Raw genomic sequence first — 288358 nt, forward strand, 5'->3', positions numbered from 1 at the left:
GGGGGCTGCCTTTTCCTTTGGGGAATTTCTCTGGGGCAAGTCAGGCCTATTTTTCTATCTTCAGGCTAGCTAGTTTCTTAGGCTGTGCCGAGTTGCCTAGGTAGTTGTTAGGCGCAATCCACAGCCGCTTTTAGTTGTGTTTAGGATAGGATCAGGTGTGCAGTCTACAGAGTTTCCACGTCTCAGAGCTCGTTCTTGTATTTTTGGGTATTTGTCAGATCACTGTGTGCGCTCTGATCGCTAAGCACACTGTGTTTCTGGATTGCCTTCATAACACCTGTCATTAGCAAACATAACAGTAGAGTCCCTCTAGACCACTTGCGTTCGGCACCGGAGCTGTGGTGCCAGGGAAAATAAATACAAATAGATTTAGCGCACTGGGTGCGCGCAGCGCCGCTCTGGCGGACACCACTAATCACCCTAATTAGGGATAGGTAAGCGCACTGGTTGCGCATGGTGCCGCACTGGCTAATGCTGCATATAAACGCTATTAACATCAACACTAGGGATGGGTATGATTCGGAGCTTTCAGCAGAACAGGTATACATCCACACACACAATAACTGATTTATGCTAGCGCATGGCCGTGCAGCCATGCGAACCTTTTTTAGCGGATGATCTCCAGGACCTTCCTAGTGGTCCAATAGGAGCTGCTACAGGACCTAAGCATGTGACCCCTGACCTCCAATGAGAGGTCATCCCTTGAGCATGCTCAGAAGAAAAGCAGGACTTAGTCCCAGGAGCGCCTGCTCGCCGCTGATTAGTAGTGGTTACGATGGCTGAGCCTGGAAGACAGCGTTAACCAGCCGCACAGTATTAGGTTGAGCCAGACGCTGGGACTGACATCTCTGCTGAGCAGGCTTTACTGCGGCTGAAGGAGAATGGGAGACCGCTTTGGACATGGTTCGAAATTCCTCCTGTGCAGCGGTGGGAACTCGACAGCTAACACTCGCCTGACCTTAACCCCAGGGAAAATCTATGGGGTATTGTGAAGAAGATGAGAGACACCATATCCAACAATGCAGACAAACTGAAGGCTGCTATCAAAGCAACCTGGGCTTCCATAACACCTCAGCAGTGCCACACGCTGATCACTGCCATGCCATGCCACATTGATGCAGTAATTGATGCAGAAGGAGCCCCGACAAAGTATTGAGTGCATTTACATACTGTTTCAGTATGCCAACATTTTAAAATAACTTTTTAAGCTGGTGTTATAAAGTAATTTACTGAGATAATGATTTTTGGATTTTCATTGGCTGTACGCCATAATAATCAACATTAATAGAAACAAACAATTGAAATAAATCACTGTAACGATTCTATAAAATATAGGAGTTTCACTTTTTGTATCAAATATCTGAAATAAATTAACTTTTTGATGATATTTGAATTTGGTGAGAAGCACATGTAAATCCTGATGTAATCGCTCAGTGCAGTGCGCAGGATAAATGTGTGCCGAGCTTTACTGCGATCTTTGCAGGCAGAATGAACAAATCAACAGCAGGTGAAGAATTGGTTTTAATTATTTTTTATGCCGTTATGCGCGCGGTATAAGTGATTAGACGACTTTATTCTTCAGGTCAGTGCGATTACAGCGATACCATATTTCTATCGTTTTTGATGTTTGGCTGCTGTCAGAAACACTAAAAGATTTTGCATCGTCAATAATAAAATAATCGTCAATAAACTATCATTTTTCCATATTTCTGCCAATAGAGTTAGTGACAATTTTATAGTTCGAATCGCTTTGGGCGCGACAATGCCAAATATGTGTGTGGGCTTTTTTTTTTTTTTTACATAAAAAATACTTATTTATGGGGACAATATAAAAATATATAGAATTGAGAGTCCTCAGTGGTTGATACCTCTCAATGGCTAACTGAAAAGATGGTAACAAATTGCAAGCTTTCGAGACTACGCAGGTCCCTTCATCCCACTTTTTTAATTGGGGATTTTTAAAAATATTTTAGTTTTATAATTTTTTTCACTTTTTTATGGGACTTTCACTTTCATAACTCTCATCGCTATTACTAGCATTACAATGCTTTATACTAGTGCGGCACTGACACAGCTGTGATATTTGCTGAACACCCGGCGGTGATAGAACACACACAGCTCCTGTGCACGGGCAATCACCATGACATACAGTGGATACGGAAAGTATTCAAACCACTTTAAATTTTTCACTCTGTTTCATTGCAGCCATTTGGTAAATTCAGGAAAGTTCTTTTTTTTCTCATTAATCTACACTCTGCACCCCATCTTGACTGAGAAAAAACAAATGTAGTAATTTTTGCAAATGTATTAAAAAATAAAAACTGAAATTTCACATGGTCATAAGTATTCAGACCCTTTGCTCAGTATTGAGTAGAAACCCCTTTTGAGCTAGTACAGCCATGAGTCTTCTTGGGAATGATGCTATAAGTTTTTCACACCTGGCTTTGGGGATCCTCTGCCATTCTTCCTTGCAGATCCTCTCCATCAGGTTGGATGGTGAACGTTGGTGGACAGCCATTTTCAGGTTGGTAAATGCCAAGTATCCAGCACGGTGTTGGGCTGTGAGCAGGGGCGGATTATCAGAGGGTCAATATGGGCGGTAGCCCAGGGCCCAGTGGTCTGGGGGGGCCTGGGGGCTACCGCACAGATTGACCCTCCACTAATTGTCTGAATGCCCGCCGGCATTTGTGTGCCCCCGGACCTGGTGGGCAGAGAGAGGGGGCCCGCATTGGTTGGGAGGTGCGTGTATCAGCCGGTCAGCTGAGAGCTCCGAGTCCCTGCACCAGGCCTGCACAGCAGCACACCACATAATGGCTGCTCTGTGCACAGGACCTGTGATGAGGTCACAGGATGGGAGGAGTCAGGGGTCACATGATCGGGAGGACATCCTTGTACAGAACTTTGCTGGTTGCCATGGCGCCGGAGGAAGGTAAGGTAGCGTATGTGTGAGGTCAGGAGGTGTTTACAGGGTGGATGTAGCAGAGCCGTGTGTGTACGAGGTGTATGGATCAGAGCAGCGTGTGAAAGGTCTATGGAGCGGAGTCGTGTGTGTACGATGTGTACGGAACCGTGTGCATGAGGTGTACGGAGCGCAGCCGCGTGTGTACGAGGTGTACGGAGCAGAGCAGCGTGTGTATGAGGTGTACGGAGCGGAGTCATGTGTACAAGGTGTACGGAGCACAGCCGCGTGTGTACGAGGTGTACGGAGCACAGCCGCGTGTGTACGAGGTGTACGGAGCAGAGCAGCGTGTGTACGAGGTGTACGGAGCGGAGTCGTGTGTACAAGGTGTACGGAGCACAGCCGCGTGTGTACGAGGTGTACGGAGCACAGCCGCGTGTGTACGAGGTGTACGGAGCGGAGTCGTGTGTAAGAGGTGTACGGAGCCATGTGTACAAGGTGTACGGAGCACAGCCGCGTGTGTACAAGGTGTACGGAGCACAGCCGCGTGTGTACGAGGTGTACGGAGCGGAGTCGTGTGTAAGAGGTGTACGGAGCCATGTGTACAAGGTGTACGGAGCACAGCCGCGTGTGTACGAGGTGTACGGAGCACAGCCGCGTGTGTACGAGGTGTACGGAGCGGAGTCGTGTGTAAGAGGTGTACGGAGCCATGTGTACAAGGTGTACGGAGCACAGCCGCGTGTGTACGAGGTGTACGGAGCACAGCGGCGTGTGTACGAGGTGTACGGAGCACAGCCGCATGTGTACGAGGTATACGGAGCACAGCCGCGTGTGTACGAGGTGTACGGAGCACAGCTGCGTGTGTACGGAGCATAGCCGCGTGTGTACGAGGTGTACGGAGCACAGCCGCGTGTGTATGAGGTGTACGGAGCGGAGCAGCATGTGAAAGGTGTACGGAGTGGAGTCGTGTGTACGAGGTGTACGGAGCACAGCCGCGTGTGTACGAGGTGTACAGAGCACAGCCGCGTGTGTACGAGGTGTACGGAGCGGAGCAGCATGTGAAAGGTGTACGGAGTGGAGTCGTGTGTACGGAGCGGAGCAGCATGTGAAAGGTGTACAGAGTGGAGTCGTGTGTACGAGGTGTACGGAGCACAGCCGCGTGTGTACGAGGTGTACGGAGCGGAGCAGCATGTGAAAGGTGTACGGAGTGGAGACGTGTGTACGAGGTGTACGGAGCACAGCCGCGTGTGTATGAGGTGTACGGAGCACAGCCGCGTGTGTACGAGGTGTACAGAGCGGAGTCGTGTGTAAGAGGTGTACGGAGCCATGTGTACAAGGTGTACGGAGCACAGCCGCATGTGTACAAGGTGTACGGAGCGGAGTCGTGTGTAAGAGGTGTACGGAGCCATGTGTACAAGGTGTACGGAGCACAGCCGCATGTGTACAAGGTGTACGGAGCGGAGTCGTGTGTAAGAGGTGTACGGAGCCATGTGTACGAGGTGTACGGAGCACAGCCGCGTGTGTACGAGGTGTACGGAGGGGAGCCGTGTGTACGAGGTGTACGGAGCACTGCCGCGTGTGTACGAGGTGTACGGAGCACAGCCGCGTGTGTATGAGGTGTACGGAGCACAGCCACGTGTGTATGAGGTGTACGGAGTAGTGCCGTGTGTGTACGAGATGTATGGAGAGGAGCTGTATGTGTATGAGGTGTACGCAGCGGAGCTGTGTGTGTGCAAGGTATGCGGAGCAGTGTGTGCAATGTGTATGGAGCGGAGCGGTGTTATGTTTGCTAATGACAGGTGTTATGAAGGCAATCCAGAAACACAGTGTGCTTAGCGATCAGAGCGCACACAGTGATCTGACAAATACCCAAAAATACAAGAACGAGCTCTGAGACGTGGAAACTCTGTAGACTGCACATCTGATCCTATCCTAAACACAACTAAAAGCGGCTGTGGATTGTGCCTAACAACTACCTAGGCAACTCGGCACAGCCTAAGAAACTAGCTAGCCTGAAGATAGAAAAATAGGCCTGACTTGCCCCAGAGAAATTCCCCAAAGGAAAAGGCAGCCCCCCACATATAATGACTGTGAGTAAGATGAAAAGACAAAACGTAGGGATGAAATAGATTCAGCAAAGCGGGGCCCGATATTCTAGGACAGAGCGAGGACAGTAAAGCGAACTTTGCAGTCTACAAAAAACCCTAAAGCAAAACCACGCAAAGGGGGCAAAAAAAAACCCACCGTGCCGAACTAACGGCACGGCGGTACACCCTTTGCGTCTCAGAGCTTCCAGCAAAACAAAAGACAAGCTGGACAGAAAAAAAGCAACAAAAAAGCAAAAAGCACTTAGCTATTCAGAGCAGCAGGTCACAGGAACAATCAGGAGAAGCTCAGATCCAACACTGAAACATTGACAAGGAGCAAGGATAGCAGCATCAGGCGGAGTTAAGTAATGAAGCAGTTAACGAGCTCACCAGAACACCTGAGGGAGGAAGCTCAGAAGCTGCAGTACCACTTGTGACCACAGGAGTGAATTCAGCCACAGAATTCACAACAGTACCCCCTCCTTGAGGAGGGGTCACCGAACCCTCACCAGAGCCCCCAGGCCGACCAGGATGAGCCGCATGAAAGGCATGAACAAGATCGGAAGCATGAACATCAGAGGCAAAAACCCAGGAATTATCTTCCTGAGCATAACCCTTCCATTTAACCAGATACTGGAGTTTCCGTCTAGAAACACGAGAATCCAAAATCTTCTTCACAATATTCTCCAATTCCCCCTCCACCAAAACCGGGGCAGGAGGCTCAACAGATGGAACCATAGGTGCCACGTATCTCCGCAACAACGACCTATGGAATACATTATGTATGGAAAAGGAGTCTGGGAGGGTCAAACGAAAAGACACAGGATTGAGAACCTCAGAAATCCTATACGGACCAATAAAACGAGGTTTAAATTTAGGAGAGGAAACCTTCATAGGAATATGACGAGAAGATAACCAAACCAGATCCCCAACACGAAGTCGGGGACCCACACGGCGTCTGCGATTAGCGAAAAGTTGAGCTTTCTCCTGGGACAAGATCAAATTGTCCACTACCTGAGTCCAGATCTGCTGCAACCTATCCACCACAGAATCCACACCAGGATAGTCCGAAGACTCAACCTGTCCTGAAGAGAAACGAGGATGGAACCCAGAATTGCAAAAAAATGGAGAAACCAAGGTAGCCGAGCTGGCCCGATTATTAAGGGCGAACTCAGCCAACGGCAAAAAGGACACCCAATCATCCTGGTCTGCAGAAACAAAACATCTCAGATATGTTTCCAAGGTCTGATTGGTTCGTTCGGTCTGGCCATTAGTCTGAGGATGGAAAGCCGAGGAAAAGGATAGGTCAATGCCCATCCTACCACAAAAGGCTCGCCAAAACCTCGAAACAAACTGGGAACCTCTGTCAGAAACAATATTCTCAGGAATGCCATGCAACCGAACCACATGCTGAAAGAACAAAGGTACCAAATCAGAGGAGGAAGGCAACTTAGCCAAGGGCACCAGATGGACCATTTTAGAAAAGCGATCACAGACCACCCAAATGACTGACATCTTTTGAGAAACGGGAAGGTCAGAAATGAAATCCATCGAAATATGTGTCCAAGGCCTCTTTGGGACCGGCAAGGGCAAAAGCAACCCACTGGCACGAGAACAGCAGGGCTTAGCCCTAGCACAAATCCCACAGGACTGCACAAAAGTACGTACATTCCGTGACAGAGATGGCCACCAGAAGGATCTAGCCACTAACTCTCTGGTACCAAAGATTCCAGGATGACCAGCCAACACCGAACAATGAAGTTCAGAGATAAGTTTATTAGTCCACCTATCAGGGACGAACAGTTTCTCTGCTGGACAATGATCAGGTTTATTCGCCTGAAATTTTTGCAGCACCCGCCGCAAATCAGGGGAGATGGCAGACACAATGACTCCTTCCTTGAGGATACCCGCTGGCTCAGATAAACCCGGAGAGTCGGGCACAAAACTCCTAGACAGAGCATCCGCCTTCACATTTTTAGAGCCCGGAAGGTACGAAATCACAAAGTCGAAGCGGGCAAAAAATAACGACCAACGGGCCTGTCTAGGATTCAAGCGCTTGGCAGACTCGAGATAAGTCAAGTTCTTATGATCAGTCAATACCACCACGCGATGCTTAGCTCCTTCAAGCCAATGACGCCACTCCTCGAATGCCCACTTCATGGCCAGCAACTCTCGATTGCCCACATCATAATTACGCTCAGCGGGCGAAAACTTCCTGGAAAAGAAAGCACATGGTTTCATCACTGAGCAATCAGAACCTCTCTGTGACAAAACCGCCCCTGCTCCAATCTCAGAAGCATCAACCTCGACCTGGAACGGAAGAGAAACATCTGGCTGACACAACACAGGGGCAGAACAAAAACGACGCTTCAACTCCTGAAAAGCTTCCACAGCAGCAGAAGACCAATTAACCAAATCAGCACCCTTCTTGGTCAAATCGGTCAATGGTTTGGCAATGCTAGAAAAATTACAGATGAAGCGACGATAAAAATTAGCAAAGCCCAGGAACTTTTGCAGACTTTTCAGAGATGTCGGCTGAATCCAATCCTGGATGGCTTGGACCTTAACTGGATCCATCTCGATAGTAGAAGGGGTAAAGATGAACCCCAAAAATGAAACTTTCTGCACACCGAAGAGACACTTTGATCCCTTCACAAACAAAGAGTTAGCACGCAGGACCTGAAAAACCATTCTGACCTGCTTCACATGAGACTCCCAATCATCTGAGAAGATCAAAATGTCATCCAAGTAAACAATCAGGAATTTATCCAGATACTCACGGAAGATGTCATGCATAAAAGACTGAAACACAGATGGAGCATTGGCAAGTCCGAACGGCATCACTAGATACTCAAAATGACCCTCGGGTGTATTGAATGCAGTTTTCCATTCATCTCCTTGCCTGATTCTCACCAGATTATACGCACCACGAAGATCTATCTTAGTGAACCAACTAGCCCCCTTAATCCGAGCAAACAAGTCAGATAACAATGGCAAGGGATACTGAAATTTAACAGTGATCTTATTAAGAAGGCGGTAATCAATACACGGTCTCAGCGAACCATCCTTCTTGGCTACAAAGAAGAACCCTGCTCCCAGTGGTGATGACGATGGGCGAATATGTCCCTTCTCCAGGGATTCCTTCACATAACTGCGCATAGTGGCGTGTTCGGGCACGGATAAATTAAATAATCGACCTTTAGGGAATTTACTACCAGGAATCAAATTGATAGCACAATCACAATCCCTATGCGGAGGTAGAGCATCGGACTTGGGCTCTTCAAATACATCCTGATAATCAGACAAGAACTCTGGGACCTCAGAAGGGGTGGATGACGAAATCGACAAAAATGGAACATCACCATGTACCCCCTGACAACCCCAGCTGGATACCGACATGGAATTCCAATCCAATACTGGATTATGGGTTTGTAGCCATGGCAACCCCAACACGACCACATCATGCAGATTATGCAACACCAGAAAGCGAATAACTTCCTGATGTGCAGGAGCCATGCACATGGTCAGCTGGGCCCAGTATTGAGGTTTATTCTTGGCCAAAGGTGTAGCATCAATTCCTCTCAATGGAATAGGACACCGCAAAGGCTCCAAGAAAAACCCACAACGTTTAGCATAATCCAAATCCATCAGATTCAGGGCAGCGCCCGAATCCACAAACGCCATGACAGAAAACGACGACAAAGAGCATATCAAGGTAATGGACAGAAGGAATTTGGACTGTACAGTACCAATGACGGCAGACCTAGCGGACCGCTTAGTGCGCTTAGGACAATCAGAAATAGCATGAGTGGAATCACCACAGTAGAAACACAGACCATTCAGACGTCTGTATTCCTGCCGTTCAACTCTAGTCATAGTCCTATCGCACTGCATAGGCTCAGGTTTAACCTCAGGCAGTACCGCCAAATGGTGCACAGATTTACGCTCGCGCAAGCGTCGACCGATCTGAATGGCCAAAGACAAAGACTCATTCAAACCAGCAGTCATAGGAAATCCCACCATGACATCCTTAAGAGCCTCAGAGAGACCCTTTCTGAACAAAGCTGCCAGCGCAGATTCATTCCACTGAGTGAGTACTGACCATTTCCTAAATTTCTGACAATATACTTCTATATCATCCTGACCCTGGCACAAAGCCAGCAAATTTTTCTCAGCCTGATCCACTGAATTAAGCTCATCGTACAGCAATCCGAGCGCCAGGAAAAACGCATCGACACTACTCAATGCAGGGTCTCCTGGCGCAAGAGAAAATGCCCAGTCTTGAGGGTCGCCGCGCAAAAAAGAAATAATAATCAAAACCTGTTGAATAGGATTACCAGAAGAATGAGGTTTCAAGGCCAGAAATAGCTTACAATTATTTTTGAAACTTAGAAACTTAGTTCTATCTCCAAAAAACAAATCAGGAATAGGAATTCTTGGTTCTAACATAGATTTCTGATCAATAGTATCTTGAATTTTTTGTACATTTATAACGAGATTATCCATTGAAGAGCACAGACCCTGAATATCCATGTCCACACCTGTGTCCAGAATCACCCAAATGTCTAGGGGAAAAAAAAAAAAAAGTGAACACAGAGCTGAGAAAAAAAAAAAAAAAAAAAAATGATGTCAGAACTTTTTCTTTCCCTCTATTGAGAATCATTAGTTAGGCTCCTTGTACTGTTATGTTTGCTAATGACAGGTGTTATGAAGGCAATCCAGAAACACAGTGTGCTTAGCGATCAGAGCGCACACAGTGATCTGACAAATACCCAAAAATACAAGAACGAGCTCTGAGACGTGGAAACTCTGTAGACTGCACACCTGATCCTATCCTAAACACAACTAAAAGCGGCTGTGGATTGCGCCTAACAACTACCTAGGCAACTCGGCACAGCCTAAGAAACTAGCTAGCCTGAAGATAGAAAAATAGGCCTGACTTGCCCCAGAGAAATTCCCCAAAGGAAAAGGCAGCCCCCCACATATAATGACTGTGAGTAAGATGAAAAGACAAAACGTAGGGATGAAATAGATTCAGCAAAGCGGGGCCCGATATTCTAGGACAGAGCGAGGACAGTAAAGCGAACTTTGCAGTCTACAAAAAACCCTAAAGCAAAACCACGCAAAGGGGGCAAAAAAAAACCCACCGTGCCGAACTAACGGCACGGCGGTACACCCTTTGCGTCTCAGAGCTTCCAGCAAAACAAAAGACAAGCTGGACAGAAAAAAAGCAACAAAAAAGCAAAAAGCACTTAGCTATTCAGAGCAGCAGGTCACAGGAACAATCAGGAGAAGCTCAGATCCAACACTGAAACATTGACAAGGAGCAAGGATAGCAGCATCAGGCGGAGTTAAGTAATGAAGCAGTTAACGAGCTCACCAGAACACCTGAGGGAGGAAGCTCAGAAGCTGCAGTACCACTTGTGACCACAGGAGTGAATTCAGCCACAGAATTCACAACAGAGCGGTGTGTGTATGAGGTGTACGGAGTAGTGCCGTGTGTACGAGATGTATGGAGCGGAGCCGTGTGTGTATGAGGTGTATGGAGCGGAGCCGTGTATGGAGCAGAGCCGTGTGTGTATGAGGTGTATGGAGCAGAGCCGTGTATGAGGTGTATGGAGCGGAGCTGAATGTGTACGGAGCGGAGCCGTGTGTGTATGAGATGTATGGAGTGGAGCCGTGTGTACGGAGCGGAGCCGTGTATGCAAAGTTTATGGAGCGCAGCCGCGTGTGTAGGAGTAGCTATGTGTGGCCATTATCATGTGCGGCCAATATACAGTAAGGTGCATCATGTGTGGCCATTATACAGTATGGAGCATCATGTGTGGCCATTATACAGTATGGAGCATCATGTGCAGTCATTATACAGTATTATTGAGCATCATGTGCGGTCATTATACAGTATGGAGAATCATGTGTGGCCATTATACGGTATGGAGCATCATGTGCTGTCATTATACAGTATGGAGCATCATGTGCTGTCATTATACACTATGGAGCATCATGTGCAGTCATTATACAGTATGGAGCATCATGTGCTGTCATACAGTATGGAGCATCATGTGCAGTCATTATACAGTATGGAGCATCATGTGCGGCTATTATACAGTATGGAGCATCATATGCGGTCATTATACAGTATGGAGCATCATGTGTGGCCATTATGGAGCATCATGTGCGGTCATTATACAATATGGAGCATCATGTGTGGTCATTATACAGTATAGAGCATCATGTGCGGTCATTATACAGTATTGAGCATCATGTGGGGCCATTATACAGTATTGAGCATCATGTGGGGTCATTATACAGTATTGAGCATCATGTGTGGCCATTATACAGTATTGAGCATCATGTGGGGCCATTATACAGTATTGAGCATCATGTGGGGCCATTATACAGTATTGAGCATCACGTGGGGTCATTATACAGTATTGAGCATCATGTGAGACCATTATACAGTATGGAGCATCATGTGTGGCCATTATACAGTATGGAGCATCATGTGTGGCCATTATACAGTATGGAGCATCATGTGGGGTCATTATACAGTATTGAACATCATGTGTGGCCATTATACAGTATTGAGCATCATGTGGTCATGTGGGGTCGTTATACAGTATGGAGCACTGTGTGGCCATTATACAGTATCGAGCACTGTGTGGCCATATTTTTTTTTTTATAATTATTCTTTATGAACAGTGTGATCAGCAGTGCTAAATGGGTGTGGTTGAGACATGGATATGGGTGTGACTAGTGAATGGGTGTGGTCAGAGGTGTGTCCTAAAATTTGCTGCAAACTTTGTCCCTCTTTTCCAACTTCAAAAGTTGGGAGGTATGGTAATATGTGGTCTGGAAATGGTGCGGTGGTATTTGTCCCTTGTATGTGCTATTATTCGATCACTGTGGTTGTAATTTGTGGTCTGGTCATGGTGCGGTGGTATTTGTTCCTTGTATGTGATATTATTGGTCAAGATATACCTAAATTGTATTGCAGATTTTAACAAATATTTCCTAGGTTACAGTAGAGTAGGGCCCGGCCCTTTTTCTGGAATAATCTGGTTCGGGTATATCATGACCCCCGTCACGTGACCCCCGTCACATGACCCCCATCACATGACCCCCGTCACATGACCGGGGGGGCCCACAGTGTGTGAACAGCCCGGGGCCCTGGCTACCCTTAATCCAGCCCTGGCTGTGAGCACAACCCCATCTGTGGACGTCGGTTTCTAACACTTTGTGCAGACACATGCACATTTGTGGCCTGCTGGAGGTCATTTTGCAGGACTCTGGCAGTGCTCCTCTTGTTCCTCCTTGCACAAAGGCTGAGGTAGAGGTCCTGCTGCTGGGTTGTTGCCCTCCTATGGCCCCCTCCATGTCTCCTGGTATACTGGCCTGTCTCCTGGTAGCGACTCCAACCTCTAGCCACTACGCTGACAGACCCAGCAAACCTTCTTGCCACAGCTCACATTGATGTGCCATCCTGGATGAGCTGCGCTACCTGAGCCACTTGTGTGGGTTGTAGATCCCGTCTCAAGCTACAACAAGTGTAAAAGCACAACCAACATGCAAAAGTGACCAAAACATCAGCCAGAAAGCATTGGTACTGAGATGTGGTCTGTGGTCCCCACCTGCAGAACCACTCCTTCATTGAGTGTGTCTTTATCATTGCCAATAATTTCCATCTGTGGTCTATTCCATTTGCACAACAACATGTGAAATTGATTGTCAAACAATGTTGCTACCTAAGTGGACAAATATCAGACAATAGAGCCAAAGCGGAAGCTTAAATGCCAATAAAAACTGAATTTTATTAATAGTACAATTAAAATTCTAATAAAGTCCAATAACAGTCTATCCCCCTGGACGAAGCTTAACCGCGAAACGCGTGTCGGGGTCCATCTACTGGTCTGCTGCTATAGGTAAATACATTCCTACCTCCACCTATGCCTTTGCACTTTAAGCACAACATGCACTTTATGGCTATTATATGAAAAGATACAGCCATACTACTCAGGGATCTTCAGGGCTCATATACCTTACTTGTTAGGCTAGCCTTGTCTGCCAACATACACTCTATTTAACCCTTTGTATCCTTGACATACTTCAGAAGTGATTGCTCTCTTAGGCATATCTATTCAGCCCACATTCCTTAGGCATTTCTTTTTCTATGACACACCTATAATCCTTATATATATATATGTGCTGTGTAACACTTATGCCTTATTGACTTCAGTGGGTCTTATATGTATTTATTTGGGATCATTTGATTTATGTTAGGTATTATATATGTATTTTCCTCAGCGGACAGTATAATTCTGTCTCATGTATTACCACTGACTGTTATTGGACTTTATTAGAATTTTTATTGTACTATTAATAAAATTCAGTTATTATTGGCATTTAAGCTTCCGCTTTGGCTCTATTGTCTGATATTTGTTGAAATTTGGAAGTGCCTTAAGGTACTGTCACACTAGACGATATCGCTAGCGATCCGTGACGTTGCAGCGTCCTCGCTAGCGATATCGTCCAGTGTGACAGGCAGCAGCGATCAGGCCCCTGCTGGGAGATCGCTGGTCGGGGAAGAAAGTCCAGAACTTTATTTCGTCGCTGGACTCCCCGTAGACATCGCTGAATCGGCGTGTGTGACACCGATTCAGCGATGTCTTCACTGGTAACCAGGGTAAACATCGGGTAACTAAGCGCAGGGCCGCGCTTAGTAACCCGATGTTTACCCTGGTTACCAGCGTAAAAAAACAAACAGTACATACTTACATTCAGCTGTCTGTCCCTTGCCGTCTGGTTCCTGCACTGACTGCTGGCCGTAAAGTGAAAGCAGAGCACAGCCACAGCGGTGAGTCACCGCTGTGTGACTCACCGCTGTGCTGTGCTTTCACTTTCACTTTACGGCCAGCAGTCAGTGCAGGAACCAGACGGCAAGGGACAGACAGCTGAATGTAAGTATGTAGTGTTTGTTTTTTTACGCTGGTAACCAGGGTAAACATCGGGTTACTAAGCGCGGCCCTGCGCTTAGTTACCCGATGTTTACCCTGGTTACCGGGGACCTCGGGATCGTTGGTCGCTGGAGAGCTGTCTGTGTGACAGCTCTCCAGCGACCAAACAGCGACGCTGCAGCGATCCGGATCGTTGTCGGTATCGCTGCAGCGTCGCTAAGTGTGACGGTACCTTAACTCATAGGCTATTGTTTTGGATATACCTAAGTGGACAGTTTGATTTCACAGAAGTTTGATTTACTTGGAGTTATACTCTCTTGTTTAACTGTTCCCTTTCTTTTTTTCGAGCAGTGTATATCAGCAAATTCTAAAGGAAAATGTCAGGACATCTGTCCATGAGCTGAAGCAGAAGAGAATGTGGATTATGCAGCAAAACAAAAAGCAAAGTGGTGTTTGACAAAATAATGGCTAAAGAAGAATAAAATTAAAGTCTGAAATGGCCAAATCAAAGTCCTGACCATAATCCTGAAGAAATGTTGTGTAAGGGTCTACAGCCAGCAACTCATGGGATAAAACCCACCAATATAACAGAGGGGAAGCTGCTTTATAAGCAGGAATGGGCTAAAATTCCTCCAGCCGATGTGCAAAATGAATCAATATTTACCAAAAATGTTTAGATGCACACTGTGGTCGCACTAGATATTGAAAGCATAGGTTCAGATAATTTTACTACTTACATACGTGTGATACTGAATCATTTGCCTCATTTAAAAAAAGTGATAAAGTCTAATATTAATTACTTTGTTTTATTTGGTTCTACTTCTCTACTTTTAGATTTTATGAAAAAAAATGATGTAGTTTTTGGTCAAATTTATACAGACATATGGAGAATTCTGAAGGGCTCACAAACTTTTAAGCAGCACTGTATATATATAAAAAGAACTTTAAGAGTAAACAAAGCATGTATTCTCTGTTCTCTATTCTCTGGTATTATCAGATAAACCCAGATCTGGTACATTTTCCCTTGCACCCGTGGCATTTTACCACTAGATGTCATTGTAGACTACTGAAGCACAATTTCAGGTGTACTTATTCACTTGCTGGCACTTAGCAGGACACAAGCTGTTAGAACTGGCGGAACGCACCAAATAATAATTAGAGAGGATATTAGGTGCGTTCGCAGTCCGGGGTCCACCGTACAGAAAAGACACCTGCTGCTCGGTAATGACGAACTATATGGCGGTATAATGTGAATACACACACGGGTTAGCTTCACCAGGTATGAAGGAAACAAACCCTGTTGCGTCACAGGGCCACGGTACCGCACAAAGAGTGTAAAGAGTCACAGAACTCTGCCCCAAGACTCAGGGAAAGAGTTCCTCTAGACCTTTTGCACTCAACACCGCTACTGGGGTGTCAGAGATTAATCAGAACTAAGAATTAACTGCACAAGAGTGCGTGCGGTGCCGCTCTGGCGGACGCCACTAACCACCCAAACTTGAGCCAGGTAAGCGCACTATTAGCGCACGGCGCCACACTGGTGGTCACTGCTAACAGACGCTGTATCCTATGCTAGCTGTGCGGGATAGCACTGTCAGGCGCTAGGTAGCTTCCACCATTCGCAAACAGTCAAAACACTAGGGATGGGAATGATTCGGAGCTTTCATCCATCGACAGGCATACATCCACACACGTTAGCAAGTTTACACTAGCAGATGGCCAAGCGGCCATGCGACCCTTTTATAGTAGTTGCACTCCGGGACCTTCCTGATGGTCCAATAGGAGCTGCAACAGGACCTGAGCATGTGACCCCAACCTCCAATGGGAGGTCGTCCTGTGGGCATGCTCAGTATGAGAAAAGCAGGACTTGGTCCCTGAAAGGCCTGCTTGCTGCTGATCAGTGCTGGCTACAAAGGCAGAGCCTGGACAGGCAGCATTAACCAAGTGCACAGTATCAGCTTGAGCCAGACGCTGGGACCGACGTCTCTGCTGAGCAGGTTCCACTGTGGCTAGAGGAGAATGGGAGACTGCAGCGGAGATGGTTTGAGATTCCCCCTGTGCAGCGGTGGGAACTCGACACCTAACACAAGCCGAATTATTATAGCCACGCTGATATCTTAAATGATGTAATTGGTTCTCATTCCTATGCAAAGCATTTATCCTTGGAAACAGGAAGCATATTGATAGATCAGTTTTCAATTATGCACCAGATTGTGGTGATTCCTCACACAGGCAAATACTAAAACTAGTTTGTAAGCTTTGTCTTCTTTCAAATTCTTCAGTACTCCTAATATTTGTAAAACTTCCTAACTTCCACTGCCCTCAGATTACGTATTGATTTACTATCTTTTATATTGGCAGGATTGTGTGACAGCCTACTGAGTATAGGCCTCCCAACCTTACCTCAACAGATGATGTCGTGGGTAAGAAGGATATGGTATGTCGGATTTTCTATGGCTGATACTATTGTAGTGTCTCTCATAGAGAACACAGGATTTATCAGCTAAGCACAGCATTCCTGTGCATGGGGGGCTCAAGAGAGATAGCTTAGAGCCAGGACGACTGTTAGGGTACCGTCACACAGTGCCATTTTGATCGCTACGACGGTACGATTCGTGACGTTCCAGCGATATCCATACGATATCGCTGTGTCTGACACGCAGCAGCGATCAGGGACCCTGCTGAGAATCGTACGTCGTAGCAGATCGTTTTGAACATTCTTTCGTCGCTGGATCTCCCGCTGTCATCGCTGGATCGGTGTGTGTGACACCGATCCAGCGATGCGTTTGCTTGTAACCAGGGTAAACATCGGGTTACTAAGCGCAGGGCCGCGCTTAGTAACCCGATGTTTACCCTGGTTACCATCCTAAAAGTAAAAAAAACAAACGCTTCATACTTACCTTCGGCTGTTTGTCCCCGGCGCTGTGCTTTCCTGCACTCACTGTGAGCACAGCGGCCGGAAACCAGAGCGGTAACGTCACCGCTCTGCTTTCCGGCCGCTGTGCTCACAGCCAGAGCAGAGAAGCAGAGCGCCGAGGGACAGACAGCCGAAGGTAAGTATGAAGCGTTTTTCTTTTTACTTTTAGGATGGTAACCAGGGTAAACATCGGGTTACTAAGCGCGGCCCTGCGCTTAGTAACCCGATGTTTACCCTGGTTACCGGCATCGTTGGTCGCTGGAGAGCTGTCTGTGTGACAGCTCTCCAGCGACCACACAACGACTTACCAACGATCACGGCCAGGTCGTATCGCTGGTCGTGATCGTTGGTAAATCGTATAGTGTGACGGCACCCTTAGGCAAGGATAGACACCTACCTAGGGAGCTACCTCTTGCCTCATTGGGGAGGAGCAATTTAATTAAAAAAAAATCACTATCTTTGATGTGCCTGTATCCGCTAACTTTCAGCATAGTGACAGCCGAGGGACAGGCGCATAGGTGAAGAAAGAAGCTTGTGAGTAACTGCAGTGATGCTTCCATATGACACCCCGTTCTAGGAGGGGTGATGGACCTGGGGAGTGAGTGCAGCCCTAGCTTCCTGTAGCGTCACGTTTGAGACTCTTCTTAAACGAAACCCCACAGAAAGTGAAGTAAACAAAAATAAAAAACACATGTTTAGGGATTAGCTAGGTAGGGAGAAGTGTAGGGTATTGTTTAATAAAGCTAATTATAAAAGTGTTTTGGGTGCAAAGATTAATATTTTAAAATGATATTTTAGTTATCGGACCAATCATAAAGGAGTTGTAGTGTATCTAATTTTCTGTTTGGGTTTCATTTTTAAAGAGTAACAAATTTTTATACATTTATTACCAAAGCTTTCACTTTGTCCCAAATTGCATGAAGATACCGCTGTGTATATAGTGATGAGTAGGGTTGAGCGAAACGGATCGGACAAATTCAAAGATCGCCGACGTTCGGCAAAGTCGGGTTTCGTGAAACCCGACCCTAGTGTGGGATCGGCCATGAGGTTGGCGATCTGCGTGCAAAATTCGCGTTCCGTATGACGCTTTCAGCGGCATTTTTCAGCCAATGAAGGAGGACGCAGAGTGTGGGCAGCGTGATGACATATGTCCTGGTCCCCACCATCTTAGAGAAGGGCATGACAGTGATTGGCTTGCTTTCTGCGGTGTCATAGGGGCTAAAAAGGGGCGTGCACGCCCGCCGCCATCTTACTTCTGCCGATCTTAGCATAGGGAGAGGTTGCTGCAGCTTCATCAGAAGGGATATAGTTAGGGAGAGAAGATTAACCCCCAAACTGCTTGTGCTGTAGCGATTTCCACTGTCCAACACCACCATTTGTTTGCAGGGACAGTGGAGGCTATATTTTTGTGCATCAGCTCTGTAGCTTATTAGGCTGCCTTATAAGGCTCCCTGATAGCTGCATTGCTGTTTGCACGGTGCTGTGCAAACCAACTGCTTTTTTAAAAGCAAAAATCCTGTTGCTTCTTTCTGCACAGTTATTTTTTTATTTGTCCACACTTTTGTGTGCAGCAGTCCTTTTTATTGCTGCCATACTTGTCCTGAGATCATTGTAGGGAGATTGAAATTGTACTACAGCCCTTGTATTTTTTCATATATCTTCCAGCCATTTTCTGCCACTTACATTGTGTTGTTTTATGCACAGGGACTGAGGTTTGGTTCAGTCTCCCCCCAAAAAAGTGAGATTCAAATTCTCACAAAGTGGATATACTGCAGTCCTGTTAGTTTGTCGTATGTCAGCAAGCCACTTTCTGCCACTTAGGCCGGCCTCACACTCAGCGTATAAAAATGCAGTCCGTCATTTACAGCCGTAATACGCAGAAAAGTCCCCAAAATAGTGGTCCGTATGTCATCCGTAGGCAGGGTGTGTCAGCGCATGGCATCCTCCGTATGTAATCCGTATGGCATCCGTACTGCGAGATTTTCTCGCAGGCTTGCAAAACCGACATTCGGACATACAATGGATCCATGAGCTCAAATAATCGTAAAAATATATATATATCATACAGCGCTAGATAGCTTAAAAGCCGGTTATTCAATTGCCGGATTTTCCTATCTCCTTCACAAGCCCGACATGATATGAGACATGGTTTACATACAGTAAACCATCTCATATCCCTTTTTTTTGCATATTCCACACTACTAATGTTAGTAGTGTGTATGTGCAAAATTTGGGCGCTCTAGCTATTAAAGGGTTAAATCGCGGAAAAAATTGGCATGGGCTCCCGTGCAATTTTCTCCGCCAGACTGGTAAAGCCAGTGACTGAGGGCAGATATTAATAGCCTGGGGAGGGTCCTTGGTAATCGCCCCCCCTGGCTAAAAACATCTGCCCCCAGCCACCCCAGAAAAGGCACATCTGGAAGATGCGCCTATTCTGGCACTTGGCCACTCTCTTCCCATTCCCGTGTAGCGGTGAGATATGGGGTAATTAAAGTTTAATGTCACCTTGCTATTGTAAGGGTACCGTCACACTATACCATTTTGATCGCTACGACGGTACGATTCGTGACGTTCCAGCGATATCGTTACGATATCGCTGTGTCTGACACGCAGCAGCGATCAGGGATCCTGCTGAGAATCGTACGTCGTAGCAGATCGTTTAGAACTTTCTTTCATTGCTGGATCTCCCGCTGTCATCGCTAGATCGGTGTGTGTGACACCGATCTAGCGATGCGATCCAGCGATGCGTTCGCTTGTAACCAGGGTAAACATCGGGTAACTAAGCGCAGGATCGCGCTTAGTAACCCGATGTTTACCCTGGTTACAAGCGTAAAACTAAAAAAAAACAAACAGCACATACTTACATTCTGGTGTCCGTCAGGTCTCTTGCCGTCTGCTTCCCGCACTGTGACTGCCGGCCGTAAAGTGAAAGTGAAAGCACAGCGGCTGTGCTTTCACTTTCACTTTACGGCCGGCAGTCACAGTGCGGGAAGCAGACGGCAAGGGACCTGACGGACACCAGAATGTAAGTATGTGCTGTTTGTTTGTTTTTAGTTTTACGCTTGTAACCAGGGTAAACATCGGGTTACTAAGCGCGGTCCTGCACTTAGTTACCCGATGTTTACCCTGGTTACCCGGGGACCTCGGCATCGTTGGTCGCTGGAGAGCTGTCTGTGTGACAGCTCCCCAGCGACCACACTACGATTTACCTACGATCACGGCCAGGTCATATCGCTGGTCGTGATCGTAGGTAAATCGTATAGTGTGACGGTACCCTAAGGTGACATTAAGCCAGATTAACCCCTTCATGACCCAGCCTATTTTGACCTTAAAGACCTTGCCGTTTTTTGCAATTCTGACCAGTGTCCCTTTATGAGGTAATAACTCAGGAACGCTTCAACGGATCCTAGCGGTTCTGAGATTGTTTTTTCGTGACATATTGGGATTCATGTTAGTGGTAAATTTAGGTCAATAAATTCTGCGTTTATTTGTGATTTAAACGGAAATTTGGCGAAAATTTTGAAAATTTCGCAATTTTCACATTTTGAATTTTTATTCTGTTAAACCAGAGAGATATGTGACACAAAATAGTTAATAAATAACATTTCCCACATGTTTACTTTACATCAGCACAATTTTGGAAACAAAATTTTTTTTTGTTAGGAAGTTATAAGGGTTAAAATTTGACCAGCGATTTGTCATTTTTACAACGAAATTTACAAAACCATTTTTTTTAGGGACCACCTCACATTTGAAGTCAGTTTGAGGGGTCTATATGGCTGAAAATACCCAAAAGTGACACCATTCTAAAAACTGCACCCCTCAAGGTACTCAAAATCACATTCAAGAAGTTTATTAACCCTTCAGGTGCTTCACAGCAGCAGAAGCAACATGGAAGGAAAAAATGAACATTTAACTTTTTAGTCACAAAAATTATCTTTTAGCAACAATTTTTTTATTTTCCCAATGGTAAAAGGAGGAACTGAACCACGAAAGTTGTTGTCCACTTTGTCCTGAGTACGCTGGTACCTCATATGTGGGGGTAAACCACTGTTTGGGCGCACGGCAGGGCTTGGAAGGGAAGGAGCGCCATTTGACTTTTTGAATCAAAAATTGGCTCCACTCTTTAGCGGACACCATGTCACGTTTGGAGAGCACCCGTGTGCCTAAAAATTGGAGCTCCCCCACAAGTGACCCCATTTTGGAAACTAGACGCCCAAAGGAACTTATCTAGATGCATAGTGAGCACTTTGAACCCCCAGGTGCTTCACAAATTGATCCGTAAAAATGAAAAAGTACTTTTTTTTCACAAAAAAATTCTTTTAGCCTCAATTTTTTCATTTTCACATGGGCAACAGGATAAAATGGATCCTAAAATGTGTTGGGCAATTTCTCCTGAGTACACCAATACCTCACATGTGGGGGTAAACCACTGTTTGGGCACATGGTAAGGCTCGGAAGGGAAGGAGCGCCATTTGACTTTTTGAATGAAAAATTATTTCCATCGTTAGCAGACACCATGTCGCGTTTGGATAGCTCCTGTGTGCCTAAACATTGGCGCTACCCCACAAGTGACCCCATTTTGGAAACTAAACCCCCCAAGGAACTTATTTAGATGCCTAATGAGCACTTTAAACCCTCAGGTGCTTCACAAATTGATCCGTAAAAATGAAAAAGTACTTTTTTTTCACCAAAAAATTATTTTCGCCTCAATTTTTTCATTTTCACATTGGCAGTAGGATAAAATGGATCATAAAATTTGTTGGGCAATTTCTCTCGAGTACGCCGATACCTGATATGTGGGGGTAAACCAGTTTGGGCACTCGGCAGGGCTCGGAAGGGAAGGCGCGCCATTTGACTATTTGAATGGAAAATTAGCTCCAATTGTTAGCGGACACCATGTCGCGTTTGGAGAGCCCCTGTGTGCCTAAACATTGGAGCTCCCCCACAAGTGACCCCATTTTGGAAACTAGACCCCCCAAGGAACTTATCTAGATGCATATTGAGCACTTTAAACCCCCAGGTGCTTCACAGAAGTTTATAACGCAGAGCCATGAAAATAAATAATAATTTTTCTTTCCTCAAAAATGATTTTTTAGCCTGGAATTTCCTATTTTGCCAAGGATAATAGGAGAAATTGGACCCCAAATATTGTTGTCCAGTTTGTCCTGAGTACGCTGATACCCCATATGTGGGGGTAAACCACTGTTTGGGCGCACGGCAGGGCTCGGAAGGGATGGCACGCCATTTGGCTTTTTAAATGGAAAATTAGCTCCAATCATTAGCGGACACCATGTCACGTTTGGAGAGCCCCTGTGTGCCTAAACATTGGAGATCCCCCAGAAATGACCCCATTTTGGAAACTAGACCCCCAAAGGAACTAATCTAGATGTGTGGTGAGGACTTTGAACCCCCAAGTGCCTCACAGAAGTTTATAAACGCAGAGCCATGAAAATAAAAAAAAAAAATTATTTTCTCAAAAATGATCTTTTAGCCTGCAATTTTTTATTTTCCCAAGGGTAACAGGAGAAATTTGACCCCAAAAGTTGTTGTCCAGTTTCTCCTGAGTACGCCGATACCCCATATGTGGGGGTAAATTACTGTTTGGGCACATGCCGGGGCTCGGAAGTGAAGTAGTGACGTTTTGAAATGCAGACTTTGATGGAATGCTCTGTGGGCGTCACGTTGCGTTTGCAGAGCCCCTGATGTGGCTAAACAGTAGAAACCCCCCACAAGCGACCCCATTTTGGAAACTAGACCCCCAAAGGAACTTATCTAGATGTGTGGTGAGCACTTTGAACCCCCAAGTGCTTCATAGAAGTTTATAATGCAGAGCCGTGAAAATAATAAATACGTTTTCTTTCCTCAAAAATAATTATTTAGCCCAGAATTTTTTATTTTCCCAAGGGTTACAGGAGAAATTGGACCCCATAAGTTGTCCTGTTTCTCCGGAGTACGCTGATACCCCATGTGTGGGGGTAAACCACTGTTTGGGCACATGCCGAGGCTCGGAAGTGAAGTAGTGACGTTTTGAAATGCAGACTTTGATGGAATGCTCTGTGGGCGTCACGTTGCGTTTGCAGAGCCCCTGATGTGGCTTAACAGTAGAAACCCCCCACAAGTGACCCCATTTTGGAAACTAGACCCCGAAAGGAACTTATCTAGATGTGTGGTGAGCACTTTGAACCCCCAAATGCTTCATAGAAGTTTATAATGCAGAGCCGTGAAAATAATAAATACGTTTTCTTTCCTCAAAAATAATTATTTAGCCCAGAATTTTTTAATTTTCCCAAGGGTAACAGGAGAAATTTGACCCCAATATTTGTTGTCCAGTTTCTCCTGAGTATGGTGATACCCCATATGTGGGGGTAAACCACTGTTTGGTCACACGTTGGGGCTCGGAAGTGAAGTAGTGACGTTTTGAAATGCAGACTTTGATGGAATGCTCTGCGGGCGTCACGTTGCGTTTGCAGAGCCCCTGATGTGCCTAAACAGTAGAAACCCCCCACAAGTGACCCCATTTTGGAAACTAGACCCCCCAAGGAACTTATCTAGATATGTGGTGAGCACTTTGATCCCCCAAGTGCTTCACAGATGTTTACAACGCAGAGCCGTGAAAATAAAAAATCATTTTTCTTTCCTCAAAAATGATGTTTTAGCAAGCATTTTTTTAGATTCACAAGGGTAACAGGAGAAATTGGACCCCAGTAATTGTTGCGCAGTTTATCCTGAGTACACTGATACCCCATATGTGGGGGTAAACCACTGTTTGGGCACACGTCAGGGCTCGGAAGTGAGGGAGCACCATTTGACTTTTTGAATACGAGATTGGCTGGAATCAATGGTGGCGCCATGTTGCGTTTGGAGACCCCTGATGTGCCTAAACAGTGGTAACCCCTCAATTCTACCTCCAACACTAACCCCAACACACCCCTAACCCTAATCACAACCCTAACCACAACCCTAATTCCAACCCTAAGCCTAAGGCTATGTGCCAACGTTGCGGATTCGTGTGAGATATTTCCGCACCATTTTTGAAAACTCCGCGGGAAAAAGGCACTGCGTTTTACCTGCGGATTTTCCGCGGATTTCCAGTGTTTTTTGTGCGGATTTCACCTGCGGATTCCTATTGAGGAACAGGTGTAAAACGCCGCGGAATCCGCACAAAGAATTGACATGCTGCGAAAAATACAACGCAGCGTTTCCGCGCGGTATTTTCTGCACCATGGGCACAGCGGATTTGGTTTTTCATATGTTTACATGGTACTGTAAACCTGATGGAATACTGCTGCGAATCCGCAGCGGCCAATCCGCAGCCAAATCCGCACCGTGTGCACATAGCCTAATTCTAAAGGTATGTGCACACTGCGGAAAACGCTGCAGATCCGCAGCAGTTTCCCATGAGTTTACAGTTCAATGTAGACCTATGGGAAACAAAAATCGCTGTACACATGCTGCGGAAAAACTGCACGGAAACGCAGCGGTTTACATTCCGCAGCATGTCACTTCTTTGTGTGGATTCCACAGCGGTTTTACAACTGCTCAAATAGAAAATCGCAATTGTAAAACCGCAGTGAAATGCGCAGAAAAAAACGCGGTAAATCCGCCATAAATCCGCAGCGGTTTAGCACTGCGGATTTATCAAATCCGCAGAGGACCAGAATACGTGTGCACATACCGAAACCCTAACCCTAGCCCTACCCCTAGCCCTAACCCTATTCTAACATTAGTGGAAAAAAAAATTTCTTTATTTTTTTATTGTCCCTACCTATGGGGGTGACAAAGGGGGGGGGGTCATTTATTATTTTTTTTATTTTGATCACTGAGATATAATCTATCTCAGTGATCAAAATGCACTTTGGAACGAATCTGCCGGCCGGCAGATTCGGCGGGCGCACTGCGCATGCGCCCGCCATTTTGGAAGATGGCGGCGCCCAGGGAGAAGACGGACGGGACCCTGGCAGGATCGGTAAGTATGATGGGGTGGGGGGACCACGGGGGGGGGGGGATCGGAGCACGGGGGGGGGGGAATCGGAGCGCGGCAAGCGTGGAACGGAGCACGGGGGGCGTGGAACGGAGCACGGGGGGGGGGGGGGGGTGGAACGGAGCACGGGGGGGGGGGTGGATCGGAATGCAGGGGGGTGATTGGAGCACGGGGGGGAGCGGAGCACTGGATGGAGGGGAGCCGGGGCAGTGTACCAGCCAGATCGGGGGGCTGGGGGGGGCGATCGGTGGGGTGGGGGCACATTAGTATTTCCAGCCATGGCCGATGATATTGCAGCATCGGCCATGGCTGGATTGTAATATTTCACCCATTATAATAGGTGAAATATTACAAATCGCTCTGATTGGCAGTTTCACTTTCAACAGCCAATCAGAGCGATCGTAGCCACGAGGGGGTGAAGCCACCCCCCCTGGGCTAAACTACCACTCCCCCTGTCCCTGCAGATCGGGTGAAATGGGAGTTAACCCTTTCACCGGATCTGCAGGGACGCGATCTTTCCATGACGCCACATAGGCGTCATGGGTCGGATTGGCACCGACTTTCATGAAGCCTACGTGGCGTCAAAGGTCGGGAAGGGGTTAATAACGGAGAGGCGTCAATTTTGACACCTATCCATTATTAATCCCAATTAAATCCCATAGTTAATTCCCAATTAAATGTCACCTGCTTAACCCAGCAGGAAGTGTGGCGGCGTCTAAAAATCACTAAAATTGACAAATCTCCGGGCCCGGATGGGATACACCCACGAGTACTGCAGGAATTAAGTACAGTCATTGATAGACCATTATTTTTTAATCTTTAAAGACTCCATAATAACAGGGTCTGTACCACAGGACTGGCGTATAGCAAATGTGGTGCCAATATTCAAAAAGGGGACAAAAACTGAACTGGAAATTATAGGCCAGTAAGCTTAACCTCTACTGTGGGTAAAATCCTGGAGGGCATTCTAAGGGATGCTATACTGGAGTATCTGAAGAGGAATAACCTCATGACCCAGTATCAGCACGGATTTACTAGGGACCGTTCATGTCAGACTAATTTGATCAGTTTCTATGAAGAGGTAAGTTCCGGATTGGACCAAGGGAACCCAGTGGATGTAGTGTATATGGACTTTTCAAAAGCTTTTGATACGGTGCCACACAAAAGGTTGATACATAAAATGAGAATAATGGGGATAGGGGAAAATATGTGCAAGTGGGTTGAGAGCTGGCTCAGGGATAGGAAACAAAGGGTGTTTATTAATGGAGCACACTCGGACTGGGTAGCGGTTAGCAGTGGGAACCACAGGGGTCAGTATTGGGCCCTCTTCTTTTTAACATATTTATTAATGACCTTGTAGGGGGGGCATTCTGAGTAGAATTTCAATATTTGCAGATGACACTAAACTCTGCAGGGTAATCAAGAAGAGGACAATTTTATATTACAGGATGATTTATGTAAACTAGAAGCTTGGGCTGATAAATGGCAAATGAGCTTTAATGGGGATAAATGTAAGGTCATGCACTTGGGTAGAAGTAATAAGATGTATAATTAAGTGCTTAATTCTAAAACTCTGGGCAAAACCATCAATGAAAAAGACCTGGGTGTATGGGTGTATGACAAACTCATATTCAGTGGCCAGTGTCAGGCAGCTGCTACAAAGGCAAATAAAATAATGGGATGCATTAAAAGAGGCATAGATGCTCATGAGGAGAACATAATTTTACCTCTATACAAGTCACTAGTTCGACCACACTTAGAATACTGTGCACAGTTCTGGTCTCCGGTGTATAAGAAAGACATAGCTGAACTAGAGCGGGTGCAGAGAAGAGCGACCAAGGTTATTAGAGGACTGGGGGGTCTGCAATACCAAGATAGGTTATTACACTTGGGGCTATTTAGTCTGGAAAAACGAAGACTAAGAGGTGATCTTATGTTAATGTATAAATATATGAGGGGACAGTACAAAGACCTTTCTGATGATCTTTTTAATCATAGACCTGAAACCGGGACAAGGGGGCATCCTCTACGTCTGGAGGAAAAAAGGTTTAAGCATAATAACAGACGCAGATTCTTTACTGTAAGAGCAGTGAGACTATGGAACTCTCTGCCGTATGATGTTGTAATGAGTGATTCATTACTTAAATTTAAGAGGGGACTGGATACCTTTCTGGAAAAGTATAATGTTACAGGGTATATACACTAGATTCCTTGATAGGGCGTTGATCCAGGGAACTAGTCTGATTGCCATATGTGGAGTCGGGAAGGAATTTTTTTCCCCAATATGGAGCTTACTCTTTGCCACATGGGTTTTTTTTGCCTTCCTCTGGATCAACATGTTAGGGCATGTTAGGTTAGGCTATGGGTTGAATTAGATGGACTTATAGTTTTCCTTCAACCTTAATAACTATGTAACTATGTAGGAAATTGTTAAAAAAAACACATTATTACAAAGTATTTTAATGAAATAAATACACAGGTTGTGGCAATATTTTATTATACTGGTAATCCACCTGAAGACCCTTGTCACCTGTAACAAATGTAAAAAAACCCAAACAATATTCCATACCTTCCGATGATCAGTCTCGTCCCACGCTGTAAATCCATCTGAAAGGGTTAACTAATTTTACAAGCAGAAGCCTGCTAATGCAGCCACCCCTGTCTGTAATAACCCGGCGAATTAATGGAATGTAGGTGAATGACCTGTAGTTACCTCAAGGTGCGGTGATGCGCCCTCTGCTGGATGTCCTCATATGAACTCGAGCCTGGGAAAATTTTCTGAAAAGTTCCCACGCTCAAGTTCATATGAACATACGGTGTGTGTTTTTTTAACCATTTCCTACTATTGGATTAATAGTAATTTTTGAAAGTAGACCCCCTAAGGAACTTATCTAGATGTGTGGTGAGCACTTTAACCCACCAAGTGCTTCAAAGAAGTTTATAATGCAGAGCTGTAAAAATAAAAAATCGTATTTTTTCACAAATATGATCTTTTCGCCCCCAATTTTTTATTTTACCAAGGGTAAGAGAAGAAATTGGACCCCAAAAGTTGTTATGCCATTTGTTCTGAGTATGCCGATACCCCACATGTGGGGGTAAACCACCAAAGTAGACCCCCTAAGGAACTTATCTAGCTGTGTTTTGACAGCTTTGAACCCCCAAGTGTTTCACTACAGTTCTTAATGCCGAGCCGTGAAAATAAAAAATCATTTTTTTTCCCACAAAAATGTTTTTTTAGCCCCCTAAATTTTTATTTTCCCAAGGGTAACAAGAGAAATTGGAACCCAAAAGTTGAGTACGCCGATACCCCATTACCACCGTTTGGGCGCATGGCAGAGCTCGGAAGGGAAGGAGCGCCATTTGGAATGCAGACTTAGATGGATTGGTCTGCAGGCGTCACCTTGCATTTGCAGAGCCCCTGATGCACCTAAACAGTAGAAACCCCCCACAAATGACACCATTTTGGAAACTAGACCCCCCAAGGAACTTATCTAGTGTTTTGACAGCTTTGAACCCCCAAGTGTTTCACTACAGTTTATAACGCAGAGTCGTGAAAATAAAAATTAATTTTTTCCCCACAAAAATGTTTTTTTAGCCCAAATTTTTATTTTCCCATGGGTAACAAGAGAAATTGGACCCCAATAGTTGTTGTCCAATTTGTCCTGAGTACGCTGATACCCCATATGTTGTGGAAAACCCCTGTTTGGGCACACGGAAGGGAAGGAGCACGGTTTTTCTTTTTCAATGCAGAATTGGCTGGAATTGAGATCGGACGCCATGTCGCGTTTGGAGAGCCCTGATGTGCCTAAACAGTGGAAACCCCCAATTCTAACAAACCCTATCCCAAATACGCCCCTAACCCTGACACACCCCTAACCCTAACCAGCTATTCATGAATTTCTTTTGGCGGCTAGTTTTTTGTGGGATAAGATGACATTTTCAGCGGTACCATGGTTATCTATATCCGTCTTTTTGATCGCGTATTATTCCACTTTTTGTTCAGCGGTATGATAAAGCGTTTTTTGCCTTTTTTTACGGTGTTCAGTGAAGGGGTTAAGTAGTGGGACAGTTTTATAGGTTGGGTCGTTACGGACGCGGCGATACTAAATGTGTACTTTTGTTTTTATTTAGATGACGAAATGTATTTATGGGAACAATTATTTTTTTTTTTTTACACATCTAAAAAAATTTTTTTGTAAACTTTTTTACTTTGTCCCAGGAGGGGACATCACTGTATATTATTATTTATTATTATTATACATTTTTATAGCGCCATTTATTCCATGGCGCTTTACATGTGAATACGGGGCAAATATAGACAAATACATTAAACATGAGCAGATAACAAGGCACACGAGTACATAAGGAGGGAGGACCCTGCCCGCGAGGGCTCACAGTCTGCAGGGGGTGGGTGAGGATACACTAGGAGAGGGAAGAGCTGGCTGTGCGGCTGTTCAGTAGGTTGAGGATCACTGCAGGCTGTAGGCTTGTCGGAAGAGATGAGTCTTCAGGTTCTTTTTGAAGGTTTCTATGGTAGGCGCAAGTCTGATGTGTTGGGGTAGAGAGTTCCAGAGTATGGGGGAAGCACGGGAGAAGTCTTGGATGCGGTTATGGGAAGAAGAGATGAGAGGGGAGTAGAGAAGGAGGTCTTGGGAGGACCGGAGGTCGCGTGTAGGTAGGTACCGGGAGACCATGTCACAGATGTATGGAGGAGACAGGTTGTGGATGGCTTTGTATGTCAGTGTGAGGGTTTTGAACTGGAGTCTCTGGGCGATAGGAAGCCAGTGAAGGGCTATAGTGACAGATCGCTGATCTGACACTTTGCAGAGCACTGTGTCAGATCAGCGAACGGGCGTGTCCTGCTGCAGGCTTACGAGCGCCTGCTCTGGACCCGGAAGTACTCCCTGCAGGACTCGGAAGTAGCCCCGCGGCCATTTTGGATCCGGGGCCTGCAGGGAGGAGACGCTCGGTACAAGGTGAGCACATCGCCTTGTACCGATCGTCTCAGGGAAGCACGCAGGGAGCCCCCTCCCTGCGCGATGCTTCCCTGTACTGCCGGCACAATGTTAATGTGCCGGTAGCGGTCTGTGACCGCTCCTGGCACATAGTGCCGGATGTCAGCTGCGATAGTCAGCTGACACCCGGCCACGCTCCCAACGTGAGTGCGTCCGATCGCGTATGACGTACTATCCCGTCGGTCATACGGGCCCACCCCACCTCAACGGGATAGTACGTCATATGTCAGAAAGGGGTTAATAATAATCAGCCAGTAGCAGTACCCCAGCTCTACCTTGCTGACGTCTGAGTTGAAGTGGAGGACATTTCCATTTCTGTGTCTCATTCAGTAGTGGTCGGTTTCAGCTTCCCTTACCTCGGCTGTGTCTCTGAGCACTAACAACTTAGTACGTCTGGGTCCACCAGGGAGGCTGCAGTTCTGGAATATGACAGCACTGGAGAATAATGAATTTTTGGCCGTCTCACATTTGATCCTTCTCAAACTGTGTGGGGAAATCATGTGGAAAGGGGCAGTATGTGTGTGTGTAAACTTGGGGGGAATTATGCCATGTGTGGGAGCGTCATACTGTGTGTGGGGTACACTAGGGTATACTTTATATGGGGCACCATACTGTGTGGGAGGCACACTGGGGTATTATACTTTACATGAGGGCACCATGCTGTGTGCAGGGTAAACTGGGTATTATACTTTACATGGGGGTGAGTCGCCCGCCAGGGCCGTGGGGTACCCGATACCAGGTCCGGTATTCACAGGGGGGATGTCACGGTGGCGGCAACCTGGTCCGTGGCCCTGGGCGCCATGTAAGAGGGAAATTGAATAAAGTTTATGTTCGTGACACAACCTGTGGTATTCGGTCAGGGTGACCGACGCTGCTTTAAGGGGTCCTCTGGGGTGATGTTATGGCAGCTAGATGGTATATCTTCCCACATGTGAAGTATGTCCCCATGGCTCCCGGTGTGTAGTTGGAAGATGTTGAATAGTGCAGTAAAGAACGAGGACACAGGTTTGCAGTCTCTTTACCTGGTTTACTGAAGACTCCAGGCAGCCACAGTCCAGGGCACCAGATTACAGGGCAGGCAGGGTCTGTCCGGCTTGAAAGCGAATCCAGGGTCCCCTTTACCAGGTGGAATTAAAAGGCTTCCTCTAGCGCCATGGTGTTGTAGTCCCTTACTGCCTACGGCTTCAGATAAGGTCCTCACTGTTCTTCTCTCTGTCCCCCATATAGGATAGGACAATACCTGTATGACAGGTAACTCGAGCCTTTTTACAGGGACTCTATGTGTTACTGTGTCTTCATGTGTGTGTGTGGCGGAGAGGTAACTTGCAGCTCAGCTGTCCTGCCGATCTCTGCTGTAAGTCCTAGAGTCCCTTACAACCTCGGTGTTTCGGCTACCGGTTATCTGCGCTTCAGAGAGAGGGATCGTGCTCATAACATAGTAAGGCCAAAAACAATCACAACAGAGAATATAAGTATATAATTATTTATTTATTTATTAAGTAACGGTTATCAGATCATAAAATTACAAAATTAAAAACAAGAATAATTTAATATATGTATATAATATATTACTGCCTATATCTGTATGATATTATATACATATATACATATACACACACCCGTAAAGACTTTTTGTATATCTAAAAAACACCCATTGTAGTTTATCAGAGAAATGTTGAGGGCAGAAAAAACCTTTTTATATAAAAAAAAAAGTGCAACAATGTGCATATAACAAGGAAAGGGGAGAAAGCAAAAAAAGTGCATTCAGTGCAGAGAAATGCAAGTGAATTAAGTGCAAACCAATGTATCAAAAAGGTGCTTGTAGATGGGCAATATATGAAGTCATTTACTTTCTTATTATACGGGGATTTGTTATATGGACCACAAGTTAGATATGGTGCACCCTGACGCGCATTTAGGATGCACTGTTCCTTTGTCAGGGGGTATGATGGGCCCGCAGCGCCCTTATACACAGTATGATGGGCCCGCAGCTCCCTAATACACAGTATGATGGGCCCGCAGCTCCCTAATACACAGTATGATGGGCCCGCAGCTCCCTTATACACAGTATGATGGGCCCGCAGCTCCCTTATACACAGTATGATGGGCCCGCAGCTCCCTTATACACAGTATGATGGGCCCGCAGCTCCCTTATACACAGTATGATGGGCCCGCAGCTCCCTTATACACAGTATGATGGGCCCGCAGCTCCCTTATACACAGTATGATGGGCCCGCAGCTCCCTTATACACAGTATGATGGGCCCGCAGCTCCCTTATACACAGTATGATGGGCCCGCAGCTCCCTTATACACAGTATGATGGGCCCGCAGCTCCCTTATACACAGTATGATGGGCCCGCAGCTCCCTTATACACAGTATGATGGGCCCGCAGCTCCCTTATACACAGTATGATGGGCCCGCAGCTCCCTTATACACAGTATGATGGGCCCGCAGCTCCCTTATACACAGTATGATGGGCCCGCAGCTCCCTTATACACAGTATGATGGGCCCGCAGCTCCCTTATACACAGTATGATGGGCCCGCAGCTCCCTTATACACAGTATGATGGGCCCGCAGCTCCCTTATACACAGTATGATGGGCCCGCAGCTCCCTTATACACAGTATGATGGGCCCGCAGCTCCCTTATACACAGTATGATGGGCCCGCAGCTCCCTTATACACAGTATGATGGGCCCGCAGCTCCCTTATACACAGTATGATGGGCCCGCAGCTCCCTTATACACAGTATGATGGGCCCGCAGCTCCCTTATACACAGTATGATGGGCCCGCAGCTCCCTTATACACAGTATGATGGGCCCGCAGCTCCCTTATACACAGTATGATGGGCCCGCAGCTCCCTTATACACAGTATGATGGGCCCGCAGCTCCCTTATACACAGTATGATGGGCCCGCAGCTCCCTTATACACAGTATGATGGGCCTGCAGCTCCCTTATACACAGTATGATGGGCCCGCAGCTCCCTATCATGACTTGGCAGTCTGCAGTCATATAAAGTGACTGCAGATATTTATTGCAAGCCTTTATCAACTTTATAGTAAAAAATTGCTCATTATTAAATTATTAAAGCACCTCACTAGCAGTTTTTTTTTTCTAACGCTGGAATGGTGCTTTAAGCGCACTATTTTGTAGCACTGCTGCAGTGCGGCGGCTCAAACTTGTGAGCGCAGCTTCTGACTGGCCAGAAGTGAGAAGCTATGTCACAAGCGCTCAATGTAAGACTATGAGAGCGAGGAACATACCAGAACGAGGCTCCCATAGACTTACATGATTAGTGACCTCTGCACCACTCCATGAAACACTGCAGGAGACGGAGCCGAGGTGAAAACTGATGAAAACCCCTGAAGGTGAGTATTAGACAGGGGGCAGGGGACTTTGATTTTCAGCTCCGCTCCAGCAGTGAAATAAAAAAAAGTGGTGCTGTAAATGTGATGCAGCTCTTGGTTACTGTATGGGGATTCTTATACTAATACTCATAAAAGACCCAAGTGGTACGTATCAAAATCCCCCCCCCCCCCAGACAGCAAATATTACATGCGATGGAGTAAAAATAATAAAATAACATAACAAAACATAACATTCAGCCCCCAGTGCCCTGTCCCTCTCCCCCATTTCAGCCCCAACAATACCCCCATCATCTCACATCCACCCCCTCAGTGCCCTGTCCACACCTCACCCACAACACCCCCATGGTCTCACATTCACCCTCCAGTGCCCTGTCTCCCTTCCCCCACAATACCCCCAAGGTCTCACATTCACCTTGACAACCAAAAAAGAAAAATAACCCTAAAAAATACCTTTTAATGAATAATACTTAAAATCTCATAGATCATAAACACAAAATAACTACCAACATCATAAACACCAGTTCTGTGTGGGGTATGATAGGTCGCTGGAGTACTGCAGGAACTCTTTTAGTGAAGAGATATATTCCTGACTAGATCCCTATTTATCACCCTAATGGAACTCACGCCTTCCTGACAGCGGAGGTTGGCACCCTAAAGTACGATGTGGCGCCCCCACTCAGCGACGGCTATCCCTTCTTGCCCTAGTCAGGCCCTAACAACTACCCATGCCCAAACCCACACACCATACACACAACTATCCAGGTCATGCTGTGAATGTAAAAAATGATATAGAAGCAGCACAAGATGTATTGCTGCAACAACTAGAATAAATATAAAAAAAAAAAAACTACAACAGGAGGAAAAAAAGGAGGAAAAAAACTCCACTATTCTAGAAAAAACACCACAGAAAAACAGGCAAAGGTGCTTACCTGTCTAGGCCTCAAATCAAATGCACTCTCATGGTGCAGTGGGCCCAAATAAAGATGGCGACTACACAGGTGTGATAATACCAGATAAGACAGCCAGCCTACAATCAGGGAATGGCTGCTTGGCACACCAGTGCAAATAAATAATCTACAGCAGTGTTCACACAGAGTATGCACAGCAACAGGATCCTAGCCTATTAGTAACGCCATGTGGCGGACTGACCAGCGCTAACTGTAATGCGTCCCGTGTGAACAGAGGCCACAACTTACAAAGCCATCAGAACCCAACTGCACCTCAAAAAGTAAAAAAAAAAGTGCACAAGAACATATCAAAATATGTACGGTATTAGTTAATATTATGGCCACAATACATAAGCTGGCAACCCACATCAAGGGTCCTCACGCTTGCCAGTCAGAATCTGTTGCTGTGCATACTCTGTGTGAACACTGCTGCAGATTATTTATTTGCACTGGTGTGCAGCACATACCAGGATGGGGGACGCAGGATGGGTGCAGCACATACCAGGATGGGGACGCAGGATGGGTGCAGCACATACCAGGATGGGGACGCAGGATGGGTGCAGCACATACCAGGATGGGGACGCAGGATGGGTGCAGCACATACCAGGATGGGGACGCAGGATGGGTGCAGCACATACCTGGATGGGGACGCAGGATGGGTGCAGCACATACCTGGATGGGGACGCAGGATGGGGACGCAGGATGGTTGCAGCACATACCAGTATGGGGACGCAGGATGATTGCAGCACATACCAGGATGGGGACGCAGGATGATTGCAGCACATACCAGGATGGGGACGCAGGATGATTGCAGCACATACCAGGATGGAGACGCAGGATGATTGCAGCACATACCAGGATGGGGACGCAGGATGGGTGCAGCACATGACAGGATGGGGACACAGGATGGGTGCAGCACATGACAGGATGGGGACGCAGGATGGGTGCAGCACATGACAGGATGGGGGCGCAGGATGGGTGCAGCACATGACAGGATGGGGGCGCAGGATGGGTGCAGCACATGACAGGATGGGGGCGCAGGATGGGTGCAGCACATGACAGGATGGGGGCGCAGGATGGGTGCAGCACATGACAGGATGGGGACGCAGGATGGGTGCAGCACATGACAGGATGGGGACGCAGGATGGAGCAGCACATACCAGGATGGAGACCATATACCAATATAAATGCTCGCCACCCGGGCGTAGAACGGGTTCAATAGCTAGTACATGTATATACAGATAAAGTGCTCCAAATGAGTAAAAAATACAATGAATTTCTCCAGGAGTTACTGAGGGTCATAAGTGTACAAAAAATATATACCGTATATACTTGAGTATAAGCCGACCCCCCTAATTTTGCCACAAAAAACTGGGAAAACTTATTGACTCGAGTATAAGCCTAGGGTGGAAATGCAGCATTTACCGGTGAATTTCAAAAATAAAAATAGATCATTATTTCCCCATAGTTGTGCCCCATACAGTGCTCTGCACCGTTCATATTTCCCCATAGCTGTGCCCCATACAGTGCTCTGCACCGTTCATTTTGTCCCATAGCTGTGCCCCATATAGTGCTCTGCACCGTTCATTTTGTCCCATAGCTGTGCCCCATACTCTGCTCGGCACCGTTCATTATTGTCCCATATCTGTGCCCCAATATATGCTCTGCACCGTTCATTTTGTCCCATAGCTGTGCCCCATATATGCTCTGCACCGTTCATTTTGTCCCATATCTGTGCCCCATATATGCTCTGCACCGTTCATTTTGTCCCATATCTGTGCCCCATACTGTGCTTGGCACCGTTCATTTTGTCCCATAGCTGTGCCCCATATAGTGCTCTGCACCGTTCATTTTGTCCCATAGCTGTGCCCCATACTCTGCTCGGCACCGTTCATTATTGTCCCATATCTGTGCCCCAATATATGCTCTGCACCGTTCATTTTGTCCCATAGCTGTGCCCCATATATGCTCTGCACCGTTCATTTTGTCCCATATCTGTGCCCCATACTGTGCTTGGCACCGTTCATTTTGTCCCATAGCTGTGCCCCATATAGTGCTCTGCACCGTTCATTTTGTCCCATATCTGTGCCCCATACTGTGCTCTGCACCGTTCATTTTGTCCCATATCTGTGCCCCATATAGTGCTCTGCACCGTTCATTTTGTCCCATATCTGTGCCCCATACTGTGCTCTGCACCGTTCATTTTGTCCCATATCTGTGCCCCATATTGTGCTCTGCACCGTTCATTTTGTCCCATATCTGTGCCCCATACTGTGCTCTGCACCGTTCATTTTGTCCAATATCTGTGCCCCATATATGCGCTGCACCGTTCATTATTGTCCCATATCTGTGCCCCATATATGCTCTGCACCGTTCATTTTGTCCCATAGCTGTGCCCTATATTGTGCTCTGCACCGTTCATTTTGTCCCATATCTGTGCCCCATATATGCGCTGCACCGTTCATTATTGTCCCATATCTGTGCCCCATATATGCTCTGCACCGTTCATTTTGTCCCATAGCTGTGCCCTATATTGTGCTCTGCACCGTTCATTTTGTCCCATATCTGTGCCCCATACTGTGCTCTGCACCGTTCATTTTGTCCCATAGCTGTGCCCCATATAGTGCTCTGCACCGTTCATTTTGTCCCATAGCTGTGCCCTATATTGTGCTCTGCACCGTTCATTTTGTCCCATATCTGTGCCCCATACTGTGCTCTGCACCGTTCATTTTGTCCCATAGCTGTGCCCCATATATGCTCTGCACCGTTCATTTTGTCCCATATCTGTGCCCCATATATGCTCTGCACCGTTCATTTTGTCCCATAGATGCTCCACATAAATCTGTGCCGCCGCCACTGCTGCTGCAATAAAAAAAAACAAAAAAACACACATACTCCCCTCTCTTGCTTGCAGCTCCCGGCGTCTCGTTCCGGCGTCTCCGCACTGACTGATCAGGCAGAGGGCGCCGCGCACACTATATGCGTCATCGCGCCCTCTGACCTGAACAGTCAGAGCGCAGACGCCGGGAAGATGGAGCGGCGCCCGGAACGCGGACAGGTAAATATGACATACTTACCTAGTCCCAGCGATCCTGACGCTCACTCTGCCTGTCACAGCTGTCTTCTGTGCTGCAGCCTCTTCCTCTATCAGCGGTCACCGTTACCGCTGATTAGAGTAATGAATACGCGGCTCCACCCCTATGGGAGGTGGAGCCGCTTATTCATTTCTCTAATGAGTGGTCCCACGTGACCGCTGAAGAGGGGAAGAAGCTGCAGCACAGAAGACCGTGGGACGGCAGGGACAGCGCCAGGATCGCTGGGACTAGGCAAGTATACCTCAGCGCCCTCACCCACCGACCCTGCCACCCACCTTGACTCGAGTATAAGCCGAGAGGGGCACTTTCAGCCCAAAAATTTGGGCTGAAAATCTCGGCTTATACTCGAGTATATACGGTATATATATCTAGCCTGACACAGCAGATCTATGCATATGCAAAAACTGTACCATGTAGCGCCCTCCTGAATAAAAAGTGATTGGTGTGCTGTGCAACTCATGAACTATAGCCACTTTTTATATAAAGTGCTTGATGTGCTGTGCAAAGAGATATAAAGTACAAAGGTGTCTATATGAAAAGTATGTATGAACCTGCAGTCTGCAACAAATACCGGTCTGAAGCTTTTAAGCACAAGTGCATATTATGAAAGACTGCAGGCATAATCATTACATACAAAATAAAGGGCAAAACGTAATCATACCTAAATGTGAATGTAGCAGGTCTCCAAAACACATGTGCGTCCTCACCCCGACAGCGCCGTTTCGTTAAATGCTTCCATAATGGGGGCGTCCATAGGTCCATGCCAGAGGACCTTGAAGATGTACGCCTCCTAGCCGATCTGGCAGATGAGGGAGCCAGAAATTTGGGGGAAGGCCCTTTTACCGATCTGAAATGTAAAAGCACTAAAATGCCACCTTTGGGTGACCATGGAATTTTAGATGCTTTCCAAAAACTGGTTGTGGATGATATTAAAAAGATAAACCCGAAATATAGATCTGAGACTCCTAATATATCTGAGGAAGAGAAAAACGCCCTTCTTTGCCTCCAGTCTGATGCTTCATTGATTATAAAGCCATCGGACAAGGGGGGCAATACAGTCCTGATGAATAGATCAGAATATGTTAAAATGTGCATGGATATTCTGTCGGATGAGACCACGTATGAGGTCATACGCCAGGACCCCTCTTTAGAGTATAAAAAGAGACTGAAGGACATCCTGACCAGAGCCCAAGCAGCCCACCTGATTTCAAAGAATGAATATAATTTCCTCCTACCTAAAAGTCCTGTAGTTGCAACTTTTTATGCAACTCCTAAAATCCACAAGGGCTATCCGCGCTTAAGAGGTAGACCAATAGTGTCAGGTATAGACATCCTAGCCCTGAACAGTAGCGTCTATATTGAAAAAATCTTAAGACTGTTGTTACTTTACCTTCCTATACGAGAGATACGACTGATCTACTTACTAAGTTGGATGGCATTACTGTGGAACCTGGCACGACACTGTTCTCAATAGACGTAGAGGCCTTGTACTCCAGTATACACCACGAGGCAGGTTTGAGAGCAGTTCATTACTTTTTGAATATGAGAGGGAACCACCTTGCTCCACATAATAACTTTATAGTGGAGCTTTTGGAATACACTCTGTGTCATAACTTCTTCCTGTTTACGAGAAGTTATACCACCAGCTCAGGGGCACCGCAATGGGTAGCCCTTGTGCGCCCACTTATGCGAATTTGCTCCTGGGCTGGTGGGAGGACACGGTGGTGTTTGGGGACGGGGATGCCATCTGGGGGCCCCATATCCAATTTTGGGGTCGCTACATAGACGACATCCTCGTCCTCTTGACAGGGGAGTTGTCCACTTTTTGTTCCTTTATGGAGTCTCTCAATGACAATCAACTGGGTCTCAGATTTACCTATGAGGTGGGAGGTAATGACATTACGTTCTTAGATGTAAAACTATCTATTGAGGAGAATGGCTCAATAAAAACGACCCTGTTCCGTAAACCCACGGCGGCTAATAGCCTCCTAAGGTGGGAGAGCTACCACCCTACCCCACTGAAACGTGGGATACCAAAAGGGCAGTTCCTAAGGCTTAGGAGGAATTGCTCTGAAAACAAGGACTATTGCAACAAGGCCAGGGATCTAAAACAAAGGTTCTCCGAACGTGGGTATCCCAGAGCTTTATTGGATGAAGCATCCCATCATGCTAGTACTATGGATAGAGCTACACTACTTCACCCAAGGGTGAGAGAGAGTGATATGATTAATACGAGACTCATTGGTACCTTTGATGACCAGCATTTGAGGGTCATGGGTGTACTCAGAAAGCACTGGGGGATCTTAACCCCTATCTGACCTCGGACGGGATAGTACGGCCGAGGTCAGATCCCCTGCTTTGATGCAGGGCTCCGCGGTGAGCCCGCATCAAAGCCGGGACATGTCAGCTGTTTTGAACAGCTGACATGTGCCCGCAATAGGTGCGGGCAGAATCGCGATCTGCCCGCACCAATTAACTAGTTAAATGCCGCTGTCAATCGCAGACAGCGGCATTTAACTACCGCATCCGGCCGGGCGGCCGGAAATGACGTCATCGCCGACCCCCGTCACATGATCGGGGGTCGGCAATGCGTCTCCATTGTAACCATAGAGGTCCTTGAGACCTCTATGGTTACTGATGACCGGTGGCTGTGAGCGCCACCCTGTGGTCGGCGCTCACAGCACACCTGCATTTCTGCTACATAGCAGCGATCAGCAGATCGCTGCTATGTAGCAGAGCCGATCGCGTTGTGCCTACTTCTAGCCTCCCATGGAGGCTATTGAAGCATGGCAAAAGTTAAAAAAAAAAGTTTAAAAAAATGTGAAAAAAATATATAAAAGTTTAAATCACACCCCTTTCGCCCCAATCAAAATAAATCAAAAAAAAAAAAAAAAATCAAATCTACACATATTTGGTATCGCCGCGCTCAGAATCGCCCGATCCATCAATTAAAAAAAAGCATTAACCTGATCGCTAAACGGCGTAGCGAGAAAAATTCGAAACGCCAGAATTACGTTTTTTAGGTCGCCGCGACATTGCATTAAAATGCAATAACGGGCGATCAAAAGAACGTATCTGCACCAAAATGCTATCATTAAAAACGTCATCTCGGCACGCAAAAAATAAGCCCTCAACCGACCCCAGATCACGAAAAATGGAGACGCTACGAGTATCGGAAAATGGCGCAATTTTTTTTTTTTTTTTTTTTTTTTTTTAGCAAAGTTTGGAATTTTTTTTCACCACTTAGATAAAAAGCATTAAGCTACTTACTGGTAGCGGCATTTCTCGGAGGCCCATGACAGCACGACGAGAGAGGGGATCCGCCCATTAGGAACAGGAAACCTACAGATACAAAAGGGTGGTACCTCTCCCTTGCCTCAGTTGTATTTCAGAGTCTTGAGAGGACTACCGCGGTTAGTGGCACAAAAATATACACTATATACAGATTATATACAGATTATATACAAAATTTCAGCCATATATTTGGAACTGGGTATCATATGTGAGATATATACATCTATAGGAAGTGCAACCCCCACGTGAACAGGGAGGGAACTAAGGGTGCTGTCATGGGCCTCCGAGAAATGCCGCTACCAGTAAGTAGCTTAATGCTTTACTCGGACTCCCATGACAGCACGACGAGAGAATTACAGAGATGTAAGGTACCTTAGGGAGGGACTATGGCTTGTAGCACCCTTAACCCGAATGTGAGATCAGAGGAAGCCCCCAAATCCAACCTATAGTGTTTAAAGAAGGTGGACGGGGATGACCATGTGGCCGCCTTACATATCTGGTCGATTGATACTCCAGATTTTTCCGCCCAGGATGTAGCCATGGCCCTGGTGGAATGCGCCCTCAGATTCTGCGGAGCCGGACCCCCACCTGCAGTATAAGCCAAAGAGATAGCCTCCCTAATCCACTTTGCTAGCGTGTATTTTGATACCCTGAGTCCCTTTCTAGGATTTTGGAAAGATAAAAATAATGCATCATCTTTCTTCCATGTGTCAGTAACAGATGTATTCTAGCAGGCATCTCCTAACATCTAATGTATGGAGTAGTTCTTCCTTAGGGTTAGCAGGATTAGAGAGGAAGGATGGTAAAATTATCTCTTGTGACCTGTGAAACCGTGATGATACTTTTGGTAAATAGGCTGGGTCCGGTCTCAGGATTACTCTGTCTGGTAGAAACTCTGTATAAGGGGAAACCCTGGAGAGAGCTTGTATGTCTCCTACTCTACGGGCAGATGTAATTGCTACCAGAAATGCTGTCTTAAGGGATAAGGCCTTAATTGAAGCTGATTGTAAAGGTTCAAACGGCTCTTTAGTCAATGCTGATAGGACTAAGTTGAGATCCCAAGGCATAGATCTATCTTTATGTATGGGTCTAGACCTACTAGATGCCTTAATGAACCTTGAGATCCAGTAATTATTGGCGATGTTAGGGTACCGTCACACACTGCCATTTCGATCGCTACGACGGTACGATTCGTGACGTTCCAGCGATATCGTTACGATATTGCTGTGTCTGACACGCAGCAGCGATCAGGGATCCTGCTGAGAATCGTACGTCGTAGCAGATCGTTTAGAACTTTCTTTCGTCGCTGGATCTCCCGCTGTCATCGCTAGATCGGTGTGTGTGACACTGATCTAGCGATGCGATCTAGCGATGCGTTCGCTTGTAACCAGGGTAAACATCGGGTAACTGAGCGCAGGGCCGCGCTTAGTAACCCGATGTTTACCCTGGTTACAAGCGTAAAACTAAAAAAAAACAAACAGCACATACTTACCTTCTGGTGTCCGTCAGGTCCCTTGCCGTCTGCTTCCCGCACTGTGACTGCCGGCCGTAAAGTGAAAGCAGAGCACAGCGGTGACGTGTTCTTTCACTTTCACTTTACGGCCAGCAGTCACTGAGTGCGGGAAGCAGAGACGGCAAGGGACCTGACGGACACCAGAATGTAAGTATGTGCTGTTTGTTTTTTTTTACGCTGGTAACCAGGGTAAACATCGGGTTACTAAGCGCGGCCCTGCGCTTAGTTACCCGATGTTTACCCTGGTTACCCGGGGACCTCGGCATCGTTGGTCGCTGGAGAGCTGTCTGTGTGACAGCTCCCCAGCAACCACACTACGATTTACCTACGATCACGGCCAGGTCATATCGCTGGTCGTGATCGTAAGTAAATCGTATAGTGTGACGGTACCCTTACAGGAGAATAGAGCCCCTAGGGCCGAGACCTGTACCTTTAGAGTACTAGTGGATAGACCTAACTCTAAGCCTTTTTGCAGGAATTCTAAAATTTGTTTCACAGGTATTCCTTCTTCTAAATTGAAATCAGAAGAGGCCAGAAACTTTCGCCAGGTCCTAGCGTAGATTGTTGTGGTTATTTGCTTCCTACTTTTCATAAGGGTTTCAATTAAACTCGGGGAGAACCCTTTGTTTTTCAGTAACGCCCTTTCAAAATCCATGCCGTTAAATGAAGGTTCTTTACTTGCAGATGACTGATCGGACCCTGGTAGAGCAAATCCGGAATCTCCGGAAGCACCAAGGGATCCTCCACTGACATGATCCTGAGCCAAGTGAACCAGGCCCTTCTGGGCCAGAATGGGGCAATCAATATAACTCTGGCTCGATCTTCTCTTATCTTCCTGACTACTAAGGGTAACAGGCCTAGTGGAGGAAATGCATACGCCAGCTGAAAATCCCAATTGATCAGAAAAGCGTCTACCGCCAGAGGATTCTCCCTGGGATTTAGGGAACAGAATCTTGTTGTCTTCCGGTTGTCCCTGGTAGCAAATAAATCTACTTCTGGATGTCCCCATTTGTGGACAATCTGATCGAACACGTAATTGTTTAGGGACCACTCCCCTTGCCTCAAGGTGTTGCGGCTTAGAAAGTCCGCTTTGACGTTTTCTTTTCCTCTTATGTGTAGAGCGGTTAGGGATAAGAAGTGATTTTCCGCTGTCTGGAACAGACGATCCGCCACTCTCATCAGTGACTCGGAATGAGTTCCACCCTGATGATTTATGTATGCGACCGCCACCTGGTTGTCCGATAGGATCTTGACATGATGACCCTGCAGATATATGAGGAATTTTTTCACTGAAAGCTCTACTGCCATTAACTCTTTTTGGTTGGAGGAGGCTGATGTTAGGGGAAGGGGCCATAGACCCTGAACCATCATGTCATCCATGTGTGCTCCCCAACCCGAAGGGCTAGCATCTGTTACAACACGTGTTACCTGTGACACCCAGGGAACTCCCGCCGATAAGTTTTCACTGACTAGCCACCACCTAAGAGATGTGAGTGCTTTTGGACCTAAGGTAACCTGACTCTGCAGGGACCCCTGTAAGATTCTATCATTAACCAGCACCTCAGATTGTAACGGTCTGGTGTGGAATTGGGCCCAACGGACAGCGGGAATGCAAGAGGTTAAGGAACCCAATAGTGACATAGCCTGTCTAAGGGTCATGGATGGTTTGTCAATTGCCTTAGACACCTGTTGCTGGATATGTAATGATTTGTCGGGTGGAAGACAACACTGTTGGGATTCTGAGTTTAATGACAGTCCTAAGAATCTTTGTATTTTTGGAGGCTGTAAACGAGATTTCTCATAATTTATGATCCACCCCAGACGCTCCAGTCTGGATGTGGCCGTTTCTAGCTGGGACAGGCAATGGTCTGCTGAGCTCCCTACTATAAGAAAGTCATCCAAGTAGGGAATGATCAGGATGTCGGATTCTCGCAAGTGCGCCATGACCTCGGCCACTAGTTTTGTGAACACCCTAGGAGCCGCTGATAAGCCAAAGGGGAGAGCTCTGAACTGGAAATGGCGAATGCTACCCCCCATTGACACAGCTACTCAGGAACCTCTGGAAATCTTCATGTATTAGAACATGATAGTATGCGTCTTTAAGATCTACAATTACCATGAAACAGTGATTAAACAACATTTTTATTGCTGAATTAATTGTTTCCATTTTGAAGGATTCATTAACCAGGAACTCATTAAGACATTTTAGATTAATGATCGTTCTAAAAGATCCATCTGGCTTTTTGATCAGAAAAAGAGGAGAAAAAAATCCCCTTCCTCTTTCTGATTCTGGGATTTCCACCAATACGTTTTTAGCGCATAAGTTCATGACTTCTGCTTCTAGAGCTGCTTGCTCCAGGGGGGAGGAACGAAAAGGGGTTAATTTGAATTTCTCGAGGCCAATGATTAAAGTCCAGCCTTAGACCTTTAGTAACAATGCCTCTGACCCATCTACTGTTCGTAATGTCAAGCCACGCTGAGGAGAATGCTGACAGTCTACCCCCCACAGGGATCGCTAGTCATTGGTCCGGTTTTTTCTGATCCTTTGAGGAACGGCGAAACATGTAGCCCGTACCTCTACCGCGTCTGTCTTCCAATCTGAAACTTTCTCTAGTGGGAGAGGACCCGCGTTTCTTCCCGCGACCAAACCTTCTTCGATTGAAGGGTCGGCGGTAGGATGCCGAGTACAGGCTGGGAAACTTCTTTTTGTCATCGCCTGCCTTTTCCAGTAATTCATCCAGCGTTGGACCAAAGAGATATTGTCCCTCGCATGGAATGGCGCAGAGTTTAGTTCTGGACTGAATGTCACCTGACCAGCACTTTAACCATAGGGCTCTGCGAGCCGCGTTAGATAGTCCTGCCGCTCTATCTGCCATTCTGACAGAGTCCACAGATGCATCCGATAGGAACGCCGCAGCATTCTGAATTGTCGGTAGCGCTTTCAGAATAGAATCTCTGGATGCCCCGTCCTTTAGCTGAGACTCTAATTGATCTAGCCAGACCATTAATGACCTGGCTGTGCATGTTGCGGCCACGGCTGGTCTGAGGGATCCTGCCGCCATCTCCCTGGTACTTTTTAGGAAGATATCCGCCTTCCTGTCTAGGGGATCTTTGAGGGACCCCATATCCTCAAAGGGTAATGAGGCTTTCTTTGACGCTTTTGCTACTGCCGCGTCCAACTTAGGGGCTTTATCCCATGTATCCACCACCGGATCATCAAAGGGATACCTGCGTTTTAAAGCTGGCGGTAAGGCCCCCTTTTTTCCGGTTTCTTCCATTCTCGGAGGATCAGTTCTTGGATCTTCTCATTTACCGGAAAAGATCTCTGTTTTTTACGATCTAATCCACTAAACATTAACTCCTGTTTTGAGGGCTGTGATTTGGGTTCCTCTATACCCATCGTGCCTCTGATTTGAGCACCCTGTCAATCTTATCCAAGGGTAGACAAAATCGTCCAGACTCCTCATCTGATGAAGAGGAGAAAGGACTAGAGAGATAGGTACTTTCTTCTCTTTCCTCTTCTGATGAATTAGAGTCCAGAGGGGTCCTATGCCTCGAGCCTTCCGCTTGGGATAGGGATCGTAATGACTCCCTTACTTCCAGCCGGATCATTTCTTTTAAGTTTGCCGTACTCACGGACTCTTCTGCTACCTAGTGGAGGACAATATAGGTGATAACCACTATCTGACCTAAAGTCACTTCCACCCCACCACTCCTGTAGACCTCACCGTTTGTTGTATACAGGGGGCACATAACTTTTTCGAACAAGAGTCAGGTAAGGGGACTCCATAGAGGGCACACTCCTTAAGTTTTGACTTGTCCGTACTTTGCTTCCCCTGGAAAGATAAAGTATAAGGGGCCCGCGTCACAGAGTGAACTTTCACGTAGATCACTTACCGGTGCGCCCAAGTCAAGTACCGGAATCCGAGGGGGTTCTTTCCTAGTCGAGGCTCTGGATCCCTGTTCGGATGAGCTATTGCGACTGGGCTGGTCGCCTCTATCTTTCTTGGGCTTCTGACGCACCTCGTCTGACAGCTGCTGCTGCTGCTCACCACCACTCTCCATGACGAATTGCGACCAAAAGCAGGGTTCTAACATTGTAACCCGCTTAAATCCCCCTTGGATCCGGTCAGCAGATGGGCCAGCGCGATCCCTATTGGCTCCGGACACAGCAGGGAGGGCAGGAAGGCTGGCGGACGAACCGTCGTCCAGATGCGATGGGCGCCGCCATCTTGGACCGACCGCGCATGCGCAGACGTCCGGCAACCCGGAAGCGGCTACCAAACTCCGCCCCCCGATGTCACCGCACCCGGAAACGCTCCAGCACGCGCTGAGAGCGGTGCAGGACGCCGGGGACGGAGCGGCAGCGCTCCGGAGCTCACTCCACACATCTGAGCCCGGCACCCGCAGCCATGCCGCACCGCTGCGCCACCAATGGGAAATACTTACCTGCGCCGACGCTGATGGATGCAGGAAATCCTCCGGACTCCGCTCCCTGCTGCGAACACCACCGACGTGCAATCCAGCAAGGACCACCGTGGCGTCTCCAGGGATCTCCGCACCGGCCGAGGTAGGAGACCCCCCCGCTACCGTAATCGGCCGGCCGGCCTGGGCTCCTTCTGTAGGCACCCGTCCCCTCAGGAAACCAACTGAGGCAAGGGAGAGGTACCGCCCTTTTGTATCTGTAGGTTTCCTGTTCCTAATGGGCGGATCCCCTCTCTCGTCGTGCTGTCATGGGAGTCCGAGTAAAATAACCTAGTCATGTTAGGTGTATGAACTCGTACTGACCTGGAGAATCATAATGTCAGGTCAGTTTTAGCATTTAGTGAACCTAGCAAAAAAGCCAAACAAAAAACAAGTGTGGGATTGCACTTTTTTTTCAATTTCACCGCACTTGGAATTTTTTTCCCGTTTTCTAGTACACGACATGCTAAAACCAATGATGTCGTTCAAAAGTACAACTCGTCCCGCAAAAAATAAGCCCTCACATGGCCAAATTCACGGAAAAATAAAAAAGTTATGGCTCTGGGAAGGAGGGGAGTGAAAAACGAACACGGAAAAGTGAAAAATCCCAAGGTCATGAAGGGGTTAAGAACAGATCCGGATCTCAACAAATGGATCTCCCCATACCCCTCGGTCACATACAGGAAGGGGAGATCTATTAGAGACTTGGTAGTTAATAGTCACTACAGTCCCCCCAAGACCAAAGGGACATGGCTAGCTAACAGATCGCTGGGTACCTTAAAAAACGGTCATTGCAGCTTCTGTAAATGCATTTCCAGTACATTTCAGAGTTCTGTTACTAAAAGAGTATACAAAAACAGATATTTTGGTAACTGCAAGACGGAGGGAGTCATATGTCTGCACCTGTTCTTGCCCCATGGATTACGTGGGGAAAACAAAAGGACAGTTACGAGTCAGGATAGGTGAACACCTGGGAGACAAACAAACAAGACTCCCCGTTAGCTAGACATGTACTCTCCGTACATAACGGAGATGCGAATAGCATCACCTTTAAGATCATTGAGGTGGTGTATCCCTCAATTAGACAGGGAGACTGGGATAAGAAGATTCCCCAGCGGGAATGCAGGTGGATGGAGAGTATGAGCCCTGGAGGGTTAAATGAGCAGTTGACCTACACTTGCTTTATATAAAACTGTTTGGTTATAGGGATTTTTATTTCTGGTAGAAAACTCTTTTAGTCCATTTTTTGACTAATTTATAGTCTATCTTAATTGCAGGTTTATTTTTATCCATGCAATCGTACCTTCATCAGTACAATTGCTTGAGGGCGTTTAATAGTCTGGGCAAGTTTGCCCTCAAGTGTACAGCACGATATGCATAACATATTGATCATGGATGTGCATAATTCGCTTTGAGTATATGGGATTTATATACTCTATGATCGAGGTTCATTTATTTTGGGGTGCTTTATAATTAAATCAGCACCTTTTGAGTCTGTCCGTTTGATCTGTACTGCGGGGAGGTATGAGACGTACTTTGAGCCTTGCATCGGGGCTGCAGGGCTAGGACAATCCCGTTTGCGCGTCCACTTAATGTGGGTAAGCGTTGTGCGCATGAGCGGACTCCAAGGAGATATCCGACTACTAGGAGGAGGCATGATCTAAGTCAGAGTATCGCGCATGCCCCGTTCCTTGAGACGCATCTGCGTCTCACTAAGTACTGAGGGACCCGCTACCGGAAGTACGATACAGAGCGAGGTCTGGAATATGAGGTGGCACGCATTCCATCTCACTATACAAGGCAAGTGCGCGCTTTTTGAATATATTAGCGGCGCAGACATCTGATACTATTACGGTATGTGCCTACTAAGTTCCCCAAATGGCAGCTATCTAGAGCAATTACGGTAATAAATGTTATAAAGGCAGGCTCTTTACCACGATCCGTCCATTTCTGAAGCCATTGCTGCTATATCCCAAATGGTCCCCTGATGAGCCTCTACACTGGGAAGGGGCGAAACGCGTAGGTATGGTGATATGGGACACACTGAGTCATATGTATTCAGATAAGTACGGTAGACTTTCTAATCATAGCAGACTGTGCCTGGCTCATCATGGCAGGAGTAGATTAAGCGCCTTATTCTATGGCGTGGTGGCCATGAGAGACCAGTGATATGGCTCAACATGAGGTTTTCTTTTGTGCATGTTTGCAATTTGGCATATAGACATGTTATTTATGGTCATATAGATTAGTTTAATAGTCACCTGTGGTCACAATAATTTATTGTTGTTAGTCTATGGTTGTTTTTTTGCTCAACAATAAAATGGGAACAAACGGAATATTATGGCTATGAGTAACCAGTGACAATTCTCATTCATCTGAAGCCTCTGTTTTCTGCCTGCTATGGTTATTACTAGGTCATAGCTTAAGTACTGTATTTGCCAACTATGATGGTAGGATAATGTCATTTGCACAAGAGCACTTTAAGGCCATGTTCACACAGTGCGTTTTTTACTGCGGAACCGCAGCGGTTTTGCCGCTGCGGTTCCGCAGCTGTTTTCCATGCAGGGTACATAACAATGTAACCCTATGGAAAACAGTCACTGCTGTGCACATGATCCGGAATTTCGTTTAAAAAGCCGCGCAGAATAGCTGCGGCAAAAAAGAAGGAGCATGTCACTTCTTTTTCCTGAACTGCAGCGGTTCTGCACCCATAGACCTCCATTGTGAGGTCAAAACCGCAGTAAAACCCGCAGATCAAAAATATATCTGCGGGTTTTACTGCGATTTGATGTGCAGAACCGCTGCAGCAGGAAGTGCGGGGGAGCGGGCGGAAGTGCGTGGGCGGAGTGTGGCTGCCCCCCCGTGCTCCGATCCCGCCCCCCGTGCTCCGATGCCCCCCCCAGTGCTCCGATGCCCCCCCCGTGCCCTAATCTCCCCCCCTTATACTTACCCGGCGTCCGTCCGGCCGTCTTCTCCCTGGGCGCCGCCATCTTGCAAAATGGCGGGCGCATGCGCAGTGCGCCCGCCGAATCTGCCGGCCGGCAGATTCGCTCCAAAGTGCATTTTGATCACTGAGATATAACCTATCTCAGTGATCAAAATAAAAAAATAGTAAATGACACCCCCCCCACTTTGTCACCCCCATTGGTAGGGACAATAAAAAAATTAAGAATTTTTTTTTTTTTTTTTTTCACTAAGGTTAGAATAGGGGTAGGGGTAGGGTTAGGGTTAGGGGTAGGGTTAGAAAACTGCATAAAAAAAAAGGATCAAAAAACGCATCAAAAAAGGACAAAAAAGGACCAAAAAAAGGACCTGCGTTTTCTGCCAAGAACAAAAAAACAGTCCTGAAAAAAAAAAAGGATGGAAATCCTGAACGTGTGAACATACCCTAATACTACAATAGTCTCCAATTATTGTTCCTTGGTAGACTTTTTTTGCTCATCTGTACTTTTTTTTATATCTTCTGTATTTTACAGATTTTGGAGGTCATATCTGTATTTTTGAAAAATATCTCTTTAATATACAGATTTTGGAGACTACTATTGATTAATATAAATTACACTAGTTTTTTTTGGCCTCTAACGTACAGAGTATATTTTTGATAGGGTACATATTATAGTGCACTACTTTATATTTATTCTAGTTGTTGCAGCAATACATCTTGTGCTGCTTCTATATCATTTTTTACATTCACAGCATGACCTGGATAGTTGTGTGTATGGTGTGTGGGTTTGGGCGTGGGTAGTTGTTAGGGCCCGACTAGGGCAAGAAGGGATAGCCGTCGCTGAGTGGGGGCGCCACATCGTACTTTAGGGTGCCAACCTCCGCTGTCAGGAAGGCGTGAGTTCCATTAGGGTGATAAATAGGGATCTAGTCAGGAATATATCTCTTCACTAAAAGAGTTCCTGCAGTACTCCAGCGACCTATCATACCCCACACAGAACTGGTGTTTATGATGTTGGTAGTCATTTTGTGTTTATGATCTATGAGATTTTAAGTATTATTCATTAAAAGGTATTTTTTAGGGTTATTTTTCTTTTTTGGTTGTCATAGGGATTATACCCCTTGACTTATTTGTTATGGTTTTTTGCTCACATTCACCCCCCAGTGCTGTCTCCCCTCCCCCACAACACCCCCATGGTCTCACATTCACCCCCCAGTGCCCTGTCTCCCCTCCCCCACAATACCCCCATGGTCTCACATTCACCCCCCAGTACCCTGTCTCCCCTCCCCCACAATACCCCCATGGTCTCACATTCACCCCCCAGTGCCCTGTCTCCCCTCCCCCACAATACCCCCATGGTCTCACATTCACCCCCCCAGTGCCCTGTCTTCCCTCCCCCACAATACCCCCATGGTCTCACATTCACCCCCCAGTGCCCTGTCTCTCCTCCCCCACGGTCTCACATTCACCCCCCAGTGCCCTGTCTCCCCTCCCCCACAATACCCCCACGGTCTCACATTCACCCCCCAGTGCCCTGTCTCCCCTCCCCCACAATACCCCCATGGTCTCACATTCACCCCCCAGTGCCCTGTCTCCCCTCCCCCACAATACCCCCATGGTCTCACATTCACCCCCCAGTGCCCTGTCTCCCCTCCCCCACAATACCCCCATGGTCTCACATTCACCCCCCAGTGCCCTGTCTCCCCTCCCCCACAATACCCCCATGGTCTCACATTCACCCCCCAGTGCCCTGTCTCCCCTCCCCCACAATACCCCCATGGTCTCACATTCACCCCCCAGTACCCTGTCTCCCCTCCCCCACAATACCCCCATGGTCTCACATTCACCCCCCAGTGCCCTGTCTCCCCTCCCCCACAATACCCCCATGGTCTCACATTCACCCCCCCAGTGCCCTGTCTTCCCTCCCCCACAATACCCCCATGGTCTCACATTCACCCCCCAGTGCCCTGTCTCTCCTCCCCCACGGTCTCACATTCACCCCCCAGTGCCCTGTCTCCCCTCCCCCACAATACCCCCATGGTCTCACATTCACCCCCCAGTGCCCTGTCTCCCCTCCCCCACAATACCCCCATGGTCTCACATTCACCCCCCAGTACCCTGTCTCCCCTCCCCCACAATACCCCCATGGTCTCACATTCACCCCCCAGTGCCCTGTCTCCCCTCCCCCACAATACCCCCATGGTCTCACATTCACCCCCCAGTGCCCTGTCTTCCCTCCCCCACAATACCCCCATGGTCTCACATTCACCCCCCAGTGCCCTGTCTCTCCTCCCCCACGGTCTCACATTCACCCCCCAGTGCCCTGTCTCCCCTCCCCCACAATACCCCCATGGTCTCACATTCACCCCCCAGTACACTGTCTCCCCTCCCCCACAATACCCCCATGGTCTCACATTCACCCCCCAGTGCCCTGTCTCCCCTCCCCCACAATACCCCCATGGTCTCACATTCACCCCCCAGTGCCCTGTCTCCCCTCCCCCACAATACCCCCATGGTCTCACATTCAACCCCCAGTGCCCTGTCTCCCCTCTCCCACAATACCCCCATGGTCTCACATTCACCCCCCAGAGCCCTGTCTCTCCTCCCCCACGGTCTCACATTCACCCCCCAGTGCCCTGTCTCCCCTCCCCCACAATACCCCCATGGTCTCACATTCAACCCCCAGTGCCCTGTCTCCCCTCTCCCACAATACCCCCATGGTCTCACATTCACCCCCCAGAGCCCTGTCTCACCTCCCCCACGGTCTCACATTCACCCCCCAGTGCCCTGTCTCCCCTCCCCCACAATACCCCCATGGTCTCACATTCACCCCCCAGTGCCCTGTCTCCCCTCCCCCACAATACCCCCATGGTCTCACATTCACCCCCAGTGCCCTGTCTCCCCTTCCCCACAATACCCCCATGGTCTCACTTTCACCCCCCAGTGCCCTGTCTCCCCTCCCCCACAATACCCCCATGGTCTCACATTCACCCCCAGTGCCCTGTCCTCCCTCCCCCACAATACCCCCATGGTCTCACATTCACCCCCCAGTGCCCTGTCTCCCCTCCCCCACAATACCCCCATGGTCTCACATTCACCCCCCAGTGCCCTGTCTCCCCTCCCCCACAATACCCCCATGGTCTCACATTCAACCCCCAGTGCCCTGTCTCCCCTCTCCCACAATACCCCCATGGTCTCACATTCACCCCCCAGAGCCCTGTCTCTCCTCCCCCACGGTCTCACATTCACCCCCCAGTGCCCTGTCTCCCCTCCCCCACAATACCCCCATGGTCTCACATTCAACCCCCAGTGCCCTGTCTCCCCTCTCCCACAATACCCCCATGGTCTCACATTCACCCCCCAGAGCCCTGTCTCTCCTCCCCCACGGTCTCACATTCACCCCCCAGTGCCCTGTCTCCCCTCCCCCACAATACCCCCATGGTCTCACATTCAACCCCCAGTGCCCTGTCTCCCCTCTCCCACAATACCCCCATGGTCTCACATTCACCCCCCAGAGCCCTGTCTCCCCTCCCCAACAATACCCCCATGGTCTCACATTCACCCCCAGTGCCCTGTCTCCCCTCCCCCACAATACCCCCATGGTCTCACATTCACCCCCCAGTGCCCTGTCTCCCCTCCCCCACAATACCCCCATGGTCTCACATTCAACCCCCAGTGCCCTGTCTCCCCTCCCCCACAATACCCCCATGGTCTCACATTCACCCCCAGTGCCCTGTCTCCCCTCCCCCACAATACCCCCATGGTCTCACATTCAACCCCCAGTGCCCTGTCTCCCCTCTCCCACAATACCCCCATGGTCTCACATTCACCCCCCAGAGCCCTGTCTCTCCTCCCCCACGGTCTCACATTCACCCCCCAGTGCCCTGTCTCCCCTCCCCCACAATACCCCCATGGTCTCACATTCACCCCCCAGAGCCCTGTCTCCCCTCCCCAACAATACCCCCATGGTCTCACTTTCAGTACCCTGTCCTCCCTCACCCACTTTCAGCCCCTACAATACCTCAATGGTCTCACATTCACCTCACAAGAGACATACCTGAATTTAGTAAAGCTAATAAGCTCCATCCCCACTTACTGATGTAGTTTGCAGGCAGGAATTGTCTGTGTCAGTGAAATGGCACTAGGACCCAGCGTGCACACTGCACAGAGTCAAGATTCAGAGCCGCAGCCCAGGAAAAGCTTAAGCTTCACCATCAGGTCAGACGGGCAATACCATTCACTGCAGGAGGGAGACTCGGCCACTGTGCTAGCCAGCTTTGCAGAGTCTCCGTCAGACGGGAGCAGACATACTGCTTTGCTCCTATGCTGTGTTCTGCCTCATCACAGAAGTGGGCTCGCCCTGGCTCCCAGTGGGCCCCTTCATGTGACAGGGCCCGGGGCGACGGCCCCCTCTGCTACGCTACTGAGCCCTTCCGACTCCACGTCCTCTACCTGCTCTCACACCGCGGACTCCTCTCTCAATGCTCAGCAGCCCGTCCCTGTGACTTTACGGCTCGCATGGCTTCACAGACTCCTGATATCCATCCGCGCTTTGCTCCATGTTATGGAATAGGCAACGGTAGAGGCTAAATCCAAGTCGGCTAAGGGACCTCTGCTGACGTCGTGCCCATGTGACCGGAAGGGGCGGAGCTTCTTCCTCCATAGAGCAGACAGAGCAGACATGAGGAAGCTGTGGATGTCATGGCGGGATTTCGAGGATTTTGTGCAAGATTTGGAGTGTTTTGGGTCGTTCTCCATAGTCACAGATCAGGTAAGTGCCTGGGGAGAAAGGAGTGATGTTTCATGGGGCTGCATGTGCATGCTGGACGGGGGTCTGCCTGGGGAGAAAGGAGTGATGCTTGCATGGGGCTGCATGTGCATGGGGCTGCATGTGCATGCTGGGCGGGGGTCTGCTTGGAGAGAAGGGGTTGATGCTTGCATGGGGCTGCATGTGCATGCTTGAGGGGGCTTGCATGGGGCTGCATGTGCATGCTGGAGGGGGTCTGCCTGGGGAGAAGGGGGTGATGTTTGCATGGGGCTGCATGTGAATGCAGAACGGGGGGTCTGCCTGGGGAGAAAGGGGTGATGCTTGCGTGGGGCTGCATGTGCATGCTTGAGGGGGCTTGCATGGGGCTGCATGTGCATGCTCGAGGGGGTCTGCCTGGGGAGAAGGGGGTGATGTTTGCATGGGGCTGCATGTGAATGCAGGACGGGGGGGTCTGCCTGGGGAGAAAGGGGTGATGCTTGCGTGGGGCTGCATGTGCATGCTTGAGGGGGCTTGCATGGGGCTGCATGTGCATGCTGGAGGGGGTCTGCCTGGGGAGAAGGGGGTGATGTTTGCATGGGGCTGCATGTGAATGCAGGACGGGGGGTCTGCCTGGGGAGAAAGGGGTGATGCTTGCGTGGGGCTGCATGTGCATGGGACTGCATGTGCATGCTGGACGGGGGGTCTGCCTGGGGAGAAGGGGGTAATGTTGCTTGAATGGGGCTGCATGTGTATAGTGGAGGGGGGTCTGCCTGGAGAGAAGGGGGTGATGCTTTCATGGGGCTGCATGTGCATGCTGGAGGGGGGTCTGCCTGGGGAGAAGGGGTGGTGATGTTTGCATGGGGCTGCATGTGCATACTGGAGGGGGTCTGCCTTGGGGGAAGTGAGTGATGTTGCTTGCATGGGGCTGCATGTGCATGCTGGAGGGGGTCTGCCTGGGGAGAAGGGGGTGATGTTTGCATAGGACTGCACGCTGGAGGGGCCTGCCTGGGGACAGGGGTGATGCTTGCATAGGACTGCACGCTGGAGGGGCCTGCCTGGGGACAGGGGTGATGCTTGCATGGGACTGCACGCTGGAGGGGCCTGCCTGGGGAAGGGGGTGACATTGCTTGCCTGGGACTGCGTTCTGGAGGGGCCTGCCTGGGGAAGGGGGTGACGTTGCTTGCCTGGGACTGCGTGCTGGAGGGGCCTGCCTGGGGAAGGGAGACTGCATGCTGGGGGTCTCTGTTGGAAGGGGGTCATGTTCCTTGCGAGCGGGGCTGGGTGTCTGTTGGGAAGGGGGGCAGCGTGCTGGGGGTCTCTGGGAAAGAGAGGCTGTGTGCTGGAGTCTCTGTTGGGAAGGGGGTCATGTTGCATGCGTGGGGGATCTGTGTGCAGGGGGGTCTACCTGCTGACTGGGGCTGATGTTATTTGCATGGGTCTGCATGGTGTGGGGGGCTGTTGTCACATACTGTGCAGGTCAGTGTGTGATGTCACTTGCGGTGGGGGGTGTGTAGGGAAGTATAGTGCTACCTGTGAGGGGGGAACAGGGGACGGGATGAATGATGATGGAGATCTGAGGGATTGATATTACTTAACATGAGAATCTCTGCCTGATGGTGAGTCGGTCCTGTAGTGTGTTTTTTTTTTTTTTTTTTAACATAAAACTTTCTCATTAATATTATTGGGAGCACATGACGTCAGGATGATGACTGACCTATGACCTCTGGGAGCAAAACTGCGTGATAATAATGTCTCCAGATCCCGGGCTTTATTCTCTCCTCGCACACTATTCTGTTCAGTATTAGCCTGGTGGCCACTGGTGTCAGCCACTACTTGAGTTTTCTGCATGATTTTTTCTGTTTTATTCTAGGTATTGTGGCTTTTCCCCATCCTGTGTCCTCCAGAGCAGTGACCTCCCTGCAGATGTCATTTCATCACTGGACTTCTCTTCACCAAGTGGAATGCTTCTGCCCCCACAATCCATGCGAGGACCCAAAGTGATGGCACTGTGGGTGTCTGATAATGTCAGATAGATGAGTATATTTCCTACAAAAAACCCCCAAGAAAGCAAAATGTCCCTCCGCCTCCCCGGCCCCCGTCGGGTCGCTCCGCCTCCCCGGCCCCCGTCGGGTCGCTCCGCCTCCCCTCCGCCCCCCCCGGTCGGGTCGCTCCGCCTCCCCTCCGCCCCCCCCCCGGTCGGGTCGCTCGGCCTCCCCTCCGCCCCCCCCCGGTCGGGTCGCTCGGCCTCCCCTCCGCCCCCCCCCGGTCGGGTCGCTCGGCCTCCCCTCCGCCCCCCCCCGGTCGGGTCGCTCGGCCTCCCCTCCGCCCCCCCCCCCCCCCGGTCGGGTCGCTCGGCCTCCCCTCCGCCCCCCCCGGTCGGGTCGCTCGGCCTCCCCTCCGCCCCCCCCCCGGTCGGGTCGCTCGGCCTCCCCTCCGCCCCCCCCCGGTCGGGTCGCTCGGCCTCCCCTCCGCCCCCCCCCGGTCGGGTCGCTCGGCCTCCCCTCCGCCCCCCCCCGGTCGGGTCGCTCGGCCTCCCCTCCGCCCCCCCCCGGTCGGGTCGCTCGGCCTCCCCTCCGCCCCCCCCCCGGTCGGGTCGCTCGGCCTCCCCTCCGCCCCCCCCCAAAATTCAAGTTGAGCTAAGCCAACCAGCATCAGGGGCTTATCTACAGCATTCTGTAATCCTGTTGCTGTAGATAAGCCCCCGATGTATCCTAAAAGATGAGAAAAAGAGGTTATAATATACTCACGCAGGCAGTCCGATCTGATGGGCGTCGCGGTCCGGGGCCTCACATCTTGTTAGGATGACGTTCTCTTCTTGTCTTCACGCTGCAGTGCGCAGGCGCCGGGAAATGTCAGAGGCCTGCGCACTGCAGTACTTTGTGCTGGAGCCGCAGTGAGAAGACAAGAAGAGGACGTCATTTGATGAAGATAGGAGGTGCTGGACCGGACTGCGATGCCCATTGGACAGGACCGTGCTGTCCCTGGGTGAGTATGATATAACCTCTTTTTCTCATTTGTTCAGGATACATCGGGGGCTTATCTACAGCATTACAGAATGCATTACAGAATGCTGTAGATAAGCCCCTGATGCTGGTGGGCTTAGCTCACGCTTGATTTTGGGGGTGACAGGTTCCCTTTAAGCACCACAATACCATTTTTGCAGCTAAAGCACAGGGGACTTTGGTACAAAATGTGTTTTGCTTTTTTATCATTAATCTGTCTTTTAATGTTTAATTTATTGTTTTGATTTCTAAAACACAACTTATTCATTTGTATTTATGCATATATTTATATATCTTTTATTTCTAACTATTTGACTTGTAATAAAATTGTTTGACAGCTATGAGTTGAATTTTCATTTCTATAATTCTTAAGCGCGGGGTGACATTAGTGGAGAGTAAGGAGTTGGATCTGTATCAGGCTGAGTTTACACATTGCAGGTTATTGGGGAAACTATCTGTAGGGATGTCCTCACCAGTTGACCGGACCCGCACTTGGGTGTTTTTTTAAAATCCATAATTGTTTATTCTGTAAAAGACATAAGCTGGCTTCCTCTGAGGGTGCTGCTGCCACCACTGATGGGACAGGCTGTGACATATTTTCCAGAGGAATAATGTATCTCTGGAATGTTAGGCAATAGTTACATACTTTTTTATTTTTTTGTACTAATGGTTTACAAAATTCTGATGACCTGTGACACAGCTGGAATGAATGTGTCGCATGTATTTGTCTTGCTCCATCAATTAAGGAATGTTTCCCTCAGACCTCCTGGAGACTTCACAACCCTGGATCAGACCTAAATCACAGGACAATAAAACCTCACCCTCCTCATCTATGATGGCTGAGAGCGCCTCTAGTTCCTTCCATTGGGTCCACTGCTGAAAGCGCAGTTTTCACCTGAGGACCGTGGGCATCTTTCTACCACCGTCCTCACCCCTTTGCAAATCGGCCAAGCAGTATCAGCCCACAGTCATGAAGCAGTCTCTTCTGATTTTTTTTTTTTTTTTAACATTTTCTTAACCTGAGCACCACCTGCATCTGAGTTCTAAGTACGAGCAGCAGTAGAGTAGACACCTTAAAAATTAACATGACAGATGTGAGCTTTCCTCCTGCTCCCTCTTCTGCTGCGGTCTTGACCTCTTCATCCAGCTCACGAACAACAGCCTACCCGCAAAGACAGGATGTGACAGCACCACCAGCAGTGTCACCAAGCATCTCCACCCTGTCCCATTGAAGTGTTCATCTCTCCATCACCCAAACCCCATAGAGAAAGAGGAAATACCCCTCTACCCGCCCACAGGCCCTGGTCCTGAATAACAGCATTTACCAATTCCTGGCCTTTGAAACACTGCCATTCCAGCTGATGGAGAAAAAACATTTTAAATAAATGATGGTGGTGGCTGTTGCTAAGTACGTGGTTCCCATCCACCACTAATGTTTCAAGTTGGCCATCCCTGCCCAGCACACACATGTTGCAACCAAAATCAGGTGTGCACTGTGCAACGCCATCAGTGGCAAGGTCCAGATAACTACCGATACGTGGACCAGTAAGTATGGGCAGGGACGTTACATCTCCCTATCTGCACACTGGGTAAATGTGGCAGCTGGGACAGAGGAGGAAGGCGTTCTAGCGCATGTCCTACATCTATTGTTGGACATTGCTCTGCCCATGTGGCCTACTCCGCTTACTCCATCACCTAGCAGTAAGACTAGCACCTGCAACTTCAACACAGCCAGGGGGAAAAGACAGTAGGCTGTTCTCAAACTCATCATTTTGGGGGACAAGTTCCATACTTCTCAAGAGCTGTGGACAAGGAATAAACGAGACTGATGAGTGGTTGGTGCTGCTGGACCTAAATCCAGGCCTGGTGGTGTGCAATAACGGGCGAAATCTGGTAGCACCTCCTAGGCCTAGCTGGTTTGACCACATCCCTTGCCTGGCACATGTGTCAAGTTTAGTGGTGCAAATCTTTCTTAAAAATTACCCATATGTGAGAGGTCGTCTGTGCACGATTATGGCGTTCACACCCTGCAGCTGCTCGACGGTCTGCGCTGTAGCTTCACTTCTACCTTCTCGATCAGCGCCTCATATGCGACATATCAACAAGGTGGAACTCAAAAGTTGCATACGCTGTAGAGGCTGTGCGAGCAGAAGCAATACTGGAGTTTCAGCTGCAGCACGCACGGGTGAGTAGTTCTGTGAAACAACACTTCACCATGTCGTGAACACAACAGGGTGGCACTCAAAGTAGCTCACTGGCATCACTGGAGCATAGCAGGGAGGACATAGACCATACACCTCCCACAGAGGACAGTTTGTCTTTGCCTCTGGGCCGCCTGGAATGAATTATTATTTATATAGCATCATTAATTCCATGGTGCTGTACATGAGAAAGGGATTACATACAGGGTTATAGATATCATTTACAGTGAACAAATTTACAATGACAGACGGGTACAGAGGGGAGAGGACCCTGTCCTTGTGGATTTATGTTCTATGGGATAATGGGTAAGAGACAGAAGGTCGGGGGTGCAGCAGCTCTGGTGGTGGGGAGGCGGCAGAATGGTTATTGCAGGCTGTAGGCTTTCCTGAAGAGATGGGTTTTCAGGTTCTGTCTGAAGGATCCGAGGGTGGTGGCACTAGTGGCTAATCAGACGTGTTGAGGTGTTGAATTCCAGAGGATGGGGGATATTGGGGAGAAATCTTGGAGGCGGTTGTGTGAGGAATGAATAAGTGTGGAGGAGAGTAGGAGGTCTTGGGAGGATCGAAGATTACGTGAGGGAAGATATTGGGAGAATAGTGCAGAGATATAGGGAGGGGACAGGTTGTGGATGGCTTTGTAGGTCAGTGTTAGTAGTTTGAACTGGATTCGTTGGGGAATTGGGAGCCAGTGGAGGGATTTGCAGAGGGGAGGAGAGAGGTGGATTAGCCGGGCAGCAGCGTTGAGGACAGACTGGAGTGGTGCAAGAGAGTTAGCAGGGAGGCCACAGATGAGGGTGTTGCAGTAGTCGAGGCGAGAGATGATGAGGGCGTGCGCAAGCGTTTTAGTAGATTGAGGGCAGAGGAAGGGACGGATTCTGGCAATATGTTTGAGTTGGAGGTGGCAAGAGTTTGGACGTGCGGTTTGATGGACAGGGCAGAGTCGAGAGTTAGGCCGGCGTCACACTAGCGAGTTTTACGGATGTATGAGAGGTGTAGAAAATACGGATTGCACACGGTACAATGATTCTCTATGGCCCAGCTCCTATCTGCTGTATTTTATAGATCCGTATTATACGGTCTTTTACGGCCGTAGAAAATCGCAGCATGCTGTGTTTGTCAGCGTATTGCGCAAAAAAAAAAAATCGCCAATGAAAGTATGGGGGCGAGAAAAATACGGATTACACACGGACCAACAGTGTGTCTTGCGAGAAAGACGCAGCGGTGTTCTATAGAAAAGCCGGCAATTCAGTGCGGTGTACAGTTAAATCACACTGACAGGTTAGAATAGAATAGCTAAAATAAATGTCTATACATAGTATAGGGATATATATATATATGTCAGTGAGACACATATATTAATATATATATATATTTCATGCAGCGCTAGATAGCAGAAAAGCCGGTAATTCAATTGCCGGCTTTTCCTATCTCCTTCCCCAACCCGACATGATATGAGACATGGTTACATACAGTAAACCATCTCATATCTCTTCTTTTATTACATATTCCTCTTTAGTAATGTAAGAAGTGTAAAATTGGTGTAAAATTTGGGGGCTCTATCTATTAAATTAAAGGGTAAAATCGCGGAAAAAATTGTCGTGGGCCCCCACGCAATTTTCTCCGCCAGAGTGGGAAAGCCAGTGACTGAGGGCAGATATTAATAGCCTGGAGAGGGACCATGGTTATTGCCCCCCCCCCCCAGCTAAAAACATCTGCCCCCAGCCACCCCGGAAAAGGCACATCTGGAAGATGCGCCTATTCTGGCACTTGGCCACTCTCTTCCCATTCCCGTGTAGCGGTGGGATATGGGGTAATGAAAGGTTAATGTCACCTTGCTATTGTAAGGTGACATTAAGCCAAATTAATAATGGAGAGGCGTCAATTATGACACCTATCCATTATTAATCCAATACTAGTAAAGGGTTAAAAAAAACACATTATTAAAAATTATTTTATTGAAATAAAAACAAAGGTTGTTGTAATAATTTATTCTACGCTCAATCCATCTGAAGACCCTCGCTCTGTAACAAAGTAAAAATAATAAACCAACAATATACATACCTTCCGAAGATCTGTAACATCCCACAATGTAAATCCATCTGAAGGGGTTAAAACATTTTTCAGTCAGGAGCTCTGCTAATGCAGTGCTGCTCCTGCCTGCAAAACCCCGGGGAATGAAGGTAAAGTAGGTCAATGACCTATATTTACCTTCATTCGCGGTGAGGCGCCCTCTGCTGGCTGTTCCTGGAGCGTGGGAACTTTCCTAGAAAGCTCCCAGGCTCAAGTTCATATGAGGACAACCAGCAGAGGGCGCCCTCATATGAACTCGAGCCAGGGAGCTTTCAGATGGATTTACATCGTGGGACCTTACAGATCTTCGGAAGGTATGTATATTGTTGGTTTATTATTTTTACTTTGTTACAGAGCGAGGGTCTTCAGAAGGATTGAGCGTAGAATAAATTATTACAACAACCTTTGTTTTTATTTCAATAAAATAATTTTTAATAATGTGTGTGTTTTTTTTAACCCTTTACTAGTATTGGATTAATAATGGATAGGTGTCATAATTGATGCCTCTCCATTATTAATTTGGCTTAATGTCACCTTTCAATAGCAAGGTGGCATTAACCCTTCATTACCCCATATCCCACCACTACACGGGAATGGGAAGAAAGTGGCCAAGTGCCAGAATAGGCACATCTTCCAGATGTGCCTTTTCTGGGGTGGCTGGGGGCAGATGTTTTTAGCCAGGGGGGGCCAATAACCATGGACCCTCTCGAGGCTATTAATGTCTGCCCTCAGTCACTGGCTTTACTACTCTGGCGGAGAAAATTGCGCGGGAGCCCACGCCAATTTTTTCCGCCATTTAACCCTTTAATTTAATAGCTAGAACGGCCAAATTTTGCATATACACACTACTAACAGTAGTGTGGAATATGCAAAAAAATTGGGATATGAGATGGTTTACTGTATGTAAACCATGTCTCATATCATGTCGGGTTTAGGAAGGAGATCGCAAAAGCCGGTAATTGAATTACCGGATTTAAAGCTATCTCGCGCTGTATGAAATATTAATATATATACATATACTGTATGTGTCTACTGACATATATATATATATATAGACATATATAGACAGTATATATGTTTTTTGTTTTTTTTTAAACATGGATCCCTTGTATAGCCGTATGTCGGTTTTGCAAGCCTGCGAGGAAAACACGCAGTACAGATGCCATACGGATTACATACGGAGGATGCATGCGCAAAAAACGCTGAAACACCCTGCCTACGGAGGAGCTATGGACCACTATTTTGTGGACTTTTCAGCGTATTACGGCCATAATATACGGACCGTATTGTCTTACGCTGAGTGTGACGCCGGCTTATGGCTGATAGACACTTCTGCTGGTTGTCCTCATATGACCTCGAGCGTGGGAACTTTTCAGAATATTCTCCCAGCCTCGAGGTCATATGAGGACAACCAGCAGAGGGCGCATCACCGCGAATGAAGGTAACTACAGGTCATTGACCTACTTTCCATTCATTCGCTGGGGTTTTACAGGCAGGAGCACAGCTGCATTATAGCAGAGCTCCTGCCTGTAAAATATTTTAACCCCTTCAGATGGATTTACATCGTGGGACGTGACAGATCATCGGAAGGTATGAGATATTGTTGTTTTTTTATTTTTCCTTTGTTACAGAGCGAGGGTCTTCAGGTGGATTACCAGGATAATAAAATATTCCAACAACCTATGTTTGTATTTCATTAAAAGACTTTGTAATAATGTGTGTGTGTGTTTTTAACCATTTCATACAATTGGATTAATAATGGATAGGTGTCATAATTGACGCCTCTCCATTATTAATCTGGCTTAATGTCACCTTACAATAGCAAGGTGACATTAACCCTTCATTACCCCATATCCCACTGCTACACGGGAATGGGAAGAGAGTTGCCAAGTGCCAGAATAGGCGCATCTTCCAGATGTGCCTTTTCTGGGGGCAGATGTTTTTAGCCAGGGAGGGGGCCAATAACCATGGACTATCTGCCCTCAGTCACTGGCTTTACTACTCTGGCGGAGATATGAAATAGGAAATATCTATCCGATGATTTCTAGGTAACTATAAAATACACTTAAGATTATATACCTGTGATGTTCGCTGTTCACCTTGGTGTAGTATTTCATCTGATTGTGAGGCACTGTTTTAATATTTATATGTTGTTTTATGTATGTTAAATAAAGATTTTGTCTTAAAGTATACACTTCGTGACTAGGGTTTATTACCTTATGGTCAATATGTTTATATTGAGCTTGGAATGTGGCCCATTGGTAACCTGAGGAAATGGGTTGGTGCGTTTTGTTCATTCATTGTATGTAAACCATGTCTCATATCATGTCGGGCTTAGGAAGGAGATAGCTTTAAAGCCGATAATTCAATTGCCGGCTTTTGCTATCTCGCGCTGGATGAAATATTAATATATATACATATATGTGTCTACTGACATATATATATATATATAGATAGATAGATAGACAGTATATATGTTGTTACGATTTTTTGAGCACATGGATCCATTGTATGTCCGTAGGTCGGTTTTGCAAGCCTGCGAGAAAATCTCGCAGTACGGATGCCATACGGATTACATACGGAGGATGCCATGCGCAAAATACGCTGACACACCCTGCCTACGGAGGAGATACGGACCACTATTTTGGGGACTTTTCTGCGTATTACGGCCGTAAATTACGGACCGTATTGTCTTACGCCGAGTGTGACCCCGGCCTAAGGGTGGCATGGAAGCCACCACCTGTGAGGTCACTGGAGATTACAGTTTGCGGTTATCACAGAACCCTCTGAGCTGTCAACTGTCACTTGAGGTGAACTCAAGGAGCACAGTGACCGGCAATATGCATAACCAGGCGGAAACATTGTAGTAGGTTGGATTGCCAGACTGGCCCCTGCGTGACACAGGAGCACTACAGTACGGAAGTCCGACAGTGAACCAGTGGAATCATTACAGTGCATCAGATGGTGAATCACTGTTGGACTGCGTTGCCCACTAGAATTTGTTACACACAGCAAGCTAAATCTAAGTGGGCAGAAGGACCTGGTGTTTTAGCTTACTAAGGCTAGGGTCACATTGCGTTAGGGCAGTCCGTTTAGCGCATAGCGCTATGGACTGCGCTAACACAATGTCCCAAAAGGGATCGCATTAGCCGATCCCGCTAGCGCAGATCCCCGATCTGCGCTAGCGAGGAACGGACCGCGAACGCTGCAAGCAGTGTTCGCGGTCCATCACTCAAATGACGGCACATCGCTAGCGCACGCCCAATGTGGGCGTGCGCTAGCGATGCGTTCGCCATTACAGGCTATGGTGGCGTTAACGGACTACGTTACACCGCGTTATGCCGCGGTGTAACATAGTCCGTTAATCGCGGTCACATAACGCAATGTGACCCTAGCCTAAGTCTGGTATTAAACCACTTCAAGGGACCTGGTCCTTTATCCCACTTGGATTTAGCTTTCTCACAGTGAGCAGGCTAAATTCAAGTTGGCAGAAGGACCTGGTCCTTTAGCCTGCTAGATCTAGTAGATCATCTTTCATCGCAATGCGTCGCGCCGACGTACCGACAGACGTTGTGAAAGTTTTGTACGACGTGGGCAGCAGATGCAGTTTTTCGACGCATCCGCTGCCCATTCTGCAGTCTGGGGAGGAGGGGGCGGAGTTTCGGCCGCGCATGCGCGGTCGAAAATGGCGGACGCGATGTACAAAAACACGTTACGTTGAACATTTTTTTGTGACGACGGTCCGCCAAAACACGACGGATCCGTAGCACGATGGACGCGACGTGTGGCGATCCGTCGCTAATACAAGTTTATGGTAAAAAAAACGCATCCTGCGAGAACATTTGCAGGATCCGTTTTTGCCCAAAATGACGGATTGCGACGGATTGCAAGAAAAGGAAGTGAAAAAGAGGCCTTAGCCGAATGGGATTTAGCTTTCTCACAGAGAGCAGGCTAAATTCAAGCTGGCAGAAGGACCTGGTCCTTTAGCCTCCTATAGTATTAAAACACTCACAGGCACCTGGTCCTTTAGCCAACTGGGATTTAGTTTTCTCACAGAGACCAGGATAAATCCAAGTTGAAAGAAGGACCTGGTCCTTTAGCCTGCTAGGTCTAGTATTAAAACACTCACACACTCACAGGGACCTGGTACTTTAGCCGACCGGGATTTAGCTTTCTCACAGAGAGCAGGCTAAATTCAAGTTGGCAGAAGGACCTGGTCCTTTAACCTACTAGATCTAGTATTAAAACACTCACAGGGACCTGGTCCTTTAGCCGACCGGGATTTAGCTTTCTCACAGAGAGCAGGCTAAATTCAAGTTGGCAGAAGGACCTGGTCCTTTAACCTACTAGATCTAGTATTAAAACACTCACAGGGACCTGGTCCTTTAGCCAACTGGGATTTAGCTTTCTCACAGAGAGCAGGCTAAATCCAAGTTGGCAGAAGGACCTGGTCCCTTAGCCTGCTAGATCTAGTGTTAAAACACTCACAGGGACCTGGTCCTTCAGTCTGCTAGATCTAGTGTTAAAACACTCACAGGGACCTGGTCCTTCAGTCTGCTAGATCTAGTATTAAAACACTCACAGGGACCTGGTCCTTTAGCCGACCGGGATTTAGCTTTCTCACAGAGAGCAGGCTAAATCCAAGTCGGCAGAAGGACCTGGTCCATTTGGCCAATAGTTATAGAATTGACCCCTTCACAACGCATGATGTAGTTGCATCATATATAATAAAAATATTTTTTTAAAAAATATCACTTTTGCTTCATTTAAAAAAAAAAAAAAAAATTGGAAATTTGGAATTGACGTGTTCAGAAAGGTCTGACCAATCAAAATGTAAAATAATCTGATCAGTAAACGGCACAAAGAGAAAAAAACTCGAAACGCCATAATGACTTTTTTTTGGTTGCCGCAACATTGCAATAAAATAAGAGGTGATCAAAACATGGTATTCGCGCCAAAATGGTATCAATAAGAACGTCCCGCCAAAATAAAAAAAAATCCCAAAGGCGATGTGGATGGAAAAATAAGTTATGGGCAGGAAAAAAAATATTAAAAAAATGAAAATCGCCGGAGAGTTAAATCACTCCTAGGTGCATGCATGGAAAAAAATCTGTGGTTGTGTGATCTACAAGTTACGTCATATATCATAAAAATATAAGGAAAAAAAAATATCGCTTTTGCTCCATTAAAAAAAAATAAATAAATTGGGAATTGACGTGTTCAGAAAGGTCTGACCAATGAAAATATAAAATAATCTGATTGGTAAACGGCATAACGAGAAGTAAACTCGAAGCGCCATAATTACGTTTTTTTTGTCGCTGCAACATTGCAATAAAATGAAATAAGAGGTGATCAAAACATGGTATCCGCGCCAAAATGGTATCAATAATAACGTCCCGCCAAAATAAAAAAGATCTCAACGGCGATGTGGATGGAAAAATAAGTTATGGGAAGGAAAAAAAACGTTAAAAAACAGAAAATCGCCCGAAGGTTAAAACACTCCTAGGTGCATGCATGGAAAAAAATATGTGGTCGTGTGATCTACAAAAATGATCACCAGAAAATAAAACGGGACGCAGATGAGATTGGCGCAGAATATTGTACACACTGGGATTAAGGGGAAAATTCTTGCGTGTAATTGTCACATATAAATAAATGTGTGATCAGATGTCATATTTAGTCTGCGGCTCAAAAAAATCACATGACAGGATTCATCTATAGCTATATACAATAAGGGGCCTTCTGTGCACTAGGATTTAGCATTCTTATATAGAGCAGGATAAAACCAAGTCACTAAAGGACCTGGTCCCTCTGCCGACTAGGAAATAGCCGACTCTATGTGAGAAAGCTAAATCCCAGTGCACAGAGGGACCTGGTCCTTTAGCCGACTGTGATTTAGCTTTCTCTATACTGAGCCGGCTAAATCCAAGTCGGCAGAGGGACCAGGTCCGTTTAGCCGACTTGGATTTAGCCACAACCAGACGAAACGTTAGAAAAACTACTGTTCCCATAATGCCCCGCAACTTCCGCACTAGCGATCAGCCTATTGGTTTCGTGTGGTTATGCGTCACTAAGGGGTCACCGCCCTTGGCAGCGCATGCGCACTGGCTCCTGCTGGTTAATGGCTGAGTAAGGCGCTCGCTGATTGGCCGGCCGGGCGCTGTGTGAGCGTAGTGACGGAAGGGGGGCAAATGGCGGAGGGATGTTCCCGGGCCCTGTTTAAATAATAACAGCCGGGTCTTTCCTCCGGGTTTTATTTTCATTATTTTTGCCGCCCGTCTGCCGGGGTGCGGAGGAGGACGCGGCCGGGGAGACCGGCTGCCGCTGGAGAGTGACGCCGCGCTGTGAGTGGAGCCCCAGGGATTAGAGCGTGTGAGTTGTCGCCCGGTGGGTTGGAGGTGGGGGAGCCCGCATGCCTGGCTCCCGGGGGACGCGGCTCTCTCCCTCGGCTGTGTCACTGGGCCGGAGCCGTGCGGCCTAGCGCCCCCGCCGCTCTGGGGCCGAGTTGTGCGGAAGTTTTCTGCGGCTGAGTGAGGCCCGCGGAGGAGCAGGAAACTTTCCAGCGGCCTCGGGACCAACTTCAGGCTCCCGCGGAGCGCTGTCCCGGCGGTGCTGGGGAGGATGGCGGGCGGGCTGCTGTGTGGCGGCGCACAGGCCGCTCTGCTCAGATCTGCCCACATCCGGTGTCACGAGCGCTGCGATGTCGCGATAGAGCTGCCCTGACAGTAGCTGTCGTCTGTCCCATAGACCACAGTTCTGACGGCTTTGCGTTATCCGGTGGTCCTGTTGTTCCTCATGGCAATGTAGCGATTATGTGACATCTGGGCGTTCCCATTCCAGGCAGCAGTGATTGGCCAGTGTCCACCAGTGCGGGGCATCAGCCTAACTGGTGGTATCCGCAGCTCATGTATGTCCGCGGAGACCCCAGAATGGAGGTTATAGGGGGATCACCCATCCACACTACATGTGCATACTGGGGGTCTGACTGCCGGGACCCCGGGGCACCTTTATCCCCATCAGACGGCCACGACCGCTCAGCCTTCACCTCCGCTCCAGTCATGCCCATGGACCATAGGGAAAGAGGGGGCGTACTGCTGCGCCATTAGCGGGGATAAGTGCCCTGATCTGGTGCAGGTCCCAGCATTCGGACCCTCACCAGTCAGTAAGTTGTCATGTGGACCACCCCTGTAATAAGAGGGTTCTCCCCCATGGGACTGCTCCTGCCATGCTCTCATTGTGGTAGTGTGTGGGCGTAATGTGTATAATAGTGCTGAAATGTAGAAAAAGCCTATTCTGCCGCCCATCAGACAGGGTGAGTTACTTATTGTTTGGCAACTGGCGCAGTCATTTGTGTTCCCGCCGTCAGTGGCCCCCAGATTGTGAGCTGCCGCTCTGTTTGGGTGGGATGTAACATTCCTACTTGCCAGCTGGATCCTTGGACTATGGCCTTTTCTTATAACTTAGGCTAGGGTCACATTGCGTTATGTGACCGCGTTTAACGGACTACGTTACACTGTGGTGTAATGTAGTCAGTTAACGCCGCCATTGCCTGTAATGGCGTGCGCTAGCGATGTGCCGTCATTTGAGTGACGGACCGCGAATGCTGCTTGCAGCGTTCGCGGTCCATTCCTCGCTAGCGCAGATCGGGGATCCCTTTTGGGACATTGCGTTAGCGCAGTCCGTAGCGCTATGCGCTAAACGGACTGCCCTAACGCAATGTGACCCTAGCCTTAGAGACCAGTACATATTGGGATGCCCAGCAGTGTGGTACCGGAGTCCGCTGTCTTTGGCTGCCTGGATGGTGAAGCTGGTCACTGTTCTAGTGAGTGGTGGGCCCATGATTGAGGGCTAGAAGGCAAATCCCAGAAGCCAGGCATCCGGTGTGCATCGGGCTGTATGTGTATGATGCCGACAGCCGTGACGTGCTCGGTTTAACCTGTGAAATGCATATCATAGGGCAAAAAGTATTCCGGTGGTGTGTTGGGGTGGCAGCTGGTTTGTGACTGTCCCACGTGGGCTGGGCAGCAATCTCCAGTGTACAGGGTGCATCATTGACACCTGCCTGCTGAATTCTAGCAGCTGCTGCCTTGGTGGCTAGTACCTCATGCTTGTGCGATGTCTGTATCATTGGTACATGGCGGGGGGGCTATGCTTTCTCCCTAAGATGAGTCCCACTGAGTTTATCAGAATGGCGCCCCAGTACTTTCTACATTTTATTTGGTTGCTCGGAGCGCAGTCCAGTAGCAGCTGATCCCTTCTCTACATGTGGAATGAATTCTCAATCACAGGAAGGACAGAGCTTTTGTAGAAACTGGGCATTATAGGAAGGGTGATAAAGCCACTTTATGGTTACCACTTTGCCAGGGTTTGTGTTTATACTATTCTTGCTTCTGTTATCCAGGTTTTGGCAGATCTGAGGGTCTAGAACTGTGAATAGTCCACATTGCAGACATCACAGGTGTGATGGGTGAAGAGGAACCCAGAAGTATGCGTTATAATATAATGGGAACGTGAAAGATTACATAACTCTATTAATGTTTACGACCAGCTGCAGCCATCAATCATGGTTTTTATCACACAGCTTTAGGTTGGCAGTAAACTACATGTACGGCTGGGCTGGAGTCATTTATCTGTATGGTATACCATATGATCAGAGAACTTGTCAAGTCTTTGACAGCAGCCATCTTGGTCATTGAATACAAGGGAACATTGGTTTGGGTAATTGTTGATCTTTAGGTCATTTTCATCAGTGCAGTTATTGGAGAGGAGTTTGTTTTTGTCACGGAGTGAAGAGATTCTCTTTTGTAAGACTTTTTGGCTAATCAAGGGAACCTGTCATTAGATTCTTGCTCCTAAACCATGAGCAGCTTCAATCGGAGGCTGACTGTGTGACTGCAGACAGGGTCAGTAAGGAGAGTCCTAACTAGTCTAATGCGGTCTCTAACTGACCTCTCCTAACTCCAGTGGACTGACCAGGGCTGTGGAGTCGGTAAGCCAAATCTCAGACTCCTCAATTTCCCTGACTTCTGACTCCTCGGCTCAGACTCCGACTCCACAGCACTGGTCACTACGGAGCATGTACATAAATTGCAGCACAGATTCATCTCAACTAAAAGCCAATAACCCCAGATCCAGAACAGAACTGACATTTATAGGCCATTTCATAACTTTGACAAATTCTTCTGAAAACATTTAAAGCACATGCTGCTTTGTACTACTGTATCCACCTTATATATTTTTGCAGTCTGTCCATTTTATACCGAGTCCAACTCCACCAAAATGGACACAGAGTCCCGACTCCATAGCCCTAGGACTAAAGGTACCTTCACACTGAACAACTTAACAACGATATCGCTAGCGATCCGTGACGTTGCAGCGTCCTGGATAGCGATATCGTTGTGTTTGACACGCAGCAGCGATCTGGATCCTGCTGTGACATCGTTGGTCGGAGCAGAAAGGCCAGAACTTTATTTTGTCGCTGGATCTCCCGCAGACATTGCTGAATCGGCATGTGTGACGCCGATTCAGCGATGTCTTCACTGGTAACCAGGGTAAACATCGGGTTACTAAGCGCAGGGCTGCGCTTAGTAACCCAATGCTTACCCTGGTTACCAATGTAAATGTAAAAAAAAAAAAAACACTACATACTTACATTCCGGTGTCTGTCCCCTCGCCGTCAGCTTCCCGCACTGACTGTGAGCACCGGCCGTAAAGCACAGCGGTGATGTCACCGCTCTGCTTTGCGGCCGGCCGGCGCTGACACAGTGCAGGGAAGCTGAGGCCGGGGGACAGACACCGGAATGTAAGTATGTAGTGTTTGTTTTTTTTACATTTACAATGGTAACCAGGGTAAACATCGGGTTACTAAGTGCGGCCCTGCGCTTAGTAACCCGATGTTTACGCTGGTTACCAGGGAACTTCGGCATCGTTGGTCGCTGGAGAGCTGTCTGTGTGACAGCTCTCCAGCGACCACACAACGACTAAACAGCGACACTGCAGCGATCGGCATCTTTGCCTATATCGCTGCAGCGTCGCTTAATGTGACGGTACCTTTACACGATTCCTATGTACAACCACGGGAGAGACCTGTCAGTCAACTAGGTTGGGATGTGGAGAAGTCATCAGGAGGGACCTACCTTGGACTACTCAACCAAGAGCCGAAGGACTATTCATTAAAGGGAATCTTTTGTAACAGAACAATTGTTCAAACCAAGTGCATGCACTCAGTACACTCTTGGCATGGCTAGAGAGTTAAAGGCTATGTGCACACGATACTGATTTCTCCACGCAGAAATGCTTCAGATCCGCACTGTGATTTACAGTACAATGTAAATAAAAAAAAAAAAGCTGTGCAGATGGTGCGGAAAAATCCGCGGAGTTAAAAGAAGTGCATGTCACTTCTTTTCTGCGGATATGCAGCATTTCTGCACCTTTCCATTTTAGAAATCCGCAGTGGTAAAAACCGCAGAAAATCCGCATCAATTCCGCACAAAATCCGCATAAGATCTGCGGCTAATCTGCACCTGCGGTTTCTGCCAGGAGATACGGATTTGTGCAGAAAATTCTGCACCCCATTCCGCAACGTGTGCACATAGCCAAAGGGAACCTGTCATTTAAAATAACACTTAACCTACAGCTGTGGATCTAATCTACAGCTAGCTAGAACGGCGTCCCCGGCACTGACTGACACCAGTCTCGGCATTAGGGCCAGAGGTGCGGTTATAGCCACCTCTGCACTGAGCGGTGATTGAAATGGTACCGGCGCCACCCCTCTGACTGACAGAGCGAGACTGCCTGGCGGAATAAAGTCCATTTCCTCTCTTGGCACCGTAGCTCTCCGTGCAGATGTCGAATGGTGTCAGAATTATATTAACTTGTAGGTTACTAGCTTTATTTTACATGACTGGTACATGAGACTGTTATTCGTGAATTATTATTTGCTGATGACTATGCACTTAACGCTAGCACGGAACAGCAGATGCAGCATGAAATGGACTGTTTTTCACAACCTTGCGACAATTTTGGTCTCAAGATCAACACTAGAAAAACTGAAGTCATGTATGAATCTGTTCAGGGAAACTATACAAGGAGCCACGTATCACGGTGAAGGAGCAAAACCTCAAAGCAGTCGATAACTTCCAACTACTTAGGCAGCACACTTTCTCGTGAAGTAACCATAGATGCTGAGGTTAAAGGGAACCTGTCACCCCCAAAATCGATGGTGAGGTAAGCTCACCGTCATCAGGGGCTTATCTACAGCATTCTGTAATGCTGTAGATAAGATGCCGATGTTACCTGAAAGAGGAGAAAAAGAGGTTAGATTATACTCACCCAGGGGCGGTCCTGCTCCGATGGGTGTCTCGGGTCTGGTTCGGGGCCTCCCATCTTCATTCCATGACGTCCTCTTCTGGTCTTCACGCCGCGGCGCAGGTGTACTTTGTCTGCCCTGTTGAGGGCAGAGCAAAGTACTGCAGTTCGTAGGTGCCGGAAAGGTCAGAGAGGCCCAGCGCCTGCGCACTGCAGTACTTTGCTCTGCCCTCAACAAGGCAGACAAAGTACGCCTGCGCTGGAGCCGCGGCGTGAAGAACAGAAGAGGACGTCATGGAATGAAGATAGGAGGCGCCGGAGTGGACCAGAGACACCCATTTGACCAGACCGCAGCAGGACCGCCCCTGGGTGAGTATAATCTAACCTCTTTTTCTCCTCTTTCAGGTTACATCGGGGGTTATCTACAGCATTACAGAATGCTGTAGATAAGCCCCTGATGACGGTGAGCTTACCTCACCATCGATTTTGGGGGTGACAGGTTCCCTTTAATAACAGAATTGCCAAAGCCAGTGTTGCCTTTGGGAGATTGTGCAAGAACCAAGTGGACTCAGCCTTACCACCAAGCTGAAGGTCTACTTTGTGGTGGTCCTCACCACACTTCTATGCTAACGAGACCTAGACAGTCTAAGCATGCTAAACAGCTTAATCATTTTCACATGAGTTGCCTCCACAGACTCCTCCACATCAGGTGGCAAGACAATGTCCCGGACACGGCAATTCCGGAACAAACTGGGCTCTGCAGTGTTTACACTCTCCTGCTGAAAGTCCAAGCCAGGTGGGCTGGACATATGGTCAGAATGCCTCACAGCCGACTACCGAAACAACTGCTGTACGGAGAACTGTGCCAAGGAAAGCGACCAGATGGGGGGCAGAAGAAGTATTGCATCTTAAGATGTTTTATGCAAGAAAACTGCCATCAAATGCCTTACTAAATCGCCCCAGCCACAAGTCCCCGCATTTTCTGCCTTCGTTTAGGCTATAGTCACACGTTGCAGATTTGACTGGAATTTTCTGCGCAGATTCTGCATTTCTTGGCAGAAAACGCAGGTCAGAATCTGCATATTTTTTTGCGCGTTTTGTGTGGATTTCATCCATTTTTTTTACACCTGCGGATTTCTATTATGGAATGGGTGCAGAAACGCAGCAAATCTGCAAAAAGAATTGGCAGGGTCCTTTTTTGATTCTGCTGCGTTTTCCGTGCACATTTTTCTGCACCATTAGCACGGCATTTTTTTTTGCCATTGATTTACATTGTACTGTAAGGCTATGTGCACACGTTGCGGATTAGGCTTAGAAATTTCTGGTGTGGATTTTGCCTCTCCTGGCAGAAAACGCACCTGCGGTTCCGCAGCGGTTTTTGTGCGGTTCCGCAGCATTTTTTGTGCGTTTTTTGTTGCGGTTTTCTTGAGGATTTGCTGCGGTTTTTACCCCTGCGGTTTTCTATAATGGAATGGGTACAAAAACGCTGCAGATTCACAAAAAAGTGACATGCTACTTCTTTTAAATCGCAGCGTTTCCGCAGCGGATTTTCTGCAATGTGTGCACATTTTTTTTTTCTCATTGATTTACATTGTACTGTAAATCAATTGCGGATCTGCAACGTTTCTGAACCTCAAAAAAACGCTGCTGATCCGCAGAGAATACGCAACGTGTGCACATACCCTCAATCACTTGAGTTTCTGTTCGGAAAAAAATGCTGCGGATCTGCAGGAAATCTGCAACGTGTGCACTTACCCTTACTCCGAACCACGGCAGCGTATCACAGTAGAGCATTCCCATCTGCAATCCCTAGTCAGTGTGTGATCCCTGCTGTCCGTGGTTCTGACAGCATGAATCGAATGACGGGTTCCCTTTAAATGTCAATGTGCTATTAATGAATTGCCAATGTCGCTGTTGATTTTTGTTTACCTATGATGAATGATTCTTTATAATTTGGAAACAAAACATAACCATAATTCCCAGTGCATATTGACCTTCATTTCCGTGGCTGGCTGTCAGTCTTGTATTTTACCTGACAGTGAAGGTTTGCATTAGGCCTGAAGATGCCCCATATCTGCATCCTCTGAGTAGCCTTCCATAGATGTGAATGAGAGGATCCAGGAGAAGCCGAAGGTGGTCCGATCAGTCTGTGCCCCGAGCTCTCCCTGGTTTCTTGCTATCTGAATGATCGTATGGATACTCCTTATTTATTGTATCCAAGTATTGGGTTTTCCCTACACACAGACATTTGGCTGGACGCTCCACCATAAATTTAGATTTATATATAACACCATCTCCTGGCAGAGCAAAGGATCGGACATGTTGCAATCCAGTGTGCCAATACTTCCGCCTTCTTATAGTTGGTATATACCACATAGATTAGATCAGTTATGGTTTTGCACAGCTTTTTGTAAGATCTATGGTTAACCTTTAGGTATAAAGGTACCGTCACATTAAGCGACGCTGCAGCGATATAGGCAATGATGCCGATCGCTGCAGCGTCGCTGTTTCGTCGTTGTGTGGTCGCTGGAGAGCTGTCACACAGACAGCTCTCTAGCGACCAACGATGCCGAAGTCCCCGGGTAACCAGGGTAAACATCGGGTTACTAAGTGCAGGGCCGGGCTTAGTAAGCCGATGTTTACCCTGGTTACCATTGTAAAAGTTAAAAAAACAAACAATACATACTTACATTCCAGTGTCTGTCCCCCGGCCTCAGCTTCCCTGCACTGTCAGCGCCGGCCAGCCGTAAAGCAGAGCAGAGCGGTGACGTCACCGCTGTGCTCTGCTTTACGGCCGGCGCTGACACAGTGCAGGGAAGCTGAGGCCGGGGGACAGACACCGGAATGTAAGTGTGTACTGTTTGTTTTTTTTACTTTTACAATGGTAACCAGGGTAAATATCGGGTTACTAAGCGCGGCCCTGTGCTTAGTAACCCGATGTTTACCCTGGTTACCAGTGAAGACATCGCTGAATCGGCATCACACACGCCGATTCAGCGATGTCAGAGGGTGATCCAGCGACGAAATAAAGTTCTGGCCTTCTAGCTCCGACCAGCGATCTCACAGCTGGATCCAGATCGCTGCTGCGTGTCAAACACAATGATATCGCTATCCAGGATGTTGCAAATTCACGGATCGCTATCATTATCGTTCTAAAGTCACTCAGTGTGAAGGTACCTTATATTATTTTCCTAATTCTCATCTGTCTGTTGGGTCCATGGAGAGTGACTAAAATGATGATCTTCCCTACTGACTTCCATCCCATTAACACAGAGGCTTTGATCAGTAGAACTCCCAATGGTCAGACCCCCAGTGATCACATACATTTAGTGGATGAGTGATGACTGTCTGCCTCTGGCTAGTGTCGGAGCAGTGTCTGGAAGGCTCTCGGGTAAGAGACACCTGGGAATGTCTATTTGTTGCTTTCTGCATTGGAGGAGGACTTCAGGGAAAATGTTTCTTTGCCTCGGGTATAGAGTGTAAGGTAAAGATTAGTGTTTCTGCATCCAGCCTGACTTCTGGTCCACGCGGTCTGCCCTAGAGGATAGTCGGTGTGCCGGTCTGTAGATGACATGCAGCTAATTCTCCAATAAAGGGCCTGCTCTGAAAATGGGTTGTGCCGATACTTCTCTGGCTTTTATTTGTTTTATTTTTTTTAGTAAGAATTACCAGCACTATACTTTACCTGATGTCCTGTACAAAGGCAAAGATGACACATTTCCTGAATACTGAGTTAGAAGTTCTGTAGACATCCGTTTCTATTTCTTGTGTAGCATATTAAACAGAACATATTTTTATCTGCGAGTTGGATTCAGTTTTTATCATTGTGGCATCTTTTTTTTTTTTTGTATGCAAAAAAATAAAGCTTTCCGAGCTTCCGTTACCCATTAGAGAGTAAAAAAGGACCGCACTAGGATGCTACATAAATGGTGTCCATGAGCTGTCAGTTTTTTTTTCCACAGAGGTCCACTGAATTATCAAGGACAATTTTGATCTCTAAATGAGATCCGAATAGGAGCGGTCTCTGTGCAGACAATGTGGTCTGTATATAATGGGTCCGTTTTTTATCTGTGCGGACATGGGTAGAACATGTACAATAAATAGTGACGTCAGAATGAAGCCTAAATCGTAGTAATAGAAGATGGCCCAATATTGCTGTATATGACAAGCATGGGTAAGGACGGAGTACTGGGCATGAGGACAATCTTCTTCACACGTTATTTTCATGTCTTCAAAGAACCGGACTGTTCTTCAGTCTGTACTGGATCACTTTTTGGTCTGTTTCTGTATTAGCATCTGTCGCCAGTTTTTCTGTCATATGCGTTTCATTTCACTGACCCATTCACCTGAAAGGTCACTTTTTTATTTTTTGCCTTATAACCAGCAAGAGTAGGACAGGTCGTTTTTTTGTGGTACATCTGTGTACAGGAAACAAATGAAATATGAATAGTCCCATAGATCGTCAGTATTTGGTCTGTGAGACCACACTTAGGCCCCGTTTCATCAAATGGATTTTGTCACAATTCCAATGTGAAATGCTTTAAAAAGTTGGTGTATTTTAGTTTGTCGTGGTGTTGTGCATACACTTTGCATCTTAGCATTTTCACACCAGATTTGGCCAGCTCCAGTAAAATATGCTGGAATGGGGACAGGGGCACAAAGGGATATGGTGACCACTACATGCCAAGTTCTCCTAAAGCCTCATTCATTTCCTTATCTAGGAGCTAACAGCAGCCTGTAGATATCTTGTGATAAACATATGGCGATCAGTCCACGGCCTAATATTCTGCGGGGGGGGGGCCCTATTGTGTAATCTTATGTATGCAATGTGCACCTATCTGCTAGCTGCAGACACTCCTGACTTCAATGTGCACATGAAGGGGGTCACTTGGTTCATTACATAAGTCAGCCCCATTCTCTGTCTTGTCATCAGCTGGGTGACTGAGGAGGCATCTAACTTGGATATTGACCTGAGCCAGCTACCTTCATCATGAGTTTGTCAAGGGGAACAACCGTTTTGTCTAAAGGCCCCTTCACATTAAGCGACGCTGCAGCGATACCGACAACGATCCGGATCGTTGCAGCGTCGCTGTTTGGTCGCTGGAGAGCTGTCACACGGGTACCTTCACACATAACGATATCGTTGCTTTTTGTGACGTAGCAACGATATCGTTAAGGAAATCGTTATGTGTGACAGCGACCAACGATCAGGCCCCTGCTGGGAGATCATTGGTCGCTGAACAAAGTCCAGAACTTTATTTCGTCGCTGGATCTCCCGTGGACATCGCTGGATCGGCGTGTGTGACACCGATCCAGCGATGTCTTCACTGGTAACCAGGGTAAACATCGGGTAACTAAGCACAGGGCCGCGCTTAGTAACCCGATGTTTACCCTGGTTACCAGCATAAAAGTAAAAAAAAACAAACACTACATACTTACCTACCGCTGTCTGTCCCCGGCGCTGTGCTCTGCACTCCTCCTGTACTGGCTGTGAGCGTCGGTCAGCCGGAAAGCAGAGCGGTGACGTCACCGCTCTGCTTTCCGGCCGCTGTGCTCACAGCCAGTACAGGAGGAGTGCAGAGAAGCAGAGCGCCGGGGACAGACAGCGGTAGGTAAGTATGTAGTGTTTGTTTTTTTTACTTTTACGCTGGTAACCAGGGTAAACATCGGGTTACTAAGCGCGGCCCTGCGCTTAGTAACCCGATGTTTACCCTGGTTACCCGGGGACTTCGGGATCGTTGGTCGCTGGAGAGCTGTCTGTGTGACAGCTCTCCAGCGACGCTGCAGCGATCCGGATCGCTTAATGTGAAGGGGCCTTAAGTTGTAAGGAGGGGATTTTTGGATTGGACTTGACTTGTTTATCCACTACCTCTGACAGATGCTCAATCTTTTGAGATGTTGCAATTTGGAGACCAACTCCACACCTTGCGCTCTTTTGTCACGTCCTTCCTAGCATGCATGAACTGTTTTTATAGTGTCAGTGAGTGTTATTCTACTGAAAGGGGCCACTGTTAATGGGACACTGTCACCTGAATTTGGAGGGAACAATCTTCAGCCATGGAGGCGGGGTTTTGGGGTGTTTGATTCACCCTTTACTTACCCGCTGGCTGCAATATTGGATTGAAGTTCATTCTCTGTCCTCCGTAGTACATGCCTGCACAGTGCAATCTTGCCTTGCACAGGCGTGTCCTATGGAGGACAGAGAATGAACTTCAATCCAATATTGCAGCCAGCATGCAGCCAGCGGGTAAGGAAAGGGTGAATCAAACACCCAAAAACCCCGCCTCCATGGCTGAAGATTGTTCCCTCCAAATTCAGGTGACAGTGTCCCTTTAACATGAAGGTGTGCACGTGATCTGTAACAATGTTTGGGTGGCTATATGTCACTGTAACTACGGTAACTGGTCTGTGTAAAAGCCCCATGTCTTCCAGTGTACCAGAGATTCCCCAACTGCAGTCCTCAGTCCCCCAAATCTTGTTTCAGGGTTTCCTTAGTATTACACAGGTGATGGCCATTGGCACGGGTTCTGTCACCTGTGCACTGCTAAGGAATGTAGTTGGGAAACAATGCAGTGAACCACTGCCCATAGCATTAGGGTATGTGCACACGTCAGGTTTTTTTCCTGATAAAATCCTGAGAATTCTGCCAGAAATCTGCGTTTTTTTTCGCGCGGATTTCTTGCGGAATTTGCGCGTATTTTTTTGCGGATTTTTTGCGTTTTTTTTTTTTTTCCGGAATGTCATTTTTGCTATGAAATCCGCAAAAAATCCGCAAAAAGAATGAGCATGTCCGTTCTTTTTGCGGAATGCGTTTTTTTTGCGGAAAAAAAACGCTAACATCTGCACAAAAAATGCGGAATGCATTCTAAAAGATAGGATGCATAATGTTAGCGTTTTTTTTACCAGATTTATAGCGTTTTTATGGCGAAATTCCGCCAAAAAAAAACGCTAAAAATCCGGACGTGTGCACATACCCTTACGCTGCCGTTATCAGTCTGCCTTCCTGTAGTTCATCCTGGTGCCGCTTGCTCAGATAATCGATGTGTACAGTCATTCAAGTCATATAAAAGAAAATCGTTATTCCTCATACGCCGTTTTTCATTACTCCAGCCTTCCCTTCTGATGCTCATGTGCCCATGGTAGCCACTTTTTGTAGTGGACAGGAGTCAACATGTATTTTGGTATAGCCAGTGTTAAAGAGAATCAATCAGTAGGACTAAGCCATCTATATGGGCATGCGGGTCATAGGAAGCCAAATAAAATGATACCTTGATGTGTGATCCAATGTCTTATTCCAGAGAAATCCACTTTTTTTCTTAATATGTAAATGAGATGTTAAGATCTATAGGCTAGAGATCTCTCTGAGAATCTGACGCGAGCTACTTCTCTTATTTTTATTTTTTTGGAAGTAGGAATGAGCAGTGTGAGGCATGTAATGACTGACAGTCTGCTCTCCTGATATACATGCCTCACACTGGTAACGCTCCTTTAATTTATAATACGCTCTGGAGGCGGATATTCAGGGGATCTATGTTCAGCCTATAAATTTTAACATCTCATTCACCTGTTAAGAAAAACAAATTTCTATGGGATAAGACATTAAATCGTAGATATCAAGATACTATTTTATTCAGCTTTCTATGTTGATCCATTTAACCTTTTCAGCAACTGCTGCCACAGTATCTCTTGTGTAGCCTCAGACCAGACAGCAATCACCCCAGCGACCCCGTAACCAGCTGTCCTTCCTTGGACCACTTTAGAAAGGTGTTAACCCTGTCCGGTCCCCCACGCCCTCTGATCCATCAGCATTCAGCTATGTGTGATTAAATGCCCTCCTTAGCCAGCCCTGTATAACATGATTCAGTTAAATGCTTTAAAAAAAAAAAAAAAAGCTTACCTTATGCTAATGAGGGCTTTGACTAGTCGATGGGGCGTTAGTTGCCTCAGACAAGTCAGCCCTGTTTCCATGTTGGCATGCCCTCGTGTGCGTGATAACCTAATTTGCACGAGCAGCGACATCGTGACTGATCGTGACTTCATTAAGAATTCTTATAAATATTAACTTTCTGATGTTCAAAGTTTTAATGCCAACATTTCTGTTTATTCTTTGACCACAGAGAATATGAAACAGGCTTCAACATGACATCCAGATTTGGGAAAACGTACAGCCGCAAGGGTGGAAATGGAAGCTCCAAGTTTGATGAAGTATTCTCTAATAAGCGAACCACTCTTAGTACAAAATGGGGAGAGACCACATTTGTGGCCAAAGTAGGGCAGAAGAGGCAGAATCACAAACCAGATATTGCTGACCTCCCAAAGCGAACCAAAGTTGACGACGACGAAGACGTGGCTGAGGATCCTTTTGGATTTGATAGCGATGAAGAGTCAAAGCCAGTGTCATCAAAAAGCATCTCGCAGCCCAAGAGTGCCCCACAACAACCTTCAGAACGTTTTGGCGCAACAGGATCCGAAAATCTCATCCCTGTGCTAGATGCAAACAGCAGAACGGATCATCCCATTGCATCAGAATCCGCTGTGTCATATAAATGTGTCTCTTTTGACAATACATTATATGAATTGAAAGAAAAAAATGCAAACAAGATCACTGAAGATAATAACTATCTAAACTCCCCTAAAAAAACAATCACAGGTAATCTGATATTCATAGTTTTATGACCTAAAATCTATGTAAAAACGTGTTATTTAATTTCTGCAATGTCTCTGCTCAGGCCGGTTTCACATATCTGAGTACAGGACGTGATGTCCCAGTCGGCTGCAGGTTTCCTGACCTGAACGCAACAGCCTCATATATGCATCGACCGTCCAAACATAGTTCATACTCGGACCATGAATGTCATACATGTGAAACCGGCCTTAGACGGGATTTCCTAACAGCCTAGCTTTAACCCCTTAACGACCAGAGGTAATTTTGGTTTTACATTTTCATTTTTGCTCCCCTTTTTCCCAGAGCCATAACTTTTTTATTTTTTCGTCGAAATGGCCAATTGAGGGCTTGTTTTTTGCGGGACAAGTTGTACTTTTGAACGAAACCTTTGGTTTTAACACACAGTGTACTGGCAAATGGGGGAAAAAAGTTCCAAATGTGGAGAAATTTAAAAAAGTGCAATCCTACGTTTTTTATTTTTTTTTATTTTTTTTTTTTTAAACCATGTTTACTAAATGCTAAAACTGACCTGCCATTATGATTTTCCAGGTCATTACGCGTTCATAGATACCACACATGTTTAGGTTCTTTTTTTTATTCAAGTGGTGAAAAAAGTTCCAAAGTCTGAATAAAAAAAAAAATTGCGCCATTTCTGAGACCAGTACAGTCTCCATTTCTCGTGATCTGGGGCTAGGTGAGGGCTTATTTTTTGCATGCCGAGCTGACGTTTTTAATAATACCATTTTGCCGCAGATATGATTTTTTGATAGCCCGTTATTATGCAATGTTGCTGCAACCAAAAAAGTGTAATTCTGGCGTTTTAACTTTTTTTCTCGTTACGCCATTTAGCAATCGGGTTAATTCTTTTTTTATTTTGATCGGGTGATTCTGAACGCAGCAATACCAAATGTGTATGTTCTTTTTTTTTTTTTTACTTATTTTCTTTTGAATGGGGCGAAACGGGGGTGATTTGAACTTTCATATATTTTTTATATTTTTAAAAACTTTTTTCTTTATCTTTGGCATGTTTCAATAGTCTCCATGGCAGACTAGAAGCTCCACTTATCTGATCAGCTCTGCAATATGTAGGTGATGATCAGATCGCCTTTATGTAGCAGAGTTGCTCACTAGCTATGAGTGCCGACCACCGGACACAGTTTGGGCAGCATAAATCTGCTGACAGGTTCCCTTGAACTCAATTTGCAGCCAGCAATACCAAATGCAGCTATAGAAGGCAAATGGTTGAACATTTTTAATAAATCCCAAATGTATGCTTGAAAAAAAAATTGTCCCTAGGGCCTAAAGGCTATGTTGACACGCCTCTTAATGAATTGGGAGCGTTTGATGAGTGACGTGTGCTGCACCCCAAATCTTACTCCAGTCAGTGATGAAAGGAATGCCCCAGCTCTGTCCATTTTGACAGTGTTGGGCAAAACTGGCATCAAAACTCCAAGATTAGCAAAAAAAACTGTTGCGCGGAAATCTTCTAACTTCAGTCATTCATTCCAGAATTTTGGCGATTGAGTAGAAAAATAACATAACATTAAAGCCCCATGTATTTCTGAAAAAATGTGCAAAACTTTTTTGAATATCCATATGAGAATAATTCTACAGATATTTAAACCGCATGTGTGTGTGTGTGTATGTATGTATGTATGTATGTATGTGTGTATATATATATATATATATATATATATATATATATATATATATATATATACATATATACACATACATACACATACATACATACATACATACACTCACTCGAGTATAAGCCGACCCCCGCTAATTTTGCCACAAAAAACTGGGAAAACTTAATGACTCGAGTATAAGCCTATGGGAAAACTTAATGACTCCAGTATAAGCCTAGGGTGGAAAATGCAGCAGCTACTGGTAAATTATAAAAATAGATACAAATAAATGTAAAATTAATTGAGACACCAGTAGGTTGTGTTTTTGAATATCCATATTGAATCAGGAGCCCCATATAATGCTCCATACAGTTTATGATGGGCCCCATAAGATGCTCCATATTAAAATATGCCCCATATAATGCTGCACAAATGTTGATTGACCCCAAAAGATGCTCCATACAGATATTTGCCCCCATATAATGCTGCACATGGCCCCATACAGATATTTGCCCCCATATAATGCTGCACATGGCCACATAAGATGCTCCATACAGACATTTGCCCCCATATAATGCTGCACATGGCCACATAAGGCTACGTTCACATTTGTGTTGCTAGGCGCAGCGTCGTCGACGCATGCGTCATGCGCCGCTATCTTTAACATGGGGGGCACATGGACATGCGTCGGTATGCATTGTATTGCGTTTTACGACGCATGCGTCCATTTGACGCACCAGACAGGGCGCGAACGACGCTACTTGTAGTGTTTTCCCTGCTCCAAAATTCATGAACAATACTAGTTTATGTCAAGGCATGCGTCAAAAAGCGCAGCGTTGTGTATATGCGTTGTTGGTTGCGTCGACGACGCTGCTCCCAACAATGCAAATGTGAACGTAGCCTTAGAGGCTCCATACAGATATTTGCCCCGTATAATGCTCCACAAATGTTGATTATGACCCCATAAGATGCCTCATACAGATATTTGCCCCCATATAATGCTGCACATGGCCCCATACAGATGCCCCATACAGATATTTGCCCCCATATAATGCTGCACATGGCCCCATACAGATATTTGCCCCATATGCTGTTGCTGCGATTAAAAAAATTACATGCCCACCTCTCAGGCTCCCGACACTTGCTATACTCACCATTCCCGTTCCACCGCTGACCGCCGCTGTGTCTTCCCATCCTCTGTGCCGACGTTCAGGAAGAGGGCGGCACGCACTAATCACGTCATCGCACCCTCTGACCTGAGCGTCACTGCGGAAGACACAGCGGCGCCGACGGTGGAACGAGGAGCAGGTGAGTATCGCGCACTGCCCCCGTCATACTTACCTGCTCCTGGCACCGAGTAGGTAAGTATAATTAGACAGCCTCCGCCCCCCTCCCCTGCTGACCCCTGGTTAAAAATGGGGTAAATGGCCTGGTCCAGACCTGGTGAGCTATAGCTGTTATTTTCAAGAAAGTTACTACCCGTGATCTTCTCCATAGCAGTATGAGCTGCTTATTGGGATGTTTCATTGAATCCTAAAAACTAATTATTATCTTCACGCTAACATGTTCTGAGCATGAGTAATGAGCACAGTCGTTCATGGAAATGCCAATAACTAGCGTGACTCATTATGTCTCAGCGGCAATTATGCCTACTACTTATGCTAAGGTGCCATTCTTTGAAGTTTTCCAGGTTAGATTAAAGGGAAGGTACCGCGTTTGTAGATCATTAATTAATCAATGTAATGTAGCATAACATGCTGTTATAACCCAGATTTGAATGCATGTAAAACAGATTCCGTGTGTTATATGAGTAGAAAGAAGGAACTGGGGGCTGACATCTTTGTTTTGCAGCAGTAGCAGGGCACTATCCGTGTCAGATTACGGCACCCCATGGACATAGGAGATAATAGACCGGCTCGGACCCTATCTGTAACATTGCAACAGCATTAGCAGTGAGCTGGGCACGCCTCTGTGGGCTGCACAACTCACTGCTGTAGGTGTGACTAGCTGCCATTTTATTATAGTCCAGTGCTATTTGTTGAGCTCCACTTACTCTCTATCGCAGGACAGAAGCACTGACTGATCCTCTGTACTCCAGGCACTGCAGGTTCTGGGTAGACATCCTCTGCTCTCACACGCTGCCCTGTGTGCTTCCCTCTGCTCTGTCTCCACCTCCCCACTTGCACACAGTCCCAGTGATCTCCGGTAAACTGCACTCTGCCCCTGTGTCGCTCTCCCTCTCTGTGCGGTGTGGGGGGGGTCTCTGTGCGGCGTGGGGGGGTCTCTGTGCGGCGTGGGGGGGGCTCTATGCGTGTGTGCAAGCATCGTCCGATGGGACTACAAGTCCCATCGGACGATGCCTGCTACAATGACAGTGATTGACACATTAGCCAATTATGGGACAGTAATAGTCCCATCATCCGGCTAATGTGTTGAATGAAAAAAAAAAAAATACTCCATACATACTCCATATATACTCCATACATGCGTGCTACATACATGCGTGCTACATACATGCGTGCTACATACATGCGTGCTACATACATGCGTGCTACATACATGCGTGCTACATACATGCGTGCTACATACATGCGTGCTACATACATACATGCGTGCTACATACATGCGTGCTACATACATGCGTGCTACATACATGCATGCATATATATACGAGCTGTCACATATACGAGCTGTCACTCTGATGCAGTAACTGATGGTGACAGCAGGTCACAGGGCAGTCACACACAAAATGGTGCTGCCCTGTGATGCTGCTCTTCATTCTTGCTGTTGGGGCAGTAACTGCTGACATCACCATTTCCCTCCCCTTTTGGGTGGTCTAATATCCCTGGGGCAGAGCTGCTAAATCTTACTATAGCTGCTTGAGGTCTAAAACGGAAAATGCTCCCCCTAGTGGTAAATATGTATATTTGTAGAAAAATATATAATATTTTTCATATAGAAATGTTTGCAAACAGTGCAAACATTGCATTAATACATTTTAATTACTATTTTAAGCTTAATTTCACAAAAAAACAAAATACAAGAAAACTGGTGGCACCTTCCCTTTAAGTTTTATTAATTTCTGTGTAAATAGTATCTAAACATTGTAACCTTAAAGAGAGCCTTTCACAATTGTTTTTTCTTATAGTAAACAGTTCATCAGTAAAAAGGTCAGATGGGCTAATTAAAACATTTTTGAACTTTCATATATAAATGTATCCCTTTAACCAAGGTGGGGGCGGTAACATTCTGTTCCCCATATAAATTCAGAACAGTTTTTTTCAGATGATTGTCCTGCCTGTAGCTCCTCACTCCCATTGCTTTTTGTACTTTGAAAAAAATCTGCTGACAGATTGCCTCTGTTATGCCAGAACACCATGATGTAGGGGCAAACACTCTGAATCCAGTGATGGGTCACTGACTAGGTTGTGTTTTGCTCTTTCAATAAAATCAGTGTTTTATCAGCAGCTTATCACTAGAGAACTAGGTGTCTCAAGCCTTCTGGTCCAACCCTTCCCCCATCTCTGATTAGCTGATTTCTGTCACTTTACAATGGTCACAGAAAGCTGCCAATCGGCACAGTATTCAGAGCTCTGATAAATATGCAGCGGAGGAAGCAGTTTTCTGGGTGCATCAGGTGTGATACATTGCTGTAATCAGGGTTTTTTTTGCTTCTACATCATAATGCTGCTCTTAGATAACATAAGAAACCTGCTGACCGTTTTGCTGTAGGTGCCAGGAGTGTAAGAGGGCTGCAGCATGCGAGCGCCGGAGCTTTGGAGGGGGCTGCATTTGTCACATACTGCACTCTGCACCCTACTACAGGCAAAGGGAAATAATGATAAATTCGCAGCATTGTATGTATCACATGCTCCTGCAGATCATTTTCTATGCTCCAGCGCTCATATGATGCAGTTGTTTTCCTCCATTCCTGGTTCTGTAAGGACAGAAAGTGATTGGTGTGAGGACTTGTCAGCATGATACAGTAAGATTACGCTGAAAAAGCCTCTATCTTCCCAATGTTGTATAGTGAGAAAAAATAGTTTATCGGCCCGTCTACCTATTGTTGCTGACATACAGTTTAAAATAAAACATTGTGATAGATCCTCTTTTCAAGGGGTTAGCCGAGACATTTTTTTCCCTTTTTATAACTAAGAAGTTACCAGAAGGCTTGTGTTGCCGTACCCCGATCTCTCCTGGCTCAGTGCAATCACAGAATTGCTCTGTTGACTTCTGCTCTGTCGATGGGGTGTTGCTGCCAGGAAGCAGGAGTATCGCCGGCAGGAGCGGTACATGACCACTCTGAGCTTGGAGAGATCGGCATAGGGCAGCACAGGCAGGTAGTCTCCGACTGTTATTAAGTGCTTAGGCCCATAGGAACTAAAACCAAAAGAACTCTAGGGATGTAAAGTCGTACTCTGAAATCTGTGAATTGTTTTTCATGATTTGTCTTCTTTTTTGTCAGGTAATGCACCGAGTTTCATAGAAGACATAAATAGTTTCAGCACTCAGAGCGAATATGACAGCAAGAAAACCTTTGATTTGCTACATTTTGGAGTTTCCTCAAAACCTTGTAACAGTAGCAAAAAGCCTGTGGAGTCAATGCTCTCTAGTTTCACCACTGACACAGATGACTGGGATTTGGCATCTGTAAAAAAATCAGATTTTCCAATACAGAAAGATCTTACTGGAGAAACACAGAAATTTGAACTGTTTGACTGGGAAGATCTGACGGAAGAAATTTCAGAAACCCCAGAGATTGAGTTATGTTTGGGTGCAGGTAGTCCAAGGGATGAAGATGACTACATTCAGTATAACGAACAACTGGCCGACCCAGAGGAGCAAACGAGTGAAGATGTTCTCCAAGGCGGCGTGAAGCTTAGTAACTGTAGGACATATTGTAGGTCTAACAAAGCAAAATCTTCACAGGGTTCTTCAAATTTCGATAAACTGTTAGATGGTTCAAGTTATAACACTGGCAAATCTAACAGTGCGTCAGACAAGACGAATGCTGTGAATAAAAGCAGTGGTACCAGACCCATTGGTCGGACTAGAGATTACACTGTGCTCCATCCATCGTGTCTCTCTGTATGTAACGTTACCATACAGGATAGCATGGAGCGGGGTATGGATGAGCTTACTTCAAGCCCTTCTACAGATTTAGGGGAGGCAGGGCGTCTTCGAAAGAAAGCTGATTTGGCAACCGCAAAAACCACCACAAGGTTTCGCCCTGGAAATACAAAATCTAAGAAGGATGCGAAGTTGGAGTTCTTTGGGTTTGACGAACAAGATGATGGAACTGGTGGTGATGGTGGGTCTAAACATTTTGGGCAATCAAGCTATAGAATTAAATATTTTGGGTTTGATGACTTGAGTGAAAGTGATGATGAGGATGAAGATGAATGGCCTCAAAGAGAGAGGAAATCAAAAAAGAAGGCTAAAGGTGTAATGATGCCATCAGAGTCCATTGCGCCTAGCTTCGGCGTCATTACTAATATACAGAGTATACAGTCTACAAATGATATCGGTAAGTATTAGGAAACATTAAAGTAATGTATGTAAAATGACCTTGTATAGATTTAATGAACAAAAACTGCACGTTTTGCACAACATTTTACAGAGAAGCCACTCATCACTCAAAGCAGCCGCAGTTGTAGTCCTCTTCCTGATAAAGCCCAAGGTAAGTGACCTGTTAGTAGGCATACGCACATCCATGGAAAGGTGGTGGGTCACAGCTCTTCTGTTATCTTTCTTTCTTCTTTTTTTTTTTTTTCTGTAAGGGTGAGTGGTCCTGTAATCCTCCATTAAGTAAATTGTTAGCTTCATATTGAAGCATAAATTAAAAATCTTGAGAAATGGAAATGTAACATTAGTTTTATATTGCTCCAGATGATTGAAATCTGCTACATGCACTTAGTAGTAGGATGGACTGCGGTTGGTCAGCGATACGCCCTGCTGCACTATTCATTATTTGTAATGGTCTCAATGTACAGAACATTCCTGGAAAGAAAGCGCTTCTGTTTCATCCACATCAAGATGAATTATGTGACTTCACGGAAGCAGAAGAGCTTTTCCTTATGTTCCCGCAGAGCACAAGCACAACACAAAATCTGATGTTCTCACAATGAGTTTTGGATGCTCTGTATTTTCACTGTACAAAAAGCAGTTCCACCAAAGTGGATAGAATTTATAGAAATCTCATGTCCACTGTTTTTTTTTTTTTTTTTTTAACACTGTTTCAACTATCATGCGGGGTGTGTGTGTGTGTGTAAAATATTCTCTACGTGCCACTTTATCTGGGGGGTGGGGGTATTCTGAGTCTTACATGCATATTTCACCAATTAATTTGCATTAGATTGTGGAAAATATGCAAGGAAAGGAAAATGAAAAACCTTGTACCTTTACGCACACAATGGAATAGATACCCTCCATTACTAGTACAACTCCCTTCTTTATCAAAATGTTTGGTTCTGATAAAATAATGAAGCTTATACGCACTGCTCCAGCAGTGTCGGCGCTTGCCCTCCCCGGGCTCTCGTGCCGTGTTATGTCACGTGACACCGGCGCCCAATCAGCGCAGGCAGCAATGACTCTGCCTTTGGACAAATCGAACATGAAGAGGATGTCGAGCCTGCAGCTGATCTTGAACTTCCTCTTCCTGATCAATTCGTAAGAAGGCGGGGACAGTGAAGCCACCTCTGATTGGGTGCCGGAGTCACATGTTACAACAAGTGCCGACATCGCGGGAACGGTTCCAGCACGGGAGGTGAGTATAAGCTTTTTAATTTTATCGGGGCCAAGCACGGAGTGTGAGAAGTTGTCCAAGTAGTGGACAACTTCTTTAATAAAGTACCAACCCCACCAAACTTTGTTTTAACTAAGCATCACACAATAATTGGCAACTTAGCCAACATCCTCACAACAGTACAGCCTACTATATTAACCCCTTCATGACCAGGGGATTTTTCGTTTTTCCGTGTTCGTTTTTCGCTCCCCTCCTTCCCAGAGCCATAACCTTTTTATTTTTCCGTCAATTTGGCCATGTGAGGGCTTATTTTTTGGGGGACGAGTTGTACTTTTGAACGACATCATTGGTTTTAGCATGTCGTGTACTAGAAAACGGGAAAAAAATTCCAAGTGCGGTGAAATTGCAAAAAAAGTGCAATCCCACATTGGTTTTTTGTTTGGCTTTTTTGCTAGGTTCACTAAATGCTAAAAATGACCTGCCATTATGATTCTCCAGGTCATTACGAGTTCATAGACACCAAACATGACTAGGTTATTTTTTATCTAAGTGGTGAAAAAAAATTCCAAACTTTGCTAAAAAAAAAAAAAATTGCGCCATTTTCCGATACTCGTAGCGTCTCCATTTTTCGTGATCTGGGGTCGGTTGAGGGCTTATTTTTTGCGTGCCGAGATGACGTTTTTAATGATAGCATTTCGGTGCAGATACGTTCTTTTGATCGCCCGTTATTGCATTTTAATGCAATGTCGCGGCGACCAAAAAAACGTAATTCTGGCGTTTCGAGTTTTTTTCCCGCTACGCTGTTTAGCGATCAGGTTAATACTTTTTTTTATTTGATAGATCGGGCAATTCTGAGCGCGGCGATACCAAATATGCGTAGATTTGATATTTTTTTTATTGATTTATTTTGATTGGGGCGAAAGGGGGGTGATTTAAACTTTTATGTTTTTTTTATTTTTTTCACATTTTTTTAAACTTTTTTTTTTTAACTTTTGCCATGCTTCAATAGCCTCCATGAGAGGCTAGAAGCAGGCACAAGCCGATCGGCTCTGCTACATAGCAGCGATCTGCTGATCGCTGCTATGTAGCAGAATTGCACGTGTGCTGTGAGCGCCGACTACAGGGTGGCGCTCACAGCGACGGGCAATCAGTAACCATAGAGGTCTCAAGGACCTCTATGGCTACAATGGAGACGCATCGCCGACCCCCGGACATGTGACGGGGGTCGGCGATGACGTCATTTCCGGCCGCCCGGCCGGAAGCGGTAGTTAAATGCCGCTGTCTGCGTTTGACAGCGGCATTTAACTAGTTAATAGGTGCGGGCAGATCGCGATTCTGCCCGCGCCTATTACGGGCACATGTCAGCTGTTCAAAACAGCTGACATGTCCCGGCTTTGGTGCGGGCTCACCGCGGAGCCCTGCATCAAAGCAGGGGAGCCGGCATCGGACGGTATAGTACGTCCGATGCCGGTAAGGGGTTTTAACCCCTTCACCCCCGGAGCTTTTTTCGTTTTTCACCTCCCTCCTTCCCAGAGCCATAACTTTTTTTATTTTTCCATCAATATGGCCATGTGAGGGCTTATGTTTTGCGGGACAAGTTGTACTTTTGAACGATACTATTGGTTTTATCTTGCCGTGTAACAGAAAACAGGTAAAAAATTCCAAGTGCGATGAAATTGCAAAAGAAGTGCAATCCAATCTCACACTTGTTTTTTGTTTTTCTTTTTTGCTCGGTTCATTAAATGCTGTAACTGACCTGCCATTATGATTCTCCAGGTCATTACGAGTTCATAGACACCAAACATGTATAGGTTCTCTTTTATCTAAGTGGTAAAAAATAATTCCAAAGTTTGCTTAAAAAAAAAAATTGCGCCATTTTCCGATACCCGTAGCATCTCCAATTTTCGTGATCTGGGGTCGGGTGAGGGCTTATTTTTTGCGTGCCGAGCTGGCATTTTTATTGACACCATTTTGGTGCAGATACATTCTTTTGATCACTCGTTATTGCATTTTAATGCAAAGTTGCAGCGACCAAAAAAAATTAATTTTGGCGTTTTGATTTTTTTTTCTCGCTATGCCATTTAGCGATCAGGTTAATCCTTTATTTTTCTTGATAGATCGGGTGATTCTGAACGCGGCAATACCAAATATATGTAGGTTTGATTTTTTTTTTTTAAATTGTTTTATTTTGATTCGGGCGAAAGGGGGGTGATTTTAACTTTTATATATTTTTTTATTTTATTTGTATTTTTAAACACTTTTTTTTTTAATTAAATTTCGGCATGCTTCAATAGCCTCCATAGGAGGCTAGAAGCATGCACTACACGATCGGCTCTGCTACATAGAGGTGAAGTACAGATCACCTCTATGTAGCAGAAATGCAGGTGTACTTTGAACGCCGACCACAGGGTGGCGCTCAAAGCAATCGGCCATCAACAACCATAGAGGTCTCAAGGAGACCTCTGGTTGTTATGGCAATGCACCGATGACCCCCGATCATGTGACGGGGTCAGCGGTGCGAGCACATCTGGCCACGCGGCTGGGAGCGCTAGTTAAATGCCGCTGTCAGCGTTTGACGGCGGCATTTAACTAGTTAATGGGCGCGGGCGGAGCTCATTGCGCGCACATGTCAGCTGTACAAAACAGCTGACATGTCGCGGCTTTGAGGTGGGCTCACCGCCGGAGCCCACCTCAAAGCAGGGGATCTGCCAGCTGACGGAATAGTAAGTCAGCTGACAGAAAGGGGTTAATGAACTTCCAATGAAGATGGAAGAAAATTATATTGGATCATATATTTGTTTTTTTGTTTGTGTTTTTTTTTAAAGTTTTGCATCAGTTCATCTAAATTACATGCCTACAACTGTGGACATTTGGTTTTCTTATTATTGTGATGCAAACAAATAGGACAAAATAACAAAACTTCAGTGTGCATAACTATTAAGCACCCCTCCCCCTAAAGTCAGTACTTTGTAGAGCCTCATTTGACAGCAATTACAGCTGTAAGTCGCATTGGATAAGTCTCTTAGCCCTCCGTATCTTGCCACTGTGCTTTTTGCCCATTCCTCAAAGCAAAACTGCTCCAGCTCCTTCAATTAGATGGTTTCCTTTAGCGAACATAATTTTTCAAGTCTGACCACAGATTCTCAATTGAGTTGAGGTCTGGTCTTTCCCTAGGCCTCTTCAAAACATTAACACGTTTCTCCTTAACCTCGTGAGTGTTGCTTTAGCATTATTCTTTGGGTCATTGTCTTGTTGGAAGGTGAACCTCTGGCCCAGTTTCAAATCACTGTCAGACTGAAACAGGTTTTGCTCAAGAATATCCGTGTATTTTGCACCATCCATCTTCCACTCGACTTGGACCATTTTTCCCTGCCTTTGCTGCCAAAAAACATCCCCACAGCATGATGCTGCCGCCACCAAGTTTGAGATGGTGTTTTTTGGGGGGTTATGAGCTGTGGTGATTTGGTGCTAGACATAGCGTTTAGTTTTGTGGCTAACTTTGTCTAATCTGACCACAGCACCATTCTCTGTACATTTGGGGAGTCTCCCACAAACTCAAAACGAGCCTTACAATTTTTGTGTATAATTAAAGGCTTTTTTCTTCCCGCTCTTCCATAAAGGTCACCTCTATGGAGTGTACGGCTTATTGTGGCTGTATGAACGATACTCCAGTCACTGTTTGGGAACTTTATTACATCTCCTTCAGGGGTACCTTTGGTCTCTGTGCTGCCTCTGATTAATGCCCTCCTTGCCCGGGCTGCGCGTTTTGGTGGGCGGCCCTCTCTTGGCAGGTTTGTTGTGGTACCATGTTCTTTCCATTTAATGATAATGGATTTGATGCTGCAACATGGGATCATCAGAGATCGGGATATTTTTTTTTTTTTCTGACCCAACCCTGACTTCTCCTTCACAACAACTTTGTCCTTGACTTGTTTGGAGATCTTCTTGGTCTTCATGGTGGTGTTTGGTTAATGGTGCCTTTTTTTTTTTTTTTTAAACCTGTCATGTGATTTTTAGTATTTATACTGTCCCCAGTGTGGTGTTAGTGATGCAATGTGCATCTCTAACACGTTTTTTTCATTACAAACAGTGCTGTAATCATGTCCAAAAAGTAGTTGATATAGTTAGATCGTACCTGCTCATTTAGTCATAAGAGTGTGCTTCATTTTCGTTCAGTCACGGGCGTCACCGCACACAGAATTTGATTGACGTTCCGAGTTGCGCCGACATCACTCGAATCCGCTGTAAAATGCTTCTGAGAACGTAGTTTAAGGCTATGTGCGCACGTTGAAGATTTGCAGCATATTTTTCTGCACTAAAAAAAGTCTTATCTGGAAAAACGTAGCAAAATGTAGTTAAACTACGTCTTGCTGCCTGCCTCAACTAGGCGTTTACAGCCGAAAATGATGCCTCACAGAACACACTGACTCCATCTGCACCATAATAGTCAGTGGTCTGTCGGTGCATATCCCCAAATTCCGTTTACCAAGGACATAAAAAGTGTAATATTTAAAATAAAAACTAAAACAATGCTTTATATCAATTGTTGTTTTTTTTTTTTTTTTTTTTAGCTGACATTCCTTTTATTCCTTAGTTGGAAGTAATGTACAAAATGCAAATTCTTCCACTTTATTCTGTAGAAGAGATGGCATAATACTAGTTTTTGTCTTTATTATTTTGTAAAACACGAATTTTTGTATTTTCACAAGGGTCACAGGAGAAAATGGACCCCAACATTTGTTGTGCAATTTCTCCTGAGTTCACCGATACCCCATATGCAGTCGAAAACTATTTTTGAGGCACAATGTAAAGTTAAGAAGGGAAGTAGCGCCATATTACAGTGCAGATTTTGCTGCACTTGTTTGAGGGCGCCATGTTACATTGGCAGAACCCCTGAGGACCAGAACAGCTGAATTCCCCATAAGTGACCCCCCCATAAGTGACCCCATTTTACTAACTAAACCTCTCAATGAATTCACCTAGCGGTGTAGTGATTATATTGACACCAGAGGGGTGTCAGACTTTTATGCCATTCAGCAGTGAAGAAAAAATAATTTACATTTTTACCACCAAGATTGTGTTAGCCCCAAGTTTACATTTCCATACTGTAAAATGGGTAAAAACGGCACCAAAATTTGTCTGACAATTTCTGCTAAATGTAGAATTACCCCTTATGTGGATGTACAGTACTGCTTAGCCATATGGTGAGACTCGGGAGAGACGGAGCACTATTTGCCTCCTGGAACGCAGATTTTCCTAGAATAGTTTGCTGATTCCATATAAAGAGCCTCTAAGTGCTAGAAAAGCAGAATCCCCCCTCAAGTGACCCCATTTTGGAAATTGTAACCCTTTGGGAATTTATCTACAGGTTTAGTGATGATTTTGACTCCATGGGTATTTTCCAGAAACAAGCAGTAGTCGATGTTGCTGAGTGAAAATTGCAGACTGCCATTTTAGTGAGAAAACAAAAAACACACCAAGCGCACTACTAATATATTGTATACAATGAGTATCAGCTGGGGTGCAAAAAGTGGCCAAAGTACAAACCGGAAAAAAAGACAATGAGAAGCCACTATATACATGCACACCACAGGCGTATGAGACGACAATGAATCATATAAAGAAACAAAAATTGTATTGGCAAACCACACAAAAAGTTTAAAACATAATTAACAACAGTACATATAAACAACTTGGTCCATGTATGAATATAAACATATAGTATTTCAATACACAATCACAAAACCCCCGTATGCAGGCAAGAAGGAACCAAGATAACGCGACCCCACGCGTATCGCCCTCCAAATAAGGCTCGGGGATTTTGTCCCCTGTTACTCCTCTAGGAAATATTGCATTCCTCGGCTCAACTATGGGTTATTTAACCCATTAATTATACATACTCTTGGCACTGCCTGGCCTGCCTATTTGTTGGGGGGTTTTCCCCAAGTGTTTTCACCAGTGGTCTTTTATGGGTCACTATGTTATACTGCAGCTAGGTACTTTTACCGCTCTTTGCAGATACGTCTCCATCAGTTTGGTGGTTTAGGGCGGTCTGCGTCTTGTGTCTAGATCATGGTATGTTCTTATTCTAGTCCCATGAGCCAGGGGATAGGTTTTCTTTCATCTTTCATGTTTCATGCAGGCATGTGATTGTGTATTGAAATACTACATGTTTATTTTCATACATGGACCAAGTTGTTTATATGTACTGTTTTTAATTGTTTTAAACTTTTTGTGTGGTTTGCCAATAAAATTCTTGTTTCTTTATATGATTCATTGTCTTCTCATACGCCTGTGGTGTGCATGTATATAGTGGCTTCTCTTTCTCTTTTTTTTTTCAGACTGCCATTGTAGTGACCAGTACGCTGCAGTCACCAGTGCATTATGCCCAGCTCATGCTTCTGGAGACACGTACCTGTAAATTAGGTGGGCTCTCATCACTACAGAAATGCCAAACATGGTTCAGAAGGGAGGGGAGGCATTTGGATTTGGGAGCGTAGAATTTGCTGAATTTCTTTTGGGTGGTGAGGAGCCATTTCGTTTTTTTAGAGCATTTGTGCTACCAGTAACATGGAAGCCCCCTATATTTCTGTTAATAGCTGGCGGACCTGAGAGAGGTATTGCTTTTTTGTAAATTGAGTTGAACCTTTTTTGAGAACATCTACTATATAATTGTCTAAGGGTCACTTCCGTCTGTCTGTCCCGGATGTTCATTGGTCGCGGCCTCTCTGTGATGGAAATCCAAGATGCTGATTGATCTCGCCAGCTGCCTGTCATGGCTGCCGCGACCAATCCGCGACGGCCACAGTCCGATTAGTCCCTCCCTACTCCCCTGCAGTCAGTGCCCGGCGCCCGCTCTATACTCCCCGCAGTCAGTGCCCGCTCCATACTCCCCTCCAGTCACCGCTCACACAGGGTTAATGCCAGCGGTAATGGACCGCGTTATGCCGCGGGTAACTTACTCCGTTACCGCCGCTATTAACCTTGTGTGACCAAGTTTTTACTATTGATGCTGCCTATGCAGCATCAATAATAAAAAGATCTAATGTTAAAAATAATTTAAAAAAAACCAAAAACCTGCTATTCTCAACTTCCGTAGTAAGACGATGCACTCCCGCCTGCCGCCAGCTTCTGGTTCCAGAGATGCATTGCGAAATTACCCAGAAGGCTTAGCGGTCTCGTGAGACCGCTAAGTGATCTGGGTAATTTCGCAATTCATCCTGGGAACACAAGATGGCGGCAACCTCGCGCATCGCCAGAGGTTCGCTGGATCCCGCCGGGTGAGTATATACCGTATTTTCCGGCGTATAAGATGACTTTTTAACCCCTGAAAATCGTCTCAAAAGTCGGGGGTCGTCTTGTACGGCATGTGCAAGGAGCGATCCTGGATGGTTTCCGCAATGTCATCGCAGGTCCTACGCTCAATGCATTCTTAGGATTGGAGGCTGCCGCTTGCAACGCTGAGAGCCAGGGGCCGTCAGAGGGTGAGTATATCCATATTTTTTATTCTTTATTTTTTACATGTATATGGATCCCAGGGCCGGAAGGAGAGTCTCCTCTCCTTCAGACCCTGGGAACCATACGCACCGCACACGCTGTATAAAATGACTGGGCGTATAAGATGACCCCCATCTTATACGGCGGGTATATCCCAAATTCCATATTTTATATGGAAAAGTTGGGGGTCGTCTTATACCAAAAAGAAAGAAAGGAATGTCCAGCTTCACCGAGTCCGTAAAAAAAGTTTTCTTTATTCACAAACTTTAAACATGGAGGATACAGACTTCAGCACAACCATATGGGTAAGAATCTCAACGCGTTTCTGGAGCTTAGTCTCCAGAAACGCGTTGAGATTCTTACCCATATGGTTGTGCTGAAGTCTGTATCCTCCATGTTTAAAGTTTGTGAATAAAGAAAACTCTTTTTTTTACGGACTCGGTGAAGCTGGACATTCCTTTCTTTCTTTTTGGACTTTGTACGCCTGGACACAGCGGGTCCGTGCTCCCGAGGTTTGGTTCTTGCATTGCGGGTGAGCTGGTTTATATTCCTTCTTTCAGTCGTCTTATACGCCCAGTCGTCTTATACACCAGAAAATGCGGTAACTATTTTTTATTATAATTATTTATTTATTTATTTTAACAGGGATATGGTGACCACTCTGCTAAATACAACGTGGGCTGTGTTAGATACCGCGTGGCTGCTATATACTACCTGGCCAGTGTTAGATACTATGTGGGCTGTGTTCTATACTGCGTGGGCTGTGCTATATATTACGTGGCCAGTGTTATATACTGCGTGGGCTGCGTTATATACTACATGGCTGCTATATACTACGTGGGCAGTGTTATACTACGTGGCTGTGTTCTATACTGCGTGCTATATACTACGTGGCCACTGTTAGATTCTATGTGGGCTGTGTTATACAGTTAAGTCCATATATATTTGGACAGAGACAATATTTTTCTAATTTTGGTTATAGATATTACCACAATGAATTTTAAACAAAACAATTCAGATGCAGTTGAAGTACAGACTTTCAGCTTTCATTTGAGGGTATCCACATTAAAATTGGATGAAGGGTTTAGGAGTTTCAGCTCCTTAACATGTGCCACCCTGTTTTTAAAGGGACCAAAAGTAATTGGACAGATTCAATAATTTTAAATAAAATGTTAATTTTTAGTACTTGGTTGAAAATCCTTTGTTGGCAATGACTGCCTGAAGTCTTGAACGCATGAACATCACCAGACGCTGTGTTTCCTCCTTTTTGATGCTCTGCCAGGCCTTCACTGCGGTGGTTTTCAGTTGCTGTTTGTTTGTGGGCCTTTCTGTCTGAAGCTTAGTCTTTAACAAGTGAAATGCATGCTCAATTGGGATGAGATCAGGTGACTGACTTGGCTATTCAAGAATATTCCACTTCTTTGCTTTAATAAACTCCTGGGTTCCTTTGGCTTTATGTTTTGGGTCACTGTCCATCAGTAGTATGAAATGACGACCAATCAGTTTTGCTGCATTTGGCTGGATCTGAGCACACAGTATGTCTCTGAATACCTCAGAATTCATTCGGCTGCTTCTGTCCTGTGTCACATCATCAATAAACACTAGTGACCCAGTGCCACTGGCAGCCATGCATGCCCAAGCCATCACACTGCCTCCGCCGTGTTTTACAGATGATGTGGTATGCTTTGGATCATGCGCTGTACCACGCCTTCGCCATACTTTTCTCTTTCCATCATTCTGGTAGAGGTTGATCTTTGTTTCATCTGTCCAAAGAATGTTCTTCCAGAACTGTGCTGGCTTTTTTAGATGTTTTTAGCAAAGTCCAGTCTAGCCTTTTTATTCTTGATTCTTATGAGTGGCTTGCACCGTGCAGTGAACCCTCTGTATTTACTTTCAGGCAGTCTTCTCTTTATGGTAGATTTGGATATTGATATGTCTACCTCCTGGAGAGTGTTGTTCACTTGATTGGCTGTTGTGAAGGGGTTTCTCTTCACCGTGGAGATTATTCTGCGATCATCCACCACTGATGTCTTCCGTGGGCACCCAAGTCTTTTTGCATTGATGAGTTCACCAGTGCTTTCTTTCTTTCTCAGGATGTACCAAATTGTAGATTTTGCCACTCCTAATATTGTAGCAATTGCTCGGATGGTTTTTTTTTCTGTTTTCGCAGCTTAAGGATGGCTTTTTTCACCTACATGGAGAGCTCCTTTGACCGCATGTTTACCTCACAGCAAAACCTTCCAAATGCAAGCACCACACCTCAAATCAACTCCAGGCCTTTTATCTGCTTAATTGAGAATGACATAACGAAGGGATTGCCCACACCTGTCCATGAAATAGCCTTGGAGTCAATTGTCCAATTACTTTTGGTCCCTTTAAAAACAGGGTGGCACATGTTAAGGAACTGAAACTCCTAAACCTTTCATCCAATTTTAATGTGCATACCCTCAAATGAAAGCTGAAAGTCTGACCTTCAACTGAATCTGAACTGTTTTGTTTAAAATTCATTGTGGTAATGTCTATAACCAAAATTAGAAAAATGTTGTCTCTGTCCAAATATATATGGACCTAACTGTATATTACGTGGCGAGTGTTACATACTACGTGGGCTGTGTTATATACTGCGTGGCTGCTATCTACTGTGGGTTGTGTTATATACTACGTAGGCTGTGTTATTTACTGCGTGGCCTATATTAACGCATCGGGTATTCTACAATATGTATGTACAGTGGGGCAAAAAAGTATTTAGTCAGTCAGCAATAGTGCAAAGTTCCACCACTTAAAAAGATGAGAGGCGTCTGTAATTTACATCATAGGTAGACCTCAACTATGGGAGACAAACTGAGAAAAAAAAATCCAGAAAATCACATTGTCTGTTTTTTTAACATTTTATTTGCAATTTATGGTGGAAAATAAGTATTTGGTCGGAAACAAACAATCAAGATTTCTGGCTCTCACAGACCTGTAACTTCTTCTTTAAGAGTCTCCTCTTTCCTCCACTCATTACCTGTAGTAATGGCACCTGTTTAAACTTGTTATCAGTATAAAAAGACACCTGTGCACACCCTCAAACAGTCTGACTCCAAACTCCACTATGGTGAAGACCAAAGAGCTGTCAAAGGACACCAGAAACAAAATTGTAGCCCTGCACCAGGCTGGGAAGACTGAATCTGCAATAGCCAACCAGCTTGGAGTGAAGAAATCAACATGGGAGCAATAATTAGAAAATGGAAGACATGCAAGACCACTGATAATCTCCCTCGATCTGGGGCTCCACGCAAAATCCCACCCCGTGGGGTCAGAATGATCACAAGAACGGTGAGCAAAAATCCCAGAACCACGCGGGGGGACCTAGTGAATGAACTGCAGAGAGCTGGGACCAATGTAACAAGGCCTACCATAAGTAACACACTACGCCACCATGGACTCAGATCCTGCAGTGCCAGACGTGTCCCACTGCTTAAGCCAGTACATGTCCGGGCCCGTCTGAAGTTTGCTAGAGAGCATTTGGATGATCCAGAGGAGTTTTGGGAGAATGTCCTATGGTCTGATGAAACCAAACTGGAACTGTTTGGTAGAAACACAACTTGTCGTGTTTGGAGGAAAAAGAATACTGAGTTGCATCCATCAAACACCATACCTACTGTAAAGCATGGTGGTGGAAACATCATGCTTTGGGGCTGTTTCTCTGCAAAGGGGCCAGGACGACTGATCCGGGTACATGAAAGAATGAATGGGGCCATGTATCGTGAGATTTTGAGTGCAAACCTCCTTCCATCAGCAAGGGCATTGAAGATGAAACGTGGCTGGGTCTTTCAACATGACAATGATCCAAAGCACACCGCCAGGGCAACGAAGGAGTGGCTTCGTAAGAAGCATTTCAAGGTCCTGGAGTGGCCTAGCCAGTCTCCAGATCTCAACCCTATAGAAAACCTTTGGAGGGAGTTGAAAGTCCGTGTTGCCAAGCGAAAAGCCAAAAACATCACTGCTCTAGAGGAGATCTGCATGGAGGAATGGGCCAACATACCAACAACAGTGTGTGGCAACCTTGTGAAGACTTACAGAAAACGTTTGACCTCTGTCATTGCCTACAAAGGATATATTACAAAGTATTGAGATGAAATTTTGTTTCTGACCAAATACTTATTTTCCACCATAATATGCAAATAAAATGTTAAAAAAACAGACAATGTGATTTTCTGGATTTTTTTTTTCTCCGTTTGTCTCCCATAGTTGAGGTCTACCTATGATGTAAATTACAGACGCCTCATCTTAAGTGGTGGAACTTGCACTATTGCTGACTGACTAAATACTTTTTTGCCCCACTGTATATAGCAGCCACATGGTATATACCACAGGTCACGTATTACTCCTATATACTACGTGGCCCGTGCTATATACTATGTGGCTGCTATATACATACATACATATTCTAGAATACCCAATGCGTTAGAATTGGGCCACCATCTAGTTTTACATAACGCTGAACACTTTGTGGTTTCCATCTAAATCTGTGTGACGTGACAGGACATATGACTCTCCCGAGGGATCCATTCACTGTAATGAGGCAGCAGAGTTACTCTGTTCTCAGTCTGGCCTCTGTTCAGCTGTGTCCCTTTTAGAAGTGCACAAAACTGTGGCTGACAGCACTTTTATGTAATCCTAAAAATACGGACATTGCCGGATCACAGGTCCTATGGCGTCCACAGTGCCAGTGTTCTGTCTGAATTATGTATTTCAGAGATTTACATGGAAACCCCGGTGTAAGCTCTCAATGCAGAGCGCAGGATAAATGTACGAGCTTTACTGCAATCTTTGGGAAGCAGAATGTAAAAAATAGACAGCAGGTGAAGAATCGGTTTTATTTATTTTTTTATGCCGTTCCTTGTGCGATATAAGTGATTAGGCGACTTTATTCTTCTGGTCGGTGCGATTACAGCGATATCCGTTTTACATCGGGCTTTGTTTGGCTGCTGTCACACACTAAAAGACACTTTTTTTTATTGGGAAAACTAGTTTTTGCAGCACAATATTTAGACAGATATAATTTTTCAAAATTTCAGCTGACAGTCATGTTATGGCTTGTTTTTTTGCGGGACGAGCTGACGTTTTTCTTGGTACCGTGTTTGGGCACATAACATATTTTTTGATCACTTTCTATTCTGATGATTTATATTTTTTTTTTTTTTTTGTGAGTGTTGGTGCTTTTACACAATAAAAACTATTTTATAGAAAAAATAATTTTGTGCATGACTTTATTCTGAGAGCTATAAATTTTTTAAATTTTTCTACTGATGGAGATGTATAATATGTTTTTTTGCGGGACAAGATGACTGTTTCAGTGGTACCATTTTTATGTACATTCTTTTTTATCGCGTTTTATTGCCCTTTTTGTTCGGTGATATGGTAAAGCATTGTTTTCTGCCTCGTTTTTTATTTTATTTTTTTCTAAGGTGTTTATTGAAGGGTTAACTAGTGGGACAGTTTTATAGAGTGGGTTGTTACGGACGAGGCAATACCAAATGTGTACTTTTATTGTTTGTTTTTTTATTTACATTCCGTATTTTTTGGATTATGCAACACACTTTTGTTCCCCCAAATTTTGGGGGAAAGTGGGGTGGTGCGTCTTATAATCCGAATCGTTGCGTTGTAGAGGAGGGGTTGGTGGCTCTGGAGTGGTGTCGGGGGCTGAAGTGGGCTGGCTGCAGAGACAGCAGGAGGTCATGTGCTCTCGCTCATTAGCCTCATGTAATATTCACTGCACCCACTGTTCACCACCTCTGTGCTGAAGCTGCGCAGAATTGGTTAACAGGGAAGGGGCGCATATTGCCTGTGCCTGCACTCACCCCCGCCACGCGCATGATAAAATAACAAACACTTATCTTCCTATGATGGCTCTGTGCTCCCAGTTCCCCCGTGGCTCTTCCTGTGTCTGTGCCGACATCCTATCATGTGATCGGCACAGCACAGGGATGTCATCATTGTGTGCCCGGGTCCCATGATCTGATGTCCGGGAAACAGGAAGCACAACTGAGGAGCTGGGAGCACGGAGCCATCTTCAGAAGGTGAGTTTATTTTATCATGTGAATGCCAGCAGGGGGGCATATAGTGACCGGGGGGAGGCATGGAGAGTGAGGGGGGCTATGTGCGTGCCAGCAGGGGGGCATGTAGAGAGAGGGGGACTGTGTGCGTGCCACCAGGGGGCCATATAGAGAGAGGGAGGGCTATGTGTGTGCCAGCAGGGGGGGCATATAGTGACCAAGGGGGCAGCGTGCCAGCAGCATGGGAGGGGGCTATATGCCAGGATGGGGGTTATATATAGATGAAGGGCATATATATGATTTGTAAGATGGACGCTGGCATTATAAGACAGACTCCCATTTAACATAAAAAAAATTTTTTTTCTTTTTCTTCACCAAATTTGTGTGTGCATCTTATAATCAGGTGCATCTTACAGAGCGAAATATGGTAAATGTATTTATTGGAAACATTTTCTTTTTTTTTGTTTGTTTTTTTTGGGGGGAATTTAAAAAAAAATATATATTTTTACACTTTTTTAATTTTTTCTTTTTTTTTTACATTGTCCCTGTATGGGACATTACCACATATCATCAGATCGCTGAGCTGATACTCTGCAATGCTTCTGCACTGCAGCGCATATCATTAGCGTCTGATGGGCACGGGAGAAGACTTCTCAGGTCCTGCACTTCTCTGAAGGACCCCACGGCCATCTTACGGAAGCATACAGGGAGCCCCCTCCTTGCGCGATGATCTTCTATGTTACTGTCGCTACTAAGGGGTTAAATGCCTGCGATTGTTGGCATTGCTGCGGGGTGTTGGCTCTCACATAAAGCTGACACCCGATTGCCGCGACACTCAGCGTGAGGCCGCACGTTTGCTGTGCTGTATCTATACTGCTGTTTGCGGGAATGCAGCTCCCTCAGAGTATATGTATGGTGCATGTCGGGAATGGGTTAATTATTACATTGATAATACTCTGTATAACTTTAATTATCCAATTTGACTGAAGGTAATCTTGTTTGCATCCTGCAGAATCTGGCTGAGGTTTATGGCTTGCACAGAGTTAATTCTCCGTGCTCCAATAAACACTGTTGGAACACCCCCTCCCACTATCACAACCTCTTCTCTGGCATGAGCTCAGTATGGCTATGTGGGCAGGTTGAGTATTTGCTTGCTTGCAGAAATTCTGCAAGGTTTCTGCATCTCTTGGTCAGAAAAACACGCGTTTTTGCACTTGTTTTTGTACTGCAATGAAGTCTTTTTGAGCTAAGTAAAGGTATTTAAAAAAAGGTTTTGTGATGTTGTTTCTTGGCTCAACACAACCTTTCTCCTTCGCCACATTGGGGGACACGGGACCATGGGTGTTATGCTGCTGTCTCTAGGAGGCTGACACTAAGTTGAGACAAAAAAAATTATCTCCTCCCCTGCAGTATACACCCTCATGCTGGCTTCCAGGGACCCAGTTCAAGCTTAGTGTCCGTAGGAGGCACACTGGATTTAACTCTTCTTTTTTACCGGACAAAGGGGCGACGGAAGGTGTTTAAAAAAAGGTTTTGTGATGTTGTTTCTTGGCTCAACACCACCTTTTTCATGCTGTTGCAGTGTGGCATCAAGGTAATGAGTTTAGAGCAGCAGCTGCCATTGACGAGTAGCTCTAGGCTTAGTAATGAAAAGGTGTCAACCCGACACCCTCATTACTAAGCCGATAAGTAAACACAAACCTACACAAACGCTGTCACCAGTCTATATAGGAGCGTTAACAGAATGAATGTACATTGGCTGTAACCAGACAGCAACCCCCCAAAAAATGACGTGGGGTACCCCTATGATTAATAACCAGCAAAGGCTATGCAGACAGCTGCGGGCTGATATTAATATCCTAGGAAGGGGCCATGGATATTGGCCTCTGCCAGACTAAAAACATCAGCTCTCAGCCACCCCAGATAAGGCGCATCCATAAGATGCTCCAAATCTGGCGCTTAGCCTCGCTCTCCCCACTTGCCATGTAGCAGTGGCAGATGGGGTTCATATTTGTGGGGTTGATGTCACATTTGTATTGTCGGGTGACATCAAGCCCACAGGTTAGTGTCTATAAGAGACATCTCTATGACTAACCCCATAAAGAAATTGTATAAAAACAGACACCTAGAAGTAAACTATACTAACCAAACGCCTAATCCTCCGACGCCAACATCTCGTGCAACAAAAATAAAATAATAAACCACAATATTCCTCACCCGTCTGCAGAGAAGATCATCCATAATGTCCCACGACGATCCTGATCTGTTTGAGAGCAGTCACATCAGTGATGTGACTGCTCTTAAAGACAGCCGGTGGCAATACACTGACAGGAGGTAATCGCTCCCACAGTGTTTCACTGAGCTACCCTGGGAGAGTTCACCGGAGTTCATCAGCTAATCAGCTCCTGTGATCTCCCTTACGGCACCACTGCTGCATGGGAAAGTTCTCACCCAGCGGTGCCGTAAAGGTACCGTCACATTTAGCGACGCTGCAGCGATCTAGACAATGATCCCGATCGCTGCAGCGTCGCTGTGTGGTCGCTGGAGAGCTGTCACACAGACAGCTCTCCAGCGACCAACTATGCGAAGTCCCCTGGTAACCAGGGTAAACATCGGGTTACTAAGTGCAGGGCCGCGCTTAGTAACCCGATGTTTACCCTGGTTACCAGCGTAAACGTAAAAAAACAAACACTACATACTTGCATTCCAGTGTCTGTCCTCCGGCGCTCTGCTTCTCTGCACTGTGTAAGCGCCGGCCGGAAAGCACAGCGGTGACGTCACCCCTGTGCTCTGCTTTACGGCCGGCCGGCGCTAGTGCAGAGAAGCAGAGCGCCGGAGGACAGACACCGGAATGTAAGTATGTAGTGTTTGTTTTTTTACGTTTACGCTGGTAACCAGGGTAAACATCGGGTTACTAAGCGCGGCCCTGCGCTTAGTAACCCGATGTTTACCCTGGTTACCAGTGAAGACATCGCTGAATCGGCGTCACACATGCCGATTCAGCGATGTCTGCGGAAGATCCAGCGACGAAATAAAGTTCTGGACTTTCTGCTCCGACCAACGATGTCACAGCAGGGGCCTGATCGCTGCTGCGTGTCAAACACAACGATATCGCTAGCCAGGACGCTGCAACGTCACGGATCGCTAGCGATCTCGTTGTTAAGTTGGCCAGTGTGAAGTTACCTTTAGTGAGAACATCGGAGCTGATGAACTCCGGTGAACTCTCACGGCAGCTCAGTGATGCACTGACAGGAGATAACCACTCCCGCAGTGTATCACCGGCGACCGGGTAGAGCGGTCACATCTCCCGATGTGACTGTTCAACATGTGATATCGCCATGGGACACTCGGGATTACGTGGACAACGGCGGACAGGTTAGTATATGTTGGTTTATTATTTTACATTATTGCTAGGAGACGGGGGAATGGGCGTTAAGGTGAGTATGTTTTTTATTTTTATGTGAATAGGTCTGTAATTTAACGTTTTTTTTTCCACTGTGAGCACAGGTGCCAGCAGATGATACTACATCTCCCATCAGCGGCACCTGCTGTCACTGTTAGAGCAGCAGTCTCATTGGCCCACGCCAGCTTTTCACCGCAGGTCAGCACTGCGGGTCAGTCAGCTGCGGAATCACACTGACATCTGACAGTTGTCTTACCAGTGGTAGTGTTACTGCTAAGAACCACTGCGCCGGTGTTTCCCTCACTGTCGCACAGATGACAGAAACTCAGTAAATCCGCAAACATTTTTATACCTGCGTTTTTACTACGTGTTTGACTGACTCAATTGAAGTCAATGGGTTCGGAAAAGCTGTACAAACGCAAAAAGAATTGACTTGCTGCAGAAAAAAATGCACTGCGAATATGCAGGGAAATGTACTGATCATGTGCACAACACTTCGGGATTGTCATTGAGCTATCTTGCATAAGGATTTCATTGCGTTTTTGGACAATTTCCGCATTGAAAAAAATGCTGCATAAACGCATGTTGCGCACACAGCCTAATAGTTTGTTGCATTGCAGGAAAGCATTTATGGTCTTGATGAACAGAAGCTCAGTGTAATCTGTGGCAAAATAGTGAAAACAAAGAAGTTTGTGTGGAGAATGTGATTTTTCTAAAAATGATTGATTTTGCTCTTACTGATCAGTATTATTTCTGAATGTTATTTTCTTTTCTTTTTTGAATGATTTAGACTTTCTCGATGATCCATATGATGTACCTGATGTCTTTAAAAAACCTGCTAGTAGACAAGGAGACAAAAATAAGGATGCCGCCCGGAAAATATTCAGTGGACCAAAACGGGTAAATATTTTGGTGCTTATTTGTGGTTTTATTTATTACAATTAATGCTCTTAAAACTTGTGTCAAATAAACCTGTTCTGTCATAGCATCAGTTGGTTTGTTAAAAACTTGCTCATGTACTCTTCAGTTTTTGGAGCTCAGTCCCTTTACATTGGATATGAAGATTAATATGTGTAACGAAGGGGACAGAGCTTGGTGCTCCTTTAATGACTGCTGACGTGCCTTTGTTTTTCACAGTGGTGCCTTTATACGGCACCAAAGTATAAGTGTATAGCGCCCCCTACTAGTGCAGGTAGAGAGAGTGTCAGCGGTAGGATCCTTCATTTACTCGATTAGTATTGGCACCATTTGCAGTCGATTATCCCCCTAGATGTCAGTATCAACAATGGTATTTATATTGTTAATCCCAGTGGCATCTCTTCAAGGCCATTGCTGGGTGCGGATGGTTGCTTTGACATGCCCAAGGCCAAGTGATGGCCGACCCCAGGGATCTGCTTGCTACGGTGGCTTTCGGCCCTTCCATAAGCAGTGTTTAACAAATTGTGTCTGCGGAATACTGACCACTCTGATGCCTGTAGTACAGGAGTGTTGCAGTGTATCAGGTCAGCAATCAAAGTGGAAGATGTTAACGTCCCATGGTGGGACTAAGTGAAGATTGTTTAATAAAAAAATGTACATTCAGAAAAATCTGAATAAGGCTGTGTGCACACGTACAGGATTTTTTGCGATAAAACCACGAAAAAAAGCATACTTTAAGCATCCTATTATTAGAATGCAATCCGCAATTTTTGTGCACATGTTGCTTTTTTTCCTCAGCGGAATCGCATTGCGGAAAAAAACGCTGCATGTTCGTTCTTTGTGCGGAATCGCGGGGATTCCGCACACATAGGAATTCATTGATCCGCTTACTTTCCGCATGTGGCTGTGCTCACCATGTGGGAAGTAAGCGGATCATATGTGGTTGGTACCCAGGGTGGAGGAGAGGAGACTATCCTCCAGGCCCTGGGAATCATATAATTGTTAAAAAAATAAATTAAAATAAAAAAATCATGATATTCTCACCTTCCGACGTCCCCGGCAGCGTTCCCACTCCTCGCGATGCTTCTGTTACCAATAATGCATTGCGAAAATGACCTGTGCTGATGTAGCAGTCTCGTTAGACTGCTACGTCATCTGGGGTCATTGCCGCAATGCATTACTGGGAACGGAGCATCGGGAAGGCTGCCGGGGACGCCGGAAGGTGAGAATATCATGATTTTTTTTTTTTATTATTTTTAACGTTCTATCTTTTTACTATTGATGCTGCATAGGCAGCACCAATAGTAAAAAGTTGATCACACTTGTCAAACACTTTTTGACAAGTGTGACCAACCTGTTAATTAGTTTTCCTAGCGATGCTGCAGATCGCTTGGAACACGCTAGCATTCTGTAAGCTAATTATGTTTGTAAAACGCTAGTGTTTAGCGGGAATACGCATGCCAATTCCGCATGCGATATACCCGCGGCAGGAGTAGGAAATTTCCACGGCAATTCTGCAACGTGTGCACATAGCCTAAAAAGCGGTCAAAAAATGTTGTATTGCCCTTATTGGAACCAATAGAAACTTCCAAGCTCTGTGTGAAAACAATGCTTCACACAGCTGTTGTAGCATAAGTAGCAAAACCTAAGATATGAATCTAGTATCAAAGAATAAGTCACTTATAGTTGAGATCTTGTTTATTGGTTCATTCTCTCCATAAAAAAAAAAAAAAAAAAAATCCGTATAAGTGTATGTGCATCCCAAGTCTCTTTAAGTTTTCAACAAATTGGGAGTTTCTGCTCCATAATCTCAGCAAAAAGACTGTTTGCCTGTGTCCAATGGCTAGGCTCACATCTATCCTATTCTTTTATCTGAGGGCTTGCCGTTCCATGATGCGATCGCAGGAAGTTGATGGGTTACCTAAGGTGCTGCTGAAGAACCCCTATGCCTGTCATGATGGCGCCCTTATGTTTATAGGAGCCTGTGATTTTTACTTTACACTGCAATACCGTGATATTGCAATGTATACTACTGGTGGCCGGATGGTCTCGGATTCAGGGCCCCTAAGGGGACCAATAAAAAGGTTCTAAATTAAAAAATATGTATGAATACGGTATATACATGCATGCATACATACATACATACATACATACATACATACATACATACATACATACATACATGGTATCACTGCGTTGGGAAAAGAACAACCTATTGAAAAATAAAGCCCCTGAGAAAATGCTGTAAACGGGGGAAAAAAAACCTCAAAACACCCGAATTATGTTAGTTTCTTTTTCAGTCCCTACAGCTTTGTGAATAAATGCAATAAGAAGCGATCAAAATAAATTGGTATAAATAAAAATGTCACCTATCAGCCTCAAAAAAAAAGCGAACAGAGCTGCAGTAAAAATTTTTTTTTACGAGTTTCGAAAAATGGAGCGACAAGCAAATATATATATATATATATATATATATATATATATATATATATATATATATATATATATATATATATATATATATATATATATATATATATATATATATATATACATATACACACACATACACTAGATGGTGGCCCGATTCTAACGCATCGGGTATTCTAGAATATGTATATAGCAGCCACATAGTATATAGCACAGGCCACGTAGTATATAGGAGCCATGAAGTATATAGCAGACACATACTACGTGGCCTGTGCTATATACTATGTGGCTGCTATATACATACATATTGTAGAATACCCGATGCGTTAATACAGGCCACGCAATATATAACGCAATATATATATAGCAGCCACACAGTATATAACACTGGCCACGTAATATATAGCACAGCCCACGCAGTATTTAGCAGCCACGTAGTATATATCTCTGCCCACGCAGTATATAGCAGCCACATAGTATGTAACACTGCCCACGCAGTACAGTATATAACAGTGGCCACGTAGTATATAGCACGCAGTATAGAACATAGCCTACGTAGTATATAACACTGCCCACGTAGTATATAACACTGCCTATGTAGTATATAGCAGCCACGCGGTATCTAACACAGGCCACATAGTATACAGCAGTGTGGGCACCATATCCCTGTTAAAAAAAAAAAAAATAATTAAAATAAAAAATAGTTATATACTCACCCCCTGGGATCCAGCGAAGCTCCGGCGATACGCGCACAGCTGCCGCCATCTTCCGTTCACAGGATGCATTGCAAAATTACCCAGATGACTTAGCAGTCTCGCGAGACCGCTAAGTCTTCTGGGTAATTTCGCAATGCATCGCCGGGAACGGAAGATGTCGGCAGGCGCGTGCGGCTCAGCGGACTACGGAGGGTGAGAATAGCAGGTTTTTTGTTTTTTTATTATTTTTAACATTACATTTTTTTTTTTTACTCTTGATGCCGCCTAGGTAGCATCAATAGTAAAAAGTTGAGGACACACAGGGTTAATAGCAGCGGTTACGGAGTGCGTTACCCGTGGCATAACGCGGTCCGTTACCGCCGGCATTAACCCTGTGTGAGCGGTGACTGGAGGGGAGTATGCGGGCACCGGCCACTGACTGCGGGTAGTAAGGAGCTACCATTTTCTTCCGGACTGTGCCCGTCGCTGAGTGGTCGTGGCTGTTTTGCCGCGACCACTCAGCGACCACTCAGCGACTTGGATTTCCATGACAGACAGAGGCCGCGACCATATATATATAATTATTATTTTTTTTCACTTAAAGGGGTGGTCCATCACCTTTTATTTTCCTCCTCATAACTTCGGGCAGAACTAACATATCGAAACTGAAAAACACCTATAGGCTTCCACCCGATATGTCACAAGTGTATCTTTGTTAAAGTGAGCCTGTCATGTCATTTGCAGCATCTAAACTGTCCCCAGTGCGTTGTTAGTGATGCAGTGTGCATCACTAACACTCTTTTTTTTATTTAAAAACGGAGCTGTAATCATGTGCAAGAAGCACTTTATATACCGTATATACTCAAGTATAAGCTGAGGCACCTAACTTTGCCACAAAAAACTGGGTAAGCTTATTGACTCGAGTATAAGCCGGGCATGCATTGTTCCCTCATCCCTGTCTTGCTATGCGTGGCTCCCCCATCCTGTCCTGGTATGTGTGGCTCCCCCATCCTGTCCTGGTATGGGTGGCTCCCCCGCCGCCGTCCTGGTATGTGTGGCACCCCCTGTTGTATGCATGGCTTCCCCGGTCCCGAATGGCTCACCCCATCCTATCGTTGTACGCATGGCTCACCTCAGACCCACCCGGCTTACTGACCCTCCTCGCGCCGTTGCTGCATCTCTTGTCCCAGCGCGCGGCAGCTCTCCATGCCTGTGGGAGTGCAGACGCGTGCATATTGCCTTAATGAGCGGTACCACGTGACAGCTCAGCACAGGAAGAGCCGCTGGTGCCGGGATGGAGATGTAGCAATGGCACGAGGAGGGTGACTTCTGTTGGCCGGTTCCTGCCGCTGGTCTGCCGCTCCCCTGCCAGCTTTCTGGACAATGACTCTTTTGTAAAAGCCGAGGGGGTCGTTTTCAGCACAAAAATGTGCTGAAAATCTCGGCTTATACATGAGTATAGACGGTAATAGGATTGTACCTGCTCATTTAATTATACGGGAGTGTTTCATTTCATAGTCACGTTTGTCGCCGCTCATGCATTTTGGATGAAGTTCCCAGGGTTGCGCCAACCTCTTAAATCCTCTTTGAAATCCCATGCTCATGCAGTGTCGATAGGGGAGCTGCGCATGCGCCGTGACGAACGGCTCTCCACATGTGCCTATTGAAGCTGTGTGAAGCTGACAGTGATGCTGCATACTACACACAGTGTCAGTGCACACTTGCAAGGAGCCAATCATCACGGCACATGCGCCGCTCACCAATCGACGTTTTGCAAGCGCTGCCGCACAATACGGTAGCGAGGATTCCACTGTTTAGGTACATCAGGGGGTCTCCAAATGCGACATGGCACCACCATTGATTCCAGCCAATTTTGTGTTCAAAAAGTCAAACGGTGCTCCTTCCCTTCTGAGCCCTGCCATGCACCTAGACGGTGGCTTTTCCCCACATTTGGGGTATCGCCGATTGAGGAAAAAATTGCACAACACATTTTTTTGGTCCATTTTCTCCTGATACCCTTGTGAAAATAAAGAAAATTGGTTCCAAAGTAAACTTTTTTGTGAAGAAAGTAAAATGTTAATTTTTTCCTTCCACATTGCTTTAGTTCTCGTGAAGAACCTGAAGGGTGGATAAACTTCTTGAATGTGGTTTTGCGCGCCTTGAGGGGTGCAGTTTTTAGAATGGTGTCACTTTTGTTTTTTTCTGTTATTGACTCCCCCCAACTCAATTCAAATGCGAGGTGGTCCCTAAAAAAAAAAAAAAATTCTTGGAAAAATGAGAAATCGCTGGTCAACTTTTAACCCTTATAACATCCTAATAAAAAAAAAAAAATGTCCAAAATTGTGATGATGTAAAGTTGACATGTGGGAAATGTGGTTTATTAACTTATTTTGTGTGATACCACTCTCTGACTTAAAGGGAACCTGTCAGCAGTTTTGGCCGATATAAGATGCGGCCACCGCTTTTCAGGGCTTAACTACAGCATTCTATAATGCTGTAGATAAGCCCCTGTCTGACCTGAAAGATAAGAAAAATAAGTTATATTATACTCACCTGGTGGGGGTGCTGTCCAGTCCGATAAGTGTCGCAGGTCCGGGTCTGGCGCCTCCCTTTGTGCAATGCCGCCCTCCTGTTGCTTCGTCACTACCCAGCATCACACTCCGGCGCAGGTGTACTGATTTGCCCTGTTGAGGGCAGTGTAAATTACTTCAGTGTGCTGGAGCTGGGAAAGGTCCGAGAGGCCCGGCGCCTGTGCACTGCAGGACTTTACTCTGCCCTCAACAGGGCAAATCAGTACACCTGCGTCGGAGCGTGATGCTGGGGAGCGATGAAGCAACATGAGGGCTGGGTGGGTATAATTAAACTTATTTTTCTTGGTCTCCCATGACAGCATCACGGAGAGAGGGGATCCGCCCTTCAGGGACAGGAAACCTACAGATATAAAGGGCGGTACCTCTCCCTCGCATCAGTAGGTTTCCTGTCCCTGACAGGGAACCTTTTTCGGCGCGGTACCTGTAAAGGAGATGCCATATCTAAAGGACCGGGGCCGGCCAGCCAGGTTCTAGCAGCGAGGAGGCTTCTGTCGTGGCTGGTCCGGTACCCGAAGCCGCCATCGCTGGAACCGAGGGGTTCTTCAGGGTGTGCGGGGGGAGAATCGCCGCCACTCTGGTGATGGTAGGGGCACTGAGACACCCGGAGCTCCCGTGCCGACAAGCACGCACTCCGGGTGCACAAAGATGGCCGCCGCTCCGGAAATGCGGTAGGACTTCCGGGTCATCGCTGCGCGCATGCGCGGTAGCCTTTTTCTCCCCGGGACGTGACGTAGAGGCCGGAAAGGACGTCTGACGCTGGAGGCGGCGGCAAATTCAAAAAGGGAGATGGTGCACACATGCTTGTTGCACAAACTCCCTTGAAACATAGAGGATAGCGACGCACAGCAAGAGCCGGAGCTGCAGCCTAGGCAGCAATACCAGCATCACAAGAAGCAAGTGGAACCTAAGGGGACCAGGAGAAGCGGGTCCAGCAGTTGCTCAACGCAGTGCAGCAGGTCTGCTGCAGTGAGCAAATCTCCATCTCAAGATTCTCCTCTACCAGATCCTGCCCCCCCTCCAGAATCGGTACCTACGTCCGCGTCTGAATGGCGAGTGACCTCCGAGAAAGTTCATTTTTTGTAATGGGGTTCCTTCTTCTCCCTTAATAGGGAAAGAAGAGGTTGGAGAAAACGAAAAATAAATTTTGTCCCACCTGTAACAAAGCTTTGCCGGTAGCCTGGAACAAAAAGCTTTGTAACTCATGTATTCAACGCCTGTTATGTGAAGAAACCCCTGATTTTGCATCTGAACTGAAAACAATAATTAGATCTGAAGTTCAGAATGCCCTCACATCTTTCAAAAAGGGAAAAGATAAGAAAAAAGAGGTGGTATATTCCCACTTTGACCAGTCTACATCTGAGGATACTGATTCCAATAAATCTGATTCCTCCTCATCTTCCTCAGATGAGGATTCAGGCCATCACTGCTTCCCACTAGATTAGGTAGACGCTCTAGTAAAACCTGTAAGAGCTACTATGGGGGTAGAAGATCCCCTTCCTGATAGAACTGCTCAAGACATAATGTTTGGTGGCCTGGGGCAGAAAAAACGGAGAACATTTCCCTTAAATACTAACGTTCAAACATTGATTAAAAAAGAATGGGAGAAGCCAGATAGGAGAAATTCTTCGGTACCTTCTCTTAAAAGGAAGTATCCTTTCGAAGAGGAGGCATCTACTTCTTGGGACAAAGCGCCTAAATTAGACATCGCTGTAGCCAAGGCTTCCAAAAAATTCTCTCTCCCATTTGAGGATATGGGTACCCTTAAAGACTTGGATAAAAAAGCTGATACCTTTCTTAAGGGGGCCTGGGAATCGGCTGGGGGGTAGCTTGAGACCTGCTGTAGCAGCGACATGCACCTCTAGATCCTTAATGGTGTGGGTTGACCAGTTGGAAAAACAAATTAAAGACGGTTCACCCAGAAATAAAATGCTAGATCCAATCCCTGTAATAAGAGCTGCAGCAGCTTTCCTAGCAGATTCATCAGCGGACTCTGTGCGCTTAACATCCAAAGCTGCAGCTCTCCAGCTCTCTCCAATGCAGCCAGAAGAACACTATGGCTTAAAAGTTAGCCGGGGGATCTTCAAACAAAACTCAAATTATGTTCTATTCCATGCGAAGGAAATTTCTTGTTTGGGGAGACCTTGGATGACATCCTCCAGAAAGCAGGAGATAAAAAGAAAGGGTTTCCAAACCTAGGACCAACTCCATTTAGACAGTCCTTTCGGTACCAGAGATTCTTTCGCAGAAGGCCCCCCAGAGAACAAAATAGATGGGACGAAGGAAGAAGAAAGGACAGGGGTTTCCTTTTTGGCAACACCTCTCGTGACAAAAAACCCTCTAAATGACATTTTCCCCGGGGTGAGGGGAAGACTCGCTTCGTTCCTTCCCGCCTGGAAGAAAATATCCAACAACTCTTTGATTTTAAATCTAATAGAGTCCGGACTAAAAATAGATTTTTTCTCTTTACCCTCCCCCCCCCAAAAAAAAAAAATTATGTAATAACGAAAACAAGGTCCTCAGCAGCGGAGCAAACCGCACTAGAAAAGGAAATTATAACTCTGTTACAGAAGTCTGTAATTCAGGAGATCTCCACTCAAGAGATAGGAAGGGGTGTTTACTCCCCATTATTCCTAGTGCCAAAACCGGATGGCTCTTATTGAACGATAATAAATCTAAAAAACATGAACAAATATGTAAAAAACCAAAAGTTTAAAATGGAAACAATAAAATCCACTATAAAAATCCTCTTCCCGAACTGCTACATGGTCGTGCTAGACTTAAGCGATGCATATTACCATGTGCCCATTCACAAACCATCACGAAAATTTCTCAGGATGGCGGTCTCCATAGACGGACAACTAAGAAACTTTCGATACAGAGCCCTCCCGTTTGGAATATCAATAGCTCCCTGGATATTCACAAAAATAGTGGCAGAAATGATGGCTCACATAAGGGAACAAAATATATTAATAATCCCTTACTTAAACTATTTCCTTATTGCAAGCGACTCGGCTCAAAGTTGCAGGGAACAGAGGGACCGAGTGATAACTACATTGACAAGCTTAGGCTGGCTCATAAATACAAAGAAATCGAAGTTAGAACCCTGCCAAATACAAGAGTTTCTGGGACTAATATTAGTCTCCCAAGTTCAAGAATGCCAGCTCCCAGTTTCCAAGAAAGACAACATAATGCGTATGGTAGCGCAAACCCTACACAATACCTCCATGACACTAAGGAGGGCAATGTCGCTACTGGGCTCTCTCTCTTCATGCCTGCCAGCAGTACCTTTCGCACAATTTCACACGAGAGAGCTTCAATGGCATATACTGGAAATGCTGTCAATACTAAAAGAGAATTTAGAGGGTCGCATCACCCTAAGTTCTTCCGTTACTCATTCTTTTCTCTGGTGGGGAAAACGCCAAAACCTTTCGAGGGGAATCCCTTGGATAGCAAAGATATCTTGAGTAATAACAACCGATGGGAGTCCCAGGGGGTGGGGGGCTCACATGGGAGACAGTGGCTCAGGGAAACTTGACAGACCAGGAACTATCAGCATCCTCAAACCAAAAAGAACTTTGGGCGGTGCATTGAGCTCTTCTATTTTTTCTGACTTACATTCGAGGACATTATGTCCGAATTTTTTCGGACAACAAAGTGACAGTAGCAAATAGAAATCACCAGGGAGGAACAAGGTCTCGATCACTAATGAATTCCTCCTCCGCCAAAATTATCAGTCTTGCAGAGGAAAATCTACTATCCCTTTCTGCACTACATATTCAGGGGTCAACAACAATAAAGCAGATTGCTTGAGTCGTACTCAGGTAAAACAGGGCGAGTGGACCCTAAACCAATCTACTGTATCTTCAACCAGATTACAGAAATGTGGGGGACCCCAACAATAGACTTATTTGCCAATTTCGAAAACAAAAAAGTAAACATGTTTTGCTCACTGAACCCGAAAGGGAATCCCCAGGCTCTGGATGCTTTCCTGATCCCGTGGACCCACAAGCTGACAAATGCTTTTCCTCCAATTATTCTGATTCTGGCAGTTACTCGGAAAATCAGAGAGGACAAAACAAAAATGATCCTTATAGCTCCGTTCTGGCCAAAAAGAACATGGTTTTCCTGGCTAAGGACACTATCGGTCTCAGACCCATGGATCCTACCGGATATACCAGACCTACTACATCAAGGACCGATCGTCCACCCGCAGGTGACGAGCTTACATTTAACAGCCTGGATTTTGAACGGAGACTATTAAAAGAAAGGGGGTTTTCGGACAACTTAGTAGCTATGTTATTAAAAAAGTAGGAAACCAGTTACTACTAAAACCTACGGGAAATCTTGGAGAAAATTCCTATCTGTCTCCAAGGTGAAAGTCCAGGATGGGGCTTCAATTAATAAGATATTTGAATTCCTACAAAAGGTTCTGGAACAAGGGTTGGCTGTCAGTACTCTAAGGCTATGTGCACACGTTCAGGATTTCTTGCAGAAATTTCCTGAGAAAAAACGGAAATTTTCTGCAAGAAATCTGCATGTGTTTTTTGCACGTTTTTACCACATTTTTTATGTGTTTTTTTTTTTGCAGATTTTTCCGGACATTTCCCAATGCGTTTTTACCGCGATGCGTGTTTTTCGCAGAAAAAAAAGCATCATGTGCGCACAAATTGCGGAATGCATTCCAAATGATGGGATGCATAATGTATGCTTTTTTTTGCGGTTTTATAGCGGAAAAAACGTGAAAAAAAGCGATAAATCAGCAACGTGTGCACACAGCCTAAAAGTACAGGTGGAAGCTCTAGGTGCACTCTACAATCAAAATATTGCGGCCAATCCATGGGTAATAAGATTTATTAAAGCGGTAACAAGATCAAAACCTCTAGTTACTCAAAAAATACCTTCGTGGGACCTAAACCTAGTCCTCTCTGCACTAACAGGTCTTCCATTTGAACCCATAGACACAATTCACATAAAAGCACTCTCACGTAAGACCATTCTTCTGGTAGCTATAACATCTGCACGCAGAATAAGTGACATTCAAGCCCTGTCTGCTAACCCACCCTTTACAAAAATATTACATGATAGTCACTCTTAAACCTGACCCGGCCTATTTGCCAAAAGTGGCATCCAAATTTCATAGGTCACAGGAAGTGTCCCTACCATCCTTTTGCCCAAACCCCAAAAATGAGAGAGAGCGAAAATTCCATAATTTAGATGTCAGAAGATGTCTAGTCCAATATTTAGAATCCACCCGAGAGTATAGGAAGGAAGGTTCTTTGTCTGTTTCCAGGGTCCCAGAAATGGGTTCCGGGCATCCAAGGGTACCTTGGCAAGGTGGATAAAGGAGGCAATAGCCTTTGCGTATTCATCCACGGGGAATACGATCCCGGATAGTATAAAAGTGCATTCCACGAGAGCGGTAGCTACCTCATGGGCTGAGAGGTCAAACCACCAAGGTGAATGTCTACTTATTTCTCTACATTTCAGTTCACTTGTTGTGTATGTCCTATTCTAATGTATAATGTGTTATGTTCTTCTGTCAACTCCACTGTCATGTCAACTATGTAATTTCTTTATGATTTTTATGATTTAAGTTGTGCTGCTGTGATACCATAATTTCCCACGGGATCAATAAAGTGTATCGTATCGTATCAATAGAACAAATCTGCAAAGATTAACCTTTTTTAGACACTATAGATTAAATCTAGCCTCTGTGTCTGACTTAACCTTTGGGCGAAGGGTTCTCGAGGCCGTGGTCCCTCCCTAAGCTTAGTCTCTGCAATTCTCTCTGTGGTGCTGTCATGGGAGACCGAGAAAGTCATAGTTACTCACCGATAACGGTGTTTCTCGGAGCCCATGACAGCACCCACTTTTTCCCTCCCATCACAAGTGCGGTGAGCACTTACTACCTTGTATATAACTAACGCAACATAATATAGGCACGGTGTTCCTCTAATAAGCAATGTTATAATGTTTTTTCTGTTGTAACTAACCTGGAGGTCCTCCGATGCTCTATAAACCAACTGATGTGAGGGAGAGGTTCCGCCCTTTTTATCTGTAGGTTTCCTGTCCCTGAAGACGCCGTGTCTAGAGGTGGTTCGTCTTCCCCTCCCCATCCAGCATCCTCAGCATTGCGGGTGTCCTACCCGACAGGTGGTCATTCCCCACCACATTCTCTGTGCTCTCAAGTTTTGTTTCTTACTCCATCTACGCTATTAGGGCGTTCTACCTATGCGCCATAGTCAGCTACATCTTTTTCAGCTCATTCCTACTGGCCCTATTGGCCTTCATAGGCACGTGACTGATGAAAGTCCCAAGGGACTGAAACGTTTCTTGTGCTACCAATAAAATCGTTTCTACGGTTACTGAAGTTGAGTGCTAGACTTCTATGTTTTATATATATATATATATATATATTGATGGTTTGGGAACCTAAGTCTTAGCACCGGTTTTGTAGCTGTGCACACGGTGTTTTCTCTCCACGTGGATTCTTTCATGGTCCGATCTCCCCTGAACCAACAACAGGCGAGCACGGGAGTTTTACCTCTCCGTATCCTCTTCTGCGACGTGGGAGCCACTGCCTGAGCTGACTTTTTTTCTTTTTGGGCGACGGTTTTTTCCCTAAAAGGGCGCCGATCTCCCCTCTTTGTTCAGACGAGCACTGGTGTTTTACCTCCAGTACCCTCTTCTGCAGCCAGGCCTTTTTATTGCTGGACATCTGCCCTGTCCACCAGGTTTCACCCTCGTCTGTACAGAGGCACTAGTACCCGTGGCGTCCGTGCAGCACACCCTGCATCACCACTGCATGCGGCTGATTCAGGTGGTGGACGGTTCCTCTCCACCCCCCTTTCTGGGGCTGGTGGATGGAGGCTTCCCAACCCCTGCACCATCCCTGTCTTTCACCCCAGACACTCCTACCTCAGCCCCTGGTGCGCTGCTCCTTCAGGGTAAGTGTCTTGTGGAATGGGGGGGGGGGGGGGGGGTCGCCGGTTCGGAGGGCTCCCCCTTACTAGTGGCACACTTTATTCCTGGGCCCCTTTGTTGTCCCGGCCATCAGCGGCCGGGCCGAAGCCGCAAATTTAGTCCCCGGCTTTGGCCTAGCCGGCCGGGGATCTGGCGCTTCCCGATAGGCTCCGCCCCCTTTTTCGCATCATCGCGCGGCGCCGCCCCCCGGTCCTGGCGCTTCTCGCTGTGTGCGAGATCTCTCCCCCAGGTCTCGGCGGCCATCTTGGATCCTCTCTGCACGCCGCAGCTCCAGGTCTCCCAGCCGCAGCGTCCTCCACGTGCAGCGCTGTGCACGCCGGCTGTCGCCTAGTCCTCCTGCCGCCTCCCTCTTCCTCTGTGGGACACAGGACCAGGGTAAGGAGACCGTCAGCTCTCTCCTGCAGCGCCGCCCTCGCTTCCTTAGGCTAGACCCTGGGTATCTGGCATTAGTGTACACCATGTCTCAGTCTAAGACTAAAAAATCCTCAAAGGTGCATTCGACCTTTTTTTTCTGCGTGTACCCCCTGCCAGGCTACACTTCCCCGCCCCCAAAGCTCTCCCCTCTGCTCTGCCTGCGATGTCCCATGTGCCCAGGAGCCCTCCACCGCCACCGACTCCGGCGTGCCCAGCCCCCCCGTGGGTCGCTTGACTTTCACAGTCCGTGGATTTTTTAGCCAACGCCATCAAATCCATTCAAAATCCTCCCGGGGAACGGGGCAATCCGTTACAGGTACTAAGAGATCCCTCCGTAGCAGGGGAATCGTCGGCCAGCAGGGGCCGCTCTCTCCATAAAGAGGTACGGTCATCCAGAAAACGGACCCGCACTACCTCTCCTGAGCGCTCACCTCGCCACTCAGACTCTGGCAGCTCCACCTCTCGCTCACCCTCTTTGGGGGCTCGCAGCGTTCACGACTCCGAACATGAGTCCGAAGTATATTTGGACCCGGAGGCTCCGGAGTTCAGAGCTACGGTTGACTCTCTCATTGTAGCAGTCAATCACGCACTTAAGGTGGATGATGACTCTAATTCCGCTCCGGAACACGCGGTCTCTTTTACCAGAACCAAGCGTTCCCACAAAACTTTTGCCTCTCACCCAGCTTTTCTGGATATAGTCAGGCGACACAGGGAGCGTCCAGATAAGCGTTTCTCGGGTAAGAAGGACCTGGTATCGAAGTATCCCTTCGCAGCAGATCTCGTGAAAGACTGGACGGATCCCCCTATAGTAGATCCTCCGGTCTCACGCCTGGCTTCTAAAACGCTTCTTTCAGTCCCGGACGGCGCTTCAATTAAGAGTCCCACTGAACGCCAGCTAGACTCTCTAGCTCGCTCAGTGTACGAAGCCTCAGGCTCTTCCCTGTCCCCCTCCTTTGCCGCGGCTTGGGTGACCAAGGCAATGGTTTCCTGGGCGGATGCTCTAGCGAAATCCATTCACAAACAGGACCTCCCGTCTGAGATGGCGGACCTAGCTAAGCAGTTAGCCATGGCTAGTGATTATATGATGTACGCATCCCTCGATGCGGCGAATTGCGCAGCATCGGCGGCTTCTAACGCCATCGCTATCAGAAGGGCTCTTTGGCTCAGAGAGTGGCGCGCAGATTCCTCCTCTAAAAAATCTCTGATCTCTCTCCCTTTTCAAAGCGGGCGCCTTTTCGGTGAAAAGCTTTATCAGCTTATTTCCGATGCCACAGGGGGAAAGAGCAAGTTCCTTCCCCAACAGAGGCCCAAGGCGGCTTTCCAGCGCCAGCCTTACTTTCGCTTTCGGCCCTTTCGTACCAGCCCAGCCTGGTCCAATCCTACCGGTCTTTCCAGATCGGACCGATCCGCTCGCACAGACAGAGACGCTCGTCCCTCCTTCAGGCCGAATCCTTCCTGGCGCGGAAAACCGAGGCAGCCCAGAACCAGAGGTTCCAGACCCCCCAGATTCCCGTCTCAATGACTCGGGAACGGCGCCAGTCGATACCACCAGAGTAGGCGGACGTCTACTCCTTTTTCAGCAAGCCTGGCTCTCCGTCGTTCACGACGAATGGGTCAGGGATCTGGTATCGTCTGGCTACAAAATAGAGTTCTCCGCTCCTCCTCCAACGCGGTTTTTCCCCTCTCGTCTCCCCAGTTCGGGAGCTCAGTCTCGCGCCCTCCTTTGCGCCATTCACTCCCTCCAGAGCAGGGTCATTGTTCCGGTCCCGGAACACGAGAGGTTCAAAGGTTTCTACTCAAACCTCTTCGTCGTGCCAAAGAAGGACGGAAAAGTGCGCCCCATTTTGGATCTGAAACTCCTGAACAAGTGCGTAAGAGTCCACCACTTCAGGATGGAATCGCTCAGATCGGTCATCTCTTCGATGGAAAGAGGGGAATTCTTGGCCTCAATAGACATCGAGGATGCCTATCTTCACATCCTGATATTCCCGCCTCATCAGAGGTTCCTCCGCTTTGCCGTTCTGGAGGACCACTTCCAGTTCACGGCCTTACCCTTCGGTCTGGCCACGGCTCCCAGGGTATTCACCAAGGTCATGGCGGCTGTCATGGCCATCCTTCATTCTCGAGGAGTCGTCGTGTTACCTTACTTAGACGATCTCCTCATAAAGGGCCCGTCTTTTCAGGCCTGCGAGTCAAGCGTCCACATTACCCTGGATTCTCTTTCGCGCCTGGGCTGGTTGATCAACTTGGACAAGTCCTCTCCCGTTCCTGCCCGTCGGATCTCCTTTCTGGGAATGATCCTGGACACTTCGAGGGGGCTGGTCTTGCTTCCTCGGTCCAAGGCCCAAGCGCTTCAGCAGGGAGCCTGAACGCTCTGCCATCCTCGTCCGCGAACCATTCGGTTCGCAATGAAGATCCTGGGAAAGATGGTTGCAGCAATCGAAGCGGTTCCTTTTGCTCAACTCCATCTCCGCCCCTTGCAACAGGCTTTGCGGGACAGGAGTCTCCCATCTCTCGACCGCCCTTGCCCCCTGCCCCCGCGGGTCAGACAATTTCTCGTATGGTGGACCCTGGGTCCATCTCTTCTCCAGGGGAAGTCCTTCCTCCCGATCCGCAGGTTAGTGATAACCACCGACGCCAGTCTCCTCGCCTGGGGGGGGCGGTGTTTCTTCACCACTCTGCCCAGGGCCGTTGGACAGTTCGGGAATCCAGACTCCTCATCAACATACTGGAGATTCGTGCTATCAGACTTGCCCTGAGTCGCTTTGACGCCCTGCTCGCGGGTCACCCAATACGAGTCCAATCGGACAACGTCACGGCGGTGGCTTACATCAACCACCAGGGGGGTACCCGCAGCAGGGCAGCGATGCAGGAAGTCTCTCACATCCTTCGTTGGGCCGAAACCAACCATTCCATCATCTCTGCGGTGCACATTCCGGGAGTCGAGAACTGGGCGGCGGACTTCCTGAGCCGCCAGGGCCTTGCCTCGGGGGAGTGGGAACTCCACCCAGAGGTCTTTCGACAGATCTGTCTTCGCTGGGGGACCCCGGACGTGGATCTGATGGCGTCCAGATTGAACGCCAAGGTCCACAACTTCATTGCTCGCTCTCGGGATCCCCAGGCCATAGGAGTAGACGCGCTGATTTCTCCGTGGCATCCGTTTCAACTCCCTTACGTGTTCCCTCCTCTCCCCTTACTGCCGAAGGTGATCCAGAAAATCAAGACGGAGGGAGTTCCGGTCATTCTGGTCGCCCCAGACTGGCCACGCCGCGCTTGGTACGCGGAACTCGTTCAGCTCGTAGCCGACGTTCCCTGGCGGTTACCAGACCGCCCAGACCTTCTCCGCCAAGGTCCGATCTGCCACCAGAGCTCAGGGGCCCTACGTTTAACGGCGTGGCTGTTGAAACCTGGATTCTAACTCGTGCCGGTTTCTCTCAGCAGGTCATTCCCACCATGTTAAGTGCTCGAAAGGCGTCTTCCGCCTCCATTTACCACCGCGTCTGGAAAATCTTCTTCTCATGGTGCAGGCTCCGAGGGCACCCTCCGCTCGTTTTCTCTATCCCTTGCATCTTGAATTTCCTTCAGTCCGGTCTGGACTCCGGATTGGCACTGAGTTCTCTCAAAGGCCAGATCTCAGCGTTATCCGTGCTGTTCCAGCGCAGGATCGCCACCAACCTTCAAGTCAAGACCTTCATTCAGGGAGTCTCCCATGTGGTTCCTCCTTACAGGATGCCGTTAGAAACCTGGGATTTCAACTTGGTCCTGGAGGTTCTTCAGGAGCCCCCGTTCGACCCCCTTCAAGAAGTTCCACTCTCTGTCCTCTCATGGAAGGTTGCCTTCCTGGTAGCGGTGACGTCCATCAGAAGGGTTTCAGAGCTCGCTGCTTTGTCCTGCCGGGCACCGTTCCTGGCCTTTCATCAGGACAAAGTGGTCCTACGCCCTTCCCCAGCGTTTCTTCCGAAGGTGGTCTTATCTTTTCATCTTAACGAGGACATCATCCTTCCCTCTTTTTGCACGCAGCCCAAGCATAGGGTCGAGAAGGCTCTCCATACTCTGGACGTGGTACGGGCCCTCAGGAGGTACATTTCCAGAACGGCTCATTTCAGAAAATCGGACGCCCTTTTCGTGCTCCCGGAGGGTCACAGAAAGGGTTTGGCTGCGTCTAAATCCACGATAGCCAGATGGATCCGATCTGCTATCCAGGAATCCTATCGGGTCAGGGGCAGTCCTATCCCGGCGGGGATTACAGCTCACTCCACTCGGTCGATGGGTGCTTCCTGGGCCATCCGGCACCAGGCAACAGCGGAGCAGGTTTGCAAGGCCGCAACGTGGTCCAGCCTGCATACCTTCACAAAGCATTACAATGTCCACATCCATTCCTCTGCGGATGCGGCCCTTGGCAGGCGTATCCTGCAAGCGGCTGTTGCGCATTTGTAGTCAGATGGTACACGGAGTTATTTGGTTGTTTTGTTTCCCTCCCAGGGACTGCTTTGGGACGTCCCATGGTCCTGTGTCCCCCAATGAGGCGAAGGAGAAATAGGGATTTTTGTGTGTACTCACCGTAAAATCCTTTTCTCCGAGCCACTCATTGGGGGACACAGCACCCACCCTGGTTGCCTTACGGCTCGTTACCTTTTTTGGTCTTTGACTGTTTGTTTGACATGTTATATACTAATGTTACTTGATATATTGTTGTTATTATCCTACTGCTTTTGCACTGAACGGGGTCTCTGGAAGCCAGCATGAGGGTGTATACTGCAGGGGAGGAGCTAACCTTTTTTTGTCTCAGCTTAGTGTCAGCCTCCTAGTGACAGCAGCATAACCCATGGTCCTGTGTCCCCCAATGAGTGGCTCGGAGAAAAGGATTTTACGGTGAGTACACACAAAAATCCCTATATCGGTGAGTAACTATGACTTTATGTTTCAGGTCGGACCGGGGGCTTATCTGCTGCATTATAGAATGCTGTAGATAAGCCCTGAAAGGCAGTGGCCGTATCTTATATCGGACAAAACTGCTGACCGGTTTGCTTTAAGTGTACAAAAATTAAACATGGAAAATTGCAAAATTTTAATAATGTTTTGCCAAATTTCCGTTTTTTTTTCATAAACGCAAGTTATATCGAAGAAATGTTACTACTAACAAATACAATGTTATGAAAAAACGGTCTCAGAATCAGTGGGATCCATTGAAGCGTTCCAGAGTTATAACCTCATAAACTGACAGTGGTCAGAACTGTAAAAATTGGCCTGGTCATTAAGTACCAAATTGGCTCTGTCACTAAGGGGTTAAACCAGGCAAATCCCTAGATAAACCTATAGTGGACACAGTGAAAGGTTTTTACAGTAGTGATGAAGTGAGCCGAATTATACCTGGCAAGAAAGACAGTGTCGATGAAAGTGAACGGTGAGAAAACTTCAAAAGAGGCTGGTTTGTGCCAATTTGAAAGAGACCAATGAATTAGAAAAAAATGAACTTCCACCAAAATGGAATTTTCAAAATGTTCTGCCCTGCGAGTTAAGAATTGTGCCCTGGCTGTGGGTAGTGGTGCACTCAGTATGTGTGTGTACTGCACACCAGAACACTACGCTTACTATTGAAGGAGGTAAGCTGCTAGGGAATCTGTCACCCTCGGGATATGACCTATTAATATGGGCATACAGGTAATGGGAATGTTAGTCTTCTGTATACTAATGAATTCTACCTAGCTCCGGGGTGTGCCCTCTGTCCCCGTTACAGTACTACCTCCCTCTCATACATGTCAGTTACGGCCCCCGGAATCTAGAAAAAATTAACTAATGAAGGTAAAAATTCAAAACTTGTTATTTTTCATTCACTAAAGTAGCACTTAAAAGAAACACCAAAGAAAATAAATACCTAAAAAAATATTCAGATTTGGACTGCTTGAAATGGAATGATTCGATAGGGAAAAAGTGTAGGCAGTTGTGTAATAACGCTCATTATAAAAGTGGTTGGGGTGTAAACATCGATGGTTAGAAAATATATTTTGTGATGGGTGGTCCATCACATAACAAGTACTTTCTAACCATTGATTTTAAGTTATAAAAAAAAGCCTTATACAAGTTTAGTATCTCTGTAGTCAACTGACCTGGAGAATAATGTTCACAAGTAACTATTACCAAATGATAAATACCTTTTAAAAGCTTCAACAATCCATTGTACGTTTCCAAGGTTTGTTTGTATTTTTTTTTTTTTTTTTTCAATTTTACTGCATTTGCAAAACCAAAAAATGTTGTCTTTTCAGGACGAGGTGAATAAAAACAAAGAAACCCCTTTACTCACCCTCTTCAGGTCCAGTACGAAGTAGTAAAAACTACAACAGGAGGAAAAAAAGGAGGAAAAAACCTCCACTATTCTAGAAAAAACACCACAGAAAAACAGGCAAAGGTGCTTACCTGTCTAGGCCTCAAATCAAATGCACTCTCATGGGGCAGTGGGCCCAAGTAAAGATGGCGACTACACAGGTGTGATGATACCAAATAAGACAGCCAGCCTACAATCAGGGAATGGCTGCTTGGCACACCAGTGCAAATAAATAATCTGCAGCAGTGTTCACACAGAGTATGCACAGCAACTGGATCCTAGCCTATTAGTAACGCCATGTGGCGGGCTGACCAGCGCTAACTGTAATGCGTCCCGTGTGAACAGAGGCCACAACTTACAAAGCCATCAGAGCCCAACTGCACCTCCAAAAAGTAAAAGTAAAAAAAGTGCATAAGAACATATCAAAATATGTAAGGTATTAGTTAATATTATGGCCACATTCCCTGATTGTAGGCTGGCTGTCTTATTTGGTATTATTACACCTGTGTAGTCGCCATCTTTACTTGGGCCCACTGCACCATGAGAGTGCATTTGATTTGAGGCCTAGACAGGTAAGCACCTTTGCCTGTTTTTCTGTGGTGTTTTTTCCAGTACGAAGTAGTGCCTACAACTTCCATTGTCAGTTACCTGCTGCACTGATATCATGGTGGAAGCACTGCAGCAAGTCAGTGAGCTCCGTGGCTCCCCCAGAGTCGACAGCACATGTTGCAGAGCTCCCTCTATTGGCAGCAGTGCTGTCTGTAATGTCAGAGCTGCAGACTAGAACACACACCAACGAGGAGTGTCAGAGACTTGACGCTGGACCTGGGGAGGATGAGTAAAGAAAAAAAATTATATATAATCTTCTTTCACTCTACAACATTGCATCAAAACATAGATAACTCCTTGAAAGGGAGTCTGTCACCCCAAAAATTGTATAAGAGCTAAGGCCACCGACATCAGGGGCTTATCTACAGCATTCTGTAATGCTGTAGATAAGCCCCAATGTAACCTGAAAGATAAGAAAAAGAGGTTATATTATACCCAGGGGCGGTCCTGGGTAGTTTCGGGTCCGATGGGCGTCGTGGTCTGGGTCCGGCGCCTCCTATCTTCATACAACGACGTCCTCTTCTTGTCTTCCTGCCGCGGCTTCGGCACAGGCGTACTTTGCCCTGTTGAGGGCAGAGCAAAGTACTGCAGTGCGCAGGCGCCGGGCCTCTCTGACCTTTCCCGGCGTCATTGTTTGAAGATAGGAGGCTCCGGACAGTGATGCCCATCGAACGGGACCGCCCCAGGGTGAGTATAATATAACCTGTTTTTCTTACCTTTCAGGATACATCGGGGGCTTATCTACAGCATTACAGAATGCTGTGGATAAGCCCCTGATGCTGGTGGGCTTAGCTCGTATACGATTTTTGGGGTGACAGGTTCCCTTTAAGCAGTAAAAAAAAAACATATCACCACAAACACAAATATAACATACAGCTCTGGCAAAAATTAAGAGACCACCACATCAAAACCCTGTCATGGGCAGCCCAGTCTACAGACCTGAACCCCATTGAAAACCTCTGGACTGTAATCAAGAGGATGATGGATAGTCACAAGCCATCAAACAAAGAAGAACTGCTTACATTTTTGGGCCAGGAGCAGTGTGAAAGACTGGTGGAAAGCATGCCAAGACGAATGAAAGCTGTGATTAAAAAATCATGGTTATTCCACAAAATATTGATTTCTGAACTCTTCCGGAGTTAACACATTAGCATTGCTGTTTCTAAATGGTTATGAACTTGTTTTCTTTGCAGTCTTTGAGGTCTGAAAGAAAGCACTAGGGTTTTTTTTTTTTTTTTAATTTTGACCATTTCTCCTTTTCAGAAAATAAAATGCAAAATTTATTGCTTGGAAATTCGGAGACGTTGTCAGAAGTTTATAGAACAAAAGAACAATTTACATTTTGCTCAAAATATGCTGTACCTATAAAGAGAAAAATCAGACAAACTGAAGATTCCGCAGTGGTCTCTTCTTTTTTGCCAGAGCTGTATATCTCACCTAAAACACCGTGCTCCCACTACTGTACATGTAGAGTTCAGTGCCAAAAAGACATGGAGAGCATATAAAGGAAGAAAGGCGCACAAAGAACTATTCACAAAAAGGGATACCGGTACTTTATTGAAATATCATATGCACGGACATTAAAAAGCAGGAACATCCAATGCATGCTTGTTTCAAGAAAACACTTGAGGGGTGAAAATAGTCACTGTTACCTGTAGATGAGTTCACTGAAGGATGTAATTTCCGAAATGAGATCACTTTTAAGTCTTTTTTGCCTTTCTGGCACCTCGGGCGGGGGCTCTGCATATGACAACCTCAAACTATTCCAGGAAAATCTGTACTTCAGAAGTCAAATGGTTCTTCTCACTTCTGTGTTCTGCCGTGTCCCCAATCTGGAGGAGATTCTGACCGCACATGGGCTATTGTTTCACACGCTGCCAATATTTGATGTTGAGAGGTGATCTGGGTGCTTGTTGTGTGTGTATAGGTTGCAGTGGGGTGAAACCATGTGCAGGTGGGCGATCAGGTCCGACATCATTTCTTAGGCCGGGGTCACACTAGCGTAGTATACGGATTAGTGCTATGCGACAAAACATCACATAGCACTCGGACCAGTGTTACTTTATGGGGCAGATCACATCTGCGATTATTTTCTCATGCCAAATTGGCATGCGAGATCGACTCGGCTCACTCGCACTCATATGTCTATGGGTGCGTAGTCAGCGAGGAGCCTTGCCCCCATTCCTCTAGTGATCAGCGAGGGTGTCACAACCTTAATAACTCCAACTTATCACGTCTGAGTTTTGGTCATGCCAGAATAACCCATTACATGGTGTCAAACTGCTGCTAAACTTTTTAGATTGTAGCTTCCCATTGATGTAAACCCTGCCCAGGAATTGCAGGTTAGGCTTTGCCATCTTGTTGTTTCCTCCGCAGTCTCCTTTTGATGATTTTACCCCCCCCCCCCCCCAGGCAGGAGATCAGACGTGTTTTATTGATGGCTGAAAAGACCTCTGTGTATTTGAGACCTACAACTCACCAGTGAAAAACTGTCTATGTATTTGATGCCGTGTGTGGATTACATCCTATAGAATGTGTACTTGTGGTTGTGGATGCAGCGGGTCTGCCACAGAAAAGCTTGTCCTCTGCCATGTGTTTGTGAAAATCACTAACAAGTCCTCAGTCTTAGGCACTTGGCTCTGGGAAACTGAAATCCAGAAAAAATAAAATGCAGATAAATGTAAAATAAAAGCTGCAAACTCCGCTAACATGGTAATGGTCGCACGGTCCTCCTCTAAGGCTACTTTCACACTAGCGTCGGTACGGGACCGTCGCCATGCGTCGGCCCGACGTACCGATGCAAACTGCGAAAAAAATTAACGGGGGCAGCGGATGCAGTTTTACAACGCATCCGCTGCCCCATTGTAAGGGGAGGAGGGGGCGGATTTCCGGCCGCACATGCACGGTCGGAAATGGCGGACACGACGTACAAAAAACCGTTACATGCAACGTTTTTTTTTTTTGTGCCGACGGTCCGCCAAAACACGACATATCCTTCGCACGACGGATGCGACGTGTGGCGATACGTCGCAATGCGTCACTAATAAGTCTATGGAGAAAAAAACACATCCTGCGAGCAATTTTGCAGGATGCGTTTTTACTCCAAAACGACGCATTGTGAAGTACGTAAAAAAACGCTAGTGTGAAAGTAGCCTAAGTCTCCGGTGATGGATTCCCATATGAGCACTGGAGCGGCAACGTGACGAGATGTTATTGCTAGGGACCAGGTAGAGATAACTAGGGGGGCCAGGCCACCTTTACAACAGCGGCACCAGGGAGGGCAATAGGTTTAGTTTCACCTTTACACTGCTGCAAATTTACGTATGGAAAATGTCCATGACTCTTTATGGCCTATGTAGAAATCACATGCCGTGGTTCCAGAATCAAAGTAAGGATTTTGCACCACAGAAGTTTTTCCAGGGATTTATTAGTGAATTGATACACATGTACCATGTATTAGAGAAACGAGTGCGTTTCATTATGTAATTATTCTCTATTCCTAGTCTCCAACCAAAGCGGTCTACAATGCGAGACACTGGAACCATCCGGAGGCAGAAGAGCTTCCTTCTGTGCCTGCATCCAAAGTACAGTCTGCACCCGTAAGTAAAGGCCAACTTGTGAAAGCATGTGAATATCGGGGGATTTCTTAATTTGGCAAGCCTACGGCAAGTTACAGTAAATTCTGCAGTTTTGACACAGTGTTGTTCATTTTTTTGCATCCTCTGTTAGTTAACCAGGCATTTATCCAAATATAATGTGAAATTTCCGGATCTGTGTGCATTAAGCACTTCTAGTGTCAGACCTGTCGCGGCCTGTTTTGCTAGACTGCACTTTTCCATTCAGCACCCATCAGTGAAAGGTTTGTGCATGTAGAACCACGTGGCAACTTCTGGGTTTACCACAGCTGAGACCTGGACACTTCATTTCTCGGCATGACCGTTGAAGCTTCCGCCATCCACACTTTTCATTAGTCCCAAAAAATGCAGATCTGTTGCCCATTTCTGAAAAGTCTTTTTAGTTTCTTAAAGGGAATCTGTCACCCCAAATTCGCCTATAAGCGAAGGCCACCGGGATCAGGGGCTTATCTACAGCATTCTGGAATGAGGTAGATAAGCCCTTGATGTAACCTGCAATATAAGAAAAACAGGTTAGATTATACTCACCCAGGGGCGAACCCGCTGCGATCCAGTCCGATGGGCGTCGCGGTCCGGGGTCTCCTATCTTCACACGATGACGTCCTCTTCTTTTCTTCCCACCGCGGCTCCGGCGCAGGTGTACTTTGTCTGCCCTGTTGAAGGCAGAGCAAAGTAATGCAGTGCGCAGGCGCCAGGAAAGGTCAGAGAGGCCCAGCGCACTGCAGTCCTTTGATCTGCCCTCAACAGGGCAGAGCAGTACGCCTGCACAGGAGCTGCGGCGGAAAGAAAAGAGGACGTCATTGTATAAAGATGGGAGGCCCCGGACCGCGACACCCATCGGACCGGACCGCCCCTGGGTGAGTATAATCTAACCTGTTTTACTGATTTTGCAGGTTACATTACAGAATGCTGTAGATAAGCCCCTGATGCCGGTGGCCTAAGCTTAAAGGTGAATTTTGGGGTGATAGATTCCCTGTAAGTATGTTTCATTTTAAAAATGAAAAAAAGCTGATATGTGCCCGGAAAGATGTGGGCTCAACGCCGCAGCTCCGTGATTTCCATGATTTGTGGCTTCTAGACAGGCTGAATACATGTGGGAATTCCCTAACAGACAGGCAACCCCCACATGTATTCAGGCTGTCTAGCAGTTGCAACTCATGCAGCTGCGGCCATAAAACCTAAATCTCTGAGCACGAAAAAATACTCAGGGACCACCCGAACATGCTCGGGGGAACCCGAGTAACGAGTATACTCGCTCATCACTACTCTTTATGTATCTGTTACTTCTCTGTCTGCAGGCAAAGCCATCTGAGACTTCAGCTCCAAAAGATGATGGTGTATTCAAAGCACCTGCTCCTCCTCCTAAAGTTATTAAAACTGTGACTGTCCCGACCCAGCCGTATCAAGACATTGTAACTGCTCTGAAATGCAGGAAGGAGCACAAGGAGGTGAGTGTTCCCTGCTTTCCTTTCTCCACTGATCCCTTTTTGACTGTGTTTTGTTCTACTTTTACAGTAAGTACAGATGTAGTGGAAGCCAAGTGAGCATATGGCACGCTATGCGATCAGTGGCATCACTGTGCTAATACAAAATGCACTGCTGCGTTATCCGCATCACATATGGCGACTCCTACATCTGTAGCCTCTTTTCCATATTGATAAATTATAAAAGTTAAAAAAAAAATTGAGTTTTAAAACTATGTTGCTTTATTGAAAGCCTTAGAATGTCCGACGGTATAACCCATGGAACTATGATTTTCTTACACTCTATAATAGTTTACCATGACCCTCAGGGTGCTCACGATCACGAACTGCTGTGGGTTTGATGTTGCGTACTTATGTAGGGTCTAACCTGCAGCAGCCAACTGTAACTGCATAATGCTTCGCATGCGTTTTGCAAGCGTTTTTAGCTTGCAGAATGCTTGTGCTTTTCCAAGCGATTTAAATCATCGCTTGGAAAAGTGATTGACAGGTTGGTGACCAACTTTTTACTATTACTATGCCTATGTAAAAGATAGAATGTTAAAAACAATAAAAAAAAATTAAAAAAAAAAAAGAAAAGTTTATTCTCACCTTCCGACGGCCCACGATCTCCTCAGTGGCACTCCCGGTACTTTCCGTTCCCAGGGATGCTTTGGGCGAAGGACCTTTGTGACGTCACGGTTGTGTGACCGCGACGTCATCTCAGGTGATTTGCGCAATGCATCCCTGGGAACGGAAGCCTCCACGTGCACCGCTGAGAGGCGGGAGGACTCCAGGGGCCATCAGAAGGTAAGTATATCCTTTTTTTTATATTTTAATTCTTTTTTTTTTTTTTTAACACAGGAATATGGATCCCAGGGCTTGAAGGAGAGTCTCCACCCCCTCCACCCTGGGTACCATCCGCACATGAAGCGCTCACTTTACGCATGGTGGGCATAGCCACATACGTAAAGTGAGCGTTTCAATGCAATCCTATGGAGGCGGAATTGCGGCGATTCTGCAGAAATAATGAACATGCTGCGGATTTTACCGCTATGCGATTCCTTGGCTGGAAAATTCGCAGCATGGGCACAGCAGCTGCGGAATCCCATAGGATTGCATGGGAATGCGTTTTTAAGCGTTTCCGCTGCGGCAAAAAACGCAGCAGAAACACATAAAAAACGCAACGTGGGCACACAGCCTTATACTCCAGAGGGCATCCAGCTTTCAGTCATGCTAGCGAGCATAGAGCGATTAAAGCACAAGTTGAGATTCATTAAACCCTTAACGACGGCCTTATTCCTCAGATCTGCTTTTTAATGGCACTGAGAAATAAGGGTTTACCGTCCCCCAGCATTGGAAAATTTCCAGAGTCTTGGCTACCTGGGGTAGCCGAGAACATGATTTGGGTCGGTTTTTCCCGTCCCCAGTCTTGTGATCGACAATAACCGAATAACGGCGATAAAAAAAAAAAATATATATGTGTATGTATGTATGTATGTATGTATATATATATATATATATATATATATATATATATATATATATATATATATATATATATATATATATATATATATATATATATATATATATATATATATATATATAATACACACACACATACAATTTCCCATTCATTTTGCTCTCCTCTGATATGATCTAGCGTACCAGAGGAGATAAAAATAGATAATTGGAACAGCACTTTACCAATAGGTGGGTGCATGCCTCCCAGACAAAATGTCCAAGACTTGCCTCAATCCAGACATAGGAAAAAATTCAGGCAGCACTCCATAGCTTTACCCCTTCAAGACGCAGCCCTTTTTCGTTTTTGCATTTTTGTTTTTTTACGCCCCTCCTTCCTAGAGCCATAACTTTATTTTTCCGTTAATATGGCCATGTGAGGGCTTATTTTTTGCGGGACATCAGATTGCTCCTATGCAGCTGAATTACAGGCTTGCTATGCAAGCACCCCGACACTTGCAATATTCACCTGTCCCCATTCCACCGCCATGTGCCGCTGTGTCTTCCGGGTCCTTTGGCTGTGACTGTTCAGGCAGAGGGCGCGCACTAAACACGTCATCGCGCCTTCTGCCTGAACGTCAAACAGAGGACACGGAAGACAGAGCCCGGAAGTGGAATGGGGACAGGTGAATATCGCATGGCTCACCCTCCCCCGTCGTACTCACCCCCTCTTGGAGCTGTCTCTGCTTCTCCGATGGTCTCCGGTGCGAGCCAGCAGCTTGTTCCTGTGTTCAGCGGTCACATGGTACCGCTCATTAAAGTTATGAATATGCGCTCCACGCCTATGGGAGTGGAGTTGCGTTCATAGTCATTACTTTAATGAGCGGTACCACGTGACCGCTGAATACAGGAAGAGCTGCAGGCGAAAGAGACCATCTGATAAGCAGAGACGTTCCGAGACCACGCTGGGATGAGGTGAGTATGATGTGACAGCCGCCACTCCAACCCCTCCCCCGCTGCCCCCCCCCGGGACAAATACTCGAGTATAAGCCGAGGGGGGCACTTTCAGTCTAAAACAATTGGCTGAAAATCTCGGCTTATACTCGAGTATATATGGTGAAATGTTCATTTTTTTCCTTCCACATTGCTTTCGTTTTCGTGAAGCACTTAAAGGGTTATTAAAATTGTAGAATGTGATTTTGAGTACCTTGAGGGGTGCAGTTTTTAGAATGTTGTCACTTTTGGGTATTTTCTGTCATATTGACTTCCCCAAACTCACTTCTAATGTGAGATGATTCCATAAAAAATAATGGTTTTGTAAATTTTGTTGGAAAAAGGAGAAATAGCTGGTCAGCTTTCAACCCTTATATCGTCCTAACAAAAAAAAAAAAATTCTAAAATTGTGCTTATGTGACATGTTAAAAATGTTATTTATTAATTAAATCAGAGAGTCATGTCACACAAAATAAAGGCACAAACATTAAAAGTTTGTCATATTGAAGAAATTTTACCACTGTCATGAAGTAAAATATAAATATACTTTTTGTTATTTCTATGTTAGCTTACTGACCGAGCACTCCGCCCTTCACCATGTGGTGGTTTTAGTTACAGCAGGTTCCTATCTACCCATAAATGCCGGATTTACTGAGAGAGGTGTTCACATTCACCCAGGAATTCAGACATCAGCTTTAGAGAGGTGTTCACATTGGATAGGGACCCATGAGACTTATGGGACCACCTTGACGTTGGTTGATGGGCAGACATTATTTGGCCAAATTTTGTGGAAAGCGTCTCATTTATTTTTTCCCTAATATTCAAAAGCTGTATTGCTATTTATATTTCATACATTTCAGATTGACATGCTTTAGCACGACAAAGTGGAACCCTTTCCTTTTTTCTATAAAGTACAATATGTCACGAAAAAACAATCTCCGAATCCGTGGGATCCGTTCATGCGTTCCAGAGCTATAACCTCATAAAGGGACAGTAGTCAGAATTGTAAAAATTGGCTTGGTCAAAAAGATCAAACTTGGTTCTGTCACTAAGGGGTTAAATGAGTTGTCCAGTTTAAAATGTCTGCACTCCATGATCTCAATTTCTCCCAGTAGCAGCACTTTCAGTAAAGTGGCTGGGAAGCATTGTAATGCTATTTACCTCGATTAACCCTATATCTTCAGATAAATTGCATTTTCTGAAATGACTGGTTCCCATTGTGTCAGTGTATATCCGGATGCTCAACATTTCTCCCACTGTGTGTACACTGGACCCATCTGGAGACGAAATGCAGCTAATAAAATACTGAATTCATATCCAATTGTTTAACTCGGATTGCTGTCAGAGAAAAATTATCTGGAGTTACAATAATAATAGACTCTGGCATCTGCATGCAGAGAATAAGGTGATATTGTTGCGAGCCTGTCACAAATCATTAAGGCATTCATGGCAGCTCAGGGTCTGCTGAAATTTAAATGTTTGTTTTTTTTCCCCCCATTTTGGTCCAGCAACAGTTGTCAGTCTCTTGTTGGCTGTTCTATTAGGCTGGTCAGCTGATGTTGGCTGGTAACCACTCCCACCTCCCTTTAAATAGTCACATGACCCTTGTGACCATTCAAAGGGAGTTAAAGTGCCAGGCGTAATGACAGGCACTCAGCTCGCCTCGCTGATGGATGTAGTGATGTGGACCAACGCCATTCTCTATTGTCAGCAGGTTCTATTTCTTTCATTTTAAGGGCCAGCGTTCAGTCTTTGACATTAAAGTTAGGAAGTTGTCTCTGTAAGTGTGACTGAGGATGGGCGGGGTATAGGACTATGAAGATGGAATGTGTTTTTTTAAGCATGTAATATTCAGTATTTTCACGTTTCTAGTCCATCTCAGAAATGGGAAGACCTGTAAACCCAAATGATTTCACCCTTATTAATCACTGAAAGGGCGTTTGGTAAGATTATGTGCCTCTGCTTTCTGTAAACCTGTGAGTTCTTGTTCACCCCAGTAGTAAAGGTTGCCTCCTCACATTAGTGGTCCATGCAGCGTACTTGCCAGCCTGACATTGGTCAGTAGTTTTTTGCTTTATACCAGTGTGGTTGCTCACACCCCAGACCGTGGGGTTATGTCATAGGAATAAGAAACATAACCCTACTCTATTACTGTCAGTGCTGACGATGATTGTAGAAATTCACTGCAGTTCACTCAGTAAGAGTCTCATACATGTATTTTGCCTTTCAGCTGTACACAGTTGTCCAACATGTGAAGCACTTCAATGATGTGGTGGAGTTTGGTGAAAATCAGGAGTTTACGGATGATATCGAGTATCTGCTGAGTGGATTGAAGAGTAATCAGCCCATAAACACAAGATGCCTTAGGTGAGATGAGACTACAACTGGGATTATACTGACCGCTCTCTGGCAATGTGTATGTGGCCGTACAGATCATTTAGTTCCCATGCAGAATGTAGGTTCAGCTAGTGTGAAATGTGAGAGGTTATGGCTCAGCCAGGAGCAGTAGACTGTACGAAGTCAGGAAGCCCCCGAGTCCTGACGTGTATGACGCATAAACTTCAGCTTCTCTGCTGCATAAGTCACTATAGAGCTACATTCTGAACAAGCCGCACATCACTGGGCACTGGCTAAACCGCTATGGAGAACAGTGCCGCTAGACTCCTGGCCATGCTTTCTGAAGAGGTTTGCCTCTCCCTGGTTTAGTATGATTAATCATCTGAAGACAGTGAGGTCCATGAAGACATGATTTGTTGAGTACCTAGGACGGCCTAGGCATATTGGGAACACTGCCAGAATTAATAGCAAAGCCACAAAAAGATGGATAAAAAAATCCTCCAAAATAGACAGAATGCACATCAGAATTTTTGTAGGATTTTTTTATTCCTCTTTTTGTGGCTTTTCTTTTAATTTTAGTGTTAGGACTCTTAAGTGTGAGGACCCTTGATGTTGTTTGCGAGCTTGGATATCTTGGTCAAAATATCATCCAATACCTCATATGTTATGTTTTTTTTTTTTTGCACATAATTTTTCAGGGTGCAACCAAGCCCACCATTTTTGGCCTTGTAAACTAGAGTGTCTGTTCTCATGGTGTGCTCTAAGATAGTGCTGGGTGTCACAAATAGGCTGTTAGCTAGACAGTATGCATCACCTGTGTGTGACCAGCACCCTATACAAGGCTATACTACCAATCGCCCCCTCCATGAATTGGTAGGTTGTGAGTGGTTGTCTCATCAGTATTTTGCACCTGTGCTGCCACCATCTTTGCTACAGTCATGGCCAAAAGTATTGACACCCCTGCAATTCTGTCAGATAATACTCATTTTCTTACTGAAAATGATTGCAAACACAAATTGTTTGGTATTATTATCTTCATTTAATTTGTCTTAAATAAAAAAAAACACAAAAAGAATTGTCCTAAAGCCAAATTGGATATAATTCCACACCAAACATAAAAAAGGGGGTGGACAAAAGTATTGACCCTGTTCGAAAAATCATGTGATGCTTCTCTAATTTGTGTAATTAACAGCACCTGTAACTTACCTGTGGCACCTAACAGGTGTTGGCAATAACTAAATCACACTTGCAACCAGATGACATGGATTAAAGTTGACTCAACCTCTGTCCTGTGGCCTTGTGTGTACCACATTGAGCATAGAGAAAAGAAAGAAGACCAAAGAACTGTCTGAGGACTTGAGAAACCAAATTGTGAGGAAGCATGAGCAATCTCAAGGCTACAAGTCCATCTCCAAAGACCTGAATGTTCCTGTGTCTACCGTGCGCAGTGTCATCAAGAAGTTTAAAGCCCAAGGCACTGTGGCTAACCTCCCTAGATGTGGACGGAAAAGAAAAATTGACAAGAGATTTCAACGCAAGATTGTGCGGATGTTGGATAAAGAACCTCGACTAACATCCAAACAAGTTCAAGCTGCCCTGCAGTCCGAGGGTACAACAGTGTCGACGTATACTATCCGTCGGAGTCTGAATGAAAAGGGACTGTATGGTAGAAGACCCAGGAAGACCCCACTTCTTACCCCGAGACATAAAAAAGCCAGGCTGGAGGTTGCCAAAACTTACCTGAAAAAGCCTAAAACGTTTTGGAAGAATGTTCTCTGGTCAGATGAGACAAAAGTAGAGCTTTTTGGGCAAAGGCATCAACATAGAGTTTACAGGAGAAAAAAAGAGGCATTCAAAGAAAAGAACACGGTCCCTACAGTCAAACATGGCGGAGGTTCCCTGATGTTTTGGGGTTGCTTTGCTGCCTCTGGCACTGGACTGCTTGACCGTGTGTATGGCATTATGAAGTCTGAAGACTACCAACAAATTTTGCAGCATAATGTAGGGCCCAGTGTGAGAAAGCTGGTTCTCCCTCAGAGGTCATGGGTCTTCCAGCAGGACAATGACCCAAACCACACTTCAAAAAGCACTGGAAAATGGTTTGAGAGAAAGCACTGGAGACTTCTAAGGTGGCCAGCAATGAGTCCAGACCTGAATCCCATAGAACACCTGTGGAGAGTTCTAAAAATGGCAGTTTGGAGAAGGCAGCCTTCAAATATCAGGGACCTGGAGCAGTTTACCAAAGAAGAATGGTCTAAAATTCCAGCAGAGCATTGTAAGAAACTCATTGATGGTTACCGGAAGCGGTTGGTCGCAGCTATTTTTGCTAAAGGTTGTGCAACCAAGTATTAGGCTGAGGGTGCCAATACTTTTGTCTGGCCCATTTTTGGAGTTTTGTGTGAAATGATCAATGTTTTGCTTTTTGCTTCATTCTATTTTGTGTTTTTTCATTTAGGACAAATTAAATGAAGATAATATCAAAGAATTCGTGTTTGCAATCATTTTCAGGAAGAAACTGAGTATTATCTGACAGAATTGCAGGGGTGTCAATACTTTTGGCCATGACTGTATATGGGTTTGCTGCATCTTGCATTAGTTCTGAGACCTGGGCAGGAAAATACTGCTGCCCTTGTTGGCCGTGTTAACACTGAATGCCAGCCAACCGTTCTCCAACATACGTTACCTGAATTGGCACAAATCCCTGGATGCCAGAATCTTGTGGGAAAAGATTGTCCACTACTAGAACAACCCCTTATTGATCAAAATGTTTGCCCCCCCCCCATAATATAATAAAGCTTATTCTCCCCTTCCTTACTGAAGCCGTACCCCCGGTATCTGCACTTGCTCTCCCCGCGGCTCTCATGTGGTGTTATGTCACGTGATACCGGTGCCGAGTCAGCGCAGGTGTTACTTTCCACGCCTTCAGACAAATCCAATATGGAGAGGAAGTGTGGGCTGCAGCTTCTCAGACTTCCTCTTCATGCTCAATTCACCAGGAGGCGAGTACAGTGACGCCAACATCACATATCACTGTAACAGCACGGAGCCCCAGCAAGAGCAAATAAGCTTTATGGGGTCAAGCGAAAAGTATTACAAGAAGTTGTCCAAATAGTGGACAACTTAATTTCAATGGTTTGTCCATAAAAGTTGTGTAGATGATGTCCACATACGTCTAGCCATGTGTTCTAGGTGGGAATCTTATTTATGTAATATTCTTAACGCTTTCTATGTTGTTTGTTTCATTATTGTGCGCTGTGTTTTTCCTCTCCTTCCAAGGACCTTAATTTTCTTTCTTTTGACATAGCCCTATGCTGCACAATCGTTATGGCCCCATAAGATGCTCCATACAGTCACTTGCCCCATATAGTGCTGCACAAGCGTTATGGCCCCATAAGATGATTTATACAGTCACTTGCCCCATATGCTGTGGCTGCGATAAAAAAAATAATCACATACTCACCTGTCCATCGTTGAGGACCCCGGCACTTTCACCTGCTCCTCATTCGGGTGCGACTCCGTCTAGCACTGACGTTCAGCAGAGGGTGCACACTGACCACATCATCGCGCCCTCTGATCTGAGCGTCACTGCCGGAGGACGATGAAGACTGAGCCGCACCGGAACGAGGAGAGGTAAATATCGTGCAGCGCTCCAATCCCCGTATACTTACCTGCTCCTGGTGCGGTGCAGTCCCTGCTTCTCCCGGCGCTGCATATTCTTCCTGTACTGAGCAGTCACCGTTACCGCTCATTACAGTAATGAATATGCGGCTCCACCCCTATGGGAGGTGGAGCCGCATATTCATTACTGTAATGAGCGGTACCATATGACCGCTCAGTACAGGAAAAATATGCAGCGCTGGAAGAAGCAGGGACGTGCAGGGACCGCGCCAGCAGTAGGTGAGTATAATTAGATAGCCCCCGCTCCCCCTCCCCTGCCGACCCCCGGGTATGACTCAAGTATAAGCCGAGAGGGGGACTTTCATCCCCGAAAAATGGGCTGAAAATCTCGGCTTATACTCGAGTATATACGGTATGTAATTTAATAACTTGATGCAAATTCTTAACCCCTTAACGACTGCCGATACACCTTTTAACGCAGTTAAGGGTACTTCTGCCTCACTGCGCCGCTGAGAAATAAGGGTATAGCGCCCCCCAGAGTCGAAATTTCTCTGGGGTTTCATCTACAAGGGGTAGCCGATACCCCAGAAAACATTCTGGTCAGTTTTTACCAACCCCAGTGTTGCAATCGCCGTTATTAACCCCTTCAAGTCGCGGCCCTTTTTCGTTTTTGCGTTTTCATTTTTCACTTCCCTCCTTCCCAGAGCCATAACTTTTTTATTTTTCCGTCAATATGGTCATGTGAGGGCTTATTTATTGCGGGACGAGTTGTACTTTTGAACGACACCATTGGTTTTACCATGTGTTTTACTAGAAAACGGGAAAAAAATTCCAAGTGCGGTGAAATTGCAAAAAAGTGCAATCCCACACGTGTTTTTTGTTTGGCTTTTTTGCTAGGTTCATTAAATGCTAAAACTAACCAGACATTGTGATTCTCTTATGCCATTTTCCGATACCCGAAGCGTCTCCATTTTTCGTGACCTGGGGTCGGGTGAGGGCTTATTTTTTGCGTGCCGAGCTGACGTTTTTAATGATACCATTTCGGTTCAGATACGTTCTTTTGATCGCCCGTTATTGCATTTTAATGCAATGTCACGGCGACCAAAAAAACGTATTTCTGGCGTTTCGGATTTTTTTCTCGCTACGCTGTGTAGCGATCAGGTTAATGCTTTTTTTTATTGATAGATCGGGCGATTCTGAACGCGGCGATACCAAATACGTGTAGTTTTTTTTTAAATTGTTTTATTTAGGATGGGGCGAAAGGGGGGTGATTTAAACTTTTATATTTTTTATATTTTTTCATATTTTTAAAAACATTTTTTTTTTTACTTGTGCCATGCTTCAATAGCCTCCATGGGAGGGTAGAAGCTGGCATAGCCTGATTGGCTTTGCTACATAGCAGCGATCATCAGATCGCTGCTATGTAGCTGAAATGCAGGTGTGCTGTGAGCGCCGACCACAGGGGGGCGCTCACAGCAGGCCGGCATCAGTAACCATAGAGGTCTCAAGGACCTCTATGGTTACCTTCCTGATGCATCGCCGACCCCCGATCATGTGACGGGGGTCGGCGATTACATCATTTCCGGCCGCCCAGCCGGAAGCGCAGGTTAAATGCCGCTGTCTGCTTTTGACAGTGGCATTTAACAGATTAATAGCGGCGGGTGAATAGTGATTTCACCCGCCGCTATTGCGCGCACATGTCAGCTGTACAAAACAGCTGACATGTCGCGACTTTGATGTGGGCTCACCGCCGGAGCCCACATCAAAGAGGGTGACACGGCATGCGCAGTTATGTCGTGAAAGGGTTAATGGAATAACGGCGACTGCAAAAAAAAAAAAAAACGGTTAAATAGAAAAATGTATTTTTCATTAGTGTTAGGGTTGGGCTAAAGTTAATGTTGGGCCAGGGTTAGGGTAGAGTCAGGCCAGGGTTATGTTAGGGGTGTGTTGGGGTTAGAGTTGGAGTTAGAATTGGGAGGATTACACTGCTTGGGTACATCAGGGGGTCTCCAAACGCGACATAATGCCACCATTAATTCCAGCCAATTTTGCGTTCAAAGCGCGCTCCTTCCCTTCTGAGCCCTGCCATGCGCCCAAAGAGTGGCTTTCCCCCACATACGGGGTATCTGTATACTCAGGAGAAATAGCACAACAAATTTTGTGGTCCATTTTTTTTTTTTTTTTTTATATGAAGTAAAATGTTCATTCCACATTGCTTTAGTTCTCGTGAAGCACCTGAAGAATTAATAAACTTCTTGAATGTGGTTTTGCGCACTTTGAGGGGTGCAGTTTTTAGAATGGTGTCGCTTTTGGGTATTTTCTGTTATATTGACCCCCCCAATCTCACTTCAAATGTTAGGTGGTCCCTAAAAAACAAATGGTTTTGTAAATTTTGTTGGAAAAATGAGAAATTGGTCAACTTTTAACCCTTTATAACGTCCTAAGAAAAAAAATTTGGTTCAAAAATTGTGCTTTTGTATAGCAGACATGTGGGAAATGTTGTTAACTGTTTTGTGAGACACCACTCTCTGATTTAAGGGTACAAAAATTAAAAGTTTGAAAATTGCAAAATGTTCTACAATCTCGCCTCCATCATTTTATTTGGGGAGACAAAAGGGCAAGAGTAACAACACATACTCTTTATAAAAGTAAAACTTTAGGAGGTGCAGGCCACCCAAATATTTCTGCTTACTACTACGCATTTTTGATTAAAAATAGTTTACATTGGTGGCCACATTCAGAAATTCTGGCATGGTATGATATCGAACTATATTTTAATAACAATAAGTCGCCAAATGGGTTAATTCTAGACTCCCTGCTTCTAAAAAAGAAACAATCAACTCTCCATCCCATTTTTCAGCCAATTCTGGAAGCATGGAAAAAATTGGCATCTTCAAAAAGAGGCACCAATAAATTTGACTCTTTGAGGAATTTCTCCTTACCACTTATATGCTCTTTGTTTGGGCACGATGTAAATCCCTTTTGGGCTACAAAAGGTATTAAGTTAAAGGACCTCCTCCGTGATTCAAAATGCCAGCCATTCAGTTATTTAAAAAAACAAATACGATTTTCCCTCCTCTCTTTTTTGTCAATATTTGATTCTCAAAGAGAATATTATTAATTTTCTGAAATCCGCCACGTGAATTTCTGAATCAGCTACCAATCTAATTAATAATATTGATCATGGTATTTTTTGGAGTGTGAAATACATATACAGGTGGATTAATAACTGCTCAGACTTTATCAAGACCCAAAATTTAATTAAGTGGGAATCAGAGCTTCACTTAAATCCCAATACTATAGAGTGGGAGGTGGCATTTTCTACATCCCTTGCGTCCACCATTGCAATATCCCTCCAAGAGACTCATCATAAAATTCTGACTCGTTGGTACTATACCCCCGCCAGAAAATTAAAATAAATAAATTAATAATTCTTATTCACCAGATTGTTGGAGGGGATGTGGCCATCGTGGCAGTTTAGTTCATATTTTGTGGCATTGCCTTTATATTAGACTCTTATGGATATATATATATAGAACTTAATTAATAAAATTCATTCCACGGACATCACATTATCCCCACAACTGGCTTTATTGTCTTTGGACACACAATCAATTTCACCATCCTTGGTGGCGATTATTACTCACATCCTGCTTTTTACCAAAAACTCTATTGTTTGTCATTGGAAGAGATCAGAACCTCCCCCCGCCCCCCATGCTTATTTCATGACATTGTGGACAAAATCCACATTCCTAATTCTTATGAACATAAGTTTGCCCTGATTGACAATTAGGTTCGTTTTTTTTTTTTTGTTTTTTTTGTACACAACATTGTGATTGTTCACAAGAACTTGCAGGTCCTTCATGTTCCCTTCTTTTCTCTTTTGTACTTTTTACCCTTTCCTTTCCCTGACTCCCCTTTTACAAATGTTTAAAATGTTCAATAAAAAGATTGAAAAAGAAAATTGCAAAATGTTAAAAAAAAAATTTTTTTTGCCAAATTTTCTTTTTTTTCATATATAAACGCAAGTTATATCAAATAAATTTTACCACTAACATGAAGTACAATATGTCACGAAAAAACTTTCTCAGAATCAGTGGGATATGTTGAAGCGTTCTAGAGCTATAACTTCATAAAGTGACAGTGGTCAGAATTGTAAAAATTGGCTTGGTCACTAAAGGGAATCTGTCACCTAATTTTGGCCCTATAAGCTTCGGCCACCACTGTCAGGGGCTTATCTACAGCATTCTGTAATGCTGTAGATAAGCCCCCCACCCCCGATGTAACATGAAAGATAAGAAAAACAAGTTAGATTATACTCACCCGGGTGCAGTCTGGTCCAATGGGCATCGCAGGTCCGGGTCCGGCGCCTCCCATCTTCATACGATGTCGTCATCCTCGTTGCGGCTCCAGTGCAGGCGTACTGCTTTGCCCTGTTGAGAGCAGCGTAAAGTACTGCAGTGCGCAGGCGCCAGGCCTCTGTGTCCTTTCCCGGCGCCTGCGCACTGCAGTACTGTACGCTGCCCTCAACCGGGCAGAGAATTATGCCGGCGCAGGAGCCGCAACAGCAGCAAGGAAGAGGGCGACATCCTATGAAGATGGGAGGACCCGGACCTGCGACGCCCATCGGACCGCCCGCACCCTCCCTCTAACTTGTTTTTCATATCTTTCAGGTTACATCGGGGGAGGGGGGGGGGGGGGGGCTTATCTACAGCATTACAGAATGCTGTAGATAAGCCCCTAATGGCGGTGGCCAAAGCACCATATTGGCTCTGTCACTAAGGGGTTAAATAACCGTTACTTAACAATATACTAAATATCTAAGCACAGCTTATTGATTGAAGCGGGTTCATTAATGGTATCAAATCTTTTCAATTTGCTTATCCATTTTTCTGCTAGTTGATATAAATTTTAAATGTATCTGTAGAGAGAGATGTAGTGGGGGTGTACTGCTGGTGTTTTACGTTCTCGATCAGTTACCATCTCCAATTCGGCTTGTTGCTGAATTCTGCTGTGGAAATTGGGCAATATGTGACATCCCCTGAAATCAATGCCTTCCATTGACTTCTGTAGATAAGTTGGCTCTCTAATATGTGCATGGTCAGTGTTTCGTTCGTAGTGTCCTTTTATAGCGTTATCGAATATCGCCCACTTCTTCGTATGCGTTGGCGCTCTAATTGAGGCTCTTAGAAGTGATATATTATGAAGACTGGATTGAAATAAGTTTTGCTTCCATTACATGATCGCGAAGGGCATGCTTTATGGTTTTTTTCCACTTTAGATTGCACTGGCGTATTGTATATACTTTTACATCCCATTATTGGTTAATAAGTGGTTTTATACAAAATGTGTCTTCTATTTCAGTGTTATCAGCTTGGCAACTAAGTGTGCAATGCCAAGTTTCCGAATGCACCTGCGAGCACATGGGATGGTAGCCATGGTTTTTAAAACACTGGATGACAGTCAGCATCACCCGGTATGTGATCGTCTTTTTTGTTTGTGAAAGCATCGAAATAGTCTGTGCATCTGTAGACACAGTTCTCCAGTAGTCACAGCAGCACTGACTCGGGTACAGTCCATAGTCGAGACTGGCCATTATTCCACTGTTAACATGTGTGTTAGTTTTATTATTATTATTATTATTATTCTCTCATCAGAATTTAGCACTTTGCACCGCTGCACTCATGTACATACTCAGCAGAGACCGCCTAAACATGGACCTTGACCGAGCAAGTCTAGACCTTATGATCAGACTTCTAGAAATGGAGCAAGATACCACCTCCAGGCACATGAATGAGAAAGATATGAACAAAATAAAAGAGAAAATTAGGAAGCTCTGTGAAACCGTGCACAACAAACATCTAGACTTGGAAAACATCACGGTAAGCTGTGTCTTTGCTGTTAGTCCATTTAGCTGCCGTTTTATAGGAATCACCATATGCTGCACATATCTGGTCTAGACCGACCTGAGAGCCTTACACTCAAGTCTCCAGGAAGGATTGTTCTCCAGAAATCCCCAAAAAAGGAAACCTATTACGCCTACCCGATTTAACACTTACATGTGCACATCATGAAGCATCATAGCGGGTGTGTTTCTACCCAGTTGGTTGTTGGTAGTGATGGCTTATGATGAATATTACATTCTGTACACCACTATGATGAGCGTTTGCTATAGGTTATTATGTATCTTACGTATATAATCTTTTTTCTTGTTTTTCAGACTGGCCATCTAGCTATGGAGACTTTGTTATCTTTGACCTCCAAGCGTGCAGGAGATTGGTTTAAGGAAGAGCTTAGACTTTTAGGCGGACTGGACCATATTGTAGATAAAGGTATGTTTGATGAAATGACTGAGTAGCAAAGCCAAGTTAGGGTACCGTCACACTATACGATTTACCTACGATCACGACCAGCGATATGACCTGGCCGTGATCGTAGGTAAATCGTAGTGTGGGAGCTGTCACACAGACAGCTCTCCAGCGACCAACGATGCCGAGGTCCCCGGGTAACCAGGGTAAACATCGGGTAACTAAGCGCAGGACCGCGCTTAGTTACCCGATGTTTACCCTGGTTACAAGCGTTAAACTAAAAAAAAACAAACAGCACATACTTACATTCTGGTGTCCGTCAGGTCCCTTGCCGTCTCTGCTTCCCGCACTGTGACTGCCGGCCGTAAAGTGAAAGTGAAAGCACAGCCGCTTTTTTACTTATTGCATGCTTCAATAGTCTCCATGGGAGACTAGAAACTGCAGTTATGTGATCGACTCTGCTACATACAGGCGATGATCAGATTGCCTGTATGTAGCATTTAAACAACCGTGGAGGGATCGCAAATCCACCCGCGGCTGTTGCGGGCACATGTCAGCTGTACAGATCAGCTGTTATGTGCCCGGAAAGGTGCGGGCTTAGCGCCGGAGCCCGCACCAAACAGGGTGAGTCCAACATCGACATACTATTTTGCCCCATGTCGGAAAGGGGTTAAAGTGGTGAAACAACAATTTAGAAGTTTGTGTAAAAAAAAAAAAAATTGCAAAGCTGCTTTTGATGCCATTTTTCGAGTGCTGTAACGTTTTCAATTTTCGTGATATGGAGTTGTGTGAGGGCTTGTTTTTGCTTCCCGAGCTGATGTTGTTTATTTATCATTTTGGGATAGATTCAGTGTTTTGATTGCCTCTTATGTTTTTTTTTGTGATGTGGTGGCTGAAAAATCACAAATCTGGTATTCAGATTTTTGTTTTTTCCCCCCTCACTTCAGTTTCCCATTTGGATTAATTTGATTTTGTGCTAGATTACTCTTTTACAAACACAGCGATAGCAAATGTGTATTTTTTTTTTCTTTGCTTCATTTTTAATAGGGGGGAAAAAGGGGGTTATTTGAATGTTTTAGAATTTTTTTTTTATTAAACTTTTTTCATTGTATTTGTTGAACCTCTGACCATTCGATTGCTTGTGCTATATACAGCAATTCCACAGTATACTATTGTTGCATATATGCAAACAAAAGCGGATAACAAGTATCCAGAGACACCACTCAGCAAGAACAATAATGAAAAAGTAGATAAAATAAATGAATTTTTATTTAACAAATTACACATTCAATTTCACAAGAAAACATGAATAAATTACTATGATACAAATAATTGAGGGAATAATCAAGTCAACAAGCGTGGTGATGCTGTAAACCGCCTGTCTGTGACGCCCTGACGTGCGTTTCGCGGATATGCTTTTTCCTTTCCTTGAGAAAGCACATCTGCGAAACGCCCGTCTGTGGTGTTGCGAACAGGCGGTTTACAGCATCATGGGTAAGCTATACATTGCATCCTTTTTTATTAGGTCAGTATATACATGTTATTTTTATATGTACTTGCTTATTAACTCGTATATTTCTGGCCACATGAAGTCTTTGCATTATTATATTTAAATACCTGCAGCCTGATTCTGTTCCGCTTCACCACTCTTGTTGACTTGATTATTCCCTCAATGTTTTTATTCCTCATACATGCATCATAGTAATTTTTTGATTCATGTTTTCTTAAATTTTAATGTGTAATTTGTTCAATAAAAATTCATGTATTTTATCTTTTTTCATTAGTGTTCTTTTTGAGTGTTGTCTCTGGATACTGTTATCCATTTTTGCTTAGATATTTGTATAAAGCACCCATTTACATTTTGTCTTTTTTTATAACGATTGGGATACTGAGTTGTTTTAAAACCCCTTTATATTTTGGATATGTTTGTAGATATATTTTGGTTATTGCTGCATATAGCAGAAATCGCGGTCTAATATGAACACAAGCCATGGGCTGGCTTTCATAGGAGTAAAGTAATGACAGGCACAGGTGTCTTGAAGAGCCCTAGCACGCCTGTTACAGGTGCGCCGTAATGCCGATTGGTGCATAGAATGATGCGCCCCTTTCCTTCTAGCATACAGTAAATACAGCCTGTCGGATATCCTTCTCAATTCTATTTCTGTCGAAAGTCCATCTGGCAGACACCTGCCCCTTAAAAATTAGAGTTTTGCAAGCATAATTAGCTTGCAGAATGCTAGTGTTTTCCAAGCGATCTGTAGCATCGCTTGAAAAACTGATTGACAGGTTGGTCACACTTGTCAAACATAGTGTTTGACGAGTGTGACCAACTTTTTACTGTTGATGCTGCCTTCCGAAGGCAGCCGATCTCCTCAGCGATGCACGCGGCGGCTTCTGCAAATTTAACCCCTTCCCGACCTTTGACGCACCGTATGCGTCATGAAAACCTGTGACAATCCGACCTGTGACGCAGCATATGCGTCATGGCCGGATTGGGCTCCTGCAGACGGGTTGAAAGGGTCAACTGTAATTTCACCCGGCCTGCAGGGACAGGGGGAGTTGTACTTTAGCCCCCCAACCCCCTCCGTGGCTATGATCTGTCTGATTGGCTGTTGAAAGTGACATTCCACTTTCAATCAGAGCGATAGTAATATTTCACCAATGAAAATTGGTGAAATATTACAATCCAGCCATGGCCCATGCTGCAATAGTATCAGCCATGGCTGGAGATCGTGATCTGACCCCCCCCACCGCCAGGTTCTATCACAGCGATCAAAATAAAAAAATTAATAAATAAACCCTTTCCCCCCCCCCATTATCACCCCCATAGGTAGGGACAAAAATAAAATAAAGAATTTTTTTTTTCTTTGCCCCACTAGGGTTAGGGTTAGTTCACACTGCGTCTAAGCAGTCCGTTAGACGGACTACGTTACACCACGGCATAAACGTTACGGCCGCCATTGACAGCAATGTTGGACGCATCACTAGCGCACGCCCACAATGGGTGTACGCTAGGGATGTGCCGTGATTGAGTGACGGACCCGGAGACGCGGGCTGCAGCGTTTCCGGGTCCGTCACTGGTAGCGCAGATAGAGCTAGCAGATGCTCTATCTGCGCTAGCGCGATGCAAACGTCGGCACTTGCGCTAGGAGCAGCCCGTTAGCGTATGTGCTGAACGGGCTGCTGCTAGCGCAGTGTGAACCTGGCCTTAGGGTTAGGGTTACGGCTAGAATTAGGGTTAGGACTAGGGTTAGGGTTAGAATTAGGCTTTGTGCACACGGTGCGGATTTGGCTGCGGATCTGCAGCAGATTTGGCTGCGGATCCGCAGCGGATTGGCCGCTGTGGATTCGTAGCAGTTTTCCATCAGGTTTACAGTACCATGTAAACCTATGGAAAACCAAATCCGCTGTGCCCATAGTGCGGAAAATACCGCGCGGAAACGCTATGTTGTATTTTCAGCAGCATGTCAATTCTTTGTGCGGATTCCGCAGCGTTTTACACCTGTTCCTCAATAGGAATCCGCAGGTGAAATCCGCACAAAAACACTGGAAATCCGCGGTACTGCATTTTACCTGCGGATTTTTCAAAAATGGTGCGGAAAAATCTCACACGAATCCGCAACGTGGGCACATAGCCTTAGGTTTAGGGTTGGAATTAGGGCTAGGGTTGGAAATAGGGTTAAGATTAGGCTGTGGTTAGGGTTAGGGGTTTTGTGGTTAGGGGTGTGTTGGGGTTAGGGTTGTGATTAGGGTTATGGCTAGAGTTGGGATTAGGGTTAGGGGTGTGTTGGGGTTAGTGTTGGAGTTAGAATTGAGGGGTTTCCGCTGTTACGGCACATCATGGGTCTCCAAACACAACATGGCGCCACCATTGATTCCAGTCAATCTTGCATTCAAAAAGTCAAATGGTGCTCCCTCACTTCCGAGCCCCGACGTGCGCCCAAGCAGTGGTTTACCCCCACATATGGGGTACCAGCATACTCGGGACAAACTGGGCAACAATTATTGGGGTCCAATTTCTCCTGTTACCCTTGTGAAAATAAAAAAGTGCTTGCTAAAACATCATTTTTGAGGAGAGAAAAATTATTTTTTATTTTCACGGCTCTGTGTTATAAACTTCTAGATTAGTTCTAGTTTCCAAAATGGGGTCACATGTGGGGGATCTCCAATGTTTAGGCACACAGGGGCTCTCCAAACGCGACATGGTGTCAGCAAACGATTGGAGCTAATTTTTCATTCAAAAAGTCAAATGGCGCGCCTTCCCTTCTCACATGTGAGGTATGAGTGTACTCGGGAGAAATTGCCCAATACATTTTAGGATCCATTTTATCCTGTTGCCCATGTGGAAATGAACAAATTGAGGCTAAAAGAAATTTTTTGTGAAAAAAAAAAAAAGTACTTTTTCATTTTTACGGATCAATTTGTGAAGCACCTGGGGGTTCAACGTGCTCACTATGCATCTAGATAAGCTCCTTGGGGGGTCTAGTTTCCAAAATGGGGTCACTTGTGGGGGAGCTCCAATGTTTAGGCACACAGGGGCTCTCCAAACCCGACATGGTATCCGCTAAAGATTGGAGCCAATTTTTCATTGAAAAAGTCAAATGGCGCTCCTTCCCTTCCGAGCCCTGTCGTGCGCCCAAATAGTGGTTCCCCCCCACATATGGGGTATCGGTGTACTCATGACAAATTGTACAATAAATAAATTTAAAAAATTGTTGCTTAACCCCTTCATGACCGGGGGATTTTTCGTTTTTCCGTGTTCGTTTTTCGCTCCCCTCCTTCCCAGAGCCATAACTTTTTTATTTTTCCGTCAATTTGGCCATGTGAGGGCTTATTTTTTGCGGGACGAGTTGTACTTTTGAACGACATCATTGGTTTTAGCATGTTGTGTACTAGAAAACGGGAAAAAAATTCCAAGTGCGGTGAAATTGCAAAAAAAAGTGCAATCCCACATTGGTTTTTTGTTTGGCTTTTTTGCTAGGTTCACTAAATGCTTAAACTGACCTGCCATTATGATTCTCCAGGTCATTACGAGTTCATAGACACCTAACATGACTAGGTTATTTTTTTATCTAAGTGGTGAAAAAAAATTCCAAACTTTGCTAAAAAAAAAAAAAAAAAAAAATTGCGCCATTTTCCAATACTCGTAGCGTCTCCATTTTTCATCATCTGGGGTCGGTTGAGGGCTTATTTTTTGCGTGCCGAGATGACGTTTTTAATGATAGCATGTTGGTGCAGATACGTTTTTTTGATCGCCCGTTATTGCATTTTAATGCAATGTCGCGGCGACCAAAAAAACGTAATTCTGGTGTTTCGAATTTTTTTCCCGCTACGCTGTTTAGTGATCAGGTTAATACTTTTTTTTAATTGATAGATCGGGCGATTCTGAGCGCGGCGATACCAAATATGCGTAGATTTGATATTTTTTTTATTGATTTATTTTGATTGGGGCGAAAGGGGGGTGATTTAAACTTTTATGTTTTTTTTATTTTTTTCACATTTTTTTAAACTTTTTTTCTTAACTTTTGCCATGCTTCAATAGCCTCCATGAGAGGCTAGAAGCAGGCACAGCACGATCGGCTCTGCTACATAGCAGCGATCTGCTGATCGCTGCTATGTAGCAGAAATGGAGGTGTGCTGTGAGCGCCGACCACAGGGTGGCGCTCACAGCCACCGCTCATCAGTAACCATAGAGGTCTCTGGGACCTCTATGGCTACAATATACAAGCATCGCCGACCCCCGATCATGTGACGGGGGTCGACGATGACGTCATTTCCGGCCGCCCGGCCGGAAGCGGTAGTTAAATGCCGCTGTCTGCGTTTGACAGCGGCATTTAACTAGTTAATAGGTGTGGGCAGATCGCGATTCTGCCCGCACCTATTGCGGGCACATGTCAGCTGTTCAAAACAGCTAACATGTCCCGGCTTTGATGCGGGCTCACCGCGGAGCCCTGCATCAAAGCAGGGGAGCCGGCATCGGACGGTATAGTACGTCCGATGCCGGTAAGGGGTTAAACATCATTTTTGTGACTAAAAAGTTAAATGTTCATTTTTTCCTTCCATGTTTCTTCTGCTGCTGTGAAGCACCTGAAGGGTTAATAAACTTCTTGAATGTGGTTTTGAGTACCTTGAGGGGTGCAGTTTTTAGAATGGTGTCACTTTTGGGTATTTTCAGCCATATAGACCCCTCAAACTGACTTCAAATGTGAGGTGGTCCCTAAAAAAAAATGGTTTTGTAAATTTTCCTGTAAAAATGAGAAATCGCTAGTCAAATTTTAACCCTTATAACTTCCTAGCAAAAAAGAATTTTGGTTCCAAAATTGTGCTGATGTAAAGTAGACATGTGGGTAATGTTATTTATTAACTATTTTGTGTCACATAACTTTCGTTTAACAGAATAAAAATGCAAAATTTGAAAATTGCAAAATTTTCAAAATTTTTGCCAAATTTCCATTTTTTTCACAAATAAACGCAAAAATTATTGACCTAAATTTACCACTAACATGAAGCCGAATATGTCACGAAAAAAACAACCGCTAGGATTCGTTGAAGCGTTCCTGAGTTACTACCTCATAAAGGGACACTGGTCAGAATTACAAAAAACGGCCAGGTCATTAACCCTGCTGTTCTGTTGGTCAAAAATGACCGAATTTGAACTTCAATATTCTTTAAAATATTCAAGATGCGGCTCTGAAACCCGTGGCCGACCGACCCATCCTCATTTAAGTCAATCAACCACAAGTTTCAGAACCGCATCTTGAACACCCCAAAAAATACCAAAGTTCAAAATAGGTCTCCCCAGACCGAACAGAACAGCAGGGTTAAGGTCAAAATAGGCTGGGTCATGAAGGGGTTAATGAACATGCTGCATTTTTTTCTGGAATGCGATTCCGCTCAGGAAAACAACGCAGCATGTGCACAAAAAATGCGGATTGCATTCTATTAAATAGGATGCTTAATGTGAGCGTTATGTTCGCGGTTTTATAGTGAAAAACCGTGAAAAAAACGCGAAAAATCTGCTACGTGTGCACACAGCCTTACTGGTGATCAGAAGGGCTGCTGATAGATGGAGTCCCATCTATCGGCCCGTATACTGTACATACTGCAGAATGAATATTAATGAGGGTTCTTAGGAACATTGTGTTTTTATAATTTGTCATACAGGCTAAACAGGTATGACCCGACAAACGAGCAAAACACTTGTTCATCGGTGAGATGTGTAAACCAGCGTGGCGATGCTGAGAAAAATGGTAGCCTATGCTCACAGAGAAGTCTATTTCTGACTGTTTTCTGCACATCTGAAGTGGGATCTGCCTGTGTTGGGGTGCTTTTACATTGTGCTTTTCTCCACGTTCATGTGTCCCGTCAGGGATTGCGTCTGAATCTCCTCTCCATACGGGATTCGTATGTATGCCCTGATGGGGTCATAGACTATAATGGTGCCAACAGAGCGAATGTGCGCTCTGACGTGCATTGTTTTCGAGCATATACGCCTAGTGGAGGTGGACACTCGGGTGCAGTCTGTTCCATCTAAGTGTCCGCCTCCAGTAGGCGTATAGCCTGAAAATGATGCATGTCAGAGTGCACGTTTGCTTTGCCGGCCTTATAGCGTGGAGGTGTGGATGCAATCTCGAGCGGGACTCAAGAACGTGAGAAAAGCGCAATGTGAAAGCACCATGTTCAGTCGGAATCCATCTGATAGAGGTGTTGTGCTCATACCCTTCTGCATTATGTCAGCTGCTATCCAACCCTTCTTCTCCATATCCCAGTCTACAGATAGTGTAATCCCTAATGTAGGACTTTTCCGCACTCGGTTGATTTGTAGCAGAGATGTCTGTAGCTGTTGTTTTATCTGAGCGAGGCTTACAGAACAGCGTGACACAGATGCATGGGACTGGTTTTCAGTGGCTGGAAATTTTTCCCAACAAATCTGTCCTGTTGGAATATATTCTTATTAGCCAAGAGGCGTGGCACCTGGCGAATCCCGTGTTCTAGTTTTCAGAAAGCCACTGATGTCTTCTGAGATATTGCTATGACATAGACATTAATAAGATATGTTGCATGTCCTTGACTAGAACACAGCAATAACATTTTTTTCCCTGACAGTTAAAGAATGTGTGAATCATCTCGACAGTGATGAAGATCAGGAAATATTAGTTGCAGTTTTGTGGGGAGCTGAGAGATGCTTAAGAGTTTTGGAGAGTGTAAGTAACTTTCTATAAATGCGTTATGATCAGTGTCGTGTGTATCTGGTGAACTCTATAAAATTTGTCTTGTTGCCAAGATGCACAAATGCCAAACGTGGTGGTCAAATGTGGAAACTTTGCGGCACAAACTGCTTGCATCAACTAACTCCCTTAAAACGCATGTGATTTTTTTTTTTTTTTTTTTTTTTACATACTTTATCAGAAAGTAAACCAAGAGAACACGGGTGTAAAGGCCGCCATACATTTTAGATGGCTATCTGCCGAATGATGGTTTGGCTAAACGTTCCACATAGTTTCCCATACACAAAAGCGCTGGTTCAGCCAAGAACTCCCCTGTTGTCTGGCGGTGGATTATCTGAGGGACAATGGGATCGGTGGTAAGAAATCAGACAAGCTATATCGATATTTCCGCTGCCGATAAATTGTTCAGGGCTCCCTTTCATTTTAGACGGTCAGTCAAACTCGTCGATATTTGCAAGTTTGGTCAACATTAGTCTGTGGATGGGCGACTTTTGTGAGTTTCCTGCTAATTCCAGTCATTGTTGACCTAGCAGGTAGGGTTTGAGGCTACGTGGGTCGACACAGCAGTGGTGAAGAAATCCTGATTCAACATTTGATTTATAGTCACAAGTTGGATGACGTCTTGTTATTGATGAACAATGAGGAAAGCAAAAGATTCTCCTTGATGCACTTTTTCTTCTGTTTTCTATTCAAAATGCAGACACACAAGTGAACCCAGAAGTTTCCCATAATAATTAATGGGGCTGTCTTCTTCTGTTTGCTTCCGTAATTAAACTGATCCTCTTTTGACATGAATTTGTTTTTTCCGTTAGTGAACAGAACAGTCACACAATGTACAAATGCACATGTGAATGTTACCCAAGACCTTTGAGACATCTGGCTGTGCCTGCGGAGAGTAGAAGGAATGCAGGTCTTGCATGTAGCCACACGATGGGTGGTTATAAAAAATTCACTTGCTCTATATGGAACTACTTTGTTTTTGTTCCGCCACATTTACAGCTGGTGCATTCTGGATCCCAACAAATCAATATGGGCCCCTAGACTCTCATCCTCACCATACGGGCACAATTGTGCATGTTCGTTTGCGGCTACGTGAACGTTCCTAAAATTTTAGAATTGACCCTTTAATGTTAATATTGTATGTCTACACACCTTTGATGATTACGTGAAGAAAATTGAAGCATTATTCCAGGAAATTAAAAACGGATTTGGGTTTACTCAGGTTTGTGCCTGGTCACTTGAGAATTTTGTAATGCTGCTTTTACTTGCTATTTTTTGGAGATGTGGGATTGTTCTCCAGAAGCTTTGCACCCTTACTGCTTTATTTCTACAGTTTCGATATTATAATGGGTGTACAGTATAATGAACACACAAGTTCTACCAGGGCATGATGGACAATGGTTATTACTAGCTTTGTGACCCCGAAACCGGCACTCGGCAAGTGACAAAATATTTATAATAGTTAAAAGAAATCTGGCACCACCTTTTTATTACCCCACCTGACAGCAGCATAGTGTAGCAGCAGAGACCCTGTTTCCAGCGATATGTCACTTACTTTACTGGTTGCTGAAGTTTAGATAAAAAGTTTTACCTGTTGTAGATCTACCAGATCTCTGAAAGTTGAGCTCTGTATCATCCAATACACGCCACTGTTTGGCCGCTTTCTGCATGTGCACAGTTTACACAGAAAGCTGACAATCGGTGGTGGGGACGGGTTTGTACAGAATCATGAATATGCTGGCCTACCTTTCAGCATGTTCACTAGTCCTCCAGTAAAAAAAATAACTGATTTATCAGCAGGAGATTATCACAACTACAGCTATTAGTCCAGTTATTGTCACTTTGCTGGAATCGGGATCACTGGAAAGTGAGATTTATGGGCCTACCGTCTAGCTGCCATGTCCCACTGACCTGGAGCCCCAAAAATAAAACTTCTCATCTGTTATCTGCATCCCTGATGTCTCCAGTAGTAGATCAGATATACCGTACATGGTGGACAGCAGTCTGAGCAGCCTCTAATTACCTAAGTAGCCCTGGTATCTCCAGTATTAGATCAGACAGGTTTGACAGCAGTGTCAGTAGTCTCTTCTTACCTCAGCACTCTTAGTATCTCCAGTATTAAATCAGATGGATATGGTGGACAGCAGTGCGAGCAACTTCTGCTTACCTCAGCACTTCTGTTATCTCCAGTATTAGATCAGACAGATAGGGTGGTCAGCAGTGTGAGAAGCCTCTTCTTACCTCGGCACCCCTGGTATCTCCAGTATTAGATCAGACAGATAGGACGGACAGCAATGTGAGCAGCCTCTTCTTACCTCATCACCCCTGGTAGCTCCAGTATTAGATCAGACAGATAGGGTGGTCAGCAGTGTGAGCAGCCTCTTCTTACCTCAGCACCCCTGGTAGCTCCAGTATTAGATCAGACAGATAGGACGGACAGCAATGTGAGCAGCCTCTTCTTACCTCCGCACCCCTGGTATCTCCAGTATTAGATCAGATAGATATTGTGGACAGCAGTGTGAACAGATTCTTCTTACCTCATCACCCCTGGTAGCTCCAGTATTAGATCAGACAGATAGGGTGGTCAGCAGTGTGAGCAGCCTCTTCTTACCTCAGCACCCCTGGTAGCTCCAGTATTAGATCAGACAGATAGGACGGACAGCAATGTGAGCAGCCTCTTCTTACCTCCGCACCCCTGGTATCTCCAGTATTAGATCAGATAGATATTGTGGACAGCAGTGTGAACAGATTCTTCTTACCTCAGCACCCCTGGTAGCTCCAGTATTAGATCAGACAGATAGGACGGACAGCAATGTGAGCAGCCTCTTCTTACCTCAGCACCCCTGGTAGCTCCAGTATTAGATCAGACAGATAGGACGGACAGCAATGTGAGCAGCCTCTTCTTACCTCAGCACCCCTGGTATCTCCAGTATTAGATCAGATAGATATTGTGGACAGCAGTGTGAACAGCTTCTTCTTACCTCAGCACCCCTGGTATCTCCAGTATTAGATCAGACAGATAGGGTGGTCAGCAGTGTGAGCAGCTTCTTCTTACCTCAGCACCCCTGGTAGCTCCAGTATTAGATCAGACAGATAGGACGGACAGCAATGTGAGCAGCCTCTTCTTACCTCAGCACCCCTGGTATCTCCAGTATTAGATCAGATAAATATTGTGGACAGCAGTGTGAACAGCTTCTTCTTACCTCAGCACCCCTGGTATCTCCAGTATTAGATCAGACAGATAGGGTGGTCAGCAGTGTGAGCAGCCTCTTCGTACCTCAGCACCCCTGGTATCTCCAGTATTAGATCAGATAGATATTGTGGACAGCAGTGTGAACAGCTTCTTCTTACCTCAGCACCCCTGGTATCTCCAGTATTAGATCAGATAGATATTGTGGACAGCAGTGTGAACAGCTTCTTCTTACCTCAGCACTTCTGTTACCTTCAGTATTAGATCAGATGGATATGGTGGACAGCAGTGTGAGCAGCCTCTTCGTACCTCAGCACCCCTGGTATCTCCAGTATTAGATCAGATAGATATTGTGGACAGCAGTGTGAACAGCTTCTTCTTACCTCAGCACTTCTGTTACCTTCAGTATTAGATCAGATGGATATGGTGGACAGCAGTGTGAGCAGCCTCTTCTCACCTCTGCACCCCTGGTATCGCTAGAATTACATAATATTCACTGTATTCCATCTTCCTACACATGAAGGGGCAGAGCTTCCTACTGCACATGCTCACAGGCTCTTGTCCTAATATTCTATAACAGGTTTGTATTAGTGTAACAAGGTGGCAGTCATTTTAATCCAATACTGATTATCTGTCTAGGCAAAATATTCTTGTTTTGCTTATTTAAAAGTATTCAGGAATTTTATAGTGACATTTCCTTTTAGTTTTTATTTTTTCTATTTCCCGAGAACTCCTTTAAACATACATGTGTGACGTTTACTAGCTTGATATTTCCAGTAATCCAACACATTGACAAAATGTGTACTGTAGAGAAATTCTACTTTTGCCAACAAGTAGGGAACCCAGTAGATTTCCAATGTTGCTTATTAGTGATAAGCGAGCGTGCTTGGACAAGGTGTTATCAGAGAATGCTCGTGTTCGGAGCGTCTTTGGAGTGCTCAAACAATATGTTCGAGTCCCTGCGGCTCCCTGTCTCGCAGCTGTTCGACAGCCACAACACATGCAGGGATTGACTGTTAGGAAGACATGCAGCCACGGGGACTCGAACATAATATCCGAGCACGCGGAAGATGCTCTTATTAGCACTATTGCTTATGTATTGGTGTTTCACATTTTTTACATTTGTATCTCAATTGTTTTTTTAATGCGTTAAAGTTTAAAAAACAAAAAAACAAAACACTACTTGTTAAATACCCTGGCATCATTTGTATGATTAGACAGGTCTACAGTGATGTGTTTTCTGCTATTCTCAGGTGACTGTGCACAATCCAGAAAACCAGAGCTACCTGATTGCATACAAGGACTCCCAGCTCATTGTGTCCTCTGCAAAGTAAGTACACCTATTCCCTTTCATCTCCTATTAGATCATGTGGGGTCGGACGTTATGTGGCAGGGTTTGTGATTGCTTTAGGATTTCTTTTCTCTTTGTACAGAGCTCTTAGACACTGTGAGGAGTTCATCCAGAGATATAACCGAGCTGAAGACAGCATCTGCATTCCTTACAACAAGTCGCTTATACACCACAGTGCGGGCGGTCACGTTGGCAAAGCCGTGGAGGACTGTATGAGGGCCATCATTGGCGTGCTGCTTAATTTAACACATGACAATGGTATGAACACGCAACATCTGCTTTATGTCAGTACAGCGCCACTGACAGAGAGCTGTGACCCTGCTGACAGTGCAGTGCCTGGGCTTAGCAGGCGCTCGCTCTGTGTGATGGGAAGCAGTTTTTACAGTAATAAAGCTAATGATATGTTTGTTCTGCAGAATGGGGCAGCACAAAGACTGGTGAGCAGGACAATCTAATAAGCACTGCAATGAACTGTGTTCTTCAAGTTCCAAAATACCTACCTCAAGAACAGAGATTTGACATTAGAGTTTTGGTAAGTTTCGATCTGTCATTGAAACAGCAAATTAATGCTGTAATGGATTATTTGGAAATTATTATATTGAAACATCTGTGACAAATTGCACAATTCATCAGTGACATTTAAGCTCTTTCTGACCGCTTTAATCTAATGGGTAGTTGTGTTTTTATTTTTATTATGCATTTTTTAACCGAAGAAAAATAGAAAAAATTAGAGTCCGGCTCAACAGGACTGGATTTTCCTTATCTTTTTCAAAAGAAAATCTTGTGCATGCAAAAGAAAAATTAACATGGTCGACATGACCCAGTCGACGCGTTTCGGCTGCACTAGGCAGTCTTGCTAATGAGTCATGAGTAAGACTGCCTAGTGCAGTCGAAACGCGTCGACTGGATCATGTGGAACATTTACATTTTTCTTTTGTATGCACTATATTTTCTTTTGAAAAGAAAAAGAAAGTCCAGTCCTGTTGAGCCAGAGTCCTGTTGAGCCAGACTCCAATTTTTTCTATTTTCCTTGATGTGAGGCCAGGGCGAGGCCTGTGTCTGGGCCCCAGGTGGATGAGCATATTGCAAGTGGGTGAGCTGGAATCAAGTTTCTATATATTTTTTAACCCCTTTAGGCAATAGCCATTTCCCGTTTTTTTTTTCTTCTTCCAAGAGCCATAACTTTTTTATTAATATTTCTGTAATAACCAAGAGTTTTTTTTTTTTTTTGCAAGACAGGCTGTACTTTTGAATGGCACCATTGATTTTACCATATAGTGGAAAATGTGAAAGGAAAAAAAAAATCCAAGTGCGGTGAAATTTAACCCCTTAGTGACCAGGCCAAATTTTTTAAATCTGACCAGTGTCACTTTGTGGTAATAACTCGGGAATTCTTCAACAAATCAGTGATTTTTCGTGGCACATTATAATTGTAATGGTATATTTAGATCAATATGTTTTGTTTATAAAAAATATCAAAAATTTGACAAAAATGTAAAAAAAAAAACTAGCACTTTTCAAACTTTGAATGATTACCCTTTAATCCGGATAGTCATACCACAGAAAGACATGAATAAATAACATTTCCCACATGTCTGCTTTACACAAGCACAATTTATAAAATGTTTTTTTATTTTGTTACATTTTTAAACCTCCTAAAATTCTAGCAGCAATTTTTCATTTTTTTTTTCAAGGAAATGTACAAAATGTATTTTTTTAGGGACCGATGTGGGTTTGAAGTGACTTTGGGGGTCCCATACATTGGAAAACCTCCAAAAGTGATACCATTTTAAAAACGACACCCCTCGACAAATAGAAAACTGTTGTCAGGAAGTTTATTAACCCTTCAGATGGTTTTCAGGAATTAATGCAAAGTGGCATGACAGAAATGAGTGTATTTTTACCACCTAAGTGTCTCTAACTTCTGAACAGGTTACTACAGCTGCCAACCTCTAGGGCTGCTATTTGGCCGTGAATTGCCATGACAAACATCAGGACCACACAATCATGATCTCTGGGTACCAATGGAGTTAAATAGGAAGCCCCCACACCCTGTTAACCATTTATATGATGTAGTCAATTTTAACAGCAGCATTTAAGAGGTTAAACAGATTTGGACGGTGTCAACGCTGATCGTGGCTGATGCAGCACGTTGTCAGCTATAGTGGACAGCCGACAGCTGCTGGATTGTCACGTGTATGGGGATGCTACTCTCTTATATTGCAGGTCAGTAAAAAGACGTATTGGCTGTCATTAAGAGGTTAAAAAAGTGCAATTCCATGATTGTGTGTTTTCTCCTTCGCCTCATTGGGGGACACAGACCGTGGGTGTATGCTGCTGCCACCAGGAGGCTGACACTAAGTAATACAAAAAAAGTTCGCTCCTCCCCTGCAGTATACACCCTCCTGCTGGCTCCCAGCTAACCAGTTCTTGCTTAGTGTCCGTTGGAGGCACATGGGTCTGCTATTCAGACCCAAAGAACTCTTTTTTACCGTTTTTTACTTTTTACTACGGTCGAATGGGGCGACGGATTCTTTCATGTTCCGATCTCCTCGAACCAACAACAGGCGAGCACGGGAGTTTTACCTCTCCGTATCCTCTCCTGCGACGTGGGAAGCCACTGCCTGAGCTGATTCTATGGGCGACGTGCCCCTTCTAGGGCACCGATCTCCCCCCTCCCTTATCAGACGAGCACTGGAGTTTCACCTTCAGTATCCTCTTCTGCCGCCAGGCCTATTGCCGGACATTCAGCCCTGTCCACCAGGTTTTACCCTCGGCTGTACAGAGGCACCTTCCAGTGTGGCGTCCGAGCAGCCCCCACTGCATCACCACTGAAAAAGCGGATGATGGAAGGAGGCAGACGGTTACTCTCCACCCCCCTTTTGCAGGGATGGTGGATGGAGGCTCCCCAACCCTGCAGTCCCATCTACCTGGGCACAGCTCTGACCTGCAGCATCTGCCAATATTGGGGTAAGTGCTGTGAGATTTCGTTCTTTCTGGCGGTCAGAGGAGGGCTCCATAGCGGCAGGGTCTCCACAGAACTTCGCGGCCTTTTTTCCCTCTCTCTGCGGGTGCGCGTCGGCCGAAGCCATAAATTTAGTCCCCGGCTTCGGCCCTGTTTAGGCCGCATCCCGGGAAGCCCCGCCCACCGCCAGCATCCTTCTAGCGGCTCCGCCCCCCTATTCAGGCGCTTCTCGTTCCTGACGAGATCTCGGCGGCCATCTTCTTCCTCCTCCATTGCCGGTCATTATTTCTTCTGGAGGGGGCTGCGGCCGGCGGTTTTTCAGCGCTGAAGTCAGCGCTATTCCAGACGGGGGACTCAGAATCTGAGTAAGGTGAATCGCCCAATATCCCCTCCCCTCCCCCCCCCCCCCCCTTCCCTGGCACGCATCCCGGCAGCATCCCGGCAGCATTAAGGGACTAGCTTTCCCTGTTTTTTTTATATACTTCAGGCCTGCAATCTCTGGTGCTCCTGCAACTACAGAGTGTATAGTTCAGTGGTAAGGTGTGCAGGCTTGCAAACAGAGAGCTGAGAGTTCCCAGCAACGAAAGTTAATTTTTAACCTCCGGTCTCATGACCTCATTCCCTGGTATTTGATACTCTGCCCAGTAGTCGCTGGGCCCATAGGTGCATCCCCAGCTTTCCATGCCTTTTTAATAAACCCAGGACCAGCATTCCCTGGTTTTAAGGGTCCCCTAGTTTTAAAAGGGTCACATCCCCAGCATTCTCTGCTTTGTCAGAAGCCGGTCACCTTTTCCTTAGTACTTAATCAGGCCAGTATGCCCTGGTCTTAAAGGCACATGACAAGTATGCCCTCGTCTTAAAGGCACATGACCAGCATTCCTGTTCTTAAAGGCACATGACCAGCTTGCTGGTCTTAAAGGTACATGTCCAGCATTCCTCTCATGACCAGTATTCCTGGTCTTAAAGGCACGTGACCAGCATGCCCTGGTCTTAAAGACTCGTGACCAGTATACCCTGATCTTAAAGGCACGTGACCAGCATGCCCTGGTCTTAAAGACTCGTGACCAGTATACCCTGATCTTAAAGGCACATGACCAGTATGCCCTGGTCTTAAAGGCACGTGACCAGTATTTCCTGGTCTTAAACACAATAACCAGTATGCCCTGGTCTTAAAGGCACATGACTAGTACGTCCTGGCTTTCAAGGCACATGACCAGTATGCCCTGGTCTTAAAGGTACACGACCAGTATGCCCTGGTCTTTAAGGCATGTGACCATTATGCCCTGGACTTAAAGGCTCAGGACCAGTACGCCCTGGTCTTAAACGCAAATGACCAGCATGCCCTGGTTTTAAAGGCACATGACCAGTATCTCCTGGACTTAAAGGTACATGACTAGTATGTCCTGGTTCTTAAGGGCTCATGACCAGTAGGCCCTGGTCCTTGAAGGCACTTGTCCAGCATGCCCTGCTTTTAAAGGCACAAGAACAGTATGTCATCTTACTAAAGGCACAAGACCAGTATTCCCTGGTCTTAAAGGCACATGACCAGTAACCCCTAGTCTTAAAGGCGCATGACCAGTATTTACTGGTCTTAAGGGCACATCATCTATCCTAAGCTGGTCACCCTAACTGAGCTCTGGAGCACTCAACATGCTCCCTCTCCTACAATGGGAGCCGTCGGCCAGCAGGGGCCGCAAGTATTCTAGAAAAACGTACAGGTTCTAGAAAATCTCCATCAACAAATTGACGGGCGATGCACTGGACAGAAACCTCTAAGTAGGATTCCATACCTGGTCGGAATTTTATGGGCGACGGGTCCCTTAAAGGGCTCCGATTTCCCCCCACACCTTCAACAGACGAGCACACGGAGTGTCGCCTCCATGTATCTTCTTCTGCTCCCAGGCCTATCGCCAGACAACCTGCCCTGTCCACTCGGAAACCTCAATTCTGGGGATGTACGGAGGCACACATTTGTGGCCTCCCAACAAGGAGGGTTTTGTATCAGATGCAAGAAAGCGGACAATTCCTCTCCACGTCCCTGTTAAGAAGATGGTGGATCGAGGTTTTTTCCTTATTTTCTTCTCTGCACGACGATGGCAGAGACCTGCTGGTTACAGCCCCGCATTCTGCCACTTGGCAGACTATCCGGGCAGAATTTCTTGTGGTATTCCTACCAGTATCCTGGCCGGTGTATCATCAATTAATATACCACAGACGGTCGGATAGCAAATCTAGTTCGTTCCGTCTTGTGGTTTCGGGTTCAGCGCTCTACCCTTCCTTAGCCGCCTCATGGGTTGCCTGACCAAAGGGAAGGAATGAAAGTCTCCGGGTCACAGACCTTAACTTCTTCGTTCCACAGTATAGCTGGCCAATCAAATCTTCTGAGCGGGAGACTAGCAAGGGATCGTATCTCTTCTTCAGACTCAACCAGCAGTGGAAGCATTGTCCAGGACAGTCTAGATCTAAGGGATCTTGGTTCCAAAATGGAGGGAATGAAAAGTATCACCATTCCTGGACCTCAAACTTCTAACAACCTTTGACAAGGCCCTTTCTTTTTTCGGATGGAGTTCCTCCGCTCAGCCATTACTTCAACAGTAAAAGGTGGTTTTTTTCTGGCATCCATCGACTTTCGGGATTCTTACCCTCACATGCCTATTTCTCCTCTCTACATTAATCTCTTCGCCTTTCCATTCGCGAACAGCATTTTCACGACCTGACCCTTCGGCCTGGCTACCACACCAGAGTGGTCGCAAGGGTCATGACGGCTGTCATGTGCTTCTTGCACCTTAGAAGCATGGTCCTCCTGCCCTATTTGGTCGACTTTGTAGCCACTCTCCTAGGACTACGCTGAGTCGTCTATATCACTTGCAATTACCTCTCTACTGGGCTAGCAGCTAAACTTAGACAAGTTTTTTCCTTCATTCCCAGCCCAGCAGATCCTCTTTGAGGATGATCCTGCCCAAGTAGGATGGTTATTCTCTCTCGAGTCTAGGTCGTGGCCCTTCTACAGGGAGCTTGCGCACTTGATCTCTCATTCCCTCGGTTCATTCAATTCGCTAGGAGGGTTCTGAGGGAAAGGACGTCAACGGAAGCAGTTTCCTTCGCTGCGCTCGTTTTCTGCAAGTCAATCAGGCTCTCAAAGGGTAGTCGCTGAGCTCCTTCCTCTTCCAGAGCCTTCTCCTGGCCCAATGGCTATTAGGAAATACCATTGCCAGTTTTCTTCTCCCGATCATCTCTCTGTAGATCCGAACGGTACGGCTATTCCTTCAGCAGGTCCTCTGCCTTCTGGTGGGTCTTCAGTTGGATAATGCCACGGCTGTGCCACAAGTTAACCATCTAGCAAGTACCCACAGTCAAGCGCTATGACTAAGGTACCTCACACTCTCTGATGGGCCGAGATCTATCTTCGGTGATCTCAACAGTTCATTCCCTGGAGTAGAGCACTGGGCGGCAGACATATTCAGCCGTCCGGGTTTCTCCTCAAGTGAGTGGGAACTTCACTCGGAAGTCTTCCATCGGACCTGCCTTCACTGGAGTACTCCAGAGGTAGTTCGGATGGCGTCCAAGCTGAACGCCAATGTACTCCAGTTCATGGTTTGGCCTCGCGATCCAAGTCCATCGCAGTGCATGCTCTGTTCTTCCATGGTACCAATTTCCATAACCCCTCTTCCACTACGTCTGAAATCTTTTCGGAAGCGGGAAGGGCCCCAGTGATCCCGGGAGACCCGCACTGACCATGTCAGGTTTTTCTCGCTTACGGTACTAGTATTTTTCCGTCTTATTGCGACAAGCTGGAAATATGGTCTTTCTCGCAGGGAGCCTTAACCTGTAGTTCTTCCCTACCGCGTACCGTTAAATCCGTGGGTCCTTAATGGTTCTGGGCATCTTACAGTGGACTCCTTTTTTGATCCGGATAGACTTTTCTATCAGGGAGGGTCTCTCCCCTTCTTTCTCTGCGTTCTTGTCCTCCTGATGAGTCTTCAGATCTCGACGCTCTGTTCTTTATCTTTTTTCCTTATTACCATCAAGGCAAGGTTGCCCTCTAGCCATCCCCTTCCCTCGTTGCCAAGGGGTATTATATTCCCACTGTTGCAGGGGCATCGTCCTCTCATCTCCTTCGGCTCTAGTCCACAAAGCAGAATGGGTTCTCCATAATCTGGAAGAAGCGAGTGCTCCGAGTAGGTACGTATCGAGGACGACGTCCTTCCAAAGGTTGGACACTTTACTAGGATTTTTCGATGGTAAGTAGGCTTCCTGACGGTCGCAGGAAGGGTTTAGCCATTTTCTTCGGCCATGTTAGCCTGGTGGATTCTTTTCTCCATCCAGGAGTCCTTCCGTGCTAGATGTCAGCCTTTCTCCCTGTCTGTGGGCTCTAGGCGCCAGACGTCGACAAGCACGACCGCAAGCTTGTGAATTCCTCCAGAGCGCATGCATTCTTGAAGCACTATAATTCACTCACTTCCACAGATGTGAGTCTGGGCAGGCGGACTTTGCAGGCCGCGGTGGCGCACTTGTAAGTAGCGGCTACACGGCCTGAGGTGATGTTGTCCCCACCCAGGGACTGCTTTGGGACGTCCCATGGTCTGTGTCCCCCAATGAGGCGAAGGAGAAATAGGGATTTTTGTGTACTCACCGTAAAATCCTTTTCTCCGAGCCATTCATTGGGGGACACAGCTCCCACCCTGTTATTAGCTTATGCTTTGTTTTTATCTTTTGATATGTTATGCTCTTATATATAATGTGACATGCTTTACGCTTAGATGTCGTTATTGATCTCCTACTGCTTTTGCACCGAACTGGTTAGCTGGGAGCCAGCAGGAGGGTGTATACTGCAGGGGAGGAGCTAACTTTTTTTGTATTACTTAGTGTCAGCCTCCTGGTGGCAGCAGCATACACCCATGGTCTGTGTCCCCCAATGAATGGCTCGGAGAAAAGGATTTTACGGTGAGTACACAAAAATCCCTATTTTTTGTTTTTTATTTACCATGTTCACTATATGGTAAAACTGATCTGGAAATATGATTCTCCAGGTCAGTACATGCAGGCAGATACCAAACATGTATAGTTTTATTTGAGTTGTGAAAACGCCTTTTATTGGATTTTTGCAGCGTCCCAAAAACATAACTCTGGCGTTTTGATTTTTTTTTTCATTAAACCATTTGCTGATCTGATTAGTTTACTTTTAGATTTTGATCAGATGTTTCTGAATGCAGCGATACCAAATGTGTATTTTTCTTTTCTTAGTTTTAATTTCAATGGGGGGTTGATTTCAACTTTTATAATTTGCTTTTTTTTTCTTCATATTTTTAAAGCTGTTTTTTTTTTTTATCCCTTCACTTTTTACTGTATTGTGAGTAGTCCCCTTAGGACACTTGATGCTGCGATTGTCCGATCGCCTTTGCTGCATATAACAGAAATCACGATCTCTTATGAACATCGGTCGCGAGCCGGCTTTCATAAGAGTATCATGATGACAGGCACAGTGGTCTTCTGCAAACACTCAGCTGTCATGACTACCCATCGGCGGTCCTTGATCACGTGACAATAGTGTGTTTTATTTGTGACGCGTTTCCTGTCGGGGTTAACAAAACCCAGGAATAAATTCTGCTTTACAGTGTTACCAAGAGTTAATTATCTTGTCACCAGGCTACAATCCTCCTCAGTTGTTGTCTAGTTTTATGAAGCTTCAAAGAGGGGAAACACTGTACTCTCGTTCCCATAAAAATGTGTTTTTATTGCAAAATGTTTAAAACCTGCTTGCAGGAGTGTACAGGTGCATAAGACAGACGATGGCCGTTTCGCACACAATGGGGGTCAACGTTTGTTTGCAGAAGGTTGTCCAGTCTCAGCAGCCTTTTAAACGCTTTAATAATTTGCCTGCGTTTTCACTGCAACAGTTAAGGGCTTTATTCTGAGGCATCGTATTTCTATAAAGCTACAGAATTAAAACTGCATGGAACCATTAATGAGATATTCTGGGAAATAGTGACTTGATTGGAAAAAAAAAAAGAAAACCCACATTCTTATAATTACTTTTAATTGCTGTATATAAGCTCTTCCTGTTTGTTAGGTTTATGATAATGGCCGGTCAGGAGCATAGCTGGAGAGATTGTGCCAGAACAAACTGTGATCGCTATGAAATTGAAGCTGGTGGGGGAGGGGAGGTGTACCAGGATACTGTGTGCATCATGGAGGAGGAGGAGGAGGGCTGGGAGCCAGGCTCTGGTGGGAAGCCGTTTTTCTAACAGGGTCAGGAAGTGCTGCTGTTAGGCTACTTTCACATTTCCGTCTTTTCAGATCCGTCACAATCCGTTGATTTTTGAGAATGCAGGAACTTGTATTAGCGACGGATTGTGACGGATGGCCATCCGTTTTATCCGTCGTGCACTGGATCCGTCGTAAAATAGCGATCCGTCCTGCAGAGAAAACGTTCATTGTAACGTTTTTTGTGCACGAAGGAAAATCGGTCAGCGACGCATCCGGGCTCCCCGTCGTCTGCTCCAATGGATGTCTTTGGACGCAGGATCTGTCGCTGACCGTCACACACTGGAATCCAGCGACGGATCCAGTTTTCCCCCTTCGGAGCATGCCCGGAAGGATTTTCAAGTCCGGCAAAAAGTCAGTCTCTCTTCTCTCTCCCCGGACATTTAATTCCCGGAATTTCTCTACGACGGATCCGTCATTACACTGGATCCGTCGCACACGTTTTTCCCTATTTTCATGACGTCCGTCTATAAGACATTTTGCTGCACCACGACGGACCCCAGAAAACGGAAGTGTGAAAGTAGCCTTAGTGTCTACTCAGTAGCAAACCACGTCTCCCACCTCAGCCTGTACCTGTACCTCGGCCCTCCTCCTCACCATCACTTCTGTTGTCTGCTGTCTGTGGATGCAGCTAATATGGTATCACACATCTCCCCTGGGTCTCTTCATAGTGAACAAGAAGGCCGGAGGGCTCCCATAAGTGTGCAGTCCGCTATACTGACACAACCCAACCTTGTCTGTGCTTCGCAAGTGTCATCTTAAGAAACCATAGTAAACCTATTAATTGCCCCCCATGATAGGTAAAAGCATGTATAAAGGAGTTTATCTACGTCTGGGGGACTTTCTGTATTTCCTCCCCTTCCAAGAGCCATAACTGTTGGTTTTTATTTTTCCATCCACATTGCCATATGGGGGCTCGATTATTGCGTGACGAGTTGTAGTTTTGATGACTTTTTTCATGTTACCATTCAGTGCACTGGAAAATAGGAAAAAAAATCCAAGTGTGGTGAAATTGTGCAGAAAACGCAAATCCACCATAGAATTTTTAGGTTTTGGTTTTACGTCTATTGTGCTGCTAAAAAAGAAACAGACATACAAACTGATAACATGATTATCCAGGTCACTACAATTATGGCAATGCTAAACATGTACATTGATTTTTATTTTTTTAATTTTTTTAATTTTTTTTTGTGGTCCAAAATTAATATTTACTTTTAATTTTGAATCTATCTATTTAGGCTATATGCACACGTTGCAGATTTCCTGCAGAACTGCAGCGGTTTTTCCGCGCAGAAACGCTGCAGATCTGCAAGTGATTTACTGTACAATGTAAATCGGTGGCAAAAAAAAAAAAAAATGCTGTGCTAATGGCTCTGAAAACTCTGCACGGAAAACTCAGCAGATTAAAAAAAAAAGGACCATGTCACTTCTTTTGCGCAGATCTGCAGTGTTTCTGCACGCATTCCATTATAGAAATCCGCAGGGGTAAAATGCATGAAAACAGCACAAAATCTGCAAGAAAAAAGCATCAGGGTATGTTTCCACGTTCATGAAACGCTGCGTAGAGCCGCAGCATCAAACACGCAGCGTCCAGATGTTACAGCATAGTGGAGGGGATTTCATGAAATCCCGTCTCCACTATGCATTAAAAGACGCATGCGGCAGACCCGCGGAAACAGACATGCGGCGCGTCTTTTAAGAACGCTGAAACAACGCAAGGACAGCGCAGGTGACCTGCCAGTGACCTCAGGTGCAGATTTGGTCAGGATTTTACCTGCATCAAATCCTGATGCAATCCTGAACGTGGACACATACCCTCAAACCTGCACCTGCGTTTTCTGCCAAGAGATGCAGAATCCGCACAGAAAATTCCAGAGGCAAATCTGCTATGTGTGCACATACCCTTAATGTTTTCAGGGGCATGGGCTAGTCCCTAATGTATTGAGCATGTGTTGGTGGTCAATTCTGACATGCTCAGTAGGATCTTGTCACATAGTGCACATTCTTCTCAGTGGGGTGACAATCTGCTCCCGCACCGGCTCTGATAAGTGACGAGCCGGCAAGAGTGTAAGGATAGAACGAGCGAGCAAAGACCAGCACCGCCCCGCATGTGATGTCAAACAGTTTCAGCAACAGTGAATATGCTTTTGCAAATCATGGGGTGTGATAACATGATTAATGGATGATTAGTCTGGGGTAAACAGTACCCTCTTGACTGGTCACTCACTATCCCAAACTACAATTTAATGCTTATAAAAGAATAAGCCACTAAAAAGGGCTTGTTTGAAAGTGTATTAAGGGTAGAGTAAAGACTTGTGGGGGTTTTTAGGTTTGTGTTGGAGCGATCAGTTTTTCTTTAGCCTGCTGCAGTGCAGAGTTCACAGCTACACAGCTCGGAACTGTTGTATAATGTCTTCCATGTTGCTTCTCTCGGTGTATGGTATGTGTGAGCTATTACAGCAGGTGGTCTCCTCCCACTAGTTCAGATACCACTAAAAATTGGAGGTGGAGCCTTCAGAGGGGAAACTATTGAGTAATGCAGGATACAAGGCTTTTAATAGCAGCCAAAAAGTTATTCTGCATGGACGTATGCACTCAACATAATCCTTAACCTGAAATGACAGACTTTAACCCCTGTCTGCCATATGCAGTTTTCAAGTCAGAAATGTCACGTAATGACTTCAGAATCATTGGGAAGCAGACTTCTAAAGTTTGGGGTTTTTTTAGACACCTTATACCTCGTTAGAGGTAAATTTAGGTTAACATCTTTGCGTTAAGTTATGAAAATATTTATATAATTGTTTGGGAAATTTTTCTAAAATAAGTAATTGTCAATCATTCAATTTTTAGGACATTGTACCCGATAGTCATAGCCCAAAAAGAAGCACTCCCATCAAAATTTGTATGGCAACACTCCATAACAGTAGGAAACCACAGAGATCAGATCAAAAAGTGTAATTCGTAAATAGTATAATTTAAAAATAAGTATTTTATTGTTTCAACATAAAATCATACACAATGTTCTAAAAGGGTGGGTCAAACCAAACAGAAGTTGAGAGCAGCTAAATGACAGATATGGTAAGGTAAGTAAGAAAGGCAAGTAATTGTTCTATGAAGTATAACCTAAATATTAAAGACACCGTAAGTAGGCGTATTAAATGCTTTGATAAAGTTTATTTGTTGGTTAGTAGTGAGTCTCCTAAGTATCCAACATTAATATCAGCTGAATCCCACTAAGAGTAAACCAATGCAGCAGTATATCATACAATAATTGATATTATTATACTTTAACATTATTTTTTTCACATAAAGCTGCATTGGGTATCTCCTCTATATTGTGCTGCTGTCAATATTCAAAGTTGGTTCTTCCTATATTTCATAGCGCAAAGCATGTTTATGTTGCTTTAAATATATTCGTAACGGGTGCCGTGAGTCTAGGTGCCTGCCTCAGGGAAATCCTCTTTAGGTAATGTTCATGTCCCAGTACATCAGACAACACCTATTGAATTTAACATGAAGGCAATGCACACTCCACAGATTCTTATTCAATGTTCAGCAGGGATGCCAACACACTACATGCAAAGAAAAATACATATTGCCTGTGGATATAATCTCGGCTGGCAGGCCAATATTGATTTCTCACTGTCTCCCCTCACCCCCACCCCGACTCTGCAAAATGCATAACAAATTTTGGGGTTCATATTTCTCAAGAGTCTTCAGATACCCCGTATGTGGTTGAAAACTACAGCTGAGGCACAGTGCAAAGCTCAGAATTCAAGAAGCTCCATATTGAAGTTCAGATTTTGCGTTGCCAGAACAGTAGAACACCCCCATAAGAGGCACAATTTTACAAACTGCAGCTCTCTATGAATTCATCTAGGGGTGCAGTGATCATATTGACACCACTCTTGAGTCATAGAATTTTATACCATTGGGCAGTGAAGAAAAAAAAAATAATTACATTTTACCACCAAAATTTAGTTTTATCCCCAGATTTTACCTTTTCACAGTGGGAAATGGGTAAAAATGGCACAAAACATTGTCCCACAAATTCTGTTGAATGTAGAAATACCATATATATGGTGGTACAGGACTGCTTAGCCATACGGCGAGACTGACGGACGGAGCGCTGCTTGCCTCCTGGAGCACAGATTTTCCTATAATAGTTTGCGCACTCCATATATAGAGCCCCTAATTACTAGAAGAGCCGAATCCCTGCTCAAGTGACCCCATTTTGAAAATTATACCCCTTTGGGAGTTTATCTGCAGGTGTAGTGACTCTTTAGACTCCAGGGGTGTTTTATAGAAACAAGCTGCAGTGAATGTTGCTGAGTGAAAATTGCAAACTGCCGTTGTAGTGACCTGCACCTTGTAGTGACCTGTACCTTTATTTTTGGATTGCCTGTACAAAAGAAAATTATTTGCTTACAACATTTACTGGAGTGCCAAGTTTTCTGCAAGCTGTACCTTGTAGTGACTAGCTCGTGCTTCTGAAGACATGCACCCATAAATTGGACGAGCTCTCATCGCTACTTAAATGCCAAACATGTGGACACTAACTGCGGTTTAGGCACACTGTGGGGCTCAGATGGGAGGGGGAATTTGGATTTAGGAGCACAGAACTTACTGGATTTCTTTTGGGGGGGCAAGGAGCCATAGTGCTTTTCCAGAGCCTTTGCGCCACCAGTCATCTAATCACTTATACAGCATTAAGAACACCTACTATTGATTTTTACATTCTGTCTCCCAAAGATCGCAGTAAGGCTCGGCTCACATTTATCTTGCGCTCTATGCTGAGCGATTACAGTGGAGTTTCCGTGTAAATCTCTGAAATATGTGATTCAGACAGAACCCCCGGCAGAAGATTCCCTAAAATAAGGCAGATAGGCACTGTTGACGCCGTCTTGCTTATAATCCAGCGGTGTCCTTCTATTTAGGTGTGCATTAAAACAAAGTCCGCCACAGTTTTGTGCACTTTTTGAAAAAAACGAAACTTCTGAACAGAGGTCAGACGGAGTAGGGAGAAACTCTTCTGCCTCAATTACGAGGGGCCTGTCACCTCCGTTACGTTATTCAGAGACTTAGATGGAAAACCCGATGTAAGTGCTCAGTGTAGAGCGCAGGGTAAATGTTATCCAAAATGTTCCCAATAAAAGCGTCAGATCAATCCACAAAAAAAGCAAGTCCCCACTTGGGTCCATCATCTGTCTATGGAAATATAGGGTGCTTCCATGTTACACATAGTACAAAGGCTCTGGAAAAGCGCAATGGCGCCTCACTCTCCAAAAGAAATTCAGCAAATCCAAATGCCCCTCTCCATTCTAAGCCCCACAATGTACTTAAACCATGTTTAGCGTCCACATGTTTGGTATTTCTGTACCAATGACAGTCCACCTGATTTACGGGTACTTGTCTCCAGAAGCACTAGCTGGTCACTACAATGTAAGGGTACTACAAAAACAGATGTGCAATTTTCACTCGGCAACATCCAGTTTTGCTTCTTTCTGGAAAACACCTATGGAGTCAAATCATCACTACATGTAGATAAATTCCCTAAGGGATGTGATTTCCAAAAGGGATCATTTGAGGGTGTATTTTCTGCTCCTTTAGCACTCTGTATTTGAAATCTGCAAACTAGTTTAGGAAAATCTGCCCTTCAGGAGGCAAATGGCGCACCTTCCATTCCAAGTCTCGACGTGTGGCTAAGCAGTACTGTACAGCCTCATATGGGGTGTTTCCATGTTCAGCAGAAAGTGTGACATTTTTTGGTGCCATATTTTGCTTATTTGCCCAATTGAAAATTTAAATTATAGAGCCAAAATAGAATTTTTGTTTTAAAATTGTAATTTTTTTGTTCACGGCCCAATGATATAAAATTCTTTGACACACCTGTGGTCACCTCAGGGGCTCTTCCAATGGGTCATGGCACCTGCAAACCATAATAATAAAATCTGAACTATAATATGGCACTGCTTTCCTTCTGAACTTTGCACTGTGCCTGAAAAGTAGTTCCTGATTACATGTAGGGAGCACTCGGGAGAAATTGTATAACAAACTGAAAGGTGCATTTGGTCCTATTATCCCCTATAGAAATAAAATGTTGTTTCAGCACAAATTTATTTTAACGGTGAAAATGTAATTATTCATTTTTCATCGCCTAGAAGTGCAGAGAGCTTATTGTTTGCAATAGTTTGTAAAATGGGGTCACTTATGGGGTGATTTCTGCTGTTCTGGCCCCTCAGGGGCTCTACCAATGTGACATGGCACCCTTAAACCAGTCCAACAAATCTGCACTCCAATATGGGTCTCCTCTTTCTGAGGTTTGCACTGTGCCTCAGAAGTAGTTTTTGACCACATATGGGTTATCTGTGTACTCATGAAAAATTGCACAATAAATAGTTTTTTCCATTTTCTTCTATCCTTGTGAAAATTAAAAATTTAAGGCAAAACCAACAATTTTGCAGGAAAAACTATTTTTTTATATTTTCACGGCTCAACGTTGGAAAATTTTGTAAAGCAACGGTGAGTTTAAGGTGCTCACTACATATCTAGATAAATTCCTTGAGGTGTCAAGTTTCCAAAATGGGGGTTAATTGTGGGACGTTTCCAATGTTTAGGCACATCAGAAAGAAAAACTTCTGTTTGGGTGTACAGCAGAGCTGGGAAGGAAAGGAGCAACATTTGATTTTTTTGAACGCAAAATTGTCTGTAATAGAGAGCGGACACCATGTCACGTTTGGAAAGTCCCTGATGTGCCTTATCAGTGGCACATTACCCCAAATTACCCCATTTTAGAAACTAGACCACCCCAAGGAACTTATGTAGATGTGTGGTGAGCATCTTGAACTTCCAGATGCTTCACAAAAATTTAGAACGTTGAGCCTTAAAAATAGAAATAACTTTTTTTTCCCCCACAAAAAATGTTTTTAGCCCCAATTTTATTTGCACATGGGTAACAGGAGACAATGCATCCTAAAATTTGTTGTTTAATTTCTCTTAAATACACAGATACCCCAATTGTGGAGGAAAACTACTGTTTGGGCACACAGCTTGAAAAGGAAGGAGTGACGTTTGGAACTCAGACTTTGTAATGATTTATGGGCATCATGTCACATTTGGAGAGCCCATGATGTGCCTAAATAGTGGAAACCCCCCACTAGTGACCCTATATTGTTATTGATCTAGTATTTTCCTTGTATGTGAATTTTTTTGATGAGGTGGCATACTTAAGTAGTGTAGAGTACATCAGGTTGGCATATGAATTATACAAATCAGAAATGTATTAGTGAGTGGTAGACTCTGAAACTCTATCATACACAGACCAGGTTTGTCAGGGCAGGTGTCACACTGATTCAAGGTGTCCTTTTTGTATCCATTTTCTGTAACACGCTTTGCACCTTTTTTGCAACCTTACTCTCTCACCCGGTAAATGTTGCCCCAGTACAACACTGGCTTCTTTAGTTCTGGGGGCTGCTCCTTCCTGACTGACAAATGTTTGGGCCTTGATCATTACTTCCTGGAACTGAAGGAAGGTCCCCGGTCTGGACTGTACGTCGTGATAGCAATGTATAGCTCTTTCGTGCTATCTGTATGATGTACATGGCCAGTTTCTTGTACCACACCTTGGCTTTTCTTATGGCACTGTACAGCGGGAGAACTTGATCAGAGACATCAATTCCCATGTTCTTGTTGTATCCCAGTACACAGTCTAGTTTACTGATCTGTGTTGAGGTACCACGTACAGATGTGCAAGTGCTGGCATTTATGGTGTTCAAGAAAAGAACATCCCTCTTGTACTTGACCACCAGCATGTTGTCGCTATATTAAGCTCTGCTCTCACCCTTTCTGAACAGCTGTCCAATTAGCGTCTTAAGGAGTCCTCTCTGATTTTTGCGGACAGTACCACATGCAGAGGTAGCTTGTGCAGAGACTTGAAGAGTGCGATGCTGGCATTATTATGGAGGTGATAACCTTGATCCACCATTATGTGCACCAAATCCCACTTTCTCTTAGAAACGGGGACTTTCAGGAAGATGAATCCGGTTGTCCTTCCCTTCATAATCCCTAAACTTGTGGTTGCACCCTGAGATACTCTGTTTGTAAAGCTTAATTCTGCACCTGACCCGCTTACTGGGCAGGTATTGCTGGAATTTAAGCTTCCCCTTGAAATGTATTAGTGACTCATCTACGTAGATTTCCCTTTGGGGAACGTACACCTCTGCAAACTTGTTGCTGAAGTGGTCTGTGACTGGACAAACTTTGATAGGTTGGTCAAAGTTGGTCATCTCAGGGAGGACATGTTGTATTATCACTATAATTCAGAAATTTGTGGATGACCGCACTGTGTCCGGGCCATAACCATAGGGAAGAATCGAATATTGTACAAAACGTCAACACTCCAATATTGCTGAATTTCTGTCTTCTTCACTATCTCCATGTGAAGAACCAGGCCCCAAAACTTCATAATTTCTATGGCACCAACCAGTTGGCAAATGATGAAGTGGGATTTTGTGATAAAAATTGGCAAACATCCAAATTTGTCTGGGACACCATGATATTTACAAAATCCTCAGAGAAAAAGATTTTGAAAAAGTCAATTTCTGTGAAACTAAAGGTGTCAAATTCGATTCCTGATAACGCCACAAAATTAGGAATCCGTAGCTCAGGATGTTAGTGAAACCAAGCTTCTGCCATAATTGTGCTGTCCATTTGCAGGAACACCTTAGCAAGTAGGATGTACCTGTATATCCAATATTAGGAGATGGTTAACGCTCTTTGTACTATGTTTATCACGTAAAATACATACTTTGTAGTAAAATCATCCAAAAACAGCAAATGTTTACTGAAGGGAAATGTTATATTCTTAAAATTGAACTTTTTTTTTTGTTTCCTCTTAAATTTCAGGGCTTGGGTTTATTGATCAACTTGGTGGAGTACAGTGCTAGAAACCGGCACTGCCTAGTTAATATGGAGACGATACAATCGTATGATTCTGGAGAGGGGGAAGAGATAACTATAGAAACCAGACACATTGATGCAGTTCATGCATTGGTTCAGGTAAGAGCTGCTCACTATATACCTCCGCTTTTGGCCAAATTAGAACTTGGCTACATTCACACATCCGTCTATTTTTACATGTGTTTTTTTTTCTTGTGTTGCATTTGTTTTTTTCTCCGTATTTAAGGGCAATGTATGTCTTCTGTTTTCCTCTGTATTTAATGGGTCGCCATAGACCTTAATGGCTGAGTCTGATTCGCAGAGTGGATGAGAGTCTGACATGTCTCCGAGTCTCACTGGCTGGACACACAAATCAGTTGTTAAACTGAGGTGTGTATGCAGCAGTGAAACTCTACAGCCCCAATTCATCAAAGTTTTTACACCAAATTTCTGGTGTAAAACACTTTGCATAGTTGCAAAAATATTGAGACTTTTGGTGTTTTGATGCCAACCTCTGCTATATCTACCAAAAGTGGACGGAGCATGGATAAGAAGTGGCGGAGATCACCCACCAAATTCTTCAAAAGTTACATTAAAAAAATGTACTCCAGTCTGTGACTAGAATAAACATTTCTGGCAATGCACCCACTAGTAATAAGATGTTGCAAATTAAGTGGAATGCATCTTTTAGCCCCTTCACGACATTCACCCTACATATACGGTGCTGGGGAGGTGCGTTCCCGCAAATCGCCATACATGTATGGCTTGACAATCACGTGGGCTCACTCCGAGCGTCGTTACGATCAAAAGCATGTGTCTGTATATGAGAGCTGCCACCCTGCACCAACACTCCCGATTGGTGCTAGTGCCATTCACTGGCGTTTTTAACTCCTCTGATGCCACATCAATAGGCATAGCGAAGTTGTGGTGTCGATGGTCTCCATGGTGACTCCAGGCCGAAATATAGACTCGGGGCCACCCAGGTATGATGACCTGTAAATTCTTGCAGAGGGGAGCAGCTGACATGCCTCCTCCCTGTGTGCGATGCACTGATCTAATACTCTGCAATGCAGTAGAATTGTAGAGTAGTAGATCGGCGATCAGGGCAGGAAAAGTTGATGTCCCATCCTGGGGCAAGGTTAAAAGAACAAAAAAGTGAAAAAATATTAATCCAATAATTGCATATCTTTATGTACAGGAAAGATATATATCTTTGTACTGTGTTAGCCAGTAGATAGAAAATTATTTAGACGTGAGAGTCCTCAGTGGTTAATACCTTTTAATGGCTAATTTGTTACCATCTTTTCAGTTAGCCATTAAAAGGTATCAACGAGGTCTCTCGCGTCTATTTAGTTTTACATAAAGATAGAAAATTATTTAAAGAACACATTTGGTATCGCCGTGTCCTGAACAACCCGACCTATAAAGCTGTCCCACTAGTTAACCCCTTCAGTGAACAATGTAAAACAAAAAAAAAGTGGCAAGTGGCTAACTTTTTTATCATACCGCTGAACAAAAAGTGAAATAAGACGCAGTAAAAAAGTCGTATTTAAACAAAAATTGTATCACTGAAAACATCTTATCCCACAAAGCAGCAATGCAATATATATTTTTTTTTCTATAAAAAGTTTGTGTAAATGCACCGAAACACAAAAAAATGATATAAATGTGGTATTGCTGTAATCGCACTGACAAATCAATTTTACGACAAACAACACGGTATATATTTTTTTTAAAAAATTCCACCTTCCAATAAAAGAAATATAGAGCAATCAAAGTTTTGTGAAATAAATTGCTAGCAATAAAAAACTCGTTCTGCAAAACACAAGCCCCTCATATGGCTGATGGCAGAAATAAAGAAAATTGATAGCTCCCAAAATATGGGGATGCAAAAACCTTGTTTTGCAAAAAAAAGTGCCTTTTAGTGTGTGACAGCAGCCAAGCATAAAGAAAACTATATAAATCTGCTATCGCTCTAGGCGCACCAGCCCAAAGAATAAAGTCGCCTAATCACTTACACCGCACGAGGAACAGCTTAACCCCTTAATCCCATATGACGTACTATCCCGTCAAGGTGACCTGGGACTTAATTCCCAGTGACGGGATAGTACGTCATATGCGATCGGCCATCCTCACGGGGGTAGTGCGGCCGATCGCGTGCCTAGTGCCAGCTGACTATCGCAGCTGACATCCGACACTATGTGTCGCGTGTTTATTCCTAAATAAAGAAAAAAATATATATATTGTTCCCATAAATACATTTCTTTATCTAAATAATAAAAAAAACAATAAAAGTACACATATTTAGTATTGCTGCGTCCATAACGACCCAACCTATAAAACTGTCCCGCTAGTTAACCACTTCAGTGAACGCGGTAAAAAAAAAAAAAAGGCAAAAACAACGCTTTATTATCATACCGCCGAACAAAAAGTGGAATAACACTCGATCAAAAAGATGGATATAAATAACCATGGTACCACTGAAAACGTCATCTTGTCCCGAAAACAAACGAGCCGCCATACAGCATCCTCAGCAAAAAAAATAAAAAAGTTAAAGTTCTCAGAATAAAGCGATGCAAAAATAATTATTTTTTCTATAAAACAGTTTTTATCGTATAGAAGCGCCAAAACATTAAAAAATTATATAAATGAGGTATCGCTGTAATCGTACTGACCAGAAGAATAAAACTGCTTTATCAATTTTACCAAACGCTGAACGGTATAAACGCCTCCCCATAAGAAATTCATGAATAGCTGGTTTTTGGTCATTCTGCCTCACAAAAATCGGAATAAAAAGCGATCAAAAAATGTCACGTGCCCGAAAATGTTACCAATTAAAACGTCAACTTGTCCCGCAAAAAAGAAAACCTCACATGACTCTGTGGACCAAAATATGGAAAAATTATAGCTCTCAAAATGTGGAGACGCAAAAACTATTTTTTGCAACAAAAAAGTGTCTTTTAGTGTGTGACTGCTGCAAATCTTAAAAATCCGCTAAAAAACCCCCGCTATAAATAGTAAATCAAACCCCCCTTCATCACCCCCTTATTTAGGGAAAAATAATAAAATTGAAAAAAAAAATGTATTTATTTCCATTTTCCCATTAGGGTTGGGGTTAGGTTTGGGGCTAGAGTTAGGGTTTCAGTTAGAATTGGGAGTTTCCACTGTTTAGGCACATCAGGGGCTCTCCAAACGCGACATGGCGTCCGATCTCAATTCCAGCCAATTCTGCATTGAAAAAGTAAAACTGCGCTCCTTCCCTTCCGAGCTCTCCCGTGCGCCCAAACAGGGGTTTACCCCAACATATGAGGTATCAGCGTACTCAGGACAAATTGGACAACAACTTTTGGGGTCCAATGTCTCTTTTTACCGTTTGGAAAATAAAAATTTGGGGGGCTAAAAAACATTTTTTTGGGGAAAAAAGATTTTTTATTTTCACGGCTCCGCGTTATAAACTGTAGTGAAACACTTGGGGAATAAAAGTTCTCACAACACATCTAGCTAAGTTCCTTGGGGGGTCTAGTTTCCAATATGGGGTCACTTGTGGGGGGTTGCGTGCAGACCAATCCATCTAAGTCTGCATTTCAAATGGCGCTCCTTCCCTTCTGAGCTCTGCCATGTGCCCAAACGGCGGTTCCCCTCACATATGGGGTATCAGCGTACTCAGGACAAATTGGACAACTTTTGGTGTCCATTTTCTCCTGTTACCCTTGGGGAAATACAAAAATGGGGGCTAAAAATAATTTTTGTGGAAAAAAAAATATTTATTTTCACGGCTCTGCGTTATAAACTGTAGTGAAACACTTTGGGGTTCAAAGTTCTCACAACACATCTAGATAAGTTCCTTAGGGGGTCTACTTTCCAAAATTGTGTCACTTTTGGGGAGTTTCAATGTTTAGGCACATCAGTGGCTCTCCAAACGCAACATGGCGTCCCATCTCAATTCCTGTCAATTTTGCATTGAAAAGTCAAACGGCGCTCCTTCCCTTCCGAGCTATGCCATGCGCCCAAACAGTGGTTTACCCCCACATATGGGGTATCCGTGTACTCAGGACAAATTGTACAACAACTTTTGGGGTCCATTTTCTCCTCTTACCTTTGGTAAAATAAATCAAATTGCAGCTGAAATAAATTTTGTGTGAAAAAAAAGTTAAATGTTCGTTTTTTATTTAAACATTCCAAAAATTCCTGTGAAACACCTAAAGGGTTAATAAACTTCTTAAATGTGGTTTTGAGCACCTTGAGGGGTGCAGTTTTTAACCCCCTTTACCCCCAAGGGTGGTTTGCATGTTAACCCCTTCATGACCCAGCCTATTTTGACCTTAAAGACCTTGCTATTTTTTGCAATTCTGACCAGTGTCCCTTTATGAGGTAATAACTCGGGAACGCTTCAACAGATCCTAGCGATTCTGAGATTGTTTTCTTGTGACATATTGGGCTTCATGTTAGTGGTAAATTTAGGTCAATAAATTCTGTGTTTATTTGTGATAAAAACGGAAATTTGGCGAAAATTTTGAAAATTTTGCAATTTTGAATTTTTATTCTGTTAAACCAGAGAGTTATGTGACACAAAATAGTTAATAAATAACATTTCCCACACGTCTAATTTACATCAGCACAATTTTGGAAACAAAATTTTTTTTTGCTAGGAAGTTATAAGGGTTAAAATTTGACCAGCGATTTCTCATTTTTACAATGAAATTTACAAAACCATTTTTTTTAGGGACCACCTCACATTTGAAGTCAGTTTGAGGGGTCTATATGGCTGAAAATACCCAAAAGTGACACCATTCTAAAAACTGCACCCGTCAAGGTGCACAAAACCACATTCCAGAAGTTTATTAACCCTTCAGGTGCTTCACAGCAGCAGAAGCAACATGGAAGGAAAAAATGAACATTTAACTTTTTAGTCACAAAAATGATCTTTGAGCAACAATTTTTTTATTTTCCCAATGGTAAAAGGAGAAACTGAACCACGTAAGTTGTTGTCCAATTTGTCCTGAGTACGCTGATACCTCATATGTGGGGGTAAACCACTGTTTGGGCGCACGGCAGGGCTTGGAAGGGAAGGAGCGCCATTTGACTTTTTGAATGAAAATTGGCTGCACTCTTTAGCGGACACTGTCGCGTTTGGAGAGACCCTGTGTGCCTAAACATTGGAGCTCCCCCCACAAGTGACCCCATTTTGGAAACTGGACCCCCCAAGGAACTTATCTAGATGCCTAGTGAGCACTTTAAACCCTCAGGTGCTTCACAAATTGATCCGTAAAAATGAAAAAGTACTTTTTTTTTCACAAAAAATTTCTTTTCGCCTCAATTTTTTCATTTTTACATGGGCAATAGGATTAAATAGATCCTAAAATTTGTTGGGCAATTTCTCCCGAGTACGCCGATACTTCATATGTGGGGGTAAACCACTGTTTGGGCACACGGCAGGGCTCGGAAGGGAAGGCACGCCTTTTGACTTTTTGAATGGAAAATTAGCTCCAATTGTTAGCGGACACCATGTCGCGTTTGGAGAGCCCCTGTGTGCCTATGCATTGGAGCTCCCCCACAAGTGACCCCATTTTGGAAACAAGACCCCCCAAGGAACTTATGTAGATACATACTGAGCACTTTAAACCCCCAGGTGCTTCACAGAAGTTTATAACGCAGAGCCATGAAAATAAAAAATAATTTTTCTTTCCTCAAAAATGATTTTTTAGCCTGGAATTTCCTATTTTGCCAACGGTAATAGGAGAAATTGGACAACAAATTTTGTTGTCCAGTATGTTCTGAGTATGCAGATACCCCATATGTGGGGGTAAACCACTGTTTGGGCGCACAGCAGGGCTCAGAAGGGAAGGCACGCCATTTGGCTTTTTAAATGGAAAATTAGTTCCAATCATTAGCGGACACCATGTCGCGTTTGGAGAGCCCCTGTGTGCCTAAACATTGGAGATCCCCCACAAATGACCCCATTTTGGAAACTAGACCCCCAAAGGAACTAATCTAGACGTGTGGTGAGCACTTGAACCCTCAAGTGCTTCACAGAAGTTTATAACGCAGAGCCATGAAAAGAAAAAAAAAATTTTCTTTTCTCAAAAATGATTTTTTTAGCCCGCAATTTTTTATTTTCCCAAGGGTAACAGGAGAAATTTGACCCCAAAAGTTGTTGTCCAGTTTCTCCTGAGTACGCTGATACCCCATATGTGGGGGTAAACCACTGTTTGGGCACATGCTGGGGCTCGGAAGTGAAGTAGTGACGTTTTGAAATGCAGACTTTGATGGAATGCTCTGCGGGCGTCACGTTGCGTTTGCAGAGCCTCTGATGTGGCTGAACAGTAGAAACCCCCCACAAGTGACCCCATTTTGGAAACTAGACCCCGAAAGGAACTTATCTAAATGTGAGGTGAGCACTTTGAACCCCCAAGTGCTTCACAGAAGTTTATAACACAGAGCAGTGAAAATAATAAATACGTTTTCTTTCCTCAAAAATAATTTTTTAGCCCAGAATTTTTAAATTTTCCCAAGGGTAACAGGAGAAATTGGACCCCAGTAATTGTTGCGCAGTTTGTCCTGAGTATGCTGGTACCCCATATGTGGGGGTAAACCACTGTTTGGGCACACGTCGGGGCTCGAAGTGAGGGAGCACCATTTGACTTTTTGAATACAAGATTGGCTGGAATCAATGGTGGCACCATGTTGCGTTTGGAGACCCCCTGATGTGCCTAAACAGTGGAAACCCCTCAATTCTACCTCCAACACTAACGTCAACACACCCCTAACCCTTATCCCAACTGTAGCCGTAACCCTAATCACAACCCTAACCCCAACATACCTCTAACCACAACCCTAATTCCAACCCAACCCTAACCCTAAGGCTATGTGCCCACGTTGCGGATTCGTGTGAGATTTTTCAGCATCATTTTTGAAAAAGCCGCAGGTAAAAGGCACTGCGTTTTACCTGCGGATTTACCGCGGATTGCCAGTGTTTTTTGTGCGGATTTCACCTGCGGATTCCTATTGAGGAATAGGTGTAAAACGCTGCGGAATCTGCACAAAGAATTGACATGCTGCGGAAAATACAACGCATCGTTTCCGAGTGGTATTTTCCGCACCATGGGCACAGCGGATTTGGTTTTCCATATGTTTACATGGTACTGTAAACCTGATGGAACTCTGCTGCGGATCCGCAGTGGCCAATCCGCTGCGGATCCGCAGCCAAATGCGCACCGTATGCACATAGCCTAATTCTAAAGGTATGTGCACACGCTGCGGAAAACGCTGCGGATCCGCAGCAGTTTCCCATGAGTTTACAGTTCAATGTAAACCTATGGGAAACAAAAATCGCTGTACACATGCTGCAGAAAAACTGCACGGAAACGCAGCGGTTTACATTCCGCAGCATGTCACTTCTTTCTGCGGATTCCGCAGCGGTTTTACAACTGCTCCAATAGAAAATCGCAGTTGTAAAACCGCAGTGAAATGCGCAGAAAAACCGCGGTAAATCCGCGATAAATCCACAGCGGTTTAGCACTGCGGATTTATGAAATCCGCTGGGGAAAAATCCGCAGAGGACCAGAATACGTGTGCACATTCCTAACCCTACCCCTAACCCTAGTTCTAACTCTAACCTTAGTGGGGGAAAAAAAAAATATCTTTATTTTATTATTGTCCCTACCTATGGGGGTGACAAAGGGGGGGGGGGGTCATTTACTGTTTTTTTTTTATTTTGATCACACTGAGGTTTTATCACAGTGATCAAAATTCACTCTGGAACGAATCTGCCGGCGCACTGCGCATGCGCCCGACATGTTGGAAGATGGCGGCGCCCAGGAAAGAAGACGGACGTACCCCGGGAGGCTAGGTAAGTATAAGGGGGGGGGGGGGGGGGGCGTCGGAGCACGGTGGGGAGGGATCGGAGCATGGGGGGGTGGATCGGTGTGCGGGCGGGTGGATCGGTGTGCGGGGGGGTGGATCGCAGTGCGGGGGGGTGAATCGGAGTGCAGGGGGGTGGGATTGGAGGACGGGGGTGGGATTGGAGCACGGGGGGAGCGGACAGGAGGACGGGGGAGCAGAGCACAGGACGGAGGGGAGCGGACCACAGATCGGGGGGCTGGGGGGGCGATCGGTGGGGTGGGGGCACATTAGTGTTTCCAGCCATGGCCGATGATATAGCAGCATCGGCCATGGCTGGATTGTAATATTTCACCAGTTTTTTAGGTGAAATATTACAAATCGCTCTGATTGGCAGTTTCACTTTCAACAGCCAATCAGAGCGATCGTAGCCACGGAGGGGCTGAAGCCACCCCCCCTGGGCTAAAGTACAACTCCTCCTGTCCCTGCACGCCGGGTGAAATTACAGTTAACCCTTTCACCCGGCCTGCAGGAACGCGATTCCGCCATGACGCATACGCTGCGTCATGGGTCGAAATGGCACCGACTTTCATGACGCAACGTATGCGTCAAAGGTCGGGAAGGGGTTAATGACCGGGCCAATTTTTACAATTCTGACCACTGTCCCTTTATGAGGTTATAACTCTGGAACGCTTCAACGGATCCCAGTAATTCTGACACTGTTTTCTCGTGACATATTGTACTTCATGATAGTGGTAAAAATTATTTGATAGTACCTGCGTTTATTTGTGAAAAAAACGGAAATTTGGCGAAAATTATGAAAATTTCGCAATTTTCCAACTTTGAATTTTTATGCAATTAAATCACAGAGATATGTCACACAAAATACTTAATAAGTAATATTTCCCACATGTCTACTTTACATCAGCACAATTTTGGAACCAAAATTTTTTTTTGTTAGGGAGTTATAAGGGTTAAAAGTTGACCAGCAATTTCTCATTTTTACAACACCATTTTTTTTTTAGGGACCACATCTCATTTGAAGTCATTGAGGGGTCTATATGATAGAAAATACCAAAGTGTGACACCATTCTAAAAACTGCACCCCTCATGGTGCTCAAAACCATATTCAAGAAGTTTATTAACCCTTCTGGTGCTTCACAGGAATTTTTGGAATGTTTAAATAAAAATGAACATTTAACTTTTTTTCACAAAAAATTTACTTCAGCTCCAATTTGTTTTATTTTACCAAGGGTAACAGGAGAAAATGGACCCCAAAAGTTGTTGTACAATTTGTCCATAGTACACTGATACCCCATATGTGGGGGTAAACCACTGTTTGGGCGCATGGGAGATTTTGGAAGGGAAGGAGCGCCGTTTGACTTTTCAATGCAAAATTGACAGGAATTGAGATGGGACGCCATGTTGCGTTTAGAGAGCCACTGATGTGCCTAAACATTGAAACCCCCCACAAGTGACACCATTTTGGAAAGTAGACCCCCTAAGGAACTTATCTAGATGTGTTTTGAGTACTTTGACCCACTAAGGGCTTCACAGAAGTTTATAATGCAAAGCCGTAAAAATAAAACAAAAAATTTTTCCCACAAAAATTATTTTTTTAGCCCCCAGTTTTGTATTTTCCCGAGGATAACAGGAGAAATTGGACCCCAAAATTTGTTGCCCAATTTGTCCTGAGTGCGCTGATACCCCATAAGTGGGGGGGAACCACTGTTTGGGCGCATGGGAGGGCTCGTAAGGGAAGGAGCTCCATTTGGAATGCAGACTTAGCTGGAATGGTCTGCAGGTGTCACATTGCGTTTGCAGAGCCCCTAATGTACCTAAACAGTAGAAACCCCCCACAAGTGACACCATTTTGGAAACTAGACACCCTAAGGAACTCATCTAGACGTGTTGTTAGAGCTTTGAACCCCCAAGTGTTTCACTACAGTTTATAACGCAGAGCCGTGAAAATAAAAAATCTTTTTTTTTTCCCACAAAAATTATTTTTTTAGCCCCCAGTTTTGTATTTTCCCGAGGATAACAGGAGAAATTGGACCCCAAAATTTGTTGCCCAATTTGTCCTGAGTGCGCTGATACCCCATAAGTGGGGGGGAACCACTGTTTGGGCGCATGGGAGGGCTCGTAAGGGAAGGAGCTCCATTTGGAATGCAGACTTAGCTGGAATGGTCTGCAGGTGTCACATTGCGTTTGCAGAGCCCCTAATGTACCTAAACAGTAGAAACCCCCCACAAGTGACACCATTTTGGAAACTAGACACCCTAAGGAACTCATCTAGATGTGTTGTTAGAGCTTTGAACCCCCAAGTGTTTCACTACAGTTTATAACGCAGAGCCGTGAAAATAAAAAATCTTTTTTTTTTTCCCACAAAAATTATTTTTTAGCCCCCAGTTTTGTATTTTCCCAAAGGTAACAGGAGAAATTGGACCCCAAAAGTTGTCCTATTTGTCCTGAGTACGCTGATACCCTATATGTTGGGGTAAACCCCTGTTTGGGCACACGGGAGAGCGCGGAAGTGAAGGAGCACTGTTTTACTTTTTCAACGCAGAATTGGCTGGAATTGAGATCGGACGCCATGTCGTGTTTGGAGAGCCCCTGATGTGCCTAAACAGTGGAAAGCCCCCAATTATAACTGAAACCCTAATCCAAACACACCCCTAACCCTAATCCCAACGGCAACCCTAACCACACCTCTAACCCAGACACACCCCTAACCCTAATCCCAACCCTATTCCCAACTGTAAATGTAATCTAAACCCTAACCCTAACTGTAGCCCCAACCCTAACTGTAGCCCCAACCCTAACTGTAGCCCCAACCCTAACTGTAGCCCCAACCCTAACTGTAGCCCCAACCCTAACTGTAGCCCCAACCCTAACTGTAGCCCCAACCCTAACTGTAGCCCCAACCCTAACTGTAGCCCCAACCCTAACTGTAGCCCCAACCCTAACTGTAGCCCCAACCCTAACTGTAGCCCCAACCCTAACTGTAGCCCCAACCCTAACTGTAGCCCCAACCCTAACTGTAGCCCCAACCCTAACTGTAGCCCCAACCCTAACTGTAGCCCCAACCCTAACTGTAGCCCCAACCCTAACTGTAGCCCCAACCCTAACTGTAGCCCCAACCCTAACTGTAGCCCCAACCCTAACTGTAGCCCCAACCCTAACTGTAGCCCCAACCCTAACTGTAGCCCCAACCCTAACTGTAGCCCCAACCCTAACTGTAGCCCCAACCCTAACTGTAGCCCCAACCCTAACTGTAGCCCCAACCCTAACTGTAGCCCCAACCCTAACTGTAGCCCCAACCCTAACTGTAGCCCCAACCCTAACTGTAGCCCCAACCCTAACTGTAGCCCCAACCCTAACTGTAGCCCCAACCCTAACTGTAGCCCCAACCCTAACTGTAGCCCCAACCCTAACTGTAGCCCCAACCCTAACTGTAGCCCCAACCCTAACTGTAGCCCCAACCCTAACTGTAGCCCCAACCCTAACTGTAGCCCCAACCCTAACTGTAGCCCCAACCCTAACTGTAGCCCCAACCCTAACTGTAGCCCCAACCCTAACTGTAGCCCCAACCCTAACTGTAGCCCCAACCCTAACTGTAGCCCCAACCCTAACTGTAGCCCCAACCCTAACTGTAGCCCCAACCCTAACTGTAGCCCCAACCCTAACTGTAGCCCCAACCCTAACTGTAGCCCCAACCCTAACTGTAGCCCCAACCCTAACTGTAGCCCCAACCCTAACTGTAGCCCCAACCCTAACTGTAGCCCCAACCCTAACTGTAGCCCCAACCCTAACTGTAGCCCCAACCCTAACTGTAGCCCCAACCCTAACTGTAGCCCCAACCCTAACTGTAGCCCCAACCCTAACTGTAGCCCCAACCCTAACTGTAGCCCCAACCCTAACTGTAGCCCCAACCCTAACTGTAGCCCCAACCCTAACTGTAGCCCCAACCCTAACTGTAGCCCCAACCCTAACTGTAGCCCCAACCCTAACTGTAGCCCCAACCCTAACTGTAGCCCCAACCCTAACTGTAGCCCCAACCCTAACTGTAGCCCCAACCCTAACTGTAGCCCCAACCCTAACTGTAGCCCCAACCCTAACTGTAGCCCCAACCCTAACTGTAGCCCCAACCCTAACTGTAGCCCCAACCCTAACTGTAGCCCCAACCCTAACTGTAGCCCCAACCCTAACTGTAGCCCCAACCCTAACTGTAGCCCCAACCCTAACTGTAGCCCCAACCCTAACTGTAGCCCCAACCCTAACTGTAGCCCCAACCCTAACTGTAGCCCCAACCCTAACTGTAGCCCCAACCCTAACTGTAGCCCCAACCCTAACTGTAGCCCCAACCCTAACTGTAGCCCCAACCCTAACTGTAGCCCCAACCCTAACTGTAGCCCCAACCCTAACTGTAGCCCCAACCCTAACTGTAGCCCCAACCCTAACTGTAGCCCCAACCCTAACTGTAGCCCCAACCCTAACTGTAGCCCCAACCCTAACTGTAGCCCCAACCCTAACTGTAGCCCCAACCCTAACTGTAGCCCCAACCCTAACTGTAGCCCCAACCCTAACTGTAGCCCCAACCCTAACTGTAGCCCCAACCCTAACTGTAGCCCCAACCCTAACTGTAGCCCCAACCCTAACTGTAGCCCCAACCCTAACTGTAGCCCCAACCCTAACTGTAGCCCCAACCCTAACTGTAGCCCCAACCCTAACTGTAGCCCCAACCCTAACTGTAGCCCCAACCCTAACTGTAGCCCCAACCCTAACTGTAGCCCCAACCCTAACTGTAGCCCCAACCCTAACTGTAGCCCCAACCCTAACTGTAGCCCCAACCCTAACTGTAGCCCCAACCCTAACTGTAGCCCCAACCCTAACTGTAGCCCCAACCCTAACTGTAGCCCCAACCCTAACTGTAGCCCCAACCCTAACTGTAGCCCCAACCCTAACTGTAGCCCCAACCCTAACTGTAGCCCCAACCCTAACTGTAGCCCCAACCCTAACTGTAGCCCCAACCCTAACTGTAGCCCCAACCCTAACTGTAGCCCCAACCCTAACTGTAGCCCCAACCCTAACTGTAGCCCCAACCCTAACTGTAGCCCCAACCCTAACTGTAGCCCCAACCCTAACTGTAGCCCCAACCCTAACTGTAGCCCCAACCCTAACTGTAGCCCCAACCCTAACTGTAGCCCCAACCCTAACTGTAGCCCCAACCCTAACTGTAGCCCCAACCCTAACTGTAGCCCCAACCCTAACTGTAGCCCCAACCCTAACTGTAGCCCCAACCCTAACTGTAGCCCCAACCCTAACTGTAGCCCCAACCCTAACTGTAGCCCCAACCCTAACTGTAGCCCCAACCCTAACTGTAGCCCCAACCCTAACTGTAGCCCCAACCCTAACTGTAGCCCCAACCCTAACTGTAGCCCCAACCCTAACTGTAGCCCCAACCCTAACTGTAGCCCCAACCCTAACTGTAGCCCCAACCCTAACTGTAGCCCCAACCCTAACTGTAGCCCCAACCCTAACTGTAGCCCCAACCCTAACTGTAGCCCCAACCCTAACTGTAGCCCCAACCCTAACTGTAGCCCCAACCCTAACTGTAGCCCCAACCCTAACTGTAGCCCCAACCCTAACTGTAGCCCCAACCCTAACTGTAGCCCCAACCCTAACTGTAGCCCCAACCCTAACTGTAGCCCCAACCCTAACTGTAGCCCCAACCCTAGCCCTAGCCCCAACCCTAGCCCTAGCCCCAACCCTAGCCCTAGCCCCAACCCTAGCCCTAGCCCCAACCCTAGCCCTAGCCCCAACCCTAGCCCCAACCCTAGCCCTAACCCTAGCCCTAACCCTAGCCCTAATGGGAAAATGGAAATAAATAAATTTTTTTAATTTTTCCCTAACTAAGGGGGTGATGAAGGGGGGTTTGATTTACTTTTATGGCGAGTTTTTTAGCGGATTTTTATGATTGGCAGCCGTCCCACACTGAAAGACGCTTTTTATTGCAAAAAATATTTTTTGTGTTACCACATTTTGAGAGCTAAAATTTTTCCATATTTTGGTCCACAGAGTCATGTGAGGTCTTGATTTTTGCGGGACGAGTTGACGTTTTTATTGGTAACATTTTCGGGCACGTGACATTTTTTGATCGCTTTTTATTACGATTTTTGTGAGGCAGAATGACCAAAAACCAGCTATTCATGAATTTCTTTTGGGGGAGGCGTTTATACCGTTCCGCGTTTGGTAAAATTGATAAAGCAGTTTTATTCTTCGGGTCCGTACGATTACAGCGTCCCCTCATTTATATCATTTTTTTTGTTTTGGCGCTTTTATACAATAAAACGATTTTACAGAAAAAATAATTATTTTTGCATCGTTTTATTCTCAGGACTATAACTTTTTTATTTTTTTGCTGATGGTGCTGTATGGCGGCTCGTTTTTGCGGGACAAGATGACGTTTTCAGCGGTACCATGGTTATTTATATCTGTCTTTTTGATCGCGTGTTATTCCACTTTTTGTTCGGCGGTATGTTAATAAAGCGTTGTTTTTTGCCTTGTTTTTTTTTTTTCCTTACGGTGTTTACTGAAGGGGTTAACTAGTGGGCCAGTTTTATGGGTTGGGTCGTTAAGGACGCGGCGATACTAAATATGTGTACTTTTATTGTTTTGGTTTTTTTTATTTTTATTTAGATGAAGAAATGTATTTATGGGAATAATATTTTTTTTTTTTTTTTTTCATTATTTAGGAATTTTTTTTTTTATTTTTTTTTTTACACATTTGGAAATTTTTTTTTTACTTTTTTATTTTGTCCCGGGGTGGACATCACAGATCAATGATCTGACAGTTTGCATAGCACTCTGTCAGATCACTGATCTGACTTACAGTGCTGCAGGCTTCACAGTGCCTGCTCTGAGCAGGCACTGTGAAGCCACCTCCCTCCCTGCAGGACCCGGATCCGCGGCCATCTTGGATCCGGGGCTGGAGCAGGCAGGGAGGGAGGTAAGACCCTCGCAGCAACGCGATCACATCACGTTGCTGCGGGGGCTCAGGGATGCCCGCAGGGAGCCCCCTCCCTGCGGGAAGCTTCCCTATACCGCCGGCACATCGCGATCATCTTTGATCGCGGTGTGCCAGGGGTTAATGTGCCGGGGGCGGTCCGTGACCGCTCCTGGCACATAGTGCCGGATGTCAGCTGCGATAAACAGCTGACACCCGGCCGCGATCAGCGGCGCTCCCCCCGTGAGCGCTGCCGATCGCATATGACGTACTATCCCGTCGGTGGTCATAGGGGCCCACCCCACCTCGACGGGATAGTACGTCTAATGTCAGAAAGGGGTTAAAATGGTGTCACACTTGGTGATTTTCTGCCATATAGACCCCTCAAAATGACTTCAAATGAGATGTGGTCCCTAAAAAAATTAATGGTGTTTGTAAAAATGAGAAATTGCTGGTCAACTTGTAACCCTTATAACTCCCTAACCAAAAAAACTTTGGTTCCAAAATTGTACTGATGTAAAGTAGACATGTGAGAAATGTTACTTATTAAGTATTTTGTGTGACATATCTCTGTGATTTAATTGCATAAAAATTAAAAGTTGGAAAAATGCGAAATTTTCAAAATTTTCACCAAATTTCCATTTTTTTTCACAAACGCAAGTCTTATCAAAGAAATCTTACCACTATCATGAAGTACAATATGTCACGAGAACACAGTCAGAATCACAGGATCCATTGAAGCGTTCCAGAGTTATAACCTCATAAAGGAACAGTGGTCAGAATTGAAAAAATTGGCCCAGTTATTAACGTGCAAACCACCCTTGGGGCTTAAGGGGTTAAAAAGAAAAAACAATTCTTCACCTGCTGTTGATTTGTTCATTATTTCTCCCACAGATCGCAGTAAGGCTCGGCCCACATTTATCCGATGCTCTACGCTGAGCTTTTACGCCAGGGTTTCCATGTAAATCTCTGAAATACGTGATTCAGAAAGAACCTGCAGCGGAAGATTCCTTTTAATGAGGCATATGGAGGCACTGTGGACGCTTTGGCGTGTGATCTGTCTTTTTAAGCGTGCATAAATGCATGTTCCGCCAGAGTAACTCTGCTTCCTCATTTTAGGGAATGTTTGAGGTTTCATCTGAATCATGCCATTTAGATTTACATACTTATGAAAGTGAACCGCATAGAGTGCAGGATGTGATCCCAAACGTTATTTTAAAATGTTCACAATAAAAGCTTTTACTCAGTCACCAATAAAAGCAAGTACCCGCTCAAGTCCGTTATCCATCCATAGAAATATAGGGAGCTTCTACGTTACTGGTAGTACAAAGTTTCTGGAAAAGGGCTATGGCTCATCGCAACACCCTCCTCCCCCCTAAAAAGAGATTCGGTGAATTCTGTGCTCCCAAATCTTAATACACTGTCCCTTCTGAGCCCCACAGTGTGCCTAAACCGCACTTGACATCCACGTTTACTATTTGTGTAGCGATGACAGCCCAACTACCGTATATACTCGAGTATAAGCCGACCCGAGTATAAGACGACCCCCCTAATTTTGCCACAAAAAACTGGGAAAACTTATTGACTCGAGTATAAGCCTAGGGTGGAAAATGCAGCAGCTACCGGTGAATTTCAAAAATAAAAATAGATGCTCCATACCGTTCATTATGGCCCCATAGCTGTGCCATATAGTGCTCTGCACCGTTCATTATTGCCCCATAGCTGTGCCATATAGTGCTCTGCACCGTTCATTATTGCCCCATAGCTGTGCCATATAGTGCTCTGCACCGTTCATTATTGCCCCATAGCTGTGCCATATAGTGCTCTGTACCGTTCATTATTGCCCCATAGCTGTGCCATAGAAAGCTGTGCCATTGTTGCTGCAATAAAAAAAAAAAAATGCCATACTCACCTCTCTTGCTTGCAGCTCCTCAGCGTCCCGTCTCAGCGTCTCTCTGCACTGAGAGCGGCGCGCACACTAGTACGTCATCACGCCCTCTGACCTGAACAGTCAGTGCAAGAGGACGCGAAGACGGAGCGGCGCCCGGCGTGTGGAACGTGGACAGGTGAATATGAGATGCTTACCTGCTCCCGGCGTCCCTGGCTCCTTCCCCCGAACAGCTGGTCTTCGGAGCCGCAGCCTCTTCCTCTATCAGCGGTCACCGTTACCGCTCATTAGAGAAATGAATATGCGGCTCCACCCCTATGGGAGTGGAGTCCATATTCATTACTTTAATGAGCGGTCCCACGTGACCGCTGAACAGGGGAAGAGCTGCGGCACCCGGAGACCGTGGGACTGCAGGGACAGCGCCAGGAGCCCCGGAAGCAGGTAAGTATGCCTCAGCGCCGCCTCACCCGCCGACCCTGCCGCCGACCGTGACTCGAGTATAAGCCGAGAGGGGCACTTTCAGCCCAAAAATTTGGGCTGAAAATCTCGGCTTATACTCGAGTATATACGGTAAATTGCACAACAAATTGTATGGTTCATTTGGATGTTTGCTGCATTTTTTTTTAATGCAAATTTTAAGCTGCGTTCTACATTACTAGCAAAAGCTGAGATTTCAGAAATCTCATTTACACAATTGTTTTTTTTCCTGACCGATTTGGAAAACTGCATTTTTGCAAACTACAGCATGTCGCTTCTTTCAGGGTGTTTTCAGTTGCTTTTGCAAAAAAAATTTCAGCCATAGAAGGCAATGGGTAAGTGTAAAAACGCAGGTGTCAGTTGTGTTTCAAAAACGATGCTGATGTAAAGCAGACATGTTGTAAATGTTTTATAAATTTGGTGCAGCATGGCTCAATTGGTTTAAGGATATAAAAATTGAAAGTTTGATAATTGTGAAATTTTCCCCAAAATTCTTATGTTTTCACAAGTAAATGCAAAAAATTTCAACCTAAATTTACCAGTAATATAAAGTTCAATGTCGGGAAAGAAAATGTTCTCAGAATCACTGGGATATGTTGAAGAGTTATTACCACATATAGTGACACTGGTCAGAATTGTTAAATTTGGCCTGGTAAGGAAGGTGAAAACACGCTCAGGGCAGGGTGAAGGGGTTAATGAGTTGGGTGGGTGCATATTACTCCTGCATGCCAGTCAATAAGACTGGTGTATGAAATGCCAGTCCTAATCGGATTCTCAGGGTCTGTGTACTAGCCATTTAAAGAGCTCCAGTTGACAGTGCGGACCAGGGGCAGTCGTGCTGCTGACCTGAACTGTGCCCTCCTCCGGTGCTATAGGCATAAGCAGCTTTGTCTTTGCAGAAGCACCCTGGCTCTTAAGCTGGCGATATCCAGCCATCCGTCAGGTTCAGAGCAACACTAAGAAGCTGTATAAAAAACAAGAGCTTGCAAGCGTTCACAGGCCAACATGCTGTAATCTAAAACAAGTATATCACGCCCCCCCCTGTTGTTAAGGAACATTTTGGTCCCAATGCTTCTGTATATTCAAAGAAATAACCTAATATAATGAACTCTGTACACAATGTTCTTGCACAATAGATCTAGAGGAGTCAACATGAAATAGTTTAGAATTTTAAATTTATTTTTTTTTCAGCATTTAGTAGTTTGTAACTTAAAAAAGTTGAAACTAATGGATGTAACGTAATGATTCTGTCATTAAGCTTTTCTTGGAGAGAGAGAAAGCAGCTCTGTTAGCGGAAAGTCAGACCGATGAGCTGATCAAAGAAGTCCCGACAGCGCAGCATGACAAGAGTGGTGAGTGGCAGGAAACCGGAGGAGAGATCCAGTGGGTGTCCGCAGAAAAGAGCCCAAATACAGAAGAACCTCCAAAGAAGGAAGAAGAGGAAGAAGAACTTGACCTTAATAAAGGTAACAACTACTGAGGTGAAAACAATTCTGGAGCATATAGTGGTGTAATGCACATCTGACTCTTAGGTTACATCTGCCCTAGAATTATAAAAGTAGATTGTATTGGACCTGTTTGTGGTGTCCCCATTCTCTACTGGCCCCAACACCATCTCCAGGAAGAGTTGATTGGGACAGGACGTTGCGTATTCTTATGGGTGTGCTGAAGACCAGCAAGTTATATCCTATTCCCTGGAAAACTTCCAAACTTGAGAGTTCCCATTTAATATAATTTTACCCCATTAACCATAAATTGTTTTTAAACCACCTTTTAATTTTAGATGAAAAATGTAATCTTATATGATATTGATCATTGGTTTGTAGTTAATCTAGCACTGGTATGTTTTACTTGCAGCTCTCCAGCATGCAGGCAAGCACATGGAAGATTGCATCGTTGCCTCCTACACAGCTTTGCTTTTGGGCTGCCTCTGTCAGGAAAGTCCGGTCAGTGCAGAATTCTACTTCTAGCATTTTGCTGCATGTAACGGTATATCCTTGTGTTCTCTGGGAGTGTTATCTATTTGCTCCTTTTGTGTGCAAACTAATTCAAATATCAAAGTTCATCAGGGGAACGGGAGTTCCTGTGAAGCTCTCACTTCAATACGCTAACTTTCATCTCCAATTGCATAAATTAGGAAATAATCCCTTGCTTCACAAATGGTGTTTAGTATTCAGCTCAGTACTGATGCAGTTCTGTAAAACAATTTGTTTCTTTTAGATCAACGTGACTACTGTACGGAGTCATTTACCCGATGGTGACTTCTCAATAATGACTGAAATGCTGAAGAAGTTTCTCAGTTTCATGAATCTTACAGTAAGTAGCATATATTCCAATTTAACAGATCCTGACAGATAAATTGGCAATTGCCTACGTACAGCTAGTTTAGAAGTAGGTTGCTGGTCCTTGTTGCTGCGTTTCATTTTATTATTCCAGTAACTCTTGTTGTCCTTGTTAGTGCCAATCCCCCTCTACCCTTCAACATACTTTTAACGGGGTTGTCAAAGCATATCATATCGCTGACCTATCAGACTGGCTCCCCCACCTATAAAATGTTCTAACCTGCAGTAGATGGAGCTGAACAGCACGTCTCCATACAATATGTAATAGCTGCTGCCGGGTACTGCAGATCAGCGCCTATTTAATAAATAACAAACAGGGGCTGATCCGCAGTCCTGGCAGCGACCACTACACATTGTATTGAGCTGTGCTGTTTAGCTCCATTTAGGCTACGTTCACATTAGCGTTGTGCGCCGCTGCGTCGGCGACACAACGCACGCAAAAACGCTGCGTTTTGCGACGCATGCGTCGTTTTTTGCCGAAATTTGGACGCAAGAAAAATGCAACTTGTTGCGTTTTCTTGGTCCGACGCTTGTGGCAAAAAAGACGCATGCGTCGCACAACGCAACAAACAAAAACGCATGCGTCCCCCATGTTAAATATAGGGGCGCATGACGCATGCGTCGCCGCTGCGTCGCCCGACGCAAACTAGCATAACGCTAGTGTGAACGTAGCCTAAATGTTGACATCGGGCTGCCGCCAGATATAAGAGCTGGAAACTTGTAATTAAGTGCCTCTGCACTACATTACTGACCAATTCGAACTGGTTTAGGGGGAATAACATTTTTGTCGACTGTGAACCTTTAAAGGGAACCTGTCACCCCGAAAATCGGGGGTGAGGTAATCCCACCGGCATCAGGGGCTTATCTGCAGCATTCTATAATGCTGTAGATAAGCCCCCGATGTTACCTGAAAAAGGAGAAAAAGACGTTAGATTATACTCACCCAGGGGCGGTCCCGCTGCTGGTCTGGTCAGATGGGCGTCTCCGGTCCGCTGCGTCGCCTCCCATCTTCTTTCCATGACGTCCTCTTCTGATCTTCAGCCACGGCTCCGGCGCAGGCGTACTTTGCTCTGCCCTGTTGAGGGCAGAGGATAGTACAGCAGTGCGCAGGCGCCGGAAAGGTCAGAGGCTCGGCGCCTGCGCACTGCAGTACTTTGTCTGCCCTCAACAGGGCAGAGCAAAGTACGCCTGCGCCGGAGCCGTGGCCGAAGATCAGAAGAGGACGTCATGGAAAGAAGATAGGAGGCGCCGCAGCGGACCGGAGACGCCCATCTGACCAGACCAGCAGCGGGACCGCCCCTGGGTGAGTATAATCTAACGTCTTTTTCTCCTTTTTCAGGTAACATCGGGGGCTTATCTACAGCATTATAGAATGCTGCAGATAAGCCCCTGATGCCGGTGGGATTACCTCACCCGCGATTTTCGGGGTGACAGGTTCCCTTTAAGTTTAATCTCCAGTGAAACCTGGACTCAATCTTTGTAATTATTTGTTAGACTACAGCCCATTATAGCCTTTAATTTTAAAATAATGATCCTGAAAACTTTGCTTGCACTATTTGAAGAGTTGAGCAGTTAACCCTTTCAAGACTGTGAAGTGGGTGTTTGAGATCTTAAAACGAGGAGCAAAATCTCACTTTGTGGAATGCTGCAAGAACACAGATTTTTTGTTTCTTCATAGTTTAAAATTAGAATTGATTTCTTAGTCTGTGTTCACTAGTGATGAGGTAACTTGCTCAGATAACATGTTATCAGAGCGTGCTCGAGCGCTAGCCGAGTGACTTTGGCATGCTTGAAAAATTCGAGTCCTCGCGCCTGCATGTCTTGGGTCTGTTTGACAGCCACAACACATACAGGGATTGCCTAACAAACAAGAAAGCCGCTAGACATGCTGCCATGGAAACTCAAAACGTTTTTTGAGCATTCCGAAGACATTTGGTAAGCACCCGAGCATGCTCGAATAACACCTTATCCGGGCTCATTCGCTCAGCACTTTTGTTCAATCAATAGTTGGCCATAAAAATTGAAACCTCTAAATTGGATGCCAAATGCATATGAAGCATGTGTGCGCTCTGAATATCAAATAAAACTGAAAGATTTCACCCAGGGCTAAGATTTTGTGCCCATAATAAAAGAAAAAAAGGCAAGTAATTGCTACCTACCTTCCGATTGTGCCCATTGCCACTCTCTGCCGTGACACATATCACTCCTGCCGGCGATTTAGCGGCTTCTCTTCCACTCTGCTTTGTGGAGAAAAAAAATCCTTTAAAAGACTTGTTCAGCGCCACTTATTGTGCAGGAAGAGCACCGACATTACAGTCCCTGACACTTGCGAGACGTGTGTACGATCAGCAGGTATGGTTAGTATTCATACAGTATGACGCGCTCCCATGTCAGCCGGTGTGTGGTGTAACGTCACCAGATCAGCTCACGTCCCCTGCAGTACCATCCAGAAATGTATGCTTTCCTATACACTCACTAGGCCTTTTCATTAGACTTGTAGGCAGTCTTTGTGCTGTCAGCTCCTGACTTTGAATGTAAGAATTTAGTTTCTCCTTTCTCTTGTTTTTTAGTGTGCAGTGGGAACAACAGGGCAGAAGTCAATCTCCAGAGTGATTGAGTATTTGGAACACTGCTAGGTATCTCCATTGACAAACTTATTAAAGCTGGATAAACTCCTTCTACAAAAGGAACAAGTCATGTGCAAGAGTCCATGAAGATGCACTGAGCGCAATTTTCTGTGCGACTTTGAAAAGGCAAACGGGACTCCCTTTATGCCGTCTTATTGAGCTTGAGTTTGCCACTTCAACCAGGTTGCAGCCGAACACGCCGGATTTGAAATAGAAGGGCCAGAGGTTCTGTAGATGAATAAAACCCTGACTGTTCTACTCATCACTGCGTTGGAGTTCTGTGCAGAGTGAAATTGGGGTTCTCTGTTTATTTCCTCTGGATAAGTTCGGTGATGGTCAGTTCAAAGAAAGAAATGTAAACTTGCAAAGAATAATTTGCTGCTGATCGTGCAACTGCTGTTTTACTGTGGAAGTACTGCGTTACATGCCAGCCAGGTACAATGCCATCTCAACTGGTGTGAGTCCAAACAATGCTTGAGAGTTCATTTCTGGACAGAAGGCTGCTTTTCCTTTTTTTTCTTTTCTTTTTTTATTTTTGGTTGGTTTTTTCTTGTTTTTGCTTTGTAATAGGCTTCCAATGCTTCCACTGTTAAGAGTTCTGTAAAACTTTTTAGGATACTGTTAACAGATATTGTTTCTTGGCTATTTTGCTTACTCTTTTGTACTAGATGCTTCCGATCATAACAATTTGTTCCAGAAATGTATTTTCTGTATATATCCACTTTAACCCTCTCCTGCATCCCATTTATTCTTAATTTAAGATTTATTGGATACCTTTTAAAGCAGTTCTGTTGTCAAATTTTTAAAGCTGTGCAGCACCAAATGATGCAGTAGGTGGCCAGAAGGCAAAGGTAGGCTGAATGGAGTGTGCCAGAGCGCTAGTCAGGATATACTATTGTCACAAGCTCAGATGTACAAAATGGACTCAGTCGAGATCTATTTTTCTATTTTCAGATGGTCCATCTCAGGTGTCATCTTGTACTAATATAAATGAAAAGGCATGTGCCCTTACTTTACTTTCAGGGAGCTTTTTTTTTTCCTTGTTCTTCTGTACCAGCCACAATATCCTGCAAAGCTTTGTGTGTCAAGGAAAAAAAAATGCCTTCAGCCTCGCAAAAGGGACTCTGATCCATTTTCAGACTCTTAAACGTTGTGCTGAAATGCACAAGTTTGTCGCACCTTTCCATTATATGTCTTAAACTTTTTGCCAACTGGTGAAAAGAACGGGCACTCTATAAAACGAAACACAACCAAGTGTCGGACATATTCATGCCACCACTTGCTATGGTCCCTGCAAGCTCAAAGCAAGAGGTGTGAGGATCATGTATGCGAGGTTAGACATTCTGAGAAGAACTTAGATCTTGGATGAATGTTCTGCTGTTGTAGATGTGTATACATAACAAATGACTCCCAAACTCTGCTGGGGTACAGCTGCCCATTACAGGAGGACTCTGTAATGAGGAGAACATAAGCCATATAGTTAACAGCCAAACTGCAACTCTGCCTTTTGTCTAAAAAAACAAAACAAACAAAAAAGTCAACTAAGGTAGTGAAGCAATGTAGTTCAAGTGTATAATAATCAGTTTTGGTTGCGTTTCTTAGCAATATTTATGTGAAAAATGTTAATAAGATTTATTGACTTTGAGACTATTTGTAGAATCCACAAATATTGCACTCTTGCCCATGATTGTACTCTTTTACAGTAAAAAGAGTAAACGGAGGTTGTATGTTTCTTAAACTTTTGGAGATGCAAGAAGGCAAGTCTAAATTTCCAAAGAGTGGCTTTATATACATGTTGGAATTTCCCTCACATTTTATTTAAAAGGAATAACTTAGTCCATTTGTACATAAACAGGTCTAGACTGATTTCCGGCTCAGTCCAAAGCATGGCCTAATTCACAGAATTCTGAGGAGTCTTACCTTTAAAATGATTCAACCGTGCAAAGGATGGTGAAACCAATTTCTTTGTGGTCACTTTTTATTCTCCGTAAACGAAACGTCATTGGGGTTATTTTGCTCACCACAGTCTTAAATTCTGATGGCATTGGTATGGTAATTAAGAAAACATTTGCACATATTGCTATTGACTAGTCTAACTAGCATTTCTTCACTAGTGAGTTTGCCATAGTCCTTTTCCAGGTCACTTTTCATCATGAGCATGAATATTTGACTCCTCTCTACGAAAAAAACAGCTGCCAGATAATGGCTTATTATCGGAATATTAAAATATTGTGTCGGACCTCTTGATAAATTGAGGAAATTGCTGCCTACCATATTTTTCAGACTGTAGGACGTGTCTTACTAGAAGAAGGGTTTAGACTGCAGAAAATGGGGGGGGGACCCATTTTTCCTTCCAACTTAAAATTTTGTAAAGTAGCGGATGAGTCAATAACACTAGTTTTAATGGATTAGGCTAAAATAGAGGTGCAACAGATTTGTGGTTACATATGCTACAGAGAAACGCTGCCATATCGCTTTCCAGCTAGCTGGCACAATGTGTACGCTCTGCAGCGTGCCCGCACAGCTTTGGTGCATCACCATATACACACACACTTGCACACTTCTGCAGCCCACACTCTGTGTATACACAGTCAGATCTTTATAGCATCCTTCCAGCTTTAGTGTTCTGCAGGTTCAGGTAGCTTTCTCTCCTGCCCTGCACTAATCAGACTGATCAGCTTTCGGCTGAAGGAAAGACTTCTGCATAGTTCTGTTAATGATCGGGAAGGACGCTGCATTGGTATTCTCCATCATAGGAAGCTGCCTCCAGACTTAAGTTGCACCCTTTTTTTTCTTTTTTTTTTTAAGTGCATCTTACCTTCCAAAAAAATATGGTATTCCTCCGTATTAGAATCTTCTTTATAGGTTCAAACATGCTTTTGGCCAACTTGATAAAAGATGTTGTAAAGTGTGTTTTTTGTAAGCTTTTTTTTTTCTTTTTTTCTTATCACAGCATAAAAACAATAAGACCTGTTCCAGATCACCATCATAAAGCTGTACACTAGGGTTTATTTTACAGGACCAACACACAGACCAGAAGAACCATAATGCTTAGGCTTCTTTCACACTGCCGTCGGCAGTATCCCGTCCTAATTCGTCGGGAAGACGTGCAGAGAAAATAGTGTTAAAACAGTGTCATGAAGGATGTGCCTGTTGTTTTCCAGGGTACATATGGGAATTGGTATGCTGAGCGAGAGAGAGACTGACTGACTCTGCCTTGAAAATCCTTCCAGGCATGCTCAGAGGGAAAAAACGTGATACGTTCCTGGATTCCTGTGTGTGACAGTCAGCGACGGATCCTGCGTCCATAGGCTTCCGTTATAGCCGACGACGGACAGCGCAGGACCCGTCGCTGACCGATTTTCCGACGTGCAGAAAAAACGTTCCTCTGAACGTTTTCTCCACGACGGATCCAATGCACGATGGATGGCCATCCGTCACAATCCGTCACTAATACACGTCTATGGGAAAAAACAGGATCCTGCAGAAAAAATTGCAGGATCCTGTTTTTTCAAAACTCGACGGATTTCGACGTGAGACAAAAGACGGAAGTGTGGAAGAGGCCTTACAGGCATTTTGGACCTCGAAAATGGGCATTAAAGTCCATTTTAAATGATTGCTTAGCTTATCCTTGGGATAATAATAACCTGGGTAGGGCTAGGAAATACACATTGATCAGTAAAACAAAGTAGCACCGTCAGTGTTAATCATGAATGATTGAGCAGATTAACACGGCTCAATTCTGTTCTTCCAAAATCTAGGCAATCAAAAAATAATCCTGGGAACTCTCTAAAGGTACCTTCACACTAAACGATATCGCTAGCGATCCGTGACGTTGCAGCGTCCTCGCTAGCGATATCGTTTAGTTTGACACGCAGCAGCGATCAGAATCCTGCTGTGATGTCGTTGGTCGGGGCTAGAGGGCCAGACCTTTCTTTGGTCGCTGGCTCTCCCGCAGACATCGCTGAATTGGCGTGTGTGACACCGATTCAGCGATGTCTTCGCTGGTAACCAGGGTAAACATCGGGTTACTAAGCGCAGGGCCGCCCTTAGTAACCCGATGTTTACCCTGGATACCATCCTAAAAGTTAAAAAAACAAACGCTTCATACTTACCTACCGCTGTCTGTCCCTCGGCGCTGTGCTTTCCTGCACTCACTGTGAGCACAGCGGCCGGAAAGCAGAGCGGTGACGTCACCGCTCTGCTTTCCGGCCGCTGTGCTCACAGCCAGAGCAGAGAAGCAGAACGCCGGGGACAGACAGCGGAATGTAAGTATGAAGCGTTTGTTTTTTTAACTTTTAGGATGGTATCCAGGGTAAACATCGGGTTACTAAGCGCGGCCCTGCGCTTAGTAACCCGATGTTTACCCTGGTTACCGGCATCGTTGGTCGCTGGAGAGCTGTCTGTGTGACAGCTCTCCAGCGACGCTGCAGCGATCCGGATCGTTGTCTGGATCGCTGCAGCGTCGTTTAGTGTGAAGGTACCTTTGGAAGTCTCCAGGCTCTGACTGCAGACAACCAAATTAAGACTTTGTGTAGTACACAGGCAGTCACAATTCCCTGATTTGTTTGTTTGCGCTCATGTGCTAACTAGATCTGGCTTCTCTCAGTTCACTTATGTTGAAAAAAGCCAAGCGAGTCGAGATGGCAAGTATACAAATCGCATGCATGGTTTCATGTGACTGCCAAGTAGCACGTGGAATGCCGGGAATTGTGATAACAAATTATGGAATCCTGACAGCTGGTGGTGTGCACACTGTCAGTATATCACTCTTATCAGCTCGAGTTGTTCTCGTGACCATTAGAATGTGATAGGCATACTTGTGGTCACGTGCAGACTAGCTTCTCTTCTTTCTACTCTGTGCTACTGGATGATGATCACTGGAGCTGGTAACACTGGAATCCTGACAGTGTGCAGTTTACACACACTGAAGATTCGGCAATCTGCAGTTCAGCCTGGAAAGCCCATTTCCTTGTATAGATGAGTAAGCCACAGTTGTACGAGTCTCAATTATGAAGTCTAACAAGAATTGAGCTTGTTGCTTACAGCAACATCAAATCACAGCTTTAAGTTTTCCAAAGCTGTTTACAAAATTAACCCTGAGGACCAATTTGAAAAAAAAAAAAAAATCTCCCCTTTCTGACACACATTTATCTACAAGCTATGTTCACCCTTGCGCATGGCTTCCGTGTAAAACTGTGCTAAATCAAGTTTATTTTCTGTTTATTCCAGAAAATTCTGTTGCAGTCTATAATGGGCGCCATTTGGGTGTTAGTGACTCCAAAAACTGCACTCCAGATCCCCATGACAGAAGTGTGAACAAGAGCCTGTATATGGCAGTAAAGTCGCGCTTCACTTACTCTGTGCAGCATGGCTTCTTTGGCGTATCCTCCTAGGGTGCATGAGGTTTTTTTAGCTGCTGTGTTTCTTTATGCATCATTCATACGTGTCAATTTTGCTATAGGCAAGTGAAATGTGCACAAGAATCAGTCTAAATTTTTTCCTAAAGATATTCTGGCAGCTGTGCATTAGCCATATTGCAATTCGGTGAAATACCTAATTTGCTTGCATCAACTGGAATATCAAAAGATTTGTCTGGATTTGGGTGCTGAAATCCTGACGGAATCCTGAATGTGTGATGACCCAAATGGAGCTATTTTATAACAAAAGATGCAAAAACATAATCATTTTTTTTTTCCACAATTCGTCCTTGTTCACACATTCAGTATTTGAGTTTTTTTCATCAGTGTTTGTAAGACAAAACCAGGAATTGTACAATCAGGAGGAGAAGTATAATAAAAACAGAATTGGTGACATGTTTCTATCACCCAACCTGGTTTTGGCTTACAAATACTGAGCTAAATGCTGACCAAATACTGAGTGTAGCCTAAGGGTAAAATCCGGTTTCATCGTAAGTAAAGATGGTTTACATTAATAATTGTCGATGCACAAAATCCCATCCAATACTTTGTTTTTCTTTTAAATGGCATTTAGGGTAGAACTCGAATAAAAAAAGGCAATTACGGGTTTTACGTATTCCCTATACTGGAGCAGCAGGGATTTGGTGATGTCCGTTTTCAATCATTTTCTTTTTCTTAATTATTTTTGTCTTTACCCTTTCTGAGCCTTTTCTAAACCTTTTTAACTTCTGCATTACTATAGTTTCCATACAATTACTCCCATCTGGACCACTCGATAGACGCGGAGTTGCAGTACCAGTCTTAGCCCTTGGACATGTGTGGTGCCATTTTTCGAAAAAATAAGCTGACTCTTTTCTCTCAGACAATCTCTTCAACATTTATCCTTGAACGGAGGCACTCATAGCAGAACCCCATTACGAACAATTCAGTACACTCACTTTATATGCCATGCTGAATTTATTTTGTGGATTTTTCCTTGGGCATTTTCCTCCTGTGTGAGAATGGCATCGTTCTTGGCCACATTACAGCAAGTTCTATGGTTCATTGTAGAGTCATGCCTGAATTAGGAAACCATGGTTACTTTAAGAAAGCGCTTCATTCTGACAAGTCGTTGTAGCTCAGCTCCATTCACTTCATACAACCCATGGTCACAGTTGGCGCTATTTCCTAAAACAAAAACAGACATGTATTTCTAATCCAGGACAACCCCTTTGTGTTATCACAAGCTACACTGAAACGAAGAGCCATTTTAATGCATGCAATACATGATTGTCATTTGGCATCAGATTTTATTTACTGCCATTCCTTCATCTGACACCCAAGAGAAAGTTATTCGACTATAGGTTGAAAATCCTGTAACCTTTCACCATTTTTTGTTCCAATTTTCCTATTTTCATCTCAGTTGACTTTTTTTTTTTCTATTAATCACTTAATGCTTGGCATGGTTGTTACAGGAGTTTGAAACCATTTTTGTTAATTTATATAAGGACTTTTTTTTTCTAACACATTCTGATTCAGACCAAACAAATTTTATTCTAAGCTATTAGTGTAGACGTTCACCTGACATGCTGCTCTAAACAGGCAGAGGGCGCCCACTTATATTAACCTGCATAGGAAAAGGTTGAAGTTGTCTTAAAAGGAATCCATCGCAGGATCTCACACTCCTAACTGTTTTATGCACATATAGATCTTTCAAAGACCAGACCATCAGTAGCATTACATGACCGGTGTATTCCTCCATTACTGGGAACACAGAGGTTGAATGAGAATGTAAATGAGGCTGAAGTGCTTTCAGTTTGGGGAAGCTCTTCACATGCCTTCGTCACTCCAGCTCTATTCCCTGCCAAACAGTGCCACCTCGTGCTTGACTTGACAGCTCATCTACTGGAAGTCACGCAGCAGAGGCGATGCTGAGCTGGGAATATAGCCAAAGTGATTGAGGCTTGGGAAGAGCTTTCGGACAATGAAAGCACTTCAGCTTCATTTGCATATCATTCAAACGCTTATTTCTCATTAATGGAGGAATGGACCGGCCATGTAAAAGGTATTGCTGGACTTGTCTTTGAAAGAGCAATGCCCGCATGTAAATAGTTGGGGTGAAATCCTGCTGATGGTTCCCTTTTAAGCAATCCAGCAGTGCATCTGTTCACTTTGTGCTTACTAAGTTGTTTACACTTTACATTTGTCTTTAAGGCCGGGTCAGATGAGTATATGAAAATCACCAAATTTTCACCCAGAAAAAGACCATTTTCATCTCCATATTACTTCAGTATGTTAGTTTATGGCATTCGTGTTATACAACAGCATTTTCTAAAAAAAATTACAAGACCAAATAAAGTTTCTTATGTTAACAATTGCAATGTATCCTAAAGATCGGATGCCATACAGACTATCGGTATGGGATCTGTTATTAACTTTTTTTCTTTTTGGGTCTGGGGAAAAAAAAAAAAACTATCACTTGACCAGCCCTACTGAAGACCATTGATCAGTATGCTGTACATGTTCTAGCTGATTTTTCACATGGCGTACGTAGAATACGCTCGTCTGCCCGAACTCTGAGGATGTGCTCTGGCACATTGGCTGATGCCAGTTGCAGTCTCTTACTTGAGCTGAGAGCCATTTTGTTCATCGCCAAACTTTGGTTTGCTGAGTATCCCCATGAAAGATTTTGCTTTAAGGGTAGTTGAAACCTTCTTTCAAGTTAAAGTTTTAAACATTTTTTTCTTTTTGCCAGTGTATATATTTCTGTAAATACAAGCCATTGGAGACTAGAATGGTAGAGTACTTTTCTGAATCCAATCCTATTTTTATTTTATACAGTATTTCTCAGCTGTGATCTTTGGAGCTAAAGCCAATGGCAGGAAAATAAAATCAAGTTTGTACCAGTTTCATGAAGTATGTCTTTGGGTTTTTTGTAAATAATTTTAACTCAAATAAAGTTGCTACTTTCAGTATTTAATTTGTGGTCGTTATTTTATCTCATTACTGTCACAGCCTTATTTTTACAAATCTTTCCTTTAACGTGAACAAAATGTTTTTCTTTTTTCCTTTTACTCATCTAAGGCTCTAATTGCATTCGAGGTTCCGCCTGAATCCCATATTAACGGTGTTCAGATGACCCCCACTATGGGGCCATAGACTGCAATGACACAAATAGCATTCAAATTAAATTTGATTGTTTCTTTTTATGTTTTGGTTTCCCATAAGGTGTTGGTCTGGACGACCTCTTCATGATCAATTTAGGACCCCATAGAAAATAAAAATATATACTCATTAGTGATGAGTGAGTGTACTCGTTGCTCGGGTTTTCCCGAGAACGCTCGGGTGAGCTCCCGAGTATTTGTAAGTGCTCGGAGATTTAGTTTTTGTTGACTCGTCTGCATGATTTACAGCTGATAGACAGCTTGAATACATGTGGGGATTCCCTAGCAACCAGGCAACCCCCACATGTACTCAGGGTGTCTAGCAGCCATAAATCATGCAGCTGAGTCAACAAAAACTACCGTAAATCTCTGAGCAGTTACAAATACTGGGAGAAATACTAGGGAAAACCCGAGCAACGAGTATATCCGCTCATCACGAATACTCCGCTTTCTTCTGGCAATGTTGGTGCTGTTATCGGCGAATGACCTGTCAATACCCGCTGAATTCACATGACAAATCTGCGACTGCTGAATGTCTGCAGCCTTTTCTACTGCCGGTCAGTTGTCACTTCATAAAGCAATGTCCTACAGGGAATAGCAGGTTGACTATACATGGTTTTTGTTTTCTATGGGGCCCTGAATTGCTTATGCAGGGGTTGTCCTGAATTGGACAGCCCCTTTTAACTGCTCAACAACATGTTGTGTAAATTTCCATTATAGGTCAGGAGCCAAATTAGCGTCGTACCAGTACAGGCAGACTGTGTTAAATAGTCAGCATCTACTTGTAGCTGTATCCGTCTCTTGACAGCAATATTTAAAGAGACTCTCAGAACAGAATGGCTGCTCGATTCCCAAAGATGTGGCTAATCATTTAAATGTGCCTTCTCACATGCTTGTTTTCCCTCAATCTCCACCCCTTCCTCATTCTTTGACAGCTCTGGCATCATAGAGCCATAGAATGGTGGAGATAAATGGAAAACAGCAGGTGGAAAGGTGTATTTAAAGGATTGGCCCCGCCGTGAAGCGCTGAGCACCTGTACTTGATTTGGTGCTAACAATCCCTTTAAATGATGGCAATGAGGTACAGGGGCCTGCTGAAGGACCTGATAACTGCCTTGTTTTTCTTATGGGAATCTGGTGCAGGCTGGCTTCATGGGAGAAGCACAGTTTGTTATACAGTGGGGCAAAAAAGTATTTAGTCAGTCAGCAATAGTGCAAGTTCCACCACTTAAAAAGATGACAGGCGTCTGTAATTTACATCATAGGTAGAACTCAACTATGGGAGACAAACTGAGAAAAAAAAATCCAGAAAATCACATTGTCTGTTTTTTTAACATTTTATTTGCATATTATGGTGGAAAATAAGTATTTGGTCAGAAACAAAATATCATCTCAATACTTTGTAATATATCCTTTGTTGGCAATGATAGAGGTCAAACGTTTTCTGTAAGTCTTCACAAGGTTGCCACACACTGTTGTTGGTATGTTGGCCCATTCCTCCAGGCAGATCTCCTCTAGAGCAGTGATGTTTTTGGCTTTTCGCTTGGCAACACGGACTTTCAACTCCCTCCAAAGGTTTTCTATAGGGTTGAGACCTGGAGACTGGCTAGGCCATTCCAGGACCTTGAAATGCTTCTTACGAAGCCACTCCTTCGTTGCCCTGGCGGTGTGCTTTGGATCATTGTCATGTTGAAAGACCCAGCCACGTTTCATCTTCAATGCCCTTGCTGATGGAAGGAGGTTTGCACTCAAAATCTCGCGATACATGGCCCCATTCATTCTTTCATGTACCCGGATCAGTCGTCCTGGCCCCTTTGCAGAGAAACAGCCCCAAAGCATGATGTTTCCACCACCATGCTTTACAGTAGGTAAGGTGTTTGATGGATGCAACTCAGTATTCTTTTTCCTCCAAACACGACAAGTTGTGTTTCTACCAAACAGTTCCAGTTTGGTTTCATCAGACCATAGGACATTCTCCCAAAACTCCTCTGGATCATCCAAATGCTCTCTAGCAAACTTCAGACGGGCCTGGACATGTACTGGCTTAAGCAGTGGGACACGTCTGGCACTGCAGGATCTGAGTCCATGGTGGCGTAGTGTGAAACTTATGGTAGGCCTTGTTACATTGGTCCCAGCTCTCTGCAGTTCATTCACTAGGTCCCCCCGCGTGGTTCTGGGATTTTTGCTCACCGTTCTTGTGATCATTCTGACCCCACGGGGTGGGATTTTGCGTGGAGCCCCAGATCGAGGGAGATTATCAGTGGTCTTGTATGTCTTCCATTTTCTAATTATTGCTCCCACTGTTGATTTCTTCACTCCAAGCTGGTTGGCTATTGCAGATTCAGTCTTCCCAGCCTGGTGCAGGGCTACAATTTTGTTTCTGGTGTCCTTTGACAGCTCTTTGGTCTTCACCATAGTGGAGTTTGGAGTCAGACTGTTTGAGGGTATGCACAGGTGTCTTTTTATACTGATAACAAGTTTAAACAGGTGTCATTACTACAGGTAATGAGTGGAGGAAAGAGGAGACTCTTAGAGAAGAAGTTACAGGTCTGTGAGAGCCAGAAATCTTGATTGTTTGTTTCTGACCAAATACTTATTTTCCACCATAATATGCAAATAAAATGTTAAAAAAACAGACAATGTGATTTTCTGGATTTTTTTTTCTCAGTTTGTCTCCCATAGTTGAGGTCTACCTATGATGTAAATTACAGACGCCTCTCATCTTTTTAAGTGGTGGAACTTGCACTATTGCTGACTGACTAAATACTTTTTTGCCCCACTGTATACTGTGATACTCTGCTACTGCAGTATATAGTATGAGCAAATCATTTAAGTCACTTAACCCCTTCATGACATTTGATATAAGTTTACGTCATGGTCGGGAAGGGTTTACTGCCAATTAATGTAAACTTCAAAGGAACCTCCAATCACCTTGTCTTCAGAGACGGTGATCGGAGGAAGGTGCCTACAATTTCTGACAATATCCCCGCAACTACGATCACCAATCACAGCAATTTCAATGTTTCGGCAAATGACATTTCCTGAAACACTGAAGTCAAGCTATGATCGGTGCTAGAACGACATCAATCATAGGCTGGACCAAGGCAACAGGAGCATCTGCCACCACTGCACTGATTGGTGCAATGGGATGTGATCGCCTGATCGCTCCAATCAGTGAGCAGGAGCATAGTCTGACCTCTGTGTCCGCTCTGCACCCCCTCATTCTAGCTTGGAGATGAGCCGAACGGTCACCTGTTTTGTGGATCTGCTGGGCCCTGTGCCATGGACGATTTTAGCCCGAAATGCTGACAGGAGGATGACCTTCCTGACCTGTTCCTATCCCCTGCTTTTTTTTCCAGTCCACCCAAATCCCTCTTTCTCCACCCCTCTGCCAAACGCTGATATTTTTGACAGTTTCTTTTTCTTTTGCTCCACTTCATGTGTGCTTCTTGCAGCCTCTTACAGCTGATTGGCATCGGAGCTCATTTATGGCCACTGCTTTTTTTTTGTTGTTTTGTTTCTTTTTCCCTTTATTTTTTTCAACACCAGTCCCCCCTTTGCACCACCACGTGTTCTGCACTCACTGATTGATATCCGTGCTCACTTTTGGCGTATGAATCTCCCCCTGTGCATCCCTCCCTGGGTACATCCTGCATTTTTTTTTTTCCTCTAGCGTAAAAAAAAATAAAGTTTAGATTAGTTGATAGGGCTAGATTAGTGACTGTGTAATCCACAGTAAAAATATACTTCAGTAATTTGCTTGTACTACAGTATTTATTTTACTGACAATAGTCAGGATTAGGTTGGAACACACGAGAGAAACTCGCACGAGTCTCGCATCTCATTACGCGACACTCGGGACCGCAGTGTGCGGCTGCATGTGTTTCTATGCAGCTGAACGCTCCGGTCCGAGTGCCAACAGCAGTGCTGGGCATTGAGATGCGAGACTCGTGCGAGTTTCTCACAAGTGTGATCCTGGCCTAAGTGTCATAGTTGCAGATACTCGGTAATTAATTTTTTTATTTTTTTTTACTGATGTGTGTTTAGCAATTATAGTTTGAGAATTTTTGTAGAAAATGCATAAAGCTTTTTTTCTGCTGCATAAAATTACGATTTAGTGTAATTTAGTTACGGTCGCTCAGTAATTGTTTTTAACGTCATCCATTTAGTAAGTTTGTTTTATTTTACCAAATTTATTTTTTTCTTTTTTTCTTTCTACATTCTTTTTTGCACCCCCCCCCCCCCCCCTCTCTTTTATCCTACAACAAAAGGATCCAGTGCAGAGCCTCTCACCTGGCCAAATTTGTTCTCATGCTTCGCACTGACGAGGGCCAACAGCCCGAAACACCGTGTCTGCGAATTGAGATACTAATTTGGCTTTTATCCTAAGTCATATTGCACGACTCGTTAGAGTTGATTGTGACTTGTAGGATCGCTACTTCCAACAGGTGGCGCTATAGAGTTAAGTACTCTTTTTCTCAGAAGAGGCAACTTGCATATTATATTTCCCAGAGGAGCATTGCACGGCGAATAAGCCTCCTTACTTTGACAAGCTAGAGATGTCACTCTCCATAAGGAGAAACGATACCCCTTAATAAAACTTTAATTTTGTTATGATGAAGGGTACAATTCAAGCAAGCAGAGGGCAGACCCAGATAACAAAAGAAGTTGATGAGTGAGCTAATAAAAAGTAGATCAACAGGATTTGTGAGTCTGAGACTTGTAATGGACTGCATGAGCTGACAAACAATTCCCCAATGGGGGTACCTTTTTTAATAAATAAACTAGTGCCATCACAGCCCCCCTTGCCCAAAATTCACTGGCCTATAACAGTACAGAGCCATTCACCCTTGTCATTTAGTGGCAGGTAAGGAAGAGACATTACAGGAAACAGAATTAAGAAGTAGGTCTAATGTAGGGATGTGGGTCTCTGAGACTTGTAATGGAGTGCATGCCCTGACAAGCATTTGCCCATGGGAGTAAATTTTGAAAAATATTTCATGGGGATCATAGACACCCTTGCCAAAAAATTGACTCTCTGTAGCAGCACGGAAAACACGTGAACCTTGGTGATCTAGTGGTGGAAAATGATGAGAGGTGGAGGAAGGCCTTATTAATCATTAGTTCCAATTTGAAGGAGCGGGTCTCCTACACTTGTAATTCCCATACACTAAGTGTATGGGCTGACAAACATTTCCCCTTGGGGGGTAAATTTTAAAAAAATATACTATGGGCATCATAGACACCCTTGCCAAAAAATTGACTGTAGCAGCACAGAAGACGTTAAGCCTGGTGATCTAGTGGTGGAGAATGAGGAAATATTGCTGAAGGCCTCATTAAAAACTAGGTCCAATGTAAAGGAGTGTGTCTCTTACACTTGTAATGCCCATACATGCAGTGCATGGGCTGACTAACATTTCCCCAAGGGGGGTACATTTAAAAAAAAAAAAAAACTATGGGCATCATAGCCACCCTTGACAAAAACTTGACTGGCTGTAGCAGCACAGAAGATGTTAAGCCTGGTGATCTAGTGGTAGAGAATGAGGAGACCTAAAGATAAATCATAATAAAATAAAACAAACAAAAAATGTGAATCCACCGATGAAAGTAAATAAAATGGAGGGGCGAAGACAGGTTCATAGATTTGAAGCCAGAATGTGTCCAATATGGTATGTTTGTCCCTAGCAACTGCTCAGAGACAGGGCTATAAATAAAAATATAATAAGTCTTTGAATTATTTTCTATTGTAGAGGTATACACTACCTCATTAGAGGACTGTCCAGAGATAGGGAAAATATAAATGGGAATAATAGACGTACATCTCTTTTTTATGACATTTACCCCTGTGGGAGTAACATTTGTTTTAGTTTCCAATTAGTAACGGCATTATAAAAACACCCTTGCACAAAAAAAAGGTGACTTTGGCATCACGGAATCCTTTCACCCTGGTGTTCTACTGGTTGTGGAGGATGAGGAGGATAACAACAAACAGACCAAATCTGGAAGTGTATGCCCATATGTGGTTGAGAAGAGGTGCATGTGAATACAGGTCCCCAAAAAAGAGAATGTATTAGAGGTTATGTCTCGCTGTTTTCACTTGGTGGTGTACCAAAGTCTTTCCCAAACCAGCCTTTGTTCATTTTTATAAGAGTCAGCATTTTCAGTTGACAGGCTGATGCGCTTACCTGTTATTATTCCACCAGCTGCACTAAAAACCCACTCTGACAGAACGCTAGCAGCAGGGCAGGCCAGGACCTCCACGGCGTAGAGCCAGTTCATTCCACGTGTCCAGCTTGGATACCCAATAATTAAAAGGCACAGAGGCATCCTGGAGGACATTTGTGCGATCTGCAAGGTACTCCCTCAGCATCTTCCCAAACATTGTTCTTGTGACAGCACCCCTTGCCTCTGGCCCGGCACGATGGGAGGGTCTGAGAAAACGGTCCCAGAACTTTGCCATTGTTCCACTGCCTGAGCTGGATTGTACTTCTGTCTCACGCTTTGACTCCTTGGTTGTACAACAAACTCTGATGTCTGCTGCCAGCGTTCTCTAATGGGAATTTAAGTAATTCCACTACAAGGGCCCTCTGGTACTGCAACATTTTAGTACACCTCTCTGGCTGGCAGAAGAGATTGAAAGTTATCGTTGTAGAGTTCTCCTTGGGTCTACAAGTGTGTCCAACCAGTAATGAGTGTCACATGAAACGCAGCACAACATAAAGTCAGCCATGCGTGCCAGACTGCTAACAGGCAAGACTTCCGTGTTCTCACCAACAGGACAACTGACCATGCTGTCATCCTCCTCCCTTTCCTCAGGCAGTCCCCGCTGAACAGACGGTATGAGAGCTGTGCTTGTAGTACCGTCTAGCACATGAAAGTAGCTCCTGTTCTTCCTCCTCATTGCCTACCAATCCACATTGGGAAGACATGAGGCTGGGCTGAGTGTAACCCCCCTGTATGGTTCCTTGATCCATGTCCTTGTGCTCTGCCTGCAATTCATCCTCTTTAATTGTGAGCAAATAGGTTTTCAGAATGGTGAGAAGCGGGATGGTGATGCTAATTATGGCTTTATCGCCGCTCACCATCTTGAAGCAGTCCTCAAAGTTTTGTAGGATGGTACATATGTCTGACATCCATGTCCACTCCTGAGGTCTTATGTGTGGAGTCTGAACTGAATATCGACGGCCTTGTTGATGTTGGTAGTCAACAACTGCCCTCTTCTCACAAATCGTTTCCAACATATGCAGTGTAGAGTTCCAGCACGTGGGAACATCACACACCAGTCATTGAGCCGGAAGCTGCAAATGCTGCTGAATCATGGCAAGGGTGGCTAAAGCTGTAGCTGACTTTCTAAATTGGGCAGACAGATGCCATACTTTCACTGGCAGATCCGGCAGCTCCGGGTAGCTTTTCAGAAAATGTTGAACCAGGAGGTTAAGCACATGGGCCAAGCAACGTACGTGTGTGAGCTCACCTTGCCTCAGAGCCGCCACCAGGTTCCAGCCATTGTCACACACGACCATACCTGACTGTAGGTTCAGCGGTGTCATCCAAATATCTGACTGCTTTTTCAGCACTATCCACAACTCTTCAGCATTGTGCCGTTTGTCACCTATGAAGATTTGCTTCAGCACAGCCTGTTGCCGCTTGGCTGAGGCAGTGCTTCCAGCTTCTGACTGATGTGTTGATTTCAGAGATGGAGAGATGGAGGCTGAAGAGGAGGAGGTGGTGCAGGTGCTGTAGACTGTGGGGGCAACAGCTAACATAGAAAAAATACATACCATAACATACTGCCTTCCCAAAACCCTGTCTGATGACAAATGCACATTTAGCAGATAAAGGCAAGGGGCAGCACAGGTGCAAACTACTGATAAAAACAACCACCCCCACACCAGCCAGACTTTTTTTTTGTTGGTTTGGCTTTTTGGGGCATCTGTCACAGTGTGCTGCATACTATGGTGCTGAGCAACCCACCTGTTAATTCAGGGGCCTCATTAATAGGCTGCACACCGGACACTGTTCATCACACTTACCTGTGTGACTGGCGTCCTATGCAAGTTATATCAATGTGCATTTTTTCTACTAGGCAGCCAGCCCCTGCAATGTCTGGCTGGTGTGGGGGTGGTGCTGCCCCTTACCGTTATCAGTGGAGGCCTGCTGCATCCTGCTAAAAATCCATTTGTCATCAGACAGGGTTTTGGGAAGGCTGTTTCTCATAGACTGTGGGGGCAACCCTGATTGATGTAGGGCCCGTAATACTCGGCGTGGGGAAGATGTGTTCCATCCCAAGGTCCGACTGGGTCCTGGCTTCCACTATGTTAACCCAGTGTGCCGTCAGTGAGATGTACCATCCCTGGCCACAAGCACTTGACCACGTGTCTATGATTTGGTGGACTTTCTCAGTAGCAGCATTGTTGAGGGCACGGGTAATGTGGGACACATGCTGGTGTAATGCCGGTACTTCACACCGAGAGAAATAGTGGTGACTGGGGACTAAAAGGCAACATTTTGAGTGCAAGCAGAAGAGAAATGTTAGAATTGAAGACTGTGGCCTGTGAGGCGTTGGCTGGGTATTTCCACTTGCTTTCCAATGACTGGGGTATAGAAAACTGAAGGCTGTGCTGGGACGAGGATGTGAACGGGCTTGATGATGGTGCTGCTTGACTGTGCAACAACAGGTGCAGGGCTAGAGGCATCACATGCACGGTGGACTGAGGATTGGCTTCTACGCAAAACAGTGGAAGAAGCAGTGGTGCCTCTGCTGACAGTGTTCCTGGAGCCTTAAGGTTGGGCCCACAAAGTTGGGTGTTTTGCTGCCATGTGCCTGATCGTGCTGGTGGTGGCCAGGCTGGTATTTTGCTACCCCTGCTGATGCGGGCATGGCAGGTGCTGCAAATGGCCTGTTTTGGGTTATCGGCAGAGTCTTTAAAAAAATAACCAGACTCGGGAAGCTCTAACAGTTGGAATGGCAACTTCCCTCATGTTGGTGTTACAGGGAACGGATGCACGCCTTCTGTCTGTGGCCACCACACTGCCATGTTTGCTGCTGTCCTTGTTCTGCATGTCCTCCTGCCAGGTTGGGTCAGTCACTATGTCATCCACCACCTCTTCTTCCACATCCGCACCCTGCTCCTCCTCCTGACTTTCTGGCAATTGTGTCTCATCATCGTCCACCTCTTGTGACACTTTCCCACCATCGCCTTCGTGTGATCGTGGCTGGTCAAAGCTTTGGGCATCGTTACATGCGATCTCATCTGGCCCCACTTCAAGTTGACTAGCCGAGAGTGCAGAATCTTGAAAGGGAAAACTGAACAGCTCTTTGGAGTGTCCAAGTGTGGGATCAGTTGTCTCAATGCACTCGACATGGTGGGAGAAAAGAGGATCAGGGTGAGGAATATCCGGTCCACACTCACGGCTACTCAGACTTGACCGTGTGGAGGTGGTGGGGGTGGCTAAGTGACTGGAAGCATTATCCATTATCCAACCAACAACCGTTTCACACTGCTCTGGCTTCAATAGTAGTGTGCTGCGATCCCCTAGAAGCTGGGACAGGAAGGTTGAGTGAGAAGATGTAGGTCTTGGTTGTGGCCCACTTTCAGCTTGGACACAGCGTCGTCCTCTGCATGCACCATCAGCATCACGTCCACTTCCCCATCCCTTGCCCCTTGCCTTGCCCATTTTAAATGGACTACTGAACTATTTCAAAAGCTCAACACAAATGTATTTATTTGGAGCAAAATTATATCTGATCAGTATGCCTTCAAAGCTTACAATTTTTCCACCACAGATACACCAGGCATCAGCCAGACACAACAGACTGTATAAAAAACATTTTTTGGGGTGATTTAAAAAAAAAAAGAAAGGAGATCAAGGCTAGCAGACATAACTATGATATGTATGCCTGCAAAACTATGATTTTTCCACCACAGATACAACATGCCTCAGCCTGACATACATAACGGACTGTATAATTTTTTTTTTTTTTTGGGGGGGAGGGGGGGGTTTAGAATCTTTAAAATAACAAAAAAAGAGTGGAACAAGGCTAGCAGACAGAACTATGAAACTTATGCCTGCAAAGCTGCAATTTTACCACCACCAATACACTAGGCCGCAGCCACAGATAACAGACTATTTTTTTTCTCTTGTATGTGAAATTTGGCATAAAATTAAAAATGAGTACAACAACGCTAGCAGACAGAACTATGAAACTTATCCCTGTGAAGCTACTATTTTTCCACCACAGATACAACAGACCTCAACATGACATAACAGACTGTATAATTTTTTTTTTTTTTTGGAGGGGGGGGTTGGAGAATTTTTAAAATAACAAAAGAGTGGAACAAGGCTAGCAGACAGAACTATGAAACTTGTGCCTGCGAAGCTATGATTTTTCCATCACAGATACACCAGGCCTCAGCATGACATAACAGACTGTATACTTTTTGGGGGGATAATTAAAAAAAAAAAATTGGAATAAGGCTAGCAGACAGAACTATGAAACTTGTGCCTGCGAAGCTACGATTTTTCCATCACAGATACAACAGGCCTCAGCATGACATAACAGACTGTATAATTTTTAAAGGGGGTTTGGAGAATTTTATAAATACCGGTAACAAAAAAAGAGTGGAACAATGTTATCAGATGGAAGTATGAAACTTGTGTCTGCAAAGCTACGATTTTTTCACTACAGATACACCATGCCTCAGCGTGACATAACAGACTGTATAATTTTTATTTTGTTTTTTGGATAATTTTTTTTTTTGTAAAGTGGAACAAGGCTAGCAGACAGAACTATGAAACTTGTGCCTGCGAAACTACAATTTTTCCACCACCGATACCCCAGCCGTCAGCCTCAGATAACAGACTGATGTAAATGTGACCTTGATTTTTTGGGGCACAACTAAATTGTGACAAGTTGGCTATGACACAAAAAAAAAAAAAAGATTTTTTGGCGCACTCACATCTGGTGTCTGGGATAAAACAAGAAGTAGATTTGCACGTTCTTAGATTTCAATAGCCTGGCTGTAGTAGGCAGCGTGAACAAGCAAATAAATGTTAAAATAAGGGGGCTATGGATTGCTTTAGAATAAAAGGAGCAGGTAACAGGTGAAGAAAAAAATAAAGCCACAGAAAACTTCAGCTAGATATATGTTAACCCCTTTCTGACATTAGACGTACTATCCCGTCGAGGTGGGGTGGGCCCGTATGACCACCGACGGGATAGTACGTCATATGCGATCGGCAGCGCTCACGGGGGGAGCGCCACTGATCACGGCCGGGTGTCAGCTGCTTATCGCAGCTGACATCCGGCACTATGTGCCAGGATCGGTCACGGACTGCCCCCGGCACATTAACCCCCGGCACACCGCGATCAAAGATGATCGCGATGTGCCGGCGGTACAAGGAAGCATCGCGCAGGGAGGGGGCTCCCTGCGGGCTTCCCTGAGCCCCCCGCAGCAACGCGATGTGATCGCGTTGCTGCGAGGGTCTTAGGCTCCTTTCACACTAGCGTCGGAATCTCCCCGTCGCAATGCGTCGGGGAGAGATTCTGACGCTAGCGTTTGCTGCATTGCACAATGGAGGCAGCGGATGCATTTTTCCGGTGCATCCACTGCCCCATTGTAAGGTGCGGGGAGGTGGGGGCGGAGTTCCGGCCGCGCATGCGCGGTCGGAAAAAGCGGTCCGTCGGGAGAAAAAAACGTTACATGTAGGGTTTTTTTCTCCCGACGGTCCGCCAAAGCACGACGCATCCGTCGCAAGACAGATGCGAAGTGTGCCAATCCGTCGCAAATGCGTCGTCAATAGAAGTCTATGGGGGAAAAAACGCATTCTGCAAGCACTTTTGCAGGATGCGTTTTTTCTGCAAAACGACGCATTGTGATGGATTTAAAAAAACGCTAGTGTGAAAGTAGCCTTACCTCCCTCCCTGCCTGCTCCAGGCCTGGATCCAAGATGGCCGCGGATCCGGGTCCTGCAGGGAGGGAGGTGGCTTCACAGAGCCTGCTCAGAGCAGGCACTGTGAAGCCTGCAGCACTGTAAGTCAGATCAGTGATCTGACAGAGTGCTGTGCAAACTGTCAGATCATTGATCTGTGATGTCCCCCCCTGGGACAAAATAAAAAAGTAAAAAAATGTTTTCCAAATGTGTAAAAAAAAAAAAAAAATATTCCTAAATAATGAAAAAAAAAAATATTATTCCCATAAATACATTTCTTCATCTAAATAAAAAAAAAAACAATAAAAGTGCACATATTTAGTATCGTCGCGTCTGTAACGACCCGACCTATAAAACTGGCCCACTAGTTAACCCCTTCAGTAAACACCGTAAGAAAAAAAAAAAAAGAAAAAAGGGGGAAAAAACAACGCTTTATTATCATACCGCCAAACAAAAAGTGGACTAACACGCGATGAAAAAGACAGATATAAATAACCATGGTACCGCTGAAAACAACATCTTGTCCCGCAAAAAACGAGCCGCCATACAGCATCATCAGCAAAAAAATAAAAAAGTTATAGTCCTGAGAATAAAGCGATGCAAAAATAATTATTTTTTCTGTAAAATAGTTTTTATCATATAAAAGCGCCAAAACATAAAAAAATGATATAAATGAGGTGTCGCTGTAATCGTACTGACCCGACGAATAAAACTGCTTTATCAATTTTACCAAACGCGGAACGGTATAAGCGCCTCCCCCAAAAGAAATTCATGAATAGCTGGTTTTTAGTAATTCTTCCTCACAAAAATCGGAATAAAAAGTGATCAAAAAATGTCACGTGCCCGAAAATGTTACCAATAAAAACGTCAACTCATCCCGCAAAAATCAAGACCTCACATGACTCTGTGGACCAAAATATGGAAAAATTATAGCTCTCAAAATGTGGTAACGCAAAAAATATTTTTTGCAATAAAAAGCGTCTTTCAGTGTGTGACGGCTGCTAATCATAAAAATCCGCTAAAAAACCCGCTATAAAAGTAAATCAGACCCCCCTTCATCACCCCCTTAGTTAGGGAAAAATTAAAAAAAATGTATTTATTTCCATTTTCCCATTAGGGCTAGGGTTAGGGCTAGGGTTAGGGCTAGGGTCAGGGTTAGGGCTAGGGTTGGGGCTACAGTTAGGGTTGGGGCTAAAGTTAGGGTTAGGGTTTAGATTACATTTACAGTTGGGAATAGGATTGGGATTAGGGTTAGGGGTGTGTCAGGGTTAGAGGTGTGGTTAGGGTTACCGTTGGAATTAGGGTTAGGGGTGTGTTTGGATTAGGGTTTCAGTTATAATTGGGGGGTTTCCACTGTTTAGGCACATCAGGGGCTCTCCAAACACGACATGGCGTCCGATCTCAATTCCAGCCAATTCTGCTTTGAAAAAGTAAAACAGTGCTCCTTCCCTTCCGAGCTCTCCCATGTGCCCAAACAGGGGTTTACCCCAACATATGGGGTATCAGCGTACTCAGGACAAATAGGACAACAACTTTTGGGGTCCAATTTCTCCTGTTACCCTTGGGAAAATACAAAACTGGGGGCTAAAAAATAATTTTTGTGGGAAAACAAAAAGATTTTTTATTTTCATGGCTCTGCGTTATAAACTGTAGTGAAACACTTGGGGGTTCAAAGTTCTCACAACACATCTAGATGAGTTCCCTGGGGGGGTCTAGTTTCCAATATGGGGTCACTTGTGGGGGGTTTCTACTGTTTAGGTACATTAGGGGCTCTGCAAACGCAATGTGACGCCTGCAGACTATTCCATCTAAGTCTGCATTTCAAATGGCACTCCTTCCCTTCCGAGCCCTCCCATGCGCCCAAACAGTGGTTCCCCCCACATATGGGGTATCAGCGTACTCAGGACAAATTGGACAACAACTTTTGTGGTCGAATTTTTCCTCTTACCCTTGGGAAAATACAAAACTGGGGGCTAAAATATAATTTTGGGTGGAAAGTTTTTTTTTTTTTTTTTTCACGGCTCTGCGTTACAAACTGTAGTGAAACACTTGGGGGTTCAAAGCTCTAACAACACATCTAGATGAGTTCCTTAGGGAGTCTAGTTTCCAAAATGGTGTCACTTGTGGAGGGTTTCTACTGTTTAGGTACATTAGGGGCTCTGCAAACGCAATGTGACACCTGCAGACCATTCCATCTAAGTCTGCATTCCAAATAGAGCTCCTTCCCTTCCGAGCCCTCCCATGCGCCCAAACAGTGGTTCCCCCCCACTTATGGGGTATCAGCGTACTCAGGACAAATTGGGCAACACATTTTGGGGTCCAATTTCTCCTGTTACCCTCGGGAAAATACAAAACTGGGGGCTAAAAAATAATTTTTGTGGGAAAAAAATTTTGTTTTATTTTTACGGCTCTGCATTATAAACTTCTGTAAAGCCCTTGGTGGGTCAAAGCGCTCACCACACATCTAGATAAGTTCCTTAGGGGGTCTACTTTCAAAAATGGTGTCACTTGTGGGGGGTTTCTACTGTTTAGGTACATTAGGGGCTCTGCAAACGCAATGTGACACCTGAAGACCATTCCATCTAAGTCTGCATTCCAAATGGCGCTCCTTCCCTTCTGAGCCCTCCCATGCGCCCAAACAGTGGTTCCCCCCACATATTCTGTATAATCGCACTCAGGACAAATTGGGCAACAAATTTTGGGGTCCAATTTCTCCTGTTACCCTCGGGAAAATACAAAACTGGAGGCTAAAAAAATAATTCCTGTCAATTTTGCATTGAAAAGTCAAACGGCGCTCCTTCCCTTCCGAGCTCTCCCATGCGCCCAAACAGTGGTTTACTCCCACATATGGGGTATCAGCGCACTCAGGACAAATTGTACAACAACGTTTGGAGTCCAATTTTTTCTCTTACCTTGGGAAAATAAAAAATTGGGGGCGAAAAGATAATTTTTGTGAAAAAATATGATTTTTTATTTTTACGGTTCTGCATTATAAACTTCTGTGAAGCACTTGGTGGGTCAAAGTGCTCACCACACCTCTAGATAAGTTCCTTGGGGGGTCTGCTTTCCAAAATGGTGTCACTTGTGGGGGGTTTCAATGTTTAGGCACATCAGGGGCTCTCCAATTTTGCATTGAAAAGTCAAATGGCGCTCTTTCGCTTCCGAGCTCTGTCACGCGCCCAAACAGTGGTTTACCCCCACATATGGGGTATCGATGTACTCAGGACAAATTGTACAACAACTTTTGGGGTCCATTTTCTCCTGTTACCCTTGGTAAAATAAAGCAAATTGGAGCTGAAGTAAATTTTTTGTGAAAAAAAGTTAAATGTTCATTTTTATTTAAACATTCCAAAAATTCCTGTGAAGCACCAGAAGGGTTAATAAACTTCTTGAATATGGTTTTGAGCACCATGAGGGGTGCAGTTTTTAGAATGGTGTCACACTTGGGTATTTTCTATCATATAGACCCCTCAAAATGACTTCAAATGAGATGTGGTCCCTAAAAAAAAATGGTGTTGTAAAAATGAGAAATTGCTGGTCAACTTTTAACCCTTATAACTCCCTAACAAAAAAAAATTTTGGTTCCAAAATTGTGCTGATGTAAAGAAGACATGTGAGAAATGTTACTTATTAAGTATTTTGTGTGACATATCTCTGTGATTTCATTGCATAAAAATTCAAAGTTGGAAAATTGCGAAATTTTCATAATATTCACCAAATTTCCGTTTTTTTCACAAATAAACGCAGGTACTATCAAAGAATTTTTACCACTATCATGAAGTACAATATGTCACGAGAAAACAGTGTCAGAATCACTGGGATCCATTGAAGCGTTCCAGAGTTATAACCTCATAAAGGGACAGTGGTCAGAATGGTAAAAATTGGCCCGGTCATTAACGTGGAAACCACCCTTGGGGGTAAAGGGGTTAAATAAGCAGCAGCAGACAGTAATGGAGCTTTTGTAGGTATGCAGTGAGAGCTATGTACTCACATACAGTGCCTGCAGGCCTTGCACTGATGTGGATATGCACACATAGACTCCCCTGCTTACCTAGCTCTTCAATCTTGGGACCCCCGAATTAGCCCTAAAAAGAACTGTTGGTTTCTCTGTTGTGGACTGAAAAGTTGCAGACCTACACTAACTCTTAGGCCGGTTTCACACGTCCAGATAATTCCGGTACCGGAAAAAATCAGTACCGGAATTATCTGTGACCGTGTGCCCCTACGTTTCTGTGGCACATCAGTGTGGCACACGTGTGCCGCCCGTGTGCCCACTGGGTACCACACATACCAGCATCTGGTGCTGAAGCCGCGATTCATATCTTCCCTGCAGCAGCGTTTGCTGCAGAGAAGATATGAATAATAGTGTTTAAAATAAAGATCTATCTTTCCCCCGCCCTCCCCCCCCTGTGCGCCCCCCCACCCCCTGTGCGCCCCCCCCCCCCCCCCGCTGTTCTGAAAATACTCACCTGGCTCCCTCGTTGGCTGTCGCTTCTTCCTGTTCTGGCCGCAGCTTCTCCTGTATGCGGTCACGTGGGGCCGCCCCTACAGGAGGTGGAGCCGCATATTCATTACTGTAAATGAGCGGCCCCACGTGACCGCATACAGGAGAAGATGCGGCCAGGAGAGGAAGCAGCGCCGGCGAGGGAGCGAGCCGGGTGAGTATTTTCAGAACAGCGGGGGGGGCGCACAGGGGGTGAGAGGGCCGGGGGCACATAGATCTTTATTTTAAACACACTTATTCATATCTTCTCTGCAGCAAACGCTGCTGCAGGGAAGATATGAATCGCAGCTTCAGCACCAGTGGGGGGGACAGCGCTTAATGGGTCCGTGTAATACGTGCGCTCCCACGAACACTGACATGTCTCCGTGTTTGGCACACGGAGACACGGTCTGCAAAAAATCAATGACATCTGAACAGATGCATTGATTTTAATGCGTCTACATGTGTCAGTGGCTCCGGTACGTGAGGAAACTGTCACCTCACGTACCGGAGACACTGACGTGTGAAACCGGCCTTAGGCTGCCGTCACACTAGCAGTATTTGGTCAGTATTTTACATCAGTATTTGTAAAACCAGGAGTGGGTGATAAATACAGAAGTGGTGCATATGTTTCTATTATACTTTCCCTCTGATTGTTCCACTCCTGGTTTTGGCTTAAAAATACTGATGTAAAATACTGACCAAATACTGCTAGTGTGACGGCAGCCTTAAAAGCAGGATTCTGACCCTATCTCAGCAGCAGCTCTCCCTACACTCGCTAAGTCCGGAGCAGAATGCGGCGAGCAGGGCCGTGCCAGGTCTCTTATAGAACTGATGATGCTGTGCGGCCAGCCAAACACTGTAATACCACAACAAAGATGGCTGCAGCATTACAGTGCATAGCTGACAATTCCTGCACTGTCTAAAGAGCGCCAGAATTGCAGGGCAGAGACCTGAGCTCCGAATAATCCCAGAAATACTCGGTGCTCGCTGAGTATGCAGCGCCCCAGAGGCTTGGTCGTTGCAGTATGACGCTCTGCCACTAAGGGGAGTGATGGTACGTCTGATGGCACTAAAGGAGTTCTCCTGACCAGGTATCACCAGAACACATTACACTTCACACTCCGGCCACTAGGGGGAGAAAAAGGCTTTATTTATTGGGCCACTTCTCACACTGGTAAAACTAGGGGTTGGGGAGGAAGTTAGTCAGAAGCTGACTGGGTTGGATTCAGGCAACATCCCATGGCAGGGGGTATTGCAGGGAGAAGACACAGGGGGGTCCCTGTCAGGCGTGGGAACCTGGCAGGTGCCTAGCGAACAGAGCAGAACGTAACGGAACGGCGCCTGCACACCCCGCGGCGGTATCCAAGAGAGAGACACAAAGGGAAGGATATTGTGGAACAGTGTAAACGAGATCAAGCACAAAGGAGTACCAGTAGGAGTCGTGCCGTGAGACCGAGGCAACATCCTACTGAGGCGTGTAGCCGGTGGCCGGAACACCGCGGGAATAACTGACTCTAGGCCTTACTTCGAACTCTGCAGGACAGGTAATCATAGGTTGGCTGTCTACCTTACTACACCTACGAAGACATAGGAGGCAACAGTGGGAGCGGGGCATCTCTAGGGTCCTGGAAGACCTCCAGGCCTTCCCGTCATACGGGTGTGTCCTAGCCATAACATACCTGGGGGACGTTGAACTAGAAACATCTGGAACCAAAGAGAGAGAGAGAGCTGTAGAGAACGAACGAACGAGAACAGCAGTTATGAGGACCATTACGAATGCTCAGCAGGGTAGGACTACAACACACAGGCGCTAGTGGTAGGCAACGATTTCCATCTGCGGAGGAAACTCTGGAAGTGCCCATCGGACCGGCCGGCCTCAGATAGCCCTGTTAAGCGTGCTCTGGATTGAGGATCCTGAAGTCTTCAGTAAAGAGGTAGAGACTGCAACCCTGTGTCCTCGTTATTGACTGCACCCTACACCATTACCATCCACCTTACTGGGAAGCCCTGGGGACATACTTCACCTGTGGGAAGGTATACTACCCAGCTGCCATTCCATCACCCCAGCGGACCCCACAGCAGTGTCGGTCGCCCTGACCGAACACCACAGGTGGCGTCACGAACCCCTGACAGACTGCACCACCTTTATTGGATGCCCCTTAGCAGGGTCGCGGACTGGGTCCAGCCACCGTGACAGCCTCAGAACCGAACCAGAGAGGCCAGGTACCAAGAACTCGTGGCCCTGTGTCTGGGGGCGCTCCAACTTGGTGTCACGAACAGGATCCTACTTAAGCCTGAGAAGCAGGTCATGTGTGCCTTGGAACTGTGACTGAAACGTGTTGGACTGTGATTTATTGCAAGAACTGTGTGTTGCTATCTGCCGCGGGATTCCCGCCGGGACTGCTGCCATTGTAGTGCCACGAGGAGCGCAAGAGAAGAAGGGCGTAGAAGTGAACGTGAGTAAGCTGGAGAGCGCGAAAGATAATGGCCGCCCAGTCTAAATATTTCTGTATCCTGAGGGCGGGCCCGTCAGCTGCTGAGGTCCGCCTTTTGATCCTCTATGGAGGTTGGGGACAGTGGGGACGGAGCCGCCCCCGAAAGAGAGCCCGAGAAGAAGATCCCGAGGAGGAGACAAAGATGACGACGTCCAGGCCACCGCATGGCGACGACCCGGCCAGGCATAGACCTGCGTTCCCTGCAGCGATCTCGGAGTCACCACCGCTGCAGAGATTTCCCGTCGCGGAGCAGCCTGAAGGAAAACCCGGCGTATGGATGCTCGACGGAGGGGTGGCCGCAGCCGAGGCCCGGCAGCTGGCACGCTGCCTGAAGGCCCAAGCTCGTGTGAATTCCCGATTGGGCCACCCGACAGAGATTCGCCTGTCGCTCATGTCTCTTCCTTTGTCCACTCCGACCACGACGGACCTCCGAACCCGGCCAGGGGATCGCGTACCGCAGGAGTCGGACCTGAAGATCTTGACCGTGACGGAGCACCAGCGACGCCTGGTGGCGGCCCGGAGGAAGCAGCCCCGACCTGTGGCCATAATCGACCTCACGGAGGAAGTGGAGGTCTCGCCGTCGCACTGGGGAGTGTGTTATGACCTGGTGGTTAGGAGCACCCGGAATGACCTGATAGTTAAACCTCATACAGGACGAGCTCTGGGATGTGGGAGCTCTGCTGACCGCAAGACCTAAACCTATCACACACACTAGAAATAGCCGTGGAGCGCTCCTGACCAGACCTAGGCGCCTCGTCACAGCCTAAGAGCTATCTAGCCCTAGAGATAGAAAATAAAGCCTACCTTGCCTCAGAGAAATTCCCCAAAGGTAAAGGAAGCCCCCCACATATATTGATTGTGAGTAAAGATGGAAGTCACAAACGCAGAGATGAAAAATTTTTCAGCAAAGGGAGGCCAGACTTACTAAATAGACAGAGGATAGGAAAGGTAACTTTGCGATCAGCACAAAAACCTACAAAAGACCACGCAGAGTGTGCAAAAAAGATCTCCGCACCGACTCACGGTGCGGAGGGGCCACTCTGCATCCCAGAGCTCCCAGCTAGCAAGACAAAATCATGATAACCAGCTGGACAAGAAAACAGTGAACAAATAATGACTATCGGGAACTTAGCTTCTGCAGGAGAAGGCAGGTCACTAGAGAGATCCAGGAGCGAACTGAACAAATGCAAAAACATTGACAGCTGGCATGGAGTAACGATCTGAGAGGAGTTAAATAGAGCAGCCAACCAAAGGATAAACCACGTCACCTGTGTAAGGAACCTCAGAAGCAGCAGCTTCACTCATAGCCACCAGAGGGACCCCATAGACAGAACTCGCCGAAGTACCATTCACGACCACAGGAGGGAGTTCGACAACAGAATTCACAACAGTACCCCCCCCTTGAGGAGGGGTCACCGAACCCTCACCAGAGCCCCCAGGCCGATCAGGATGAGCCAGATGAAAGGCACGAACAAGATCGGCAGCATGAACATCAGAGGCAAAAACCCAGGAATTATCTTCCTGACCATAACCCTTCCACTTAACCAGGTACTGAAGTTTCCGTCTTGAAACACGAGAATCCAAAATCTTCTCCACCACATACTCCAACTCCCCCTCAACCAACACCGGGGCAGGGGGATCAACGGAGGGAACCATAGGCACCACGTATCTCCGCAACAACGACCTATGGAACACATTATGGATGGCAAAAGAAGCTGGAAGGTCCAAACGAAATGACACAGGATTAAGAACTTCAGAAATCTTATAAGGCCCAATGAAACGAGGCTTAAACTTAGGAGAGGAAACCTTCATAGGAACGTGACGAGATGACAACCAAACCAAATCCCCAACACGAAGTCGGGGACCAACACAACGCCGGCGGTTAGCAAAACGTTGAGCCTTCTCCTGGGACAATGTCAAATTGTCCACCACATGAGTCCAAATCTGCTGCAACCTGTCCACCACCGCATCCACACCAGGACAGTCCGAAGGCTCAACCTGCCCTGAAGAGAAACGAGGATGGAAACCAGAATTACAGAAAAAAGGAGAAACTAAAGTAGCCGAGCTGGCCCGATTATTAAGGGCGAACTTAGCCAAAGGCAAGAAGGACACCCAATCATCCTGATCAGCAGAAACAAAGCATCTCAGGTATGTCTCCAAAGTCTGATTAGTTCGTTCGGTTTGGCCATTAGTCTGAGGATGGAAAGCTGAAGAAAAAGACAAATCAATGCCCATCTTAGCGCAAAAGGACCGCCAAAACCTCGAAACAAACTGGGAACCTCTGTCCGAGACGATGTTCTCTGGAATGCCATGCAAACGAACCACATGCTGGAAAAACAATGGCACCAAATCAGAGGAGGAAGGTAATTTAGATAAGGGTACCAAATGGACCATCTTAGAGAAGCGATCACAAACCACCCAAATGACCGACATCCTTTGAGAGACAGGGAGATCAGAAATAAAATCCATGGAAATATGCGTCCAGGGCCTCTTTGGGATCGGCAAGGGCAAAAGCAACCCACTGGCACGAGAACAGCAGGGCTTAGCCCGCGCACAAGTCCCACAGGACTGCACAATAGAACGCACATCCCGTGACAAAGAGGGCCACCAAAAGGATCTAGCCACCAAATCTCTGGTACCAAAGATTCCAGGATGACCAGCCAACACTGAACAATGAATCTCAGAGATAACTCTACTAGTCCATCTATCAGGGACAAACAGTTTCTCCGTAGGACAACGGTCAGGTCTATCAGCCTGAAACTTTTGCAGCACACGCCGCAAATCAGGGGAAATGGCAGACAAAATTACCCCTTCTTTAAGAATACCCACCGGCTCCGGAACACCCGGAGAGTCAGGCACAAAACTCATTGACAGGGCGTCAGCCTTCACATTCTTAGATCCAGAAAGGTATGAAACCACAAAATCAAAATGGGAGAAAAACAGCGACCATCGAGCCTGTCTAGGATTCAACTGTTTGGCAGACTCGAGATAAGTCAAATTCTTGTGATCCGTCAAGACCACCACGCGATGTTTAGCTCCTTCAAGCCAATATCGCCACTCCTCGAATGCCCACTTCATGGCCAACAACTCCCGATTGCCCACATCATAATTGCGCTCAGCAGGCGAGAATTTTCTAGAAAAGAAGGCACAGGGTTTCATCACCTAGCCATCAGAACTTCTTTGCGACAAAACAGCCCCTGCTCCAATTTCAGAAGCATCAACCTCAACCTGAAAAGGGAGCGAAACATCTGGCTGGCACAACACAGGGGCAGAAGCAAAATGACGCTTCAACTCCTGAAAAGCCTCTACAGCCGCAGAGGACCAATTGACCACATCAGCACCTTTCTTGGTCAAATCAGTCAACGGTTTAGCAATACTGGAAAAATTAGCAATGAAGCGACGATAAAAATTAGCGAAGCCCAGGAACTTCTGCAAGCTCTTCACAGATGTCGGCTGAGTCCAATCGTAAATGGCCTGAACTTTAACAGGGTCCATCTCGATAGTAGAAGGGGAGAAAATGAAACCTAAAAATGAAACCTTCTGAACTCCAAAGAGACACTTTGACCCCTTCACAAACAAGGAATTTGCACGAAGGACCTGGAACACCATTCTGACCTGCTTCACATGAGACTCCCAATCATCCGAAAAGACCAAAATGTCATCCAAATATACAATCATGAATCTATTCAGGTACTCTCGGAAGATGTCATGCATAAAGGACTGAAACACAGATGGAGCATTAGAAAGCCCGAATGGCATAACCAGGTACTCGAAATGGCCCTCGGGCGTATTAAATGCCGTTTTCCATTCATCACCCTGTTTAATTCGCACAAGATTATACGCACCACACAGATCTATCTTGGTGAACCAACTAGCCCCCTTGATCCGAGCAAATAAATCAGACAACAGCGGCAAAGGATACTGAAATTTGACTGTGATCTTATTAAGAAGGCGGTAATCAATACAAGGTCTCAAAGAACCATCCTTCTTGGCCACAAAAAAGAACCCTGCTCCCAATGGTGACGACGACGGACGAATATCACCCTTCTCCAAGGATTCCTTTATATAACTCCGCATAGCGGCGTGCTCTGGCACAGATAAATTAAACAGACGGCCCTTAGGAAACTTACTACCAGGATTCAAATTAATAGCACAGTCGCAATCCCTATGAGGAGGCACGGCACCGGACTTGGGCTCCTCAAATACATCCCGGTAATCTGATAAAAACTCAGGGACTTCAGAAGGAGTGGAAGGCGAAATTGACAGCAATGGAACATCACCATGTACCCCCTGACAACCCCAGCTGGACACAGACATAGATTTCCAATCGAACACTGGATTATGGACCTGTAGCCATGGCAACCCCAAAACGACCACATCATGCAGATTATGCAACACCAAAAAGCGAATATCCTCCTGATGTGCAGGAGCCATGCACATGGTCAATTGAGTCCAGTACTGAGGCTTATTCTTGGCCAAAGGCGTAGCATCAATTCCTCTCAATGGAATAGGATACTGCAAGGGCTCCAAGAAAAAACCACAGCGCCTGGCAAACTCCAAGTCCATCAAATTCAGGGCAGCGCCTGAATCCACAAATGTCATTACAGAATAGGATGACAGAGAGCAAATCAGAGTAACGGACAAAAGAAATTTAGACTGTACTGTACCAATAGTGACAGACCTAGCGAATCGCTTAGTGCGCTTAGGACAGTCGGAGATAGCATGAGTGGATTCACCACAGTAAAAACACAGCCCATTCCGACGTCTGTGTTCTTGCCGTTCAGCTCTGGTCAAAGTCCTATCACACTGCATAGGCTCAGGCCTATGCTCAGAGAATACCGCCAGATGGTGCACAGCTTTGCGCTCACGCATGCGCCGATCGATCTGAATGGCCAAAGGCATGGACTCATTCAGACCAGCAGGCGTGGGAAATCCCACCATGACATCCTTAAGGGCTTCAGAAAGACCCTTTCTGAAAATTGCCGCCAGGGCACATTCATTCCACTGAGTAAGCACAGACCACTTTCTAAACTTCTGACAGTACACCTCCGCTTCATCCTGACCCTGACACAAATCCAGCAAGATTTTCTCTGCCTGATCCACTGAATTAGGTTCATCATAAAGCAATCCAAGCGCCAGAAAAAACGCATCAACATCACGCAATGCAGGATCTCCTGGTGCAAGGGAAAATGCCCAGTCTTGAGGGTTACCACGCAACAAAGAAATAATGATTTTTACCTGTTGAGCGGGGTCACCAGAGGAGCGGGGTTTCAAAGCTAGAAACAGTTTACAATTATTTTTGAAATTCAAGAACCTAGATCTATCCCCAGAAAATAAGTCAGGAATAGGAATTCTAGGCTCTAACATAGGATTCTGAACCACAAAATCTTGAATGTTTTGTACCCTTGCAGTGAGATGATCCACACCAGAGGACAGACCCTGAATGTCCATATCTACACCTGTGTCCTGAACCACCCAAAGGTCTAGGGGAAAAGAAAGACAAAACACAGTGCAAAGAAAAAAAAAATGGTCTCAGAAGTTCTCTTATCCCTCTATTGAGATGCATTAATACTTCTGGCCAGCTGTACTGTTATGACCTGGTGGTTAGGAGCACCCGGAATGACCTGATAGTTAAACCTCATACAGGACGAGCTCAGGGATGTGGGAGCTCTGCTGACCGCAAGCCCTAAACCTATCACACACACTAGAAATAGCCGTGGAGCGCTCCTGACCAGACCTAGGCGCCTCGTCACAGCCTAAGAGCTATCTAACCCTAGAGATAGAAAATAAAGCCTACCTTGCCTCAGAGAAATTCCCCAAAGGTAAAGGAAGCCCCCCACATATATTGACTGTGAGTAAAGATGGAAGTCACAAACGCAGAGATGAAAAAGGTTTCAGAAAAGGGAGGCCAGACTTACTAAATAGACAGAGGATAGGAAAGGTAACTTTGCGATCAGCACAAAAACCTACAAAAGACCATGCAGAGTGTGCAAAAAAGACCTCCGCACCGACTCACGGTGCGGAGGGGCCACTCTGCATCCCAGAGCTTCCAGCTAGCAAGACAAAATCATGATAACCAGCTGGACAAGAAAACAGTGAACAAATAATGACTATCAGGAACTTAGCTTCTGCAGGAGAAGGCAGGTCACCAGAGAGATCCAGGAGCGAACTGAACAAATGCAAAAACATTGACAGCTGGCATGGAGTAACGATCTGAGAGGAGTTAAATAGAGCAGCCAACCAAAGGATAAACCACGTCACCTGTGTAAGGAACCTCAGAAGCAGCAGCTTCACTCATAGCCACCAGAGGGAGCCCATAGACAGAACTCGCCGAAGTACCATTCACGACCACAGGAAGGAGTTCGACAACAGAATTCACAACAGGAGTGGTGGTCCTTTTTGATTCTAAGGAGGAAAGAGGAGCTATCCAGGAGATCGGAGAGCCCGCGCAAGTCAATTTCACCCGGAACGAGGTGGAGCCGTGTTATGGGACGGTCGAGGACCGCGACCTGAGACCTGGAGTTGCGGTGACCTATACCCGATGGTCGAGGGGGACTGGCTGGACGGCCAGGGGCGTTCAGCGATGCGCAGTCCTTCAGGTCGCCGCTGAGACTCCAGAGGATGAGGTCCCCGATGCGGATCGTCGGGCTGACCAGGCCCTGCGTGCGACTGTGGGTCCCACCCGTTCTCAACGGAGAGGAGTGGTCTGCGAGGTAAGACCACAACGTTCCCAGAACTAAACCTCGAATACCCGAATATGTACATAGTTAACTGTTTCTTGCTGCTGCTTAAAACCCGTCCAGGGTTATTCCTAAAAGGGGTCCCTTTGTTTACCCGGGATCCCTATTGTTTATAGTTCTTTTTCTATTTTTGCACAAGTTCATCATTGTTTAACCCCTTATTGACAGAGCCAATTTGGTACTTAATGACCAGGCCAATTTTTGCAATTCTGACCACTGTCACTTTATGAGGTTATAACTCTGGAACGCTTCAACGGATCCTGCTGATTCTGAGATTGTTTTTTCATGACATATTGTACTTCATGTTAGTGGTAACATTTCTTCGATATTACTTGTGATTATTTATGAAAAAACCGGAAAGATGGCGAAAATTTTTAAAATTTTGCAATTTTCAAACTTTGTATTTTTATGCCCTTAAATCAGAGAGATATGTCACAAAAAATAGTTAATAAATAACATTTCCCACATGTCTACTTTACATCAGCACAATTTTGGAAACAAAATTTTTTTTTGTTAGGGAGTTATAAGGGTTAAAAGTTGACCAGCAATTTATCATTTTTACAACACCATTTTTTTTTAGGGACCACATCACATTTGAAGTCATTTTGAGGGGTCTATATGATAGAAAATAATGAAGTGTGACACCATTCTAAAAACTACACCCCTCAAGGTTCTCAAAACCACATTCAAGAAGTTCATTAACCCTTTACGTGCTTCATAGGAACTGAAACAATGTGGAAGGAAAAAATGAACATTTAACTTTTTTTTGCAAACATCTTAATTCAGAACCATTTTTTTTATTTTCACAAGTGTAAAAACAGAAATTTAACCATAAATTTTGTTATGCAATTTCTCCTGAATACGCCAATACCCCATATGTGGGGGTAAACCACTTTTTGGGCGCACCGCAGAACTTAGAAGTGAAGGAGCGCCGTTTGACTTTTTCAATGCAGAATTGGCTGGAATTGAGATCGGACGCCATTTCACGTTTAGAGAGCCCCTGATGTGCCTAAACAGTGGAAACTCCCCACAAGTGACACCATTTTGGAAACTAGACCCCTTAAGGAACTTATCTAGATGTGTGGTGAGCACTTTGAACCCCCAAGTGCTTCACAGAAGTTTATAACGTAGAGCCGTGAAAATAAAAAATCGCTTTTGTTTACACAAAAATGATCTTTTCGCCCACAAATTCTTATTTTCACAAGGGTAACAGGAGAAATTAGACCAAAAAAGTTGTTGTGCTATTTCTCCTGAATACGTCGATACCCCATATGTGAGGGTAAACCACTGTTTGGGCGCACCGCAGAGCTTGGAAGTGAAGGAGCGCCGTTTTACTTTTTCAATGTAGAATTGGCTGGAATTTAGATTGGACGCCATGTCGCGTTTGGAGAGCCTCTGATGTGCCTAAACAGTGGAAACCCCCCACAAGTGACCCCATTTTGGAAACTAGACCCCTTAAGGAACATATCTAGATGTGTGGTGAGCACTTTGAACCCCCATGTGCTTCACAGAAGTTTATAATGTAGAGCTGTGAAAAAAAAAATCGCATTTTTTCTACAAAAATGATCTTTTTGCCCACAAATTTTTATTTTCACAAGGGTAACAGGAGAAATTAGACCACAAAAGTTGTTGTGCAATTTCTCCTGAGTATGCTGGTACCCAATATGTGGGGGTAAACCACTGTTTGGGCGCACCGCAGAGCTTGGAAGTGAAGGAGCGCCGTTTTACTTTTTCAATGTAGAATTGGCAGGAATTGAGATTGGACGCCATGCCGCGTTTGGAGAGCCCCTGATGTGCCTAAACAGTGGAAACCCCCCACAATTGACACCATTTTGGAAACTAGACCCCTTAAGGAACTTATCTAGATGTGTGGCGAGCACTTTGAACCCCCATGTGCTTCACAGAAGTTTATAACGTAGAGCCGTGAAAAAAAAAATTGCATTTTTTCTACAAAAATGATCTTTTTCCCACAAATTTTTATTTTCACAAGGGTAACAGGAGAAATTAGACCACTAAAGTTGTTGTGCAATTTCTCCTGAGTACGTCGATACCCAATATGTGGGGGTAAACCACTGTTTGGGCGCACCGCAGAGCTTGGAAGAGAAAGAGTGCCGTTTTACTTTTTCAATGTAGAATTGGCTGGAATTGAGATCGGACGCCATGTCGCGTTTGGAGAGCCCCTTATGTACCTAACCAGTAGAAACCCTCCACAAGTGACCCCATTTTGGAAACTAGACCCCCCAAGGAACTTATCTAGATGTGTGGTGAGAACTTTGAATGCCCAAGTGCTTCACAGAAGTTTAGAATGCAGAGTCGTGAAAATAAAAAATATTTTTTTTTTTCCACAAAAAAGATATTGTAGCCCCCAAGTTTTTATTTTCACAAGGGTAACAGGAGAAATTGGACTGCAATAGTTGTTGTCCAATTTATCCCGAGTACGCTGATGCACCATATGTGGGGGTAAACCACTGTTTGGGTGCACGGCAGAGCTCGGAAGGGAAGGAGCGCCTTTTTGGAATGCAGACTTTGATAGAATGGTCTGTGGGCATTATGTTGTGATTGCAGAGCCCCTGATGTACCTAAACTGTAGTAACCCCCCACAAGTGACCCTATTTTGAAAACTAGACCCCCCAAGGAACTTATCTAGATGTGTGGTGAGAACTTTGAATGCCCAAGTGCTTCACAGAAGTTTAGAATGCAGAGTCGTGAAAATAAAAAATATTTTTTTTTCCACAAAAAAGATATTGTAGCCCCCAAGTTTTTATTTTCACAAGGGTAACAGGAGAAATTGGACTGCAATAGTTGTTGTCCAATTTATCCCGAGTACGCTGATGCGCCATATGTGGGGTAAACCACTTTTTGGGCGCATGGCAGAGCTCGGAAGGGAAGGAGTGCCTTTTTGGAATGCAGACTTTGATAGAATGGTCTGTGGGCATTATGTTGCGATTGCAGAGCCCCTGATGTACCTAAACTGTAGTAACCCCCCACAATTGACCCCATTTTGTAAACTAGACCCCCCAAGGAACTTATCTAGATGTGTGGTGAGAACTTTGAATGCCCAAGTGCTTCACAGAAGTTTAGAATGCAGAGTCGTGAAAATAAAAAATATTTTTTTTTTCACAAAAAAGATATTGTAGCCCCCAAGTTTTTATTTTCACAAGGGTAACAAGAGAAATTGGACCCCAGAAGCTGTTGTCAATTTATCCCGAGTACGCTGATGGCCCATATGTGGGGGTAACCCACTGTTTGGGCGCACGGCAGAGCTCAGAAGGGAGGGAGCACCATTTGACTTTTTGAGCGCAAAATTGGCTGTCGTGTTTGGAGACCCCCTGATGTACCTAAACAGTGGAAACCCCCCAATTCTAGCTCCAACCCTAACCCCAACACACCCCTAACCCTAATCCCAACCTGATCCATAATCCTAATCACTAACCCTAACCATAATCACAACCCTTACCCCAAAACAACCCTAATGTCAACCCTAACCATAACCCTAATCAAAACCCTAAATCCAACACACCCCTAATCCTAATCTCAACCCTAACCTCAAACCTAACCCTAATCCCAATACACCCCTAATCACAACCCTAACCTTAACCCTAATCCCAAACCTAACCCTAATCCCAAGCGTAACCCTAATGCCAACCCTAACCCTAATACCAACCCTAATCCAAACCCTAACCCTAATCCCAGCTCTAACCCTAACTTTAGCCCCAACCCTAGCCCTAACTTTAGCCCCAACCCTAACCCTAGCCCTAAGGCTACTTTCACACTTGCGTCGTTTGGCATTCCGTCGCATTCCGTCGTTTTGGACAAGAAACGGATCCTGCAAATGTGCCCGCAGGATGCGTTTTTTGCACATAGACTTGTATTGCCGACGGATCGTGACGGATGGCCACACGTCGCGTCCGTCGTGCACTGGATCAGTTGTGTTTTGGCGGACCGTCGGCACAAAAAAACGTTCAATGAAACGTTTTTTTGTACGTCGCATCCGCCATTTCTGACCGCACATGCGTGGCTGTAACTCCGCCCCCTCCTCCCCAGGACATAGATTGGGCAGCGGATGCGTTGAAAAACTACAGCTGCTGCCCACGTTGTGCACAATTTTCACAACATGCGTCGGTATGTCGGGCCGATGCATTGCGATGGCCCCGTACCGACGTAAGTGTGAAAGAAGCCTAACCCTAAATTTAGCCCCAACCCTAACCCTAAATTTAGCACCAACCCTAACGCTAAATTTAGCCCCAACCCTAGCCCTAACCCTAGCCCTAACCCTAGCCCTAACCCTACCCCTAACACTACCTCTACCCCTACCCCTAACCCTACCCCTAACCCTACCCCTAACCCTAACCCTACCCCTAACCCTAACCCTACCCCTAACCCTACCCCTAACCCTAACCCTACCCCTACCCCTATCCCTAACTTTAGCCCCAACTGCTGTTCTCCTGCCGACCGGCAGATGGAGACAGATGGCGGGCGCACTGCGCATGCGCCCGCCATTTTCTTCTGCCGGCGGCCAGGAGGAGCAGCAAGAGGATCCAGGGACACAGGTGAGTATTGTAGGGTCCCCGAATCCCCCTACTTTTTTTTTTTTTTTTGCGGTCGCCGGTAAACAGTTAATTACCGGCGATCGCAAAACAGGGGTCGGTAAAACCGACCCCGATCATGCTCTTTGCCGGGGGTAGCCGAGACCCCAAAGATTCTCCCGGTGCCGGCCCGCGGGCGCACTGCGCATGCGCCCGCCATTTTGAAGATGGCGGCGCCCACCGGGAGACACGAGGAGCATCGGGGGAGATAGGTGAGTATTGGGGGGCTACCTTGGACCCCTTTTCTCTGTCCTCCGATGTGCGATCACATCGGAGGACAGAGAAATTAAAAAGAGATCGCGTCTTTTTTTTTTTGCGATCGCCGGTAAACGGTTAATTACCGGCGATCGCAAATGCGGGGTGGGTTAAAAACCCCCCGAATCATGTTCTCTGGGTCTCGGCTACCCCCGGCAGCCGAGACCCCGGAGAAAATCGGCCTCTGGGGGGCACTATTCACTTTTTCCACAGCGCCGTGGAAAAATTAATTAACGGCGCTGTGGTTTAAGTACCCTTAGCGGCCGCCGTTAAAAGGCGTATCGGCGGTCGCTAAGGGGTTAAAAGACTGCCCTATCATGAACAGTGAATGATTCAAAACTGTTTTGTATATAGTTTCCATCTTCTTAAAGGTGCTCCCTACTGGTTTTACAAGCGAAAGAAGACTTTGCGAAGATAATGCTTCTGGACATGACACAGAAGGTCTTGCTTTTAGTGGACTTGCAGACGGAGAGAATCTGCACTATTTCCTAGAGACTTGGTTCCCTCTTAAAGGGAATGTTGACATGTTGCTTTGGAAAAGATCGAAACGTTAATAATGTTGAAAGTTAGTAAAGTTTGATAATGTTAATAAAGATTGAGGACAGGAAAGCTTGAAGTGAACTCGTAGGGGTTAGAGAGAGAGTCCTCCTGAGAACCCTAGAATGATGGTCGGTACAATGACAGCAGGCCCAGCCAAGGAGCTAGGCGGTCCTGCATTAGTGAAGCTAGAACGGAAAGAAAAGTTGAGTTATTTATATAGTATTTTATAGTAGGACTTTAGTGGGTTCAGCTTATACACCCTTAAAGGAAAGAGTAAATTATTGTTCAGAGTTTGCACTTGGTAGAATACCCGGCTGGGTACTGAGAGTTATTTATAGTCAGAATGTTATTTTAAAATATTTAACCTTGTTTTTGTTTGTAACGTTCAAGTGTTCTCACCTCCCATAAAGGGAAGCATTATTCTAATTACCTGTTTTAAGCATTTCAAAATTTTGTATGTCTTTTGCTGCAATGTATTGTTGTTCTTCCCAGTCCAGGAGTACTGGATTTAACCGGGGGGGAGTGCAGCGCCCCAGAGGCTTGGTCGTTGCAGTATGACGCTCTGCCACTAAGGGGAGTGATGGTACGTCTGATGGCACTAAAGGAGTTCTCCTGACCAGGTATCACCAGAACACATTACACTTCACACTCCGGCCACTAGGGGGAGAAAAAGGCTTTATTTATTGGGCCACTCCTCACACTGGTAAAACTAGGGGTTGGGGAGAAAGTTAGTCAGAAGCTGACTGGGTTGGATTCAGGCAACATCCCGTGGCAGGGGGTGTTGCAGGGAGAAGACACAGGGGGGTCCCTGTCAGGTGTGGGAACCAGGCAGGTGCCTAGCGAACAGAGCAGAATGTAACGGAACCGCGCCTGTACACCCCACGGCGGTATCCAAGAGAGAGACACGAAGGGAAGGATATTGTGGAACAGTGTAAACAAGATCAAGCACTAAGGAGTACCAGTAGGAGTTGTGCCGTGAGACCGAGGCAACATCCTACTGAGGCGCGTAGCCGGTGGCCGGAACACCGCAGGAGTAACTGACTCTAGGCCTTACTTCGAACTCCGCAGGACAGTTAATCATAGGTTGGCTGTCTACCTTACTACACCTACGAAGACATAGGGGGCAACAGTGGGAGAGGGGCATCTCTAGGGTCCCAGAAGACCTTCAGGCCTTCCCGTCATACGGGTGCGTCCTAGCCATAACATACCTGGGTGACATTGAACTAGAAACATCTGGAACCAAAGAGTGAGAGAGCTGTAGAGAACGAACGGATGAGAACAGCAGTTGTGAGGACTATTCCGAATGCTCAGCAGGGTAGGACTACAATACACAGGCGCTAGTGGTAGGCAACGATTTCCATCTGCGGAGGAAACTCTGGAAGTGCCCATCGGACTGGCCGGCCTCAGATAGCCCTGTTAAGCGTGCTCTGGATTGAGGATCCTGAAGTCTTCAGTAAAGAGGTAAAGAGACTGCAACCCTGTGTCCTCGTTATTGACTGCACCCTACACCATTACCATCCACCTTACTGGGAAGCCCTGGGGACATACTTCACCTGTGGGAAGGTATACCATCCAGCTGCCATTCCATCACCCCAGCGGACCCCACAGCAGCGTCGGTCTCCCTGACCGAACACCACAGGTGGCGTCACGAACCCCTGACAGACTGCACCACCTTTATTGGACGCCCCTTAGCAGGGTCGCGGACCGGGTCTAGCCACCGTGACAGCCTCAGAACCGAACCAGAGAGGCCCAGTACCGAGAACTCGTGGCCCTGTGTCTGGGGGCGCTCCAAGTACACCGAGCATAGTGAAACTCGGGCGAGTACCGGGTAGTGGCGAGTACATTCGCTCATCACTATGTACGAGGTATACAGAGCGGAGCCGCGTGTGTACGAGGTGTGCGGAGCACAGCCGCGTGTGTACAAGGTCTACAGAGCACAGCTGTTTGTGTACAAGGTGTACAGAGTGGAGCCACATGTGTACGAGGTGTGTGTACTGAGTGGAGCCGTGTGTGTACAAGGTGTGTGGAGCTGAGCCTCGTGTGTACGAGATGTGCGGAGCCGCGTGTGTACGAATTGTATGGAGCAGAGCCACGTGAGATGTACAGAGTACAGCCGCTTGTGTACTAGGTGTGCGGAGCTGCATGTGTACGAGGTGTACAGAGCGGAGCCTTGTGTGCAAGGTGTACGGAGCAGAGCCGTGTGTGTGTACGGAACGGAGTCGCGTGTTGTGAATTCCGTTCTTGGGCTCCCTCCGGTGGTTGTAAATGGCACTTTTATGAATTCTGCCCTTGGGCTCCCTCTGGTGGTTTTGAGTGGAACTGCCGCTCCTTGGGTTTAGCTTTAGCAGCTGCTTTCACTAATCGTCTCTCCTGGCTCTGCTATTTAACCTGGCTCTAGTCTTCAGCCTTTGCCACTTGTCAATGTTCTCTGGCTGGATTCACATCTCTGCTTGGATTCTCCTGGTTTCCTGACCAGTTCTGCAAAGATAAGTTCTGGCTTTGCTCTTTTCAGTCAACATGTTGTGGACTTATTGTTCTGTGCATTCTATTTTTGTCCAGCTTGTCATTATGGATTTTTTCTGTTAGCTGGAAGCTCTGGGAAGCAGATTTACCCTCCATACCTTTAGTCAGGTGTGGAGATTTTGTAAATTCTGTGGATTCTTTTGTAGTTTTTATACTGACCGCACAGTATCCTTTCCTGTCCTATCTATCAAGCTAGACTGGCCTCCTATGCTAAAATCTGATTTCATCTCTGCGTATGTTATTTTCCCCTCCTCTCACCGTCAATATTTGTGGGGGGCTATCTTTCCTTTGGGGATTTTCTCTGAGGCAAGATAGGTTTCCTGTTTCCATCTTTAGGGGAAGTTAGATCTTAGGCTGTGCCGAGGGGTCTAGGGAGCGTCAGGTACCCCCCACAGCTATTTCTAGTTGCGCTGCTAGGTTCAGGGTCTGCGGTCAGTACAGATACCACCTCCTTCAGAGCTTGTCTCATGTTGTTCCTAAACCACCAGATCATAACAGTACAAGTGGCCAAAAATGAATTAAATGTATCTCAAAAGAAGGAAAAGAAAGTTCTGAACCAGTTTTTTTTCTGTGCTCTGGTTTGCCTCTTTTTTCCTCTTTATATCTGGGTGGTGCAGGATATATGCTCTGGCATGGATGTTCAGGGTTTGTTTTCTCGTGTGGATCAACTGGCTACAAGAGTACAGAGTATCCAGGACTATGTTGTCCTGACTCCGGCTTTAGAGCCCAGAATTCCTACTCCGGATTTGTTCTTTGGGGACAGATCCAAGCTTTTGAACTTTAAAAATAACTGCAAATTGTTTTTTGCTTTGAAACCCCGTTCTTCAGGTGATCCCATTCAGCAGGTGAAAATCATCATATCCTTTCTGCGTGGTGATCCGCAAGACTGGGCTTTTTCTCTTGAAACAGGGAATCTGGCATTATTGAATGTAGACGCATTTTTTCAAGCGCTCGGATTATTGTATGACGAACCTAACTCTGTAGAGAATGCTGAGAAAACACTGTTGGCCCTGTGTCAAGGTCAGGAAACAGCAGAGTTATACTGCCAGAAATTTAGAAAATGGTCTGTGCTCACTAAATGGAATGAAGAGGCTCTGGCTGCTATTTTCAGAAAAGGTCTTTCTGAAACCCTTAAAGATGTTATGGTGGGCTTTCCTACGCCTGCCAGTTTGAACGAATCTATGTTTCTTGCCATTCAGATTGATCGGCGTCTGCGCGAGCGCAAAGCTGTGCACCATATGGCAGTATCCTCTGAGCATAGTCCTGAACCTATGCAATGTGATAGGATTTTGACTAGAATAGAACGGCAGGAATTCAGACGTCAGAATAGGCTGTGTTTTTACTGTGGTGATTCTGCTCATGTTATCTCTGATTGCCCTAAGCGTACTAAGAGAGTCGCTAGGTCTGTTACCATTAGTACGATACAGCCTAAATTTCTCTTATCTGTGACCCTGATTTGCTCATTGTCGTCCTTTTCTGTCATGGCATTTGTGGATTCAGGCGCTGCCCTGAACTTAATGGACTTAGAATTCGCCAGGCGCTGTGGTTTTTCCTTGCAGCCTTTGCAGAGCCCTATTCCTTTGAGGGGCATTGATGCTACACCCTTGGCTAAGGATAAACCTCAGTACTGGACACAGATGACTATGTACATGGCTCCTGCACATCAGGAAGATTGCCGTTTTCTGGTGTTGCATAACCTGCATGATGTTGTTGTGCTGGGATTTCCATGGATACAGGAACATAATCCGGTGCTGGATTGGAAAACTATGTCTGTGACTAGTTGGGGTTGTCAAGGGGTGCATAGTGACGTTCCTTTGATGTCAATTTCCTCTTCCCCCTCTTCTGAGGTCCCTGAGTTTTTGTCGGATTTCCAGGATGTATTTGATGAGCCCAAGTCCAGTTCCCTTCCTCCACATAGGGACTGTGATTGTGCTATTAACTTGATTCCTGGTTGTAAGTTCCCTAAGGGACGACTTTTCAATCTGTCTGTGCCAGAGCATGCCGCCATGCGGAGCTATGTTAAGGAATCTTTGGAGAAAGGGCATATTCGGCCCTCTTCGTCACTATTGGGAGCGGGTTTCTTTTTTGTTGCTAAGAAGGATGGCTCCTTGAGACCCTGTATTGATTATCGTCTTCTTAATAAGATCACGGTCAAATTCCAATACCCCTTGCCTTTGCTTACTGATTTGTTTGCTCAGATTAAGGGGGCTAGTTGGTTTACTAAGATTGACCTCCGAGGGGCATATAATCTTGTTCGTATTAAACAGGGTGACGAATGGAAAACTGCATTTAATACGCCCGAAGGCCATTTTGAATACCTTGTGATGCCATTTGGGCTCTCTAATGCTCCATCTGTGTTCCAGTCTTTCATGCATGATATTTTCCGCAATTATCTTGATAAATTCATGGTCGTATATTTGGATGATATTTTGATTTTTTCCAATGATTGGGAGTCTCATGTGAAGCAGGTCAGGATGGTGTTCCAGATCCTTCGTGATAATGCTTTATTTGTGAAGGGGTCTAAATGCCTATTCGGAGTTCAGAAGGTCTTTTTTTGGGTTTTGTTTTTTCTCCCTCGTCTATAGAAATGGATCCTGTTAAGGTCCAAGCTATTCATGACTGGATCCAACCCACATCTGTGAAGGGTCTTCAAAAATTTTTGGGCTTTGCTAATATCTATTGCCGTTTCATTGCCAACATTTCCAGTGTGGTTAAGCCCCTTACTGATTTGACGAAGAAGGGCGCTGATGTGACGAATTGGTCCTCTGAGGCTGCTGAGGTCTTTCAAGAGCTTAAACGCCGATTTACTTCTGCCCCTGTGTTGCGTCAACCGGATGTTTCTCTTCCTTTTCAGGTTGAGGTCGACGCTTCTGAGATTGGGGCAGGGGCCGTCTTGTCTCAGAGGGAGTCTGATGGTTCTTTGATGAAACCGTGTGCTTTTTTTTCCAGAAAGTTTTCGCCTGCGGAACGCAATTATGATGTCGGCAATCGGGAGTTGTTGGCTATGAAGTGGGCGTTTGAGGAGTGGCGACATTGGCTTGAGGGAGCTAAACACCGTGTTGTGGTCCTGACCGATCATAAGAATCTGATTTACCTCGAGTCGACCAAGCGGCTGAATCCTAGACAGGCTCGATGGTCCCTGTTTTTCTCCCGTTTTGATTTTGTGGTCTCGTATCTTCCGGGATCTAAGAATGTTAAAGCTGATGCCCTCTCTAGGAGTTTTTCGCCTGATTCTCCTGGAGTCCTTGAGCCGGTTGGCATTCTTAAGGAGGGGGTGATTCTTTCTGCTATCTCCCCTGATTTGCGCCGGGTGCTTCAGGAATTTCAGGCTGATAGGCCTGACCGCTGTCCTGTGGGGAATCTGTTTGTTCCTGATAGATGGACAAGTAAGGTAATTTCTGAGGTTCATTGTTCAGTGTTGGCTGGTCATCCTGGGATTTTTGGTACCAGAGATTTGGTTGCTAGGTCCTTTTGGTGGCCTTCCTTGTCTCGCGATGTGCGTGCTTTTGTGCAGTCCTGTGGCCTTGCTGTTCCCGCGCTAGTGGGTTGCTTTTGCCTTTGACGGTCCCTGAGAGGCCCTGGACGCATATTTCCATGGATTTTATTTCGGATCTTCCTGTTTCCCAGAAAATGTCTGTTATCTGGGTTGTTTGTGACCGGTTCTCTAAAATGGTCCATTTGGTACCTTTGCCTAAGTTGCCTTCCTCCTCAGATCTGGTTCCATTGTTTTTTCAGCATGTGGTTCGTTTGCATGGCATTCCGTAGAATATTGTGTCTGACAGAGGTTCTCAGTTTGTCTCTAGATTTTGGCGGGCCTTTTGTTCTAGGATGGGCATTGATTTGTCTTTTTCTTCGGCGTTTCATCCTCAGACTAATGGCCAAACTGAGCGAACTAATCAGACCTTGGAGACCTATTTGAGATGCTTTATGTCTGCTGATCAGGATGATTGGGTGTCTTTCTTGCCGTTGGCCGAGTTTGCCCTTAATAATCGGGCTAGTTCGGCTACTTTGGTTTCACCTTTCTTTTGTAATTTTGGTTTTCATCCTCGTTTTTCTTCTGGACAGGTTGAGCCTTCTGATTGTCCTGGTGTTGATTCTGTGGTGGACAGGCTGCAGCAGATTTGGACTCATGTGGTGGACAATTTGACGTTGTCTCAGGAAAGGGCTCAACGTTTTGCTAACCGCCGTCGGCGTGTTGGTCCCCGTCTTCGTGTGGGGGATTTGGTTTGGTTGTCTTCTCGTCATGTTCCTATGAAGGTTTCTTCTCCTAAGTTTAAGCCTCGGTTTATTGGTCCTTATAAAATTTCTGAAATTATTAATCCGGTCTCTTTTTGTTTGGCTCTTCTAGCCTCTTTTGCCATTCATAATGTTTTCCATAGATCTTTGTTGCGGAGATATGTGGTGCCCGTTGTTCCCTCGGTTGACCCTCCTGCCCCGGTGTTGGTTGAGGGAGAGTTGGAATATGAGGTTGAGAAGATTTTGGATTCTCGTTTTTCGAGGCGGAGGCTCCAGTATCTTGTCAAGTGGAAGGGTTATGGCCAGGAGGATAATTCTTGGGTTGTTGCCTCCGATGTCCATGCTACCGATTTGGTTCGTGCTTTTCACTTGGCTCGTCCTGATTAGCCTGGGGGCTCTGGTGAGGGTTCGGTGACCCCTCCACTGCTGCGGTGCCTTATGGGATTTGGGGACAGCAGCCGGAAGTCCCAGCAGGCGATTATATATATACTAGATGTTGGCCCGATTCAAACGCATCAGGTATTCTAGAATATGTATGTATGTATGTATGTTGCGGTATCAGTGGTGTTTAAATCCCGCACTAATATCGCTGATTGGCTGATATCTGAGACAGACAGACAATTAGACCCTTAGACAACACAATGGTGGCACTTGACAGCAGTGGAGGACAATGATGATTCCAGAATTCGCGGCAGACTGTGCCCGTCGCTGATTGGTCGAGGCCGACTGGCCTTGACCAATCAGAGACTGTGCCCGTCGCTGATTGGTCGTGGCCTGGCGGCCTAGACCAATCAGCGACGCGGGATTTCAAGGACAGACAGACAATTAAACCCTTAGACAATTACAGTGGGGCAAAAAAGTATTTAGTCAGTCAGCAATAGTGCAAGTTCCACCACTTAAAAAGATGAGAGGCATCTGTAATTTACATCATAGGTAGACCTCAACTATGGGAGACAAACTGAGAAAAAAAAATCCAGAAAATCACATTGTCTGTTTTTTTATCATTTTTTTTGCATATTATGGTGGAAAATAAGTATTTGGTCAGAAACAAACAATCAAGATTTCTGGCTCTCACAGACCTGTAACTTCTTATTTAAGAGTCTCCTCTTTCCTCCACTCATTACCTGTAGTAATGGCACCTGTTTAAACTTGTTATCAGTATAAAAAGACACCTGTGCACACCCTCAAACAGTCTGACTCCAAACTCCACTATGGTGAAGACCAAAGAGCTGTCAAAGGACACCAGAAACAAAATTGTAGCCCTGCTCCAGGCTGGGAAGACTGAATCTGCAATAGCCAACCAGCTTGGAGTGAAGAAATCAACAGTGGGAGCAATAATTAGAAAATGGAAGACATACAAGACCACTGATAATCTCCCTCGATCTGGGGCTCCACGCAAAATCCCACCCCGTGGGGTCAGAATGATCACAAGAACGGTGAGCAAAAATCCCAGAACCACGCGGGGGGACCTAGTGAATGAACTGCAGAGAGCTGGGACCAATGTAACAAGGCCTACCATAAGTAACACACCACGCCACCATGGACTCAGATCCTGCAGTGCCAGACGTGTCTCACTGCTTAAGCCAGTACATGTCCGGGCCCGTCTGAAGTTTGCTAGAGAGCATTTGCATGATCCAGAGGAGTTTTGGGAGAATGTCCTATGGTCTGATGAAACCAAACTGGAACTGTTTGGTAGAAACACAACTTGTCGTGTTTGGAGGAAAAAGAATACTGAGTTGCATCCATCAAACACCATACCTACTGTAAAGCATGGTGGTGGAAACATCATGCTTTGGGGCTGTTTCTCTGCAAAGGGGCCAGGACGACTGATCCGGGTACATGAAAGAATGAATGGGGCCATGTATCGTGAGATTTTGAGTGCAAACCTCCTTCCATCAGCAAGGGCATTGAAGATGAAACGTGGCTGGGTCTTTCAACATGACAATGATCCAAAGGACACCGCCAGGGCAACGAAGGAGTGGCTTCGTAAGAAGCATTTCAAGGTCCTGGAGTGGCCTAGCCAGTCTCCAGATCTCAACCCTATAGGAAACCTTTGGAGGGAGTTGAAAGTCCGTGTTGCCAAGCGAAAAGCCAAAAACATCACTGCTCTAGAGGAGATCCGCATGGAGGAATGGGCCAACATACCAACAACAGTGTGTGGCAACCTTGTGAAGACTTACAGAAAACGTTTGACCTCTGTCATTGCCAACAAAGGCTATATTACAAAGTATTGAGATGAAATTTTGTTTCTGACCAAATACTTATTTTCCACCATAATATGCAAATAAAATGTTAAAAAAACAGACAATGTGATTTTCTGGATTTTTTTTTCTCAGTTTGTCTCCCATAGTTGAGGTCTACCTATGATGTAAATTACAGACGCCTCTCATCTTTTTAAGTGGTGGAACTTGCACTATTGCTGATTGACTAAATACTTTTTTGCCCCACTGTATATATATAGATATATTTATACTAGATGGTGGCCTGATTCTAACGCATCGGGTATTCTAGAATATGCATGTCCACGTAGTATATTGCACAGCCCACGTAGTATATTGTCTAACTACATAGTATATTGCCCAGTCACGTAGTATATTGCCCAGCCACGTAGTATATTGCCCAGTCACGTAGTATATTGCACAGCGACATAGTATATTGCCCAGTCACGTAGTATATTGCCCAGTCACGTAGTATATTGCCCAGTCACGTAGTATATTGCCCAGCCACGTAGTATATTGCCCAGTCACGTAGTATGTTGCCAAGTGACGTAGTATATTGCCAAGCCACGTAATATATTGCCCAGTCACGTAGTATCTTGCGCAGCCACGTAGTATATTGCACAGCCACGTAGTATATTGCCCAGTTACGTAGTATATTGCTCAGCCACGTAGTATATTGCCCAGTCACGTAGTATATTGTGCAGCCACGTAGTATATTGCCCAGTTACGTAGTATATTGCCCAGTGATGTAGTATATCGCACAGCGACGTAGTATAGAGCACAGAGCCACGTAGTATATTGGCCAGTAACGTAGTATATTGCCCAGTTTTGTAGTATATTGCCCAGTGACGTAGTATATTGCACAGCGAAGTAGTATACAGCACAGAGCCACGTAGTATATTGGCCAGTCACGTAGTATATTGCCCAGCTACGTAGTATATTGCCCAGCCATTGTCACAGGTGAAAAAATAAAAAATAAACATATACTCACCTTTCCGAAGGCCCATTGTAGTCCACGGCAGCTTGCGGTCCCAGGGTTGGTATCAGAGCGCAGGACCTGTGATGACATCGTGGTCACATGTCCGTGACGTCATGGCAGGTCTTTCTAGCGCAGGCGCGCAGGGCCTGTGATGACATTGCGTTCACATGACCATGACGTCATGGCAGGTCCTTTTCGCGCAGGCGCACAGGGCCTGTGATGACGTTGCAGTCACATGACCGTGACGTCATGGAAGGTCCTTCTGCCATACCATCTTTGCCACCGGAAACTGCAGCGGAAGATGGCGGCCGGCGGGAGCCGGTCAGCGGACTACGGAGGGTGAGTATAGCAGGTTTATTTTATTTTTATTATTTTTAACATTACATTTTTTACTATTGATGCCGCATAGACAGCATCAATAGTAAAAATTTGGGGACACACAGGGTTAATAGCGGCGGTAATGGAGCGCGTTACCCGCGGCATAACGCGGTCCGTTACCGCCAGCATTAACCCTGTGTTAGTGGTGACCGGAGGGGTGTATGAGGGCGACAGGCACTGACTGCGGGAGACAGGCACTGACTGCGGGGAGTAAGGAGCGGCCACTTTCTTCCGGACTGTGGCCGTCGCTGATTGGTCGCGGCAGCCATGACAGGCAGCTGCTGAGACCAATCAGCGAATGAATAACCGTGACAGAAGGACAGACAGACAGACGGAAGTGAACCTTAGACAATTATATAGTAGATTAAGTTAAATTGGTTATTTATTGGCTAATTATTAATATTATTCACTATTATAGCACCCTTTATTTCATGGCGCTTTACATGTGAAAAGGAGGCATACATAGACAATAAATATGAGCAATATATGCCACACACAAGTGCAGAAGTAGAGAGGACCATGCACACCAGGGCTCACAGTCTACAGGATACACTAGGGGAGGGTAGAGCTGGTCCTGTGGCGGTTCAGTAGACTGAGGATGACTGCAGGTTGTAGCCTTGTCAGAAGACGTGGGTTTTCAGGTCCCTTTTGAAGGTTTCCTTGGTAGGCTAATAAACACTTAGTTTGATATGACCTCATTTTGCAACAGAATTGGTATTATTTCTATATAACTGCAAGGTGGGCCCTAAGAATGATTTTTCTCTGGTGGGCCCAAGGTACTCCAGTCCGACGCTGCTTGCAACCACCGTCTGTAACCACGTCCAGTGTTCATTTGTCCCTACCCCAGTCCTTGGAACACAAGCGTAAATCCGAATCCACCCATCTACAAGCCACAATTTTATAAGATAACACAGTTGTAGCACACATTTTACATATAAAGAAATTAAATTATCCAAGGACTAGTGTCATATGCAAAATGTGTGTGTATATAATGACCGTACCAGGGCCAGCTGCACAAAACAAGTATCCAACAACACAGACTAGCAGTCATAGGATCCCATAAAACATATATAAATTTTATGAGATATAAATATAACAATGCTAAAACAGACAGTTACAATGGCAAAAGGTGGAGAACAATGTGCATACTCAGTGGACACTAGTGTTGAGCGATACCTTCCGATATCCAAAAGTAACGGTATCGGATTGGATCAGCCGATATTCGAAAAATATCGGATATCACCGATACCAATACCCGATACCAATGCAAGTCAATGGGACCAAAATATCGGAATTAAAATAAACCCTTTCCTTCTAGGCTCAATCTACATGAAGAAAAACAACTAAGAATAATGTAGGATGCATTGGGGGAGGTGGAGGTGACATTAAAGGCATAGAGGTTTAGCCCAATCAAATGGAATAGCAGGAATTAATTTTTTTTTTTTTAAGACGTTCGGAGTTACAAGACTATTGACTATGTTACGATTTTTTATATTTAGTCAGATATTTATGTTTCACTACTTCCATGCTCTTCACCTTCTTTTTAACTTCTCCCACACTTTCTTCTTCATCATCGTCAGCACCATCATCTTTTTCATCAACTTGTCCTTCACCTTATTCATCTTCTTCTTCTTCACCTTCTTCGTATTATTTTTTTTTTTTAACATTCTTCATATTCTTTTGATTCAACTATTATTCTTTTTCATTATCAACTTCTTCATCTTTTTCATATTCTTCTTCTTCATCATATTCTTATTTGTGACAGCCAGGCCTTCCTGTAGTTGTTATCTATAAAAGTTTGAAGATTACACCTTCTGTTCTGCCTGTCACAAAAGATTTGCAACAGTATTTGTCCGCGTTCAGTTTTGCCTGCAGCAGCAGGTATTTTCCAGGGGCACCACGAGGAGAAACGGACTCACCCCCATACACTGCTTAGTCTTCTTCTGCTTATAATTTAGATAATATCTTTTGCTCTGATTTTTAGTCTTATGCTTAATGTTCTTCTGCTTTTTGTTCTGCAGCTTCTTGTTCTTCTGCTTCTCGGTCTTCAGGGTCGTCATCTTTAGGGTCTTGAACTTGGAAATGTAGCAGAAAGTACAAGAGCAAAAGACACTGCCAAAAACCAGCTGATGGAACTGGAACCCGGATGGCTAGCCGAAGGTACAAGAGCCAATGGAACAACCGAGGACCAGCTGACGTTACTGGAACCCGGTTACTAAGCAGGAGGTACCCTGCCAGAAAGCACTACCAAGGACCACCTGACGTTGGGGGAACTCGGATACCCAGAAGGAGGCACCTAAGCCAAAGGCTCTTCCCGGAACCAGCTGACGGTACTGGAACCAGGGGGACCTATTCAAGCTTGTGTTCCTAAGAACCAGCTAATGGTGTTGGAACTCAGATAGGCAGCAGAAGGTCCACAGGAAAAAAAAATTGCTAGGCCGCGAGCCGCCGTGGTTACCGAAAACCCACAGTCCTACAGGGTGAGCTTGTCCTATTGGCACAACGGAGCCAGCCTTAATTGCCAGTTCCCGCAGCCCACATAGGAGGCACCTAAACTACAGGCACCATAGAGTCGGCTGTTGTGAATTCTGTTGTCGGGCTCCCTCCTGTGGTCATGAATGGTACTTCAGCTGGTTCTGTCCATGGACTTCCTCTGGTGGGTGTTTCTGAGTTTCACAGGTGACGAGGTTAATTCGTTAACTGCTGCTCTATTTAACTCCACTTAGATCTTTGCTCCATGCCACCTGTCAATGTTCCAGTATTGGTCTAGTTCACTCCTGGATCGTTCTTGTGACCTGTCTTCCCATCAGAAGCTAAGTTCCAGCTTATTTTTCTTGGGTTTGCTATTTTTCTGTCCAGCTTGCTATTTAATTTGTTGTCTTGCTTGCTGGAAGCTCTGGGACGCAGAGGGAGCGCCTCCGCACCGTGAGTCGGTGCGGAGGGTCTATTTGCGCCCTCTGCGTGGTCTTTTTGTAGGTTTTTGTGCTGACCGCAAAGTAACCTTTCCTATCCTCGGTCTGTTCAGTAAGTCGGGCCTCACTTTGCTAAATCTATTTCATCTCTGTGTTTGTATTTTCATCTTTACTCACCGTCATTATATGTGGGGGGCTGCCTTTTCCTTTGGGGAATTTCTCTGAGGCAAGGTAGGCTTTATTTTTCTATCTTCAGGGCTAGCTAGTTTCTTAGGCTGTGCCGAGTTGCATAGGGAGCGTTAGGCGCAATCCACGGCTTTTTCTAGTGTGTTTGATAGGTTTAGGGATTGCAGTCAGCAGAGTTCCCACGTCCCAGAGCTCGTCCTTATTATCAGTAACTATCAGGTCATTCCGTGTGCTCTTAACCGCAAGGGCCATTATTGTCCTAACCACCAGGTCATAACAGTACAGGTGGCCCAAAGTACTAATGCATCTCAATAGAGGGATAAGAGAAGTTCTGAGACCATTTTTTTTTCTTTGCAGTGTATTTTGTCTCTATTTTCCCCTTTACCTCTGGGTGGTTCAGGACACTGGTGTAAACATGGACATTCAAGGTCTGTCCTCTTGGATGGATAATCTCACTACAAGGATACAAAACATTCAAGATTTTGTGGTTCAGAATCCGATGTCAGAGCCTAGGATTCCAATTCCTGATTTGTTTTTTGGTGATAGATCTAAGTTCTTGAATTTCAAAAATAATTGTAAATTGTTTCTTGCCTTGAAACCTCGCTCCTCAGGTGACCCTGTTCAACAAGTAAAGATCATTATTTCTTTGTTACGTGGTGACCCTCAAGACTGGGCATTTTCCCTTGCACCAGGAGATCCGGCATTGCGTGATGTTGATGCGTTTTTCCTGGCGCTTGGATTACTTTATGACGAACCTAATTCAGTGGATCAGGCAGAGAAAATCTTGCTGGCTCTGTGTCAGGGTCAGGATGAAGCGGAGATATATTGTCAGAAGTTTAGAAAGTGGTCTGTGCTCACTCAGTGGAATGAATGTGCCCTGGCAGCAATCTTCAGAAAGGGTCTCTCTGAAGCCCTTAAGGATGTCATGGTGGGGTTTCCCATGCCTGCTGGTCTGAATGAGTCTATGTCCTTGGCCATTCAGATCGATCGACGCTTGCGTGAGCGTAAAGCTGTGCACCATTTGGCGGTACTATCTGAGCATGGGCCTGAGCCTATGCAATGTGATAGGACTTTGACCAGAGCTGAACGGCAAGAACACAGACGTCGGAATGGGCTATGTTTTTACTGTGGTGATTCCACTCATGCTATCTCCGATTGTCCAAAGCGCACTAAGCGGTTCGCTAGGTCTGCCACCATTGGTACTGTACAGTCTAAATTTCTATTGTCTGTTACTCTGATTTGCTCTTTGTCATCCTATTCTGTTATGGCATTTGTGGATTCAGGTGCTGCCCTGAATTTGATGGACTTGGAGTATGCTAGGCGCTGTGGTTTTTTCTTGGAGCCCTTGCAGTATCCTATTCCATTGAGAGGAATTGATGCTACACCTTTGGCCAAGAATAAGCCTCAGTATTGGACCCAATTCACCATGTGCATGGCTCCTGCACATCAGGAGGATATCCGCTTTCTGGTGTTGCATAATCTGCATGATGTGGTCGTTTTGGGGTTGCCATGGCTACAGGTTCATAATCCAGTATTGGACTGGAAATCTATGTCTGTGTCCAGCTGGGGTTGCCAGGGGGTACTTGGTGATGTTCCATTTTTGTCTATTTCGTCTTCCACTCCTTCTGAAGTTCCAGAGTTTTTGTCGGATTATCGGGATGTATTTGATGAGCCCAAAGACAGTGCCCTACCTCCTCATAGGGATTGCGATTGTGCAATTAATTTGATTCCTGGTAGTAAGTTTCCTAAGGGCCGATTGTTCAATTTATCTGTGCCAGTACACGCCGCTATGCGGAGTTATATAAAGGAATCCTTGGAGAAAGGCCATATTCGCCCGTCGTCATCACCGTTAGGAGCAGGGTTCTTTTTTGTGGCCAAGAAGGATGGTTCTTTGAGACCTTGTATTGATTACCGCCTTCTTAATAAAATTACAGTCAAATTTCAGTATCCTTTGTCGTTGCTGTCTGATTTGTTTGCTCGTATTAAAGGGGCTAGTTGGTTCACCAAGATAGATCTTCGAGAGGCGTATAATCTTGTGCGTATTAAACAAGGCAATGAATGGAAAACAGCATTTAATACGCCCGAGGGCCATTTTGAGTACCTGGTTATGCCATTCGGGCTTTCCAATGCTCCATCAGTATTTCAGTCCTTTATGCATGACATCTTCCGAGAGTACCTGGATAAATTCCTGATTGTGTATTTGGATGATATTTTGGTCTTTTCGGATGATTGGGAGTCTCATGTGAAGCAGGTCAGAATGGTGTTCCAGGTCCTTCGTGCGAATTCCTTGTTTGTGAAGGGGTCAAAGTGTCTCTTTGGAGTTCAGAAGGTTTCATTTTTGGGGTTCATTTTTTCCCCTTCTACTATCGAGATGGACCCTGTTAAAGTCCAGGCCATTTACGATTGGACTCAGCCGACATCTGTGAAGAGCCTGCAAAAGTTCCTGGGCTTTGCTAATTTTTATCGGCGCTTCATCGCTAATTTTTCTACTGTTGCTAAACCGTTGACTGATTTGACCAAGAAAGGTGCTGATGTGGTCAATTGGTCTTCTGCGGCTGTAGAGGCTTTTCAGGAGTTGAAGCGTCGTTTTTCTTCTGCCCCTGTGTTGTGCCAGCCAGATATTTCGCTTCCATTTCAGGTTGAGGTTGATGCTTCTGAGATTGGAGCAGGGGCCGTTTTGTCGCAGAGAAGTTCTGATGGCTCGGTGATGAAGCCATGTGCTTTCTTTTCTAGAAAGTTTTCGCCTGCTGAGCGTAACTATGATGTTGGTAATCGTGAATTGTTGGCCATGAAGTGGGCATTCGAGGAGTGGCGTCATTGGCTGGAAGGAGCCAAGCATCGCGTGGTGGTCTTGACAGATCACAAGAATTTGACTTATCTTGAGTCTGCCAAACGGTTGAATCCGAGACAGGCTCGATGGTCGTTATTTTTCTCCCGTTTTGATTTTGTGGTTTCGTACCTTCCGGGCTCTAAGAATGTGAAGGCTGATGCCCTGTCAAGGAGTTTTGTGCCTGACTCTCCGGGTGTTCCTGAGCCGGCGGGTATTCTCAAAGAGGGGGTAATTTTGTCTGCCATCTCCCCTGATTTGCGGCGGGTGCTGCAAAAATTTCAGGCTGATAGACCTGACCGTTGCCCAGCGGAGAAACTGTTTGTCCCTGATAGATGGACTAGTAGAGCTATCTCTGAGATTCATTGTTCAGTGTTGGCTGGGCATCCTGGAATCTTTGGTACCAGAGATTTGGTGGCTAGATCCTTCTGGTGGCCGTCTTTGTCGCGGGATGTGCGTTCTTTTGTGCAGTCCTGTGGGACTTGTGCTCAGGCTAAGCCCTGCTGTTCTCGTGCCAGTGGGTTGCTTTTGCCCTTGCCGGTCCCGAAGAGGCCCTGGACGCATATTTCTATGGATTTTATTTCAGATCTCCCCGCCTCTCAAAAGATGTTGGTCATTTGAGTGGTTTGCGTTCGCTTTTCTAAGATGGTCCATTTGGTACCTTTGTCTAAATTGCCTTCCTCCTCTGATTTGGTGCCATTATTTTTCCAGCATGTGGTTCGTTTACATGGTATCCCGGAGAACATCGTTTCGGACAGAGGTTCCCAGTTTGTTTCGAGGTTTTGGCGATCTTTTTGTGCTAGGATGGGCATTGATTTGTCTTTTTCCTCGGCTTTCCATCCTCAGACAAATGGCCAAACCGAACGAACTAATCAAACTTTGGAAACATATCTGAGATGCTTTGTTTCTGCTGATCAGGATGATTGGGTGTCCTTTTTGCCGTTGGCTGAGTTCGCCCTTAATAATCGGGCCAGCTCGGCTACTTTGGTTTCGCCGTTTTTCTGCAATTCTGGTTTCCATCCTCGTTTCTCTTCAGGGCAGGTTGAGTCTTCAGACTGTCCTGGTGTAGATACTGTGGTGGATAGGTTGCAGCAGATTTGGACTCATGTGGTGTACAATTTGACATTGTCCCAGGAGAAGGCTCAACGTTTCGCTAACCTCGGCGCTGTGTGGGTCCCCGACTTCGTGTTGGGGATTTGGTTTGGTTGTCGTCTCGTTATGTTCCTATGAAGGTTTCCTCTCCTAAGTTTAAGCCTCGTTTCATTGGTCCGTATAAGATTTCTGAGGTTATCAATCCTGTGTCATTTCGTTTGGCCCTTCCTGCTTTTTTTGCCATCCATAATGGGTTCCATCCGTTGATCCTCCTGCCCCGGTGTTAGTTGAGGGGGAGTTGGAATATGTGGTGGAGAAGATTTTGGATTCTCGTGTTTCGAGACGGAAACTCCAGTACCTGGTCAAGTGGAAGGGTTATGGTCAGGAAGATAATTCCTGAGTTTTTGCCTCTGATGTTCATGCTGCCGATCTGGTTCGTGCCTTTCATTTGGCTCATCCTGGTCGGCCTGGGGGCTCTGGTTAGGGTTCGGGTGACCCCTCCTCAAGGGGGGGTACTGTTGTGGATTCTGTTGTCGGGCTCCCTCCTGTGGTCATGAATGGTACTTCAGCTGGTTCTGTCCATGGACTTCCTCTGGTGGGTGTTTCTGAGTTTCACAGGTGACGAGGTTAATTCGTTAGCTGCTGCTCTATTTAACTCCACTTAGATCTTTGCTCCATGCCACCTGTCAATGTTCCAGTATTGGTCTAGTTCACTCCTGGATCGTTCTTGTGACCTGTCTTCCCATCAGAAGCTAAGTTCCAGCTTATTTTTCTTGGGTTTGCTATTTTTCTGTCCAGCTTGCTATTTAATTTGTTGTCTTGCTTGCTGGAAGCTCTGGGACGCAGAGGGAGCGCCTCCGCACCGTGAGTCGGTGCGGAGGGTCTATTTGCGCCCTCTGCATGGTCTTTTTGTAGGTTTTTGTGCTGACCGCAAAGTAACCTTTCCTATCCTCGGTCTGTTCAGTAAGTCGGGCCTCACTTTGCTAAATCTATTTCATCTCTGTGTTTGTATTTTCATCTTTACTCACCGTCATTATATGTGGGGGGCTGCCTTTTCCTTTGGGGAATTTCTCTGAGGCAAGGTAGGCTTTATTTTTCTATCTTCAGGGCTAGCTAGTTTCTTAGGCTGTGCCGAGTTGCATAGGGAGCGTTAGGCGCAATCCACGGCTATTTCTAGTGTGTTTGATAGGTTTAGGGATTGCGGTCAGCAGAGTTCCCACGTCCCAGAGCTCGTCCTTATAATCAGTAACTATCAGGTCATTCCGTGTGCTCTTAACCACCAGGTCCATTATTGTCCTGACCACCAGGTCATAACAGTCGGCTAACCAAACCGCAACACGACAGGACAACGTTTTGGAGGCAAAGTGACCTTGACACTACCCAGAAACAGCTGGCATGCTGGAACCGGGCTGGGCATGAGGGAGTACCCGTGCAAAAGACACTTCTGAGCAGCAACTGGCAGTGTTGGAGCCCAGGGAATGCAGGAAAAGCTGAGTATAGGCTGAGACCTAATTGGAGCAAGTTGAAAGGGAACCTTTAACCCCCTCAGGTGTTTGCAACTAAATGATCCACCTTGTGCAGCACTAATACTGCACAAGGTAAAAGTGGCTCTTTTAATTATGCTCCTTGCACACACTGAAGTTAACACTTATAAAATGTGTCCCCTCGTACCCTGAAACCATCTAGGAGGCGGGACTTTCCTTCTTAATGAGACGCAGCACAGCCGTCATTCACATCCCCTTGGCGCCGTGCGCCACCTCCTCAGCATTGTTTCAATCTGTCCCAGTGCCTGCGCTGTTATGTTATCCCTTGGCCATGCGCAGTTAGCGCTGCCCGTCTTCAGACATCATTTGTTGTCAGGCTGGCTGCGCCTGTGCGGCCGCCCTGCCCGAGATCACGCCCCGCAGTGTCTTATTTATTCACACTGCGGGCCTGGGATTCATGGGCATGCACAGTGCATATCTTGGCCTCTCACTCATCTCCTTCCGCCTTCTTCAGACTGTGCTGCTTCACGGCCGTGGCATACGATTTGGGATCAGCTGATGCCGCACAGTTCTGAAGAAGGTGGAAGGAGATGAGTGACAGGCGAAGATATGCACTGCGCATGCCCATGAATCCCAGGCCCGCAGTGTGAATAAATGTGAAGATACTGTGGGCTTGGGATTCATGGGCATGCACAGTGCATATTTTGGCTACGCATGCCCAAGGTTTAACATTACAGCACAGGCTCCGGGACAGAATCAAACAACGCCGAGGAGGCGGCGCCCGGCGCCAAGGGGGTAGGAATGACGGCTGTGTTGCGTCCCATTACGAAGGAAAGTCCCACCTCCTGGACGGTTTCACAGTATGATGGGATACATTTTATAAGGCTGGGTTCCCATTGCGTTATGGGACCGCGTTAAACGGACAGCGTTGCACGACGAAATTAACGCCGTGCAACGCGGCCGTTAACGCGCCCATTCACGCTAATGGGAACGCGCTTCACTAGCGTGTGCCATGTTCGGCACGTGCTAGCGACGCGCCGGTGATTTCTGGCGCGCCTCGGACGCTGCAAGAACGGGGACGTTACCGCGACCCCGACCGCAGCCCCATAGAAAACATTGTGTTAGCGCAATCCGCTAGCGCTAGCGCTAAACGGATTGCACTAACGCAATGTGACCCTAGCCTAAGTGTTAAGTTAAGCGTGTGCAAGGAGCATAACTAGAAGAGCCACCTTTTCCTTGTGCAGCATTACTGCTGCACAAGTTGGCTCTTTCAGTAACAGATGCCTGGGGGGGACAGGTTCCCTTAAATTTCAGCTGTTGTGTCAGCATGGAGGTAGCAGGACACATTGCCCGATACACAGCTGGGGATCAACTGACGTTACTGAAACCCAATAACACTGGGTCATGTGTGTTGACTGTGCAGACGGCACTTCTGAGCAGCAACTGGCGGTGTTGGAGACCAGGGATTACATTTCAGGTGGTAGAAACATGAACACAACAGGAGACCTGGATACTGTAGCCAAACAATTATTTAATCTGGAAGAGGAGTGGCAAATTCCTGCGAGATCCAGGCCTTGTTAATTTTCAGAAAAGTAAGCCGGTCAACGTTATCGGAGGATAGTCGCATGCGACGGTCTGTTAGTACACCACCTGCGGCACTAAAGACGCGTTCCGATAATTCACTAGCAGCAGGGCAAGCCAGCACCTTCAATGCATACTGGCTAAGCTCTGGCCACGTATCCAGCTTAGAGACCCAAAACTTGAATGGGGAAGAGCCGTCTGGGAGTACACTGAGAGGGCAAGACTTGTAGTCTGTCACCATCTGACGAAAATGTTGCCTCCTGCTGACTGGAGCAGTATTTGATGGTGTAGACATTTGTGGTGGACACACAAAAGTTTTCCACAGTTGGGCCATACTGGTCTTGCCTTGTGCTGAGGCACTGCTTCTACTCCCTGTTTGTGCTGAGCTTCCTCCACTGCCTCGACGCACTGAGCTGCTTTGTAAAGCACTAGCAGCACTGCTCTCAGTTGAAAAGGAGAAGATGATGGAATGCACCAGTGTGTCTTGGTACTCCCACATTTTACGCTCCCGGTTCAACGGTGTTATGAGGCTTTGTAAGTTGTCCCAGTAGTGCAGATCTAGGAGGGTGTACACCCAATAATCAGCCGTGTAGAGAATGTGGGCAATGCGGCGGTCGTTTCTCAGGCACTGCAGAATGAAATCAACCATGTGCTGCAGACTGCCAACTGGCCAAGAAACGCTGTCCCCTGCTTGAGGCGTGATCTCTGCCTGCTCTGCATCACCCCACACTCGCTCTACACACTGACTACTGGAGAATTGTGTAACTCCCTCCTCTGGACCGATGTCTTCTTCCTCTATTGACTCCTCCTCATCCTCCTCACAAAGTGTCCCCTGCCTAGGCCTTTGTGAGGAACCACGCTGCGCTGACTGTCCAGAAGCAGATGGAATTGGTGACTCCTCATCCTCCACCTCTTCCACAATATCATCCCTTAGCGCTTGCAGTGTTCTTTCAAGCAGGCAGATAAGGGGGACAGTCATGCTGACTAGTGCATCATCTGCACTCGCCAACAGCGTGGAATCATCGAAGGCATGCAAAACCTGGCAGATGTCCTTCATAGTGTCCCATTCAGTGGTTGTGAAGTCTGAACGGCGCACAGTGTGACTTCTTTGCGCCTGATGCAGCCGGTACTCCATTACTGCTTGCTGCTGCTCACACAACCGCTCCAACATATGTAATGTGGAATTCCACCTGGTGGGTAGGTCACATATGATGTCATGTTCCGGGAGGCGGAATCGGCGCTGCAGAGCTGCAATGCGCGATATTGCCATGCTGGAACACTGCAAGTGAGCACACTCTAGGTGGACCTTGTGCAGCAGTGCATCAAGATCCGGATAGTCCCTTAAAAAACTCTGCACGACCAAGTTGAGCACATGTGCCTGACATGGGATGTGAGTGAGGTTGCCTAGGGCCAGAGCTGCCACCAGATTTCGGCCATTGTCACACACTACCATGCCTGGCTGGAGATTCGCTGGCACAAACCACACGTCGCTCTCCTGCTTGATGGCATTCCAGAGCTCCTGCGCTGTGTGGCTTCGATTCTCCAAAGAAATTAATTTCAATATGGCTTGTTGACGTTTGGCCACGGCTGTGCTCACATCGGTCGTAACAGGTAAGCATTCACGGGTCCATGTGGAGGTGGACTGTGACGGCTCCTGCAGCGCTGATTTTGAGGAACTTGAGTATGAGGAGGAGTCAATGTGTACAGACTGGATTCCTGCAATCCTTGGAGTTGGCAGAACACGTCCTGCGCCACTCGCATGATCTGTACCCGGCTCCATAACATTAACCCAATGGGCAGTGAGGGAAAGGTATTGTCCCTGTCCATGGTGACTGGTCCACGCATTGGTGGTGAGGTGGACCTTGCTACTGACGGCGTTCAGTAGCGCATATTTTATGTGTCCCTCCACATGCTTCTGCAGGGCAGGGATGGCTTGCCTGCTGAAATAAAAGCGGCTGGGCACATTGTATTGTGGGACTGCCAATGCCATCAAGTTACAGAAGGTGTCAGTCTCCACCAGCCTGAATGAGAGCATTTCAAGGGACAGTAGTTTTGCAATGCCATCATTCAGAGCCTGTGCTCGAGGGTGGTTTGCCGAGAATGGCCGCCTTTTCTCCCATGCCTGTGCTACCGATGGCTGTAGACTGGGCTGGGAGTGTGAGGATGACTGGGAACGTGGTGCTGTGGGTGGAATTACACTGGGTCTCTGCACAACAGTGCCAGAGGTTCTTCCATGGCGATCCTGTGAGGAAGCCGAACCAGCTGTGTGTGAGCTGGAGGAAGAGGCAACAACACGAGCTGAAGAGGTGGTAGGTGCTGCTGTAGGTTGGACTAGGTCATCAGTGTGTTTTTGTAACTCCACCGCGTGCTTGGTTCGCACATGTTTCCACATATTTGTGGTATTGAGGTTGCTGACACTTTTCCCTCTTTTGACTTTCTGATGACACACCTTGCATTTGACTAAGCAAATGTCATCTGCAACTGTGTCAAAAAAGGACCAGGCACTGCAAGTCTTGGGAGCGCCCGCTTTGGCTTTTGGAAGAGGCATGCTCCTAATGGGTGCCGAAGTGGAGGCTACAGGCACCGCAGTCTTCCCTCTCCCTCTTTGTGCTATTCAGGGAATCTCTTCCTCGGAGCTGCTCCCACCACCTTCCTGTACCTCACGCCATGATGGGTCAAGGACCTCATCATCTACACTACCCTCTTCCACCAACTGCTTGTCTGGGGTAGTCTCAGCAGCACAGTACGCACGTGAAAGAGGCACCTGAGTCTCATCATCAGATGCATGCTGAGGTGTGCGGACCAGAGGCACTGGCCCACCCGTCTCTTCAGAGTCTGAGAGACAAAGCTGTTGGGCATCAGTGCATACTGCCTCTTCTTCCATTTCTCCAATGCTTCTTGGCTGGCCCCTCTTTCCAAGCCAAGAGATTTAGAGAAAAGAAGTACAGATGGCTCCTGTCCTGGGCTCTCTGACTGCCTGGGCAATTTCGCAGGTGGTGAAGAGACAGATGGGTGCTCTTCAGTGCTCTGTGCCTGAGAGGATGTGGCACTAAGTCAATGCGTTAGCTGCCATCCATCCGACAACGGCTTCAATTTGTTCGTCCCGCAGCAGCGGGGCACGGCGAGCTCCTACAAAGCTGCGCATGAAGGGCTGCTCCCTGCTAAAACTGGGAGATGATGAGTCACCGGTGCCCGCAGCAGGCACAGAATCCCCACATCCTCTCCCTGCTCCACACCCACGCCCACGCGCCTTACTCCCTGCCTTCTTCATCTTGGTAGACTGATAAAGATAGGCAGAAAAGTACTAAGGGCTTAGTGTGCTTACTCCTGAACAGCTGCTAACAGGTATAAGGAACACTAATTTTATCAAGTGTGGACTAGACTTTAATATGAGCTAATGTGGCCTACACAACTCTAAAGTGGAGTGTTTGGTGAACTTTATAAACTTTTTGTTTTTTCCGCAGAACAGACTACAGAGTGATCTGCACTCACACAGAGACCGTGCAGACAGCCGTAAACGGCGCTGCAAGGCCAAATAAGCTCCTCCATGTAATCCTATATAGTGTTTTTCCACAATCTAGCAGGATACGGTTGGAAAGCCACTAATAGGATAAATTTGAAAATATGTGCAGCAGCCTGAGCTAATTGCAAAAATGGACAATGGATTGAACAGTATGAGGCAGTGATGCACGCTGAGCTGACTACAATCAGCGGTGACTATAGAACAGACAACAGCCTGAGCTGCACTCACACAACAGACCTTGCAGACAGCTGTGAACAGCGCTGCAAGGCAAAAGCAAGGTTCTCACAATGCGGTTGCTAAATTAGCCTGGGTAAAGCACAATGAAGTAAATCGCTATCTCTATACTGGCCCTCAGTCAGAACACAGCGTCCTGTCCCTAACTGAATTCACAGCAGAGTGAGCCCAAAATTGCGGCGGCGACTTTTATAGTGCATCATGACATCATTTCAGCAGCCAATCACAGCCATGCCAGTAGTTACATGCCTACCATGCAGAACAGGATGTGCCCACACTTCTAATCATTCCTCATTGGCTGAATTCGGGCTCTTTGAATTATGGGAACTTCCGATTCCGGTATCCGATATACTGAAAGTATCGGAACTCGGTATCGGAATTCCGATACCGCAAATATCGGCCGATACCCGATACTTGTATCGGAATGCTCAACGCTAGTGGCCACACATCAGAGAAGGGGGGCTGTAAGGTACCACCACTACATCAGTATAATCTTATCCCATAGTTATAATAACCCAAGGACCGCAGGTGTACTGAAGCTAATGCCTACAAAATACATTGGCCAGTGCCATACAAGCGATCCACAGCAGACAAATCATAGGGGAATAATACCTGATATATGTAGTGATGCAAGACCGTCCGCTCCCACCCCAACGCACGTTTTGGAGCACCAGGCTCCTTCCTCAGGGGGCGCCCCCTGAGGAAGGAGCCTGGTGCTCTGAAACACGTGTGGATCTCTTGTACGGCACTGGCCAATGTATTATGTAGGCATTAGCTTCGGTACACCTGCGGTCCTTGGGTTATTATAACTATGGGCTATTACTATGCTGATGTAGTGGTGGTACCTTACAGCCCCCCTTCTCTGATGTAGTGGTGATACCTTACTGCCCCTCTTCTCTGATGTGTGGCCACTGGGTATGCACATTGTTCCCCACCTTTTGCCATTGTAACTGTCTGATTTAGCATTGTTACATTTATATCTAATAAAATTTATATATGTTTTATGGGATCCTATGACTGCTAGTCTGTGTTATTGAAGCCACAATGTTAAACAACTACTTTTCCAGACTGTTTGTCCTTGAAATGTTGCCATTTAGGCTTCTAAATACAGAAGCTTTCTGCAATCTCATGACGGTGACCATCCCTCGGTACTCGATCGCCAGCCACCACTATTTCTCATGGTGTGCCGTCCCCACCTTACACAAGCACGTGTCCCATACCATCAGCTGTTTCCTGTACAACACTATTACTGGGAAGGTCCACTTAACCACGGACACGTGGACAAGTGCTTGTGGCCAGGGATGCTGGATATCCCTGACGGCACAGTGGGTGAACATTGTCAAAGCCATGACCCAGTTGGAGCCTGGGACAGAAGATGTGCTACCGACACAGAGGATTGCTGGCCCTAGTTCGATCAGGGTTTCTCCCACCTTCTACAGCTGTTCCTACATCTCTTCACCCTCCATCTCCAAAACATCAACATCAGTTGAAAGCTTGATGAACTACAGCACTGCCACGGACTCTGCTGAAGCTAATCTGCTTAGGTGACAAACCGCTGCAGAGTTGTTGAAAGCTGTAACAAACCAGACTGATCTGTGGCTCTTGCCCCTGAACCTATAGGCAGGCATGGTCGGGTGTGCAATGGCTACAACCTAGTGGCAGCTTTGAAACTTGGCATCCTATCCTCGCACACGTACCAAGCCTGGCCCGCCTGCTCAACCTAGTTGTTCCATAATTTCTCAAAACTTACCCAGATCTGTCTTAGGCTACGTTCACATTAGCGTCGCGTCGCTGTTGCGTCGGCGACGCAGCGGCGACGCGCCCCTATGTTTAACATAGGGGACGCGTGCGTCTTTTTGCACGCGTTTTCCGACACGTGCGTCGTTTTAGACGCTAGCGTCGGACGCAAGAAAACGCTACAAGTTGCATTTTCTTTGCGTCCAATTTCGTCAAAAAACGACGCACGCGTCGCAAAACGCGCGCGTTTTTGAGCGCGTTTGCGCGCGTTTTTCCGTGCGTCGCCGCTGCGTCGCCGACGCAACAGCGACGCGACGCTAATGTGAACGTAGCCTTAGCTACTTTTGAAAGTATGCTGAGTGTGTGCCAATTTCCGTAAGTCAGCTTTAGCTGACACGGCCATAGCAGTATAAGAATCCAATATGAACAACCCTGAGGATAGGGGAAAAAAGGGAACAAGGCCACGCACGATCTAACTGCAGTAGAAACTAGGTGTAAATTGTACGCTTATTTAATTGCACTCACCTAGTCAAAGGCGAAAATGAACTATTCAAAAGGGGATCCGACAAGACTCCAAGGGGAACGGTCTGCAGCTCAGCCGACTGGGCACACGGAAAAGGCCCTCAGTAGTGTTGAGCGATACCTTCCGATATCCAGAAGTATCGGTATCGGATTGGATCGGCCGATATCCAAAAAATATCGGATATCGCTGATACTGATACCGGATACCAATGCAAGTCAATGGGACACAAATATCGGAATGTAAATAAGCCCTTTCTGTCCTTCTACATCCTGTTCCGGAGGGGGGAAGAGTGTGTGCGGTGCGTGGGCGGACACTGTGTGTGTCTGTGTGTGCTGGCGGGGTTTGTGCGGGCCTGCCAGGGATCTGTACGGGCTGCTGGGCGTCTGTGCATGCTGCCGGGGGTCTGTGCGTGCCTGCAGGGGGTCTGTATGGGCCTGCCAGGGGTCTGTGCGGGCTGCCGGGGGTCTGTGCGGGCTGCCGGGGGGTCTGTGCATGTGTGCAGGCATCATCCTAGGGGACTACAAGTCCTATCAGACGATGCCTGCTACAGTGACAGTGATTGACACATTAGCCAATGATGGGACAGTAGTAGTCCCATCATCCAGCTAATGTGTTGAATGCTAAAAAAAAAAACATACATACTACATACATACTGCATACATACTACATACAGTACATTCATACATTACATACAATACATACATATAGGCATACAGTACATTAAACATAGATTACATACTCACCATTACTTGTCATTTTGATCCCCAAAGCCAGTGTCATCTGTAAAACATAACAAACAACCAATATACTCCCTGATCTGCAGAAATCCATGAGTGTCCCACGACAATCTCCCGTAGAGAACGGCAACATCAGCTGATGCGACCCCTCTCCAGGGGCTCCATGAACATAATGACTGGAGGAAGGTATCCTTCCGTACTGTATTCCTCCACTGCTGTAAAAAAAATATAGTAACCTCAGTGATGCACTGCAGGAGCCATTGTCTCCTGTCAGTGTGTCACTGAGGGTCCTATAGAGCAGTGACATCACCTGATGTCACTGTTCTATAGGGGAGATCGTCATGGGACACTCGTTATTAATTGGACTATGGCAGACAGATTGTATACGGTTTACTATTTTGTGTTTTTTGCAGGCGCTGAAGTATGGTAAGTATGGTTAAATGAAGAATATTAAAATACTTTATTCCTAATGTGTGTGTGTTTTATTAACCCTTTATTACTATTGGATTAATAATGGATAGGCGTCTTATTGACGCCTCTCCGCTATTAACCCGGCTTAATGTCACCTTACAATAGCAAGCTGACATTAACCCCTTATTACCCCCTCGTGCATGCGAGGCCGAAACTCTGCCCCATCCTCCCCGGACATCAGAATGGGCAGCGGATGCGTTGAAAAACTGCATCTAACATAGTAACATAGTAAGGCCAAAAAAAGACATTTGTCCATCCAGTTCAGCCTATATTCCATCATAATAAATCCCCAGATCTACGTCCTTCTACAGAACCTAATAATTGTATGATACAATATTGTTCTGCTCCAGGAAGACATCCAGGCCTCTCTTGAACCCCTCGACTGAGTTCGCCATCACCACCTCCTCAGGCAAGAAATTCCAGATTCTCACTGCCCTAACAGTAAAGAATCCTCTTCTATGTTGGTGGAAAAACCTTCTCTCTTCCAGACGCAAAGAATGCCCCTTGTGCCCGTCACCTTCCTTGGTATAAACAGATCCTCAGCAAGATATTTGTATCGTCCCCTTATATACTTATACATGGTTATTGGATCGCCCCTCAGTCGTCTTTTTTCTAGACTAAATAATCCTAATTTCGCTAATCTATCTGGGTATTGTAGTTCTCCCATCCCCTTTATTAATTTTGTTGCCCTCCTTTGTACTCTCTCTAGTTCCATTATATCCTTCCTGAGCAACGGTGCCCAAAACTGGACACAGTACTCCATGTGCGGTCTAACTGCTGCCCATTAGGGTTGAGCGAAACGGATCGTTCATTTTTAAAAGTCGCTGACTTTTGGCAAAGTCGGGTTTCATGAAACCCGACCCGACCCCTGTGTGGGGTCGGCCATGCGGTACGCGACTTTCATGCCAAAGTCGCGTTTCAATGACGCGAAAAGCGTCATTTCTCAGCCAATAAAGGTGGACGCAGAGTGTGGGCAGCGTGATGACATAGGTCCTGGTCCCCACCATCTTAGAGAAGGGCATTGCAGTGATTGGCTTGCTGTCTGCGGCGTCACAGGGGCTATAAAGAGGCGTTCCCGCCGACCGCCATCTTACTGCTACTGATCTGAGCGTAGGGAGAGGTTGCTGCCGCTTCGTCAGAAGCAGGGATAGCGTTAGGCAGGGTCCATTAACCACCAAACCGCTTGTGCTGTAGCGATTTCCACTGTCCAACACCACCTTTTGTTTGCAGGGACAGTGGAGGCTACATTTTTTTTTCCTCAGCGCTGTAGCTCATTGGGCTGCCCTAGAAGGCTCCCTGATAGCTGCATTGCTGTGTGTACGCCGCTGTGCAAATCAAAGCACAAATCCTGTTGTTCCTTCCTTTCTGCACAGCTATCTTGTTTGTTTGTCCACACTTTTTATTTAATTTGTGCATCATTCTACTCCTTATTGCTGCCTGCCATACCTGGCTGAGAATACTGCAGGGAGATAGTAATTGTAGGACAGTCCCTGTTTATTTTTTTCTCCCTAAAAAAATAAGTTGTGGGAGATTAAGATTGGCATTTCTGCTAGAGTGCCATCCCTGTGTGTGCCATCTCTCTCACATAGTGGGCCATAGAAAGCCTTTTTATTTTTCTGTTTTTTTTTTTGTGGGGTTTATAAATTATCCCTGAAAAAAAAAACAGTGGGAGATTAATATTGGCCTTTGGGCTTGTGTGCCAGTCCTGAGTGTGCCATCTCTCTCTCAAATAGTGGGAAATAGAAAGCCTATTAATTTTTTTTTGGGGGGTTCTAAATTCTCCCTGAAAAAATAAAAAAAAATCAGTGGTAGATTAATATTGCCCTTTCTGCTTGTGTGCCACTCCTGACTCCTGGGTGTGCCATCTCTCTCTCTCTCAAATAGTGGGCCATAGAAAGCCTATTTTTTTTTATTGGGTTTCTAAATTCTCCCTGAAAAAATAAAAAAAAATCAGTAGGAGATTAATATTGCCCTTTCTGCTTGTGTGCCACTCCTGACTCCTGGGTGTGCCTTCTCTCTCTCTCAAATAGTGGGCCATAGAAAGCCTATTTTTTTTTTATTGGGTTTCTAAAATCTCCCTGAAAAAAAAAAAAAAAAATCAGTGGGAGATTAATATTGCCCTTTCTGGTTGTGTGCCACTCCTGACTCCTGGGTGTGCCATCTCTCTCTCTCTCTCAAATAGTGGGCCATAGAAAGGCTATTTTTTTTATTGGGTTTCTAAATTCTCCCTGAAAAAATAAAAAAAAATCAGTGGGAGATTAATATTGCCCTTTCTGCTTGTGTGCCAGTCTTGACTCCTGGGTGTGCCATCTCTCTCTCTCTCTCAAATAGTGGGCCATAGAAAGGCTATTTTTTTTATTGGGTTTCTAAATTCTCCCTGAAAAAATAAAAAAAAAACAGTGGGAGATTAATATTGCCCTTTCTGCTTGTGTGCCAGTCTTGACTCCAGGGTGTGCCATCTCTCTCTCTCAAATAGTGGGCCATAGAAAGCCTATTTTTTTTTTATTTGGTTTCTAAATTCTCCCTGAAAAAATCATTTTTTTCTATTTGGTTTCTAAATTCTTCCTGAAAAAATCATTGTTTTTTATTTTGTTTCTAAAGTCTCCCTGAAAAAATAAAAAAAAATCAGTGGGAGATTAATATTGCCCTTTCTGCTTGTGTGCCACTCCTGACTCCTGGGTGTGCCATCTCTCTCTCTCAAATAGTGGGCTATAGAAAGCCTATTTTTTTTTATTGGGTTTCTAAATTCTCCCTGAAAAAATAAAAAAAAATCAGTGGGAGATTAATATTGCCCTTTCTGCTTGTGTGCCACTCCTGACTCCTGGGTGTGCCATCTCTCTCTCTCTCAAATAGTGGGCCATAGAAAGCCTATTTTTTTTTTTTTGTTTTCTAAATTCTCCCTTAAAAAATCATTTTTTTTTGTTTGGTTTCTAAATTCTTCCTGAAAAAATCATTTTTTTTAAATTTTGTTTCTAAAGTCTCCCTGAAAAAAAAAAAATCTGTGGGAGATTAATATTGCCCTTTCTGCTTGTGTGACAGTCTTGACTCCTGGGTGTGCCATCTCTCTCTCTCAAATAGTGGGCCATAGAAAGCCTTTTTTTTAATTTGGTTTCTAAATTCTCCCTGAAAAAAATCTTTTTTTTAAATTTTTAAATTTGGTTTCTAAATTATTCCTGAAAAAATCATTTTTTTAAATTTTGTTTCTAAAGTCTCCCTGAAAAAATAAAAAAAAATCAGTGGGAGATTAATATTGCCCTTTCTGCTTGTGTGCCAGTCTTGACACCTGGGTGTGCCATCTCTCTCTCTCTCTCAAATAGTGGGCCATAGAAAGGCTATTTTTTTTATTGGGTTTCTAAATTCTCCCTGAAAAAATCAGAAAAAATCAGTGGGAGGTTAATATTGCACTTTCTGCTTGTGTGCCAGTCTTGACTCCAGGGTGTGCCATCTCTCTCTCTCAAATAGTGGGCCATAGAAAGCCTTTTTTTTAATTTGGTTTCTAAATTCTCCCTGAAAAAAATCTTTTTTTTAAATTTTTAAATTTGGTTTCTAAATTATTCCTGAAAAAATCATTTTTTTAAATTTTGTTTCTAAAGTCTCCCTGAAAAAATAAAAAAAAATCAGTGGGAGATTAATATTGCCCTTTCTGCTTGTGTGCCAGTCTTGACACCTGGGTGTGCCATCTCTCTCTCTCTCTCAAATAGTGGGCCATAGAAAGGCTATTTTTTTTATTGGGTTTCTAAATTCTCCCTGAAAAAATAAAAAAAAAACAGTGGGAGATTAATATTGCCCTTTCTGCTTGTGTGCCAGTCTTGACTCCAGGGTGTGCCATCTCTCTCTCTCTCAAATAGTGGGCCATAGAAAGCCTATTATTTTTTTTATTTGGTTTCTAAATTCTCCCTGAAAAAATCATTTTTTTCTATTTGGTTTCTAAATTCTTCCTGAAAAAATCATTGTTTTTTATTTTGTTTCTAAAGTCTCCCTGAAAAAATAAAAAAAAATCAGTGGGAGATTAATATTGCCCTTTCTGCTTGTGTGCCACTCTTGACTCCTGGGTGTGCCATCTCTCTCTCTCAAATAGTGGGCTATAGAAAGCCTATTTTTTTTTATTGGGTTTCTAAATTCTCCCTGAAAAAATAAAAAAAATCAGTGGGAGATTAATATTGCCCTTTCTGCTTGTGTGCCAGTCTTGACTCCTGGGTGTGCCATCTCTCTCTCTCAAATAGTGGGCCATAGAAAGGCTATTTTTTTTTATTGGGTTTCTAAATTCTTCCTGAAAAAAAAAATAAAAAAATGGGAGATCAATATTGACATTTCTGCTTGAGTGACGGTCCTGCGTGTGTGGCATCTCTCTCATTTGGTGCCACCGAAAACAGAGTGTGTAACATTGTGCCTGATTTTCCTTGCGGTCTCACCCACCTGTAAAGGGATATCTAAATCATACTGAAGTTATAGCTCACCGTGTAAGTTGTTTGACAGCAACAAATACCGTTACTTTGGTTACGTTTTTAAAACAATGAGGAAGTCTGGTGGAAGAGGTCGTGGCCGTGGGCGTTCATTGTCAGCTGGTAATGATGGTAGTGGTAGTGGAGCATCAGGTGGTCGTGGGAAAAAAATATTGCACCTAAGTGTGGAGCTGTGGAGCCAGGTTCGTCGTCTGGCTACAGAAGGCCTCGAACGCTCCCTTTTCTGGGAGTAGGAAAACCACTTTTAAAGCCGGAGCAGCAAGAGCAAGTTTTGGCTTACCTTGCAGACTCAGCCTCTAGCTCTTTTGCCTCCTCTTTTGAAACTGGTAAATGTAAAAGCAGCGCGTCGTTAGTGGATGTTCACGGTCAGGGACAAGTCGCTTCCTTGTCCTCTTCAGCAAAAACAACAACAGAGAAGGATGCAGCAGGCGACACAACGGGTTACTCCATGGAGCTCTTTACACATACCGTCCCTGCCTTAGAAAGTGAAGCAGTTAACAGGCCATGCCCATTACAAGTTGAATCTGACATGGAGTGCACTGATGCACAGCCACAGCCAGACTACTATGCTGGTCCTTTGACTCAGACCACAACATTGCCCTCGCAGGGTACTGATCCAGAATCAGACCCTGATGAGACTATGTTGCCCCGTCACGAACGCTCTACCACCGACTTACACGGTGACACAGACGAAGTTGCGCACGAGCTAGAAGAGGAGGTTATAGATGACCCAGTTGTTGACCCCAATTGGCAGCCATTGGGGGAAGAGGGTGCAGGCGTCAGTAGTACTGAAGCGGAGGAGGAGGGGCCGCAGCAGGCATCAACATCGCAACAGGTTCCATCAGCCGGGCCCGTATCTGGTCCAAAACAAAACCTGTTGGAGGACAGCGTGGCCATCCGGTTAAAGCTCAGTCTGCAATGCCTGAAAAGGGATCCGAGGCTCGAAAGAGTGCAGTCTGGCATTTTTTTTAAACAACATCCAATTGATCCGCACAAAGTCATCTGTCAAAAATGTTCAACTACCTTAAGCAGAGGTCAGAATCTGAAAAGTCTCAATACAAGTTGCATGCATAGACATTTAACCACCATGCATTTGCAAGCCTGGACTAACTACCAAACGTCCCTTAAGGTTGTAGCACCCTCGGCCAATGAAGCTAGTCACCAACGCTACATCCCTGCCGTCACTGTAAGGCTACCATTTTACGCACCACCTGCAGTATCTGTGCAGGTTTCTTTGCCAGGCCAAAGCAGTCAGGGTCAGGGAATCACCAGTTTCGTAGTAGGAAACACTGCATCTAGGGCACAGGCGGAAACAATACCGTCTCCAACCGTCTCTCAGTCTGCCATGTCCACCGGCACACCCGCTAGTTCCACGATCTCCAGCTCTCCAGTCCAGCTCACCCTACATGAGACTCTGGTTAAAAAAAGGAAGTACTTATGCTCGCATCCGCGTACACATGGTTTGAACACCCACATAGCTAGACTAATCTCATTAGAGATGATGCCCTACAGGTTAGTTGAAAGTGAAGCTTTCAAAGCCCTGATGGACTACGCTGCACCACGCTACGAGCTACCCAGTCGACACTTCTTTTCGAGAAAAGCCATCCCAGCCCTCCACCAGCATATTAAAGAGCGCATCGTCCATGCACTCAGGCAATCTGTGAGTACAAAGGTGCACCTGACAACAGATGCATGGACCAGTAGGCATGGCCAGGGACGTTACGTGTCCATCACGGCACACTGGGTGAATGTGGTGGATGCAGGGTCCACAGGGGACAGCAATTTCGGGACAGTTCTGCCTAGCCCACGGTCTAGGAAACAGTTGGCTGTAGGTGTTCGCACCCCTCCTCCTCCTCCTCCTCTTCGTCCTTCTGCAGAAGCGAGAGCTCGTCCACAAACCACAGTCGCCAATCCACTCCATCCGCAGCTGGCACTGTTGCACACCAGTTGTCCCATTATGGGGCAGCTACTGGCAAGCGTCAGCAGGCTGTATTGGCTATGAAGTGTTTGGGCGACAACAGACACACCGCGGAAGTTCTGTCCAAGTTCTTGCAGACAGAAATGCAGTCGTGGCTGGGCACAGTAGATCTTGAGGCAGGCAAGGTAGTGAGTGATAACGGAAGGAATTTCATGGCTGCCATCTCCCTTTCCCAATTGAAACACATTCCTTGCCTGGCTCACACCTTAAACCTGGTGGTGCAGTGCTTCCTGAAAAGTTATCCGGGGTTATCCGGCCTGCTCCTCAAAGTGCGCGGACTTTGCTCACATATCCGCCATTCGCCCGTACACTCCTGCCGTATGCAGACCTATCAGCGGTCTTTGAACCTTCCCCAGCATCGCCTAATCATAGACGTTGCAACAAAGTGGAACTCAGCACTGCACATGCTTCAGAGACTGTGCGAACAGAGGCAGGCTGTTATGTTTTTGTGGGAGGATACACATACACGTGCAGCCAGTAGGATGGCAGACATGGAGTTGTCAGGTGTGCAGTGGTCGAAGATATAAGACATGTGTCAAGTCCTTCAGTGTTTTGAGGAATGCACACGGCTGGTTAGTGCAGACAACGCCATAATAAGCATGAGCATCCCCCTAATGCGTCTGCTGATGCAAAGTTTGACGCACATAAAGGAGCAGGCATCTGCAGCCGAGGAAGAGGAAAGCCTTGACGACAGTCAGCCATTGTCTGGTCAGGGCAGTGTACAGGATGAGGTAGAGGGCGAACAGGAGGAGGAGGATGAGGAGGATGATGGGGATGAGTATTTTTTTAATGAGGACGCTTCTCCGGGGCCACTGAAAATTGGTGGCGTGGCAAGGCCGGGTTCTGGGTTTCTGAGGGACACAAGTGACGTAGATTTGCCTGAAACTGCCCCTCAACCAAGCACAACCACAGATTTGACAACTGGAACATTGGCACACATGGCGGATTATGCCTTACGTATCCTCAAAAGGGACACACGCATTACGAAAATGATGAACGATGACGATTACTGGTTGGCCTGCCTCCTTGATCCTCGCTATAAAGGCAAATTGCAAAATATTATGCCACATGACAACTTGGAACTAATATTAGCAACCAAACAATCAACTCTTGTTGACCGTTTGCTTCAAGCATTCCCAGCACACAGCGCCCGTGATCGTTCTCACACGAGCAGCAGGGGGCAGCAAATCAGAAGTGTTAGAGGTGCAGAAATCCGAAGTGGCGTTGGACAGAGGGGTTTTCTGACCAGGTTGTGGAGTGATTTTGCTATGACCGCAGACAGGACAGGTACTGCTGCATCAATTCAAAGTGACAGGAGACAACATTTGCCCAGTATGGTTACTAACTATTTTTCATCCCTTATCGATGTTCTACCTCAACCGTCATTCCCATTTGATTACTGGGCATCCAAATTAGACACCTGGCCGGAATTGGCAGAATATGCATTATAGGAGCTTGCTTGCCCGGCAGCTAGTGTCCTATCAGAAAGAGTATTCAGTGCTGCAGGTTCAATATTAACCGAAAAAAGGACTCGTCTGGCCACCCAAAATGTTGATGATCTAACCTTCATTAAAATGAACCACAACTGGATTTCAAATTCTTTTGCCCCACCTTGCCCGGTCGACACCTAGCTTTCCTATAAAAAGGTATTGCCTGTGGACTGCTCTGAATGACTTTACCAATCTCGTAATTTGCAGCAGCAGAATGTCCAGCATATGACATGTTTACACCTTCCTAAATGGCCAAACTCCCCACACGGGGCCGTGGTATCGCCACTTGGCGCAAGCACCCGTGAGAGTGCTGTTTGTCTGAAGAGGTGGGTGTGCCCGCTTTTGGTCTACGGCACTGCCACTGGGTCCCTCATAGTACAATAAAGTGTCTCTGGCGGTGGTGGTGCGCACCCAACGTCAGACACACTGTTGTAACATGAGGGGCCCTGGGCATGTACCGCCGGCCACAAGAGAGTTCCCCCACCCCCAGCTCAAACATTGCTCTACCACTTGCACAATTATCTCTCACAGTTCCACCAATGTTTAGTCTATGCGCTGACATCCGTAAATTTCTGCCACTGACAATACCATTGTGTTGACATGTATGATGGTACTTAACATAGTCAGGGGCAGTGTCCTATATTTACCCAAGTAAATACTTTGTGCCAAATTACTAGGTCTGAAACTACGCAGAGGAGCCCACCCCTGTACCTAATGATTGCACCCTTTTGGTTTTTCTTTTTGTTGTAATGCGAGACATTAACATGTATTTATTTTTTGGGACTACTAACTGGCAGACACTCACTAAAATCGGCCGCCGCTGACAACACCAATGGTGCCCACTGCCTGTGTACCCCTGCAAGAGAATTCAAAGTGCCTACAGCCCAATTTATTATGTTAGGCCTTCGAAGCCTGTCTGCGGTCCCTCGTTCCACTAGGCCTCCACTGGCCTGTCTACTGCTGCCCGTGTACCCCTGGAACCAATGTTAAAGTGCCTACAGCCCTAATTTATTATGTTAGGCCTTCGAAGCCTGTCTGCGGTCCCTCCTTCCACTAGGCCTCCACTGACCTGTCTACTGCTGCCCATTTACCCCTGGAACCAATGTTAAAGTGCCTACAGCCCTAATTTATTATGTTAGGCCTTCGAAGCCTGTCTGCGGTCCCTCCTTCCACTAGGCCTCCACTGACCTGTCTACTGCTGCCCGTGTTCCCCTGGAACCAATTTTAAAGTGCCTACAGCCCAATTTTATTATGTTAGGCCTTCGAAGCCTGTCTGCGGTCCCTCCTTCCACTAGGCCTCCACTGACCTGTCTACTGCTGCCCGTGTTCCCCTGGAACCAATTTTAAAGTGCCTACAGCCCAATTTTATTATGTTAGGCCTTCGAAGCCTGTCTGCGGTCCCTCCTTCCACTAGGCCTCCACTGACCTGTCTACTGCTGCCCGTGTACCCCTGGAACCAATGTTAAAGTGCCTACAGCCCTAATTTATTATGTTAGGCCTTCGAAGCCTGTCTGCGGTCCCTCCTTCCACTAGGCCTCCACTGACCTGTCTACTGCTGCCCGTGTTCCCCTGGAACCAATTTTAAAGTGCCTACAGCCCAATTTTATTATGTTAGGCCTTCGAAGCCTGTCTGCGGTCCCTCCTTCCACTAGGCCTCCACTGACCTGTCTACTGCTGCCTGTGTACCCCTGGAACCAATGTTAAAGTGCCTACAGCCCTAATTTATTATGTTAGGCCTTCGAAGCCTGTCTGCGGTCCCTCCTTCCACTAGGCCTCCACTGACCTGTCTACTGCTGCCCGTGTACCCCTGGAACCAAGGTTAAAGTGCCTACAGCCCTAATTTATTATGTTAGGCCTTCGAAGCCTGTCTGCGGTCCCTCCTTCCACTAGGCCTCCACTGACCTGTCTACTGCTGCCCGTGTACCCCTGGAACCAATGTTAAAGTGCCTACAGCCCTAATTTATCATGTCAGGCCTTCGAAGCCTGTCTGCGGTCCCTCCTTCCAATAGTTCTCCACTGACCAGACCAATGCTGGCCGTGTACCCCTGGAACCCAGCTGAAAGTGCATGGAGCCTCCTTTTTTTCTTTGTTTTATATTTAGAAAGCCCAGATGAACTACGCTGTACCACGGTTCAAGCTACCCAGTCGACATTTCTTTTGCGAGAAAAGCCATCCCAGCCCTCCACCGGCATGAAAAAGTCTGCATTGTCATAGCACTCAGGCAATCAAACAGTAGAAAGGTGCACCTGACAAGAGACGCATGGACCAGTAGGCATGTCCAAAAAAAGTTACGTGTCCATTACGGCACACTGGGTTAATGTGTTGGATGCATGGTCCACAGGGGACAGCCTACAAAGTCTGTCTGCAGTCCCTAATTCAAATTGTCCTCCGCTGACCACAACACTGTTGCACGTGTACCCCTGGAACCAATTTTAAAGTGCTTACAAACTAATTTTGTTATGTTAGGCCTACTACGCCTGTCTGCGGTCCCTCCTTCCAATACTCCTCCACTGACCACACCACTGCTGCCCGTGGACCCCTGGAACCTATTTTTAATTGCATAGAGCATCCTTTTTTTAATAGTAGGCGTACAAAGTCTGTCTGCGGTCCACTATTGAAATTGTCCACCACTGACCAGAGCAATGCTGCCTGTGTACCCCTGTAACCTTTTTTAAACTGCAGTGAGCCACATTTTTGGTTTAAGTCCTACTACCTGTGTCTGTCTGCGCCACTCAATTCAGCTGTCCTCCTTTGAAAAAAGCAGAGCGTCAATAGTCTTGTTTTCAGCCTCTAGGAATTTGAAAACTGGATTGGGGCTACTACTTTGGTAGGGCCTACTAACGGTGTCTGCCGCTCCAAGGTGTTCCCCAGGTTTCCTCTCCATTGCTTCGATCTTCCGACTCCCGTTTAGTAGTTGTTGAAAACTACACTGCATTAGGCCTACAAATTGGGTATGGGGTGTAGAGAGACGGTGTGTTACACTCCAAGGTGTTCCCCAGGTTTCCTCTCCATTGCTTGGGTCTTTCGACTCTCGTTTAGTAGTTGTTGAAAACTACACTGCATTAGGCCTACAAATTGGGTATGGGGTGTAGAGAGACGGTGTGTTACACTCCAAGGTGTTCCCCAGGTTTCCTCTCCATTGCTTCGGTATTCCGACTCTCGTTTAGTAGTTGTTGAAAACTACACTGCACTAGGCCTACAAATTTGGTATGGGGTGTAGAGAGACGGTGTGTTACACTCCAAGGTGTTCCCCAGGTTTCGTCCACATTGCTTCGATCTTCCGACTCTCGTTTAGTAGTTGTTGAAAACTACACTGCATTAGGCCTACAAATTGGGTATGGGGTGTAGAGAGACGGTGTGTTACACTCCAAGGTGTTCCCCAGGTTTCCTCTCAATTGCTTGGGTCTTCCGACTCTCGTTTAGTAGTTGTTGAAAACTACACTGCATTAGGCCTACAAATTGGGTATGGGGTGTAGAGAGACGGTGTGTTACACTCTAAGGTGTTCCCCAGGTTTCGTCCACATTGCTTCGATCTTCCAACTCTCGTTTAGTAGTTGTTGAAAACTACACTGCATTAGGCCTACAAATTGGGTATGGGGTGTAGAGAGACGGTGTGTTACACTCCAAAGTGTTCCCCAGGTTTCGTCCACATTGCTTCGATCTTCCGACTTTCGTTTAGTAGTTGTTGAAAACTACACTGCATTAGGCCTACAAATTGGGTATGGGGTGTAGAGAGACGGTGTGTTACACTCCAAGGTGTTCCCCAGGTTTCATCCACATTGCTTCGATCTTCCGACTCTCGTTTAGTAGTTGTTGAAAACTACACTGCATTAGGCCTACAAATTGGGTATGGGGTGTAGAGACGGTATGTTCCACTCCAAGGTGTTCCCCAGGTTTCCTCTCCATTGCTTGGGTCTTCCGACTCTCGTTTAGTAGTTGTTGAAAACTACACTGCATTAGGCCTACAAATTGGGTATGGGGTGTAGAGAGACGGTGTGTTACACTCCAAGGTGTTCCCCAGGTTTCCTCTCCATTGCTTCGATGTTCCGACTCTCGTTTAGTAGTTGTTGAAAACTACACTGCATTAGGCCTACAAATTGGGTATGGGGTGTAGAGAGACGGTGTGTTACACTCCAAGGTGTTCCCCAGGTTTCCTCTCCATTGCTTCGGTCTTCCGACTCTCATTTAGTAGTTATTGAAAACTACACTGCATTCGGCCTACAAGTTGGGTCTGGGTTGTAGAGACGGTGTCTTCTGCTCCAAGGTGTTCTCCAGGTTTCCTCTCCATTGCTTCAATCTTAAAGCTCTTGTTTAGTAGTTGTTGAAAACAACACTGCATTCGGCCTACAAGTTGGGTCTGGGGTGTAGAGACGGTGTCTTCCACTCCAAGGTGTTCCCCAGGTTTCCTCTCCATTGCTTCGATCTTCTGGCTCTCGTTTAGTCGTTGTTGAAAACAACACTGCATTAGGCCTACTAGTTGGGTTGGGGCCTTCTATCTGTGTCTGCCGCTCCTTGCTGTTCTCCTCCAGTGAACAAAGCTGTGCCGCCGGTTTACTACTGTTGCCAATTTTGAACTGCATTTAGAATACTTACTGATTTGGGCCTACTCTCTGTGTCAGCCTCTCATTCCAGTTGTCCTCCACTGAACAAAACAATGCCCCCTGGTTAGTCCTGTTACCAATTTTGAACTGCATTTAGCCCACTTTATTCTTTGGGCCCATATCTGTTTCCCCCTCATCCTGCCCATTGCCCAGCCAGTGATAGATGAGTCTGCTGGTACATTGACCCATAATGCAACATTCCCCGTGCACGCTACACTGCAAGATTGTGACCCTGCTGAAAGTCAGGTCCCCCTTCCCGCATACAATACCACCTTACACGGGGACAAAGAGGAAGGTGCAGATGAAGGTGCAGGTTCCTTCATCAGGTGGGGGGAGGAATACTCGTTGGTGATGTCACTGGCACAGGGCCTCTCATAGTACGCAAAAGTGTTGCTGCCGGTGGGAGGCGCCCCCGCCGTGCAAACACACCGCTGTACTTTGAGGGGCCCAGTGCCAATGCCAACGAGTGGGCCCCCCCTGCTTGCTCAGGATCACAGCACTTGCAAAGTTGAAATACTTACCTCTCCCTGCTCCACTGCCGTGACGTGGTCCAGATGTACTGGGCCCACTAATTACTTGAACCAGCCCTACCCCCCACAACTTTAGCCAAATGACCCCCAATTTCAAATACCTTCCAATTATTATAAGCTAAATTACGATTGACAAGCTTCTGTAACAAGAATGGATGTTTTTGCCATTAACATGGGCAGTGTAGGTGTTTTCCTGGCCTCCACTCACTGCCGACTATGCTCCCCCATTGACTTGCATTGGGTTTCGTGTTTCGGTCGATCCCCGACTTTTCGCGATAATCGGCCGATTCCACTCGACTCGACTTTTGAGATAGTCGGGTTTCGCGAAACACGGCTCGACTCTAAAAAGGTCAAGGTCGCTCAACCCTACTGCCCATGTCGTGCACAAATTTCACAACATGCGTCGGTACGTCGGCCCGACGCATAGCGACGGCCCCGTACCGACGCAAGTGTGAAAGAGGCCTTAATGAGCGTTGAATTTAAAAAAAAAGAAATGGAACAAAATGGCGTGGGCTCCCGCGCAATTTTCTGCACCAGAGGAAGAAAGCCGACGGCCGGGGGCCAATATTTGTAGCTTGCTATGAATATCAGCCCGCAGCTCTCTGCATAGCCTTTACTGGCTATTAAAATAGGGGGACCCCCCAAAAAAATGACGTGGGGTCCCCCTATATTATATATCCAGAAAGACTACACAGGTAGCTGTGGGCTGATATTCATAGCCTAGAGAGGGGGGCCATGGATATTGGCCCCCCGGCTACAAATACCAGTCCGCAGCCGCCCCAAAAATGGCGCATCTGTAAGATGCGCCAATTCCGGCATTTAGCCCCTCTCTTCCCACTCCCGTGTAGCGGTGGGATATGGGGTAATAAGGGGTTAATGTCAGCTTGCTATTGTAAGGCGACATTAAGCCGGCTTAATAACGGAGGGGCGTCAATAAGACGCCTATCCATTATTAATCCAATAGTAATAAAGGGTTAATAAAACACACACACGTTAGGAAAAAAGTATTTTAATATTCTTCATTTAACCATACTTACCATACTTCAGCGCCTGCAAAAAACGTAAAATAATAAACCGTATACTACCTGTCCGCCGTAGTCCAATTAATAAGGAGTGTCCCACGACGATCTCCCCTATAGAACAGTGACATCGGGTGATGTCACTGCTCCAAAGGACCTTCAGTGACACATTGACAGGAGACAATGGCTCCTGCAGTGCATCACTGAGGTTACTATAGTTCAAAATCTCACTTTATGGCAATTGCTGCATGGAAAAATTTCTCACACATTAATGCCAAAAGTGAGACTAGGGACTATTTTTTTACAGCGGCGTAGGAATACAGTGCGGAAGGATACCTTCCTCCCATCATTGGATTCCTGGAGCCCCTGGAGAGTGGTCGCATCAGCTGATGCTGCCGTTCTCCACGGGAGATCGTCGTGGGACACTTGTGGATTTCTGAGGATCAGGGAGTATATTGGTTGTTTGTAATTTTAATATTTTTTTACAGATGACACTGGCTTCGGGGATCAAAATGACAAGTAATGGCGAGTATGTAATCTATGTTTAGTGTACTGTATGTCTATATATATGTATTGTATGTAATGTATGAATGTATTGTATGTAGTATGCATGTTGTATGTAGTATGTATGTATGTACTGTATGTAGTATGTATGTAGTATGTATGTATGTAGTACGTATGTGTGTAGTATGTATGTAGTATGTATGTATGTATGTAGTATGTATGTAGTATGTATGTAAAGCATTTGCACTACTAAAGCAGGATGGCACCATTGAAGCTCTAAAAAACTATAGGGAGAAAAATACTTTATCTAAAAAACTAATTAAAGCTGCCAAAAAGGAAACAGAGAAGCACATTGCTAAGGAGAGTAAAACTAATCCCAAACTGTTCTTCAACTATATCAATAGTAAAAGAATAAAAACTGAAAATGTAGGTCCCTTAAAAAATAGTGAGGAAAGAATGGTTGTAGATGACGAGGAAAAAGCTAACATATTAAACACCTTCTTCTCCACGGTATTCACGGTGGAAAATGAAATGCTAGGTGAAATCCCAAGAAACAATGAAAACCCTATATTAAGGTTCACCAATCTAACCCAAGAAGAGGTGCGAAACCGGCTAAATAAGATTAAAATAGATAAGTCTCCAGGTCCGGATGGCATACACCCACCAGTACTAAGAGAACTAAGTAATATACCGTATATACTCGAGTATAAGCCGAGATTTTCAGCCCAAATTTTTGGACTGAAAGTGCCCCTCTCGGCTTATACTCGAGTCACGGTAGCGGTGGGGTCGGCGGGTGAGGGGGAGAGGGCGCTGAGGTATACTTACCTAGTCCTAGCGATCCTCGCGCTGTCCCTGCCGTCCCACGGGCTTCTGTGCTGCAGCTTCTTCCCCTCTTCAGCGGTCACGTGGGACCGCTCATTAGAAAAATGAATAGGCGGCTCCACCTCCCATAGGGGCGGAGCCGCCTATTTATTTCTCTAATCAGCGGTGCCGGTGACCGCTGATAGAGAAAGAATCTGCGGCACCGAAGACAGCTGTGACAGGCAGAGGGAACCGGACGTCGGGACCAGGTAAGTATGTAATATTCACCTGTCCGCGTTCCAGCCGCCGGGCGCCGCTCCAACTTCCCGGCGTCGCTCCGCTCTGAATGTTCAGGTCAGAGGGCGCGATGATGCATATAGTGTGCGCGGCGCCCTCTGCCTGATCAGTCAGAGCGGGGAGACGCCGGGACCGGACGCTGGGAGCTGCAATCAGCGAGGTGAGTATGGCTTTTTTTTATTGCAGCAGCAACGGCCATGGCACAGATTTATGTGGAGCATCTATGGGGATATATGAACGCTGCAGAGCACCGTATGGGGCACAGCTATGGGGAGATATGAACGCTGCAGAGCACTATATGGCACAGCCAAGGGGGAATATGAACAGTGCAGAGCACTGTATGAGGCACAGCCAAGGGGGAATATGAACGGTGTAGTTCACTGTATGGGGCACAGCCAAGGGGGAATATGAACAGTGCAGAGCACTGTATGGGGCACAGCCAAGGGGGAATATGAACAGTGCAGAGCACTGTATGGGGCACAGCCAAGGGGGAATATGAACAGTGCAGAGCACTGTATGGGACACAGCCAAGGGGGAATATGAACAGTGCAGAGCACTATATGGGGCACAGCCAAGGGGGAATATGAACAGTGCAGAGCACTATATGGCACAGCCAAGGGGGAATATGAACAGTGCAGAGCACTATATGGCACAGCTATGGGGCAATATGAACAGTGCAGAGCACTATATGGCACAGCTATGGGGAAATAATGATCTATTTTTGTTTTTGAAATTCACCGGTAAATGCTGCATTTCCACCCTAGGCTTATACTCGAGTCAATAGGTTTTCCCAGTTTTTTGTGGCAAAATTAGGGGGGTCGGCTTATACTCGGGTCGGCTTATACTCGAGTATATACGGTAATAGATAAACCATTATTTCTTATTTTTAGGGACTCTATAGCGACGGGGTCTGTTCCGCAGGACTGGCGCATAGCAAATGTGGTGCCAATATTCAAAAAGGGCTCTAAAAGTGAACCTGGAAATTATAGGCCAGTAAGTCTAACCTCTATTGTTGGTAAAACATTTGAAGGGTTTCTGAGGGATGTTATTCTGGATTATCTCAATGAGAATAACTGTTTAACTCCATATCAGCATGGGTTTATGAGAAATCGCTCCTGTCAAACCAATCTAATCAGTTTTTATGAAGAGGTAAGCTATAGGCTGGACCACGGTGAGTCATTGGACATGGTATATCTCGATTTTTCCAAAGCGTTTGATACCGTGCCGCATAAGAGGTTGGTACACAAAATGAGAAGGCTTGGTCTGGGGGAAAATGTGTGTAAATGGGTTAGTAACTTGATTAGTGATAGAAAGCAGAGGGTGGTTATAAATGGTATAGTCTCCAACTGGGTCGCTGTGACCAGCGGGGTACCGCAGGGGTCGGTATTGGGACCTGTTCTCTTCAACATATTCATTAATGATCTGGTAGAAGGTTTACACAGTAAAATATTGATATTTGCAGATGATACAAAACTATGTAAAGCAGTTAATACAAGAGAAGATAGTATTCTGCTACAGATGGATCTGGATAAGTTGGAAACTTGGGCTGAAAGGTGGCAGATGAGGTTTAACAATGATAAATGTAAGGTTATACACATGGAAAGAAGGAATCAATATCACCATTACACACTGAACGGGAAACCACTGGGTAAATCTGACAGAGAGAAGGACTTGGGGATCCTAGTTAATGATAAACTTACCTGGAGCAGCCAGTGCCAGGCAGCAGCTGCCAAGGCAAACAGGATCATGGGGTGCATTAAAAGAGGTCTGGATACACATGATGAGAGCATTATACTGCCTCTGTACAAATCCCTAGTTAGACCGCACATGGAGCACTGTGTCCAGTTTTGGGCACCGGTGCTCACGAAGGATATAATGGAACTAGAGAGAGTACAAAGGAGAGCAACAAAATTAATAAAGGGGATGGGAGAACTACAATTTCCAGATAGATTAGCGAAATTATGATTATTTAGTCTAGAAAAAAGACGACTGAGGGGCGATCTAATAACCATGTATAAGTATATAAGGAGACAATACAAATATCTCGCTGAGGATCTGTTTATACCAAAAAAGGTGACGGGCACAAGGGGGCATTCTTTGCGTCTGGAGGAGAGAAGGTTTTTCCACCAACATAGAAGAGGATTCTTTACTGTTAGGGCAGTGAGAATCTGGAATTGCTTGCCTGAGGAGGTGGTGATGGCGAACTCAGTCGAGGGGTTCAAGAGAGGCCTGGATGTCTTCCTGGTGCAGAACAATATTGTATCATATGTAGAAGGACGTAGATCTGGGGATTTATTATGATGGAATATAGGCTGAACTGGATGGACAAATGTCTTTTTTTGGCCTTACTAACTATGTTACTATGTAGTATGTATGTATTTAGTATGTATGCATGTAATATGTAGTATGTATGTAGTATGTATTTAGTATGTAGTATGTATGTAGTTTTTTTTTTTACATTCAACACATTATCACATTATCCGGATGATGGGACTACTACTGTCCCATCATTGGCTAATGTGTCAATCACTGTCACTGTAGCAGGCATCGTCCGATGGGACTTGTAGTCCCTTCGGACGATGCCTGTACACACGCACAGAGCCCCGGCAGCCCGCACAGAGCCCCGGCAGCCCACTCAGAGCCCCGGCAGGCCTGCACAGAACCCCGGCAGCCCACACAGACTCCCGGCAGCCCGCACAGACCCCCGGCAGCTCGCACAGACCCCCGGCAGGCCTGCACAGACCCCCGGCAGGCACGCACAGACCACCGGCAGCCCGCACAGACCCCCTGGCAGCCCGCACAGACCCCTGGCAGGCCCGCACAGACCCCCGGCAGGCACGCAGACCCCCGGCAGCCCGCACAGACCCCCGGCAGGCACGCACAGACCCCCGGCAGCCCGCACAGACCACCAGCAGGCACACACAGACCCCCGAGAGGCCCGTGTAGACCCCCCGGCAGGCCCGCACAGACCCCGCCCGCACACACACACACGCAGTCTCGGCCCACGCACCGCCCACACTCCATAATAGTGCATCATTGCACTATGGGAACTTCCGATTCCGGTATCCGATATCGCAAAAGTATCGGAACTCGGTATCAGAATTCCGATACAGCGAATATCGGCCAATACCCGATATTTGCAGTGTTGGAATGCTCAACACTAGCCCTCAGACATCTCTGGTAAAACAATAAATGGCGAGGAAAATACCATTATGCAGCCGGCATTATGTCTACCTCTTTTTATGATCCCATTCTATGATAGTTCCTTATACATAGTGTATACACAGATACAAGTAAATTAGTGCATTAATGAGAACATGTCCTTGGAGGATTTGTCCCTTTGATATAGGGTGTTTTTTTTTCATTTATCTGGGTGGGGCTTTAGAGCTCCTCCAGTACGCCGTCCTATTTGATCCTTTGGAAGTTGAATGTATAACAAGAGAGTGTGGCTGATCTTTTCATATTATTTATTTTTTAACGACCTGAAGAAGACCCCAGGGTGTAGGAGTCGAAAGGCATTGTCCTGTAATTTTTTTATTACCTTAAAAAAGCAGATATTTATATATAACATCTATGAGAATCTCTATACGGGAGTGCCGGCTACATACTGGGATTTTCCTTGCTATCTAAGGCCATGGCAGTGCTGCAGCAAGCGTTTGCAACTTCCACCTTACAGACTGGTGTGCGATATCACCACACATAGTGTCGGGGTCGTCACAACAATACCCTTCATCCACCAGTCATTCCAAATCAGATTAAGAGCATGTTGGTACCGGATAAGAATGAATCAGACACAATGCTGGTTCAAACTCATTGCATGCTCGTGTGTAACGTCACAGCAACAATAACTTTATTTTCTAATACACAACATTATATGATCTATTGGGGGAAGGTGTGCAGAGGGCGGGGTTAGGTGGGGTTTAAGCAATGTATCTAGTATTCAGTCCTTCTGGTTGGCTCTGACATCATCTGATGAATCTTCCTTTGTCCACATCTTGTCCACATCGCTTTAAGTATCATTTCAAGAGAAATGATACTTGTCCTTCTGGAATGTGTAACTTGCTTCTTCAGCAGGGCGAATCTGGGGCAAAGGTGAATACTGGCAGCCATCTTAAACACAGTTAAATTTGCATTAGCAAGCAAAGGGGAAAAACTTATTGTTTCACAGCATATGAATATATAAAAGTACAAAGAGTATAAAGATATATATTTTTACCTTGACAATCCCCCCTAAACACTAAGTTTTTCCCTAAAAAGAAAGTTCCTTCGAGACTGTCCATGTGATGGGGAAAGGGGAGGTGGATTTCTTCATCCAGACACCTCAGAAACTCTCCCCTTGTGAGAGGCTTCCAGGCAGCTGAACCCTTCACTAGCTTCACATGGAGTTCTCCTGCTGTCCCTAAACTAACTCTCTTTGCATCATCTGAGAGTAAAGGGTATTGTCTAATTTCTTGAGGGGGGCATACTTGGGGATTTCCCCTGGATCAGTGCCATTGTACTCTAGTGGGTCTACTTCTTGGTTGAGGAAGGTGCCAGTCGGAGTTGCCTCAGCAATAACCTTTTTATACAGGGGAATAACACAACAGAGGATTATCGATCCAACTACAAGGAGAGCAATCAGTACTAGACAAGCTTGTTGAAGGAATCCTTTGAGCCCACCCAACCAACTGGAAAAGAAAGATGTGTCTACTCCAGCATTAGTTTTTAATTCTGCTGCTAACCCATTTATCTTTTTTTAGGGCTATC

At 45.8% G+C, this 288358-nt stretch overlaps 1 protein-coding gene across 4 annotated transcripts; it reads left to right on the top strand.

Annotated features, from left to right (window-relative positions):
* The first annotated feature begins 67651 nt into the window (after positions 1–67651).
* On the top strand, positions 67652–201470 carry WAPL (WAPL cohesin release factor). Of its 4 annotated transcripts, none has more exons than XM_069753187.1 (20): positions 67667–67876; positions 80929–81461; positions 87576–88637; positions 88731–88790; positions 107587–107696; positions 131263–131358; positions 132693–132842; positions 137542–137678; positions 146631–146742; positions 146924–147148; positions 147487–147598; positions 155681–155778; positions 160246–160322; positions 160426–160601; positions 160760–160875; positions 178477–178629; positions 196978–197185; positions 197577–197665; positions 197940–198035; positions 200632–200845. In XM_069753187.1, the coding sequence occupies exons 2-20, from the start codon at positions 80951–80953 to the stop codon at positions 200695–200697; spliced, it is 3654 nt and encodes a 1217-aa protein (XP_069609288.1). In that variant the 5' UTR covers positions 67667–67876; positions 80929–80950; the 3' UTR covers positions 200698–200845. The 4 variants fall into 4 exon arrangements, with proteins under 4 accessions (XP_069609291.1, XP_069609292.1, XP_069609288.1 ...); XM_069753188.1 differs by having other exon boundaries at positions 67718–67848; XM_069753190.1 differs by lacking the exon at positions 88731–88790 and having other exon boundaries at positions 67652–67876; positions 200632–201470.
* Positions 201471–288358: the final 86888 nt, after the last annotated feature.

This window comes from Ranitomeya imitator, chromosome 2 (genome assembly GCF_032444005.1).
Source record: "Ranitomeya imitator isolate aRanImi1 chromosome 2, aRanImi1.pri, whole genome shotgun sequence".
NCBI lineage: Eukaryota > Metazoa > Chordata > Amphibia > Anura > Dendrobatidae > Ranitomeya > Ranitomeya imitator.

Coding starts and splice junctions, on each gene's coding strand:
- WAPL (XM_069753187.1), top strand. CDS start 80,951: ATGACATCCAGATTTGGGAAAACGTACAGCCGCAAGGGTGGAAATGGA. Junction 132,843..137,541: donor GCAGGAAGGAGCACAAGGAG/GTGAGTGTTCCC, acceptor TTTGCCTTTCAG/CTGTACACAGTTGTCCAACA. Junction 197,186..197,576: donor AGAACTTGACCTTAATAAAG/GTAACAACTACT, acceptor TTTTACTTGCAG/CTCTCCAGCATGCAGGCAAG.